Source organism: Simochromis diagramma, unplaced genomic scaffold (genome assembly GCF_900408965.1).
Source record: "Simochromis diagramma unplaced genomic scaffold, fSimDia1.1 OVJJ01000050.1, whole genome shotgun sequence".
In the NCBI taxonomy this organism is placed as follows: domain Eukaryota; kingdom Metazoa; phylum Chordata; class Actinopteri; order Cichliformes; family Cichlidae; genus Simochromis; species Simochromis diagramma.
The window spans coordinates 789,496-1,077,853 of record NW_024387188.1 but is presented as its reverse complement, the minus strand read 5'-3'; the positions used below and the strand labels follow the sequence as shown (position 1 = coordinate 1,077,853).

The following is a 288,358-nucleotide window of genomic DNA, read 5'->3' as shown; positions in this document are numbered from 1 at the left end:
CATAAGGAAAACGAAGTTCTCACTTCTGTGGTGTGAAACCAAAGGGGCTGGTATGTGAACACATACATTCAACAGTGTGATAAACGCATATATATACACTGATCAAGAACGTTAAAGGAACTCTTAAATCACACATCGGATCTTAATGAATTAACCTCTTTCTAGTAGATGCACCGATGGTATAAATTTAAAAATCCTAGGTGATTTTCTGAAAAGTTGACCTCTGACATTAAGATTAAGGTCACCGGGATTCAAACTTGACCAAGATTTTTAGCAGCTGCATCCATGGTACCACTTTTAAAACCTTATGTCACATCTTTGTTTTCAATAGATTTTCAGAAAACTTGACCTCTGATACGTAATGACTGATCGCAGTCTAAAATGAGGCTGTATTACTGTAACAGGATCCAGTATATACTTGGTTTTGTTGACTTCTTGTGTCCAAGGCTCCCAGCGTTAGAGCAAAGCCCTGTTGTTACCAGCAGCTAAAATAAACTTAAAGCTTTCTGCTCCCGCTTTTCTAAAGACAGTTGGTGCTCTCGCAGAGTTTCCAGTCAAGGAAAATTACAAACCACAGTGTTACCACCTGTCTGCCCACAGTGGGTACACTCACAATGAAGGATCGGTACAAACTGTGCAGGTGTATATTTCAATGATACCAGCCACTCCACAGCTTGTGTTCCCAAAACATTAAAACTGGTCCACCCAACTAAATAATTACTGACGGGTGCCTCAGCCTTTTCACACCTTATATACAGATTAATTTTATTCCACCAAGAAAACATTGTCCAGCATACGTACATACGCGGCGTTATGTGTCTCTTCAAATCACATTATCCACTGCAAATCTGACATTACACCGCTCTAACCCAATTAGTGACGAGCCGAGGCCTGGAAACCGTCTAATTCCACACACAGGCACATTTACATGCACGTTACAGTGCCGCTGTTCCATTATGTACTGAAAGCACCTGTTTAATCCACTGCAAGTATGACAGCGTGATAATTCAGAAGCTGCAACTTTTCTGCTAATGTGCCCAGGCCACAGTCGCGGGGGCACGCGTCAGTCACTTACGCACACTGAGTCTAATTCAGACAAGTGATTCACAAAGTACAAACAGTGAGAAGCCTGACAATTCTCCGTTTAACAGCCATTTACATGTACCCTGCAAATGACGGAGAGCGAAATAAAAGATCCGCACACTGTCATTTGTGTCACCCACATCAGACTCACCAGCTTCTGGAACAAATGTCCCACGGTGACCTTCTCGTCCCACTGCTGGATGCTGGGTAGGAGGGCGTCGTAGAACTCTTTGTGGATCTCGAAGATGTCCTGGATTTTGTAGAAGATGGTCTCTACCTGCTGGATGGTCAGGACAGGCTGAGAGGTCGTGGCTGTTGCTTTCAGGGGTCGCATGGGCTGGAGAGACAGGAGACTCAGGTACTAAGGGGGGCTGCCAAAACTCTAGCCTAAATTAGTCATATATAAAGTATGAGATTGATGAACACAGAAAATGTGTTAAAAATCATCCCTAACATCTGATCGGGCCAACAAAAAGGACCTATTAGGACCAGTGCCAGAAAGGGAACGTCTAAATGCGTCACTCTGTGATAAGTATGTAATCTGAGCCTCTTTTCATCTGGGTGACAGTCTTCTCCTTTGTGTTGTTTGTACTCGGGCAGATTGCAGGCCAACTCAGTTAATCACAGTGATGTGTAGACTGGTCATGTTGGGCGTGCGTGGGGACGATGGCTCTGAATTACAGTGCAAACAGAAAGGCTTTTTACGTCAGCTCTCTAGGGCTAATCATGAGTCACCCTCCTACTGTATTGAAGGCACATGAGACAGGTTGGATTATTTTTAAAAGCACCGACAATCAATATGTCTGTCCTAGTCTATGTAAGACGGCAAAAGCAGTCGGCTGAAAATTCCTCATTAGATTTAACCAGAAAGTATTTGGAGACTAGTGGTCCTAAATTTCATCTCCTTGGTGGAAAATAATAGTCATCATATATCAAATCAGCTGGAGCAGCTGAGGTGATGTTTAAACATTTTTAATGAACCCATGTTTATATCAAGAAAATAGGAAAGAGAGACTCTCTTGTGATCTACTTCCCAGTAAGTGTAAATGAACCAACACAGTACAGGAAGATAATTACTTCCTAGACTGTTCCAAATTTATCACCATAATCATCCACATTGATTGGGATCGTCTTGTTACTTGGTTGTCTTACAAAAACAAACAAATAAATAAAATCATTACATTTACAAACTCTACAAAATATTCTTAGAGTAAAAAAAAAAAATCCAGTCAAGAAGTTCAGAATAATGTTATTGTTTCAAATACTCTGGAGACGTGGAATATGATTATGATACATTTCCAGATAAAGAAACATTTCTCTCTCTTAGGCCCAGAATGTGAAGACCCAGTGTATGAAACCTGGCAGCAGGGGGGATCGGACCAGCTTATTAAGCTGTCTGATGTTGAAAGAATCCAGTATTTTGAAACACCAGGTTTCCAGGGATGCAGCCAGAGAGTAAGGTGTGACTATTCTGTTTGGAGCAAGTGTATTATTCTGCTGAAAGACATGGGAAAAAAAGACATAAAAACAAACGGCCCCAGTGCCTGTTTCAGACCGCCTCTGAATGACTGAGGAAGTGGAGGAGGAGAGGAACAAACTTTTTATTGGTGGATCTGCGAGATGAGTCGTTGTGTTGTCACCAAGAGCTCAAAGGGAAGGAACTGAGAGCCTGACCAGATTTCAGCAAGTGTTAGTGCAATCATTTGTTCTTACTGACTAATTGAAGCGTGCGTGTGCGTGGAGGGGGGGGGGGTCTTGCCCTGGTGAATTTCCACAATAATTGTTGTGCGCATTTGTATATCTTAATTTAGCATCTATCTGACTATATATTGGCCAAAGTAGAACATGCGGCCGGATCAGCAGGTTGTGAGACATAGCGACTTAGCATGAGGAAGTGTGGTTGGTTAGCATTGCATTAAAGTGCAGCATCTGTGGTCCTGCTTTAAGTGTGGCCATCGACCACTAATAGTGTTCTGATAGTCTCACAGCTCACACCAATGCCTACAGCAGCAGCAGCACTCCAATGTTCACGTGGTTATATGAGCCTTGTTACATTGTTTCTGTTACTTGTCTGTCTTTGTCTGAGTGTCTCACCAGTAGCAGGGCCTCCAGCTGGTTAATGTAGATCTCCTCGCTGGCCAGGAATCCAGACAGCACCAGTCTCTTCATCTCCAGTCCTTTCTCGATGTCTCCCTGCAGGATAAAACAGACCTGGCTGTAATATGCTTTTATTCACTTACATACACATATAGCGCACTAGAACACACACATTCACCAAAAATCCTGTTATCGAGACTCGTTTCAGACTAACGGCACATGAAAGCACCCTGACTCTATTTCCTGCAATGGTGCCAGTGGAACAGTCACATCAGGTAAACACAAGATTGATACAAACAGTCGTAAGCATAAAAGAATGCGCAACCTATTAGAAATCTTATGAAAACATCTAAGTATCTCATTTCCTCTGTAAAACTATTTGTGATGACTCCAGGCAACTGTTGCATTTTGACGTCAACGTTGGGGAAGTCAACATCCTATTGATGTCTGAGAAACACAGACCAAGGCACACTCATAGTGTACTGTTTACATTTTGTGGGAACTTATAATTAGAGCAAAATTACCAGGTTTCAAAAGAGGGACTTCCAACATGATCACAGAAGACTTCATCTTTCTTCACATTATTCTCACTTTTGGCCGTTCCCTCGTCATAAAGGACTGCCCTGCTCCACATTTTATGATTTGGCCAGTGGGAATCGTATAGTTACTCCTGATACTAATGCAATACACAACAATGGCATAGTGATACAGTGACTCTGTGGTAGATGATACTTGCGTGACAATCAAAATGTCACAATATCTGTGTAGGTGAAGTAAAAATATTTGAAAAGGAATTATGGTTTTGTATGCTGGACTGTGGAGTGCACAGGTGTATCAAACAGAAAAATGTTTCAAAGTTTCACTTTCGAATTGCTTTAATTCAGCAGCAGTTCGCCAGTAATGATCGGAACACGTACTATGAGAAAGAAAGGGGGGGGGGTTCATGACTTTCATATGGTTAGCCAGCAGCATAACAACAGCAGTGGTTTTAGTGACGCCAGACTCGCAAAAGTATGCGACAAGTTTGATTAGCGTATGGACATATGCTCTGTTTTGTATGTTAATTTCATATTCAGCCATCCATGCAGCAATTCTCTTCCACTAAGACAAAGTAGGGTAGCCCATGCGGGGGGGCTGAAGCCTATCCCAGCTACCACAGGGCGAGAGGCAGGGTACACCCTGGACAGGTTGCCAGTCTGTCACTGGACTGTCACAGAGGCAGACAACTGTTCACACTCACACAGAATCATTCATTTAGAAGCAACAATTAAGATAAATCCATTCACTTTAAAAATATGTTTTTTAAAGATATTTTTCTTTACTTTTAAGTTATCTAAGGTATATTGCATTGTATCTTATCTTAATAACCTTTTAGTACCATATCACCCCATTAGAGCACGTCGCTCTCACACTGCAGGCTTACTTGTTGTTCCTAGAGTATTTAAAAGTAGAATGGGAGGGAGATCCTTCAGTTTTCAGGCCCCTCTTCTGTGGAACCAGCTTCCAGTTTGGATTTTGGAGACAGACACTATCTCTACTTTCAAGATTAGGCTTAAAACTTTCCTTTTTGCTAAAGCATATAGTCAGGGCTGGATCAGGTGACCCTGAATCCTGCCTTAGTTACGATGCAATAGGTGTAGACTGCTGGGGGACTCCCATGATGCATTGAGTTTTTCCGTTTCAGTCACCTTTCTCACTCAACATGTGTTAATAGACCTCTCTGCTGAATCACACTTGTTATTTAATCTCTCGCTTTCTTCCACAGCATGTCCTTCATCCTGTCTTTCTTCTCTCACCCCAACAGGTCGCAGCAGATGGCCGCACCTCCATGAGCCTGGTTCTTCTGGAGGTTTCTTCCTGTTAAAAGGGAGTTTTTCCTTCCCACTGTCGCCAAAGTGCTTGCTCATAGAGGGGTCATATGATTGTTGGGTTTCTTCTCTGTATGTATTATTGTAGGGTCTACCTTACAATATAAAGCGCCTTGAGGCGACTGTTGTTGTGATTTGGCGCTATATAAATAAAATTGAATTGAATTGTATTGCATACCTTATCAGTGTAGCTGGTTAGGTATACTGCTGTATTGACATTTTTCCTTTACTGAAGAGATAAATACCGATAAACTCCAGAAATTGGCATTTAAATACGACATGTATGCCTTAAAGAAGGCCAAAGAACAGCTGTGAGACCAGAGATTAATTATTAATTCCACCAAGTCCTTACAATGATATCAGCACTCCAGGACTGCCCAGACGAGGAAGGAGGCATGACCTCATCATTTAACCCAATCACGGCTGACATGCACATTCCAACACTGATGTTATCCCTAAGGCTGGAAATTATACTGCACATCAAGGTTCAGTATTTACGGTATGTGTTATAGTATATGCCGTTTACACGTGCTGCTTTATTAAGAATGCTGAAGACTATAAAGATAACAAACACTTGCGATGTGATGACTGCAAAGGGCCTATTTTGAGGCCTGTCACACATTGGCAGTTTTTCCTCAGCTAACCGTGACAGTGTAAAGTAAATCAGTCCGAGAGGCAGGGATGATTTCTATTGATCATTTTCTGTTGGTTAAATAAACTGTCAAGGAAGTCCTTACTGACACTTACTTGCATTTACGTTAATATGAGGGATTAATGCAGCACGTGGCCAGAAATCTGTTTAGTTTAATCCTCTGAGCCTTTCTCTTTGCTCGTATTCTTTTAAAAGAACCTAAAGCTCAAAACTAAAGCCAGAAATGAGACACACTTAACTAAGAGAAAAATCTTTGATGTGATGTGAATTATTGCTGGTCAACATTTATTTTCAACACCGAGAGTGTCTCCAGTTACTGCGTTCTTATTAAAATGATATCTCAGAATAGCTGAGGTCTAAAATATGACATCATAACCTACAAAAGGTGTCCTGTCCTTTTGACTAACCAAAACGTTGCAGAAATATTCAGTTCATTTTTTTAAGTAACAAATAAGTGATAACTCAACGGAAAAAAAAAAAAAGACAGGAAAAAGGAATATTTTCCCTCTGCTGTGTACAAAGAGCTACTGTGTGGCGAGAGGGCAAGACGAGAAATCCATGAGGTGATTTTTTTTTCCCACAGCAACCTGCTCTGTGAGTCACAACTAGGCTTTTCACACAGACAAACACTGCGTGCTTTCCTGCGTTGCCCTTTGCCCTCTGATAAAAGAGCTGATATCTTGAATGGGCAGAGAAAGTTTAAAGTAGCTCTGCTTTTTATCAGTTCATCTGCAGGGAGGAGTACACACAGAGGCGCACAAACACAGAAGTTAGCATGAGAAACAGAAAGCGGCCGGCTTTAAAAAGCAGCAGCACCGTGCACAGACATGCGCTGCAGAGTCACTGCCTCATCGGGCCACGCTGACACACCAATGGCTGTCACTCTCTCACACTCTTACACACACACACACACACACACACACACTTTTGCAGCACAGATGGCTCTGAGAAGAAGCACACGTCACGCCACAAACACACCAATACACTGACTGGGATTTTCCATTTTGAAAGGCAGTATTGCAAAAGTGTGTACGTATGTGTATGTTCATGTGTGTGTTTGTATGTGTGTCTGCGCGCGCGCTTTTTCCTCTGCATCCAGCTCCTCTCCAGCTCATGCCTCACCTTGAACTGCCTATGTGTCGTAGTGATGGGCTCCAGCTCCCCATCTCCATATTCAGACTCCTCCTCCTCCTCCTCCAGAACCCTGTCCAAGTAGCACAGCACCTCCTCCTCTTCCTCCTCCATGGTTCTGTCTTTCCTTTCCTTTCTTTCAACTCCTTCTCTCCTCTTTTCTGCCTCCTATCTCCTTCTACGGGGCCTGCCTGGACACATCAGTGTTTTCCCTTTAGATCAAGTCGTCTGGACACCGAAAGACAGAAAGAGAGAGGACCCCGCCTACTCAACCCCACCCCCTTCCTCTGCTGGGCTTCCTGGTGTTTGTGTGTGCTCTATATATGTGTGTGTGTGTCTGTCTTTGTGTGTGTGTGTGGCCACTGTTCCACCTCAGTCGATGAGGTCTGCCCTCCCTCTACAGCCGCCCCTCCCCTCCCCACAAATGCTATCCAGCCACTTCCTTGATGGCTACAGACTCTTTCTGTTAGGGCTACGCTGGGAAAGTCAGTCTTCTCTTGTCCCTTATTTCTTTCTTCCGTTCTCTTCGGGGCAAAAAGCCACTTCCTCATCACACAAACAGTCTCGCTCTCTCACTCTCATCAGCGCACGCTACAGGGTTGATTTCTCTCCCTTTCTTTCTGTCCATTGTCTCTTTATTGATCTGCTGAAAGCCTTGGACGTTGAGCCAGGGCCAGCTAATGTGCTGCAAGCGAGGCTGATTCCAATTACAGGTCACATAGATCGCTGGGCAAACAGTTATAGCAGCTTCAAAGGCAAAGCACAGAAATAATACACTAAAAAAAGAAGAAAAAAAAAAGAAGAAAAAAAACGTGTGCAGCAAGACAAAGACAGAAAATCAATAACTGTGGTTACTGGAAATAAAATGAAACCAAAAATATAAGTAATCTGCATGCAAACATCCAAGTTTAAGTTGCTGCATATTTATGAATGAATACAATTCACTTCCCATGCCCTTTCACCCCGTTCCTGACCTTGACTTGTCATTTTAGAGGAAGGGACACCCCCAACTGCTCTATGAACCTCCTCCTTAATGTATATTTGTATTTATTTCGAGGTCAAAGCACAATCTGTCCTGATCTTGTCTTCTGAAGGAAAAGTATGATTTTAGAGCGTAATACAAAAAAAAAAATAAAACAAAAAAAATATTTAAGTTCAGTATTTAACTCTTAGTCGTGTTGAACACATGGAGCCGTCAGCCCTCTCACTTTAGCAGATGAAAGGTCTCTGCAAACTCAGCGGAAAGAGAACACGGCTGCACAGCGGTGTGTGATAAGAGCCACAAAATCTTTTAGCAGCAGCAGCATCACAAGTGACTTCTTAACAAGTAAGCTTTCACAGCAGCTCCTCAAATTCATTCAGGTGCTGAAAAGTGTAAATACACAGATGTAAAATAAAAAATGTTTTAAAGATGGCTGCAGACACTCCTGACCTCCACTGTGCATATAAACAATGATTTCAATTTGGATTCATCACTCAAAACGACCTGTTGTTATTGATTTGTTCTTGCGTAATGTGGCATAAATTAAACCATCCTTAATTTCCCTTCCTTAACAACAGCTTGTCGACATCCTCCATTACTTCTGATGAGGCTCCAATAAACAGTAGATGGATCAACTGAAGGACTGCATTCATCTCTCAGGTCCTGTGTCAGGCCTTTGCCACTGCTTGATTTTTTCCTGTTTCTTAAGAACATGACTTTCAGTTACTGTTCCTCTCCTACAAATATAGTTTTAGGTCTGCCGCGTCTTCTTTGTTCCGCCGCTTGTCAAGTTTCCTCAGTTTTATTTTAGGGACACTGCAAATCACACTGTGCAAATATGAAAATAACGTTTTAACTAATAGCTCTTTGGGAATTACCTCAGTGGTGCAAAAATACTATTTTGTGTCCATCAAACTATGCTGCCTTTGGCAATTTCACAGATTCAACTAAAGAAATGGGAACAATTGATGTGTTTCTGCCACAGGCTATTAAGTAAAGATACAATTTAAACCTGGCTCTTTGTCACTACTAACTCATTCGGTGAATAAGTGTTGTATTTATGCTTGAATGATTCACAAGTTAAAAAAACCCCGTCAAGAAGCAAGCAATGGAGAAAAACATAAGGAAACAAGGATTGCTCAAGAATTTTGCACAGCACCATAGAAAAACGAATTAAGTCCTCTGATTATTATTATTATTATTATTATTATTATTATTAATAATAAGCTGATCATAACTCATCACTGAAAAGCTACTTTATACAAAACTTTAACATACAACTGTACACAGAAAACAGCTGAGCTTGTCTACGCTGAGTAATCTCATCCTAGCAGAGACGATGATCAGGGAAGAACTAAAAAGAAAACAACAGTATCTTACTGAGGATCCTCTGTGGCTGAAATCATTAATGTACCAGCACTATGAACAATTCATTTCCTATTTCTTATATTTTAAACACTCAAACCATTTTTCTGTTCTTATCCCAGCTAGCCACTAGATGGAGACACATCTTCATTTACATGAGCTGCCCTAGCTCAGAGTCACTCACAATTAATACAGCTGAATAATTCATCAATCAGCTCCATTGAAGCCTAACAAGACCACTGTTTATTTACAATACTGTGTTCATGCATGGATAGTGCAGTGATACTGCTTGGATCGAATGTAAGACAGAGCAGGCAGACTTCAAAGGGGACGGTAAAACGAGTGGAAGGTCGAGACAATCCGGCTGTGGTAATTTATACATTAATACAGAAAGAATATACGATCATCTCTGTTCTGTATGAATTTAAAAACAACATATTGATCTAAAGATGTAAAGCAATGCTGTTGTCATTGAGTATTTTGTTTTTCAGTGGATAAAAAGGATGCTGACATGTGAATGAAATCCTACCAGCTTTTTTTTTTTTTTTTTTTTTTCCTCTGTGTCTGTGAGAAGGTCAGTTCAGGTCAGGGTCAACTCGGCTCCCGCTGAGCCTCCGTGGGCTACGCCCCTTCACACAGTCACATTCTTTTAAGTGGGCACCGAGTGACAGTCATCCAAACACACATAGCCAGGAGGCATAAAGGGGGGGCGGGGGGGAGTGTAACGGGACTACAAGCCCTGAAACATGACGATGAACACATTCAGAAAATATTCTGAATTCTGAAAGCATCAGGAGAGCGTTCACATCAGCTGTTCTGAGCGATTTGTCAGACTTAAGTGTGAAAATCCACTGAAAACACCAAATGTTTCATATTTCCAGCAGCAGATAATTTGGGAAAAACAACAAAAACAAAAACACAGGAAAGACTGTCACCTACAGCATTCCTGTTCCAAATTATACACTGTAGATAAACAGGAAAAATTTTCAACAGATTGCTTAGACTTCCCTCACCCCCACCACCTCCGTCAGCTCAGTGGGGGGGGGGGGGGGGACGACACTGAGAATTTCCAAGCCAGCCAAGAGACACAATCTCACCAGTGAGTCCTTTGTCTTGGCCAGGGCCTCCTCTTTCCTAGGTGAGGTATGCACAGAATACCTCGCCTAGGAGGAGTCCCCAACCTTTTTTGCGCCACGGACCGGTTTATGCCCGACATTATTCTCACGGACCGGCCTTTAAGGTGTCGCGGATTAATACAACAAAATAAAACTAGTACCGGTACCGAAAAAAATAAGATTTATTCATAACACACGTGAAAAGACCCAGGAAAACCAAGTTAACGATAAAAACGATAACAAAATAACGCTGAAAACCGATAAAAACCCTGAAAACCATACATTTCACACCTGAGCCTCAACTCTCACGGCCCGGTACCAAACGACTCACGGACCGGTACCAAACGACTCACGGACCGGTACCAAACGACTCACGGACCGGTACCAGTCAAAGGCCCTGGGGTTGGGGACCGCTGGTCTAGAAGGCTTCCTAGATGTTCGACCTGCCTCAACTGGGAAACAGGAATCTCATTTCTGCTGCTTGTATCCAAGACCTCATTCTTTCAGTCACTACTCAGAGATCATGACCACAGGCGAGGGCAGGAACGTAGATTGACCAGTAAATCGACAGCTTCACTTTCATGCTCAGCTCTGTCTTTACCACAGCAGACTGGTACAGTGACCACATCGCAGTGGACACCAGCCCAATCCATCCGTCAATCTCATGTTCCACTCTCCCCTTACTCATGAACAAAACCCCAAGATACTTAAACTCCTCCACCTGGGACAGTAACTTGTCCCAGATCCTTTGCAAACAGTAAATGTGAAATCCTGAGGCCATCAAAGAAGAGACCCTCCACCTCTGGCTAGATATTCTGTCTATAAACACCATCAACAGAACTAGTGTTAAAAGACAGCCCTTGGTCAGCTTCCCACCCACCCGGAACTAGTCCACGCATACATTGCAGAGATGTGTCAGCCAGGACGGCCCTACAGCATCTAGAGCCTTCATGAACTGAGGGAAAATCTCACCCAACCCAAATGCCTGTCTAACTATATCAGTGGCTTCACCGCCGAGTCGTCCCCCTCCTCCCCAGACTCTGCTTCGAGTATAGAATACACTGAAGTGCTGCCAAACAGCACTTCAGTGTATTCCATTTATATTCAAGCTAGCAGACGGTTGCTGTCGTACCCCATCTGGGTCAGTGGTCATTTCCAACTGATGTGAATACACATCCTGCAGTGCGCTTCAGGGAGCTCCTGTGGCAAAATGTACACTGGGTCAATATCTGTGGCTAATATCAGAAAGAGAACTGGCAGCTCACGTCTTAAAGTATAATTGTTTCGGGTGAAACTCCAACCATTAATACCAAGAGAAAAACCTGGCTGAATGGCTGAAAACCTCATATTATCTTACAGTTCAGAATGCAAGAGCCACAAATGAACACTTCATTTAAACTGTCCAATATTTTTATATACCCAGTTATGTTTACTGGGTCGTGTGGTGAATGATCTTTTCTTCAACATTTTTTTTTTTTTAATATTTATCCAAAACCATGCTAGTCCATTCATTTTCTTCCACGTATTCAATTCAGGGTTGTAGGGCAGCTGGAGCCTACACCATCACCCCTCACAGGTCATCATCCCAGCTGTCACTGGGCAAGAGGCAGGGTACATCCTGGACAAGTCGCCAGTCTGTCACAGAGACAGACAACCATTCATGCTCACATTCACACATATGGCCAGTTTAGCTAACCCATGGATGTGTGTGCAGACACGGGAGCACTAAAAACCTTTGTGCCGTGAGGTAACAGTACTAACCACCACGACATGCCCTAACTGCTCCCTTCTGTCAATAATTTCAATTACTAAAATTGGATGAATTCTCAAATATTACTTCCTAGTTGCACAACAATTGTTCTCCTCTAAAGTTAAATCACTTAATAGACTCCACAATAGGAATTGATCATCTATAAATACCGACATGCTAGGCTTTTATTTTTAATTTGGCAGTCTCCTCTGCACTGAGGAAACCTGTGTTACACACATTACTGGAGAGATTTTGTGTCATTCTTCTGACAACTGTTTGGTTGCATTAACACTTTCAGTCTTCAGAAACTCTCTCCTCGGACATTCATCAGGATCACCGTTTTCCTGTGCCAGACTTGCAGTGCTTCATTCTGATACTATATTGTAGCAGTCCTCACCAGGTTTATGTCAGTTATGCTGAACTCTGAACATGAACTGAGAAAATTTCTCTTGGCATTATTAACAAAGATTGTATCGCCAATCCTCTTTACACTCCTTACACTGCAAAGTGCTCTGCAAAGCCAGACTGTGTACCACACTGCTGGGCGAGTCACTTCAGGACAGCTACTGTGGCTCTGGCCAGATTTTTTTACTTGTTTGTGATTTCATCTCAAAATCTAGATAGAAAAGTAGATTATTGCATGTCAAACTTTGGACTTCCCAGCAACCCTGTGCTGCCAGTTACAGCAGCAAACAACAAGTAAACAACACCAACACCGTACAAGTACATTTGATAATCAAATCATGGCTGATCTATTTTAAGTGATTTACACCACATCTACCACCGACCTGTCACTTCCAAATAAGGTGACAGGGTGTAGACAGGAAATGTGAACCATTGTGTGCAGGTTGCTTCTAAAACAAATAAGTGTGTGTGTGTGTGTGTGTGTGTGTGTGTGTGTGTGTGTGTGTGTGTGTGTGTGTGTGTGTGTGTGTGTGTTTTTCTTACCCCAGCCAGCAGAGGTGTGGGCGACACGGTTTCTCCATCTGGCCCTTGGGGCGCGCAGAGCTGGGGTGACATGGTGGGCGATTCATCTATAAAGGGCAGCGTTTCTGAGCCATCCTGGGACTTGCCGTCCTCTCCTGCGTCCCCCTCGTATCCATCTGTGTTATAGTTAAAGTCTGGAGGACAGGACACAGAAAAAGACAAATATACTGATCAGCAAATCACCCCAAAGAACAAGGCAATCACTCCACTGTTTTCATCACCACTTGGAACAGCCCAACACTTCCTCAATACAGCATTAAGTTCTCCATTCTGCTACATAACCTTGAGTTGAGGGGTTATATGAATAAATGCCAGAAGAAAGCTTTTCCAAAACATGATGTGTGGGTGAAGCTGACCACTGTGTTACCCTATGAATGTAAAAAGTCAACATTCATATTTTATTTGGCAAGATATTGTTATAAAATGTTGTCATAATTACTGTATGAATTCTTAAGTTATGGTGTATTTAGTGCAAGAAACATTAATGATCATCAGGGAGCAAATTATTCAAAGCACTTGCTGAGGTGGTCTGGTGCACATCTGACCATATTTAGGTTGTCGTGTATGTACAGTATAACCCTCTTTGTACTGCCCTTAAACAGCCAGAAATGCCCCAAATTGAATTTTCTTGGGACATTTTTTTGTTTTAATAGATCTTCAACTTTGACTCCCAAAATCTAATGAGTACATTATTGTGTGCAAGTGAATCTTTGTCCCAGATTTAGACAAATCCACTCAAGATTTCCAGGAAACCCAAAAACAAATTGCCCCTGGCCATGAGTGTCACAAGGGCAGAGACATAAAAAACTATGGTTTACATTTTAAAAGCCAGAGCCAAGCAATGAATCAGCCGGCTGTTATTCTCAACCCATATTAGCCATCTAATTATTTTAATATTAACAATCTATGAGTAAGTTAAAATTGAAAAGGAGACACCCTTCAAATATTTTATGTGTTTTTGCACTGCAGCTTCACTGTTGCCAACACTTGTTTGAAACGCCACAATGACAACGACCTATGGATCAGGTCAGGAGAGTCGTTTTTCCAACCAGCACGGCAATTTAATAAATACATTTCAAGAGCAATATATAGATTCATCTTATAAATGTAATGAAAAAGAAGAAGAAGAAATATTCAAACAAGCCAAGGTTAATTGGATTTGCAAGATGGCTGCTAGGGTGCAGACACACAGCTTGGCAGGTCCTGTGCGTTTGCCAAAAAACCCACCTAAAAAACCATCTAAAAACCCCTGGATCTTGACATCAACTTGTCTTTTTGTTTTTATACATTTTTATCTTCTGTGGAGTTCGACATGTCCAAGAAAGCTGGATAATTATACCACTTTCCCAGCCAAATGGAGTCAACATCTTTTGTTCACAAGATTCTTGGATTTTGGTCATGCCAGACCACCCCCAGGTAAACATGAACAATCAGATATACCACAACTGTCGCTGGAGATTCTGAAACTTGTTCTGATGCTACTTTTGGCTGGTGATATAGAACTAAATCCTGGACCTAATTCAAACATCAGTGATTTGGACTGGCTACAACTAATTAGCTTAGTTAGCCTAGGCCTGCCTGGGCCTCCATTTCAGCTGCCTGGGCCTCCATTTCAGCTTCCTGGGCATCCACCTCAGCTGCCTGGGCCTCCATTTCAGCTAGCTGGGCTTTCACCTCAGTTGCTCGGGCCTCCACCTCGGCTGCCAGGGCTTACACCTCGGCTGCCAGGGCTTACACCTCGGCTGCCAGGGCTTACGCCTCGGCTGCCTGGGCCTGCATTTCAGCTGCCTGGGCCTCCACCTCAGCTGCCTGGGCCTCCATTTCAGCTGCCTGGGCCTCCATTTCAGCTAGCTGGGCTTTCACCTCAGTTGCTCGGGCCTCCACCTCGGCTGCCAGGGCTTACGCCTCAGCTGCCTGGGCCTCCATTTCAGCTGACTGGGCCTCCATTTCAGCTGCCTGGGCCTCCACCTCAGCTGACTGGGCCTCCATTTCAGCTGACTGGGCCTCCATTTCAGCTGCCTGGGCCTCCACCTCGGCTGCCTGGGCCTCCACCTCGGCTGCCAGGGCTTACACCTCGGCTGCCTGGGCCTCCAACTCAGCTGCCTGGGCCTCCATCTCAGCTAGCTGGGCCTCCACCTCAGCTAGCTGGGCCTACACTTCAGCTGCCTGGGCTTCCACCTCAGCTGCTCGGACCTCCACCTAGGCTGTCTGGGTCTCCACCTCGGCTGCCTGGGCCTCCACCTCGGCTGCCTGGGCCCCCATCTCAGCTGCCTGGGCCCCCACCTGCTGTACCCAAACTACAGTCTCCGGTAAAGGGTTTCTCATCATTAAATGCTCATAGTATTGTCAACAAAAGGACAAGAAATCCTGCTATTAAAATTTACAGAGGAGCAAAGATCTGCAAGACATTTAATCAGGCTAAAGTAATCTGGGACACTAAAAATAAACCAAAGGGGCTTCTATGTGGACACATTAACATTCGCAGTATGTTACCAAAGCATGAGCAACTGGAACATATTCTAAGCAATTCCAATATTTCTATTTTGGGTATCTCTGAATCTTGGCTCACAAGTTCTTCTCCTGAGTCTGCGGTTGTCTTTCCAGAGTACACAGTATTCAGAAGGGATAGAATTGGAACAAGAGGAGGAGGAATACTTGTGTATGTAAAAAAACACCTGGATTGCTCTTTACTTAGTTCACCAATAGATGTCGAAATAGAACATATTTCTGTTAAAATCACTCTTTCCCCAGAAATGTCATTTACGTTGATCTGTTTATATCGCCTTCCTTCAGCAAAGAATATTTTTTATGAACAACTACAGATATTACTTAAATATCATGCTATAAATAATAAGTCTAATGAAATAATTGTAATGGGAGATTTTAATGTCAACTGGGACTGTGAAAAGGACAGAAAAACACTCAAGGGCATAATGGAGACTTTGAACTTTACTCAACACATTGAACAACCCACAAGAATAACAAGACACTCTAAAACTAAAATAGATCTGGTTTTCAGTAATAAGCCCGAGCGAATTATTAAATCTTATAATTTTATCACTGGTATTTCAGACCACAATTTTATATTATTTTCTAGAAAACTTATAAAATCACGGGTTAAGAATGACTTTCAAAATTCATCTAATAGGAGATCCTTTTATGAATTCATACCAAGAAGTCAGCGACAAAATGTAGCAGAAGCATTAGCATCAGTTAACTGGGAGCCTTTATTGTGTAGTGATGATCCACAATTCTGCAGCAGTCACTTCACTGACATTGTCAAGGATGTTATATCAACATACTCCATTAGAGCTCGACAAAAAATAAAGACAACATCTAATTTGCCCTGGTTAAACAAAGAGTGCAAGAATTTAATGAAAACAAGAGATCAATTACTAAAGCAGTTCCTGAAAACAGGTCTAACTCTGGATAGACAGAGATTTACTTCAATGCGGAATAAAGTAACAAGAAGTTTGAGACAGGCCAAAGCAAAATTTTTATAAATATAATTGAAAGAGCCAAAGGTAATGGTAAAATTATCTGGCAACACTTAAATAAATTACTTGGCCGTCATTCAAACAAAAGTAAAAACACAATTGAACTTTATGTAAATAACTCTATTGTTAGAGAGCCTCTATCTATTGCCAGTAACTTAAACACTTTCTTTATTTCATCTGTTAAGGAGATCAGTCAGAGCTTTGACTCAGTCATATGCTCTGATAATGTGAATGATGTTGGTCAAAATTTGTTCACCATCACTCATATTTCAGACACTGAAGTTGCTAAACTAATTACAGGTTTAAAACAATCAAAAGCACTTGATGTATATGGTATTAACACAAACTTCCTAAAGGAACATATGGATTTTCTTGTACGTCCAACAACTCATGTTTTGAATATGTCTTTCAAACACTCCATTGTTCCAACAGATTGGAAAATTGCTGCAGTTACACCAATTTTCAAAGCAGGTGTGAAGACTGACATGGCTAATTATCGCCCCATAAGCATACTCCCGGTCGTATCTAAAATAGCTGAGAAGTGGGTGGTTAAACTCCTCACTGCTCACCTAGAAAACACCCAACCCTCATTACATCCATTGCAGTTTGGCTTTCGGGCACATCACTCCACAGATACTGCCCTGTGTCTGTTAGTGGAGAACTTGAAGAGCTTGCTGGACAAGAGTCCCTGTGTTGGAGCTGTATTTTTAGATCTGAGGAAGGCTTTCGACTCTGTAAACCATCAGATATTGTTATCCAGATTGACTCGGTTTAATATCTCCAGTCAGGCTCTTCAGTGGTTTGCCTCATATCGCTCACACAGGAAACAGTGTGTGGTGTTGGATGGGGTTAAATCTCCATATCTAGACTGTGATACAGGGGTTCCTCAAGGATCTGTTCTTGGGCCCTTATTGTTCTCTCTTTTTATCAATAACTTACCTGAAGTCTGTCCAAATATATTTACTCAAATGTATGCAGATGATGCAGTTATATATACGCAAGCAAATGGTGTCCAGCAGGTGGCAAAGATCTTACAGCTGCTTTAGCATTAATGCATAGCTGGCTGGAGGACTCATGCCTAATGTTGAACACCTCAAAAACTGTCGGTATGTATTTTTCAAAACGCCCCTTAAACTTGAAGCAGTCAAACATATTCCTGGATGGAGTAGAGCTTGAATTAGCTCCAGAATTTAAATATCTTGGGGTCATTCTAGACCCAACATTATCCTTCAAGAGTCACATAAATAAAGTGTCCCAGGTACTTAAATTTAATAATCGAAATTTTAATCATATACGCAATAATTTAAATATGAATGTTGCAAAAACTTATTTTTACTCAATGATCATCTCTCATATGGACTAGTGTTTGACGTCCTGGTCACTTGCTTGTCCAACAACACTTAAAACTATTGAAAACATTTATAAAAGAAGTTTAAAACTACTTGACAAAAAACCGACTTCCCACCACCACTGTCATGTGTTAAAAAAACATAAATTACTGAACTTCAATAACTTAGTGAAACTTAAAAGAGTGAGTTTAATATATAAAGTCTTACACTCCCTTGCTCCACCACCACTAAAGCAGTTCATTAGGCATAAAGAAAGCTCAGACAGGACCACTCGAGCTACAATCCGAGGAGACTTGTTTATACCCCACAGACGGACAGCATTTGGGCAGAACGTCCTTTCTGTCCAGGGTGGCCATCTGTGGAACAGTCTTCCTCAACCCATTAGAGAATGCTCGACATTCAATTTGTTTAAGGCAAAGGTTAAAAACTGGTTATGGACAAATCAAGTGTGTGATCATGTATAAGTTGTATAGTTTTAATGTTTTATTTGGGAACAGAATGGTGTGTATGTGTAAGTTTGGTGATGGAATTTTTATTATGAATGAATGATGAATTTTTATGAATTATTATGTCTATTTTTATGCTTAAGGACAACAGATGGAAATTAGCCCTTGGCTATAATCTGGTATGTTTACATTCATGTAATTTTTTTTTTTTTTACATTTATGTTCATTAACATGCACTGTCCTAAATAAATAAATAAAAATAAATTAATAAATTAAAAAATAAAAACAACTACTATTATAGATGCTAATGCATTTTTGACTAACCATCTGTGATTAGATTATAATTCTATTTTGGTTTGCTAGTTTCATTCTTGTATTTGTGATACTGCAGTCTTATTTTCATATTGTGGGAGTATTGAGGTCAAAAACCATGTCCTGTGACAACGCTCGTGTTCAGGCCCGAGTAGCAGTGACAGCTCCAGTAGAAAGAAACGACAATGACACTGAAATGACTCCTGTCCTGCCTTCAAAGGAGCACTGGTCAAGAAAACAGTGGAATAACAAAAAGGCAGAGGAGATATAAAAAGCCAGTGTCAGATCCTGTAGAAGAAAAGAGAGATGTGGACTGTTGCTGTGGATGATAAACTACAAAGTACGACACATATGCAAAACTAAAAGAGAGGCAAGTAATTATCGAGTTACATTTTCCAGGATGTTGTTCTATTTAGCTTTCTGATACAGTGAAGCATCTTTAAGGAACTCTGAATAGGAGGAGGAAGCTTGTAGCTTGTGAAGCCATCACAAAAAAAGCAGAGCCAAGTTACTGAAGAGCAGGTTATGTGAGAGGTGTGTACAAGTGTCCCTGTCTGCTTACATATAACGTGCAGTGAGAAGACAACAACATTTGATTATTACTGTGTTCATGTGCTTGAGAGGGCATGTGTGTGTTTGTACCAGTGCGTAAAGGATAGAAAACTCTAACAAGTTTTGGACAAGAACTAATTGAAAAATAAAAGCAGGGATCTATCCCCACTGGGAACACATGCACACTATCACTGGACATGTCAATCAACTCCCAATCCCTCCCCACCCATCTGTTAGCTTGTGTGTGGACCATGGAGAGTCACAGTTACCATATGGGTTGCTTGTAAATGGTGCACGTGGGTCTTTGCTGACTCAGTGAAGCAAGTACTGATTATGCGAAGTGCTGCTAGATGACAAGAGTGCATTATGGTGATTAGTGTGAAGAAGGCAGTTAAAAACACTGATGTAAACTCATTTGTCCAACTCCAACTGCGCTGTGATCGTGCCATAGAAAAGATCGGCTCTTCCAATATGCACCTGTGCATGCATTCGGTTTTCTTTTCTCAGTCTTTCCATCTCTTCTCTCTCTCTGACTCCTCTGAACACCTTCTGGCCTGCTGTCCGGTTCGTTTTCGCTAATCTGCTTAAATTGCGTGAGTGTATGTAAGAAAAAAAATACAGGGAACTCCCAAGACACTTAGCCAGTGCTAAAGCACTCAACAATGTGCAAATCCTCAAATTTCCTCCCAGCTTATGGCTGGTGTTTTGAAGCTTAACTGCGAGTTGGAAGGACGGATGGATAACTCAACAAAAACACTTGAGTCTAGACAAGCACAGAGGTTTCCTCCTCTTTTTAAAAAGAAGTTACCCGTGACTCACGTCTATTTGCAGAAACACCAACATGCAGAAGAAACCATTCACAAATATATTCCCGGCTGTGCCAAGCAGACAGCCAGTCGATTAGAGAGAGCAGAGCTGGAGCAGTGGAGACAAAGCACAGCCAGTGGGCTCACAGTCAACTCTGCTCCGTTTGGCTCCGTGCACTTCTGTGCTTACTTACAGTTGCCTGAGCTGACACACATTTGTTTATCTGATAATGGTGAACACGACGTGCGCTAAGCTAATGTGTGCCATTAGAACCAACTGGTGTTTGTGTGAATCACTCAGAGCAATTCACTGTGAGTGGTCAATATTTGTACTCGTTATCTGTGATTAGCCACATTAATGCAGAACACAGAAAGAAAAGAAAAGGCTATTGTGAACACGTCTCTTGCGCTTCGCTGCTGTTGCTTTGCCTTTCACTGATGAGATCAGACCAAGATGCAATACACATAATTGAGGACATTAAGGAAACATAAATAAAGGTTGTGCACAGATTACAGCCATACGTTAGCAGAAAACACCACGTCAGCGGTGACACTGACCATAAATTAGCCCTGTGGGGACATGCTGGACACGATAACTACTAGAGCACCAGCTGCAATGAGAGCACACAAACCACAAAGCTAATGAGTCACCGCACCACACCTAGTGTTCTCATGCTAGCCATGTATACCTGTATCTTTCATTATTGCAGTGCTGTTACTTTGGTAAAAATCTGTCCACATTGAGAAATATAAACACTTGCCAAAGTACCTAAAAATACCTTTGTGGTAGATAGAAGTTGTCTCCATGACAACCTTTTGCCAAAATGAACACAGACAAACAAAGTAAAAGACAATGAACTAAACTGAAAAAAGAAGATTTAATCATTACTTCCACATAGGAAGTTCAAATTTACCATTAGACAAACATTCAGTGTAAGTCATTTCTATAGTTTACAGAGTTCTTACTCTAAACTGCCAAAGCTACATTTCCATATCTGTACAGAAGACAGACAGACTTTTATCACACCATGATATTTACAGTCGTTTTTTTCTGATTTGAATATTCATATAACTGTTTGTATACTGCAAAGTTCACAATACAGGTCCTTCATCGTAACATGTCTCGCACAGCCAGTGCTGATCACAGTGTACGTCGTGACTAACGTGGGGGAATTTCTCTGAAAGCTGTAGATTACAGCACAAAGGGAAACAGTGTAAAGCAAAGATAGCGCACAGTGCAAATGCAAATAATATTCTGACTTAAATGTACGTTTAATTTGCCCAGATGATGATGTCCAAGAATCTGGAGCTGGTGCTGGAAACGCTGCTCACAATGTTTGAATGTGCGCGAATCAGAAGCAGGTCCGCACGTGCACATGATTATCGGCACACACTCGGAAAATCTAACATGTGGGCTCCCTCAGTCAGCTAATGCATCCTGATAATCCCCGTGCATGCTAAACAAACACACGAAAAGCAATTTTTCAGTAAAGAGGATTCATCAGCCCTAACCTGTTTTTAACTGCTCAATAGGGAGGTCCCCACACGTGCATGCACCAATATTTTAGAGGATTAAAATGGGGACAAACTCTAAATGTCATGTGATTAAATAGGAGGTAGCTTTGGGGTCAAGGACTGTAGGGGAGAAAGAGCAGAGTTAGAAATCAGCCCAACACACCGCCACACCGCTGCAGAGAACATGTATGTGGGTGTAAACATTTCCACATTTTTACACACAGAGTAAAGAGCACACTCAAATTCTCACCTAACTCGCCATCACTGGAGAAGAGAGAACGAACAGCACACACTGCCTCAAAGAAGAAAGCCATAAGTGTTGCCTGACTAGAGGAAAAAAAATCCCTTTCAGTTAACTTTATCCATGTCGCAGGCTACGTCCTACTTAAAAGACTCGCACCTGAACTCTCACTGATCCTGTCTTCCTCGGCTTCAGTACTTCCTCTTTTTTAAATCGCTCTGATAGCACTCATTCAAATAAAGGCAATGTTGTATTCAAGTACTGCACAGCCACATCCTATGAGGAAGCAACACAGACACAAAGAGCAGTTTCTGTGTGGAAGCCGTAAAACGCCCAAAATACATCAGCGTGTCTTTGCATTCACTGGACAATGTCCAGCTGGTCAGCAAAGACTGTCCTGTTATGCTTTATGGACATTGGAATCACTATTGTCAGTGTATGTTCATGAAGTTCAGATGCACTCTGTGCACTGTGCCAAGAACAAATCAAAACTGGATTTCTTGTTCAGGTATTTTAACAATTTGCAGCATGATTGAAAGCAAACTGCCCAAACTTAATTCTAAAGCTTACAAGCGGCTGTAGTGAAGCCAACTGTGGATTAGTAGAGTTTTCATATTTGGAAATTATTCAAATCACCATGTTTCTACAAGCTTCTATGAACGGGGCGAGCATTTGAAGTGATGGAATGGCCTGTGACTGTTTTATAGAACCATCTGAATATGTAATCTGGCTTTTTCCAGTCTAGGAAAAAAAAACTTTTAGCCACCTGACTGCTATCAAAGAAAAGGATACATCAAACAATGTCAGACTAATTTGTAAAAGCACATTGTAATCTAAAACGTCCATTAAAAATGAGATATTTTACCATCCAAACACAGCAAAAAGTACATTTTTAGATGATGTAAGCAGCTCTCAAGACAAGCTCAGAGTGCCCAGCTTCAGTTCACTTGAATATTTCCTTTGGATTTCATCACTATCGGATCACTCATATCAGCAGCAGAGACTTGTACTCAACACACAACTTATACAATGTGAGGTGCTTTCCCTTATACAAATTTAAAGGATATACCAAATGACAAGGGTTCAGTGTTTTATAAATGAAAAGGTGACTTGATGAACAAGCCTAGCAAAAGGCTAAGAGCTACACTTATCCGAGAAACCATATTTTATGAAAAAGAGGATTTTAATAAAACCACGCTATTGCTTGCAATGAAGCAGGGGGACGGACCTGAGCCAGAAATTCCACAAACATTCACCCGTTTGATGCTGTTCTGTGCTCCACATAATGCTTATTGAAACCGGTGTAGCCCATGAGGAAACACAGACTCTCTCCTTGTGTCACTCACACCACAGACACATACACAGTTACTCATCTGCTCTGCTGTGTGTTGATTGGGTTAAATCAATGAGGCCTCAGTTAATAAGACATGGCTCCTTTCAAACAGGCACACATGCACAGACACACACAGAGCACTAACTATGGGAGTCTGTGTTAAGGTCTGCAAAGGCCAAGTGTTTAAATCTGCCATCTGCATAACCAACTACCTCAGCAGTTTCAGAGCAAACAACTTCCACATGTGGTGGAAGAAAATCTATTACAGCGAATGCACTGAAAGGAATTCGAAACATTTGGAGAACAGAGCTGTAACACAAATTTGAACGGTAGACTTTTTTTTTTAAAGTTATTTGAAATTAAAACTAAAATAACAAAAATAAAAAGGTGCAAATATATCATTTGCTGCTAGAGGAATCAAAATGCAAAATGTGTTGTCATTAAATAGGTCAGGGATTACAGGCAGTGTCTGCTCTCTCCTGCAGCTTGCCATCTTATCACGCTCTTCTTTCTCTCTCATCATTCCCTGGGTCTTCCAAAATAAAAGCTCTGTCTGTTTAAAGGAGGGGTCTTCCTCCTCACTGTCACCAGATGTGAACTCAAAAAGATTGTGGGTGTTTTACCAGACACTGGAGGGTCTTTACCTTAAAACAGAAAGGTTTTGTAAACGGGTAGAGTATATTTAAAAACTATTGTTCCTGCACACGCAAAGAGCCTCTACAAAGAGTCACTGCTGGAGTAAATAGATGGGTATATATGGTTTTAATTCCACACTGGGGAAATTCATTGGTGTGTGTGTGTGCGTTTGTGTGTGTCCCTAACCTAATGACCACGGCCCGGTGTCAGCTCACATTGCTGTCACCATTAACCCATCTTGACAGACAGCTCTAAATCCACCTGTCACACTCAATAAGCCACGATCACCATCCACGTTGATGAAAATGCTTTCTGCTGCTGTGGTGGTGTCAGGAGGTGAAACTGAACAGCCTGAGCAACACTAACTGATGGAGAATGCTTTCTGCATAGGTTTAACACTCCTTCACACTAAATACAACCCTCTGCAGGGATGGTATGGATTACACACACACACACACACACACACACACACACACACACACGAATATCTATTGGGGTAAACACCCCAGCATATTTTCTATTTAACACTTTCTGCCCCCAAAGCAATTCTCTTTTAGTGTTAAGTGTTAAAACTATTATTGCAGATATAAAAAGATGATATAAGAGAGAAATGATTTAAGTGTGCAAAGATTTTAACTGTCAATAACATATAATCACCTCCTATTTCCCATGTCCTTTTGTTGGTCCCTCACCCTGCACAGAAGGGATTTGTCTCTGAATAAGTTCTTCAGTATAACAGTGAAGCCTGATAGCAGGCATGATAGCAGCATATTAATATTCTGAGTGTGTATGCCTTGTAACTACACAAGAAGGTGACTCCTTTTGTACAGGTGGAAACATTTTTGTCCACTTTCTATGAAGAAGGCTTTTATACGCTTCTGCTTATTTTGCGCAACATATATTGTTTGAATGGTGGATTTGCATATTAAACATGCCCACATTTTACTTCTATGAGAAGTAAAGGCTCAGGAATTTTTCTCCCTTTGTTCTGTCACAGGAGCCGTCCCTCATAAGGTTAACTCAGGCACACAAAGCACCTGCTTTTCAAATGTGTCGTTACAAGAAGGAGCCAATAAAAAGAAAACTACAGTCACAGAGGGTCACAGACCAGTTAGTGAACACTTACCAGCCTTCAGGGAAAAATTTATATTCTTCGAACAGTTGTGAGTAGTTGCTGGAGGCTGATGACACTTGCTGTGAGCCAGTGATGGATGGCCAAAGACCAGTCATCAGTCACTAGGTAAAAATGTGTATTCCCAAGCCGTTTGGATAGTGGCTGTGGGAGGTTGCTTGCCATTATCATTAGCTATTAAACTTCTCTTTTTCTTTAGAAGAAAAATCGATATGGCCTGTTTTCTCTGACAACCCAGAAGGCAGAAGATGAAATGATGCTGCAATTCCTCATATTTAACAGAAACAGAACTCCTGGTAGCTGCTATCAACATAGCTACTGTTAATTTTTCTCCAAGTCAACTCAGTGATAGTGACTCAATGTTCAAATCACAGATTCATATATGAATATGTATATTTCACATCGGAGAGTTCAACCAATAATCTGTCTTGAAGGAAATCTAAAAATGTAAAAATTGAAGAAAGAGGAATCTATGAAGTTGTAACTAAGGTGAATACTGATAAATTGCTTTCAGCTGGTTAAGCCACTGCTCTACTCTAGAGTGGAGGAGGAAACGCTACAGTTCCTACACTCGCTTTCTTTCACATCCTGCCAGCTCTCCCTCTCTCTATGCACAATGTCTCAGAGCCAGGTCTGCCTGTGCACATTTGCACACTAATAAAGTCAGGGGGAAGAAAAGTTGCTGCTTCAGTGTGAGAATGCAATGTGGGAATTGTGCTGCCGACCTCAGCAATTTTGTCTTTAGAGAAGAGGGATTACATCATGCCCTACAGCCAGCTTACACTGTGTGGGCACAGAGAAGCAGCCCTGCAAACTGATTCTGTACAGAGAGCAGTGAAGAAGCACACACACATTTTAAATTTTACAGCACAGATGTGTGTTCCTGAGCCAGGGCCCAATGTAGTAATTTCAAAAAGAGACTGTGTGTATGTGTGTTTGTGTTTTGGGTTGATGGCAAGATATTCCTCTGTGTCTCTAGAGCTTCTCTCAATAGATGTAAGTGAGCTCAGCCATAACAGATCCAATTCTCCAAAGATAAAGGAACGAGAGGAGACAAGGAAAACAAAAAGCCTGCTTCTTGTTCATCTCCTGGACTTCCCGGCCTCATGTAGCCTTGACAGCATGACAGTACATCAGTGGCCTCACAGATGTATGGTCATTTTGTGTGTGTTGACAGTATACATGTGGGCTTTTAATTTCCCCAGTGACACACGTTGATTGATGATGGCACGACAGGGAAGTTTAAAAGTGTTACTCCATGCTACTCCACTTAACGTCAGTAGCAGCGACCTCGCATTATATTTGAAGGAGATACCCAGTGGGAATACGGTATCACTGGAAATCAGTTTCATTCTATGCAAATATGGCAATGAGTCAAAATAATTGATGTAACTGGTCCTAATTTTATTAGCAAAGTTAGCTGACAACAGGCAGCTGTTGAGGCAGATGTGGAGTATCCTTTAATGGGCGTTGCTTCTCCTTGGAGCCTTCTCAACGGTGATCAGTGCAGCAAACATAGTGATCAGAAGCACCCATCCTCACCCACAAGCACACACACACACGCTAAAACTGCAGATTTCGAAGTGTTACTTTGAAGCACATAGAAGAGAACACGCTGCCAATTCCACATGTTCACACAGCGACAGATCAGCAGATGTCTGGAAAGACAAGTACTGCTGCACAACGACAGATTCCAATCTATTCTGTTTACTTGAGGATTAAATAGGAATTTTATTTGAGCATGAATTCAGTACCTTGGCAATATTAGCATAATAGTCCTTTACAATCCAGTCTTAACCTTGTGTAAGATGACACTGCTGATCAGTAAGCAGAGTGTAGCTTTTAAAGTAAAGTGTTAAAGAGTCTAAAGACAGCAAAAATATTCTAGTCACATATGAGTCAAATAATATCTGTTTGACAGCTAAGCTTGACATAAAAACTGGTCACGCAACAGGAAAATGATCTCAACTCTACAACAGAATGATTATTTTACTTTTTTAGTTTCCAATGACTGAACCTGTCTGAAATACAAGAGGTGTAAATGAGTCATGCAAACCTTCACCATACAGGAAAAACAAAACACTGATAGTGATCCAAATAAACATTTAGATTTGTAACTTCAAATATAATTTTGCAAGCTTGCTCTTTTGCCACAAAAATCAGAAAGTATTCTATGAATGCAGACTTATGCTGCTACTGTGCACTGTGATTCTGTCCTGCGGTGAGTTTTCTGTCTGTTCTTGACAACCTGTAATGGGCCTTTTGCATTGTTGCACCATGTCAGTATCACCATAACTACGCTTGCATCTGACTAAAAAAAATAATTCTGAAACATTTCCATGGTTTTATTTAAGAAAACTGATTAATAACAGTGAGCTTTCTTTTTATTCAAACCCAAAATTTCAGCATGCACATTTTCCATTTCAACAAACAGAAGATTATCCCGCTTGATGTAATGCTACAAAATGCTGGTCTGTGACTCATCACTTAAGCTGGGGTCTTTGTTCCCATTTTTCCTGTATCCAGCCTGATTGCGATTATAATGATTGGCTACTCTCACCGCACTTACCACTGTGCTGAGGAAATGGGCTGAGCACACTTTAATGGAAAACAAGCTGCGAGACTCCCACATTAGTTAATAGAGAACGAGAGAAACGAGTAGAAGGGAGTCCAAAAGATGAGATTTAACGGAAAGATAACAGGAGAGCCTTGCCTTTTAAACGGAAAGCCCAACCATGTTCAGGCACACAGACTTTCTGCGAGCAAACTGAGCAAAATATTTATTTGACAAAGGACAGTGAGTGTGAAGCTGCTAGGTGGGAGGAAAACAGGAAGACCACAGAGAAGATTCATGTATGTAGTGAAGGAGGAATAACAGAGGGTTTGTATAAGAGAAGAGGATGCTAAAGAGGCAAAGCCTAAAGGGAGCAACCAAAAAAGAATATGCATTCTAATACAAATGTACGGGATGAGGATAATAAAGTGGTTCCCATTACCTACTTCACAACCTGTGTGCACACATCCAGAGCACTTCCCTGCAGAGAAGGGTCCGATAACAGGCATGTCCCTTAATACCTCAAATGAGTGACAATTCTACTGCTGCATATCTTCATGTGCCATGTGCCTGTAGGCAGCAAGAGATAAGGACCCCCCCGACTACAGATTTACATGGGTAAATTGCTGTTATCCCCCCTCTAGCAAACTCCAAACCCACCAAACCAATGTTACCATGGCAGCCAGCTCCTATACATTGTAATTAGCTGGTTTAAATCCCCAAGGCTCGGACTAGCTGGAAACATCTCACTGCTTCCATAGATTAGGACAAGCACATTCACACACGGGGCCCGAAGCTACTCCTCCAGTCCACATGGTGAAACGCACAAGAGGTCACATCCAAGTGCAGACACACCTACTGAACACACCCACACAAAAAAGATGCACCAACCAATGTTTTACAGTTCACTTCCCACATTCATGCCTGTGCTTGTAAGCAGGTGTGAAGAGATCAAGTAAAGCTGTACATGGCCAACACACACACACACACACACACACACACACACACACACACACACACACACACACACACACTGAGCACAGTTACAACAGTAGAGCAGCTCCACTGTGTGGGCATCTGGTCCCCTCTGCGTTTGTTCGTGGGCATGTGCTAATGGAAAGTGTATCAAACCGTGCAGTGAAACAAAGGCGCTACAATGAGTAAAGCTATTAAAATGCAAGCGGCTGTCGATAGCCCTCAGGGCAGCCCTAGCAGAGACTGTAGTGTCTATTGCACTCCACGGCCCAATTAGAGGAATATGCTTCAGATTAAAAGCAGTGCGATTGATACACTTCAGGTGTATCGCAGAAGCAGCAGTGTGCAGCTCAGACAGGCCCTGTAAAAGCTTCAGATCACCATAACACCCTTTGTTGTTGGTGTAGGTTTAAAAAGAAAAGACTCACTATAGTACACATTTTGTGAAATAAAAAAAGAATTTGTAACAAAAACTGCATTCTTGAAACTAATTAAGCCAAAAGGCAGTTTTTCTAAAAGACCTGCTGGCTTACACGGAACATATATGCGGTCATGTATTGGAAACACCATATTTTAAAACTGTAGTCAACTCCCTGCTGAATCATATTCTCGTGATTACTTTAAAATGTCAAAAATCCACTACCAGTCTGCCAAACCAGTGGGTACATATAAGCCTCACTGGTGTGAAAAAGCATGCACATTGTTGCACCATATCCAACCAAACTTTTATGCATGTCTTTTTTACTTCCAAGTTTTCAGAGCTGCCGGGTTCTAAAACTAGACGCAGCTGGTTTAAACAAAGGGAAACCTAGGGAACTTAAAAATGAAGCCGACGAGGAAGTTGCACAAACTGCAGTTGCCACTTGAGGCTGCACTACCGTTAGATGTCAGTGTTAAAATACCCAACTTTGTAGCATTTAAAAGCATATAGTTTTTGGCATCTATGGATAATTTTTGAAGGTCGAAAAGTTTCTATAACTCATCCAGCTGGATAATTGACTTTGGAGCGCAGCCACATTGATTGACAGGTGTCCTAACAGAGGCAGCTGGAGTTGACTGGCATCTTCTAGCAGGCCTCACTAAAGCTTTTCCCTGTGTCTGTGCTGCTGGTAACTTTAGGATCCCTTTGAATAGATCATCCGCCTTGATATCAGTTTGGATTCGGGAGACACACACCATCTCTACTTTTAGATTAGGCTTAAGACTTTCTTTTTGCACAAAAAAACATATAGTTAGGGATGGATCAGGTGACCCTGAATCCCTCCCTTAATTATGCTGCAATAGGTGTAGGTGGTTGGGGGATTCCCGAGACTCATTGAGTATTTCTTTTTCAGTCAACTTTCTCACTGAGTATGTGTTAATAAACCTCTCTGCATTGAATCATGTCTGTTATTAACCTCTGTCTCTCTTCCACAGCATGTCTTTCATCCTGTCTTCCTTCTCTCACCCCCAACCGGTCGCAGCAGATGGCCCCGCCCCTCCCTGAGCCTGGTTCTGCCGGAGGTTTCTTCCTGTTAAAAGGGAGTTTTTCCTTCCCACTGTCACCAAAGTGCTTGCTGATAGGGGGTTGCTGGGTTTTTCTCTGTATGTATTATTACAGAATCTTCCCTTCCAATATAAAGTAAGAAATCCATTATTGTACAGGTGTGTTACTGAGCACTAATTAGCCGATGTGTGTGTCTCTGTGTGACGTACGCTTACAGTTTACAGCCAACCTTTCATCCATATAAAGTAACTCCTGGCTTCAATTTAAAAAAAATTGTTAAAAAATGAATATGGAACTGCCAAACGCTAACGGTAAAGCTTCAAAATGTGGAGTCCAAAACCAATCTGTGGTTTAAACAGACCAAGCATTTAAAACATCTTGTGGGATAAAACCTTAATGAGCTTAAGCACAACACTTTATTAACAACATTGTTGTTAATAATAACAACAATGTTGAATTGTGAGAGTTTATTTGAAGTGAATAAACCAACCATGCATTTTTACCAGCATGTTATTAAAATATAAGAAAAGGTCAGATAACAATGTTAAAAAGTGCAGTTAGACTAAAAAGCTCACCAAGCACCAAAGATACTGCACAGTGGCTTTTTTTTTTTTTTAATCTTTAGCCATGACAAGTGCACCCTGTGGGATTTCATCTATTTGATGTACCACTGCAGTATTTTGCTGGAACAATGGCTGACTCTGGTCCAACTGCGGTACAATTTTACTTTTCAGAAACACTTAATTAAGTGAAAGAGCCTAACTTATGTGCATCATATACAAAAAAGCAGCCAACCACAATATCATGTTGAGGCAGCCTGTCTACCCCCAGAGTTGAAGCGTGACTTTAAAGAAAAATACCCACACAAGAGGGGGGACAAATAAAAAAGGAAGTCAGGCTATTTGAAGTGGGTCCCCGTAGGTTTCTGTTCTCCGCTCGTGCTCACCAACCATTACCCTTACTGCTTTATTTCTGCCAAGCTGTAAAAGCAAAAGCATGCCGTCCTGTTCTCTCGCTGTGCATGAATGCAAATGCACAGACTGTACAGACAATGAGGCTAACCTTAGCGCTCGCTGTAGAAGTTTATTTTTAAAAGATTTCTATTAAATGTGACCCTGGAAAGAGTGACAGGACAGATAAGAGAATTTGTGGATGCAGCACGATGTCTGATAAAGTGAGGAGCGCACTTGAAGCGCAAGGCCATCTGGCACTCGGAGAGGACAGAGGCCTCGTCGATATCACTCCATTGATTTTGAGTTTGGTCCTTCTATAAAAGGTCACAATTAAGAGGTGGAACAAAAAGGAGGATAGTGATTTAAAAGATGGCCTTCCCACAGAAATCTGTAACTGTAATGATGCCAGTATTCTATTTATATTATTGAAGGAGATTTAAAAAAAAAAAAAAAAAAACAACCAAAAAAAAAAAAAAAACATAGAAGGTCACAGGTGAAACCAAATAGATAAAGTTATAGATATCTTAATTACAAATCATGGATCCACTATACAGTAGCTTACATGTTTGCCTAATTGTCTCATAAAAGTACAAACCTACAAATATCTTAGAATCATATATTTGACTGTAATCCCTCCATCTCATCAGTTTAAATATCTTTTAAAAGATTTAATAACCCACCACCTGCCTGAATAGTACTGTTCTCCTAGTCTACTTTCGCCATGCTTCATTCGGGGTTATTTAATGACAAAGAGCCACTTGAATGGTTTCTTTGACTGTAACAGAAAGACAACTTCCTGAGGCCAGGAGGCCAACGCTTACTCTGGCCTTTAATTTTTAATGAAACAGACAAACACAGACGCGCGCGCAAACATGTAGCCAACACACACGCACCAGATACAAAGGACTACTTTTAAGGGTTTTACAGCTTCAGTCATACAGGCCAACCAAACACATACACAGCTACATTTTTATACATGGTTACAAATGTGCTACAGGCCCATTTAAGATAACGTGATCTGATATATGACCTATATGCATTCGTTTACCTGAGTCTGGCAGGGTGACTGGTTGGTGCTCGAGTGCATCCATCAGCTCTCTTTACTCATAATGGCTTCATCTCGCTTTCCTGTCTCCTCCTCTCCTTCCCTTTTTCCCCTCCTCTTCTCTCTTCCGCTCGACTACCCTGAATGCTTAATGATGGTCCCTGCCTTCCGGGAGCATGTAAACATGCCAGACGCACTATTGGCCGAGGCAGAGGAGTTCTTATGCGCTGATTGGCTGGGGCAAGCCAGGCATGGATGGCAGAAGAAAAACAGGTTGGTGGTTACCATAGCCCTACAGGATGACTGCTGTCCATAGTAACACACACACACACACACACACACACACACACACACACTCCTAGACCCTCAGGACATGGTGAAGGTCCCCACAGACACAGAACACAAACACACTCAGACACATGACACACCCTCTAACATCAAGCACAACAAAGGATTTCAGAGCTTGTGAAGATGGCACGACGCTTTGCAAACAGAACCTGGCTAACAATGTAATTTAACTGTTAACAGCTGGATAATGACTCAGTTTAAGCTTTCTGATGAACAAAAATAACATCAAAAGTCAGTTTAATATATGTTCTCATTGCTCTTTGAATTGATTTTGGAGTTAAATTGAATATTTCAAAAGAAAAAGCAAGAAATTGGGGGAAAACACAAGCTTCCACTTTCTTAAATTTTTACTTGAAAAATGTATCAACACCAAAAGCTCCAATATCAACAAAATATAACAAGAGCTCCCAGTCTTTCCAGTCTTGTTGCTAAATATCGTGTCATTTGGAAAGATATGTTAAACCATGTCTCCCAGATAAACAAACATGTCATGTTCATAAACGGTATCAAATATGGACGTAACTTAAACTTGCATTTCGTTTAACGACCACCAGGGGGGCAATAGCTGTGGTTGCACATAGACTTATGGTCTTATAGAAGTCTATAGGAAACAGCTGTAAACTCTTTGTTGCCGAGTTTATGGGCTCAGCCAGTATATCAGTGAGTTAGGTCAAAATGATCAAAATACATTACGTCAGTCTATCTGACATGTGTTTTGCAGAAATCGTGTTCAGGGACGAGGTAACATACTTAAGTTGTGCTATAATTAATTTGCCTTGTATATTCGCTTACAGTTAGATGACCTCCAATGCAGATATCATAGCTAACATAATGTAGAAGGTGCTTATATGCATGCTGAAAACAGTTATAAACTCTTGGTAACCAAAAAGAAATGCACAGTTACGTGGAATAAAATTATAAGTCAAGATTTATGAGTAAAGCTGGAAACCGTTGCAATGTAATGCAAGTGCACAAGTCTGTTTGTTTTTTCCATGTGTACCTTTTTCTTTTTTAACCTTTAAGCTCCCATTAGAAGTTAAGATTTGACTTGAAGCGCAGAGCCAACCGCCAAGTTTGCACTTCAATCACCAGCATTTAAGAGTGAAAGCTCTGTAAGCTGAAACTCTGCAAACAGAAAATAAGTTTGATGTCATTTCACTACTGCAATAAAAGCACTTGGCTGCTTTTCAGCTCCAGTAATCGATGGCTTCTTCGTTTCAGTTTGTTTACTAGATGTAAAAGAGCCACCGAAACACACAACGCAGAGCAAAAAGCTTCATATATTATTCACAAGGTTGTCACTGAATGAACCCAGGCGGCCACAGTTACAGTGGAAACACCAGCTGGGTTACCAGTGAGTGAGCGAGCAGCTAGCGTTATGACACGGTGACAGATTTCCCCCCTTTGCTCCTTCCAGCTGGACTCACCTAAAAGGATGAGGTTTTAACCGTATCCATATTTTAAGGTTTAACCACTTCTTCACATTCACTCCAATCGTATATATCAAAAGTAATTCATCTCTCTTTTAGAACTGAGAACAGCATCCACATTATACATCATGTCCTCTAAAGTGGATCCTGACAAGGAGATTATAAATGTCTGCTAGATAAACGGTGAAACTGTTCTTTTCCCATTAATGTTTCCAGGATCCTATATTCAGACACCCAAACCAGGGTGGAACATCGTGCAACTGTTATGGAGAAGCTAACATGATGCCCCTTACATAAAGGCGCACTCTTGAGGACACCCAATGGGAGGAAGATGTTTGAACACAAAGCAGAGTAGCGGTTTACTGAAGAGGCAGTAGAGATGGCTGCATTACATAACAACAGTGCTTTTAGGCTGACTCAGATTCTTTCTTCCCTACTGTAAGTGTGCATGTGTGTGTGTGTGTGTCTGTGTGCGCATGTGAGAGAACAGCTCTAAATGCGTTTCTATAGCTACAGCACAGACTCATCCATTTATCAACATAATGGATGAGCTTGAACGGTAGAAAGAAAACAATGCAAGACTTCACATGAAGCACAGATGAAACTACACAACACGGCTCCACTCTTACCAAGCAAAACCACTTCTCTGCCTCCACTTTCAATGCACACAGAACGAGTGCACATCAATGTGCTAGGAGCAGTAGTACCAAACAGTAGTATCTGAATTATTAATAATGGTCTGATCGGGTATTTATCTTTTGACTGTAGTCACAGCAGATTTATTGAAATGTAATTATGAGTACAGTCTGATTTTAAATATCACAAAGGAACAAAGGCGTCCCTGTTGCAGGTTCTTGAACCTGTTGCTGCACTACTTGTGACCTTTGCATCTGTTCAAGAATTTCTGCAATTAAAATGAAAAGCCCAGGCTCCAACCTTTTACCAACAATGAATGAATGTCATCCTCATAGTGAATTGGGGATTTAAGAGGCTTGCTTGGCTTGTATTGTGTAGTGTTCTCTCTGCAGTCACACCATAGCTGACGTGTTTGGAAACACTACCAGATCCCACTGATTTGGATGTGTTGCTGTTGGCATCGAGAACAGAGCTAGTGGCTATTCAAGCAGAGTGAGACTGAGAGCGAGAGAGCTGGGGAGTTTGGGCCAAATAGATTTGTAGGGAGTGATAAATGAGACATCCCCTGTTGTATTAACCTCCCCTATGAAATTCTACTGGGAAGCCATCCAAAATTACTTTGCTGTGCCCCAATTTGCTGAAGCAAGCCCTGTGACAACCAACTAACTGCTAACATTAAACACTTAAAGACAGAACTGGGACTGCTGTTGGCCAGCAGTGAAGTCCATCCATTACAGTTTATATGCTGCTGAGGGAAACCAGACAACAAGACTGACAGTCTGTGAAAACCCCGTTTGATCAGGGATGTGAGGGTTGGGTAATTCTGGGCTGATACAGATGTGTAAAAAGATATCAAACCTTTTATGTATTCAGGGTTTTTGCAAACTATGGTGTTAGACAGGTATTAAAGCAGGCTGGAATAATGTGGATCAGTGCTCCTGCAACTTCATTTAATGAGTAATTAAATGGGATATGCAGGTTAACTGCATACTAACATTCACGCAAAGTTAGTAGAGCTGCAGGCAGAAGATCCGCTGCGGTGACCCCTAAAGGAAGCGGCAAAGAAGAAGACAACTGTCACCTGTCTGTTGTTTTCTCAAGAAACTGAGCCTACAACATACACTTTAGAGTCAGCTAATATAATTCTCTTTTATGTGCGGTGTTTCTGTGGAAACCTATTTGAGAGGAATCTTCAGCATCTGAGACTCAGTGTATGATTAGTCAGGAAAGGCAGCAGATTACTATCACCAGCAACATGTCATTTATTACTATCCACAAGTAGTGGCAGCAGAAATGAGAGACTGTGTAGCCCATTTAACCCTCCACAAACAGCCAAATGGCCCACCATGACTCACACGGTAATATTTTTATAAGGTTTGCTGGGGCTGAAGTGACAGGATGTACCAAAAATGAGAAAAGATTTTTAATGCTCCCTCAGAGCTGCACATAAATTTGAGCCTTCCTCACTGCGGATTATGAAAATCATTTTTGACATATGTGCATGTCCGTGCACGTGCCACATCTACTTTGCCAAGCCAAAATGCCCGTTTTCTAGCCATTACGTAATCTGGCTTTCCTTTGATGTTCCCTTAGCAGCACGTGGAACCAAAGCGAGCCAGAGACAAGTCTAGCTAATACCCTGAAGGTTACAGTGCAGGCTGGCAGCGAAGCAGCAGTCAGAGACCGTGTGCCACTCAGGCTGTGGAGGAGATAGTAACACTACAGTTCAGAGGTTTCTGTAAAAGTCAAAAAGAGGGAAATTATAATAGGCCAGTGGTTGATTCAGAGATACGTCCAGAGTAAGTGTGCAAAAGGTATGTGGATTGATTGGTGGATTATTAGCCTTATGGGCAACATAAGGGTGTGCCTGCCTATTATTTCATGGCAGCTGGGATAACTCCAGCCCTGAAAAAGCAGTTAAGGACATATATGGCTATGACCTCTGTTTAAATAATGAACAAAACAAAAAAAAAAAAAAACAAAAAAAAGAATTCGCTACTGGATTTATTTGTTTCAGGATACAAAATGAGAAAAAACTGTTGCAAATTAAAAATGCCCTGGCACACAGAACAGTGAAAAACACATTGTAGGCCCAATTACTTTTAATTAAGGTTTCTAAAACATCTACATTTGCATTAGCGGTGCAAGTGTAGTGTAATTAACCAGTTGGTGTAAATATTAGCAAGCTTAATGAAAAGATTTTGGCCTATGCATGCTGCATGTGAAACTCAAGTTCATTACTGTCCACTCTGTCTCTTTGGTTTTCATTTTTCCCTTCTAGTCACAAGCATCTGGAAAGTCCACTGAATAAGTTGTGTAACCAAGGTTTGAGGGTACGGTTTTTAAGAAACCGCTAGGCCACGTGGCTAATCGAAGAACATTCCTATTTGATATTGGAAAGAACAGACGGATTTAAAACTGGGACAAACTAGCACAGAAAAAAATGAGCACCTATGCATCTGTGTGTCAATGGGACAGAGTTTCAACTGAAGCAACTAAGAAATAATCAGTGATCACCAGTGTGATCTGAAGTCGTGGGCTAACTGACGGAGTAAAGGGGGAGTTAAAGACAGAAAATGGACACAGCAGCAGCAACAAAACGCTTCTGAAATCAGATCAGAGGTAGAAGAAAAACCCTTTTACTCTGCTGATGATTACATCAAATTGATTATAAGAATCTGTGAGGAGCACATTTGAGACGGTCCTAATCAACCAGATTAGGACGATAGGAGGAAAAACAAGTAAAGAGGTGGAAAGGGTGAGAGTTTTGTTGAAGTAACACACACACACACACACACACACACTCCAACCAACAGCCGTCTGGGAGTCTACCACTTATACTGCTGACCGAACAAATGGATGACTGATGAGAAGTCTGAGCTGGTGATTCTGTTCATGCGCTTACATTGATGTGTGCGCAAAAGTTCTCTGTGCAGCTTTTATTACATTTAGCTTGCTTAGTCTGCATATATGTAGGTTTGTGTTTTATGACTTTCATTATTAGTAGAATATGTAGTGAAACAGAGATGCCTGTGGAAAATGCTGTCTCAGTGAGCTGTGGTTCACTCGTGCAGCTGAACAGAAAGACTTCAGCTTCTCTGGGGACAACGTAGCTGTGGCTTCCAGCATCCACTCCGCTTAGGAGAGTTAAGGATGTGTGGTCACTGCTTAACACAGTCATTAGCACAGTTTCAGAGGCTGAAGAGAAAGGGCAATTAGAGCCATGTGCTTAGTAATCCACTGACAGGCAACAGAGGGAGCTTCAATACTAATGGTTTAGGGCAGGACTGGGTCATCTTTCATCATTAACAACCAGGTGTTTGTCACACAAACAGAGCTATTGTCAACTTGTGTTGCAACCTTTTGCAACCAAGTGGTGTAGTTGTATTAAGGAAGTATATAACCATTTTTGTAAAAATTTCAAAGTAGTGGTGAATTCCCACTTCCCTTATCAGAAAAAAAGGGTCAGCTCAGCAGCCACACAGGCACACAAAGAGTATGAGGTGGATAAAGGGCAGGCGGAAATCAAAAGGATGATGAACTGACAGGTGCATAAAAAAGAGGATTGTGCCCTTTTCACTAACAATAGATCATAATAAAGCCCTGTTTCAATGCTTTTGTGATGGTAATAACCTGTCTGCGAGTGTACACATGCAGCCTCATACAGAACTTGAAACGTGTTAAAGCACATTGGGTGTTAAATTCAGATGAACTCTGTTAACCAAAAATAGCAAACGTTAGAATAGTATAGAGCTATAGTATAGTATACTGTGCTGTCCCTGCTTTATTCCCCATCAACACACTTTGGAGACAGGTTTGCTTCGACAAATCTTTATAGCCATCATGTTTAGATTTTAGTACGTACATTGTTCAAATCTAAAATCAAATCAAATAAAACTATATGCAATATAGGGGGGGAGACAACAACAACAAAAAACATAAAAACACAAATACACACAGCCTCAGGAGGTCTGGTCTTAGTGTTAGTCCTTAGCCCAAAAAATGGGATGCTGCATAAGGAAGGGCATAAATAAGTACTTTACTAAATCAAACAGGTCACTGTTGCATCCAATTGGGAAAAAGGGAGCAATAATATTTGTTTTAAGCTTTTCACTAGCCATCTCAACCCACAAATGCACCTTCCACACTGAGCTAGCATTAGCTGATAGCTCTACCCTGCAGGGAGAGAAAAAAGAAAAGAAAGGCAACAGTCAAAATGCTAAACTCTAGACTTCAACACAGCAGCCCAAAAACCAGTGAGTTAAATAACGAGACTATATACCCACAGATTGGGTCTCAGCTTTAGCGTACATACACAAGAGTGGCATTTAGAGCAGGGCGATATGACCAAAAATATTTATCACGATATACATTTGAAAATTTGCGATAACGATATAACTGACGATATAATTGACACTAGACAAAATACTTTACAACTCCACAACTTTATTAGTGCAAAAAAAACAAAAAACAAAACATCAATGTATTTTCACTTAAACAAGCAGCTGTTTTTTGCATTAAAGTTATATAAAAGTTTAACAGTGCAAATTCTTAATAAAGCTTCGACAATCCATCAAGCGGTGCGGCTTCGTAGCTTAGCAAAGTCGTAATAAAACATTTGACAGATTTGAGCGCCATGTACCACATAAAATCGTTTCGAGGTCAGTAAACACAACCAGAATTCAAACATAAGGCACACGGTATTATGAGGGGCACTGTCGATTTTCAGAAAAATCAAAGGATTGATTCTTATTCTCCGTCACCACCATGCTTTACCCATATTCTATCGCAATATTTTATTTTCTTATAGTTGCCCAACTTTATACCGGTATTACCGTGAACGGTATAATATGGCCCAGCCCTAGTGGCATTCATCTTCTCGAGCTCTTGGCAGGAACGCAAAATGTGTCTTTCTGAAATAATCTAACAACTCTTTAAAGTCTCTCTAAAAACAAACAAACAAAGCTGATCAACATGATATAAACTATGGGTAGTCTACTTGTAACACCACAGCTTGACATTTACGTTGGTATTACTCATTTCCTCATCACATCAAGTTAAAAAGAAGCCCAAAAGCCTTACAATAAAGTACCACACCTTAAATTTGTGTGATACCCAAAGAGAACCACATGTGCATTGCAGTACATTAACAACGTTATCACTAATGCATAAATACCTTCACTGCCAGTAAATACCGCAAGGTCTCACTTAAGTATCTAATCAACAGCATCGAACAGAAACCACGTTTCACCTTTCTGTTTTTCAGCATCTTTATCACACCCCCAACCCCATCTCCATCAGTCTTTCCTGTTCACACCATGTCCGCACATTAAGATATAGTAACAAAAGTGGCAAAAGACAATTCTCAAAAGGCTATTTCATGCACCCAATACACCTAACACACACACACGCGCAACACCTCAACAACACACAAACAGCTGTGACTGCATGGATGTGTGTACTGTTGCAAAGAGGTTCACACAGCCGCTGTTCTAAATTACAACAAGCAAAAACATCATTCGTATTCACTTTATGCAAATCATCCAAGCGCAAAAAAAAGGAAAAAGGAAAAAAAACAATCCAAGGTCAGACTAATTTAGGTGACAAACTAATGGGAGCAGTTTTGTCTGTTTCATTAATCGACATCGTAACCTGACAGCTGCTCTCATGCAGTGTACAGTACGACGGGGGAGACTACAGCGCAGCATAAAGACTACAATAAGGAGTGGTTTAAAAATTCAGCATCAGACAGCTTGTGTCCTCGATAGGATGGAACATAAAGTTCTACCTCCAGGTTGTAAGCATGACTCACTCTGCCTCACACTATATAATCCCTGGGCTTCCCCATGCTTCTATGATTACTGGCCAGCAGAAAGCCTGACGGCAGTGGGCACGAGTTGTTGCCACTAAAAGAAGTGTGTGTGTGTGTGTGTGTGTGTGTGTGTGTGTGTGTGTGTGTGTGTGTGTGTGTGTGTGTGTGTGTGTGGTGGCCTTGGGTTGAATGCCTTGTTATAGACAGCCATAATAATGCACACTAATTGGAAGTCCGGAAAATGCAAAGTGTTCCCTGTGTGCAGATCGCTGGGGCTGTAACACGAACGGGCAGCGGATGAGATAGAGAAGAGGGGGGTGCGGGGCAAAACACGGAGAGGTAAAGCGCACAGATAAATGAGAAGTGATGAGTGGAGAGGAGTAAAGTGATGGAGGAGAGGTACGTACTGCTGTAAAGGGTGTCGATCCAGGAGAGCCGGGGCAGGCCGCGAGCACTGAGGGGCTCCATCCTCTTTTCCTCTCCCTGTCTCAGTCGCTCTCCCTCTTTCTTATGTCTTCAGTTCTTCTCTGCAGCTGCTTTTTGCGTTGCCTCGCTTCTTTTCTCTTATCCTTGAAACGCAGCCTTCATCTCGCTCGGAGAAGCAAGAAAAACCATTTGGGGAAAAATGTCAGAAGGCACCCCGGGGTCCAACAGGCTGACAAGCAAGAGAGCTGAAGAAGGAGCGAAAGACTGAGAGGTGTGCGTCTGTGTGTGTGAGAGAGAAAACAACAGGCTGGAGACGGACACCGCCGACCGTTGCTAGGGAAAGGGAGAAGCACTCATTCTCTCTCGCTCTCTCTTTGGCTTGCTCTCTCACTCCCACCCACCCCTCCTCTCTCGCTCTCCTGATTCTGCGTGAATGCCTCATCAGCCTCACTCGCTGTCTCTCTCCCTCTCTCTCTCCCCCCCCCCAGTGTCTTAGCAGCGTGTAGAAGCCGGAATTGAGAAGCCGTGCCTAATGACTGAAGCAGCGAGGTTTGCGAGATGTGAATCAACTGGCAAAATCTCAGTTTCTCTCTTCATAAATGAAACCACTAAACCCACTAAAATCCAAAGTTGCTTTCATGAGCTCCATCTCTCCTTGCGCATTAGGTTAGCAGCTTTTTTCTTGCATGCAGATACAATTTGCTTACTCTGACTTTGTTGAGCACATCGCAGCTTGAATTTTTTATCTTGTTCTTTAAACGTAGGTAAATGTTACTCAAGTTTTAAGAGAACTCTGCCTAAGAAAGTCCGTATTAAAACAATGTTGCAGCATGAAATGCTAAGATCAAAAAACATCTTTGTGTCAGGGGTTCAGCAAACATCCTAAATAGCCTATTGTTAGCCTATTTTATAACTGCTCAGACTGAGGCTTTTTCTAAAATATAGAGGAAACATATACAGCCAAAGAGAAACCACCCTTCAGAAAAAAAACTGGGTTATCTTCCCCTGATAAAAGTTTAATGTTAAATCCACTGTGTGGTTATGTTTTGTTAATATAGCAATAACAAAAGGTAAGTATGAAAGGTCTTTCTGTGGTTTTATGAGCCAAACCAGTCGTAGCTGCACTACATGATGAGTTCAAGATCACAGCCGCTCGGCTGGGACGCACAATTCACACTTTGTGTGAAACAGAGTCAGTCATTTAGTTCAGAGAGAGAGAGAAACCGAGAGAGTGTGGCGGGTTCACTTGTCACGGTTTAAGCTAGTTCTGTTCCCGTGGCAACGAAGAACATGAAAGCAACGCACACATGTGCATGTGCTGTGAAAATGTGCCTGCATACTGATGCTCTGTATAAGACGATATGATACAGACTCTATGATAGATGGCAATAGAAGAACCATGGAGCCGGTCTACTGTGTGCATCACCAGGAACAATAGCTAAAGAATATTTAGAATAAATGTCTGGAGCTCAGCCACAGCTGGATTTTTGAGGACTGAAGCAGATGCATAGGGACTAAATAGTTCAGAGTTATTTTGAGAAGTTAAAAGGATGGGGTCAACGTTTATTCACTTTCCACCACTGTATCAGACTAGTTAAGGAATGTAAAGTGAGAAACCACTTAACTCCACCCTACTACCTGCTCCAGTGTTTCAGAATAAATGACGGTGACAAAGAAATTATAGCATTTTATTGCATTAAAACCCAAAAAAAGTTGGCATTTTCCACAATAGTGGCTGGGCTCTAGCACAAAATCCAGGAAATCTTAATTTTTCAATATGCAATTAAAAATGTCATGCTGTGCTTTATTGATTTTTTTTAAATTAGCAGGCTTTAATGGACACATTAGCACATTAGGTCTCCTGTTGCTCCCTGTTCCCAGAAAGAGACCTGGCAGCATTGCCGCACAGCACAATTCCTCTTCATCAGGCCCAACGCCCGGCGAGTTTATTAAGGCATGTGCTACATAGGAGGCCAATCATCGGAGACGAGCATCGTGCCAGCGACAACAAAGCCTGATATGAAACGCTCCCCTCAAACCTCAGATCTCCTCCCCCTTCATCCTCCTCTAACCAGCATGGGGGAAGGAAAGATGGGAGGGTTGAGAGGCAAAAAAAAAACTTCAATTAGGACACAAAGGCTGACAGGAGGAACCCCACAACTGCTCCCTGCCTCTTCCCCCAACCTCTGCAGGCAGAGCACCTGGCCCCGAGCTCTGCTCTTTGTTAGTCTACAGCAGTGTATGTGCCAGCTGGAGGGAACGTACACGAGTTAAACGACCTGGCATCCCATGAGTCTCTCTTGGTCGTGTGTGTGTGCGCGTGTATCTGTCTCAAGGCATTTAATGTATTCCTGCATGTGTTAATGTACATCAGGGTTATTAATGAATATAAATGTGTCATTGTGATGGTGGGAAAGCACACAGGCGTGACAAAAACCACACACAAACTCAAGGCGTACATGCACAAAACACATGGGATTATGTAAAGGGAAAGCCAAGCGGGCAGAGAAGAACACGGGGCTGGTGAGTGGCACTTCATCAAATATAGATTGATCTACTGTACAGCCTTACACCTCCTTTGTCTTAAATCTGGGCCAACAGAGACAGACACACAGACACACACAGATGATTTAGGGTTTTGAAAGCAAATCTGCCCGCCTCCTCTTTCCAAATACCTCATCGTTCAACGGGGATAGCCAAACAAAGAGAGCACACATGCCATGCTCAAACACACAAACTGTATTTACACCAAACTGCGTGTTCTAAAGACATTCTGCAGCTTCATAAACAGTCAAACTGTGTAATAAAAACCCATTAGTAACTGTCTCTGAACCCTCCCAAACACACACAATTTCAGTCTCTTCAAAGTTCAGCACGTCAACAATGCGTCGTTCTCTATAAAGGTTAACTTTCAACAGCAGTCCTCTACTATGTGTGTGCGTGTGTGTGGTTGCTGGACAAGATCTAGATGTAAGGCACTCATATTCTTTAGTGTATCCACACAGAGATACACACTTTTTCCCCTCAAGACAGATCACGGATTGTGTTGGAGAGACACGATGTTCCTTTGTGTCACAGACAACATCTACTCAGAGTTTCCGCTTAATTGGACACTTTATTTAAACAATTACATGCTTGTGTGTTACAAAAAGGCCACACATCAGTAGCCAGCACAGCATGAAATGTAGACCACACAAAAAAAACTGGATATTTAAAACAGAAAAAATCAATCTTTGCTTTTGATTAGGTGTGTCATCCCACTGTGAGCTAATGTGAACAAAGGACACTGGATGTGGATGTGTACTGTGTGATACTCACAGGCATATTTAGGCCCTGCAGAAATCAATGGACACGCATCTGGGACAGCTTTTAACAGCTTGAACTGAAAGTAAGCTTTATAGACAGCTATTACAAAACATCAGAGAAAGCTGGAACTCAAAGTGGATAAAAAGCAAAAATTATGATGCTTTATCAAATTTAAAAGCTCCTAAAACATCACACAGCATGTCCTTTGAGTATACAACTGCACAATTAATTTCTTAATCATTCCAAAAGGTCGGCTGTAATCACGTTTAAATTTTTCCTTTATCTTTTGCTTGGTTCGGTGTGTAATCACAACAAGGCTCTAACTAACAAGAACCTGATAAATCCCAGCTTCCATAAAAAGACACGATGATGCATTTATTTTATTCCCCATTTTGTGACTGTTGTGTTTCCTGCACTTCACTTGAAATTTCAACAAAGATTTCCTGTCATGAAGGAGGAAGTCGCTGCGGTCAAACTGTGGTGTATTAGAGTGCGAGTGTGTAATTTGGCGGCACAGCATCCCACCAGCCAATCAAACTGCTATCCACTCCTCTCCCACCCCTCTATTCTCCCTTTTCTACCCAGATACCCCTACCCCACCTCACTCCACCAACCCCAACCATATCCACCCCTTTCTGCTCTTCGACCCCGACCACAGGCCTGCGGGGGTGACTGGGTGGAGGTGGCAGCGTCTATGTGTGTGCGCCTGTGTGTGTGTGGTGCTACTCTTTCCCTTCAACCCCACTGGCTAACCACGGGAACGTGAACTGGCTGATGAAAATAAATGAAAACAATTTTTTTTTTTTTTTTAAAAGAAGAAGACGAGGACCAGGGTGGGAGTCTAAACCCTTCAACATCCTGATTGTTCAACAACCCCCCCACGCCCACACTTCCAGCATTCTTGGTTGATGTGCATACGTCAGTGGGGCTGCGCACACAGGAAGCAGACAGCTGTGTTTCCAAATAAGTGAATTCAAACAAGCCTAATGAAGCACTGGAGCAAAACACACCTCACAAACATATAAAAAAAGAATTTGACAATAAGCACGGATGGATTTGGTGACATCAAAGCGAAAATATTCACTGAATTAAAGTGAACTCTTCTTCCAAATCACAGAGACTCTCTAAGTGGAAGCAACAATGATTCACATCTACAGATTAACTGCTACACACACATTATATTAGAATTTCACTGCAATAATGTCAGCATTTTATTACCGTTAAATTAGTTATGATATATATGGATATAGATGCCAATCAATAAACTCCACTACAGTCGTCTACACTGTAAGGAAGTCCAAACATGCTCCTTGGAGACTGATGATGACATTTTCTCGAGATGTGTGTTTTCCCCACAAATCCCTTTGTTTTGGGGGTTGGGGGAGATGGCAGCAGGGACGAGCAATGACGATGCATTATTAAAAAGCCCCGAGTGCAGCACTGATGAATGTGCGCCTATTAAATGAGAATGTCTGAGATCATTGTTTTATTATGTGTTACTGTCTGCTGGTCGCTTTATTTTGAAGTAAAATCAAGCGCAAAAATAAGTCATTTGTCTCTCAGCCGTTGTCATAATCACTGCTTTTTTCTCGGTCCAGCAGCTCAAGGTTTTTACCAGTCCTGAAATATGGTCAGAGTCATTCATCCAACACTCAGTTCTTTGACTCCATTCCTGCTCCCTCTGTGCTCCATGAACGTGTGTTATTAAAGTAACACCAACTCTTAACAGCCTTCTATCCAATTCACAAAGCTTTTGCCTACACACACAAAAAAAGGGAACAGAACGTGTGTGTGTGTGTGTGTGTGTGTGTGTGTGTGTGTGTGTGCGCGCGCATCACAGCATGTGCTTTGGCAGGCGAGATCCACTGTCACCTCATTTGTCCTGGATCTCATCTTTAACTCCTCCACCATCCAATTATTTGGAACGACAGTGTCTAGCAGACCCCTGTGACATGTGTGTGTGTGTGTGTGTGTGCTGTGTTAACCCATTTATGATAAGATAGAGCTTCCTTAAATACAATCCTTGGCATGTTTGTGTCAAGGAGACAGGAAGAGAAAGGGACAAAGAGATGTGTGTGTGCGAGGGAAAGGCTGTTTATCTGGTGTCTGTCCAATCACAGCTTGATTGAGTTGATTTCCACATTGACCTCAATAGATCAAAGCGAATTCAGCTGGCATAGGATGAATATGCTCTGCTGCTAGTGCGCTCTCTGTTTCACTCTCACTCTCACTCTCACTCTAACACACACACACACACACACACACACACACACACACACACACACACACACACGCAGTAAAAACACATGTGGATTTATGCAGTTTGCAGATCATTAGTGGTTATTTCCCACATATACACAGGGAGCTTATTTTATGTGTGAAACCATCCCAGTGAGGTGACAACACAACGCTGCACAATAACACGGTTTGCCTGTTTGTTTGTACTCGACAAACCTAACTGTTGCTTAAGTTATGCCGACAAAGTGCTAAGCCACCATCGGGTTCGCGGTAACAAAGACTAAAAGCACACGAGAGCGTGGAAAGAGAGAACAGCAAAGAAATCTAAATTAAGAACTACTGCACTCTAGTGTTTAGCGTCGGTCAACACAAGCTAAGACACCCAAACAAAGACCTTCACTGTGCACACTGGATGGAAATATTGTATGAGAAAATAGCTGGGCGTGTATTTGTTATTAGACTCTGTGTCAGACAAACTACTGAGTCTCAAGTTTGAGCACAAACCCACTTAAAATCCCATCACTTTAAACCTCCGCTCATAACAGTATCTTAAGATGGCACTCCTGCAATTTAGTGTTGCCCATAAAACTTGAAGACTCACATGGGGGACGTTAACAGAAGAACAGACAAAATCAAAACGAGAGAGATTGAAATATCCGTCAGTATCAGTCAAGCTCTTAAAGAGCTGGGACCTACAAGTTTCTGCAACAGTAAAAAGAATATCAGCTGAATACCAATCTAAGGATTAGTGTGTTGTTTTGTATCATACCTGGATATATGACAGAATTACAGGAGCACTGCTGCACAAAGCTGCAGTGCCACAGGACCTGTCAGAAATATGACTGGCTCCTAGTAGTACACCAGGATTAAGCTTCAGAAGGGATGTTGGGATGATTTTTATAACTGTTTTCGGCTACAAAGCAGAGATTTACCATTTCCAATGAAGGAGAATGATTGAATGAATAAATGAACGGAAAGTAAAAGTACTGTGATTCTAGACTGCGTGTTGCTTGCTTATGTTCTGAAAAGTAAACCTGGTCAACCAATGAGATGTGAGAAACATGACATTATTTTCACACGATAGCTGATTTTAACAGTGGATGCAGTAATACTGATAATGGATACTGTCTTTCGCCACTAGCTCACAGACATAAATACATAAATACATACTATAAATACAATTTCTAAAACACATTTGATTTTATTGTTACATAAAACTGCATATTGGACAATTTTTAAAACCTACACTTTAAACTTGATGTAAAACAAGTTAATCAATTTTATGATTTGTTTTGCATTATCTGACCAAAAGTGACCTCTTGCATTGGTCTACCATTATGTATGCATTCATAGGCTTTATGTAGACCCTCCTTCATTCATGTTTCTTTCAAACACTAAAGGCAGTCTTAAAATTTGATACATCTCAGCATATTATAACCTGCAGACATTGCCTTGATGAGCTCTGCAGATTCAGCATTACTTTCACTTGAATCATTAAACAAAGCAAAACCATTAAGATCACAACCTTATAAAAGAAACACTGCTGTTGTTAAAGAAGTCCACACGAGGGTGCTGTAGCCATCTAGTCCACATCCAATGGACCACCTCCCACTGGTGGGAAATCCATCTAGCATTAGGTCTCATGCAGCATACCCAGATATTCAGGTTTTTACATTCCAGGGCACTTTTTGTAGAACCAGGGCAGGTACTGAAAAGTGAACCAGCATTTTTGGAAGCTATGAGGTGTTATCAGTGGTTCACAACAACTTACTGCATTCTGTCAAAGAGAGATTCAAAAATCAAGGAAAAATTCAAAATGTTAGGTGTCTGCTGCTCCATAAAGCTGCATAAATACAGCTACTGATACTGTGCAGCAGAGCTGAGTGTGCTTGATGGTTGAGCTTCTGAAAGCTTTGTTATCTAGTTTGCACTCCCCCGGAGTCAGGTTAACAGTATCATCAGGATAGAGTACACCCCCCCCACACAAACAGACACATGAGAAGAAACCAAAGAGAGAGTGAAAGATGCTTTGTAGAACAGTAGCAGATCTCTCTCCATTCATCCTGATAAGTTTGTTTTGTTTATTGATAAATGCATGGCCAGAGAACCAGCCCTGCCACACATTTTTGTACCTTTCTGCTTCAACTGAAAAATGAAACAAACAAATTATTATTAGCTGAATACACACTGGCATTGAGGTTTTTAGGATTAATGAGGACTCATTACGCTCTTGTTTTGCGTTTCATATGGTGGAGGATTGCAAACGTGGACAAGTTTTAAACAGCGAGGTCAACATGTGTGCAAGTAAAACTTCTGAGCCAAAGACTGTGCTCTGCCATGCCTGGCACACAGCTTCACACAGTAAACTGTGATGCTGTAAGCACAGCAGCCCCACCCATATTATATTTCGCTTTTATGAGGGGCAGCTAATCAAAAGATCGCAGGCTTAAAGGTTGGGTGAAGTGAAGAGCTTATTTCAGACAGTAGATGAACTGAGAGAATGTACAAACAGCCAGCAAAAGATATTGATTATTTCCAAGAGCAATTCATGCAAAGCTACTTTCAAAATGGGCCTTATTGAGGGTTACTATGCACAAAAGCACAAACTGTCCACACAAAGGGAAAGAGTCTAATAAATACAGATTATATGTTTCATTAGTTTTTTTGAGTTTTTATTGGTTTTTAAAGTCTACTTTAAAGGTAACTATCCATCCATCCATCTTCATCCGCTTTATCTGGGGCCGGGTCGCGGGGGCAGCAGCCTAAGCAGAGAAGCCCAGACCTCCGTCTCCCCAGCCACCTCCCTCCAGCTTATCCGGGGGATCACCAAGCGAAGTGAAAGCCCTCCGCCACTTGGCTGCACCTAGAAATCCTGTCCATAAAAATTATGAACAGAACCGGAGACAAAGGGCAGCCCTAAATTTAACTACTTGATCTAATTTACTTAATTTATTGTTTTTTTCACAAGTTTGAATGTGTAGTTTCAGTTAAGTATAATAACTTTGGTATATGTTAACTTACTTAATTTTACGCTTGAATAAATCAATCCCTACTTCCTTTTTGGGGGGGCGTGTTTTTGTTTGCATACAAAAATTTTGTATGCAGGAAATCCCAGTATAATAGGGCGTGTTGTGTGAGAAAAAATGCGCCAACAAGTGATCGTTACGCATGAGAACACAGCATGAAAACTCAACAGCACCAACAGGACGCCAGGTTAAAGTCTCGTCAATATAGAGAAATCACGGCAAATGTGGAGTAATGAATAAAATAACTTACAAAAAAGAAGAAGAACATAGTCAAGGAAAGTTACACAATTAGCATGGCCTTAAATGAAATCCTTGAAGCAAACAGCGCTGTCAGTGACATGCTCTCAGTTCCTTTGCCAAGACCTTGCGGCTAAAAGAGTAATTATGACAGAGCCCTAACAGACAGCGTCTGATTCTTCAAGACTGAACCAACAGCCTGAATAAAGCAGGAGGAGTGATCCTCCTCCAGGTATAATGCTACATCGACTCCTTTAACCACTGACCCGCAGGTTCTGGGTATCTCAGGTTTCACAGCGACACTTTATACCCAACAGAAGCCACTCCTGTGACTTAAGAGTAATTCCCTCCGCACCCACTCACGTATCTCTACCACGGACTTTGCATTCCTGGCAAATGCTGTGAACGTTTAGATCAAGTGGTTTCAAAATGCAAAGCGTTTCACCTGCTAATTGTCCATCTGTTTCCATCTCCGCTCGGCAAGAAGAGGAAGCGAAAGTGATGACTGTGGAAAATGATGTCCTCAAGAAACTGCAAACTGAGAATCTGGGTAAAGGTGTATTAACGCCGTTGCACTTCAGTGAATGCCAATGTTTCTATTCATTTTTGGTGTGCAGCTGAAAACAAACAAATGCCTTGAGGTCACAGGAGGAAACAACCGATTGGGGTTGGGGGATGGGAGATGCAAGTTTGGGTCATGAGAACATGTCCTGGCAGGTGAGAAGGCTAAAAACCTCCTTATTATTGAAGTCTATGAAAACACGCATATATTTTCAGGTTTAAACAAGGATCCCATCTGACACAGTAACACCATCAACACGAGGACTTCGCACACCAGCAGGTTGAATGTAACAGTTTTTTCACAGCTCTATTATTGTCAACCTACATATCTGAAATTTGGAAGTGGTTACTGAAAATTATATTCTCATAACATGCTCACTAAACTGTGGTAATGCCCTGCTATAAAATAAAAGAGGGCAGACCACATATGTCGCTAGTCCATTTACCAGAAACTAAGCTTTCTAAACATGTGGTTATGAGATGTTGCATGCTGAAAAAAGGAACATTGTTTTCTCAAGTTTTGTTCTCCCTTTTAGCCAAAGTCCAAGTCTGCAGACGTCTTCTGCATTTAGCTTCTGTGTGCAACATAGGATTGTGAAAAGGGGTATCATTTACAAGGTAGAGTCCCTCAATTTCCTGCTTCTGCTGGATTAAAACTTGACAACTTCACAATACAGCCCGCTCACTGCGAATGAGTTCACACGTAAAAATACCCTGATGCCACACGGCTGGTGCACAAATTATGTCAAGACTGAAAGAGTGATAAAATCTGACAGTCGCTGTAGTGTCTGTGTGAAATCTCTAATAAACTAACTGATAAATTCAGTTAAATATGTACAACTGTAAAAAACAGCCAAACTGGTGTTCAGTCTAACATAATAGAGCATCACAACTGACTGTAGTTTGAAGGATGTTGTGTTCTGCACCTGTTAATAAAGTTTAATCAATAAACACAATATAAATTCTAACTCACTTACATCGGTATTCTTACCTTAATCTTTAAGCACTTATATTTCATAATGCATTTTCCATTTCATGCTAAACGTCACGTTTTTACAAGCAGCGGTGCTCGTGCTGATTAAAAAAAATTAAAAACGGAATTAGGGTAATATGGATTTTTCTTCAGAGCAAAGTTCAGGTCATTACATTATTATAAGCACATATAGTAGCGTTACACCACAGCTGAGCAACAACAAGCTTCTTACTAGTTCACGTCCCCAATATTTTAGCCCTTTAAACTACCTCAAAATCTTTAACATCATCAAGTCAAAAATCTCTAAAAGGTCTGATTATAAAATAAAACCTCATGTATTGATCCCACTCAGGGGAAATTTTTGGCATCGTGAAATAAAAACCAGGCTTCTATAAACGGATCTGCAAAGTTTAGCTTTCATTCAGAGCAAATGGAAAGTGAAACACATTTCACAGCAATTCTTCTTTGGTTTTTGGGTCACTTCGTTCTATCAAACTACAATTCACACTACATAATGTCTTGGGGTTTTTTCCGTTTTTTTACTTATTATTTACGTGTAGGAACTGAAAGCAGCAGTCTCAACAGATTACATAACTTGCACCAGGATTCAGAGAAGTGAACATTAAGTACCAGGCTGACAGCGTTTTAGAAGCATGCAGGGCTCTGTGGGTCCATATGCACCCTGGTGTCTTACCACATTCACACACACCACACTGGGGTCTCCATGGCAGCCATATCTGTCAGCCAATCATAAGTGACCTGCCTCTGAGTGTCTCTGATTTTAGATTTAGAGCAAGTTGGGTTTTTTGGGTTTTTTTTGTTTATTATTGTTAATAAAAGAGTGGCACTGTTTCTATGTCAGCATGCAAATCGCACCTATATTAAGACTGATGAGAGATAGAAATGCATCAACGGTTTGTTTGGTTTAAGCCCACCCCCCCCTTTCAGATGACACAAATTCTGTTTAAATGAAAGAGATTAGAGAGAACGATTAACACATATCTGGTGCTCTTACTCGAACCCTACAAAGTTAAGTTATGGAGAAAAACTGACACTGGAAAGCTTGAATCTAGTTTAAATGTAACCTGTCGTTTCTTTCCCGATGAAAAACTGCAATATAAAGTCATTTTAAACACAACTGGGCAATTTCCTTGGAAAAACTCTTGAATTAGCAGGATTTTCTCTTCTTATTTACCATAGGTGGCAGTAAATTTAAAAAAAATTAGCTTTTGGACACTAGTTGGAAAGAATAACAAGGAAATGACATTTTAAATATCAAATTATTCTAAGCTGCTTTCATACTACATTCAAGTACACACAAATGGTTCTCTCCTTTCAGCTATATGAATCAGTTAACTGACAGGAAAACCACAACTCTTAGGCTCTCCTAGATCGTGCAGGTGCTCATCTTGATTTCAACTGAGAGAAATTCATGTCTAGAAATGAGCCTGCACTTCCTGTCCATGCATCCCCCTGTGTTAAAATCCTGCTGAGCGCAATAATGTGAAATGAAACTCGGTGAGAGGGATAGCGTCGTTGTTTGTCTCTGTGTTTGTTTAGAAATGGGTTAAATGAGGGTGAAAGTAAGGAGTAATTCAGCTCAGCCCTGTCCCACAGGACATGGAAAGAAACCACTTATTACTGACTTGAGAGCACAGGGGTTTTTTTTTTTCCTAGATTACATAAACTTTAGAAAGGTTAGCCTCTTCCTTCTCTTCTTAACAAGGAAATCTGTCTCACATAGCTGTGTCCCTGTAACAAACCCCTGAGAGGGCCACACCTTTTTTTGTTTAAGACGAACAAACAAGTCCAGGGAGCAACGTACACCTGCACCCAAAACGGTAAGCTAGTGAAAAATTAGGAAACAAAAGCAAAGATTGGATCCTGGAGTCATATTATTAGAATAATGCACACAATGGTGCTACTAACTTTTTTTTTTTTAAATTACAAATTTAACATGCTCTCGGTTTGAAATAATACACCGAACTCTAAAGCCCAATGTAATGACCCCCAAATCATCTTGATGTTTCAAAGACTACTTTCACTTCTCATAGGTAGTGGTTTTCACCAGGAGGACATTGCATCACAGGGCTTTGGTTCACACGGGGCTTTGTGTCAGGTGACAACAGCTGAAGTGCGTCATTTGAAAGTGGGATTGCACTGAGAAAAATTCTGCTATGTCAAAAAAAAAAAAAAAACCAACAGGAAAAGAACACCACAAGTCACCGAGGCCGAGTTAGGTTTAACTAGCACAGAGGGGAAAGATGTTACACGTGCAGGTTACAAATTTTGGTTTTGCGCATGACGGTGCAAACGTAGTGGTGTCTTACTTGCAGCATGGCAGCAACTTCAAATAACATAAAACCTTCTTCACCCACAGAAGAGGAAGAGTTCTGCAACAGATGCTATGGCCCCCACAAATTGCATATAATGTAGCCACGAGCAGAGTCTTGATGTCAAGATTATAGTTTCAGTTTGGTAAGAAATAGACGCTACTGAGACAAACCGAGACATCTACAGAACATTTTTTACCATTTAATGCATTTAATTGATGGATCGGACATTAACAGCATCATCCAAAGCATCTTCAGCAGTGCCTAAAACCTGTGTGCACCATTACCTCTGTAACAATCTTTATAAAGCAGCACTTCACTTTTGACTTTTGCCTGCATGCATGCACTTGTGCACACGCTGTGCTAGATGTACAATCAGCGCCAAGCAGCATTCGGCTTTCTTATTTGCATTGCACGTCCTGACTGTGCATTTCACATCTCTGCTGTAGAGCTAAGGTCAAGGCTTTCGCAAACAAATACAAATTTTCAGGCCCACATCCATCTCACAAGCAGGCAATGATGCTGCAAAACCCACACCTCCTCCACCATCACAGATACATCCTGCCTGCTTCCCCGCGACGCATTCATCACCAAGGTAACACAGGAACAAGTTGAACCATAAATAGGATTTTAGCTTTGAGGACTTTGACATGGATTATTTGAGTGCTTCTACTGTGAAGAGATTTCAGATTTGATGGATATAAAAAAATATATATATATTTAAAAAAAAAACCATAAGGGTAGATCATTGAACACTGATATTGATGGTGAGACCTAATATGTTTTTCCTTGTTATATTCCTTATATATAAGGTTCCAATGCAGGCTGGCTACTAATCATGTGACATAAGCTCAGACTGCTCTAAAACACCCAATTCCAGGCATTTTTTCTACTGCTGAATCTGCATGACATCAAAAGAAGGAGATATTCCCAATATAGTCATCTCAGACACACGGCTCTGGCCGTGAGCACTGAAGTTCCACCCACTTGCTGTTTAAATCTATTGTTTGCAAGTGACGACCTATTAGAAGAGAGCGGAGAAGACAGCAGACAAATGATGGGCTCCATTAACGCCCAGTATAGAATAAATAAAGATTACTTTGGACTGGGAACCATGTAAAACTAGTCTAGTAGAATTCAAGATTGAAAATACAGCAAATGAAATGAGCCGAATAGTCTTTTTAAACAATTCCTTACAAAGGAATTATAAGGAATTGTAAATTTGAGACCTCAATTGGTCATTTGAGATAATCAATTGCCAACAAAAATAAATACGACTCATTTTTGATCTTTTAGTTCACAGTTTTACCTTTTAATTCACAACTACAGCAAAGTAAAACGATGCTTATGCGTTCAATGGTTACGTTTATGGAGGCTTTCATACTCGTAATTGATTTAGGTTTAGGTTTGACTGTACCTGTGTCTATCATAGCTCTGTTGCCTAGGAAATTAGTATGACGGGGCAGCATGTGGGGAGAGATTACACTGATTTAAGGTTACTTTTGTTTTCTCAGGACTGGCTACCACAGTGTCAAATATTTGCTTTGCAGTAAGTCGGTGCACTAGCTCAAGCTGTCAAACTGTCATATAGGTGTGAGCACCCACAGCATATGCTGAAGCTTCAGAGGCTCAGAACTGGAGATCATAGTTTTAAGAGAAGAGCACAAGCTTCCATTTACGCCACTGAAAATGGAAACAACATGACAAGCACATTGTTCCAATGCTGCACATACTACTTGGGACAGGTCTGGACAAGTGCCGCTTATCTGGATTAAGAAAAAGGAAGCTCAAAGGAAAACTAGAAATGTGGGTGCCGTATTCAACAATTATTTCCTAATAGAGTGACAAAACATGCTTATTCCACGGGCTTCTTTTCTTACTTAGTGATAAAACAGGTGAAATTTCTATTAAAAATAATAAGCATTTTCTTTATTGTGCCTATTTTATTTATTTTTTTGTGCAGTTAGACATGAAAAGCCACATTAGCAGCATGACACGGCAAGCCTGCCTGGTGGGGAAACTGCAGTTCAATCAATCAATCAAGGCTTTATTCGCCACGTGCAGAGCTTCCCGTTTTAAGTGCCCCCACAGCATTTCAGTGCAATTCACTGCTTCTGTCTGTCATGCAAATCAGCTTTATGGAATCTCAGTTAATGACTTTACCCTCATGCACTTTGACAGCAAGAGTTGCGATAAAATTTTAGGGTTATTTTTGAATTTGCCCTTAGACTGAACTTACCCAGGTTGGCCGTAAGCAGCCACCTGAAACCTACTTGAAGTTTATTTCCCTTAATTTGAAGAGTTTGTTTCCTTTATCTGTGTGTCCTGGTTAATGAAGAGCACTTAAAAACTAGGCACAGTCACAGTACACCCTTCAAAATATCAAAGAAATACCCAAACAAAACATCCGCCTCATTTACACCATTGTTTCTTTTTGTGGCATTATTTTTGATACGTTGGCTCCAAATATACAATATTTCACCGAAACATAAGGGCAAGGAAATCCTCCACTTATATACCAAAGTCAAAACTTAATGAAATCTCTGGCAACGCTTGCTAATTAGAGAGCCAATAAACTGACATGTTATTGAAATTGGAGAACAGATACACACAGGCTCCATAATCCAATGAATAAATAAATAATTTATGCTTTTCTGCCTTTTTTCTCCTCAATTTACACAGACATTATCATATAGAGTCTTGAGTATTGGAGATGCAGAATACCTCCTGACCATCTCTGAGGAAGTTCTAATAACTGGAACTTCTGATAATATTAAAATCCAATAATATTGATTATTATGGATTTGAAAGTTTGGCTAACGTCAGGATGATCTATTTTCCCCCCCATTTATTTAAACTATTAATATGATTGTATGTCAGTGTCGTGTGTGATTTGTTATTCTTTATCGATACTGTCCAAATACTTCAAAAAGCCAAGAGTTTCCCATCGCTTTCATAACTGCAAAACATTTTCCTATTGTACATTTTGATATGGCATTCACTCAAAAGACTGAAACACCATAACGTCATGTCTTATCACTCAGTTTTTAGAGTTACTGTTATTATTCGCTTTTTTTAAACTACTGTTATAAATAATTATCTATGTCTAACAGTTAAAGAACTTCACATTTAAATACCTGACATCTAAAAAAAAAAAAAAAGAAAAAAGAAACAGTTACACATCTTAATGTTTTCTTTCCTGAGCTGCCAGATGCTTAACAAAGATACATGCAATAGACAACAGAAACAGGAAATAGTCCTCTCAGAGGGCTCCTTCTTCTGGCAATGCGACTAGAGAATTATGAACTCAATTAACAAGCAGGTCGTTCAGCTTTCCTGCGAGATATAAAAACATATTTTCCTATGGAGATCAAAGCGGTTATAGGCTAAAAATAATCTTTTTTCCTTTGGTATGCCTGTGCTCAGTAAAGATATTTCTGAATTACACTGCTTTAAATAGCTGGGAGAGCTAAAAACTGGACTGTGTTCATCACTTCTAGCAGGAGTATACTGTATGTTGGCATGTGCAGACTGGACTAAAGAAAATCAAATACCTGCAATGACTATATTGAATTCAAAGACCTATTTTATGAATTAAAAAGAATTAAACAACAATGCTTACTGAAACACTGTCACAATAAGAATGGATTCCTGTCAGGTTTCAGACCAACTGCGAATCAGAGGTGAATCAGGAGGAATACTGAAAAACCATAGCGTTGGACAAAGACTCACATGACCTGATGGATGACCGCTTCCTAGGAAATGCACACTACACAAAGGCATCAATATGAGCAACACTCCTGGCATTCGCCAACAGCTTGTGCGTATGTGCAAGTGGGAGTAAGGGGGGACTTCATCCCATAATGCTGAGTGACCAGAAGGGCAGATGACTGTTGTTGTTTAGATTATAAAAGATGACCTTAAGCCCCTCTACATCCTCCCACAGGTTCACACACCCTCCCCATTGTTTTAGCCACAATTAAAGTCTTTCCACTGATTATCCCAGTTGTCAGAACAAAACATCAATATCCTGTTGGATAGCAAAGATGGAACAGATTAAGAGGCTTACAGTAAGTGGTTTTCCTTACTGACCCACAGGTTTATGGGAAAATGCATCCCCTGACCTGTTGCAATGGAAGAGCAAACAGCGTGTCATGGTGAAAAGCTCAGCAGCTGTTTTCTGCTCTTTTTCTCAAGACCATCAATTCCTGTATTTCAGACACCAAACTGCCTCTTAAGGCATAAGACCCCATTTAACAACGTCCAACACATTCATGTGTCTTTGACACAAAATGGCTCTTAAAAGAAAATTTTCCATTTTTGCTTAAATGAATTTCAACTCCAAATGAAGCAAAGAGTAGTGCCACAGCGTCGGTACTCATAAAACAATGCCTGTTTGTTACTTCTCCATTTTTGGCTTCTGACCCAAACTTTAAAAACTGCCACTTTTCCAAATCCCTGCACATCAGCCAAACCAGTCAGTAACCACCAAATCAATGAGCAGAGCCATAACAATGAAACTGTGAGCTTACAATGAGTGTCAAGCGTTCCATAATCCTTTCATATTTAAAAGAACAGAACAGACTAGGGAACTGGGGATGTGTCACAGTGTATTAAAAAAAAAAAAAGCCTTCCTCAATCTATTCTCATGTTTAAGTTACTCATTCACTCCTGACTCATGACAAGCAAACCATCTCCGTCAGTATTGCCAAACTTCTTAAAACAACGCCACAGCGAGACGTGACTCCAGTTTCCTGGATTAGTATTTAAATTATTACTTAAGCTCAGAGTCTTTGCTTCCAAGTAAATTATTTTCTTAGAGTCCTGCCCTACAGTTTACGAGGGAATTTCTGACCACTGTGAGCGCCTCTGATGAAAGGACGCCTTAAAGAAAATGTTCTGCGTCGCTTTTTGTTGACAGTTGGACGAGTGGTCCGATGGCATGCGTTGTAAATATGGAAGTAGACATAAAGGATGTTTGTCCAGTCCAGCACACAGACAGAAAATATGGGGAGACACATGCAAGGAACTGCAAGCACCTCTGCAGTTCAATATTTAGCACCTCTCACCTCAGATACAAAGTGTCACGGGCGAGTGTTCTCCACAACCCTTTCTTCTTTCAGAAAACATCTGTGCTTCGTCCCTTTTGTCTTTTATTCATATTTTGTCTCCCTTCTCTCTACAATTTCCCACTTTATTCTGCTTTCCCGTTTGGAGTTTTTAGAAACCACTGCCCAGCCCTTACCAGAAATTATACTGAGGCCTGTAAGAAACTCTTACAGGCCTCAGACACAGGAAGAGACAATGTGCCACAAATGTCATAAAGACTTGTGGCAATGACATAAAGTAGCTCAGTGCCAAGTTAAACAAATCTTAACTTTGAGGTGTGACCTTTAAAGTGACTAACAACAGCACGGAAGAAAAATCTTGACTAACTTCAAACCACCTTGTAGACTAAAACTCATCACTGACGTTTCTACAAATAAAGACACAGCCCTCGCTAAAATAAGATAAGCTGACATTATATACGTTTACCAGAACCATGCATTGCAGCAGTGAAATGCACAACATGCACAGCCACCTCTATGCTGGTTTTCTGGTTACTCATGCAACTTGTGAGGTGTTTCAACTCCTGAACTCACTGCGTCAAACAGCACTTGCATGACATCAGAACAGGACTTTAAGTCCGTTTACAATAAATCCACTGACTAACATCCCAACATGCTCAATATGACTCATATCATAAAAGACGCCAGACTGTTCAGTGCATGTGGCTGTATCTGTATTTACCACCAACTAAACTGAAGCTCCTTCAAGGGTGATGTGACACTATAGACCTCTTACAGATCGCTGATATAGAAAGGGAACATTTTGTCTTCAAGGTCAATATAGACAATGTAGAGTACTTCACACAAGTGAAGATGGTTTCATTTAACCGGTAACCTTCTAATCTACATGATTAAAAAGCCAGTGGTATGCTCGAGTGGGGCTTTGCAAAGGAAATCCTGTCCTTATCTTTACACCTACTGCTTACCTTATCCTGCAGTAGGTCTGTTATAACAGGTGGTAGTTCTCCTAATGTCTGATATCTACAACACCACTTAGAGCATTTAGTCTATTATGGATCTGTTCGTCAGCCACACTCATACAGGGTTTTATTTGTTTCATGAAATCCACTCCATCCAGCAGAGTCAGGTAGTCATACGCTGATAAACATTTTCTTCTTGATCAAGCAAAAACAAAATTAATAAAGTAAAAGTACTGATCTGTTATGCAGATCTCTATTATTTGAAGGTAAATTCAGCTTAATATTAACTAGGGTTTGGAGTTACATGCAAGACACTTAGTAGAAATAAAAGTCATGGCACAAGGCTGACTTGTGTGAGAACTTTGAAGAGCAGTTATTAAGAGAAGTTATTCTAGGCAACTGTGTTGCTTTATTGACCTTTGTTTTTTTGTTTTTTTTTTTGTTTGTTTTTTTGGGGGGGGGGGGGTTATATTGGTAAATGAAACAACCTGAGCAACTAAGGCGTAAAAATAAGTCAGAACACAGAAAAACATATTTCCAACAGAACAAGTGTGACATTTGATCTAAAGACCATACCCTTTGCTTTTTAAAAGAATGGCATTTCCTTGACACGCCCCATTCAGCATGCAAAAATAAGCTACTGGAGACTACAGCAGAGAAACAGGTGTTTGCACTGTGCATTTGTCCAGGACAATACTACAAATATTTTGTAACAGCACTCAGCAATTAGTTTGGCACATGGTAAACTTGTTTTTTCTCCGTGGGTGAATCTGAAAAGCTAAAATGGGGTTACATGAATACACCTCGTCTTGCGTTTTAAACAAATAAAGATCATCTCTAAACCAGGCACACTCGTGCCAAAATACAGACTGATTTCGTATTATTATCACTGACTAACATAAGTGCATTTTCATCTGCTGAGATTTCCTTTATTTTCACTGTGGAAGGAGGAAGTAAGAGCCAGAAACCGATGAATTGCATAACACTGCTGATCAGCTGTAAATGACTGAGTACTGGAGCACAAAATCAATTGCAGTACTCACACTGGTTGCTTAAAAAAAAAGCACCCTGCAAATAAAAACATGCCACATTTAATTCAGTTTGAAGTAAGCTGCTACCTGTAGATATGATTTATGGAGCCTTGTGTCTTCCCTTCCCTGACATCGGTGCCTTTGACACGTTTAAAATGCTTGACTACAGATCCCATCTGGCTTTTACACTATAAATCCAGAATTAAAGCCTAGCTTAGCTGCCAATGATCTTCCAACCAGGCCATTTCATGTAGTAAAATCTAATTTACATATTGCACTTCTTATTTATAGCCATTACCGGCGGCAGTGGTGTTGACATTACCTGCGGAAGAGGAGTCATCGTGGTCGGAGCTCAGGTACCCATCACTCCTCCTCTCTGGGGTGCTGCACCCCGAGCCTCGGGAGGGTCTGCGTTGGATGTGGGGGAAGGACGGTGACAGTCTGCCATCATCGGAGTCAAACTCCCTGCTGTGGCGGAAAGGCCGCCGGCTGTCCCGGTGAGCGCTGGAAGTCTTCTGACCGTCTCTTCCCGCAGTCTTTGGTGCCAACAAGTTATTCCTGACGAAATTTTCATTCAGCTCCAAATCCTCATATTCCCGGTCGCTGCCTTCCTCGTTGTCATTTGCACGCTGGACGATGGCAGGGGCCGTGTCCACTCTACAAAACATGGGCTTCTGTGGCGGAACCGGGATAGGGACTGGTTTGCCCATCTTGCCGCTGAACCTGCCTCGCTCCCGGCCGAAGGAGCTGGTGAGCCCCGCTGTGTTGCTACCCGCAGCGTGGTGCTTCATGCCACCGGGGTCCAGCGCCTTCATCCTCCCCTCGTCACGCTCGGCGTCCCGCCGCGGCGGTTTCCTGATATTCTCCGTTTTGGAAAAGGTCGACATGTCAGCGTTAAAGTTTTCATCTTTGCCTTCAAACCTTTCCGGGTCGTTTCTCTTCTGTCGGGCCACGGTGGTCTCCAGGTAAATCACCTTGAATTTCTCCTCTGCCAGAGCCTTCTGGAGCCTCTTCAGGTTGGCTTTGCATGTCTCCAGCTCGGACTCGATGTCCTCTACAGAGTTCAAATCCATCTGGGGTACTTTTCCGTCGGGAAATTCTTTCCTCCAGTGTTTTTCGAATTCCTCCTGCTCCCACATATTGATGTTCACGCGGGGCTTCACGCCCGTCGCAGTCTTGTCCTGCAAGTCAGAAAATATTGAAGCTAACTGTTGTCTTCACCGACACTGTCGCGTAAATCCACGTTCCTTTCTCACTTGTTTTCCGGAAAAGAAAAAAAAACAAATAAACGGTATTAACTTGAGCACTTTCTGACCATCTTGCACCTCCTACACGTAACTGGCGCACGGCGCACTCCTGCGTCTAATGCAGACAAGTTTGCCACTACGCTGAAAAGTTTCGAGACTTCCTGTATCCAGACGTGGTGCGTTCAGGTGCCGCTGGGAGAATTAATGTGGCCATGGTTTCGTGACAGCATTATCCAATCAATACCGCGGATTCTGAAGTGGATGTGTGCGGTATAGCCTGGTGGCAAAAAAATTGTTTAAAAACAAGCAAACAGAAAAAACAACAACAAATAATTAAAAAACAATTATTATAAGGATGAGGGCAGGGATGTTAGAATATTATAACTCATGACTAATATTTCCACATCGATTGCTAACACTGTATCTGCGGATAAACTAACCAGTTTTACTTGAACGCTATTCTTGAATTTCTTTTCACATCTTATAATAATAATAATAATAACATAAAAAAAAACATCCGACAGGATATGAATGCAACAAGCACTGCTACAGGAAAGCAACCGTGCTTGGTGGTGCACATTTAAAAGAAATTATATTCCAGATAAAGGTTGATCTGTTTGGTAGTTTGTATCTTTGCCAGTTCAGTCTATTGTGAAGAAACACTGCTGATCTAAATATACTGTCAACTTGTTTCTATTCTGTTGTTTGTGGTTTTCTATTTTAGCCACACTGGTGGTCTGTTGAACAAAGATGCTGAACAAATCTTGTTACAGTGTTGACACATTTGAAAAACCTTTAATGATATACAGGAAGCTCAAAAACCTGCAAGTTGCTTTAAATGACACAAAAAATTAATTCCTCCTGACCACATTTCAGCTGCATACACGGGCACACTGGGCAGCATGTAATGTTGCAGACCAAGCAGACTGAAAGCAGATGTTTGGTTTGCTTCCCTATAGCTACAGGTTTCGGTGGTTTGACATTAAGGAAAGGACGAGGCACTTTTTTTTTTTTTTTATCTATCAGGTAGCTTGTTATCTGTCTGCAGAGGAAACAAAAATACTGCAGGAACTCATGTACAAAAACCTTTCACACGCACCTGTCTCTTCAATGCTATAACTTCAAGCACACATCCTCCTTCTCCTCCTTGTTTTCAAGCCTGCTAGTTAACGATTGCTAAACAGTGTGTTGAAAAAAAGGTCAGCTTGATTCCCCATCTTGATTTGTGGCACAGCAGAAAAATATTTATTGGACATTTAGCTGGTAAATAATTAAGTATGTGTCATTTTGAAGACTCTCCATGTCTGTGATTGTCATATGAACAGAGCCCATCTCTGGGAGACTCATCTTCCATAAAAAAGTAAATGTAAAGCATGATTATCAAAATTCATGCAGCTATGTCCTGATAATATTAAAGAAGAGCCTGGTAAGAAGCCAGACAGGAGCCTTCCAGTAAAATAGAGTGTAATGCTATACAACATAGAAGAAAGTTATCTGTGCAGACAGAGAGAGGCGGGTGCAGGCAGAGATGGGTGCTTGGTATTTCTGAGTGCCCATTTGGATAACCGCCCAGAACTGAAAGATCATTCTCCTGAAAGCTTTCAGTGGCCATTGATCCGCACTCATTGCAGGCCTGGGGGCCTGTATTGGGTTACTGTAATGAATAGTCTACAAAGACTACGACCAGCTATGAAGCTAGATTACCAATCACAGGCCTGATACGACAAAGAAAGCATAAAACATGTGGACTTTTCCTGGTTAGTCTACAAGTTATAATAAAGACAGCTAGCTTTGGGGACTGCATAAACATGACTGTGTAGCTGATCCAGCCATACTTCTCATGCTTTACTCATTTCATCGCTTAACATCAGTGAAACAGACACCTAACAAGTTTGCTCAGTGTGTGGTATTCAGTCGACAGATACCTGAGTGGGTAAACGATGCAGAAGAGTGTGCACAAAGCTGGAATTCTGCTTTAATTACATTTCGCAGCTACAACCACAGCTACCACACTGATCAGAGGTGCTCAATAGATAACCAGAATGTAACAATATTATAAAATGCCTGTTAAATGAGTTCCCTTTTGTGTGAGTGTGTGTCATATATTCACAGCTTAAATAACACCTCCAGCCCAACAAGCTGTGGGTATGTACTCTGTGTTACTATCCAACCCTTTTTAGTGAACATATTCTTAAACTTTTCCACACACCTCTCAGCATTCCTTCACCTCCATTCAAATCCAGATGCTTTGGATTCCTGAAACACTAAACTCAGATAGTGACTCGAATTCTTTGCTGCCATCAACAAAAAGAGAGACGCATGAACAAACTATCCAGCTATGTTATAATTACAGCACTTAGTGTCATTGTAAATACATATGGGTGCCTTCTACGGTATGGGACATGTATAATATATAAAATATATAATATTGTAAGTGTCAAAGTTGTATTGAATCTTATACCTAAAGTGTTATGGGATAAGAGTACTTGAAATAAAGGCATTGAAAGTGCACATATTGAAACATATTGATGGGTCAAGTGTTTAAAAAAAAAAAAAATACCACACAAGTAGAGAGCTGCAATTTTTCCTTAGTGGGTCAGCAGCTCTGTGATCAGGAGAGCTGCTGTAAAAGTGGATAGGTTCTTGTGACACATGATGCACCAGTGACACACAAAGGAGCAAAACAACTGGCTCGGACATGATTCCACCGGCTGCACCCTCCAGTATATTCTGTACTGCACCACAGTGCACGGTGTAAGGGACTTTAATCAGTGGTTGCATGACGCCCTCTTGTGGCCACATGCCCTGCAGGACTAAACGAGCGTGAGTCAAAGCAGCACACATAGTAAAACGCACAGTAGTACAACATTTATTGGTAGGATCATTTCCGCAGGACTTCTAGTACAGTGAATTTCACTAATCACAGAAATGATTCTAACAGATATATTGCTCAAGTCTAAGACCACAGCGAGACACTTTGGGACAACATAAAGATGAAAACATTAAAAAAGTAAATATGCTTTCCAGGATGCGACAAGTTCTATGCATCCCTTTGAAAGCAAACTTACAATACAAGTATATCAAAATAGACAGATATATTATAAAAACACATCTCACACTGCATCTGGTTTATGTGGGAGAGATCTTAGACTGTAATCGAAACTTTTAACCGAGACATAAAATCTACAAAACTCTACTCCAGATTTGTTGCACAACTGTCTCTGAAATCTCAGTTAAGGCAAAAAAAGGACAGCACCACAGATGCAACCAACGGAGTTACAGGTAGGTAGTATCAAAGGCCACAAAACAACCCCCCACCCCTACACGTGATACAAATATATTTTCAGAAAAAGACAAACATCTACAGTTTGAGTCAAAAGTTTGCAGGTGACGATCCTCTACACAGCCTTCCTGAGCAGTAGTTGGAAACGTAAAAGGAGTGTTTAGGATGATTGAGAAGCCATCAATGATTAGGCCTAGTCTTTAATATAATAAAAATCTAGTTGATTTAATGTAAATATGTACAATATCATAAATACTTCTCACAATAATATAGTAGTCTTCAGATCAAAGACTTTCACAGTGCCTGCACAAATGTTCTTTGCATAGTTAAGTGATTTTCCGATAGTGAATGCATAAAAACCTAAATCAGTTTGTAAAAGATGGAATCTAACCTGCAGGATTTCTGCTGTTTTCTAACAGAGCAAAGTGCAAAATCTTGATACAGTTTGCTCCTGTGGCTAATACATAATCATGATTGCTGTTAGCCTTAAGAAACAGTTCTTCATGCTTTTATGATGGCACTTGCTACCAAGGTTTCTCGCCTGGTGGTTATAAATGCCTGTTGTTTCTCATAATAGGCTGCCTCGTTAATAAAAGTGGGATAGACCGTCCCGGAGCCTTGGTAGTGGATGGTTTTTCCATCAAATGTCTGGAACATTGGGTCACCAGGGTTCAGCGGCTCCCAGTCACAGTCCTGCAACAATAACAAGCAAGAGCCACAGGGAAAGTAACTCGAGTATGTTGTTTAAACTGAAACAATACATCCTCACGTCATCTAAAGAAATCTCATTTCCTCCTTAAAGCAGCACATTTATAGACTCAACGGTCCAAACATGACATGAATGCTAGAGATTGAAGGTGAGAGCAATTCTAAATTTGAATATTTACCTGCAGGTTGGGGTGAACCATGGCTATGATGTTTCCATTGGCGTCTCGGGGGTAGTCGATCCACTCGAGGACTCGGAAAACTTCAACTGTACAAGGAGGGAACTCCACACCTAAACAGCACAGAAAACAGAGAGAGTATGTGAGTGGATTGGGATAACATAATGAAAGCTGGAGTTAGACTGAATTCCCAGAGTTAATGTCCCCGGGTTTAGAACAAGCCTAAAAAAATAAATAAATAATTAAAAAAGAAGAAAAATAGATTTAAATAAACATTCGAACACTATTTAACAAACTGTTTCAAGGGCAGCTTTATTATAGGTCCTCAGAAGGGTATAAAAGCTGTAGTATGTTAAGGCATCGAGTCGCGATATCTCCTAGACGACCAGTAGATCAAACATTAACATTAAGTCAGTGCAGAAATTTATCTTCACATGGAAGGTAAAGCCCCACTCTTACAGGTGAAAAGTCATCTGCATCACCTAGCGGTTGTTGAATTGAAGGGCAGCTTGTTAAAAACAAAAAACAAAAAAACAACTCACTGAACAAATGCACCTTGCTTCCCAATTGAACTTGTCTGTTTTTTATGCTACTATACCATACTTGACTGGCACTGTGGTGCAGTGGTTACCAATTTAGCTTGAAAGCAAAAAGCTCCTGGGTTCAAACCCAACAGCCTTTGTGCATGGAGTTTGCTTTGTGTGCTCTTCCTGTGCTTCTGTGGGATTTCTCCAGTTTGCACCCACAGTCCAAAGACATGCTTGTTAGGTTAAGAGGCAATTCTAAACTGGCTGCAGGTGTTGGTCTCTTTATGACAGACTGGTGAAAGGGTAACCAAACTTTTGCTAAGATGAATCAGCAGGGTAAGCAGAAGAACATTGATGGATTTATAATAGTTGCCTGATCTTTATAGAACTCTGATTGGCCTGAGAAAACCTGAACACAGAGCTCAGAGAAGGTGCTTAAGTGCAGTCGTCACCAAAATCTTGTTGTCTACCGCTTTCTTTATTCAGCTAAATCTAACTCATGACATTGCTATCAAACAGATAAAGATAATATGCATTATATTACCTCTGCATTATTACGTATGTAGATTTTTCACTCTGGACCACAGTAACGAGCTTAGTGACATTTTAAAACTTGGTTTTGATTTTTGATTTTTTTTTTGAAGTACAGATTAGTGGAAAAAAAGACATTACCTTTACTTTATATTAAGATGGGCATAAGATACACAGTAAAACATAAATCAAACTAATGTCACACAATGGACAAGTTGCCAAGTTTTCATGAGATTGTTCCACTGTGATTTGAAACCAGAGTGTCCTTGTTCAACCTTAGGAATTACACACGAGGTTTGGTAATGTTTGGCAGAGCTCCGACATTAGGCAACCATTTCACCTGCACTCAGCTGTATTCATATGCAAGTAGCAGTGCGGAACAGGAAGGACAAATGCTTCTGAAGTTTTAGTTTCCCTGCTTAATGGGGGGGGGGGCTATCCTTCTGAGCAAGCCTTGTATAGCTAAAGGACTTGTTTCATCATGCTGCTCAGCTGCAAAGCGCAGGAACACCGCTTCAACACCATGCCAGAACATTCATTATCACCACGGTGGTCCTAAGACAGAAGACTACCACCCCAGTGCCAGCCAGTCCCTAATGACATGGAAACTGACCAACTCCCAGTTAGCGGCCCTTTCAACGGCGGGACAGTTGGGGAAACCAACAGCCTGCAATTCTAACTTGGCACAGATTGCTTGTTTCCGTAAAGATACGAGGGAAACGCTGCCCTGCACCTAAACACTGAGAACACTCTTTCGTTTAGGGGGGAGAACGAGACGAGTGGAGGCGTAATGCAGATAAATTTAGAGAGCGAGGACTAGGTACATCTGGATGAGTCAGATGGTCACCCATGGGCATTTTGTCACAAAACGTTTCTCATCACAGGGATGCTGACAGATGGTAAACAACTCACTTTTCTATTATATAACACATTATGAATCACACTTGCTGCTTTTGAGCCCAAATTCTGAACACTGTTTAATACTTTGTAACTTCTGTAAGAGCTACTTCAGAGGTCATTCATTCTTCACACTACGCTGCAGTGCTATAACCCTTTAAAGTTTTGTGACACAGCCTGTTGTCATGTAGCTAAATGTGACTACAGCTTAACACTTCAAGTCTCACCTTCATTAAAGAGTTCAATAAAGTCCAGAGCATGTTTCAATATCACTCGCATGGCTTCAAAGATGTTGCTTCTTAAAACACCTTGAGGCTGAGGACCCACTTCCAAACCTGCATAGAAGAAAACAATCAAATGATTCATCTGCAAGTAAAAGATTTTCTACCAGCTGAAAATATACTCCAGTTAGATATGTTAAATGTGTAAGGGCTAAGGGCTAGCTGGGATTTGTCGAGGGTGGCACACAACCAAACATGACTGTACTCGATGCAGTGGCTGCTCTGCAAGAGTCAGTAAAAGTCATACACGGTTGCATGCTCGAGAATCACGGCTACACAGAAAACAGGCACAAGGCCTCAGGTTTAATATAGGAAACTGAAACGACAACATTTAAAAGACCACAAAGAGATACAAAATGACCACAAAAATGTGCAAAATGACGAAAAAGCATTGAAAATGGCAAGAAAGTGATGAAAAACCACAGAGGAAACAAAAAGAACTCCAAATAACTGCGATACGACCAAGCGATTAAAATAAATGCGATCGAAAGACCTAATTACCAAATGAACAATTAAGAAATGATTCACACTTTATTCGCCTAGGGGTCATTTTTAACCCGAGGACAACACAAGGGTTAAGCTTACAAGTGCCCATAATGATATTTGTTGTTCTGTACACTGTTAGTCTGTAAAATATGCTAGAATCACCACAAAATTGACCACAAAGAGACACCACACAGCCAAACACCACCTACAAAGCAACTAGAAAGTGCTGAAAAACAACAGTTTGTGTCATTACGTGCTCGGGGTTGAACCCCCTTCTTTAAAACTATGGCTTTAAAACCTGTTTTTCTTAATCCACCTCTGCCACTGTCCACAGATAAACCTGGCTGGACTACAGAGACTCACCAACAGGGTGCTTGGCGACAGAGCGTGAAGTGGAATATTTCAGAAGAGGATGTTCATTCATCAGAACAAGACAACTGGCTGGAGCCATGGCTTTCTACAAGACAAGAGAACAAGAACATCATATAAAAAGCATATAAAAGAAAGCCAAACACAAACGCACAAAGGCAAAGGTGTTACGGTCGTGCTCGATAGAATGGAAAATGAAATCTACACCAACTAACGCTGTATCAAAAACGACTGTGTGGGGAATGAAGTTTAAGCTGGTGGGCTATCTTCGTTTGTCAGCAGAGGCTCGAAATCCTTTTCAGAAGGAACACCATCATAGTGGTCGCCTTCATCACTAAATTAAAAGCTGTTTCTCTAACATTAAACTGGCAGCGGTTCAGATCATCTGCCGAGGGGTAAATCCTTCAAAGTATGAGACAGAGTAATCAGTACCGTACTAGACCTGAGCCCTTTTCTACCTTGTGCGTTTGCGATTATCAACAAACACGAGCAAAAGCGTCTGAAGTCACAGCATCTAAACCGGAGGCATTTACTAAGCTGGTGAATATTTATGAAGTCTATGAATCCTTATATAACTGATGTCTGTGTATCGGTGGGGCAGTTTACAGCTTTAAAACTTAAGAATGCATTTCCCGTGAGGTGTATTGTACAAAAGACATGTTGCTTTTGGCTTCATTTCTCCTCCCTGCAGGTGCTCACCATGGATTGTTATTAAGAACGAGAAAGGAATGCAACAGCTGGCATTTTAAGATGGAAGTTAATGTAAAGTAATAAGAGGGGTTTGCCTTGTCATTACCATGAAGCAATGTGAATTTTCGAGGTTTTATTAATGTCTTAAAACAAATTATTTATAAAGATTTGCTGTCTCTGGAGCATTTTATGCTTCTTTGTTAGTTCCCATGTGGGATTTAATCAGTGTAAAGCTGTTGTTACACATGCAGTTTATCCCTAAAATATTTGAGAAGTCCAACACTGGACAATGTCCTGATCAGCCAATAGCCAACACTGTTTTGGGCTAAATGATACCCAAACGCACTGTTGATTATTTTGGCACCTTTATCCCATTTGGTAGTCAGCAAAGAAGTCCTGTGTTACAGTCAAGTATGAAACATTTTGGGAGGGCAGATCTAGTTCAGCACCATGTTGATTATGCTGAGACCTTCTGGTACAGCAGCTCTCCACAATAAACATGCCACAGACTCCTCAGAGAACAAGCTTGTTAGGGTTACGTCCAAGATTTTTGGACACATTCAGATCTGTGACATTTATGAAATTCTCGTTGTTACAGTGGAAAGAAGAATTGCTTGAATTAAAGTTATGTTTTACTGGCAGAATTATAACTTTTGGTTACACCAGAGAAAGTCAGGTGTTGTTACATAATTATTACAAAGTGTTGACTAACGATATTCTCTTTCAGATTAAAAGGTTCCAAGGGCAAAAATAAATGTATACACTGCTGCAGTGCTCTCAAAACAGTGACTTTACCCTTTTTTTGTGTTAAATCCACAATCAATTAGAGCCCTGTTTGTTTTGTTGCTCTCCTTAGTCATCACTATTAAGTAGCTTTCATTGCATGTGTTTGTGTTTTAGTCGGTTTTGCTTGGATTGAACATCTGGCATCTCCTCCACTTGTCCCTTGGGAGGCCCACTAAAAAGGGCAGGAATAAAAAAAATAAGCATTTAGTTCTTTTTATTTTATTCTCAACAATGTAATTATAGCCCAGTTCATCTGTACTTACTTTACTTAATGCTGTCAGATAAAATCCATCTTCTAAGAGAGGCACTGAACATCTAAAAGATCAAGAAACCATCTCCGAAGGCTCATCTGGGAATTTAGCTAAGAGTACAAAGACAACAGGGATCCTTCTGGGGTATTTGGATGAGCCTAACATGGATGGATTTACATCTCTCAACTATCTCAACTAAAGCTCAGCAAACAGATCAGCCTCAGACGGAGGTCAGAGAACGACACAGGTTGAGAAGTTGAGCTACATCTCGTGTTTCTCCACATACTGCACAGTGTGCAGCACAGACTATGAGTGGAACAATCATGCAGTAATATTATACAGTCGCAATGATCCCTGCTGAATAATGATATATAATTTGGACTTTCTGCAAATATAATGGCAGCACTTGATGACAGTGATTGTTTTATCTCCTTTAGGTCTCAGTAATCTTTTTTTTCCATGTTAACCATCAATCAATTTTTAACAAACTGCAAATCTTGCCAAACTACTCTTTTCATCACTGATTAAGCTTGCCGGTCATTACAGTTGAAGTACGTGGTTAAAATGTCTCAACGGTTGTAGAGAAAAGGTTCCACAAAAGCTCCTCTCAAATACTAGAAGTTACTGGATGTAACTACAGTTCTGTGAGCATAAGTGTAGCGCCCCAACAGGCTTCACCACTGTTTGTGTAAACTGGTCAGAGGGGTGGTCAGATTTTAGGGTGTGATAGCTCTTCTCATAAAAAAAAGTCCCTACAGTGTATATGTGTGTTTGTATTCTCAAGGCCGCCACCTTTATGTAGTTCATCATCTGCAGATTGAAGTGGTCTTTGGAGCTTTCCAGAATCAGAGTGCAGCCCATGTTGGATGTCGTGTTGTGAAGGTCAAAGATGACATCGTAGGCCTCCGGGCTTCCTTTGGGACCAAATATCCTGTTGATCTCCTGGGCTCTCAGCACCTCATAGGGCAGGTCGTTTCCACCTGGGGCACTGCAGGGTGTGTGCAAACACATAAAGCATGTTAGAGCTGCCACAAGCCTAACTATTCACATACTATCACACAAGTCAGCTCAAAGAACAATGAATCATGTTAATTATTTACACAAGAGTGTCCTACATACACTTTAACCTAACGGTTGGCTAAAAGGGAAAAGGCTAGTATGTCGGGGTTAAACTCCACATGCAGAACTTCATGGTTAAAGTATTGGCAGCCATGGAGTCAATGCTGGGAAGCAGTAGCTGCATTCAGTAGGCCAGTGGCCTCCTTCTGTCAAAGTTAAGAAGAAACTGTATTCATTAACTCCAAGTCTTAGGATCTTTCCAAAGTGTATTTTGCCCCCGGGCCTTGCTCTGACCAGAGGACGAGTGCTGCCCACTTTCACGCTCTTTTAAAGCATTTCAAAACACCAACCAGTCTAGGTCATTCTCCACGCTATAGCAGAATAGCACCTCTACTGTCTGTGTTGTTTTGCCTCCCTCACATCTGTCATTTACTCCCTGTTTTCAGAGACTGTCCGGTATTGTCTGGACTGCTGGGAAATAAGCACACAAGCACAGTGTAAGCAGCAGCTGATGAAGTTGACTCCCAAAATTCATCTGAAGGGGTCAAGCGGGTGCTAATTTTGAGGGAAGATGTCATTCTATACAAGCGGGGGGGAAAATGACATCATGATGAGCTGTTTTTGGAAAGAGTCTCCAACTGTTTAATCTTCTTATATGTTGCCTTCAGAGAGGCCAAATAGTGAACATGCTGGAGAGCGCTGAAGAAGATCTTAAAGTGTCAACTAATGCTTGTACGATGAGGCCGGAACACTTCACTCATTCGGTTTGAGCTCTGGGCATCACTTCAGCTTCACTGCTAAGAAATTATGTGTCACCTCTGTATATGCTCAGCGCTCAATTCACTTAAGTGATATGGTGCTAGCTGCACTCCATTAAAAGGGCTACTACAAATGATGAAGGATATTTTTCAATGAGAATTTTAGGAAAATATTATGCAGCAATAATTTTAAAACTGTACTTCAGTAAATGCATACAGATGACAGGGAAAATGCACACCATAATAACACTTTGTATGATTAATGAATAGATGCTGTTATCCAGCCACATTTCTAAATGGGCTGTGTGCACGAACAGACACAAGGGATCACAAGGGCCAGCGTTTGCGTAAGACTTCGTTTTACGGTGTAGTGCACATGAAAAAGAACAAACAAACAAACTAAAAAACGTCTTCAATCATTTGCAGCTCGGTCACGTTCCGCTCACGTTTTTCCTGCAGGCCGACAGTCAGCTGAAGTTCGGGAGGAGGGGACTTGCTGCTCTGCTCTTATTGGCAGAGGGGGGCACGGAGGGGGAGACGCCACCGATGGTAAACACACACGTCCCAGCTTACCTGTCATAGTAAAGCTTTGATGGCAAAGTCCACGTGATGGATCATATTTTAAAGACATGTGCAGCCCCTTTTCTTTCTTACGGATACATTTATATGTCGCGTTGTGTTACGTTGACTCATTTGTCCGGTACAGCGCACACATGCAAACGGCTATGCCAATAATATTGCATAATTGTGCAGTCATTACATTTTTCCACGGACTGTAGGGACATCTTCCACTGCTTGGTTGCGATTAATTAAGACAAACATCTAGTATGCGTGGGTGCCCTTTCTTTAGCTGACCCAGTTCAAAATAAAGCCAGTAAATCCTGACGTTACATCTCTTACACGCCAGCAGGAAGTTACCATTCAACATGTAGTTCAACAGAGACTCCAGAGGCGTACCTACCTTAGGTTTTCTGGGGTGAAGGCTCGGTTCAGATCCGTGTCTACATATCTGGTGCACTTCTCCACAGCCTTGGGATTGGTGATAAAAGGTACGGCCTCGACTCCCTTCCTCTGTATTTCGGTGCCGTTCTTCGTCCACAGGTTAACGAGCGTCACGCCTGACATCTCGTTTCCGTGTGTCCCTCCGAAAATCGCCACTCTCCTCGCCTCGCTGAAGCGCGCCGTGTTGTTGTAAGAAGACATGCCCGGGTGGTAGTAACTGTGCAGAGTGTGGATGAAGACACGCTGGTCTCCTTGGCGTAAGAAGCAGAGGAAAAGTTCTCCAGCTTGGAGCTTCGCAGCCTCGCTGTTTAAATGCCTGTTGACGCCGCACGCTTACGTAACGTGCCCGCTGGGTTGCCGTGGTCAGTCACTGTGCGTGGAAAAAAAAAAGTTGAACACGGATAACTGGGGTTGCAGGCGAAACTCCCGTTAACCAGGTTCCTCCCACTGTTTACCTGTCACCGTCAGAACTGTGGACAAGAAGAGTTTCCGGTGATGCTCTTTCAAAATAAAACGTTACTTACATTAAGTAGTCATTTAAAGAGGGATCCAAAAAGAACATTGAAAACCCTAAACCTATAAATATCCTGATTCTAGTACTTTCAGTTGTCTTTTAATGTGTACTAGTATTAGTGAGGCCAAATAGTGAACATTTTGGATACACACACATCATAACTCGCTTACTCTGGAAACATTTGTGGTAAACTGCACTGTAAAACCTAATATTGTGCTCACTTAAAAATTAAATTGAACGAACTCAGTTTTTATCACCTTGTTATTAACATTCGGTTTAGTTAAGTTAGTAATTTCATTCAAAAAGCTGATCAACTCAAGTAAACTGGAAATTTTGCTTTTCAGTGGTGGAATGTAACATTTACTCTATTCCGTACTTAAATAGGCTGCAGCTCACATGTTGAGCCTTTGGCTTTCCTTTTATGTTTCTCTCTATTGCCGCGTTGCTATATTTTATTTCATTATCTGACAGTTTATTATTATACTGTATATGTTTTGTGTATATATATATATATATATATATTTAAATATGGTTTGTATATAAAACATACACAGCTGGGTTACTTATTTGTAAATACAACTAAAATTATTAAATAGTAAATTTTTTTATTTGCTTTTTCTCGTTGCCCTTTTCTTGTGTGTGTTTTTTGTTTTTTATTTTTAGACAAAAACAAAGAACTAGATTGAGAGCGTGCATCTGAGGTCATACCAGGGGTCTCCAACTCTTGTCCTCAAGAGCTATTGTCCTGCAGCTTTTAGATGCATCCTTGTTCCGACACACCTGAATTAAATGAATGGCTTTTTACCAGGCCTTGATGGCATGCTGAAGAGGTAATTCAACATTTCATTCAGCTGTGCTGGGGTAGGAATGCCTCTAAAAGCTGCAGCACAGCAATTTTAAATAAAACCATATTAAGTGGTCTTTTTCATTAACATTAAAGCATGACTTAACAGAGAAACAGACAAAAGACAGTCTCCTTTCAGTAGAAGGATATGGTTTGAAAATGCCATGTCTCTACTTTCCTCCTCTCTCGCAAAGATGTTCATGGCCTGCACGGGTGTTTCTGGAATATGCTGAGCAAACTTAGGAGCAGCTGGAGAAGATTCAGCTTAAGTGGTTATTTTTGGCGTCGCTGTGATACACTGATGACTGATTTGGTGAGTAAATGTTTACTTTTATGCAAGCTTTTTTGTGCCTTCTCGCAGTTTAGCACCAGGTTTTGACCTTGCTAGCTAGCTAGTGTTAGCCTAGCTTTCGTATGACCGATGCTTTGTGTGACTGCTGCTTCCTCTTGGTTCATGTTAGTTAAAAATGTACCCACTAATTTTTTTTTTTTTTTTTTTTTTTTTTTTGCCTGTCCCGTTTGGCTCTTTTGCCATCAGAATTGTTGTCTAAAGGCAAAGAAAGATGCCCAACGGATTTACTTTACCCAAATTGACCATCCCAGCCTTGCCGTAATGGTCCCACAGCTATTAAAAAAAAACCTTATGTAAAAGTCAGTGAAATTTACTGTTGCTTTGAAATGGAAATGTGAACTTAGTAATTACTAGATAAGAGAGGAGATTAAAGTTTTCCAGTCAGTAGCGGTTTTTGATACAGGCCACACAGGCGGTTGCCCGGGGCGGCATCGTGGTGGGGGGCAGCATCACGGGCATCGGCCAAAAAAAAATTGCTCGTACTCATGCTGCCCCGACATCAGCCAGCGGATATTGGGAATGGCATAGGCACCGATTGGTTTTCTATCGCCCATTTGCTGGGAGTAAGGGCGCCCTCCGTTTGCGAGGTGCGCCTGCTGTTTGCACAGGGAGGAGAGGGCGGGGATTCTCTGGCTGGGCCGGCTGGAGGGCATCTAATAACCAACTTGCAAAATAAAACAAAATAAAAACAAACCGACAAACACGAAAACACCAGACATTATGATACAGACTTATAATTTGCACAGATGTTTTTTCAAAATTCTATATGTGAAAAGCAGTGTTGGGACTAACGCGTTACAGTAACTACGTTATCATTGTGGTAACGAGCACGGTAACTAGTTATTATGCCAAAACCAGGAACGCGTTACTCGTTACTGGGATTTAGATGGGCTCGTTATTCGTTACTTCGTGTGGTGGCTATCGCGGAGCTTCCACAGATTCAATAACATTAGCAAGTGGTGGAAGCCAGCAGGTGGATGAAGGAAAAGGGAGGCAAGAGGAGAGACCCGAAGCGGCCGCTGGTCCGAGAGTGTCAGGTGAACTGAACTTCAGGTAAGAAGTTATAACCTGCAGTCCATCTGGGTCAGATATGAACCAAGTTTAGGTGGAGTTTATTTTCGTTATGCGACTTTTTCGTACTGCGTGCTAGCTAGCATGACGGAGTTTCTATACAGCTGGGTGGTGCTATGTTACTGATGTTGAACTTTATTTTGTTCATAAGGTTAATTATTAGAGTTGCCAACTGTCCCGTAAAAAAACGGAATCGTCTCGTATTCAGAGAAAATATTATGCGTTTCGTATTGAGGTGAAAAGGAACAGTTTGTCCCAGACTTCAGCTACAATGAAAAAGACACAAAGCTGGAGTTATTCTGTGTTTACGCTGCACAGCTGCCTCTTCTTCTCTCATCCTCTCACCCTCCCTCTCCTGTTTCTACTTCAATCATGAAACTGATCAATGATCAGCTGATCGGCTTTTCTCTCTCGTTTATTTATCATCCACTTTGCGCCAGAAAGAGGAAACCAGCGGTTGTCGCGGTAAAGAACAACAGCAGCACTTTAAGCTTGATCAGCTGTTGTTAGAATTTATTTAATATTACTTTGTACTATCAGCTGATGTTTGCTGGAGCCACAGCTGTAAACCTGCTGGTCATGATATCGGTTTGAATATGTGGTGAGAGGGGAAACATGAAGATGAAACCAGGAGATGTCCTTACTGAATCATCAGAGCTGTGATGGAGAAACAGGTTTACCTTTTAGTTAACATGAATGAGTTGAAGGGAAGTTATGAACTGTTTCTGAGAGACGAATAACACCAGGATCCTTTTCTAAGTAGCTGACAGCTGGTAACTGTGCAGGGGCGGGTCTAGCAAAGTGTTGCCAGGGGGTCCATGTAGGGAATTAAAAGGGAAAGGGGGGCACAAGGAAATACTTTCTTATTCTCATTTAAAATGTCTCTTTTTATATAAAAAATTTTTTTTTATCTGAGTCTTACAACAAACAATTGATCAAGACGGTGTACATCACTGTCACAACAGTGTTTGTTTTCATTCAAAGGCTTTATGATTTTTCCTATAATGGTCAAAATGCCCGGGACGATTTTCTGTCCCAGTCCAGCCCTGTATGCAGCTCATCTGCAGTCTGGTGTTACCTACATCTTCCTATTCAGAAGGCAGAATTTCAGAGTTCTGAGTACAATCGAAAGCGCCACGACTGCAGTTTTTGTGTTGGATGTAAAAAGCAGGCTAGGATAGAATCAGGCGTGGGATTTCTCTCGTGGAAATGTGCACATTATTTTTTTCCTTTCTATTGGTAGGTGGCACAGTGCACTTGTGGCAAGTAAGCAAGCTAGAAGACTGGCAAAGTTATGGAAGCAACACATTAACAAGAGAATTCTGAGTAAAACCAAAGTTACTTTCCCTAGTAACTAGTTACTCTGAAAGTAACAAGTAACTTGAAGTAACTGAGTTACTTTTGATAGAAGTAACTAGTAATGCAACTAAGTTACTAATTTAAAGTAACTTACCCAACACTGGTGAAAAGTGAGCGAGAGAGCCCTTTGTACGCCTGCTTGCTGCTAAAGTCAATGTAAACTTTGACTTCAGCGCGCGCCGCCCCCCCCCCCCCCCCCCTTGAAGGAAGGGAGGGAGTGTTCACCCGGGGCGCCAAACAGGCTAGGACCGCCACTGTTTCCAGTGTTGTCCCAAAGTTGTTACCCCCCCCCCCCTGCAAAATTGTTTACCCTTTAATGAGAGCGCAGAGGAGGAGGAGCACACTTACCTGCCTCAGTTTCTGTTACTGATATGCAATAAATCGCAAAAGTTGAAAAACAACACACTTGTTTCGTGAATGCAATTTTCTGACATTATAATGTACTTTGCGGACTACTTACCTTAAACTGTGCACTACAATAACCCGTTGGTAATAGTCAGACAACGACTTTGATACTATGAAACCAGTCATGATCATGTCAACACGTCGCTCCTATTTCCTCTTCATTTAGTGCATGGTGCAACATTGTTAGAAGTGGAATTACTTTGGATCCAGACACTCTTTTCCTCTGACAGCTCAGTGGTGGTATCATTAAATGGAGAGAGCATTATACTGTTCAGAGGACAGTGGGCAAATATCAGTGTGCAGGCCAGCTTACGATGCTCCAATAGGTTCCCTGAGCTCATGAACACGGTGAAGCATTTGGAATGTGCTGTTCCAACGTGTATCCACCTCTTGAATTAACTTCAGTGGAGGCCGGCCCATTTGTTCCTGCACCTCTGTCAGCCTCTCCAAAGAAAACAGCCAACACAAATTGATTAATTCAAGCTGTGTTACTGCAGCAGCTCCTTAACAGTAGCACTGCCAGGCTTCTACCTTTAAAACCCGGAGAGCAGCCAAATGGCTTTTAGCTAGGCTTTAGCTTCAGCCAAGTGGAAGCTAAATTGGCTAGTCATTCATATGTATATTAGGTTGTTACCTGGAGGGAGGGGAGTGGGGGTGTGTCAATGAGGGGGTGGGGGAGCTGCTAAAAGCTGTGAACTTCCTTTTGTGTTCGTCTGATGCATTCTCAATCATCCAGGGAAATAAATCTCCAAAAGTCACCAACTTGGAGTGGTTAGTTTCCTGAGCCACAAGGAAACTTGGAGTGTTTCAGTTTGCCATCTTAGGGAGAAATCAACACACATGGGTGTATGTCCTCTGTTGCTGAGATTTATTGATAAAAACAGTACAAAAAACCAACCATTTGTACACATATTTACAAATAATAATAAAAAGTGAGTGAGTACATTTCAACATTTTCAGCAATCACTCACAATCCTGGCACTGCCATGGTATCTGTAGTCTGCATTTACCACATGTGTATCTGTTGCAGTGAACACATCGCACAGTGGCATGATTGTTCTTGCATTTGTGTTTGACCTGACACATGGCTCTTTTTCCAGGGCTAGGTGTGGAGGGTTGTGTCCAAAGCAACTGTTCTTTTCTTGCCTTCTTCGCAGCTACATGAGAGTGAACCAACTGTCTTGCAAGCTCCACCAGGAAGTCCACCCGTCTTTCCTTCGTCCCGGTGCATGCTTGATACAGCACATGTGCATTCAGTGCTGCCATGTCAATCATGTTATAAAACACGGCAACTGGCCAGTGCCGTGTTCCTCTGCGGACAGTGTACTCCCGAACCATCTGGTCCATCACATCCACGCCACTTTGTTTTGTTGTAAAGGGTGACAGTGTTTGGCTTCCTTTTGGTAGTGTTATCAGTCTGAACCACGCTGTGCATGCTGCTAAGAATATAGACTGTCTTCTTCCGTTTGGCCACATACGCCGTCAGCGTGGCAGCAGAGGTTGAAAACACCTAAGAAATAAGATAAATTGTTATTTCCATAGCCCTTTTACACACAATGAAACACATAAACATAGAACCACAAAAGACCTGCAACATACCTGAGTGGTGACTTCATTGCGATCTGTCTGTCTAGTAGATTGAGGAATTTCCCTGCGAATCTTGTTGACTGTGCCGAGGATGGTGGTTTTCCGTCTAAGAAGTTTTTGCGCAAGTGAAAGCGATGTGAAAAAATTGTCCGTGGTAACATTTCTGCCCTTGTCTAGGAATGGTTCCATCAGCCTCATTACTACATTTTCAGAAAGTCTCTCCCCAGTGGGACGATTGGGGTCCTTGCCAAGATATGGGAAGACATTGCAAATGTACTTGGATTTTAGGTCGCAAGCCACCCAAAACTTGATCCCAAACTTGTCAGGTTTACTTGCAATATACTGCAGGAAACGGCACCGAGTCTTTGATGGGAAAAGCTGTTCATCAACGGTGATATGTAGACCAGGGTTGTAGCACGTGATGCAGTTGGTGACAAATGATCCCCACACACTGGAAATTGCAGCGAACTTATCAGTCTTTGCTCGATCACTGCGGGTGGACTTGTCATCAAAGCGTAGGTGTTGCGTGATGTCTTGGAAGCTGTTTCGTGCCATAGTTCCAATTATCTGTGGGTTTCCCAGGTTTGCTGACCAGTCGTCATTTAGAGATGGAACCCTGTTAGAAAAGCCAAATGGCTGCTCTCCGGGGGTTTAATTAAAGCAGTAGTGAAATAATGGAACAAACGTTGAAATATCCCACTATCCTCCTACAGGTGGTCTGGATCTCAGACAGCGTGGTGTGTTGATCAAGAGCTTTTGACCATTAGGTTCGATGTATGCGCCTCACAATTACTGTGACACAAACAAAGTTCCTTTGCATGAGCACCCATGTTTGCTGCTCCATCAGTCACATAACATGTAACTTTGTCTGTAATGCCCCACTCTGACATGAGCGCTGCTGTTACTTGGGACAAATTGATAGTAGTATTTGCTTTAGGGAAGTGCTGAACACCTAACACCACAGAATGCAATGCAGTGTTAGAATCGGTGAAATGGCAGGTGACAGCTAGGTAAGCCTCTGTGTTAATGGAGGGCCACATATCAGATGTCAAACTAACTGCAGAAGCCTTTGCCACAGTCAGTTTTTCTTTTAGTTTGGACTCTTTGTATCTTTGGTCCACCATAGCTTTCAAAGCCTAAACAAAAGAAAGTACCGCTCTTAATATGGAAATATAGGAAAACTGCAAACATGCTTCATATTTTAAGATACACACCTGACTTGTGGGGAGAACATAGTTGGGGTTCAAAGCTTTAACAAGCTTTCTAAACCCACTGTCCTCCACAATAGTGAAGGGCTGGGAATCACCATGTTGACCAAGGCCTCATCCACATCATTCCTCTCCCCTGATAAAACAAACAAAACATTGAGAAATTACATATATTGTAATTACAAGCCAAATATAAATGAATGACATGGGGAATCTAAATGTATAAAATGACTGTATCCTTACAACCTAAAAAAACTTAACTGAGCTTGGTCCACCTTGGATAGCCTCCTTGTTTTCGCGCCGGGCTCTGTAAGGCCTCAGCATAGATGAGGTGTTGTTGCTGTATTAAAGTTCTTTGGAGCACAGCAAACACTTCACCTTTCAATAAACTAAAAGACAGAAATCAGATTATAGGATCTGGGGTGTGGTTTATTTATATTATGGTACTTATCATTTGTGATATTTATTACTGTGTGCATACCTTATTTGGAGAGATGAGATCAAAATGTTGCCAGACAGGGTACAATTGTACAATGTCAATTCTGAACATTCTGGTTTACACAATAACAAAGAATTATTATTATTATTATTATTATTATTATTATTATTTTATTTTTTTATATTTTTTTCCATTTCTCTGCAACAGCTTGAGAATATCTTTGAGGTGATGATGCTGGAGGTGGTGCAGGAGTAGCTTGTGAGGCTGTTGCTGGTAGTACTGTTGCTTCTACAGTTTGTGCTGTAGATTGCTTAGGCGTAGTTGATGCTGGTGGTGCTACAACCTGGGGAGTAGTCACTGGTGGAGTTGTAGCTTTTGGATCTGGGTCTGCTGCTGTTTGTGATTTGGCTTGTGGACCTGCAGCGCGTACTGGTTTTGGGGGCTGGTTCTGGTGGCGTTTTCTTCCTTTGCTGTAGCTTCTGACCCTGGATCTGATAAAATTGTTGCTTTTAAGGTGGTGATGTAGCATGCACTGAAACTGTTCTGCATGTGCATCAAAAACTTACTAAGGTGCTTTGCGTAGGATTTTTCCTGTAGTTTGTCACAGACAGAAAGACCATGTAGTGTTCTGGGATTTCATATGGATAATGAGCGCCTCTGCCAAAAATCAGGTAATGGGGTGAGTACTTCAGTGGTCATTTGCTTTTTTTTGTTCTGAGACCAAACATCACAACATCCAGATAGTCATCCCATGTTTCTGGTTGGTCACCAACAACTTTACAGAAGGCTCTGACAATAAAAGCACATGCAAAACATTCATATGACATCATTTTCCTTTTTGGCTTTTAAATGTCATACCTTAATGTTTTAGTGGAAGGGAACCCCATAAAACTGTAATGTTTCATGCATTAAGCTGAAAGTATCAGGCTTTGGTGTGGTCTATTACAGAATATAACAAAGAATTTACCTCTGGATGGTGCCGTTCGTTCTCTCTACCAAGCCATTTGTTTGTGGATGATATGGAGGTTTCTTCTGTGTAACATTCTGCATAACCTTTTGAGCTGCAACAGCAAGTAAAATATACTGACTCTAAGTACATTACAATAAGATTTGAAATATACAGCAGTCACACAAATATCACAAACAGATTTATAGAAACCAGAAGTAGAACCTTACAGATGTATATAATTTTTAAAAAATATGTGTTACATGCCAATAACAATGTTTGCCAAAGACTGAAGTACTTATAGAATTGACAAATTCCTTTCCTTGCGAGCTAAGAACCCTTTTAGGTGCTTCGAACTGATGGACAAATTTGATCAGTTTGTCACTTCCTTTGCTGATTTAGACTTCAATGGGGATCCCTGTCGCTATTTTGAAGTAGTCAATGAAAACACAAATATACTGATGTCCCCTTTTGGTTTCTGTAAGTCTCCCAATAAGGTCCATTCCAACCAATTCAAATGGCTGAGAAATCTTAACTAGAAAAACATATTTACATTAATAATATTGAAATTACACAGAATGCTAATCTCCTACTCTTATGTTTGAAGTATACAAATCAATCAGGTTTCTAAACAAAACATTCTGTGATTAAATGTGATTATTTTCAGTGGTTGACTCCCTTTATGGGAATGTATTTTTTGTTTTTAATTGTTGCAGTGCTTGCCTGGCAAACTGGACACTGGGAACCCTGATCAAAAACAAAAGCAATTAAGAAACACACCAGTTGATGGTCAAGTTTTATATAAATTATTTTGAGAGAGACAGAAAATTGTGTTAATCTTAAAATAAGTCGGCTATAGTAAAATTTCAGAGTTTGAGTACCCACCGAATTATTGATGTCTGCTGACATCCCTGGCCAGTAGAAACCCTGGCAAGTGTGTTTTTCAGCTTTTGGCGTTTATTACAACAAGTGCAGATCAGTAACAAGTAGCATACAGTAACTGAGCCTAGCATGTGGCTCCTCCTCCTGCGTGCTCTCATGGATGGGGAAACAATTTTTGCTGGGGGTAACTACTTTGACACAACGCTGGAAAGTGCAGCAAATCATTAACTGGTGTCAAGCTTAATCTCCAATTTGAGAAGTACAGTCAAGCCAGCCCTCACTTGGTTTTGCATTATGTGTTTATACCAAGTATTATGGCAAGAGACCTTGAGACCTGATTTAAAAATTAAAGCCACCTTCGAAACTACAGTGTTGATAACTTAAAGGTGGTAGGGATTAACACAAGCTAAATGGAAATGTGGAGCGCAGAACAGTTAAAGTGGTTTAATGTACTATGCTGTTCAATGTAGTACGTACGTTTCATAGAGACAAAACGGCACGCCATCTTTAAACTTATAGATACAAACGTCACACTGAGATTTAACAGCACGGGACACACTAACACTATTCATCCTTTATATTTGTATGTATGTATGTATGTATGCATGCATACATACATACATACATACATACATACATACATACATACATACGTGTGTGTGTAAATGGACTGGTTCTTATATAGCGCTCTTCTACTCATCTGAGCACTCAAAGTGCTTTACACAACTTGTGCATTCACCCATTCGCACAAGCACATCTTTCTAAGTGCTTTATAGCTAACATTCATACTCCGATGGATGCATCGGAGAGCAATTTGGGGTTAATATCTTGCCCAAGGATATTTGGCATGCAGACTAGGGGAAGCCAGGAATCGAACCACCAACCTTCCGATCAGTAGATGACTTGCTCTACCTGCTCCTACACTCTTGAGCTACAGCCACCCAAGGACTAAGGTCCTTGAGTTGTTTTGACTCGTCCTTCTGTTTGGAGCTACCTGGTTCTGCCTCATCCTCAATGGCCATGCTGGTATTCTGTGCCTGCATCCACGTGGTGACCATCCAAACGATGAAATTTTTTTATTTATTTTTTTATTTTTGCTGTAAACAGTGTATTTTGACACCACAAAACAAATTAGAGTATAATGTTAAATGGTAGATGTTTTAATTCTGTCATCTGATATATTTTGTCAAATCACACAGCCCTACTGTCCTGCTCAGGTGACTATTGTCCATCTCTGACCTGTGTGGCTCTATTTGGTGTATAGCTAGGCAATGCTGATAGGTCCACCTCTTGCTCTTGACATTATCTTTAAGAGAATAGTACGTTTAAGGGTAGTTTAAGTGGAATATTTCTAAACAAATTTGAAGAAAAATGTAAAATCTGTGGCTAATTATAGAACTGTAAACTGTTTCTATTAAAGTAGACATAAACATGTTTTAGTTGCATACAACGGGATTTGAATGAAAGAAACTGAAATAGCTGGGTATCAGGTTTTGGGGCCGTTGTTTAACTTTGGTGTATTTGGGACGCTCTCCCCAGTTAGCACAGGGGAGTGTCTAGCTGAGTGTAAGCTCTTCCTTCAGGCACTCGTTTTTTATTTTGCCTTTGTTATTTTCGGAGTAATCCCGGGTGGGGATTTAGGTCCCTGTCGGGGGTAGGCTTTTCAGTGCTTTGAGCACTGAAAGTTTGCCTTTAAAGTTGCCTCGAGCCTGGTACACTCCAGAAGCTAGGTAGGCTAGCATTCGAGGGTAGGTAGGACTGGGGAGAGGTTCAGTGGTATTTTTATTTATTGGTTAACCCCGTTGTTATAGATTTTTCTCCTGTCTTTGATGTGTGTGTTGGGGGAAGGTTCTCGTTTATTGGTATCGGTAGCCCTAGGGTAGCTGGCTTGTGTGCTATTGATCGGTTTTCTTTTTTTTTTAAATATGTTTGAATGTCTACATTAGATATTTCTGTGTTTACGGCTAACCCGTCGCTTGCCCAGCTCGATGCCTGTAGGAAAAACGATTTGCATGAGGTGGCATCATTTTACAGGATTGGGGTCTCCACAGTTCTGCTAAAAGCTGCTCTGGTGTCTGGCTTGGTGGATAAGGGGATATTGGCCTTGCAAATGTCTCCCAGTCCACCTGAGTTGGCTGAGCATGGTGTAGCATCTTAGCATGTTCCCCTGTTGCCAGATCAAAATATAGCACTGTCTGTGTCTACGCCTGTTGCTCAGGGACTGCCTGAGGAGACTGCCAATGACACTGCCTCATTTTGAGCCACTCTCGATATTCCTTAGGTTCAAAGCAGGATGCTAGGCTACGAGTTCATCTGGCTCATCTCCAGCTGGAGAGAGAGAGAGAAATGCGAAAGGGAGTTTCATCTGAAGGAGGAGCTGGAACTTATGGGCGGAGCTGGCCAGAGCCAGGGAGATTGAGCTGAAATATGTGAAAGCAGAGACAACTGTCAAGTTGTGACATTTAGAACTCCAACAAGTTTCCCTTCTTACGACTGCCTGCATTCCACAGCCAGGGGCAGGGTTTGATGTAGGAAAAAGGTTGGCTAGTTGAAAAAAGTTGGTTGATGTGACACATTGACTTCAGAAGAATTTTTAGATTGCACTCATCATCAGAAAAGTTGCCAACCCCTGCTATAGTTTAATTTGACTGTATGAGATTAATATTCAGTTTCTATGTTGTCAGCTATAATGGCTGGACAGCCTTTAAGAATCAAATCAGCTTCTAAATAATTTGCTGGTTTTCCCTCTTCTTGCTTTTTACTTTGAGGCTCTGGTGACTCTGGAGACTCTTGAGTCTAGAAAAGGAGCTGTTGGACAGAAAGATGTCAACTGAGTGGTAAGTATTTTGCTTTTCCAATATATTGTTAATCTTCAGTGTGGGGAAACAAGATATTTAGTAAGTAGTAAGGAAGTAAAATTTATTAATAACTTAATTTATAACTTAATATTTTGTTGCACAACCTTTTGAGGCAATCGCTGCAATCAAACGATTCCTGTAACTGTCAATGAGACTTCTGCACCGCTCAGCAGGTATTTTGGTTCACTCATGAGCAAACTGCTCCAGTATTTTCCGGTTTGAAGGGCGCCTTTTCCAGACAGCATGTTTCAGCTCCTTCCAAAGATGCCCAATAGGATTGAGGTCAGGCCTCCAAGAAGGCGACTTTATAATAGTCCAATGTTATCCTCTTAGACATTCTTGGGTGTTTTTAGCTGTATGTTTTGAGTCATTGTCCTGTTGCAAAGACCCATGACCTCCGTCTGAGACCAACCTTTCTGACACTGGCCAACACATTTCTCTCTAGAATCCCTTGATGGTCTTGAAATTTCATTGTACCCTGCACAGATTCAAGACACCCTGTGCCAGATGCAGCAAAGCAGCCCTAGAACATAACCGATCCCTCTCCATGTTTCACAGTAGGGACAGTGTTCTTTTCTTGATATGCTTCATTTTTCCTTCTGTGAACATGGAGCTGATGTGCCTTTTTGTGATTTGTTGGTGGTGTCCTCCTTGGTCATCTCCTATGTAGTCCACTTTGGCTCAAACAACAACAGATGGTCCAATCTGACAGTGATGTGCTTTGAGCATGAAGTTCACCTTGGATCTCTTTAGAAGTCTTTCTGGGCTCTTTTGTTACCATTCAGATTATCTGTCTCTTTGATTGGTCATCAATTTTTCTCCTGCGGCCACGTCCAGGGAGGTTGATTACAATCCCATGGATCTTAAATTTCTGAATAATATGTGCACTGTAGTCACAGGAACATCCAGCTGCTTGGAGATTGTCTTATAGCCTTTGCCTTTAACATGCTTGTCTATGATTATCGATCTTATCTCCTGAGACATCTTTCCTTTCACTTCCTCTGGTCCATGTTGAGTGTGATACACGCTCGAACGATAGACGTTCATTGGTTAACAGTCATAGAATTTTTATTATTACTTTAGTCAGATTAGTTAGTTTTGTGACTTTCTTCCGTTGACTGAAGGGTACCAGCAGGTTTTGTCTACGTGTCTATGTCCCACTGGGAGGAGTTCCCCTGGATAAGCTGGAGGTGGTGGCTGGGCAGAGGGAGTTCTAAGGGTGCTCTGCTTAGGATCCTGCCTCTGGGACCCAACTGCAGATAAATGGAAGAAAATGGATGGATGTTTTGTAACAGTGCAATGATTCAGCTTGATTGTCTATCTTGAGGTCTGTTCTGTAGCAAATGCAGGAAAAAAATGTTTTAAGAAGAGCAAATGTAACGTGCCGTTCTAAAGAATATGATTGTTTCCTTATAGGATACCAGGAGAGACGAGCCCTCCGTCACAGATGGTGTTCAGTGAAGAAAGTCACCTGCAGATTCAAGACCATTGCATCTCCATCCCACATTCACTGTACATAAGGGAAGTTGAACTTTCTTCAATCACTGCATTTTCATTACCTTAATCCATGACAGTCTTTCAGGCTGTAATGCCTGGACTGAGCAGAACTGCTTAAACTTGGGTTCAAAATAATTCAATCTGAGACTTTGGGGTTTTTTTTTTTTTTTGTAAGGTTATTAAAGTTTTAAATTGTTTAACAAATATGAAAATTTAATTTGATAAGGATCCCTCCTGGACGCCTCCTGGGTGAGGTGTTCCGGGCATGTCCCAGGACACGCTGGAGAGATTATATCTCTTGGCTGGCCTGGGAACGCCTTGGTGTTCCCCTGGATAAGCTGGAGAAGGTGGCTGGGGAGAGGGAGGTCTGGGCTTCTCTGCTTAGGCTGCTGCCCCCGCGACCTGGCCCCGGATAAAGCGGATGAAGATGGATGGCTGGAATTTGATAATATTTGAAGTATAATTAAATAACACAAGCTACAATGGTGGGAATATACTTGTTTGTCATTACAGTGTCCAGTATGTTGGTTAATAAATATTTTTTGCATTTGAAAATAAAAGTTGGGATGATTTCAACTGCATTACAAAATGTCTGGTGTGGTGTGTTTGTGTTTTGTTTTCCTTTTTTTTTTTTTTTTTTTTTTTTTTTTTTTTTTTTTGCATACATTGATTAGGTGTTGTACTAGAAAGCTTTTATGTTCGAGGATGATAAAACATGTGATCTAGTTGCATTCGATTTCTATGTGGATATGTGTCATTCAGAAAAATCTAATTATTCTAAGTACTGGGTACTCCATGAATAAATTCTCCTAGCTTGGTTATCTTAAGTTTTACTTGCGGGTTTTTTGTTTGTTTGTTTTGAGGCAATGAGTTTGCATAATTTAAGTTCTAGGAACTAATTTGGTTGTACAGTATGTTAACATTGTTCTCACTAATGGATGACACCGATACAACTGTTAGCATAAAGGAGAAATTGTAATTCAACCACATTGGAGGATGATGAGAAATTGTGAGGAACATACAAAGTGACAATACAAATGACAAATTGTATATGTAGGAATAAATAAGCTAATCTTTCGACTCATTGTCAGGTGTCTTTCTCTGTGCTTATGTTTATTAAAATTATTAACATAGGACAGACTTGCCAGAGGGAGCTACGAGGCGGGGTCAGCAAATTTTGGGGGGTGGCCAATTTTGGTGGCGAGCCTGTCATCAAGATATTTTCTGGCAAAATTGAGACGAGACTTTGTTCCTTTTGCCTTAGCAATGGTTTTCGTCTTGGAACACTGCCATGTGGGCCATTTTTGTCTTTTTTTTTTTTTTTTTTTTTTTTATATTGGAGTCACGAACACTGGGGAGGGTCCAAAGCTTTTTTTTTTTTTTTTTTTTTTTTTTTAAAAATTATAAAAGGCTTTATAACCTTTTCCGGACTGATAATCTCAGTTAATTTGTTTCTCATTTGTTCCTGAATTTCCTTGGATCACAGCATGATGTCTGGCTTCTGAGGATCTTTTGGTCTACTCCACTTTGTCAGGCAGGTCATATTAAAATGATTTGGCAACCACAATGATGTAGAAATGGCAAACCACAGCCCTCACTGGTTTGCTGTGCTGCATGTGGGTACTCAAATTGCTCAGAAGACATGCATATTTTTCCCATTGATCACGAGAAGAGAAAGAAATAGTTGGCTCGAGTCAGGAGCGATCTTAAACTGACAAAAGATTACAACAAAAGTATTTGAGGTAAAATCATAACAAAGCAATGCATTTGCACTTTTCACACCACTGGGAAGATAATTGATTTAAAAAGGTAAATTTAAAAACAATTTCAGGAAATGTTTATTTTAATTTTTTATGTGGTTGGAAATCCTTTAACCAAACACGTGGAGCAGCAACTCTTGCACTTCTTTGAACCAATAGTCATTTTTTTTCTGGCTTTGCTGTTCTGAGTGGCATACTTAAGTACTTACTCCAATCTGCTTCTCACCAGGCAACGGGTGGTATAAACTTTGACGAGCAGCTTTCAAACCATTTCAGGTTACTGCCACTACACCATGAAGCTTATTGAGAGAAGGCAAAGTTTGCAGCGCTGTCAACAAAGCAAAGGGTGCCTACCCTTATCATTTACAATATAAAACATATCTATGTATACATGTATATGTGGGCAAAAGAATTAAAACAAACAGTTGCTAAGCTTCACTTCAGTCAGTGTTTCTGTAGTTTTCCCAAAAAAATATTTGTGTTAAACTGTCAATACTGTACCAATGAATGACAATAACTGAAGTTAACATGCTACCATTAAGTAAAATATTTTTGTTACAGTGTCATACTTAATTGTATTTGAACCTCAATTTCTTCAATTTGAGGTTTCGTTTGATAATTTTTTCCCTGTTGAGCATTTTTTGAGTAATTGTTTTTTATAAGGAGCTGGGTTTTATTTTATTTTTTGTCACTTTCTTTTCGTTCTCTTATATACTTACTTTGTAATGGTCTCTCTCTCCTCACTGGGAGAATCTCTCATTTTTTCTGTTTCTATGTTATTATCTATGACCGTGGCTCAGGGGGTTGGGAATCGCATCTGTAACCGGAAGGTCGCCGGTTCGATCCCTGGGCTCTCTGTCCTGGTCGTTGTGTCCTTGGGCAAGACACTTTACCCTACTTGCCTACTGGTGTTGGCCAGAGGGGCCGATGGCGCGATATGGCAGCCTCGCTTCTGTCAGTCTGCCCCAGGGCAGCTGTGGCTACAACTGTGGCTTGCCTCCACCAGTGTGTGAATGTGAGAGTGAATGAATAGTGGTATTGTAAAGCGCTTTGGGTGCCTTGAAAAGCGCTATATAAATCCAATCCATTATTAACATTATTATTATTATCTTTGTGCAGTCTAAGGCCCAGGAGAGGTTCCCACTCTGGAGTCAGCCACACCTGCTGATAATAACACCTGTTGCTGATGAACCCAAAAAAGACATTACATAAAGAATTCTGAACAGAAAAACTCGAACAATGGCTCAAATAAAATCAAATTAAACAGTAAAAATAAGTGCCAATGTGATGTTCAAATACAATCAAGTATGACATTACAAAATCAAATGTATTACATTTTACTTCACAGTAATACATTGACTTGGATCATTTTCATGCATTGATACAAACAATGTTGACAGTTTAACAAATGTTTCCTAAAGAATAATGAGATGATGAGATAGCCTTTATTTGTCAGTTGCAGTTGCCCACAACTGAGATGACAGACCTTGTCGATCGTACATACAATACACAGACATCACATTGGGGACACAGGTCAGGCTGGGTAGCAAGGGGAAAAAAAACATCGAAATGTGTAACACAAAAGGATAATCCAGGAATGCACAGATATCAACACACCATAACACAATAAAACACAGACAAGCAACATGGGAAAATATTCCAGTGTGTACAGCTGGGTCTGGCACCGCTGCAATCTTCGATCGCGGCTCCAGCTGATCCGCTGTCCACATCGGATGGGAGGTAAGCATGGGAGTAGGCGTTGGATTCGGGGGAGGGAGGGTGATAGTACATATCAGTATCAGTGTACGTGTGTGTGTATCCTGTGTTCAGCTGAGAGAAATGTCACCACGCCCGGTTAAGCAAAGGTCAACAGTCTCCAGTGGACCAAGGTGGCCTTGAAGGAGGTACAAAGAGTTCTGATAACAGTCCTGTTTATCACGGAGAGTTTTTGTAGTTCCAGTCAGGTTCGACCTTGGCAGGCCTTCAGCTGGCACCAGTGGAACAGCCGCATGAGTGAAGATGGTGAATGTTTGGGTTTCGTGCAAACAACTGCATCCAGTTTTTACAGTTGGTCTAATGTCTGTCACTGGTCACCAATTCTCTCAATTCCTGTTCTTCTTCTCCAAGATCTTATCCATATTGCGTTAAATAACACAGTCTTACTCACAGCCCTGCCCATCGTCTATCATGTTGGCCAGCCTTGTGGGATTTTGAACAGCTGTAGCTGCTTCTTGTTCTTCGATAAGCCAGGTCCGAGCCAGCTCCAATCAGCCAGAACTCTGTTATCATGGTTCCGAATTGGTAGATGTTGTTCAATGTCCTCCATCGAGAGTATCGCCAGACACACAACGCAACCGACCATCGAGTATCCGGCAGCAAGCGTCTCCGCGGGACAATCGGGCTCTCCCAAGCCCAGGAAGGTGTCAATTTCGTTACGGGACCAGTTGACCAAATACATAATTCTTTAGGTTTTAGAGAACAAGACTGAGAGACTCTTTGAGGGTTAGAGTTAGACAAGACTAGACAAAGACAAAGAAGCAGCAGCAGGGAAGATAAGGGAGGGAGAGGGTGAAAGATGCGTCCGCCTTCTCCGAGAGCCAAAGAGAAAATAAGGAAAACTACTACTTTTCAAGGGGCCCAGGAAAATAAACCAATTCATTCTTTTACAAAAACATCAAATGTAGTAAGCCAAAATATCAAAGAAGACATGTTTACAGTTCTAAAGTAACTGTTCTACATTTCTAGGCTCCTCTCCACAGTCAGTGCTCCAAAGGAACAGTTACTCTGAAACTGTAAACATGTCTTCTTCGGTCTTATAGCTTACACGTTTTTACAAAATAACGTTTTGATATATTTTCCAGGGGACTGTAAAAAGTCAGCTTTATTTTTTCTTCAAGAAGCAATGGTGTCGTAGGATGATGTACCAAGTGTAAGTATTAGCATGAAGTAAAATATATTTAAATTTGTAATATCATACTTGATTGTATTTAAAGCTTTAATTTTTACCTGTACTTTTTAAATGTTATTCACTTTGCACTGTTACTCAATTTCTTCTTTTGGACCTCATCTTCTTCTTCGTCTGTGATGACACAGTTGCTTGGCTCTGCTCCACAGTCAGCCTTCCTCAGACAAGTTACAGTGGAACTATTAACATTTCTTTTTGCATCTTGTGCCTTACCGCATTGGATGTTTTTTGCAAAAATGTTTTTCAGGTATTCGGGGCACATGTTCAAACAACGAAGGTTTATTTCTTAAAATCATTTATTAATCAAAAGACACAAAATCATCTTTTTCACCCCCAAAAATATATGTTCAAAGCACCACAACGGCCCAATATCACACAGAACAGTCACGTGATATTAAAGAGAAGCTGTCAATTTAACCCTATCGAGTGGGCAATCACAGCGAAGCAGTTCATATCAAGTTGTAGATTCAAGCTGCTCAACATATTTTTGGACACCAGATGTCACCAAAGAGGACTTGGTTGGAAAGCTTTGAGTAATGAATGAATGGGTCATGGAACAAAACAAGCACACTCATTCAATAATTGTTTAAGTACTTATTCTATAATAAGTACTTCAACAAGAGAGAGGAACATAGGGTGATGCATGGAGGGAATTGAGGGAAGTGCACACAGGTGGACTACATCTTATATAGAAACCCCAAAAGAGGATCCTGTTCATCTAGACGCAGCGTTTTCAGTGGGAGAAACGTATCCAGGTCACTTCTTTAGACTCAGCTGACCGCACGTTTCCCCAATCTTATAAACAGTACTTTTGCATAATAACTGAAACTAGCACCACTGAAGGAACAATGGGCTGGGAGGTCAGTTCCTTGATCATTAACATGCAAATTCTCATGACCATTGATCAACAACCACTGACCAATGGCCATGAGTACCATTCAAGTATCAAGAAGAAGTGATGACGGCAGCAGCATCCTTGCTGGAGACGCAAGAATGAGATGGTTTGGACATGTGCAGCAGATAGTGGATATACTGGACAATGGATGTTGACTATGGAGCTGGAGAAGCTTAAATTACTTAAGCATAAAAACACGGATCAAACAGTGAGATAATACTGTAAACTACACAGACTGTCATAGAGTAAAGTTAAAAACCCAGTCATGAAAAAACTAAACAATTTATCATTTCATCAGGTTAGATCAGCGGTCCCCAACCTTTTTTGCGCCACGGACCGGTTTATGCCCGACAATATTTTCACGGACTGGCCTTTAAGCTTTAAATACAACAAAATAAAACTAGTACCAGTACCGAAAAAAAGAAGATTTATTCATAACACACGTGAAAAGACAGAGGAAAACCGAGTTTATGATAAAAACGATAACAAAATAACGCTGAAAAACGATAAAAACCCTGAAAACCATACATTTCACACCTAAGCCTCAACTCTCGCGGCCCGGTACTGGTCCGAGGCCCGGGGGTTGGGGACCGCTGGGTTAGATGGTATTGAGGTCAAATTAAAACTCCAAACAGCAAACTCCCAAGCAGATTGTTGATATATATTCAATGCGGTGTTAACTTGCATAGCTAAAAATACATTTCTTTGAAATAATTACTTATTAAATGAATAGTGGGCTGTCCACCAGCGTGTCCTCTGTTGTTGACTTGGCTGTCTCTGACCACTACTGTGTGTTTTTTAACATCACCGGTTTTATTCAGCGGGAGACCTCGGTGCGAACTGTGAGGAGGCGCTATCTAACCTCTGAAGTGGCTGCAAATTTTACCAGGGTTTTAGACGAATGCCCCCCTGTGATTTTACCTGCACCCTGCGATTTGATTTTTAGTTATTTTAACAGCAAACTGAAGAAAAGCCTTGACTCCGTTGCTCCACTCACCACCAAAAAGATTAACGTAAAACATGCATCACCCTGGAGAAACGAAGAAGTCAAAAAACTCAAAAGAAATTGCAGGGCAGCAGAAAGGAGGTGGAGGAAAAATAAAAATACTATCAACCATCAAATATTTTCCGAGCAACTTAAAATGTACAATAATACATTAAGGAAGTCAAGAAATTCATACTTCGCCAAAATAATCAGTAATAACAAAAATAATCCCAAGGTCCTCTTTTCCACCATAGATCATTTATTTAACCCTGATTTTAAAAGCTCCAAAAGAACCCCCACAGACTCGCTCTGTGAGCAGTTTGCAGACCACTTCAGGGGAAAGATCAGCGCCATCAGGTCTGATATTTTATCTAATCGCGATATGATTGTAAACACATCTGAGGGCTCGATTGTACCTGAGGAGACACTGGACAGCTTTGTCCTGGTTAATGCTGAGAACTTTCAGAAGGTTTTCTCCACAGTGAGACCCACCACATGTCTTTTAGATCCAATTCCTTCTTCACTCTTTAAAACACTTTATGGATTTTTTGAGGCTGAGCTTTTATACATGATGAATTGCTCTCTTCAGTTGGGTGTCTTCCCTGCTGCCTTTAAAACGGCGGTGGTGAGGCCCCTTCTGAAGAAGAGCAATTTGGATTGTAATGATTTTAATAACTACAGACCTGTATCCAACTTACCATTTTTAAGTAAAGTCTTAGAAAAACTTGTTTTTACTCAGATTACTGATTTTCTCAATGATAGACAGATCCTGGAGATATTCCAGTCTGGATTTAGGGTGAACCACAGCACAGAGACTGCTCTCCTAAAGGTTTTAAATGATCTTAGATGTAACTGGGACGCCCAAAAGCTCTCAGTCCTGGTGCTACTGGATCTAAGCGCAGCCTTTGATACAGTGGACCACGCTATTCTTTTAAACAGACTAAAACACATGGTGGGCCTCTCTGGTGCTGTACACAACTGGTTCACTTCCTATCTCTCTGACAGATCTTTTATGGTGAGTATGGATGCATGCTCCTCTAAGATCCATAAAATGACATGTGGTGTGCCTCAAGGGTCGGTTCTAGGCCCTGTACTTTTTAATTTGTATATGTTGCCTCTCGGCAGTGTCATCAGGAGGCATGGAGTGAACTTCCACAGTTACGCTGATGACACGCAGCTGTACATCTCCGTGTCTCCTGATGACACCAGACCAATGGATGCCCTTTTTAACTGTATCTTGGATATAAGATCTTGGATGGCAGAAAACTTTTTACAGCTTAACCAGGACAAAACTGAAGTTTTAATTGTCGGTCCTGAGGCTCAGAGAGAGAAACTCTTGTCTAAATTAGAGGCATTTTCACTATGTCCTTCGCTACAAGTGAAAAACCTGGGTGTTATTTTTGACTCTGAGCTTGGTTTTATCCCACATGTTAAACATGTAACCAAAATTGGATTTTATCATCTAAAAAATATAGCCAGAGTCCGCCCTATTCTCTCTCGGGCCAACACAGAGATGCTGATGCATGCTTTTATTACCAGTCGTATTGATTACTGTAATGCCCTGCTCTCTGGTCTTCCTAAGAAGAATATTTCAACTTTACAACTTTTGCAAAACTCGGCAGCTCGTGTGCTGATGAAGACCAGAGGGCGGGCCCACATTACACCGGTTTTAGAATCGCTGCACTGGCTCCCCGTGTGTTTCAGGATCGATTTTAAAGTTCTTTTATTGGTTTTTAAATGTCTTAATGGTCTTGGGCCTTCTTATCTCTCAGATCTGCTTTTACCATACGAACCCTCGCGGATCCTGAGGTCCTCTGGTACTGGCCTTTTGATTGTCCCTAAAGTCAGGACACATACTCACGGAGAGGCAGCTTTTCAGTGGTACGGTCCTCGTCTGTGGAACAGCCTGCCGGAGGAGCTCAGGGCCGCAGAGAACGTGCATGTTTTTAAGAACAGGCTCAAGACCCACCTTTTTAATTTAGCTTTTACTTAGCGTTTATTTATTTTTTATGCTTATTTATTCTATCCTGTTATTCTATTATTAATTTAGGATTTACCTAATATTTATTGATTTTATTCTTATTCATTTTTTAATCTTCTTACTATATTTATATTTATATTGTATCCTGTTCTTATTTATTTTATCATTTTACCCATATCTCCAGTGTTTCCTCGGAGGGCGCTCTCTGCACCGGGGCTGTTATTGACCGTGGCTGCTGGGTCTCTGGGGTCCTCTCAGCCTGGTTGGGGGGCTCCTTGGCCTCCCTCCTGCTGTGTGCCCAGCCCGGAGGCTGCGGTCTGTGACCGGCTCCCGGTGCAGACGGCTCTCTGTTATAATGTTTCCTCACTTGGCTCATGCGAGCCCAGCCCAATTTTTACTCTTTAAGTGTGCGCGTGTGTGTATGTGTGGGGGTGGGGGGATATATGTGTATTGAGAGTGTGGGGAGTGTGTTGGAGGGTGGGGTGGGCTGCTTTTAACTATGTAAAGCACTTTGTGCTACATTTTTTCTGTATGAAAAGTGCTTTATAAATAAAGATTGATTGATTGATTGATAGTGACTTTAGTATTCAGAAACTTTTATTGTGAAAAAAAAAGTATTAAAATCATCCATCATGGTTTGTTTTGATGACATGCTTTTCACCATTAAAAAGCTCACAGAGCCATTATAATAAAATGTTTTGACACAAAATAAAATGGTAAAAAGTCACTCAGCAGTTACACTGTAAAAACACTGATGGGTGTTTGTGTCCCAGTGACTGATGAGAGTTATTTTACTGGTACTGACTGTGTGTAAGAAAGTCCCCACTGGGATTATGAAGGGTGCGCTTGAGCTTTTTTGGCTTGTTTTTCTTGATGCTGTGTGGAGAGGGCAGCACAGAAGTCTTTGACTTGTGGTGAAAACTGCAATCAGCTGTTCTTTTTCGCTCTTTCATGTCAGTTTCACGCCCTTCTTTGGATGTGATTAAACGTTCATAAGATTGTTCTTTACTCCATAGTGAAACATTATGAGCAGATTTCCCCTTTGTCTTCTTTTTGCTGTCTTTTCCGGGTGTATCTAAAGATGGTGAAGCATGTTCAAACAGACTTTCTGAGTCAGTTTCTTCACTTGCAGCTGCTGGAGTTTCTTGGATATTTTTTTCCCTCTTCTTTTTTAACACCACAGCCTCATCAGAGCATCTTGTATCAGCATTTTCTGATCCTTTCACAGGGGTCGCTGACTTGGTTTCGTTCCTCTTACGTTTCTTTTTCTTCTTCTTCAGCCCTGTGTCAGACAGGGCCTCCTCAAGTTCCTCAAAATCTGGTTCCGGATCTTTTTCCACACTCTCTTGTTCAGTTAACATTTTCCTCTTCTTCTTTTTCCTGACTCTGTCATTAGATTCGTCCAAACTTACAGTGATTTCTGCTGATTCAGCAGGACTGCCGGTGCTGACGCCTGGCTTTTCAGCAGCCACAGATTGCAAAGGACAATGTTTTTCTTCCTCTGAATGAGCAGCTTTTCCCTCGACATCAGCACAGAGGAAGAAAGATTTCCTCTTCTTTTTTTTCCGCTGCACAGACAACAGATCAGAGCTTTGTGCCACAGTGTCATTGGAGCCCTCCATGCTTGACATTTTTTTCATTTTCTTCTTCTTCTTGGTCATCAGTAAACCAGCATCACGGTCTTCAATCTCATCTGTTTTCTGTGGATTTTCTTCATCTTCGGGAGTGTTGGATTCATCTCTTTGAGATGACTTTTTGTGCTTTTTTCTTTTTGCACAACTGGATTCCAAAGTTTTCTCAAGGTTTTCCTGAAAAGCTTCAGTATTTCTGAAACCTTCACCTTCATCTTTAAACTCTTTCTTTTTCTCTGTTCCTTTTTTCTTCTTCTTTGTTGGTATCTCCACATCATCGTGAAGAGATTCAGGAGCGGTGTTGCACTTTAACTGCTCGACATCTTCCTCCTCACCATCGTTGCTTTCTGACATTTTCTTTTTCATCTTCTCCTTTTCGTGTTCTTCAGGTGACTTCTTTCTTTTCTTCTTTTTCTTCTTCTGTTGTGAATGAGGAATGTCACTCTCCTCCTCCTCAATGATTTCCTCATTCGCAGATGCTGCAGCACCCTGAACCTCCAGCTCATCCTGACTCAGGCTCTGTTCTTCTTCTGCATTTTTGTTTTCGTTGTTGTCCTCTTTCACCTTCTTCTTTTTCTTCTTCTTCTTTTTCTGTTGTGTATCAGTCACGTCACTGTCCTCAATCACAGTTTTTCCGGTAACATCAAGCACACTGGTGACCTGTGACAAACAGGGAGTCTCCTGCTCCACCTCAGTGATTTTGTCATTCACAGATGCGGCATCGTGCTGATCCTCCAGCTCGTCCTGACTCTGGCTCTTTTCTTCTTCTGCATTTTTGATATCTTTGTTGTCCTCTTTCACCTTCTTCTGTTGTGAATCAGGAACGTCACTGTCCTCCAAACCGATTTTTGCATTAAGATCTAGCTCATTAACAGTCTGTGATAGATGTTGAGTCTCTTCCACTTCAGTGATTTCCTCATTCAAAGATGATGCAGTGTGCTGATCCTCCAGCTCGTCCTGACTCTGGCTTTTTTCTTCTTCTGCATTTTTGATTTCTTTGTCCTCTTTCACCTTCTTCTGTTGTGAATCAGGAACGTCACTGTCCTCCAAACCGATTTTTGCATTAAGATCTAGCTCATTAACAGTCTGTGATAGATGTTGAGTCTCTTCCACTTCAGTGATTTCCTCATTCAAAGATGATGCAGTGTGCTGATCCTCCAGCTCGTCCTGGCTCTTTTCTTCTTCTGTATTTTCGTTTTCTTGGTTGTCCTTTTTCTTCTTCCTCTGTTCTGAATCAGAGATGTCACTCTCCTCCATCCTATTTTTTTCATTAAGCTCCAGCTCGCTGATGGTCTGTGACAGATGAGGACTTTCCTCCACCTCAGTGATTTCCTCATTCACAGTCAGTGGAGCATACTGAACCTCCACCTCCTCCTGACTTTCATCATCAGCTTCTTCTGCACTTTCATTATGTTCTCTGTGATTTTGCTTCTTCTTCACTTTGGTTTCACTGCATGTAGCAACATTATTGGTGTCACTCTGGAAGAAACTTTGGTCTGCAGGCTCACTGTCTCCCCGCCCTTGCTGGGATAGCTCCTCTTTGTTTGAAACTCTGCACTTTTGCATGCATTCCTTTGGACTTTGTGGAGGACTGCTGTCACTCAGCTCATCCTCCATTTCTTTTCCCTCAGAGCTGTCTCTCTTTTTACTGTTTGTCTTTAGAGTTACGGTTTGAGCGCGGACGCTTTGGGGTGTGAGCTGTTTATTACTCGTCCTCTTCTCTCTCAGAATGCTACAAGAAGGATCTTCATCATCAGAGCTCTCCAAATCTGAAGACTGTGCAGCTCTCAATGAGGGTTTCTTAGCTGGTATTTTATGTAACACAACCCCCCATCCTCCTGGTGGCATTTTATCACCAGTAAGTCCTTCCGTCCACTGTTTTCCTTTACTATTTCTCTTCTTCTCGCTATACCAGGACTGTGAGTGTCTCCTTTTTGATGGTATCACAAAATGCTTCTTTGCCTGTCGAATGACACACAACTTAGGGCCTGTACATGCTCATAAAGTGTTCATTATAGTATCAAGAGCCTGCTTACCACCACTTTCATGTCCTCGTCTCCTACATTTTCTTCTTCTCCCCTGAGATAGAAGAAAGGAAGTTGTTGAATTACCAAACATTTCAGCTGTATTTCTTAATGCCTTCAATATGCTTTAGTGTATTTCAAAGTACTTTACATGCAGCTGATAAACTGGTAAAACGTGTCAGTAATATGTTTGAATACATCTGTTCAATGAAGGTTTCTTTTTGGAAGAAATGCCACTCAAAGGATGTAAACAAAGCAAAACCCGACAGATTCCACATTCAACTTTACACTCTGGTGACAGATTTCACCCTCTCTCAGAGTCCAGTTCCCACTGCTCTAATGTCCACTCCTCGTGTCTTAGTCCACACAGCTCTCTTCTTACTATTGGCTAATTCACACGCACCTCTTTTGCCTCAGTTCTGCATTGGTGCTTTTACAAATCGGCTCACATTTTGACAGATTTGAGACCTGAGCTTTACGTGGCTGTGACAGCAGATGTTAGGCAAATTTATGTGGGAAGAAAATCATCACTCCTTCAAAAGTGAGATATGTCTGCAGCTCTAATCTGAGGTGATGTTAATAGTTTGTTTCATCAGGCTGGTACCTTCTGCAAACACCCCCTCTGCAGTAAAGGGAACTTTCATTAACACTTTTCTGGAGTAGACCTCATGTCGTCTGACAGTTTCATCGCATGCGATGGGTTTTGAGGACTCAACTTACTTTCAAGTTCTTGACAAAGACAAGCATCAGTCCCTGAAGGCCAAAGAGGATGGAGAATGTCAAGAACTTCACCTTCATGGTCCAATGATTCATTTTTCGATTTTTGTTAATATGCTATGAATGATCCTAGTTGTGTCTCTCATGGTCTAAATACATAAAGGAGGAAAACATCCCACCACTCCTCTTTTGACAAGACTCGGGAGTTGCTTGAACACGTTCCAGAAGAAAAAGTGGCAACTTTGAGGCATCTGAAACACAGCCTGCTTTCTTTGCCATTTTCTTCGCTACATTATTCACCAGTTTCCAATATATATTACTGTTCTACAATGTAGTGAGAATAGCAAACATGAGACAGAAAAAAATGATTCAAATGCATAAAAGGAAGTGAAATGCAGTGTAAAAACATAAAAACAAGCTTTAAAGGCAACTGAGGAAATCAGTAACAAAACAACATTTCAACTAGCATTAAAGACTTACTCTGATATTGGAGATATGCACTCTCCATTCATGTCAATTGCTGGTAAATTTGACTCCAGATCCTCTACGGTTTGATAGCTCTGTTGCAGCTTTCTTATACAATCAAAGAAGGCCCCCATTGAAGAATACTGGAACAAATAAAAGGCTTTAGTTCTAACATTTGCTGGCATTTGCTGTAACAAGCGTGTGCACAAGCGTGTGCTCTGCTGCTGTTGCTTATGCTTACATGTAGCCTCGTGTTTTGCACTTCACTTAAAAAAATGCCCTTGGCTTTCGGCATCTTGTCTTTGAGGAACGGGAAACTGTACTTTGGCATTCTGAGTTTTGTCTCTTTTTTTTTCCTTTTACTTCTGGTGTCTTGAAGGGAGGCCGAACGTGAACTGTCATCTTCACTTTCCTCTCGCTCTCTGGGAGACGTGAGACCTGATCGTAGGCCGCGGCGCTTCCGTCTTCCTGACCTCACGGCCTCAGGTACAGGCTTCTGAGTGATGAACAGGCTGTCCGCTGAGTCACTGCGCAGACACAATTATATGGTCAGTGTGTCAAGCTCAAGAGTTTTTGCAGTTTTCAAAACATTTTCATGACCTGGAGGCAACAGACAAACAGACATATTTTAAACACATTCAAGTGCGAATCCATTTTTCTAGAATTTGGTCCTAAGCACATCCTCAGATTTGGGCGTCTAAAATCACCGGCTACTTTGTGAAGTGTACATTGATTTTGAGATCTGCTGGCCACAGAGGCAATTTGAGTGCAAAGAACTCATTGTCGTGCTCAAGAAACCAGTTTGAAATGATATGACGATGCCAGACATCAGAAGATGGTTTGACTTTGACGATAGAGACATAGTCAGCAACGATCCTTAGACAGGCTCTGGCGTCAAATTTAGGGTTGGTTGGCATCAAGAGGATTAAAGTGTGCCAAGAAAATATGCCCCACACCATTACATCACTTCAGTCATCTTCGATGCTGATATAAAGCAGGATGGAATAATGCAGACAGATACTCTTCTGCATATCTTGGATGTAAAATGTAATTGAGTAACTGTTGGCTTCAATAATGTTCACAGGATATTTTCTCTTTTTTTTGGATCATTCGCTGTAAACCAGAGCAATGGCTCTGGGGGGAAATCCTAATAGATCAGCAGTTTGTGAAATACTTGGACTTCAGCACCAACAACTATGCCACTTTCAAAGTCACTTAAATCACATTTACTCCACATTCTGATGCTCGCACAGGAGTTCAACTGCACCACAGGAAAGTGACTGTATTTAACTTTTAAAAAGGTATTGTTGAGGTTTTTCTCAATCACCAACATCTGTTTCAGGCCCTCCACCTGTAGGCCTTTGGGGCAAGGGCTTACTTATTTTTATACTCAATTTAATATGTGATATATTAGTTTGGAGAAATGAGCTCAGACCCTAGCGATCAAACTTTATTTTTATTCTGCAAAACTGGAGGTTTCCCACTGAAAAGTAGGCACTGGAAAAATATGTTTACTGAACTTGAGTGCAGTATCGTGTACAGGATAATGAGTGGTGTACAAAAGCAGGAACACCCTGACCATGAGGAGGAAGGATGTGTGGTGTTGTGGCAAGGAGAAAGGTGCAGAAGAGTACAGAGGATGGATGGAGGATATCTGACCGTTCTTCCTTTATTACATTACAATATAGAGCATTTATTTAGCAGACTGATGTCAATCTTATGACACAGTACACTGTTTACCTTGTTGTACCGTGTTATGGGATCATTGCAAGGAATACTATCGGTTTTTCTTTGCATTACCTACAAATCCAAGTGCTCTTTTATGAAATACAATGTTAATATTGCGTTCACGAAATTTGGGGTTATCTTTAGTGTGTGTGTGTGTGTGTGTGTGTGTGTGTGTGTGTGTGTGTGTCTGCATGTGTGTGCGGTTTGTGAAAAATACAGACATGTAGATACATTTGTCAGAGTATCTGAGCCGGAGTGACCTCCACTCCTCACCTGTCTGCTTCAGTGGGCTCTCCTTCGGCTGCACCATCCTCTCTGTTCTGACTCGAACAGAGAACAGAAGAAGACTCTATAAACCTCGAAATTCTGTCCACATATTCAGGAGGGAACGTTTCCAGCACAAAATCCGATGGATCCGCTGCAGCAACTTCAGCAACAGCGTGGGATTCAGTCCACTCATTGGACCGACGCACTTTCGCCATCGTAGGACTCACCGAGGGATCCGTGAAAAATCTTAGACATGAAACACGTAAATACAAGAATCTTCACCAAAACACGCAAAACACTCCACATGCGATTCGACCTGGAAGTGTTTAGACGTCACCGAGATGACGATGGTCATCTGACCAATCGCCAAAGAGGCGGCAGACGATACTAAAAGAATCAAGAGGTTACAGCGTTTACACTTCCGGTTTTGTCTCCAGCTGAGCTCTATATAAGATTTTTTTGTGGGTTGATGGCTCCTGCATCAACTCGACATAACAATGAGCCTCACGCAGAGATAGAATTAATATTAATATTGCAATTAGCAGTAATAATGGTATTAGTTCCGTTCAGACAGCGAAGCACGAGCAGCTCGTTTTCTGTATGAGACTGTGCACCAAATCGGCTTATACACTACATATATCCACAATCTGTTCAGCAACTTGCGACAAATGTAAAGTGTCTCCTGATGTGTGAATCACATTCATCGTCCTTGTCGTGGTCTGCATTATTTAATGAGCTCTAGGATATTTGCTTGTGCAGTTCATAGAGTTGGGAGATTTCCCGAGCCCAAAGACCCCACTTCTAGAGCCAAGCCAATAATAATGCTTTCCTTTTTATCTAGAGGGAATTATTAATTATTACGGCGAATATGGGCAATTTTTGTTCGATTTTCTAAGTGAAAGAAATAACCAATGTCTTTAAATTGGATGAGGAAACACTTCCGGTGAGGGTTATCATCTTGTTCTTATTTACTCTTTGTTTGAAGTTAACCCAGGTCCTGTCCGCTTTTTCTTATCCACTTTCCCTGCACCTCTAAACTGTATCCCAGCGCGCTCACTCTCAGGTGGATCTATGGCAGACACCAGCAAAACCGAGAAGGTTCAGCTGCACGCCCCAGATCTAGAAGAGCTGCGTGGCGGTAAGCTCTGATATATAAGCGCAAAGTTGTGCATGCGTGTTCATGTGACTCGGCGCTAATGAAGGTGTTTGGTTGCAGTATTACAAGCAGGACTGGAAACCAACTTTGCTGAAGTTCAAGTGAGTGTTGTGGAGTGTCCGGATCTCACCAAAGAACCCTTCCAGTTTCCTGTCAAAGGTAGGAGCCTATCAAGAACACAAGTGTGATTAAAAACGAATGCATATGCATTTTGGTCAATTTAAAACACTTCATAAAACATGCATATGAGTGGGGATGAGCTTCATTTGCAGACTGCGTATCAGAAACACCCTGAAAGATTCTTAATTTCGCCTGTACCCTGCAGGCTTGTGTGGAAGCCCTCGCATCACTGATGTTGGTGGTGTGCCATATCTGGTGCCTCTGGTCAGAAAGGAAAAGGTAGTTTTTAAAATAAAAGAATTGCATTGAGAAACTTTAGTGAAAGGTTTTGCTAAAGCATATTCAGCATCTTCTTCTACTGTCAGGAATACAACATGAACACTGTATCAAAGGAGCTGGAACTTCCAGGCGCTTTCATCCTCGGTGCAGCAGCTGCTCCCAATAGAATAGTTGGAATGAACGCAGAGGTGAATTGCCTTCCTTCTAATTCAAAGTACTTCACTCAGCAAATGACCTCAGTATAAACTAGCTGTCATTATAATCTTGAAAGGGCAGTTTGGTACGGCAGCAGTCAGTGGAATGAATGTTCTTGTCCACAGCTGATGCCTCTGGTTCTGACCGAGGCAGGGGGAAGGCCCGCAGTGAACAGCAGCTACTTCTCCTCCATCAATCCAGCTGACGACCAGTGTCTGCTAGAAAAATACAGCGACAAGTTCACAGACTGCAACTTTGGGCTGCTGGGAAATCTGTATGCTTGCGAAGGGAAACCTGGAAAGGTAATCAGTCATAGCCTTTTAAAAAATGCACTCTCATCCTGATTTGGCTTTTGGAAAATAACGAACTAGTTATACTTAAACATAATTATCTGTAAGTGAATAACATTGCTGATGTTGTTTTGCGTGAACTTTAGCCCCATTTAATGAGAGAATAAACATTAACAAGAGTTGTGTGCCTAAACATGCTGAGTTGGTAGTCTTCACCTGTGTGCCTCTGCAGGTCATAGAGGTTCAGGCAAAGAGGAGAACAGGAAGTCACAGTCTGGTGACAGCCTTGCGGACGAGCCTTGAAGCTCATTACCCTGATAAAAGTCTGGCCCTGGGAGGCACCTTCATCATCCAGAAAGGGAAGGCTAAAATCCACATCATGGTAAATAGTGGACATGACACAGAGCATGTTACAGACTGCTGCTGCACAGCCACGTGCTTTGATTTGTTTCCTTGCCTGTCAACAGCCAAGAGAGTTCTCAGTCTGCCCCCTCAACACCAACGATGACGTCAACAACTGGCTCAAGCACTTTGAGGTCAGCGCTCCACTCATCTGCCAGTCGGTGCTCGTATCCAGAGACCCTGTAAGTTAAAGCCAATAGACTCACACCTCAGCGTGATGCAGAAATATAAAAAGATCTGGTTATAGTTTATTACCTGATTACGGTGTTTTTGTTCAGTAGGCTTCTTTGTAATGTCCGCCTGGTTGCTTTGCAGGGTCTGGACCTGCGTGTGGAACACACCCACTGCTTCAGTCACCACGGAGAAGGTGGCCACTACTACATAGACACTACACCTGACAGTGTGGAGTATCTGGGCTATTTCATGCCTGCAGAGTTTGTCTACCGCATCGACAGGCCGAAGGAGACCCACGGTGTCGGACGTGATTGAAAAACTGCATAAAACATGTTGGCAGCACAGAATCTTCTGATAATCTAAACTGAGGCGACTCATTGATTCATTTAAAGCATGTTACATTTCACACATAAAAAAAGTCACTGCACATGAATCAATAAAATAAAAAAATCCCAATGAAGTGATCTGAATTGTGTGAAGGAAAAAAAAGGTGGACAGTGACATCACAACGCTGATGTACTTTGGACCTTGGCCTACATTAATGCTTGCTGACTCTACTGCAATCAAAAGAAGTTGTGCAACGTGTTGCAGGCTAGACTGTTGCAGTAGGTAAAGCTTCTTAGAGAAAGCTAGCTTTTTAAAAACCTCTGTGGCCAACCTGCCCACACCCTGGATTCACTTATTTGTATGATTAGGCCTCTTGTGGGTGTGTGCACAATGTGCTTGATTAATATCCACCTCACATCGCTTTCTTATACTTCCACTTGCTGAAACAGGGTAGAATAGCAGTGCTGGTGCTTAGAAAGACCAGTGGTGTAAGCGTATAACTGTGTACACCTAACCAGTGATATTGTTTTAAAGTAAATCAGATTTTAGTGTTTTAAATCCGTCTTGTGGCATTTCAAATAAATCTTTCCTCAGTGGAAAACTGTCACAGCAAAACCGATGGAAAGATGTGTTACTTGTAAAGAACTTTGTCATTTAATTAATAAACCAAGACAATGATTTTCTTCTGAGTGGCTTTTTTTTTTAATGTGTGTTGTAAAATAACTATATATTCTGTTTGGTAAGGTTCAAGTAAGCTGTGGGAAAGGCTGAACTGATTTTCTGTTGGTACCAAGGGGTCAAAGTGTGCCAAGGAAATATCCCTCACACCATGGCACCAGCCTCAACCACTGAGACAAATCAAATCAAATCAAATCACTTTTATTGTCACATCACATGTGCAGGTACATTGGTACAGCACATGTGAGTGAAATTCTTGTGTGCGAGCTTCACAAGCAACAGAGTTGTGCAAATAAGGATAGATGCATGTTTTTATGTTGTCTACATGAAATTTTGACCCTACCATTCGAAAGTTGTATCACTAAACATTCATCACCAGGCCACGTTTTTCTAATCTTCTATCGCCCAGTTTTCATTAGCCGGTGCAAACTGTAGGCCCTCTTTGCTTTTTTTAACAGACAAATGTGATACATGGTGTGGTTGTCTACTGCTTAGTCCATCTGCTTCAAGGTTCAACGTGTGTTCGAAGATGCTCTTCTGCATACCTCGATTGTAACAAGACAGTTAAATCACCTTTCTTTCCTATTCTGATGTTCTGTTGGAACTTCAGCAACCATGTCTTTGTGTCTGAATGAATTACATTGCTACCATCTGATTGGGTGATAGTAGAACTTTGAGGCTTTCTAAATGTTTCCCCCTAGTATTTGGGGAAACCTTTTGGAAGGAACGTTTAAGAAATTTCCCCTAAAGGCTATTTAAAGGTTCTTGTACAGCTACATGTATAGCCAACAGGCATACAGGCTTTTAATATTATCTGTTTCACTGTGGGCATACCATGTTTCCAATATAATAATTAAATTAATTAAATTAATTTGTTTTTATTTTCCTTTTATTTAATTTTTTTTTGAATACTTCTATTAAAATGTAAAAACCAAATCACTTATCAAAGGTGACTTTTATAGCTTTAATATTCTTCACGTTCAAAGAGCGCCCTCTGCTGACCAACGCAGGCGGTACACCATTTCCCACAATGCTGCTGCCGCACCAGCCCGGAAGTGAGACGTTTATTGACAATATGGCTGCCGAACTGGGTTTCGGATTTGCAGAAATATTTTAATTGACAGCGGTAGCCGTGGCTGCGACAATAACCCGTTTCCAGCTCAGGAGTGTACGCGACAGTTGCATTTGAATGAAGACAACCGCGAATCCACGGGATGGTGTCAGTGAGCTGAGGAAACGTCCAGAGTGTGAATCCCGTCATGTCGTTTTTCAAGAGGAAAGGTGAGGAAAAAGCTCCCGCTGAAGGCTGCAACGTCGACGGTAGCTAGCGCCGCGGAGAGGGGTGCCCGATAATATGTGACTGATGAGGTTGTCGGTGCATAAATTAGCCGTGTAAACTGAGGCGTTTGAGGGAATACGTTTGCTCCTTACTGCTTTTACATGATTAGCTTAGCGCTGGCCTCACTGCCCCCCCACCCCCCTTCCTGATTTATCTAACTTCATGTTAGCCGGGGTGGCATTAAATCCACCACAGAAACCTGCCACAAGTCTACATCAACGCCTTCCTGTATGCAGACATAATTCAGGGCTTCCAGAGCATCAAAGGAACACTGTTATCTGCTCCAAAGCAACGCTTGTGTCGAAATGTTCAATAGCAGCTAGCTAGCTCTGTTGAGGTATTTTCATACATACTTAACAAGCAAGATATGTCAGAAATATTACCGGTGACAGGTTGTGTCTCAGTCAGAGCTGTTAATTATCAAAAGGACACACGTTTCCTGTAACACATTTGGCTGTAGAGAACCTGGAGTTGGCTAATGCTAATTTTCAGTCACTATTGAGTAGAACCTAGATGGGCTGGGCCTGCGTTTTTCTATATATTTTTTTGAACACAACGTGACAATGAATTTCAGTTCAAAGCCCCACAGTTCAAAGCCCCACAGTTCAACCTCTTTTGTGGTCATTGTGAAGGCTGGAGTCACACTGACAGGCGTCTTTTGTGTCTGATCTGCATCTTTTTTTTAAAGTGGGTGGGCAAAATGTCAGATTCGCCACCACCTACAAATGAGCCCTTCTCTGAAACCCTGTCAACCAAACTGAAAATTATAACATTAAGGGGGATAGAGTAGGTGTAGCAAATACATTTGGAAAAGTAAGAAAGGACTTTATTTTTCTGCTGCACCATCCTACAACAGGTGACAACAGGTTTGTCTGACGCTTTTGATAGAAATCACACAATAAGAAAAAATATATAAAGGCCAGAGAGGCCATTAATAATGGAGTCAATAGAGCTCCCGTCTCATTTCCTTGGGAAGCCACCATAATAACTTCACTGCTGAAACTAGCCTGCGGTTTGGTATCCCCTAAAGATTAGTGGTTTTTCCTGGTGGCAGTGACAGTGACTAAAACAGCTGACACAGCAGATCACCAAAATGAGGAAATATAGACTTCACTTATCCATACCCAGAATGCTGCTCAGGATTGACAGGAAGTGAATTTGTTCCCTGTTAGGAGGAAGAATTTCAATGCCAAAAAAAGAGGAAGTGAAAGTTTTACTATTAAATTTGAATGCAATTTTCCACTAAGTCCCAGGCACTCTGTTCATACATTATTGTACGTTATCTTTGTAGTTATTAAAAGTTTATTATTTTATGTAACTAGTTTTTCTTAATAGTAGCATCCATTTCACCAACCTGTCATTGTCCTGTAATAACATTTACATTAACATTACGTAAAAGCATTACTTCACTGTAGTTATTTGCATCATTGTGTTTTAGTCCAGTTGTGTAAAAATGACTGGGGTCCAGGCTTTTTAAAAACCATGTCGCTTCTCTGTGGCAGACAGCCTGTCGGTCTCAGCCAACATTGACTCTTGGTTGACACACACACACTCAGATATGGCTCCATCCCAAATGTCTCACATAAAGAGCATCTTCAGCTCCATTTGTTCAGGCCTCCCGGTCCATTTTGTCATGTCACTGCTTGAAACGGTCGCTTGGCCCAACCAAACTGCTTCATCCGGAGATATGAGTGGAGGGTCACTCTGATGAATGGCTGCCACTATGTCTGCCAGCATGCACTCATTCCCCTGCAGGGTGCACACATCATTCTTTTTGGTTAATTTGACAGCTGCAGAGCTTTGGAATGGCTTCACATATCTGCTGTATTATATGCACTGTGTATTTTTCCGGGACAATCAGTAAATCTTGGTGACCTTCAGGTGTAAACTAGCATACGGTCATGTGAAGGAAAACCAGAACTGATAGACCAAGGTCACAAATTGTAGGACTCTAGTATAAAAGCCCTGACTATCTGCACGCTGTAAAACAGTGATTCTCAAACTGCGGTCATAGAGGCCGTGGATGACCATGGAATAATCTGAAGTTGAATGAGCTTAATTCATGTGGGGAAAGTAAGCAAAAAGATTGCTGATGATGCTCTTTGGAGCTTTTTAAAAAAAAAATTAATAATTGATTTAGAACTGTGGGGTCTGTCCTACAAACTCTTTATCTTTGGAAGTGGAGGATGCTGGGAAAAGTTTGCGAATGACTGTGGTATATAAAGCAGGATGGACATTGTTTTCACATTTTAGAACCCAGTTTCGAGGTTTAACCCACATCTGTCAGCAGCAGTGTGGCCAGGTGGAGGAAAGCATATGTAAGGGCTAATTAACTATTAACACAGACTAACTCCACACAGTGTGAAACGACATTGCCATGATAACGACTAACAATGTTGGGGTTTTTTTGCCTTTTCAGTAGTTTTCAGTTCTGCAGATATCATTAAGCAGCCTTTCTTAGAAGTCTGTATTAGAGTTCAACAAGTGTTACAGAATCGTTGTTGTGGGAAACACATCCCCACCACACGACATCAACCCCTCAGTGAAATCTCATGTATTGATTCTTCACCCTCCCCGTATTATGATTCAAAACACTGCTTGCTTCTTCATTTCCAACCACTGCTCTCATCTTTCTCCCCACAGCCAAAAGCAAAGAACCTGAGAAAGGGACAGACGCTAAAGTCAATAGAGGTGAGTTCCTCTTTACTCTTGTGAGGTTATGGAAGGTTTGGTAGTTGTTGAAATGACACAGCTGTGTTTGGTGGCAATATAAGTACAAATATCCAGTGGTGTTGTTGTTGTTTTTTTGTTTTTTTTTAAATGTTTTTTGTGGTTTTTGATGCGCTTGTGTACCCTCGCCCACTTTGAGCTGACTTGGAAAAAAGTGCATCTCTGATTGCTCCGCCAGCAACATTACAGGATGGTCTTGAAATGTATAACAGGATTACGTTTCCTCAAAGAAGGGCTTAGACTGTATTTAAAAGTTTGAAATGAATTCGCAGATCCAAAGCAACAGCAGCAGTCGGGAAGCTTGAGCTTAATTAAACGTGAAAAGCAAATCATTTACTTTGGCTTCATCCACTTCAAGCCACTTAAATTTTGTAATTACATTTCTAGAAATTATTATAACCTCTAGATGACAAGTAGAGACAAACATGTGCTATGAATGCAAATAAATGGTTGCATTTATTATGTAATTGTAAGCCTTTTTCCTTCCTCTGGCTTTCCCTTATTCTTGAGGTTTGGCTGTGGAAAAACTGTTCTTATGTGGTGTTAAAAAGGTCTTAAATGATCACAGCTGAAAGATTCATAACTCTTTCCTTTGTTTTTCTCTAAGTATCTTTAATCAGTGCTGGTTAAACTGTCTCGCGGACAGAAGCTGTAGCCTCTAGCTGCTAACAAAGCTCACAGTGAAACAAACACTGAGCAGTCTGTCTTCTCAAGCATCTGCCACAGCCTGAGTCTTTGTGTACACTATGAGCTTTTCCAGAAACTCTCACTAAAAGGACCCTTTCTTACAAATCACACTGTTGTCACACATTCAGGCCACTCAGAACATCAATGCTATTATATTCTTTTTCTTCTTTTAACTAAATTCTGTTTTCTCTCTTTCATCTTGTGCTCACAGCTCCAACCAGCCCTCAATCTCCAGGACTGAGGAACCACCATGCCATCCACGAAGCTGCTGGGCCGAGCCACGTGGCCATCAGCGCCATCTCGGCCAACATGGACTCCTTTGCCCGCGGTCGCACCGCCATCCTCAAGAAGCAGCCGAGCCACATGGAAGCGGCGCACTTTGGAGATCTCGGTACAGAAGCTGCACTCATGAGCTTTTGCGTCGTTTTCAATGATTGCAGAAAAACACCCAGAATAATATTTAGCTATAAAACGTTGTAGATTCAGAATCACAGAGACAGAATTTATTTTGGGTTTCTTTGAGTTTGATCCAGATGCAGGTTTGTTGTCCCTCTTTGGTTACAGTTATTAATATGTGTATATATAAGGATTCATTTTAGTCTGTGACCTTTGCGACAGTTTGAGTTATAACATGCTGCACACTTTGAAGGACCTCTCTGCTGTTCTGTACTTATTTGAATGCAATTTGGTTAAACCAAAATGAGTTTTCCTCAGAAATGAATGCAAAAGGAAACAAGCATTAAGACTGACTTTGTTAACTTGCTCAGAAATTGTTTCCTTATCCCGGAGTTCAAAGTGAAATTTCCTGGTTATATCGAGTTTCATACATAAAGAAATTTTTCTTAGTCATATATTACAAATAAAAGCAGACACGATCTCTCATTTAGGTGCTGAAACTGGAGATATGAAGCCTTTGTCTTTGAAAAGTAATTATACATTATTAAAGATAATTAATGTGTTGTTATTTGATAGATTAATTAACTGGTTCACAAAGGGTTCACATTGGATGTACTGAAACCAATACAGAAAAGCTCTGACAATCAAGAAAAACACTGCATAGAAAATAAATACAGTTTTTTAATAGGCTGTCAAAATTCAAAGGTAATTATAGCTGTCACTAAGGTTGGACCGTAAGCTCACGTTTCTGGTGTTACAGCGATAGTACGCCTCTTGCGTCACTACAAGAGCAGAAACATCCTATTGTCTTATGCAAGTGGCAGTATTCCCTCATTAATCCTGTGAGCCACTCACTGGGCTACATGTATCAGGCATCGCGAGCACCCGAACATTCCTGTCAGGGTAAGGTTGGCCTTATCTTCTCAGGCAGTGACGTGAGGGCGAAAAATACTCTATAATTAGATTCTGTGTACGCTCCCCGGATGTCATGATATGGAGCGGTGAGCATTCACTGTGGTGACTGGAACTGTACGAGCAGGTGGGGCGTGCCGGACGGAGGTGGAGGAACCTGTGCTGCAGCTTAGACGACAAATTCTCAAAGAGACTTGCTGGGCAGTGGTGATTTCTGGTCTGTGGTTTCAACAGACTGGAGAAGAAAAGGAAGGAAGCATTAATGAGGGTGCGTCTAGGAGGCAGAGAGGCGTAGTTTCACGGTTGGATTGAGGGTTTGTGGCTTCTGAAGGCAGGGGACATGAGTTTTTTTTTTTGTTTTGTTTTCTTTGCTAGTGTTTAAAATATAAAACAGGTACCACTATGACCGAAATTCAGAGTCATTCTAACAGACATTGAATTACTGTGAAAAGGTTGGAAATGAAACAGGAGCCTTTGATTATCCCGCCGTAGATGCCGGACTAGTTGCTGTGATTTCTAACAGCTTTCGGTGTTAAGGTGGCCGTGACTGTGTGATCTTTAAGAATCTAAAGAGGACTGACGAAAAGCACCACACACTGCGTGACACATCTTGAAGCACCATCTTGTTTTCAAAGAGCAAACTTAACACTGCCAAACTTCAGCCCACGCTTCAGACTAACTACAGCTGATGTGATGTGATTCAAAATCACGCAAGACAGTCGGGTGTCTAGTCAGGATGGATAATAGAGCACTCAGTTTGCTTAAACAGTCTCCCTTTGAAGCATTATTTAGCCAGATTACATCGACAGTCACTTCAGTTGCACATTAATGCAAATAACTAATCAGCTGGTCAGATGGGGTGCATTTAGGCATATAGACAACTGGCTGAAGTTCAAACTGAGCAACACAATGGGAAAGAAAGTTGAATTGAAGACTTTGAACGTGGTTTGTGATTTTTGGCAGGCTGATGTGAGGATTTTGAGAAACTGCTGATCTGCTGGGATTTTTCCAAACAACCATCTCAAGGGTCAAAAAAAGAGTTGATATCCAGAGAGCAGCAGTTCTCTGGGTAAAATGCCTTGTTTATGTCAGAGGACAGTGGAGAATGGCCTGACTGCTTTGAGATGACAGTAACTCAAATAACCACTTGTTACAAGTGAGGTATGCAGAAGAGTGTCTCTGAGCAGATAAGCTAGAGTAGCTGAAGATCATGCTGGGTGCTACTTTTATCAGCTAAGAACAGGAAACTGAGGCCACGATTCACAGAGGCTCACCAAAGTTGGACAAAGGAAGATTGGAAAAACATAGCCTGGCCTGATTAGTCTCGGTTTCTGCTGAAGCATTCAGTTGGTAGGGTCACAGTATGATGTAAACAGCATTAAAGCGTGGATCTATCCTTTCATCAATGGGGCCAGCTGGTGGTAGTGTAATTGTGTGGGAGATTTTTGTTTCATGGTGACCTTTGAGATGTGGTGGAATGGAAAATTCACATCAAGGATGTGTAGTTGGCAGCATCTGTGTGATTCTATCATGTTGATATGGACCAAAATCTCTGAGTAATGTTTCCAGAATACCTGTAGACTCAGATTGGAGTTTGGAGTATGGTGGGATTGTACAGTCAAAGGTTGCTGTGGATGCCCCTGTAGTTGCTGACCACTTAATCCACGCATGACTGAAAGTATGGACAGGACACACAGATGTGTGCCTGTGACGCACGGTTGTGAAAATTTTGTCTGTGTTAAATCATCTGTTGCATAGTCTAGGACCAACTCCAGACAGAGAATGAGCTGGAAATTCACAAACCTTCAAAACAAATATCCAGGAGTTAGAATTCCCATCACGGCGCCCTTCAGCCAGGACCAAATGTTCAGAGAGAGCTGAACACAGAAAATCCTCTTTTTATCTTTCATTTCATGTTGCAGCTCCCGTCAATATAGTGTGCACGTTACCTTTGAAAGTTGATGCTGTAAATAAGAATGTAGCCCACAGTCTGTTATTAAACTTGAGCACTTGAGTGAGTAATGTGTGTTCAAAGACAGTGTAAATCTCATTGTCATTTAAACGGAAGTGTTTAACAAAGGATGGAATTTCTGCTGTTGTGAGTCTTTAAAAGCAGGCATTAAAGTGTATGCTGTGTAAATAGCATAAAGTAAATATCAGTGATTAAGGTTTAATTTGTAGTATAAAGATGACGTAAGTTTTATCATTAATGAATGCACCCAAGTTGCCTGTTAATAAATGTGTTGTTGCTAAATTTTTACAGTTGAATCAATGAATTATGCTCTGATGTTCCAGGTCACTCCAGTGTGAACTATCAGCCCCAGGAGACGCGCTCTCGCATGTCCAAGACGGTTGAGCAGGCCCTTCAGGACAATGTCGCGATACCGCACTTCATGCATTTCATGGAACTACGAGGTGCAGACCACCTGGTTCGGTTCTGGCTGGAGGCTGAGAGGTTCCGCTCCACCAGCTGGTCACGTGTTAGAGCGCATAGTCTAAACTCTGTCAAACACAGCTCCTTGGCCGAGCCGGTCCCTGCGTCTCCAGACGGCTCAGAGCTCTCAGAACTCACCCAGAAAACGCCCAATGTCATTGCACGGCACAGTAACAGCGAAGGCTCTACAGTTCAGACTCAGCAGCGGGACTCATCCAGCACAGAAGCAGGAGCGAGACCCAGTACGCCTCGAACAGCAACACCCAGCAGGCAGCCACCCTCCAGGTCGGGGACCCCCCTTAAGGTGCAGTCAAACAGCACCCTGCGCGACCTCTCTGACACACTCATGAAAAGTGAGTCGCCTTTAAACACCTTTTTATCTTTACATTTGTTGTCTTGTTTACAGGTTTTTAACTTTCTTTGTGGATTCTATATTTTGACAGGGGAAATGATTTATTATTTTGATGGCCAACCAATCACTTTTCAGTATACTGAGAAATCTTCGTAAATGGCAGCTTTCCTATTTGTCTAAGATTGAAGACCTTAATGTAGATTTGTCAGATCTGTCCAGTACATTTCCTGATGCTGCCCCTCCCTGAGCCTGGTTCTGCTGGAGGTTTCTTCCTGTTAAAGGGAGATTTTTTTCCTTCCCACTGTCACCAAGTCCTTGCTCAGAGGAGGTCATTTAATTGTTGGGATTTTCTTTGTATTATTGTAGAATCTTTACTTTGCAATGTAAAGGGCCTTAAAGCAACTGCTGTTGGGATTTGACACTATATAAATAAAACTGAATTGTATCCTTTGATGCTGTGGCAAAATTGGAACATCAGTAAACTGAAAATGCTACAGTGACCTGTAATGGAAGTGGACACCGGACTGTTTCAGGAGAATGGGGTTGGCGCATTGTGCAAACTTGTCCTTTCTCACATGTAGCTTATGGCAGGAGAAAATTCAGAAACTTCAGAGACATTCTCAGTTCTGTGAATACTCACTTTGGTTTAGACTAGGGTGTTGCACACAGGACATCCACTCACTTTCCATGATGTCAACAAACGGTTATCTGCTCTGATCTCACACGCACCGTCTCAGACATCACACAGACTTTGTAGAAGGAGCTGACAGCTTTAAGACTGGTTACTGTCCTTGTGTGTTCTTGCATGCAGTTCTTTGATTAATGTCAAAGATGGTACAGGGCTGCAGTGGATGAAAATGGCTTTACATTAGAGCACTGATTTCCAAGGTGTTGGCTGGGACCCCCTAGTGAGTCTTGAAGTTATTGCAGGTGGGCCATCATAGATACTTTGCAATTGAAAACTCATCTGATTTTAAATTTGTATTTTAGTTTAGAATTAGCAGAAATAATTAGGTTACTTTATTTAAAACTAATAAGTTTTGAAATTAACACAATTTCACAAAGAAGAAAACATGTTATCTTGGTATTGTGTTTTCACATTTTCAGTCTTGCTTAAGTTTGTAAATGGTGCCATTAGGCATTTTTCTGAAGAGCTCAGGATGAAACAGCAGGTCTGTGTGAGGTCACATTGGTCACCACATTAAAGGTTTGAGTGGCATTCTTAAGCATGTCATCTCGTCCTCTTCGTCCGCACTGGTTTAATGACATTGTGTGAGCATGATTAGTGCCCTCAGCTGTTTATTTTCATGACCCAGCTTGTGAAAATTTCATAAAAGCAGTGGGTGGAATTGTACACTTGGTTTTTACCATGACGGAACGAGACCAGCAGCCTGAAACAATTTCACTGTGTGCACAGGCAAAGACATGTGGGCATTAGATTGATGCATTAATTGGTAATTCAGACTGACCACCTGGAAGAAGAGCTTTACTTGAGCATCAGTTGAGAGATAATTTGTGTGTTTTGCAGGTATAGAAAAAGATGCTGTTACGATCTTCACCAAGTACATCTCTCCAGATGCTGTGAGGCCCATCCCCATCACAGAACAGATCAGAAATGACATAGTTGGTAAGACCACAGATGTTGTCTCTCTATTTTTAATACAGCACATTATGGTCCATCTGTTCAAAAAGTGCGTGTGTGTTTGTGTGTGCATGTGCGCGCAAGTGTCCTCACAAACAGCTTCTTCCTCTGGGCCATTCGGACTGTATGTTTTGTCCACTATGCCCCCACACCCCACCCCTGCCCATCCACTTCACTAATCTGAGCCATGGTCTTAGTAACCCCCATCACTCAGGCCACTCGCATACAGACTCGACTCAGACCAAGTCTTTTCTTTGCACTACTTCCAAGCACTTTGCAACTTGTTCTCCAGTGTGTGCCTTTCTCTTGATTTGTATCGGTCTCTCTTTATGGTACATATTTCTCCTATTTGCTATTTATTCATGCTGTCTACCATTTACTCCTGCACAGTTGGTGTGGAGCATCCACAATTTCGTTGTACATGTACAATGACAATAAAGGGTTATTCTATTCTGCAGTAAGTCTTCTATTTTAAATGTGATCCTGGTGTGTGAAAATATCCGCTCTCTTCTGTTTTGTGTAGCTAAGATTTGTGGAGAAGATGGCATGGTGGACCCAAACTGCTTTGTCATTGCACAGTCGGTAGCCTTCGCTATCTTGGAGCAACAGTGAGTTTCTGTCCATTCATTTCCAAGAGCAGTTAATATTCGCAGCACGTTTTGACGTTAAGATTAAAGCCCGCCCCGTGCCCCGTGTCGTTTCGCCATCCTGTCTTCCACATTGCTGCACTATTCACCTCCCACCTGCTTTCTGATTTCCAGGCACTTTAGCGAATTCCTGCGGAGCCATCATTTCTGTAAATACCAGATTGAAGTGTTGACTAGTGGCTCTGTGTTCTTGGCTGACATCTTGTTCTGTGAGTCAGCTCTTTTCTACTTCTCTGAGGTGAGTGGTGCTACTGGTTTCTCAAACATGATTTATTTGTACCTGATCATTACACATTTCCACACTGTTTCAGTTAGAAGAATGACAGTTTTCTAGCTATAACACACAGTCTGTGCCTCCTCTTGGCTCTGTACACCTTTCCATACAGACAGGAAACTAAACTGAAGACTGTAAACACAAGAAACCCGTAGATGCTCCTGTTACAGTGTCACTGATATGATACAAAACTCCATCCACAAAGAAAGAGTAAACATTTAACAAAAGATGTCCTGTCAGCATATACACAGTGAGGTTCACTAGAATTTTCTCTCTTCTTTGTTTTCCTTCTCATAGTTCATGGAAAAGGAAGAAGCAATGAATGTACTGCAGTTCTGGTTGGCGGCAGACAACTTCCAGAACCAGCTAGCAGCTAAAAAGGGCCAATATGATGGCCAGGAGGCTCAAAATGATGCCATGATTCTCTACGACAAGTAGGTCCTCTGTCTGTGGTTGTAAGATGTTATTGTGTCTGATTTAACCAGTTACTTTTTCTAAAAGTGTGGAGATTGACTTTATTGTTGGAAGTTGCTGTCATGTTGAGGTCATTCTTTCTTTTGAGTTTGAGAATATAGTTGTAAGAGGAAAGTAATCTAAGACTCTTTCAGTGTTTTCTTTTGTTAAAAGGTTGCTCCTCTTTGTTTCCTTCGTCATTCATTTTCAGTCCAGATTTCACCTAAATCTATCAAGTTATCATCAAATATGAGTTTTAAGAGTAGTGTGCGCTCAGTAACGGTGTTTCATTGAAGACCTTCATTCCTGGTGTGATTAAATCGGTGACAGTGAATCAGCAGCAGTGTTTCTGCACACGGTCAGGTTGAAGGAGGGTTCAGCTGTACTTGTGTCTTTGTCTGACTAGTCTGGAGTACACTCTGCCTGCTAGCCTTGTAAGCCTAAAATGATAAAACTAGTATTTGAAGCTTATTAAATTATTTCTGTTTTGTTATTTTAAAGTGAAGTCTTTGGACCATTTTCTATTTACACATGTGAGAGGAAGCTTTACATCTAGTGGAGCTGCTGCTGACAGTAGGTGGGGCAAGTTGTGGGAGCATGCAAATGCCATTACAAAACAAATTTTAGTAGTCAAACAAACGTTTAACTTATTTCAAGACCAAACATATTCAAATTTTCCAATTTGGGTATGTTTGTACTGAGACCCTGAGCTTTAAAATTGAAAGTTGACAGAAAAGTTTGCTGATGGTAGTTAAACTGTGATATGCAAACGGCAGTAATGTCTCCACGCAATGTTTCAGACACGGTTGATGTCACGTTAGTTTGGAACTGACTCAATGTAAAAGTTCAGTAAACGAGAATGTTATATAGGCTAGCAACTAATCTTTTCCACTTGTTGCCAAAAAAAGGTCACAGTGATGACAAACAGCAATTTGATTTGGATATTTCGCCAATGGGATCGGCTGTATTGTCCAATTCAGCAACTTGCTAGCACACACATTCTCTTGGACATGTAGTGGTTTCAGAGTTCACCAGTGGCGTATTTTATTTAGCAGAACAAAATCTCGGAAGCTCATATTTATCTTTGACCTAATTTCAGGCATCTTCACAAAAACAAACCACATATAAATAGTCCTAAATTCAAAAATCCTAACACATTTCCAGGTATTACGATTCGTTCCTGCAGCACGGTTCTCATAAAACTAACACAGGCAGTTGTCAGACAACCTAACATATTGACCTAAGATTACAGACCTAAACTTTGGTTTAACTGGAATTGTGGGGCATAAGGAAGAGGCTGACATCATCTGTTGAAATACGAAAAAATTAATTATTGAAGATCTTTGTCTTTCTTAGACTTTATGTACTGCACTCTACTTGGCATTTATGAAGATTAGTCTGTCAGCCATGAAGAATTGAGATGTTTTAATGTGTTGGTTGATATTCAGTGGAGGCTTTCCACCAGGCTCACAGTGAGTTAAACTGTGCAGATAGTTTGTTTCTCTTAGTTAAGGATGAGAAGGTAAAAGTCCAGTAATTCATCTATAGTGAGATGACAGTAGTGGAATCTTGCACTTTCCTCCTCTTAGCTTCAACTTTGTTATATTTGCTGGGAGCTATTTTTCTTGAATTGTAATTATTTTTCTTCATAAATGTCACCCTTTTTGCACACTAATTAGTTTACAGCGTCACGCTAAATCATCTGCGCTTTATAGAGTAAGATTTAAAAGTCTTGAGGTTTTGTCTGAATTGTTCAGTTTTGATTAATATCTTAAAAAATGGCGCCCTTTTCTGAAGCTCTCTGCATATTCTTCTATTATCCCTTCAGGTATTTCTCACTCCAGGCTACCAACCCTCTGGGCTTCGGTGACTCTGTGCGGATGGAGATAGAGTCAAATATCTGCAGAGAGGGAGGGCCACTGCCTGACTGTTTCACCACTCCACTCAGACAGGCTTGGACAACCATGGAGAAGGTCAGATCATCTGATAGAAAAACACGCCAAGGTCTCGGTGTTTAATAGAGGTTTTCTCCTAAGGATAAAGGGATGATGAAAATGAAACACTAGAAGAGAAGCATGTGAAGGCCTTATTTAATTAGGTTTGTGAATTGAATAGGATCCTCCATAAAGGTTTTTTTGTTGCAAGTCACTGACAAATCGTCCCATTACACCACTGATAAATGCTTCTGGTTTTGGTTAATGAAAGGAAAGCTGAAAACTGTTGTTAGAACATAAAGGTCAGAAGGGAATCTCTGTAACTTGTGCCCAGAAATATATCAGAAAGCTCATTAATTTCTCCCAGAGTTCACCCTGCTTTGCATTCGTTCAGGTCTACATGCCAGGTTTCCTGTCCAGCAACCTTTACTACAAATACCTGAGTGACCTCATCAATTCAGTGCGGGCCGATGAGTTTGTGAATGTCAGCACTCCAGGTCAGGGCGGACTGATGGACAACGACCGCTCAAGTTCAAATGTCAGCGAGAGTTCTCACACTCAGGTGACCCACACCTTCAGCCCCTGCAGGGATGTCTGCTGACATTTAGACCTGTCCCGCCTCATTACACGGATAATAAAGATATTTTTGTTAATGTCAAATGTTCATGACCATTCATGTCATTTAGTTGTCTTACACAACAAAACAATGTAGGGATGGAGATATAACGATGCCAAATAACATTTTATATAAGTGCTATCTGTAATGCTGCTAAAAATGCTGTTCATGGTCTGTTCACTGCAGCAAAGTGCCAGAAAGGCAGCAATCAAAATCCTCAAAAACTTTGACGAGGCGATAACGGTGGACGTTGCCAGCCTGGACCCTGAGACCTTGTACCAGCGGCCGTACGCTGGGTGAGTGTTTGTGCCTCTATCCAGTGACAGAAAATGTTAATCTTTTCAAAGATTAACTGTTGCTTGATTCATGGTTTTGTGTTTCCTTGCTGTTACCTTCGCTTTTCTCTCCTTTTATGTTCCTTTGATTGCTGTTTGGATTTAGTGCTTGTACGTGTTTTGTTGTTATTGACTCCGTCGTAGGGTTTTATGAGCGTGCTTTGAAAAATCATGTGCAGAAATAAATCAAGAGAATGATCTTATTGAAAGACAGAAGTTTAGTCTGGGAGATTTGCTTTTATCCCCTTGCTGAAATTACAGTTGTTGAAGGGATACGCATACCCTCACACCAGTGCTGGGATGGTGTGTGTTTGTGTGCGGATGTGCCTGAGGCTCAGTTTTGTCCTGTTTGTCTTCTCAGAAGGATGACATTTGGGAAAGTGAATGAGCTGGGCCAGTTTATCAGGGAGGCAGAGCCAGAGCCGGATGTGAAGAAATCCAAAGGTATGATACGGTCACACTTCTCTCACCCTACACTCTGTCATATTTTTATCTGCTTTCTCCTTGCCATGAAAGTCATGAATATAAATCTCATCTTCTTCCTATAGCTCATAGTGCTCTGAAATATTTAGCAACTTTTCCCTTATTATAGATTATAAAAAAACAAAACAAAAACAGCTTCACTACTTTCCGGGTCCAGCGAGATAAAAATCTTAGCTTATTAGAGTGCCGTCTATAGGACTAGAACAGGGTATGACAAACTGACTTCTTACTGATTAAATATTATTCATGTGTTAATGAAGGAACTGGACATGAATTACTTAATGACTTAACTTTGATAATCCTTCTAAAATGCTAAGATTAGCCTTCAGTTTTTAGCCATGTTAATGATTTCTGCTTAGCAATGAAGTCATCTTGTCTTCTCACTCCTCTCACTTAGGTTCCATATTTTCTCAAGCCATGAAGAAATGGGTCCAAGGCACCTCGGATGAGGTGAGATTGCACTATGCTGAGTTATCATAAATGATTAAATAGCTCGAAGCCCATAGCAGTGCTTTCTCAGTGGTGTGTATAAAACGTCACATTATACCAGTCCATTAAAGAATATAAATAGAATGCATTGTGTGCACTGTGACCAAAGGCCCAGGAGGAGATGGCGTGGCAGATTGCCAAGATGATTGTCAACGACGTTGTTCACCAGTCAAACCACGACAGCCCCGGCAAGGCCACCAAGGTACGCAACCACACTCAGCAGTCTCATTCCTGCGTGCATGTGGGATAACTGCAGGTTCTCTTAAGTGTCTTTTTCTGTCTGTCTGCAGTTATGACCCCACTGAGGAGCCAAAGGACTGTCACTCCCTACAGATTCTGGCCAAGCCAGTGATAAACAGTACACAGAGTTCACACTGCAATGAACTGCATTACTCTGAGAAAGAACAAGGCATTTTATCACTTCTCCAACCACCAGGTGTGCGTGTGCATGTGTGTGTGTTCGTGTAGCTGAGAGCTTGGATGAGTGATTGTTCACACTTGGGCTAATAGAAAACTTGAAGTACATCATTGTTCCACTCTTCCTGCTCCATAACACTATAAAGGTACACGTGTTGAGAGTAAAGCAAAGTGCATCAGACTGGAGGAAGGAAACTTTTGGCATGATACCAGGAGAAGCTGCAGCATGTCAGTCAACACTCTCACTTTTGTCTTATCTCGGACCTGCGGAGGATGCAACAATAGCAATGTTTTGTTCACTACTTGATGACACACCTCCCCACGCTTTTTATAACCATTCCTTGTTTTTACATGAACTTCTGTCTTTTGGTCAGCCGCTTAAAGGGTTGTTGGTTTGGAACGTTGTACAGTTTTTGCATACGCTTCCATGAGGCTGCCCAGAGAGGCATTGCCAGCTGTTTACTGGTGTTAGCTGACGTAGCTTTACTTGTTTGGTACTGTACAACATCTGGAAATGTTACAGTGAAGAAGAGTGGATTCAGTTCTTGGACTTGTGGACCTTCTGTATAAATATCCTGGCACCTTTACAGCGCATAGAAGAAAATACTCCCAGTTGTGTTGGAAAACTCCAAAACTCCTCGTCCTAAATGTTCTATGTATAAATATCTATTTAGATTTCTGGTTTACCCCAAATATTAATGTTAATTTTTTTATGGTGATTGCTGATTTTTTTTTTTTTTGTTTGTTTTTGTTTTGGCAGTTTTTTTTTTTTTTTTTTTTTTTTTTTTTTTTAAAATATGTCACTGAAACAGACTTCAGTGATGAGCGGACTGTTTAACTGGAAGGTGAAATAAATGATTTTTTAAAAAAGTTTTTTTGAGCCTTACCAAGATGTGGATAAGAACCAGAACAGACTCTTGGTACTATGTACCACTAATGACATCTATGTGTACTTAATCTATAATATATTTAAATTGTGTTTGATTTAAATACATATATTATGAAACTTTGTCTGTCTGTCAATTTTTTTTTTCTTCCGCTGACATAGTTTTACTACATTAATGTTAAAATGTGGGAAAAGATAGCCAATCCTTGTGCCAACACCCATAGGGTGGACAGTTATCACCTCTGACCAGGTGGGGGCAATGTTGAATATGCTGTTATGTTTAGGGTAAAACTAGAAACGAGGTGATGTATTTTTTTCTTCCTCTATTAGGAGGCATTCTGATTTTTATTATAACATGTCCAGGAAAATGCAACAATTAAAAACTATAAACTACAGCTGAAGGGGCTCAAAAATAGCCTGTTAGTGCAGCATTTCATATCTTTAATTCATTTTAGTAGTGGATCTTATTGGTGGTTAATCACATAGAGTTAAGTCGAAGATAAAAATCAGCGTGAAACAGGCTCTCATGTTGTCTGGGGAAATAAACTTTACAGATGCTTCCTGGCCAGTCCACGGCACGGTCTGCAGGCGGTTTAAGAAGATCTTGTGGAATGAAAACTTGCACGTGCAGAGGCAACGCCCACCTCAAATACACAAAACCCCCTCCCCTCCTCAGCTCTGACCGGTAAGGGGGTTGTTATGGTAACTGAGGGACAGAGTCCTGTTACCTTGCGTCAAGAAGTAACTACAATGACCACCTTTAGACTATGAATGCTCAGGGTCAGTTTGACGGGAAATAAAATGTGCCTGAGACCGAAAATATTTCATAATATTATTCACTGTTTTATTATAATTTTGTGTGGTGCACAGAAAATAAAGTACAAGGCGCATTTTATTCAGCTACCTGCAGACAGACGGCTTTTAGGCAAGTTAACGAGACAAAAGCATCGGAAATGAAGCGCTCTCCCTTCAAAATAAAATCAGTATTAAGCTATCAGTCTGAAACTTGGCATCATTTGGCGTCGTGTTCCTAAAATTAGCACAAGGACATGTACATTTTATACCTATTTAGGTCGTGCTATTTTCTGTCAAAATTCATCATTTCATAAAAGCTCTGGAAAATGCGTCCATTTGTATATGACGATAGCAATTTTGTCCCCTCTCTTGCACTCTAAAAAAAAATATGAGACTAATGAGATAATTATATGGTGTTTGATGTACAATGTTTAGTACCCTTCTATAAAGTTTGGATATTTATAAAATACACATAAATGAACAAATAAATAATGTAACCACACATTTTCACATGTAATCCCTGCTTAATGTCCAAAAACATTACATTTTCCAACTTATATAGCATACCTTAAGATACCATCCTTCGGGCTACCTTTTTTCAACAGGCTCTGTGTAAGTCATTCACCATAGTGAATAAACGGACATTTATGTTTAAATATTGTGTAGCGCCTTGTTAGTTTGAAATGTTTAAAATTATTTATCGCTTTACAATAAATACAATTATTAATTCATTACAGAATAAAGTCTGTACGACCGCCTCAAACTTTATCGCCTCTTTTCTAAGCGGGGCTTTACTTTGAAAGTCTTAACCGGACGTCTCCCTATTAACCTGCGGTAGCTCGACGCCGTTCACGCGGACTCGTCCTGAAAAGCAAAGTCCGGAGCTTCCCGTGTTGAGGCGCAGGGAGTATCGGAGGAGAGCGGCGGCTGCAGCAAAGGTCTGGTCTCTGAGTTGGTGAAGTCCTCCACCTGCACTGCTATGACAGCTGCGCATCCAGTGTTGGGTGTGCCAAACCTCTCCAGAGTCAGATTTGAGCTTTGTACCAGCATAAGTGTGGGCGCGGATGACTTGACTTTATTGTATAACCATCACTCACCACAATTCTCTTAGTGTGTTTTTTTCTTTTCTTTTCTTTTTCCCCCAGACCAGATGTTTTGGGGAGTCTCACAGCTGCTGTTGCGGATGCCCAGTGACTGTAATTATTTTTTAGTTTTAGTTTTTGCTGATGTAGTGCTGGTCAGGAGGCTGAGGCTGAAGTTGAAGTGCCGCTCTTGAAGGCGTGAACTCCAAATGCATTCGCTCCTGGGCCGGGAGAAGAAAGAAGAAGAAGCAGGGTTTGGGATTGGTCTGACTCTGTCTCCGGGCTTTCTGCCCCAAGCTGCTACCATGTTCAGCTGTGTGGGCTGCTTCTGGGTGCTCCTGTCCTCCGTTCTGGTCGCCGTCTGCAGTTTCAGCTTCATATCCCCTGCTTGGATTGTTAAGGATCAGCTAAGGAGCAACCAGCATCACCACCAGCACAACAACAAGGACTCCGTGAGCTTCGGCTTGCTGTGGCACTGCTCGGAGTCTCTGGATCACATGTACCGGTGCTACACCTTCGGGGGACTAGGCAAATTTGCAGAGATCCCTTCCAGCTCCTGGCAGGTAGTTACCTATACACACCCATGACCGTCACATGTGGATGGATGAGAGCATGAGGGGCATCAAGTGGGTAGGGCAAGATATGGCACTGAATGGAAGAAGCAGCCAAAAATAAATGCGAATATACAGACCTATTACTAAGCAGCAAAGCAAGAGGATTACATCTGTTTGATTATCTAAGATTCAGGAAAAGTGCTTCAGATTTTAGACAACAAGATTTGAATCAAAAATTGGTCTTACAGAAACTAGTTTTTGTTTTGAACATACTGGTTTACATTCCTTGTTGTAAAATATCATTTCCTGCTTTCAAAAAAGGTCACTTCATATTTTAGCAATTTTGTCAGATGACCAAAGGTGTAGTGACTCCAAAAGGCACTTGTGCCACTGTAAACTGAACAATACTATAAGACTAAGATGCTCCTGACTCAGTCCTCACAAAAAAGCCCACATTTGGGATGATGCTGTGCTTTTCAGTGAGGAGGACGATGCATCATACAGAACAGCATCTGCAGCACAGCATGCCAGACACACATCAAAGCTGTGAAAGTGGCACCAGGTTGGCAGGCTGCTCACTCATCAGGGCTCCCCACTAGCAGGAATTTCAATTTTGTCTCACTTCATAAAATTGAACCTGGTATAGCAACTGTGAAAGTGGACCACATGTATGATGCTAAAGCTGTGCAACTCTACACCATCAATAACAACCCTGCAGACTAAACAACCCTACTTTGTGATACTTTGCAATGTGCAAATGTGACTCTTTTCATTACTGGACACACCCATTTTATTATACACATCAACTTTACTGCACAACACACTCTGTTACTAGACACATAGCCAGTGTACCAAAAGAAATCCACTTTACTGCATGTCACACCCACTTTACTACACACGCTCACTACAGCTATTTTACTGCAGTGACAACTGTACTATATAACACTTCCACTTTACTAAACACACATCCAATTTAGTAAACAAGCAATCACTTTACTGCACAACAGGTCAACTTTACTATGCACACTGACTTTACAAGACACACAGCTATTTCACTGGAAGAAATCCACTTTACTGTGTGTGTGTGCATAAGACAACCACTCTACTATATGACACACATACCTTACTAAATACAAATCCAATTTAATAAACAAACATCCACTTCGCCACTTTACTGTATAACATATCCATTTTACTACACATATAGCCAATTTAATACAAAAAGTCTGCTTTACTGTATGACACACCCACTTTACCATATGAAAAATGTACCTTTCCACACACATATCTACTTTACTTCACATACACCCACTTTACTGCGCAAACTTTACTATACACAACCAATTAAATACACAAACATCCACTTTTCCGCATGACACACCCACTTTACTGTACAACATATCCTGAACACACACATCCATTTTAATGCAAGACACACCCACTCTAGACATATCTCCATTTTACTGCAAGAAATCCACTTTACTGCATGACGCACCAACTCAACTGTATCGCACACCTACATCACCACACGCACACATCCAATTTAATACACAAACATCTACTTTACTGCATGACACATCCACTCTACCTTATGACAGATACTCTTTGCATCCACTTTACTGCACACACATTCACTTTACAACACAGCTCTTTCCTTTGGCATTGTTCCAACAAAATAACTGGTTATTATCGTTCTGTTTTTGGCTGGATTGCAACAGTGTGACTGACTGACTGAGTGATACATCATCGAGGGGGCTGAGTGTTAACCCTTGTCCATAAATCCATTTGGTTGTTGCACATCACTTCAACTGTTGGTCACTAGTGGATATCCAGTTGTCAAGTACCCCTCTAACATATTTAGTCCGCCTTTATATGGCAGTCAGTGATTTTCCCTACTTCCACTCCAGTCACTTCATTAACTTTACTAAAAAATGAGATCGGTTTAAAATCTGTACCCTACCTTGTTACTTACCATTGGTTACTTTCCCTGTCTTGTCTACAAGTCAATTCATTTTATTGACATGCCATGTTGCCCTCTAGTTGCCACATTGCAGTCAGTGTTACTCTTCCTTTTCTTTGTAGATGCCCCTGGAGAGTTTCCCCACTGGTCATTGGTCTTTTACAATACGATTTGATTTTAGCAGACCTCTGTCAATGGTGCACATGTGAAGCATTTATTTCTATAAATTGTAGCTTGATGAAGTTCTGCATGTGAAAGTCTTGCACATGCTTCACCATGCACCAACACAAGAATATACTCAGCCTGTACTGGGGCAATGAGGAAGGTTAAAGAAAATATATGTGCTCGCTATAGCAAAAACAATTGGCCTGTAATAGTCTTGTATCTGGGATGCAAGTTGTGGTATAATATCATTACTTTCTGTAGGAATCCTGTTTGTACCCTCTCCCCTCCTCTCCTAGCCCTGCACCTTCCTACTGAAATCTACAGTATACCAGCCACCTCTGGAGTTATGATTTATTTATGAAGGGGAATTAGCATTTGAAAGGGAGATATTAATAAGTGCTGCCTGTGTGATTCTAGCTCATCTGCAAAGGAGAGTAGAGTCTAATGTCTTGTTTTGTTTTTTTCATGGGGAAGCATAGGTGTGAACTGCAAAGACTGGAATCACTCATTGGGATCTCTGTATGTATGTTTCATTACATTTATACTGAGATGTGTCCCTAGATGAATTAAAGTGTGGTAAACTGCATTTAAGGCTCATTTGGCTAAAATAAGCAGCAATTTAGCCAGTTAGCCAGTTGCCACTGCTTTAATTAGTGTCCTCCCGGTTATGAGCTCTTCCTCAAGTGCGTTAGTGAGTGTGGGGCTGATGGAGCTCGTTCCCTGCGCAGAAATACATGTGTTAGTCCAGTGGTGAACCTGAGCGCATGATATGCTCCCATGGCCATTAATAAAGGTGAAGGGGCCATTAAGTTTTCATCAGAGCCACTTTATTATTCCAGCACTCCTCACTGATGAGTGCATCATTTCTCTGATGCCTTTCATTTTCAGCTTGTCAACAACAAAACATCCAGAATGTGCTTAGGGTGCCAACACTGTACACAGGTGAGGCAGGCCCCTCACCCACATGCTACTAGCTCCCCTCTTTCTTTGTTTACATAGAAGCAGGCAAGTATCACCGTACACTGAGCTCTGTTACATCCATCAGAGTGGAAGACAGTGCTCTGGGTTTGCTCTGAAAAGTCACTCTGAGCCCTGCGGATGCTGTGAGAGTGAACCAGAAGAGTATGAGGACAGGACAGGGGAAGAGGTGGGGGAGGAGGAGGCTCCTTGAAAGGCTGGCCTACTTGTGCTGTAGTTTCTGTGGGCTTTTCTGTTGTCACTCCATGTTGTCAAAAGCTTTTCGCTTTGCTTGGCGCTGCTGAGCTCCAGTGCTGCTGGCGCTCAGGAAAAAAAGAGCTGGAGGCCAGACTGGCAGGGCCTCTGGCTTCATTCAGGCACACAGAGAGAGGGAGAGAGAGAAACTCCTATGAGATGTAAAATTGGGTGGCAAATAAACACAACCTTATGTTGCACTGATTTCATGTGGCATAAATGGTGAAAAAGGGGAAAACTGATGTATATGTAATATGACAAAAACCCTCACCACTTGGACGTGTGAGAGGTGATGGGATCTGTGTGGACTGCTGATGGTGGCATCTTTCCTCTGCTTTAATAACCAAACCAAATATAATGAACAAATGAACAATCTGCATTGACAAAACTTCACAGTATCCATATTTGTTTGAATTTTTTTGTAGCTGTGATCTCCCCACAGATATCTGTTTTTGGTCACCATCTACAGGCACAGTACGAAGTCAAGCTACAGCTAGAGATACTGCTAGTCTACAGGAAGCCTTTTCTCTTGCTATTTATACCATTGAACTGAAATTGGATGCAATCGCCAAGAGAGCTTTCAGGAGACAGTTTTCAGCTAATAGCAGTGAATGGAGCTAAACGGCTTAGTTATTGACATTTGCTTTGAGACAAAAAAGCCTAACTCTTAAACGTTTTTTGCAAACAGAGTCTGCAATTATATATATGTGTGTGTGTACATATCTATCTATCTATCTATCTATCTATCTATCTATCTATCTATCTATCTATCTATCTATCTATCTATCTATCTATCTATCTATCTATCTATCTATCTATCTATCTATCTATCTATATATATATATATATATATAAACTGAGGTGAAATATTACTTCAGTCTTTTATTTTTCATACAGACATGACATCATTCTGCTAATGCGTGCTGATTGCTCAGCTGAGGATTTCTGAGTGATTGCAGCAGGACATCCTCCCTTAATCGTGTCTATTTCACAGCGAAAGCCACAACAGACATGAGGAGAACGGTTAAGCAAAAACTTCCAGGTTCCAGCTGACTGTGGTGGTCGATCATGACTACTGTGAGAAAATTATCTGCTGCCTCTCATTTGACGTGTGAAACTAAAATGGCAATTACTGTAAGTGTCTCGTTTTACGTGATGTCATTAGTACTTACAGGAAGGTATTTAAGTTTAATAGGTGCAAATAATCAAAATATTTAACCACATCTACTCATTCTTCTTCTACTGAAAGCATCATGAAAATGGCTAGAAAAAAAAAATCAAATCTCCGAAGGCCTGACTTTCTGTGAAACCCAAGTTTAGAGAGTGGGAGTTCTTCTTGTTTAAAATTATCCACAGAGGCATTCAACATCAAACTCTGGTCAACCTTTTGCAAAGAGCCTGCCAATCAGAGGGAATTGGGCTTTTAGGGAGGCTGTCCTCAACGAAACAGGAGCTAAAAAGGCTTATTTCAGAGAGAGTGATGAACTGAAGGGCAACATAAACGACATATGTACAATAAGTAAAGATTTCTTTGTTTCTTTCTTTATTTTTAACTGTCATGCAACGCTACTCTAGTAGAGTTCCAGAATAGAATATAGGGCTGGAAACACGCACAGCTTTTATTGCAACATCTGGCGGTTTTCCACATAAATTATTCCATATCTTACTGCTGCTTGTGTGATATCCCACCAGATGCAGTGCAGCGGCCGCGTGCGTGCTTATCTGCGTACGCTTGAGTATATATGTCGCTTTGAAGAAGCCGGTGGAAGTGTGAAAGCGTGTGTGCAGCAGTGGTGGTTGCCAGGTTGGACATGTCAGAGGAGGTGTACTGTGAGCTGCTGCTAGGTAAAGTGTGAAGGAGGAGGAGGGCGCCTGCCAGCAAACATTTTCACCTTAACATGTTAACAGCTTATGCGCTTCCAGCTGCTTCGCAGGAACTGAACACTGCCGCTGGATTAGCCGGGCCTCGGTATTAGCGAGCCAACAGTCTGACACACACACACAACTGCACGTATGTGTGTCTGGGCAAGGAGGTGGTGCGTTTGAGTGCTCTTGGATTGTAACCGCATGTGTTTTGCTGTCTCTGTGGTGGCGTGTGTGCTCAGGCCTCTCTTACAGTACATGCCCACTGAATGTCAAGGTCGTCTCGTAGCCTAAATGAGCAGTGGCCAAGCTCCAGGAATGCCTGATTGGAAAATGTCTGAGTGGGTCCTCGTCTTTTGTTTTTCTGTGCAGAAAATGGCAACATGACAAAGCAGAGATTCTGGGCCGTGGAAAAACAAATGCGATTGGCTTCCATTGAAATCCTCTGACAAATGAGACAAAACAATCGGCCCATGTTGTCTTCCCCACATGCCATGAAGATGAATTGTGGCGATGTTTTACCATGCCTAATTACCAGCTACCTATGAAATACGTCTAGTGGTGCATAAAACCATGCTAGATGCTCATTTTATCACTCACTGAGCCAGAACTAGTTTTAAGTAGATAGATAACTCATTTAATGAAATTCACTCATGAATCCTGTGTCTGGCTGCTAGACAGTTTTTGTCTTTGGCCTCTGTCATTAATTTCCATATCTGCAGTGGATTACGTCGCGCAAAGTTGTCAACAGGAAAAATAGAGGTTTCTGCCACAATTTCAGTGTACTGTTGGTGAGTGAGGGTTGGTTTATAGATACAGACAGAAATACCAGAGTCTGCTGTCCAAACTGTGTTTGTCTGCAGAGAGGGGAAAATAATGAGTCAAAGCAAATTAAGGCTTCTGCTTAAAAGCAAAGGGTAGAATAGAAAATTCTAAATACAACAAAGAAAGAATGAAGAATGCTCAACGGGCCAGGTAAGGAAATCCCAAAAAGTTGATTCTGTTTATCTGGATGTAGCATCAGTCACACAGTTTGAGACTGAAGAAGTCACTTGGATGAGTGACAAAATGTTTGTCCCACTGAAAACACTACGTCCAGACACTTTCCGGGTCTGCTGATCCTGTAGGGTCCGCTTGGGTCCCCGTGATATGCTAACCTCATCATCAGATGGTGAGGGTGGACGTCTGCATGCATGCCTTTCTTTTGTGACCACACAGGTTAATCCGCAGAGAATTTACATTACAGTACACCAACTACCCATGCACACAGGCAGAGGAATGCAAGTGGACTTCGAGGAATTATACCAGGAATGAGTGCTTGGGTGTCAGGTCTCCGGCTGTCTCTCTGACTGAGTACTGAGATGGATAATGTGTAAAAGTCACCAAAACTCTGCTGACTCAATAACTGCAGAGTTCCAGACCTTCTCTGGCATTAGGATCTGCACAGAAACTGTGTGCTGACAGTTTTCATGACTGAGCAGCTCCTGTAGGTGTACTGTGGCGCAGTACTTTTTCTCCATATAGTTTGCATGGCCTCTCAAAAGTAACGTAGTGCTTGATTTCTGTGTTTATTTTCTGTTTGCAAGTTCAATAAATATAGAAACACGTGAATAAATGAAAAACCAAGTCAGTCCGAGCCCTTTAAAAGAATCTTGTTTAATGCCTTTTTAAAAAAATCATCATTTAAATGATTTAAATCAAGAACACAGTGTGTGACTTCTAATTAACTTAATGACAGTTACTCCGAGGATAGCTTCTGAATAGATTAATAAACAGCCCAGTTTTTTCAGTCAAAATAAATTAAATTCACATCCTATTTAGTAACTTTTATTTCTCTAAACTGATTATTTTAAACTATAAAAGTCAAGCACACTCTTCTGAATTATTTTACTGAATGTGTCCTTTGCAGCACAGTGTGATGGTATGCTCTTGGTAGACAGCAGGTTGAGGTAGGGACTCAGCGGTTCGTCTGCTGCTTAATAACAGAATGATGGACAAGGTCTGCCCTTTATCTCTCTGAACAACATTAGAGAGAAATGAAAGGTCTGTGCTCTTGACTTGGCCTCCTCACACAGGGGCCTTAAGGTCCAGTGGCACACACACACAACACACACACACATTCCCGAGGGACGTGAGCTCCACAGAGGCTGTGAAATCTCTGCTCAACAGAAAGCTGTCATTTGGTGCCTGACGCGGGCTCGAGTTGCTCCTTAGATTTACTGTAGCAGTAAAGCTTCTCACTCTCCTCTCTGCCTCTTATAGGCTCTCCGCTTTAATGCTAATGGGGAACCTCTGTGGTGAAAGCCATTTGTGTGCAAGTGTGTGCCTGTTATAAATGATGTTATGGGGTCTAATGCACATGTTGTATCCCCCCCTCCCTCCCATGGGGAGTCCACTGCTCTGCTTGCACGAGAGACAAAAGGCGGACTTGTCTGGCTGCTTTTTCCTCACGACCTCATTCTGTTTAGAGCTTCATGCGCAGCAGCGCTTTCTACAGAGGCAACGCACACAAGTATGATTAGACAACTCAAAGTGATGTGCTGTAGCCATACACACGCACACACATGCGCACATACAGTGTTTTCCACATGCACGGAGAGAGATGAAAAGAGGCAGCTGCGAAAGAAATTCTCTCAGAGTGTGATCAAAAGAGACATTGATGTGATGTACAGTGGTTGTCCATGTCAGCACTGATGCAGTAATTAGGGGTTAAGGGAGGGATGGCTGAGGGACATTAGGCAGCAGAGTGAAACAGAAGAGAGCCAGGGAGTTACATGAATAAAAATCCCTGTTGTTCCCTTGCGGAAAAACGAGCTCTAACCTGGTAAAACAAGTAGTACCCACTCAAACGCTGGCACTCCAGCAACCTCCAAAAAGGTGCTAACATACATTTTTCCCCACTCGCGCTTATAAACTGAACTCTCTTTCCTTTCAGCTGGCTTCATAAAAGGAATTCGACCTGTAATATTGTGGCCACCGCCCGTTTCCCCACTCTGCTCCCCTCTGACCTTCAGCTCAGTCTCTTCCTCACCAGCTCGCTTACCTTCCGCAAGACAGAAAGTGAAATAAGTACAAAGTGCAAGCAGAGGTGGTAGTGCGAGCCGGAGATGTTAGGAGTCGTGTTTTACTACCATCTCATCTGCCGAGGTGTTTTTCAGGGCGCTAAATTCAGAGCAGAGCTGCACATCATCTCTGTGGTGGTGGTGGCAGCATGCTGCCTGAAAAAACAGATGCCGCTTTACGAGCCAAACATAGCCTTGGACACGGGCTCGGCCCAAATATAAATTAGTGGCTTTTTGTATTTTGCTGCTTGTTCGCGTTGAGTTATTCCAGGTATGTAAATAGACTTATTTAAAAATGGAAAAAGAGTGTAGAGCAGGAGAAGAAGCTGGAACTGGAACGAGAGATAGATGTTTGGTCTTTTGACAGCAAGTCTTGCGTGAAATGTGGTGTGCCGACTTATTATCATACAGCGCATGTTTACTTCAAGGCCACCATTTGCCTGGTGACAAAATTAATGGTAGGGAGTGTGTATACACAGGAGCATTTTACGATGATAGATTTGGGGATGAATGGGCCATTTGGAAGGCATCCTGATTCTCATTTTTACTCCCTTAAAGGCCACAGTGGGCCTTTTTTTGCATTGTTTGATCTAAAAATTATTCCAAACTCCTGCTATGTTTATGGTTACATAATGCAATTTGACAACAATGTCTGCTGGATGAGATAATGGGTTAGAGGTATATAATGGCGTGGTGATATGTCAGCCTGTTATTTATCTTTTATATCAAACTGAGCCAGACACTGTTGTCTGCTTCTGATATGAGCTGTTTGTGGAATGTGTCAGTGGTCTGACGGTTATCTATAGATGGTTATCTATAGAAGGCACTTAAAAGGACCTTGTCAGGGGTTTCACATTCCTCGTTCAATTAACATAAAAGTTTTTAAGGGAATTTTCATGTTGATTGTCTACGTGTAAAGCTGGTTTTGTTTTCTGGCTATAAAATAAACAGATTTTGATGTCTTTATAAAAATATGCAAAATCTGTTTGCAGGGAAAAACATTTATGGAAGCTTTCTGGTTTCTGTCCTGTAGTCTCAGTTCTGTTAACCAGTCACATTTGAGCAGGCTTAAGATGCCAGCAAGTAAACAGCACGGAGAGGAAAAGAGGGAAGGCATTTGCCTCAATCCAATCTCAAAATCCTCAGCTTTTCATTAGTTTTTTAAAATTTATATATGGTTGGGAAGTTTGGCTCAGATATCAGTTATTGGCTATTTGAGATGTTCTACATTGGAAAGTTTGAAATACTGGCCATTCCCCCCCACAGTGCTCACATAGCAGATAAATAAGCAGATTCCCACGCCCAACACATGAGTGCTAAAAAGTGCAATTCTTGGAGTGGTCAGTATTATTGTTGCATTTTTCTTTAAACAGGTGGGCGCATTGAGATTGCATTTTCAAATGCATGAAATATATGTCTTTATGTCGTAAATATCTGCATGTATACATACTTTTTATTGCATATATATATTATGTATATACATATTAAGTGTCTGTATGTAGGCATGCAGGCCCTTTATATACTTGAAGATACATAATACATGTTCATTAATTAAGAAAAGGATTGGTACGTAAATTCTTTTAATAAATAAATCTGGTGTCAATATAGAGCCCTAAGTATTTATAAAATTAAAAAGTTTCAATATTATGACCATAAGGGATTGGTGTATGTACTGCAGGCTGGATGCTTGTATTTGACTTTGTGAATACCATGCAGGTAATTTTATGTTTGATAAGACGCTTGTGTAGTGTAATAAAAGCACACTGTAGATTTGCAAAGGCGAGTTTAAGGATAGAACACTAACGCATATAATATTGTCATCTGCAGAAAAATGCACATTACAGTTTTGAGTTAGTAGGGGACTTATAGAGATCTCCTTTAGACACTACTGTCTGAGTTACATGTTAAAACTAAAACGCATCAAATAACACGTTATCTGTAGCTAATTTTTCGTGACATCCTTTGGGCAGGTAAATCTTTTATGACTCATCCAAGTAGATACTATTAAGATTAAAAGTAAGAGGTGTGGCTACTTTAAACAACAGGTATGCCAGGGAGTTATCATCTGCGCTAATTTAAGTCACAAACTGGTACCTTGCAGAGCAATTTTATTTTGGTTTTCTGTCAAATAATGTTTTAGTATTTTTGTACTGACAACCAAGAAGTTTGTGCTGCAGAAGTAGTGAGTGAAGTGTATTTTGTTATTCTGTTACTTGATACCAATTAGCATATGCCTGTGTCAGTGCATTGCAGCTGTGCAGTTTGCTAATCAGGCTTGTTAGCATTAGTTGATCACTTAGCATCTGAGGCTGTTATCTTTGGGTAAACAACCAAACAAAAAATACTAAAATGGCGACCAAAGTGATAATATTAGGACTTCAAATGTTTCATTTTGTCATCCTACTCTCCCTTTTCCTTTCATTTTCATTTCAAAATGTTGATATAAAAACAAATCATTTTTCTTTCCAGATTAGCATTTTAGCACTATTTTAGAAATAATCTTTGGATTTAGAGTGTTTAGCAAATTTTTTGACCACCTGTTATAGAAATGAGAAAACACTTTTAGAATATTTCAAAAACTTGTTTAAAACTAGAACTTACTGAATTCATAATTTTATACCCAAATCTGAGCCAACACACTAGACTTATCTGAGAAGTCAGAAATTAATCAAGCTAACATTTAACCACTAACAATATTTTCCTTGGTCATGAAGGCAAGTAAACAACTGTGACTTGGTAATCTTGCAACTTTCATTTTTATTCTACCAACTTTACTATATTTGTTTTGTTTTTCTGTTTCAGCAGATTTATACATAACAACAACAATTATATTTAAGCATCAAAAATATAATTCTGATTAAACAGCTTGTGGATGCTAGTGGATTAACCATTACAGAAACATGAAAAATGATTTGGTAATTAGCAGTACTGTTGATTTAGGGCAGTTGTGTCATAAACCTTACTTTGGCTGATGGTCTAATACATTTTCTCTTTCACTGTAGTTGAGGTGCTGTTATGGATTAAAACCCTTATAAAAGAGTAACAAGATGAATGGTATAAGATGGACTTTGTCAATTCTGATGGTTTGAAAAAGGCTTCTAATTAGCAGCTGACGCAAAGCCTGAAATGTCAGAGTACCCTTAAAGACAACAGCATAAAGAGCTTCAAGGCAGCGTCTGCTTGCTAAAGTAGAGCCACAAAACAACAATATTTAATCACGGTAGTTTGTATAAAAATATAGAAACACACAGTGAGAGCAATAATGATCTGATCCCCCCGGCAAACCTGAATTCATAAGCAGGAGAAAATGGATTTATAAGGAAACATATTTTTGGAGCTGTAAATTCGATTTTATGTGCAATACTTAGTTTTTGCTAAGTTTACTCTGAGTGTCTGGTGTTTTTGAATCTTGTAATAAAATGAAGACTTGCAAAGGCTGCTGATCCGGATTTTGTGTTTGAACTCCAGCAAAGTTCACAGACACTCCAGTGTAAACAGTCCAGTTTGCTACTGATTAGTCATGCCTGGATCACTTAATCTTTTCCCAGGAAGATTACCAAAAACGTCAACCTAACCACCACTCAGTTCTACATTTTTACAATGCTACCTCTACCTCCATGCACAGGAGGCATTTTCAGCGTATCCGGAGCAATCGGGTGTCCCATTTCATGCAGGACTGCAAGACACTGTCGTGCCTTGTTCCCATATTCAGACCGTATCCCACATTTGGATTGGATTGTCTACAAAAGTCAACATCGGTCTAAGAATAAACATGTGGCTAAAAGACAGATGTATTGATCGATGGATGCATCCCAACTGAAACCCAAACACCATTAGTAGACAGAACAGCAGCTGAAATAACAGTTTGACAGTCAATACAATAAAAAAGGGAATGCCCAGGTGCCCAAAGACTGTCATGCAAAGCCATTTATGCCTGTAAGAAGTTGGTGAAAGTACAGTCTTCTTATTACTTATATTCTTTATGATTGATGCCAAATGTTTCCATGTTTTTGCACGTGAATTTTGTGTTCTTAAACACATTAACAAAGAGGTATGTTTGTCCATATCAGGAAAGTTCCAGCTCTCTGCAAGTTAATTGTCACTCTTTTCTGTGAAGCCTTTAAACCGGCAGTTTGCTCGGAGGTAGGAAATCAATGTGAAAGCTTTTAAATATGTTTGACAGTAGTGCTAAAAATCCTGGATTCATGCTCCATTCAACTGAGTTCACTTTAACGATCACACAGCTCTCCTGGTGGAATCTGTTAATGGTGCAGTTAGTAACAGCAGGTACCTGTGGTTCAAAACACAGCAACTCCATTGACAGTCAGTCATTAATGCTTGCAGCATGATCTTTAATCTCAGTATTATTCATGTGTTATTGTTTCTGTTGATTGCGACACAGAAAAAGTGTGTCTGCTTTTCCCCCCTTTTGTTTCGTCCCCACATGACTACGTATTAGGAGCATTGTGGTGCGTGGGTTTGGCCCAACATGTCCCTGCTATGCCAAATTCTTCCACTTGTTTCAGGGAAAACCTCCATGGCTTAGGTGTGTTTTTGCCTGTACAAAGCAACCCAGTCTAATCTGTGGATTTTGTTACAAACTCCTGGGTGCAACATTTTAAACAGTATCTGCGGCCTAGCTTTAGAGGGAGCGCGTCGGCAGGCGGTCCGGGGCAAAAGGTCGGCGCGTCACAGGGGAAAGGAATTGAAAGTGCAGAGGAACAGCTGTCTAGATGATGGATAGAACAGGTGGCTTAGGGACAGATGAGGAGGAGAGAGGCGAGCATGTTCATCTGCATTTTATGCCCATCTCGGTGAAATGGAGAGGAAATCAGTCTGGCTGGGAAGAAGAAGGATTTATGATCTCATCAGCCTTGATGGATGGATGCTACCTGTGGTGTATGATCGTTTTTGCCGCTTTTTTATGTCGGCTATTTGATATTCTCAAAGCGGTGGACACAGCAAAAACACATTCTGCGATGATGTGCAACTCCAAAGCCACCGGTGGTCAAAAATGTGATATACTCTTTCAGCAAGCGGGGGATGTTTATTCAAATATTGGCTGTATTCCCAGCAGCAGAAAACGCGTCGGCAGCGTGAGAGTTCATCTCTCTTATGAATGATACTCTTTGCTTTGGTGATATTTAAGAGCCTCTGATCAGCAGTTCGCAGGTAGACACGGCGAGCTGTCTGACTGATCAGAGAGGGGGACGGATGGGGAGTGGTGTTTCCTCCGCCGGGGATCGTGCTGAGTCAGCGGGCTCCGGGAGGCCGTCGTCCATTTGTTAAGCGGCCTGTCACTTCCACTGCCTTCGCTGTGGATCCTGCGGGTACTTTATGTATTGATTTAACAGGGAGCCTTTCTCCATTTTTTAACATAAATGATGGCTCACTCGGCTCGACGCGTCGAAGCCAGTTGTAGCCGTGTGAGCCGGCCTCCATCAGTACTCAAAGCACAGGGGTCGCAAGAAAATGAGCTCTGGGTATTAGGAAACACAGTAAATCTACCTGCAACTTATTCTGAAAACCGGCATCCCACAGCGAAAAAAGGGACTTTAAGAGGAGAAGATATTAGTCTGATGGAAGCAACTTTTGTGATTTTCCACTGTGTCTTAAAATAGTTTTACTGCTCCAGTTTTTCTCCGCTTCTCCCAAATTCCTGCTACATCAAAACATAAGGCTCCTGGGATCCAGCAACGCTCCGGAACACAACATCTCCGTCAGGCTGTGCCGCTTCTGAGACGAAAATCCACAAGTCCCATGTGTACGTAGACTTATTTAGACTTATAGAAATGGAAATATCAGTGAATTCCAGCTTTAACTTTTTTAATCCTGACTTTTAAAATCCCTCCGACTGCTTAGATGTCAGACATTTTTAAAAAATAGCCATCGGTCGGGACTCAAACTCAAACAGCTGTTTTGGGCTGAGAAAAAGCTTTTTGATGTCTAACTAGTAGAATTTTCTTCCTCTCTTACAAAAAGTATGTGTACCTTTAAACATTTATGACAACTCACTTTTATATAGTATGATTAGATATTAGCTATTCCTCATGCCTTCATTAAGCAATGTGAACTTGATTCGATACACAGGCTGTGACCATCAACTTCACAAGACTAAATTACAACAGCTGAAGTATATTTACTGGGGTTTTATTATAATCTAATAACACGGGTTAGTTTAGTTGACACAAGTTTTGTTCTTGTCCCCAAAAACTGGCTGTAAAAAAGGAGGAAAAAACACTCAGTAAAAGTTAATTTCCTGCTCAGCAACAAGGCGGACTTGTGGTAATGTTCAGCTCCACAGAGAGACTGAATGAAGGGACAGGATGAGTCTAGGAGCACCCAGTAGAAAGTCGGATGCACAATACACTAACTTGGATGCAAGTGAATTTGTAAGTCGGTGTCTGAGTCAGAGACTGAAGGCTACAGTAGAATTTACACTTGAAAACTATTTGTGATTAGAAGTGTAATCCCTCCACACCCACAAGAATAAGATTCCTTGATTTTGTGGTGTTTTTCCCAGCAGTGGATCAATTAATAAAGACTTTAATGCGCATTATTCCTGTAAAATTCCCTCCTCTTGTTCTAAGACATAACACCTCTGGGTATCTTTGAATTCATCCATACCACTCACTGTAATAAATGCCTGAACAAAGCTCGGCTCACTTATCATTTATTAGCATTTGCCCAGCAAGGCACAGCACATTATCAGAAGTGAGATTAATTAGTGACCTGCTGCGTAACGATAAACTGTCATCGTGCAAGATGAAGGAGCTCGGTAACATGTTGTTGTCCAGTTACATCATTCTTCCCCCGAGCTTCTGTAGACCAGCCTCTGTGCTTCTTAACATGCACCAGATGCTCTTTCTGCCAAGAGGATGATAATTTATTAGACTGATGCAACTGCGATCCAGATCTGGCAACCGATTTTAATTATTAGCCCTGCAGAAATCTACTTTCTTCCTGATTTGTGAGAAAAAGAAACTTCCTGACTTATTTAAAAGCAGTGCGCCATCCTGAGCTAAAACGTTAGAGCTGTAAATGCTGGTTTGACTTTCGAACCGAAAGGTGTTAATTAGGTTAAAGCAGGGGTCGGCAACCCTAGGCACGCGTGAAGGGTTAACTGATGGCACGGCCATAACTGGACTGGCCATCGGGCATACCAGGCATTTGCTCGGTGGCCCGATTATTATTATTATTTTTTGTAACGGTATAAACAATGAAAGGTGTTAGATTGGCCAGATGCTGGCCGGTGTGTAAAAATAACTCAGTTGTTTGGTGGTGGCATCGCGGAGCTTCCACAGATTCGGTAAAATTAACAAGAGGTGGAGGCCAGCACGTGGATGAGGGAGATCGGAGGCAGGACGAGGAGAAACCCGAGGCGGCCGCCGGTCCGAGTGTCAGGTGAACTGAACTTCAGGTAAGAAGTTATGACCTGCAGTCTATCTGGGTCAGATATAAACCAACTTTAGGTGGAGTTTATTTTCGTTGTGCTGACTTTTTACAGTCAGTTACAATAACTGGTACTGCGTACTAGCTAGCATGACAGAGGTTCTATACAGCTGGGTGGGTGCTATGATGTTACTGATGTTGAACTTTATTTAATTCATAAGGTTAGTTCGTAGAGTTGCCAACCATCCCGTAAAAAGACGGAATCGTCCCGCATTCAGAGAAATTATTACGGGTTTCGTGTTGAGCTGAGAGGGGACGCAGTTTGTCCCGGACTTTAGCTAGAATGAAAAAGACACAAAGCAGCTGCCTCTTCTTCTCATTCTCTCCCCTCCCTCTCCTGTTGCTACTTCAACCATGAAACTGATCAATAATCAGCTGATCAGCTTTTCTCTCTTGTTTGTTTATCGCCCACTTTGCGCCAGAAAGAGGAAACCGCCAGATGTTGCGCTAAACAACAGCAGCAGGTTTAAGCTTGATCAGCTGTTGTTAGAATTAATTTAATATTAATTTCTAGTATCAGCGGATGTTTGCTAAAGCCACAGCTGTAAAGCTGCTGGTCATGATGTCGGTTTGTATATCTGGTGAGAGGGAAACATGCAGATGAAACCAGGAGATGTCCTTACTGAATCATCAGAGCTGAACAGGTGACGGAGAAACAGGTTTACCTTTTACGTGACATGAATGAGTTGAAGGGAAGTTATGAACTGTTTCTGAGAGACAAATAACACCAGGATCCTTTTCTAAGTAGCTGACAGCTGGTAACTGTGCAGGGGCGGGTCTAGCAAAGTTTTGCCAGGGGGGCCAGGTGGGGCATTAACAGGGAAAGGGGGGCACAAAGAAATAGTTTCTTATTCTCATTTAAAATGTCGGGCTGTTATTAAATAATTATCTGAAGCTTACAACCAAAGTTTCCATCTGATGTAAAATGTATAGAAATCATACATATACCAACAAGACTGTACATCACTGTCACAGCAGCGTTTGTTTTAATTCAACGGCTTTATGGCTTTAATACCTGGTGGGCCGGTCTGTAGTGAAAATGCCCGGGCTGTTTTTTTGTCCCAGTCCAGCCCTGGGCACGACATGCAGTGAATTAATCTGAGAAGGTGCATCAAAAAATAAATGGCCGGGCCAGCGGTGCACATCGCAAATTAGCTCGCATAGACACGTTAGTTGTGCCTCTTCTCAATGACGGTATCTTAGCTAACAAGCCCAACTATCAGATTCAACTTGTAATTGGCTAAAAATAACTTAGCCTACTGGTGAGAGGGACGTTGTTAGCTTTCCACATTCCGACACTTCAAAAGCTTCAGGAGCTGTCCGCTCAGCACAGCATCAGCACCACGGAGATACACGGATACATCCGTAGACTAGAATCCGTAGTATGGACCAATGTTTTATTTTCTGATCAAACCAGAAATCTTTAATGAGCAGCTGGAATCCATAGCTGTGTGTGTTCATGGAGCTTGCATTTTCACCTGCTGGACATCACTACCTGACAAGTTTAACTGTCTTCAGAGCATTGCAGAGGCCTTATTGACAGTATTTGGCTCTACATATCTGTGTGAGCAGATTTTCTCTCACATGAAGAGTGTCCTCAGGTAGCCGTCTGAATGCTGGACACTCGGATACCTGTTTCTCTGAGTGGGAGACCAGAGATCATATTAACATGTGTGTCTCTGTATTAACAAACATGCCATATTGGCTTAGTTTATTTTTCTTATCATTCTTGTTAGGAGACCATAAATAGCATTTGCATTTTCTGTTGTACAGTTCATTTGCTGTTATGGATTTCTTGTTATGGATAAAAAGTGTCTTTCTTTTGTTTCAAAATAGCTGATAACTATTCGCTGATAGCTGCCAACATCTGCGAACAAATATAATTCTACAAAGTGGTTCTATATAGTGTGTAACTGTTCATATAGAGTGTTATTAAATTTATTGCTAATGCAATCATATGGCACACTGACTTCTGAGGAAATTTTAAATGGCACTCACCATCAGAAAGGTTGCCGACCCCTGGGTTAAAGGAAAGGTCATGAATTGTGAAAATTAGTTTTTGCGTTCTTTTTTTAATAAAGTCTGAGGTGTAAAGTAGTTCCACCAGCTTTTCCACAACTGCTGATGCCAGCCATCTGCAAGCCAGTATGGATTAAAAAAAAAAAAAAAAATTATTGAGAGAAATATACATTAGTCGTGTACAATTACTATACAGTCTGTTTCCCTCACATATTTGTTATTTTTTCTTACACGAACAGATACAATAGTACACACAGAAACCCACACACACACACTTAAATAAAATGAAAAAACAAGAAACAAAAAACCCCAAACCCAAAATATTAATCAGCTGGTAAAATGTTTAATCACTTGCAATAGTTTACAAAGGAGCCCCAGATATGATAAAGCTCTCCATATTTGGCCTTTACTGCTAGGCCTATCCTTTGCAATTTAAGAAATTACATCACATCTCGAAACCAACAATAAACTGAACGTGGCTTTGAAGATTTCCATAGGAGTAAGATACAACATCTGGCCAAAAGTGACGTAAAGGCTAATATTTTGAAGTGTGTAGCGTTACTTAGGACAGTATTAACTGGAAGTCCGAAAATAGCTAAAAAAGGGTCCATGCAGACCTGGGTCCCAAGAGCCTTGGAAAGAATAACTGAATATGACTCCTGAAGCCTTGGAGTCTTGGGCACAGAGTCACATGCCACCCCATGTGACTCAGGTCACATGGGGTGGCATGACATCTCTCACACTGATCCACCTCATGTGGGTAAATCTCAGACAGACGAGACCTCGAATAGTAAACTCTGTACAATACCTTGAACTGGATGAGGACGTACTATAACGGACACTGGATACTGCTTTCTCCCATTGTTGATCCGAAAAGATTACTCCTAACTCCCGCTCCCAAGCCATCTAATTTTAACCACTGAATGGACATCTGAATCCATAAGTTGTTTATATATTAAAGATATAATTGATTTCTTATTGGGTTTAAGGGACATTTGGAAGAAGAGGGTAGGAGGGGAAGAGAGCAGAAGTGCAATGCCGTGCCTGAAAATAATGAAATAGATGGGTAGCTGGAAGATTTGTTTCTAAACAGAGGTCTGACAAACTTAAAAAAGTGCCATCTTGATAAAGATCTTTAAAAGTGTTAATACTATGGTGTTTCCACTGTACATAACTACCATCAGTGAGACCGAGAGTAAATAGATGGTTACGTGTGATGGGCATGTGTACTGATGCAGAGATGTACTTAAAATGACTCCTGAATTGTGACCAAATCCTAAGACTAGACTGTACCACGGGGTTTTTGTGAAATGAGAAGGGTTGAGTGTTAGTGGAGAGAAGCGTTTATGGATTTTATCAAAATGCATCTGGATAACCAGTAATCATCAAGAAGAACTGGTGCATCTCAGCCCACTCGCTGCTGCTCGCTTCTACCAAAGTGAGGCTCAAAGCTCAATGATAAAACGCATTACAGCACACTATGAGACATATAACTCAGTCACTTAAATGTCTCAGTTATGAGTAAAAGCACATTGCATGTTCTGTTGTTATCTACAAGCGTGAGGGAAAATCTTTTACTATTTATGTGTAGGTGCCATGGTTCTCTTGTTCTCTTAAGTGCCATGGTTGTGAATTCACAGCAAGTAAATACTGAGTTCAAATCTTCTGATGTCTGAGCCTTTCAGTGTCGGGTTTCTGTGTTCTCCTTGTGTCTAAATCAGCGACACCAAAGAAGTGATGTGAAAAAAGTAGACCAGACTCTTAAGTGCCTCCTGCAAGTTTTGTATGAACATTTCTGAAAAGGTAAAGTGTGGCTTGTAGCGTAAAATGCATTTCTAGACCTACTGACCAATCAAAGCACAATTCTCACTTAGAATAACTTCACGTGTTTCTCCATCATCAAGCTCTAAATAAAGGATTTTCTTATACAGAGTAATGGTTGTGTGGCAATATGCTGATTGCAATGTATGCAAATTAAGTGTGTCACACACTGGAGTAAAATCAAAACTGTTCGGTGCACCTGTCTTGAAGCATTTGTGGTAGTTTTGCATTTGCACTTATTTTGTGTATGAATTAACAACATTTCCATGCACATGTGGTACAAATTCCCCGTAACTATAGGAGAAACTTTGCATTAGGGTGTTGTTGCCCTTTAGGTGGATGTTTTTTTGGGTCAGGAAATGTGGTGTAATGTCAATGTAACCTGGGCCGGTCTAACATGCTGATGAAATGAAGCAGAGTGGTGGATGCAGATATGGTAGCATTTCCAGTTGCTACAGTACTGTATGCATGAATTATGAAATGTGCACTTGGGACCAGGGGTAGTGCAGATCATGCATAAATGCAAGAACAAGCTGGGCCTGTGTGAGTTTTTGAGGGTATGAGTGCGAGCGGTTCACTGAAGGACGGCCTCCGCTCCAGCCCACACGCTCTCTTTAAGTTCTCAATAACAGCTTAGATGTGCTTCAGTATGGGAAGTCCAGTATGTTAGAAAGTAGCCACATGCAAACTGAGGAAGGTTTGTAATTGTAATTTAAGACAAATATGTCAGCTCACAGGTTATGTGGGCTGAGTTATCCAGTTCAAACTGGATTGCAGCTCATCAAATCATTTTCAATTTTTATGGCTAATTAATTTTAAAACACTTAACATCAGTTCATTAACCCAACATTTCCATAATGCAACAATCTCTTATGTTTTTTCTGGCAAACAACCCTGTTGATCAAGTGCAGTTTAACTAATCCAGGCTGAAATGACCCACTTAATCTGCTGATGTGATTCAAATTTCTTTGAAGAGAAACGAGCTTTCAGTTTGTAGCAAAAGAAACGCAAACAGAGAGGGAAAAAAAATCTTCATTAGCGTTTGTATTGCGTGCATAGTGCTGATTATTTGACGTCGCACGACACAGGTGTGACAGTTATTATTAGTCACTGTAAGAAAAGCAATGAAAAGCAAGCGGATTTGATCGACAAAACTTTAGATGACGGATTGTATTAATTAGCACGGGTGCGATTAAATCAATTACAATGACTGATTCAGTGACAAAACCCCACAAATGTCATACTTTTCTTTTCATTTATTAATTATTCCATCATTTTTAAAACTGACATAAATATTGTGATGTTATCTTGTAAAACTGCGTGTATATTGTCATTGAGATGGTTTTTCCCACTAAAAGAGCTAAAGGAACGAATACTATAAATATAAGACAGGATCAAATAAATATTAAAAACCTTCATTTTGCAAGGTTGGATCAAACTCACCACCAGAGATAATTGTGCATTTTGGGAAATTCGAGGCTACTTTGTAATCAGATTACACAAAAAGAAAATAGTTGTGATTTTAGGTTCATCATATAATCATATTTGAGCTGAGCCTATTCTGAGGAGAACAACATCCTGCTTTGGATACGGCAATTGCTTTCGTGTAACAATAGCAGCATTATGACAGTTTAGGTTATTTGGTAATTCTGAGTTGCCCATAGGTGTAAATGGTTGTCTGTCTCTCTGTGCTAGCCCTGTGACATACTGGCAACCTGTCCAGTATGTCGGACGCTGATAACGATAAGTGGAAGATAACGGATGGGAGTTTTCATATTTTAAATGTATCATTTTAATCTCAGAGAATACCAAAGAGATTAAAACATCTCTGCAAAGGCCCTGTTCTGGTTTTATTACAACTCAATTAACTTTTTTTGTAATTCATATTTTATCATCTGTATTCAATATTTTGTCATCAGTTCTTAAATAAAAATAAATAGCTTGCATATTAAAATCAGTCTGTTATTTATAATTTATGGCAGTCGTGATTTAGGTGACCGTGCGTTAGCCTCTAAATGAACTAAGAGCACCAGTAATACTTCAAGAGAAATGTGCTTTTCGGGTAATTAATTTTACTAGTTTGAGTAGGTGGGCTGGTAAAGAGCTACTAGATGGGTAAGGCATACACAGATGGAGCCTTACTGTATGTGGGTTGTGGTGTTATCATGGCAGTGTGAGGGACTACAGTATTTTCTTTTAAGGTTCTTTAAAAGTGCTCCTCCCTGCCGCTCCATTTCTTTCGCACTCCCCCATCCTCTCATCTCACACTCTCCCATCATCCCGTTGTCTCTCCTGCAGTGCTGTGATTTTTTTTTTTTTTTTTTTTTTTGGGTGTAAAAAGATCAACTGTAATTTTTGGATCGGGCCTCTTTGTGCGCCATTTAAGCTCTGATGTTTGTTAGGATGCCAAGCCTAGGTTTGTTCTAATGAGCAATGATTAAGTTATGGTCTCTCTTTTTTCCCCTAAATGCATTCAGTGCTTCATTTCAGATTTTAAACAGTCTGCTTTTCATCTATTTCTTATTAGCAGCTGTCTTCAAAGCCAAGAGACAAAACAAGACAAATGCCACTGCTGGGATCTTTTGCAGAGATTCAGGAGGGAGGACGAGTGGAAGGTTTGACACCAAAGTATCAGATGCACGATAATTCAATTACAACATCCACTGAGAGACAAGAGAAAGGAGAAACTTTGCCTGGGGTTGCTTCCTTTTCACTACTCTTCGCCCCCCACACCAGCAGCAGCAGTAGCCTATTATCTGAGCCGGATAAAAACCTCTGGCCTGGTTCTGAGGATGTCATCATTAAACCGGGCTTTGAGGGATCCCATAGAGTTTCAAACCAGCTATTTGATGCTCCTGCCTGATCTGGCCCGATTGTGTGATCTATTATGAATTAGAGAGCAATGGAGAGAACAGAGAAGAGGTGGTATTAAGGAGTTTCTACTGCAATGGAGCCATATACCACCTGAAATAACCCATCCATCCCCCCACCCCGCATTTCTATCTCTTCTATAGAGCCTCATCCAAATTTTTAACTGAGTCAGACACAAAGTAAAAAGGATAGAATCGGGGAGAAAAAGGACTTTGCTGATGCTGCTTGTTGTTTGGATGCATTGCCATGTGGAGTAGATGATGTTTCTGATGTGAGGTTTTGGAGGCACATGGCAGCAGGCGGAGGCACAGTGATGAATCTCTGCAAACACTCTGCTCTGGCCAGGGAAGAGCTGCGGCTCTGATCTCTGCGCTGTAGGAACACAGTGGGAATCAGCCACATAATGACTGGCATGTGTTTGCTCGTGTGTAGGCAGGTGATGCTCAGCGCTGCCAGACTGATGCTTGATCACTTGTCATAAAGTTCCTGATTAACTTTATTATCATAAAGAGAACCAAGTATATGAGTCCTTATCATCATCATCATCATCATCATCAACAACTTTTCTCTTAAAGCCCACTTTTGATTTTTCAGTGCTTCTTTTTTTCTAAATCAGCGGGACATGCAGGTCTGCACCATTTCATGTAGTGTTGAGCGATGGGTATTTTTCTCTGAGCACTGCCTGAAATAGCAGCTTCTCTCTGTGTCCTATAACCCCCCACCCCTACCCCAAAAGAGTCTCTTCCACATGAGTCACTGTCTGCCTGTGCTGCTCCACCTGAGGGTTTCATAAAGATGATTCTCCTTTGGGATCATACCAGCATGCATCTATTTCCTCTTCCTGAAGTGAAACTAGAGCTGGTGGTTTATGTCTTTCTCCTGCAGTTCTGGGACCAGAGCCCTGCTGAAGATTTTTTTTTGGCAGGCTGGCAGGTACCTCAGGCAGTTTATATTCACATAGACTTCTATCCATAGACTGAAATAAACCTTTTTTTCCTTCTAAAAGTCTCAAAAAATGGAAAACATGATAGAACATAATGGCTTTTACTGTGCAAAAAGGTTCAGTAATTTCTCTCTGGAGTAATCTTTGGTCCTATTTTCTCTTTTGTTGGTGTGGAAATGTTTAGGCTGCCACCCCCCCCCTTTGAACATCAATGATGTTGTCCTTCCTGCCATGGAATTGTTTTTGTTGGCTGCATAATTTTTTTTAAGTAGAAGCCAAGAAACAAATAAGGGAAAATGAAGTGTCGCGAAGACGAAATGTTGAAATCACAAATGAAAATTTTAGTGACAGAAATAACCGGTAGACTGTGGAATTCTCAGAAAGCGTTGTCGTTGCTTTCAAATCATTCAGAAATTTACTTAAGAGTCACATAATCTGCTTATAGTTGATTAATACCATAATTTGCTTGCTTCAGGCTCACAGTGAGATTGCGTTGGCTGTGAAGTTAGCGATTTGTTTATGGTGACAGGTCGAAGTGCATCTTTGGCTCGTTGATCAGCAATAATTTGGATTTATTCATCAGCCCTGGAGCCCACAAGTGAAGTCTCTTTGGTCTCCAGGTGGTACAGCAGGAGGTAGTTAGTGGCCTGGCAGGGACGCAGCTGCCTGCAGCTTCGGGCAAACTGGAACCAGGCCAACTACACTGGAGCGCCGTGAGCTTGACCAGATTTACCCCTTAAAAAATGTGCTGAGTCCGGAAAGTTGAGTAACCAGTACTCCAGTGCTGTCATAAAACTATCGTGCACCTGTTTTTTATGATTCAGTGGGTAATTCTGAGGAGGCCGGGTGAAAATATACAAGTGGGTCAGTGCTGCAAACTGCATTTTTCCAGTCACAGTAAAAAGGATATGTGCTGTCAGATATTATAGAGTTAATGCACCAGGTGGATTGTATTGCCTCTAGCTACTTGCTTCTGTATAGGTGTGCAGGTAGGTGTAGGTGTGCATATTATTAATTGTTACTGCAGTTTTGCAGGTATTTCTGTCTGTGTGATACAGAACAAGTACAATCTACAAATGCAGCTTTCTAACCAGGCTTCCTACTGTGAACCAGAAGCTTAACCAAATATGGTTATTTCCAAAAAATGCTAAAGTGAGGCTACGAACAGGAGCCCACAAACCAGCGGGTGTTGTCCAACTTTAATGCACAGTCTATGCTTGGATCCAACTTCCTACCCTGAGCTGTGGTCCAAATCAAACATCCCTCCATGCCACATACACTGCATGCCCCACAAAGTTAGCAGTAAAACGTTATGTGTGTTTTCTTGTCTCATCAGGAGTGTTTCCTGCATGAGCACATCTCAGGTCATTCAGCTGTGTGAGTGCGTTTTGTATAGTAGGTGTGTGAAAGCAACAGTGTCTAAGAGATTCCCACGGTGTTTTCATTTAACATGACACCGAAGAATCGACACCACATTAAAGCATTGCATTGCAGCAGGGAGCGTCCCGTGTGGGTTCTTGCAAAAACTACACATGATGAAGATGAGGGACTTTTTATGCCCCTGGGTGGGCAAAAATGACAGCATTTATCTAATGAGTTATAGCTGCAAACAAGCTAAACACCCAGATAGAAAAGTAGTGTCTCAGCAAACATATTTAAACATTTTGCAGGCTGTGTAGTCTCTGTGTGACAGACGGAATAAGCATTGTGAAGAAAAAAACAACATACAAGCAAAACAGCCTCAGTAAGTCAGCTTCTAAAGTGAGATTAATGCAGAAAATTTGGCTTCTTCAGACAACACAAAAATGTGCTGAAACTCAGAAATCTGCCCCCTGGAGCACAGACTGAATTATTTAACTTACATTTTTCAATTATTAATTTTAATGTCATTACTTTGATAAAAATTCTTCACATCTCCCACTACATAATCACATCAGAGCTGGCACTTGACCTTACGCGCTCCGCTATCATGAAACGTAAGAAAGTCTAATGCAAAGTTTCGTGAAGTTGCAGCAGGGTGTGTTATCTTAAAGGTTCATAAAGATTTCTGAGCTAAGAAGAATTTAGAAAACGTGAGCTCGAGTAACGGGGCGAAGTCGTGGTTTGGAAAGAACCTGGTAACAAAAACATACGAGAGGATTATTAAGGTTAAATCCTTTAAATATGGCTTCAAATATTTTGAGTAGTTTTTTTTTTCTTTTTACAAAATAGCAAAAGTTTATTGTACGAGATGGGGTGGATCGTCTTGACAATACCAACGTGCATTAAAAAAAACCTCCGAAATGTGTCTGTGTGTCGGACAAACACTGCGGTGATAAATTTGAGGGACAGGCGGAGGGCATGAAGTGGAAACAGTGGAGGGATTTTCCATTTAAACTACCGAGACCACACAGACATTAGAAAAGATACGCTGCTGCTTGTCGGTCTTTGTAACCCTGTGAAGGAATGAAAGGATGTGTGAGGTTTCTTTCCCGTGAACCACTGCTGGGAGACAGAACGGTAGAAACGAATGTCAAAGTAGAGAAAATCTATCAAGTTTAGACACCAAAACGTCCTTTTCTGTGCTGAAAAACACATCTCTTTGAGAATGTATTCTCTCGTGTTCCTGAAGAATGAATTACGCGAGGCTGACTTCTGTACGGACAATAAACACACAAAAAACCAAAACAATTTAAGACCTTTTTCTGCTACTGCTAGGACTGAAGATTTCATCATTGTTTGTCCTTTACTGCACTGTTTCCCAAGATTCCCCAAGTCTGAGTAATAGTGCATGGTTTTAAACCAAGCTGGTGTCCCCAGTTTGTGCCTCTTGCTTATTAGCATTACATTTGAGTCACAGTGGTGGCCATTGATTTCTCAGGGAGTTTAAAAGCCCAGAGACTCAACATTCAGAAAACAGCTTAAGGCCCACTGCAGTTTTTGATCCTCAAAAACTCTTTTAAACCAACTGTGTGAAAAAATATTCTATCTGTCGCATGTTTTTTGCAACTCTGCAGCGCTTTCTTCCACGGATTAGTCAGCCAATAATCTTTCAGCGGTTTATACTCTAAATATGATATTGCACCAGAAAAGATCCTTTTGGTCCAGACTGAATCAGCTGTCCATTAAATTTCTTGTAATCTAAACAAATTTGCCCCCAACTTTTCCCCTTTAGTGTCACTGTAAAAGGTCATGGGCTCATTTCCAGTTCTGTCATTATTCCTACACACTACTAAAAAAACAGGATCCACAATTCAAAGTGATCGAGTTCTACATAGGGTTGTGCGGTCAGCTGAGCGCACCATCCGCTCCGAGCTCCCTGACCTGCACTCAATCTACAGCAGGCGGTGCTGGACCAAGGCCAGGAAGATCGTGAAGGACCTCAGCCATCCCAACAACAGACTGTTCTCTCTGTTGAGGTCAGGAAAGCGATTCCGCTCCCTGAAGACCAACACAGAGAGACTGAGGAGGAACTTCTTCCCGCAGGCGATACGGTCTCTCAGTCACACCACCACACAGTACTGACCCACACATACAGTTCTTACACACACACTGGACATTCTGGACATTGTTTTCACTTCATCACTTAAATCACTTTAAGCATATTTGCACTGCACAAGACAAATGTGGATTGCACAACACTGGGCACTATATTCTTCACTTCCAGTTAATACTTGTACAGCTGCTGTTATTGTGTATATATTTATTTATATTTATATTTCTTCATACATTCTTATATAGTTCTATACTGTGTATTGTGTATTTTGTTGTACAGTTATTTTATTTTCAACTTTAATTTATATATTTTATCTTATTCTTTCCCAGTTAAATTTACCCTTCATTCTAATTTGTGTTGTACAGTTATTTCATTTTTAACCTTAATTTATATTTTATTCCTTCCTAGTTAAATTTACCCTTTTTAATTTTTCATATTTATTTCCTATCTTATTCATAGCCTTTTCCTTTTTTGTTTTCTTTAGGTCACGAGCAGTTGTCTAAACATTTCACTACATATCGTACTGTGTATGACTGTGTACGTGACAAATAAAATTTGAATTTGAATTTGAATTTGAATTTGAATTCGTTCTGAGCCTTAGCCTGTCTGAAACAAGATGTTTTGGCTCCTCTCACTTTGAGGCCATCCTCCTTTGAATCCAGCTTTCTTCTTGGCTTTGGCAAACGCAAGATTTGACATGATACAGAGCCAAAATTAGGAAGAGACCATTTGAAAGTGAGTGTTTCGAGGATTCCCAAACCTGAGCTTTGGTATCAAAGGTATTGCATGTGCAAAGTGTTAATTTCGTTGAGCAGTCATTTTCAACATTGTTTTCATCAAAACGAGACGGAGCCTGTTCTCATTCCCGATGCGTAACATACCAACGATTTGTCACGTCCCAAGGCGTCCCTCAAGAACGCGAAAGGTAACCTTCCGCATTCCAGAGTGACGCGCTGGGTTGTGGATGGAATCCAATAGATTGACCCCGGCGGTAAGACACGTTCCAGCCTTGTATTCCAGCCCTAAACCTATCCTTAATCCTAACCATGACCTTATCCCTAACCTTAACCACAGCATTAATGGTGTTAGATAGTGTTTTCCAAAGCGATTAAAGTAGAATAAATGTACATGTGCAGATCGTGTTGTGAGATGATAGCTAAATAAAAACTAAAGCACAAGAGCAAATGCTATGATGGAAAGTATTGATACTTTCATGAATAATGAATAAAAATTAGACAAGATCCAATCAGAACTAATTAAGTTGTGTGAAAAGACGGGATGAGTTTGGAAGTGATCCAATCAGAAGTAATGTACTTGTGCAGTGGAGAAACAGGGTGGGGTGGGTGGAGCTCCTGTGTTTCTCATGAAAAACACAACAAAATGTCAAGAATTGGAAGGAAGAGACTGACTTTTACGCTTTTACAAATTTTACGGCTAAATGAACTTTAGATTTAGTCTATGATAATCTTATGATCTTAAGTGGTCTAAAACTAGACTAAAACTAAAGGAAATTAGAATTTTAGATGCCTAAAATCAAAATCAAAGTTACATACATATATATGACACAACATAAGAAGGAACACTTGGGTCCCCGTGTTTTTGTACACACATCAGTGATGCTCAGAGGACGCCATTGTCATGTGAAATCTTCCGTTTGCCCATTTGTGCCATGCAAATGCAAATGCTCACATTCCTGTAAACAAACCTGGCTCTGTGTTACCAGCTTTTACCATCATTCTTTATCTCAGTAAAATTCATCTCCACTGTACTTCACTGCCCACAAACATGTATCTCATATTCTGCCGCTCGTCCCTCTTTAAACAAGTGGTTTTCTATGGCTGATAATATCTTGAGCATTTCATGACTCTGTGTTTCCACCTCATGGCCTTACAATAGGAATTCCCCTCTGAACGTGTATGTTGTACTCTCCATGACTCTCTGTTTGCGTCCCAGTGAGTGTCTGTGTGTCTGTGTGAGAGGGTTCAAGAGGGAAAAGCATGCACTCCCATGTCCTCCTAAGTGCTCCTGAATGTCACATCCTATCTGCAGCCTGTCCCTGAGGCACAAATGGACACTCCATCCACTTGTCAGGTGATTAATCTCCGCTCCTCTCTCTCTCTCCCTCGTCTCCTCTCCGCCTCGCATTCGCTCTGCACACACACCTTCGTCGGCCATTCTCCGGACCACCACACAAACACACACGCATACTTATCCAAATAACGCTCCCTCTCTGAGTCACTTCTCAGTGAAGATCAATGAGGGGACGGATGCATAATTCAGCACATTGCTTTAGAGGCCGTTGTGGGGGGGCTTTTTTCTATTAGTGCTCAGAATGGCAGCGTAATCGTGGTTCCACTGGAAGATGATGAAGTTGCACGACAAGCGCAGAGGGCAGCACAGGTGAAAGGAAGCAGTTTATGGAAAGAGGAGCGGACAGGAGAAATCTCAGCTGATTCCTGTATAGGCGTGTGTGATGGCTGAAGCAGAAAGACCTCTGGTGGTTAGGAAGCGTCCCAGGAAGCTGCGTTACAGTGCAAATGGGATTCTCAAGGCAGAACACGTCAAGGCTGATGCTTTAGTGCGACTGCTCGGCTTTGCTGAATGCTGATTACTGATGGAAGGGCTGAGGCAAGCACACAGAGGATGAGGCAGCAGTTGAGTGCAGATGATACACCTGCACAGGTTCACGACAGTATATACTAAAGCACGCACACACGCACACAATAGAGCGCTCCAGCAATATGGTAAACTCGTCACGTCTGCTTATTGCTGGATCTGCAGTGCTCTCTCTTCACCTCTTGTCCTCCATAAAGACGAGGCATTCGATTGTAAAGTGGAGGAGTTATTTCTGTCAAGGGCCGGCGCTGAGCATTAACTGTCTCCTCCGCCCGCCGCTTCTGGAGAGCAGAAACCCTCCATTTTCCACAGCCCCACGCTGAAACATTTTGCCCTTCCGTCCAGACTCGGAAAGGCAAAGTGCGTTTAATGAGACATGTCTTGCAATCTCCATCTTGTAACTCCCCATTGAAGAGACAATGAAATTTCATTGGCCCGTACAGTGTAATCCCAGACTTCCATAATGTAATTTGAAATCAAAGAGTCCCCTTCATGATGTCCCTTTATTACTCAAAGCAGCTGGATGGCGCTTTTTTGTGTGGTTTTTTGTATCGGAGCAGGTTATTGGTCTCCAGCAGGCTGAGGATGTGGATCATTTATTGTGGGAAACCAATAAAGCTTCTTTATGACAGTGCCAGGTAGGCTTACATTTGTATCATTGCTTGTAGCCTTTAGTTTTTATCAACATTATAACACTTGAGTGGTTATATTAGAGGCTGCTGCAGGCCAGTTAGGACCATTGTGGGATTAAATGGTGCGCTCGTGGATTATTCTCTGTATTAATTGCGATTGTGACGTTGACGTTGCGCCTTGAGTGCTTGAGCACACCTTGAGTCACAATATCCTGAGAGGATTAGTTTCCAAAACAAGTTTTCAGAGTGCAGCAGAGTGGAAGACAAAGAGATTAAGACATGTCTGCTTGTCTCATTTTGTATTCAGCTCAAAATATATATATATTTTTCCCCTCGTCACAATTTTCCACTCTTTCAACCCTCCGCGTGTCTCTCCAGCTGTTGCGGTGGCTCGACCAGTTATTCACACATAATTACAATCTATTTAGGAGGAATCAGTGAAAAGACCAGCACTCTTAGCAGCTCATTTTCTACTAAATTAACTTGCGCTCCGAACGACTCAAGTACAGGCCTCCTAAATATTTTTGCATTGTCTCTAAGTAAAATAGTTTTTTTTTTTCCATTAGAGCACACTCACACATGAACACAGTGTTGGAATTTGATGAATTGGGACACCGTTAATTGAAATGTTGGTTGTTTTCCTGTAAAAATAGCCCTGTAGTGCTCTGATAGCCTTTATTAGTCTCTGGGGCTGTGTTTAAATGGCACACAGAGAATGTCATGTGTATAAATCTATTACTGCTTGCAGATAAATAAGCTGGTGAAAAATGGGGAAAATACACAAATAAGCTTGATTTGCAGCTTACAGTGTTAACACATTTAGACTTCTTTGTTGTGATAATTATCGTTGTCGAACTTAATTCATATGATTCCGAGTTCATAACTCGTCTATTATTGTTTAGGTAAAGCGTACCTGATGGCTGTCCTCCTTCTCTTTGTCTGTACTTTCCTATATAGACATGATGTACCTCTAAGTGTCACAGTGAATTGAGAACAGCAGGGTGGGAGGTACGCTGCACACTCTGAGCCCACGGGGCACGCCGAGATCAAGCAGTGGAGAGAAACGAGACATTCCCCTGCATACATGAATATCATTCTGGTTAGAGGGGAAGATGAACAAAGGACACCGAAGTTAATGCCTTATCTGGATTTTTAAGTGCATCTTATCTATTCTTATTTCACTGACATGCAGGCATAAAGAAACTAAGAAAAAAGGAAAAGCAGCTGTGGTCTTAATGGCATATAAGAAGCATCTACAGTATATTAGGTATTTGTATCTTAACTATCGATCACATGACTGCTTACATGCGGAGGGGGTGGTGGGATTGATCAGTCCTAGTTATCAAAGAGTAAATCCATAAGGGGATAAATGTAGTCTCTGCAGAAGCTCCTTAAAGCTGTAGCTCTTCAAGTCGTCACCAACAGGCGGCCATACTGCTCGTAGTCTAACCGAATGGAATTATACAAGAAAATTACATTAATGCTAAATTTATTACCGTAGCAAACTCTTGCAAATTGAAAGTCTGATTGAATATGCATGATGTCTATTTGTTTATTTATGTTTGATTTTGTGCAGAAACCGTGATGGTGAAGGTTACAAACTATGAAAACTTTTTAAAGTTTCACTCAGTCAGCCCCAGAGGTTCAGCTTGCTTCCCTCCTGCACTGTCTATATAGGCAGCACACTCAGTTAAAAATCCAAACTCAGTGTGTAAAAACTTGACTCGAGTTGACACGTTGGCATGAGACAGTACGTGCAGCCTATTCAGGTTGCATGGGCAGCCCACAGCTCCTCCAGGATGGCACTTCCATACAAGATGTCAGAAGACGGTTTACTGTGTTTTCCAGCACAGTCTAAAGAGTGTGAGGGAAATACCAGGAGACTGCCATTTGTGAGAAGAGCTGGGCAGGCCTGGAGAAGGGCATAAACCCAGCAGAAGGACCTGCTGCTTTGTGTGAGGAGAAATAGGAGCACTGCCAGAGGCCTACAGAATGACCTTCAGCAGACTACTGACCAAACTGTAGGAGACACAAAGGTGGAAAGAAGGCCTGATGTCCTTTAGTGGGAGCAGTGCTCACAGCCCAGCATTGTGCAGCTAGAATATATTAGTCTACTTCTTTAAAGTCAATAACAAGTTTTCTTTCCATGTATTTAAAATATGTAAGATTAGGCTCCCTTAATACTCTGTTTAAATAAAAATTGTGTTTATTACATTAAAAAGAATTATTCATACCCAAGGAGCATGAATAACCAACATCAGTATCTTCAGAATAGACAAGCCTATGGGATAAACAATGGTGTCCCAGCCACATCAGGTCATTCATCACTTTTTCGTGCCCTCTGCAAACAGCTTTGGAACTCATTACAGTCAGAGCGGCTTGCCATCTTTATGTATTTAGTCGTTTGCTTGTTTTTTCTGTATCTGTAGTGTTTTATTTAAATGCTCAAACCGGTGAGGAGGTTTTCTCCATTTGCTTGCACGCTTGTTTGTGCTGTGTGGAGCTCTCTGGGCAGCTGTGCATGACAAAGGAAGACCTAAGTGGCCAGATGCTGCTCTGCTGGAGGACTGAGATATTGTCGCTGGGCTTAACAATGATGGAATTAGACTTTAAATTAAATTTAATGAAACCTTTAATGTTCCTCCGAATGATTTGCAATAAAATCACTTATCTGCTCAGGGAGTTCCTTTTTATTGCTTTATAGCTGTATTCAAGGTGCCCTTGAGCAAGGCACTTAGCCTACACTTCTTAAGAAGCTAAGCCAGATGTAAATGTGTGCAAATGCACTGTTTATGTATGCTGTCCATTTGTGAAGCAGACCGCATATTCTCTGCAGACCTGGACAAATAAAGGTCAAAAGAATAATGATCATCATTGCCACCAACATTACAGCACTTCAGTATTTCCCTGCTCCCCTTTCTGCCAAACACCCAGAACAAGCTAATTAAATCTTCTGTCGGGCATGGAAATCACTCCGCTTTCATCCTCCCTCCATTCACGTCAGTCACATCAGGAACATGCATAATGACACGTGTTTTAGGGCTGTAATTCCCCTGTGAATGTTAGACATTTCCCTCTGATCGCCCCCGCCTGCATGCTAATTGCTGATGTGGCGCTGTTTTGAGCCTGCTGTCTGTGCGCCGTGCTTGTCGACGACGGACACCTTTTAAAGTGTGCTGATGAGGGTGTGTGGGGGCTTTCTCGAGAGTCAGTTTGAGAGGATATGCAGATCAAACCACTCCACAAAGACACACAGGTTGTTCGAACTCACTCGCACACAGACACACTTTCTCTCAGGGCTAACGCACTGTGTGGCTTTTAAACTTAGCTGCCACTTTTTAGGAGTCTCTAAAAGTAGAAGCAGGTGAGCACAGTTGATCCCGGTGAAAAACAGTTAAAACATTCATAGGACAAAGAGCCAAATTCCCCAGGATGCATGTTTATATAAACTTAGTACAAAAAGAAGGAATTTTGTCTAGCTCAGTTATTTCTTTGATGTAACAATGCTTTGTGGCAATGAATCTTATACTGTTGGAAAGCCAGTTTATTTCCCTTATAATGAGCCCATCTTTGTAAGGTATGAACAGCAGAGTTGAGTATGTGGGTTGCACCAATAAAAAACTTGCCAAATCTGCTCTGGAACCGAACTCTATCCTCCAAGATGGCCACACTCGCCCCCACAGATCGGGGTTTATCAGAGACTACCTCCAGAATTTGGGAGTGGAGAGGATGGAATGGCCTGTGTGCAGTGCTGACCTCAACCCCACTGAACATTTGTGGGATCAGCTTGGACGTGCTGTTCTTACCAGGGTGACCAACGCAACCACATTGGCTGACTTGTGGCAACTGCTGGTTGAAGAATGGGACGAGCTCGCTACCAGCATGAGGAGGAGGTGCCAGGCTGTTGTGGCTGTGCATGGATCTTCTGCATGCTACTGAGGCCTCTGTTTGTTACAGGAAGACATGTTTAACTCGCCAATAGTTCTCGTTGCTTCAGACTTCAATCATCCAATCCAAGACACCAAAACACCAAACAAGAGCAGCTGTTTGGCATTGGCAAAGAAGATTTGGTAACTTTTTCATGGGCTCAACCCATATACTCAATGTGTTCCTTACAAATGCGGCACCATCAAAGGAAAACAAACAGGCTTTCCAACAGTATAGGATTTAATGGCAAGAAGCATAAAAAAATCGACCAAACACCTTACTTTTTGTTCTAAGTTTAGTTGTGGTTTATCATAAAAGTTGTGGAGGAATGTCTTCTCTCTGTTGGCCTTCTGCCTCTGTTTGGCTTCTCCTGCTCTCAGCATGTGTGTGATTAAGTGAAGGTGTAATGAATAAGGACGGTGCCCTCTTGTTTGGCCTTGCATTGCTGTTTTCCAGCTGAGAGAGCTAATAACCTGTTAGTGGGGGATTAACTGTGAGATTACACAATACCAAAGTAAAGACTTTTTGGCTTTGGGGATTGGTTTCGAATTTAGTAACAAATTCCAAATCTTTGACAGTGAGGTAATGACAGGAGCTTTCCACATTTGCTCCCGCTGCTCAAAATGTGGGTTTATCGACGTGGTGCTCAGAGTACTTGTGGGCGAATCGGTGGAGATAAAATGAAATTGTCCTGTGTTTGTGTTTTTCCTCAGACCAGTGCGGTGCTGTGTTCGGGAGGCTGTGCTCTGCTGGCTGTCAGCTCCCTGTTGGCCATCATCACCATCTTCCTGCCCAGTGGAGGATGTGAGAGAAGGATCTGCACCCTGGCTGGATACATGCAAATGGCTGCAGGTCGGTAGAGACGTGAAGACACACATCAGCACAATCGCATACATACATACCGATCCATAAATGTATAATTTTTGAGATAAGAGATTACCTTCTTATGAAAGATGATGAAAAAAATATTTTTAATTGAACTGATTTCAGTTTTTTGCTTCGTGCTGTAAGACATCCTTCACTACTCCGTGCTCTATTAGACTATTAGATGCATTCTAATAGCACTGCCTGTTACTGGGATTCTATATAAAAAATACAAATAAACAGCTGAACTTGCCCATCAGTCAAAAACAAGAGCAAAAAAAAGACACAACTTGAGGACAGCTGCAGCTAGGCAACAACAGTCCGCATGGAGGGACTAAGCGAGTGAGATGAAGGCGAGGATGGATTTAGAGCCTGCGGTAAAAAGACAATTATGCCTCCTTAACACAGGTCATTGGTTCAGAGCTACATGTGACTTATCAGGCCGCTGGTTTCCCTCTAACGGAGAAGTGGTCCCGTAAACAGAGAGCAGTCGGCACTTGAGCTTAATAAACCAATAACACACCACGGCTGATGTCGCTGCTTAGTACTGGCCTTCACACTTCTTGCTTTGCGCATTGGACCATTTTAATGGCATGTGGTACAAAAGGTGAAGCATTTTTCTGCGGTTGTATTAGACGATACGGTTCATGTGTGCTTTATTTACAGCAGTGTAATTCCCCATTTGTGCGTTAGACCGGCTGTAATACGTGAAAGATGCTTACTGTGCCTCTCCTGGTTTAAAAAAACAAACAGTATTTGATACAGTAATTCTGTGTACACACACCATGCTGAAAGTTCTACATGTGACGTGAGATTGAGCATCGTGTGTAATAGTCATAGACTGTATATAAAAGACGGAGGTAGCATTATGACCTCCATCTTGATGTGGCTGGACGTGACCACAGGGTGGAGTACTAATTCATCAGTCAATGCTTGCGAGCTTCCTTAGCCCATTTACACAGGATTACAGACTGATTTGGGATTACCTGGCAACCACTGGTCACTAGGGAAAAAAGGAGTATACCCTGTCGGTGAGTATTTCCTGGAGTATTTCCAGTTTGCCAGCAGTGATTGTTTTGGTCAGTGGCAGAGTTTGGTAGTGCCTCTTCTACTTTCTACACCGGCAGCACCCCCAGCTAAAGCAAACACAGCGTTTCCACTGTTGAGAACTGTTTCCTTTTCTGAGAAAGGGCGACTACAGGTGTCCTGACCTGTTTTTCTGACATTATATATAAAAACTTAGGGCTTGAGTTGCCCCTACCCACTCTGTTCAGATGCACAAACCCTTGATTGTTACTTTTTGTCTCCTCTTATTTATTTACATAAACTTTGTCCTCACCTATAGCTTATTTAGATCCCTGCAAGTGGCATTTAACTAAGCATAATTAGAGACTAGATTCATTGGCCAGGTTAAATCTTTATTGACAAAGGTGGACTTTCACAGGCTATGGTTAATGATGTGTTTAAAGTGGTTCTTATTGCTTACAGCCAGACTCTCATACCTCTCTGTCTGACTCCAGTATCAGATCAATGTTGCTTTGGGAAAATGAGAATGAGTCTTTGGCAAGCCTCTGGTGTGTGTTTTTTTTTATGTGTGTGTGTGTGTAATCCAGTTCTGTGTGTCTATTATAGCTACAGCTTTTGCTAAATAACAATGCGAAGCGAGGAACTGGGTCTTTGTTCCGTTTCCAGGTTGACTCTTGTCTAGATAGACAGAGGTTTCACAGAGCCCACAAAGCCCCGAGGAGGGTAGATCAGAAGAGTGTTTGTTTTCCCAGCACTACAAGTATGTGTGTATGTGTTGAGAGAGTGCTATCAAAGTGGGCTGATAAAATGTAGCAAGCAGATTAAGAACAATGGTTTTCTTTGTGGTGTGCATATCATCAGTTTGGCTTTTGACGGTGTGAGTTTTCTCGCAGATTGGAAGAAATGAACGGCTGGCAAGATTCTCTTTGTCACTTTTCTCCTTCCAGCAAGAAGTGAAACCTGTTTTGATCCCCATGTTTTCTATAGTCACTGTGACAGACAGTGGAAATGTCAGCATCCACATGTTGTGCTGTGTTACTATATTTTGGGGTGCTGAAAGTAACTGAGTCAAAAGAAGTGGAGATCATTTTGCTCATCACTACTTAGTTCAGAGTTGATTTGAATGGATTAGAATAAGGTGTGAATATACAAAGATTTGAGCTTTAGTCACTTAGAAGAGGTGTTTCATGTTTCATTAAAGCAACATTAGATAGAGTGCAAACTAATGGAGCAGAATAGATAGCAAGGATGTATTTGATGGATGAAATGTGTAGATGATATATAAACTGATGTGATTATGCCATTTAAAAAATTGCATGCCTTTGATGTTTTGCATTGTCTGTTTAGATTGTCTATGAGTGTTGCTTTCACCATGTAAATGGTTAATGGACTGGTATTTATGTAGTGCCTTTCTACTTGTTTGAGCACCCAAAGCACTTTTAATACAAGTCTCATTTATCCGATCACACAGACAGTCATACAATGTTTTTATCTATGCCTAAGCGCTTTCTAACATTCACACACACATTCACATGGATACATCAGGGGTTCACTTTCTTGCCCAAGGGTACTTCGGAATGCAGACTGAAGGAATCAGGGATTAATCCACTGCCATTCCGATGGTAGATGACCCACTGTTCAACCTGAGCCCCTGCAGGCTCTAAGCACTTAAAGCACCGGGTATTCCCAAGTACTAACGAGACCTGACCTGCTCAGCTTCTGAGAGCAGACGAGGTTGCCCTGTTCAGGGTGGTATGGTCCTAAGCCATGAAGCTATAAGGGAAAATGAAAACTTGATTGTCCCAATGGAACAGGATAGATTTCCCTGATCGCTATCGGCAAAGTCCTTCTTGAAGGAAGTCTTTCCACTTGGCGACCATCTTGACAGCACCTCCAAATAGTTATTTGGGCAGTGATTATAAAGTCTGCATTTAAATGACATTGGAATGAAGGCGGGAAGGTGGTGTAACAACTGCATGTGTAGAATCACCAGACGTAAAGCAAGAATATGATGAATAAATGAAAGATGAGACCAAAAGTAAAACACAAAGTTTTGAGACAAACCTTGGTGTTATTTCTATTAGATCTGTAACAAAATAACAAAAGCTTCCACCTATACTGCCAGGTGTGAGCTTGTCTTGTACGTTGTCACTTAAAACACTTAAACCATGAACATATCCTTTTTTTTTTTTTTTTTTTGCCTGTCCCGTTTGGCTCTTTTGCCATCAGAATTGTTGTCTAAAGGCAAAGAAAGATGCCCAACGGATTTACTTTACCAAATTGACCATCCCAGCCTTGCCGTAATGGTCCATTTGATTCACCTTTTATTGTTCATTTTATTTTCACTTACTGAATACGGGACAGACTTGACTGGGGGAAAGAAGGGGAGAAAGAAAGAGGGGAAGAGAAACAGCTGAGAAGAGGGACGGGGGAGAAGGGCAAAAGACAAAAACCAACAGAATGGGCAGAAAAAAAGAAAAAAAGAAAAAAAAATGCATATATCAATCACCTGGATCACCTGCTGAGAAAGAAAAAAGAAAACAAGCAGAAGAGAACAAGAGTAATAGAATAAACAGCATCACAATGATATATGGGAATATGACAGTAAATACTAAATATTAAACATTATTGTGCAGCACATAAGATCAACAGAACACAGTGTGCTTTGAGGTAGGAGCCAAAAAGGGTGTAGTTTGTGGGTGTGATCACCCGTGTGTACACCTGTGAGCATGGACGCGCTTGTTTTTTTAAAAGGTTCCTTCATGTAATGATCTGCTAGAGGGTGTGGGGGGGGCACAGCCCCGTCCTCCAGGGCATGAAGCAGCTATGGAGGAGATCAAAACTCCAGACATCCAGAGGCCCCCAGAACACAAGAGACCAAGGAAGACCAACAGAGGGGCAGCCGCGCCACTGTCCCAGTAAGAGCTGAGGAGAGTCCCAGATGAGGGCTCACTCAGCAGCCGCGGAGCAGAAGCCAGGGGGAGTTGCAGTGACGCGCCCGTGAGCTCCGCTGGCAGCCAGCCGTGCCTGAGTGACCGAGCCCCAGGCCGAGAGGCCGGGGGCACCCCACCTCCGAAGTGGCCCGAGCGAGCCCCAGGCTCCAGGCCCCGATAAGCGGCCGCCAAGGAGTGAGCCGGTGTGTACCTGGACGCCCATCCCCGGACACAAAGAACCACCAACGCACCGATGTCTGAGGGAGTCCGCCACCGGCATGGGAAGTGGTGGTAGGGGGAGATAGGCCTCCAAACCTTGGAGGGCCTGAGATGTCCCCAGAGAGGTGGCGCCTGACACCCAACCTGACATATAGACACAGACATACAGGCACACACAGATACAAACATCCATTCCCACCCTCATGCTCTCATATGCACTTACTCCACACTCAACCAACATGGAGACAGACATAAAGAGACGCTGTACACACGATCACACTCCCCAAGCATACTCTACAAACCGGGTCTAGGTACCCTTGCCCCTGGAGGGGGGAACTGCACCCAGACCCAGGTGGTGTTACCCTTTTCCCTGCGGTGGGGAGAGGCAGACCGCCCCGACTCCGTAGCAGCAGGGAGGCCCCACACTCCAGACCGCAGTCGGACGGCCAACTCCTCCTCCTAGCCCCCCCCCGCTCCAGCAGGCCGCAGAGAACGGGGGTGAGAGAAGACTCCAAACCTCCCTCCACCCGCTCATTGTAGTGTTGATGCATGTGTGTTCTAAGGTGCATTTAAAACCCAGGAGGGCATGGAGCTACCTGCCAGAGAGCAGCAGGTAAGCGCATGGTCCCTCCTGCTAGCCCTCAATGTCTACGTGTATTTAAAATTGAGAGGTGGGCAACGACGCCAGGGGTGGGGTGTACACCCTGATGGTACTTTGGATTCCGTGTATCGTGCCCACCCCCAAGATCCTATATGTATGTGTAATGAGAGTGTGAGTAATGTGAATGTCTAAGTTGTGGGATAAAATAAAATAACCATGAACATATCCAATTTTATATTAAACGTTAAGCATGTTGTAGACGTGCAGTTTAGGTTAAAGTTAGCTAGCACTGTGCAATAGCTTTGAGCAACATGACAAGCAATAAATTACAAGTAAATGTGTTGTCCCTTTAGTGGTGCAACACAGGGTTGTCATGTTTTCCTTTGCAAAAGTGGGGAAAATAATTTGCTGACATTCATATTATTAAAAACTGAAAATCTTCGATGTCTGAGTGAGTCTGGTGAAAAAAAATCTAAAGTTGCTGTTTGTCACCGGAACATAATGCACTCTCCGTAGCATGAGCCTTGTCGAGGCACTTAGCAGCAGGAAATTGTGGCTATCACCACAAATAATGGAACTCTTTGTCATAACTCAAGAAATGCTGTTACAGCTCAGCCCTGAAAACTTTCTGTGACAGCAGAACTCGGTTAGTCATTAAACCCTTCACACTGTGCACTTAAATATACTCGGTTCAGCAGATAGCAGTAGCTGGGATTAGGAGTGGGGCACACGGAAGGGAAAGAAGTTACACTACTGTGACGTGTTTAAATAGTTACAAAAATAGTTAATATCAATGCAGCAGACCAGGGGTTCATTATATTATGCACAAGTTCCCTGCAGTTAGAAATAAAAGCTCATAGCTGCAGGGAACTTGCAGTTATGAAGTGCAACTGGATTGATTTTATAAAGAGAAACTCACCATGTGGAGATTTGTCTACAGTTACTATAAAGTTTGGCAGTGTAGGTGTGTTTGTATTGGGAAGATGTATTCTTTAAAATGTGAAACTTCTTTTTTTTTTGTGTGTCCCGTTTGGATCTTTAGCCATCAGATTTGTTGTCTTAAGGCCAAGAAAGATGCCAAGCGGATTTATTTTACCAAGTGGATCATCATGGCCTTGCCATATTGGTCCATTTGATTGACCTTTATTATAATTATGTATTTATTTTATTTTCAGTTGCTACAAACGGGACAGACATGACTGGGGGATAGGACAGGGAGAAAGAATGAAAGAAAGAGAGGGAGAGAGAGAAAACCAAAGGGGAGAAGAGACGGTGAGAAGGGGGGGAAGAAAGAAAAAAAAACAACAAAACAAAACACCTGGATCACCTGTATGGAGAAAAAAAAACAGAAGAGAAAGCAAACAAAAAAAGAGCAACATAATAAATACAGTACCATCACAATAAACTAGCTAGCAGTAGATAACAGTAGATACTAAATATTAAACGCTATTGTGCAGCACGCAAGATAGACAGCGCACAATGTGCTTTGAGGCAGCAGCCAAGAAAGGTGTAGTCCACGTCTGTGAACACCCGTGTGTACACCTGTGTGCACACCTGTGTGGATCAGCATGCTTGTATTCCAAAGGTTTCTCCATGTAATGATCTGCTAGGGTGTGTGGGGAGCCATAGCCCCGTCCCCCAGGGCATGAAGCAGGTATGGAGGAGATCCAGGCCCCAGATATCCAGAGGCCCCAGAGTACGAGGACCCAAGGATGACCACCAAAAAGGGGGGGAACCGTGCCACCCTCCTGGGAAGAGCTGAGTAGAGCCCCAAAAAAATAATAAAATAAAATGTGAAACTTCTAAGGGTACATGTGATGGTGCCCACTGTGGTGAGGTGGCTACCACTGTTGCTGCACAGCGAGAAGGCAGCAGTGGGTGGGTTTGAATCCACCGGCTGAATGAATCCATGAATCCACATGGCCAAGGTAAGAAAGGCTGAAAGACGACCACCACTGAACAAGACACACAAGCTGAAACGTCAAGACTGGGCCAAGAAATATCTCAAGACTGATTTTTCTAAGGTTTTATGGACTGATGAAATGAGAGTGAGTCTTGATGGGCCAGATGGATGGGCCCGTGGCTGGATTGGTAAAGGGCAGAGAGCTCCAGTCCGACTCAGACGCCAGCAAGGTGGAGGTGGAGTACTGGTTTGGGCTGGTATCATCAAAGATGAGCTTGTGGGGCCTTTTCGGGTTGAGGATGGAGTCAAGCTCAACTCCCAGTCCTACTGCCAGTTTCTGGAAGACACCTTCTTCAAGCAGTGGTACAGGAAGAAGTCTGCATCCTTCAAGAAAAACATGATTTTCATGCAGGACAATGCTCCATCACACGCGTCCAAGTACTCCACAGCGTGGCTGGCAAGAAAGGGTATAAAAGAAGAAAAACTAATGACATGGCCACCTTGTTCACCTGATCTGAACCCCATTGAGAACCTGTGGTCCATCATCAAATGTGAGATTTACAAGGAGGGAAAACAGTACACCTCTCTGAACAGTGTCTGGGAGGCTGTGGTTGCTGCTGCACGCAATGTTGATGGTGAATAGATCAAAACACTGACAGAATCCATGGATGGCAGGCTTTTGAGTGTCCTTGCAAAGAAAGGTGGCTATATTGGTCGCTGATTTGTTTTTGTTTTGTTTTTGCATGTCAGAAATGTATATTTGTGAATGTGGAGATGTTATATTGGTTTCACTGGTAAAATAAATAATTGAAATGGGTATATATTTGTTTTTTGTTAAGTTGCCTAATAATTATGCACAGTAATAGTCACCTGCACACACAGATATCCCCCTAAAATAGCTAAAACTAAAAACAAACTAAAAACTACTTCCAAAAACATTCAGCTTTGATATTAATGAGTTTTTTGGGTTCATTGAGAACATGGTTGTTGTTCAATAATGAAATTATTCCTCAAAAATACAACTTGCCTAATAATTCTGCACTCCCTGTAAAAGACCTTTGAAGTTTTCACATTAAAAGTAAATCAAAGTTTTTAAATTCACTTTTTAGTCAGGTTGTTCCAGGTATCTTGAAGAGCTTAACACCCCCTAAATAGCTAAGAAGCCTAAGCTAGAAGTTTTGCCTGGTACTGCTTACACACACACACACACACACACGCACAAACTTTATACTCTGAATACTCACACACATACATGACTGCCTTGGTTAAACCAGAAAAAGCCTTTTTTCGAGGCAAAACTGCCCAGCTCTTTCCTTTTACAGCCCAGTGGTCCTGTGGGTGCAGTCCAGAATTAGATGTGAACTTGCTAACCCTCCAATGGTTCAGCTCAGCACTCAATACAGCGGTTCAGCTGCTGCACCGCCGAGCACTGCTGCCATCAATGTTTTACGCTCAGAGAGAGGGAGGCAGAAAGTTTCTGTGCGCTACGGCAGGGAGCCTTTTCTCCTGTCATGCATATTTCATCGGCCTGTTCTTCTTAGTGGTCAGGATCCATCGGATTGGACTGCTCCTTCGATGCGCTCTGTATGTTTGTATTGAGGATGATTAGAGAGGAAGACGTGCACAAACTCATCCTTTTTATTGTGTGTTATATTCATGTTTTTCTTATAATTGTTGTATAATTGTAAACCTCTTAGTAACAGAACCTTTACCTTAATCTTTGTTGGTAATACCGGTTTATTTTGCTCAGACTCAGAGGCAGCTGAGGGCTGGGTTGGGGGTTCGTCATGCTACAGTGTTCAGGCAGATTCTCGCAGTGCCGTTATCTGTTCAGGGCTGAAGACATGTCACACCCGGGTGAGTGTGCAAGCACTCACTACGAGCTTAATCTCAGCTGTTTCCCTGCAGGGTTATAGCCATATTAACATATGGAGATCATTTACATTATGTCCTTACATAAAAACATGCTGAAGAGTTTATTTGCTGCATTGATTGTTTTCCTGTTTTTATTGATTCGACTGCAAGTCGGTACTTTTCCAGTTCAAAATGTTTTAGTTTGAAAACAGCTCTCTGGGAGCTTCGTGGGTTGAGGACTTGAAAGGGATATGCCTGAAGGCTTGTTTTTTTCTGCTCTTGAAAGAAATATGAAGCACAGTGTTGTTTTTTTCCCTCGCTTGTACAGTTGGAGTTGTTTGTGTAGCTCCATCTGGAGTAGTAGCAACGGCTCAGGCTTTTCGTATTGTTACACGCAGAGATAAAAGGAGTGAAATGGCAATCGATAGTTAAGTGGAGAGCCATAAGTAAAGTCTGGCATTACTGGTAATGGTTTTTAAATATGAGAAGTTTGTAAATCCAAAGGATCCAGAGGCCTTGTTTGTCTTATTTGTATCTTTAAATGGCAGGACTTTAGGCAGAAACTACAGAAACACTATAATTGATATTTGACTTCCTAAAGAAAAGACCTTATTCTTGCATTGCAACTCAAGTCCTACATACTTCTATAGTTAGTTGCATGCAGTCATTTTCTCTCCATGTACACTTTTGTTGTACTCAAATGTTAAAAAATTGTCTGTGGAGCTCTTAACACTTTTTACATATAGTCTTCACTCACACAGAGCTAGAGACGTATTGGCAACCATCTTGCAACCACTGGTCGCAAGGAAAAATGTGTATTCCCTGGCTGATTGCAAGTGATTGTTGGAGGTTGCTAGGGCTCAGTGTAAAAATTTTTTGCTTAAACTCCTGTTGGTGTCCCTTCCCTGATAACTACCAGTCGCAAGGGAAAAGTGTGTGTTCTGCTGCTAGTTGGCATGTGGTTGCTGGAGGTTGCTGGCAGTTGCTAATGTGAAATTATTGCCATGGTTTTGCTGACTGATGTTCAGGCCTGGGTGACTGAGGCCTCAGTGGTCACCTCTATGGCTTTATAGTGGAAAATAGGTGGCCCACCAAATAATTTGAACCAGGAGGAAACTCCATTATCAGTATCAATTATGATGTCAGCACTAGATAGCTAGCCATAGGCGGTATATTACTTTTTTGAGACATTGCATGCAAGACCACAAACTAATTGCATTGTGGAGTTGTTTAGTGTGTCAGTGTGTGTAAATCCGTCATCCTAACTACAATAATTTTTATATCATAATTGGTAAGTAGCGTTTTGACATTCAGAGTCAAATGTTGCAAATAATTGGAGAATGCTTCATGTGCAATTTGAGTACCGCACAAGTAGGTATGCATTGGGAACTAGTGTATTGCATGAACCATTCCAAACACAGAAACACTAATAGTTCTGCTGTTTTTAGCATTTTTTAGACATTTTTTGCAGCAGTTGTTGTAGTTTATACTGGCACAAAACACATTTTTTTGCCAGTATAACAACAATCATTGAGAACTGAACTTAAAGAAAAAGTCATTTAAATATAGATTTTTAACTTAGTTTTGTGGCTCTAGGGATTGTAATTCTGAATCACTTTGGTCCTGACTACATTATCTCAGCAAACACTGGATAGATTCCCAGTGTAGCACCGGCATATAATTGTCTCTCAGTATTCAGATGTTAGCAGCATGCTAATATTTGCTAATTTGCAACCAAATCAGTTGCTAAACCCTGAACATTAGGCTGTATCTGCCTGTGGAATTCAAATTTTTTGAGCTTGTTATCATATTGGCTCCTGGTCCACATATTCATTGACTCAGGATGAGTTTCTTTCTCATGCTCAAGCTTATGCGTTCCACCGAAACAGCAGAAACAACTGGGCCATTTTTCTACTATCTGCCTATATCACAGTACTTTAGAGAACTGCATTTAAATTTAAACAGTGACACCATGGCTGCACTTTCCGATGAATCAATGAATCCTGCAGTCGCAGCAGAATGAATAAAAATGACTTTGAGATTAGAAATTTTCATTTGTGGACCAACTTTTTGCTGGCAAAAGTTTGTGATTTGCAGCTAAACTTCACATAACCCAGGCTGTACGGTGCACAGTGAATACTTCCCTTTATGGATCCCCTTTGTACAACCTTCTGAAACTGTGCCCACTTATCTTCATCCTCATCAGGGAGAGTCCTTCAGTGTTTTCTCTGACCCTGGCGGCTTGGGGAAGGAAAGGAAGTGTGTTTTCCTGTGTGTTCCCTCTCTCACACGCACACACGCATTCACACATCAAGTTTCATTGTGCTGATGCCGAGGAAGCCCGACTTGCTGTATCAGCGTTCCCTTGGGCAAAGCCGCTATGCAGATGTCCTCAGAAGCGTGGTGATGAAAATAGGAAGTTGCTTTGATCAAAGCACCTGCTGTGTTATTTCAGTGCCGCTGTCGCCGCCGGAGCCCATATGGTACCCACACCAGGTGTCAATCATGTCTCCGATACAGATGAATACATTTTCCATATCAGGCTGGATTAGAGCGACAGACTCTATTAGCAGAATGTGTTCCTCCAAAAATGAAATTACGCTTAGTGAGTTTTTCTTCCATCACTCCGTGAGTAAGAATGATTGGACCATCATTCATGTCACTATTAGTATTCAGAGAGTTCTTCCTGGAAAATGTCTTTGACTGAGTGGCAGAACTTTTCTTAGAGAGCAAACATTACCAACACTTTTATTTTTTATTGTTTTGATCATCTTTGCCCTTCTTGAAGCTTCCCGATGCCTTCGGGCTCTAAATGTAGCCGTTCCCATCCCTTTCACTTTTCTACATTTCTGCGGGAGCAACTTTCGGTCAAGCGCCTTGCTCAAGGAATTGGAGTTTTTAGTTTCTGGTCAGAGGCTTTTCTGCTCCGCCCTTCAGGCTGCTTGCTTCTCATTTTATATTCTGTGTGTCTGAGAGTGGGTGTGCAGTGAATCCGTGCTTCTTTTTCTAACACGCCAGTTCTTCATATTTTATCCTTTCATCTTAACTCCCTAATAAACAGATCTTTATCACAACCGCAAACAGACAAGACCCCAAAACGCCGCGCGCTCGTTTGCCGTCAATGGCGGGCGTTTCATTCTGTTTCATCACAGCTCGACCAGCTCGAGGCTTTCGGCTCTCATTGATTTAGCAAAAATTAAATAAAAAAGCAGAAGCAGAGCAGTGGATTAGGCGTACACCCTGTACTTGCACTGCTTTGTTTCGTGCTTCTGTTAGTGTGACCCAGTTTAGGTGCTGTGTGATGTTGGCACGATAACCTGCGTCTCACGGCGCGCGCTGACATCAGATATCAGTCACAGACGTGCGTCTTGTCACGCCGGAGTGCGTGCCGCTTGCAGGTTGACAATAATGCGACTGGTCACCGTCGCCGCCTCCCGCAATCTGGGTATTTTCTTCTGAGTTTGTGCTCTCAAGTCTCATTAATTAAACAGAACAGAAGCATATTTACACAAAAACAATTAATATTTACTGGAGAAACACTCCACGACCACTTCATCTGCAGGCCTGACAAAGCATTTACTAATACGCAGCATGTTTGAATCATCCATTCATTACATTCTGCCGCTGTATCTCAGCATCTGTCGCGATTGTACCCAAATGGATAAACTCGGCCTAATGTGTGCTTATGAATCAAAGCCTGCGTGTGTTTGCATATTTGTGTATGCTGCGCTCACTCGTTGGTCTAATCTGATGTCTACTGTAATTATGAGCACGGCAGCACTTGGCTCTGCTCGCTCACTGATACATTACCCACAAAAACCACAGTAATTGGTCTACCAGTCAATTAGAGCTGGACTGTAATTAAGACTGAACTTTCATCCCGTCCAATTCATCAGTTTTCTTTTTAATTTACTGGAAAGTCCTCTCGTAGGCTTTGTGTTCATTATTATGAGAGTTTTTTTTTAATGTATCTTTAATGTGGCCTTTGAAAGCATTTCTGTCCTTTGATATTACTCTTCATCAAGAGGGAAGAGTGTCCAGCATGTTTCTGAGATTTTTTTTCTCCAATATTAATGTTCTTTACAGTACTAATTAACCTCCCCTATCTTTTGTATAAGCTGGAAGCCCTTTGATTATCTCTGCTTCTGCACACGCTCACCCACAGTGAAAGTCTCCTACCATGTGGTTGTGCCTTCCTGAGTTGTGTCACGGCAGCAAGCAACAATGACATGTCGATGGAGGAGAGGAGGTAAGATGAACAGAGGGAGATTGGAAGAAGGGAAGTGGGAATTGCACCCCTTTGTTTCTATTTTTTCCCCCATATTTGTTCTGCTGGACGGCTGCAGTCCTTTCACATCTGTCAGACAGAGGAGAACCATCGCCAGGTCCAAAACATGTTTATCTGTTTCTTATTCCTTGCCTGTCTCCCTTCTCTTCCTACTGCTCTATCATTCTGCCATGAAAGCTGCAGCCAACACACACACACATTTACCATTTACGCACATTCGCACACATTCACACACAGGCACACTCAAAGACTAGTGGCTATGCATATTACATGAGTCCTCCACCTCTGAAGGCCTCTCTGCTTTTTTCATTTTGCAACTTACAGCAGAGATGATGAGGTCGAAGCTGGTTCTTGCACTTAAGGGCTGTTTCCTCTCTTTACTGCAGAAGTTGCAGTTTATGGCTAAAGAGGGTGTGTACTGCAATTTCAAACATCAATATGAAATTCAGTAATGTCTTTGTGTAATGATGTCAACAGCTCAGGCCAGGAAATTAAAGAAATGATTCACTTCTTGCTGGTGGTGCGCTGTAATCAGATCAGATTTTCCATTAAACCCCGCATACAGTGGCTTGCAAAAATATTCGGCCCCCTTGAACTTTTCCACATTTTGTCACATTACAGCCACAAACATGAATCAATTTTACTGGAATTCCACGTGAAAGACCAACACAAAGTGGTGTACACATGAGAAGTGGAACTAAAATCATACATGATTCCAAACAGTTTTTACAAATAAATAACTGAAAAGTGGGGTGTGCGTAATTATTCAGCCCCCTGAGTCAATACTTTGTAGAACCACCTTTTGCTGCAATTGCAGCTTCCAGTCTTTTAGGGTTTGTCTCTACCAGCTTTGCACATCTAGAGACTGAAATCTTTGCCCATTCTTCTTTGCAAAACAGCTCCAGCACAGTCAGATAAGATGGACAGCGTATGTGAACAGCAGTTTTCAGATCTTGCCACAGATTCTCGATTGGATTTAGATCTGGACTTTGACTGGGCCAGTCTAACACATGGATATGTTTTGTTTTAAACCATTCCCTTGTTGCCCTGGCTTTATGTTTAGGGTCGTTGTCCTGCTGGAAGGTGAACCTCCGCCCCAGTCTCAAGTCTTTTGCAGACTCCAAGAGGTTTTCTTCCAAGATTGCCCTGTATTTGGCCCCATCCATCGTCCCATCAACTCTGACCAGCTTCCCTGTCCCTGCTGAAGAGAAGCACCCCCAGAGCATGATGCTGCCACCACCATATTTGACAGTGGGGATGGTGTGTTCAGAGTGATGTGCAGTGTTAGTTTTCTGCCACACATAGTGTTTTGCATTTTGGCCAAAAAGTTCCATTTTGGTCTCATCTGACCAGAGCAGCTTCTTCCACATGTTTGCTGTCTCCCCCACATGGCTTGCGGCAAACTGCAAACGGGACTTCTTATGGTTTTCTGTTAACAATGGCTTTCTTCTTGCCACTCTTCCATAAAGGCCAACTTTGTGCAGTGCACGACTAATAGTTGTCCTATGGACAGATTCCCCCACCTGAGCTGTAGATCTCTGCAGCTCGTCCAGAGTCACCATGGGCCTCTTGGCTGCATTTCTGATCAGCACTCTCCTTGTCCGGCCTGTGAGTTTAGGTGGACGGCCTTGTCTTGGTAGGTTTACAGTTGTGCCATACTCCTTCCATTTCTGAATGATCGCTTGAACAGTGCTCCGTGGGATGTTCAAGGCCTGGGAAATCTTTTTGTAGCCTAAGCCTGCTTTAAATTTCTCAATAACTTCATCCCTGACCTGTCTGGTGTCTAAATCCAATCGAGAATCAGGGGAAGATCTGAAAACTGCTGTTCACAAATGCTGTCCATCTAATCTGACTGAGCTGGAGCTGTTTTGCAAAGAAGAACGGGCAAGGATTTCAGTCTCTAGATGTGCAAAGCTGGTAGAGACAAACCCTAAAAGACTGGCATCTGTAATTGCAGCAAAAGGTGGTTCTACAAAGTATTGATCAGGGGGCTGAATAATTACGCACACCCCACTTTTCAGTTATTTATTTGTAAAAAATGTTTGGAATCATGTATGATTTTCGTTCCACTTCTCACATGTACACCACTTTGTATTGGTCTTTCACGTGGAATTCCAATAAAATTGATTCATGTTTGTGGCTGTAATGTGACAAAATGTGGAAAAGTCCAAGGGGGCCGAATATTTTTGCAAGCCACTGTACATGTTGGCGTTCTCTTCCTTTCTTTTTTCCAAAAATAATATGCAATATTCCACACAAAAAAAGTCAGAAGTCAACAAAGTTTACTAAGAGAAAAGTGTTAAGTATTAACTACAGCTATGTGCAGGTGCTGTGCTGTTTGTCGTGATTGTTGTACCTGTTTTTAAGTAGATCTACAGTAGATGCTTACTGGTTACACTTATGCCAGCAGACTGACTCAGGTATGGTCGCAATAATATGACTTGTGGACGCCTTCCAGGAATTCCCACCAGTGACTGTTTGAGGAGAACAACAGCCAGGATGACTCATTGTTGTGTCTGTAGCAGTTTGATTGCAGCTGCTTTGTCCTCCACGTCTGGGCCCTCAGCCGTAAACACACACGCTTGGAAGCACGTTTGCGCGTGTGCGCATGTTTATGCGTGCTTTGCTTTGAGTTACATTTCTCTCATGTCGTTTTATCCTCGTCCCTCTCATACAGTGATTGATCTTCTTCTCAGAGGCTGCTCATAGCTTGTGCTGCTTTGCCGTGTTTTTGTTTGTACCATCTGTGTTATGGGGAATTCTGGGTTTTTGAAAGTCATTTTGAAGGATTGAGACCACCGGTAACTGTCATGTGCACACAATGATTGATTATCTAATGTTTCTCAAATCACACTGGTTTACCTGTGTTTATTATCTCCTCATTTGCGTTAAGTAAATAAATGTGTTTGCTCTGCTAAGTGAATTAAAAATGCTCCATTGGATTTGTACGCTGACCAGACTACAGTAAATTCCTGCACATGTACCGTAAGTAAAAATCATATCATGAGTTCATAAGCTGCACCAGGGAATCAAGTATGGGGAAGCTAAATAAGGAAGGTGGTGGTGGTGGAACGCAATAAATGATCAGCGAGATAATATTTAGGTAATATTTTTGATGATGGTGTAGCTTCTTCAAGCCTCTAAAGGGGGGAAAGTGATTTCACCTTATATCTGTTACATAATATGTATTTTAGAAGATTTTTCTGTGCCTTTTTTATTTTTTTGTAAGATTTGATCCTACATGGAGCAGTGCAGTGTCGAGATATTATCTAACGTTTGGTAAGCAAATTCCATCCATAATGAAGACGTAAATGGGTGCATTGTGCAGAGAATTCCAAAATCTCGCAGAAAATAATTGCAGTGATGCTTAAAAAGGCATCAACACATGAAACACTCAATTTTTTAAACTACAAAAACCAAGAGACAATTCACAGTTAGCTAACAAGGCCAACAGTTCCTCTCTTTTTGCAGTTTAGTAGTTTGCAATTTAGCTAATGTGTTCCGACAAAAAGGCCTCCTGTGGTTGTGGCTTCATATTTATTGCCTGTCCATCCATCCATGCATCCATCCATCCATGCATCCATCTATCCATCCATCCATCTATCCATCAATCCAGCCAACCATTCATACATCAATCCACTTATCCAGTATAATTAACTCTAAGAAAGTAAATATACACGTTATCCAAAAGCGGATCTGCTTCTTTAAATATATTTTGTTATACTATGATATGCTCAACTTAAATGCATCCACTTGTGGCTTTAATTCTATGCACGGGTGATAAAATGTACACAAATAATATTTTGAACTGGCTGAGATATTCTCTCTGCATGGACAGTTGCTGATCCAGCAGGTCTGCACAGATAAAAGGAGAAAGCAGCAGTAAACCGGGCCTTTCAAGTGTCCCCAGCAAAGGAAGAGAGAGCAGCAGAGGGAATATTTTCTCACAAAAACATCACCACTTGGCTGGATTGTAGCCAGTATCAGGGAGATTCAGGGGAAGGATGTCAAAGAGTGGTGAGATCTGCAGCAAAAACAGGTCAAAGTTTGTTGGTTTTTCTTTGAGAAAGTAATGTCAAACCACAGATGGATAGAGCCAGCATGACATCCCCCTTTAGTGTTTTGCCCTCAGTTGCCTCATTTTCACAATGCTGGCTTTTGGAAACCTAAGCACACAAACAGCGGATTGACACTACAAAATCAAAAGGAAATGATTTAGAGGTCATTAAATAAGGTAAAAGCTGCATTCTTTTATTAGCTACTTCAGCTGTTAGTCAGGTTCTTTGCCTGTCTGTCAACAGCAGTACTGTCTGAAGTTGTATGTCATCTGGTGGTGGCCAAGACGGCGCTGCTGGCATCAGTTCTGCCACAAATAACTGTCTAATCCGCTAGAAATGTTTTCAGTTATCATCTGAGTATCTTTTTTGTTGTTGTTGTTTTTTGACAACCTTTTATTCATGTTATTATATATAGAGAAACTAAAGCACAGTTTCAATTACAGTTCATGTGTCATAGTTTGAGGATACTAATGAATCACTGCTCTCTTTTACACTTGATGTCCTTGTTTGTTTATTGCTGTGCTTTCATTTGGTGATGTGGTGAAGCTGACTTGGATCTGATGCAGCTACATAGGAAAATGCAACAGGCAGAGGATCTCAAATGCTGAGTTACTTTGGAATGTTTTAGATACACAACATTTGGGGTTTTTTTGTTGTAATTTTGTACGACACGTACAGTAAGTCTTTGGTAAGACAAATCAGTCTTTTGTTTGTTCAGGCAGACACGAGCTGATAGTGTATCACAGCTGCTTCTAGAGGTTCACTATGTGAAAGTGAGTCACTGTCTGCACTCCCCTCAGCCTGGAGACTACAATATATTACCCCAGTGAAAGATGCCTGGCACTGGCTGAGATTAGAGGCTGTCCCATGCATGTAGGTCTAGGTGTGGGCTTCTGTGTATTTAGATGGCCACATACCACTTCATCTTTATCAAATAGATGGTACCTGCAGGTGCAAGGTTCTCCCTTTACACACACGCACAGCCCATACCTGATGTTAGAGACAGGGCTCCACATTCCTATCTTGACCACATTGGGCCTCACATTCACTTAACTTGATGCTTCTTAAATCACACACCTGCTCTCACCTGCAGTGCTGTCTGGCTTATAGCTAACACCCACATATGCACACACACACACACACAAACAGAGTTTTATCTGTTCTATCTTTTATTCTACGGACAAAGAGAATATGATATGAGGTTGATTGTAAGGTATCATATATGAAGGAGGACCTCAGATCGAGACCACAGGCTTGTAGAGACACGGGTATCTTTAAAAGAAAGTCAGCTGTGTACTGTTCTTTCTCTGTCCATGAGCACCACACTCACATATTAATGTCCACATGCACATATTCGCCCACACATGATTTCAGTCATTTTCGTGCTGAATTTCATCCTCATGTTTCATCCACAATTCCACAGAGCCAAAGCTCCAGGTGTCTTTATAGTTATATGAAACTGGCATATGACCAACAGTAAAGATTCAGAAACTGATCATGCCTAATGTCTCTGTAATAAGCACTGTTTAAACTCAATGAGCCAAAGTAATCTACAGAAGATTGTATTTTTTAAGATGACATTTTTAGGTTTCAATGTGTTAAAATGTGGCGTTTCCTTTCATTTGTCCTCCTCCTAATCGCTCTGTTGACCTGAGAGCTTTGCTCACCACCACATCAGCCTTTTATGAATTCACGTTTGCACGCTGATGTTGAGCACACACACACTCACACACAGGCACACACCAAGCGCGCAGACAGTTCCCTCCTAATTGATATGTCCTGTGTGCGTCGGGCTGCTCCTGCGGCTCACGCTGATTGATCCGCTGATGGGATGGATGCTCCCCAGCTTGTGATCTAATCTGTTACAGCAAAGACATACTCTAAAGATACAGACGGTACCAGAGAGAGAGAGAGAAGGAATGATCTGCCTTTCCTCTGCTCTCTCTGTTCCAACTCAACCCTCACTTCACTCGCCTCTCTGATTACAGTTAAAAGAGGGCACGTCGCTGGAACACACAGACAGGGAGACTGATGGAGTGACCGTCCAGTCCGGGACCAAACAGATTAAAGTCTGGTCTCACTCAGCAGCCTCTTATTCATTCAGTCTTTCAGCATGTGACTGAAAGGTCAAGATGAGGCTGCTGGGCAGAAAGTGAGGGATGAATGAGATGAGATCATCATGTCAACAGCCAGACTGTTTCACCGTGTGCTTCATCGTGTCATCCTTGAGTCTGGCTCAGCTGACATGGAGATCTACTCTTCTTGCTGTACATTTCTGCATAATGAAATCATATTGTGACATTTTGTAAATACTGGCACTCAGTTATACAGCTAAACTCTTATTTGAGTTAAAGTTTGAGTGTTTGTACATGCAGGTAATGCTGATGTGTAAACGAGCATATGGTATAGTAATACTACGCCATATGCACGTTTGATGCCACCTATTGGCGTATCAAATGAGAGAAAGCACCATAACAAGAATGTAACGAGGCAGAAAATTAATTTATCTAATTAATTTAATAATTATTAATTTAATTTATCTAAAAAAGACTAAACATGCCTAAACCAGCATGAGCAAATATCAGCAACATATGGAGTAGGTGGGTTGTTTTGCTAGAACAGAGCACCAGACTGCAGTGACTCAATCAGTCACTCACGTGTTTACAGTTTCCAAACTGTGTAAGTGACTGCGTTTGTTGTGGCAAGTGAGTCTGTTCAGGTGTGGAGAGAAAAGTGCATACTGTCTGTGGTAGTCAGGCATAAAGTGTGTAGAAAGGCTCAGCCCGGTGTATAGCAGCCGGCTAATAAAAGGGAAGGGAGCAGGAAGTGAGTCTTTAAGAGCGATTGTAGTGCCACTGGATTGTTTATGTCATCATGAGTGTTTTTGATGTGGTTTCTCACTTTTAACTTTATTAGTCGCCTTCAAAACTTGTGTGAAGCCAACACTGTTAAAGGTGTGCAGAATTAGCTGTTTCTGTTTCTTTCTTTAATGTGACGATTCGGTGGATTTCTGGTGGTGTGCTCAGATTTAAATGTGTTTTGTCTCACATAGGAAGTATAATATTTAAGACAAATTACGAAAATTGGATACTTAAGAAATTGAAAGTCTCTCAAGATTCTCTGTAGCTGATTTCACAGCCACCGCTGCAGCTCTAAGTGTTGATAATGGAGCCAAATAAGCAGGCCCAGAATATCGATTATTCCCGATTGCAATAATCGTTCCCATTTATGTTTCACTTTTATTTCCCGAACGTTTGTCTGCCTATATGCTTTGCTGTGCTGATTGCTTCTGTCCCATTTCATTCTGGCCGTGTCTTTATGTTTCTGTGTTTCAGCACTTACTTTGGTGAGCACCGAATTATCAGAAACAAGAGGAATGAGTGTGTAATAACAGTAATGATTTCTTTTTTTAATATGTGTTGGAGGCTGTGTATGTCTGCTAATCACTGTTCGTGTTGTCAAGACTGCACAGACTAATCTTATAATCCGTCCTGCTATTTTCCCCATTATCCCTTCTCAGTGACAGGCAGTTACAAACAACCTCAGTGGGGGCTAATACTGTGTCAGTGGGGCTGAAGCGCCTGTCCAGGAATGAGATGCTCACCATCTGCTGTGTTTACACTTTCAGACTTTCAGACAGTATTCTTTTGACAGCCTTTGATGCATTAATGATTTCCCTTGTCTCTCGAGTCTCTTGGTTCGTTCTCTCCCTGTTTACTCTGGAGTTAGCTGCACTCTTTCATCATAGCTGGAATTCCCCAGGTCCTCAACTTCTAACCAGTGCTTTTCAGAGAGTTGTGGAGTATAGAAAATTTTTTATTTTATTTTTTTTGACAGAGTTTGAGAAACGCAGGCTGTCGTTCGCCTCTCATCAGTCTAATGCTTCTCACCATGCTCATCTTTTGAACCCTTTAAAAATCTTGTCTGTGGAGTTTATGCTCGTTAGTTAAAAAAAAGTGCTCATGATCTGGATTTTAATCTATGAAATGCCAGGATTGTTTGAACTGGTTCATACAAGCAGAGGATGAATTATTACTGCTGTTCATCAACCAGAATGATTGCAGAGAAACAGGAGCGACTGAACTACAGCTTATACACTCGCAGTTTTTACAGAGTGTAAATTTTGCCAAAAAAAAGACAGATCCTGGGAAGTCTCATACCTTTTCAGCAGCTCTTGTGATGACATATGAAGTGTGGCAACTGGCTGCAAATTGCTCATCTTTCTCTCTGTCACACAGAAGCAATTTAATGTTGGGAGCAAAGCTTCTCAGGCATGAGACATCTATGTGATACAAGTCGTCTCTTGTGAGAAGACAAATGAGAAAGACAAACGAGGGAAACCAAACTAGAAAGAAAGAGAAAAACAGGCTGAGCGTAACAGCTTGGAAACCTGTGCCATCTTCTTTTTTTCTCTTCATGTTGCCGAAGGCAGAGCGGGCTGTATCTGTGAGCGCAGATCGCATTCAACAGGAGCCACAGGGGCAGGACATGTCATCGCTCCCCAGAGTTTCCCAGCACCCTCAATCTGTCATGACACGTTCACACACACATGCGCACACAGCTAATGCGCACTCATACAACACCGAAACTTGCACAAGAGCAGAACATACCAGCTATCTGATCTGTTTTCGCTAATTGTAGATTAATCTCTGACAATAACAAGGAGTTCTCCTTTCAGCCATCATCAAACATTAATAGTGAATATCATGGCAGGATGAAAATGTATATTAGCTCTGAAGGAGAGATGTTTTTAAGGTCATGGTCTGCAAAGGATCTCAGCACCAGCAAGTCACAGAATGTCACCATGGCCTCATCAGTTTACTCCACGTCACACGAGTGTGACAAAACCAGTTCATAAGACAGATGTTTAAAGATGGTTCAAACGATTTTCCCTCGAATGCATAAATGTAGATGGAAAAAATATATAAATATATCCCTGAAAATGTTATTCAGCACACTCCATCACACTACGACACTGTCAAAAAACATGGAAAACAAAAATGTTGCATGGCAGACAGTAGCACTGCCTTTTAAATACTTTAGCAAATAGCTCAAAAGTAGCATCTCATATAGCAGCCAGTGTGGCTGTAGACCAGACTGTATATAAAAGATGGACATAGCCACAGTGAAGTCATCTATTCATTTCTGGGTGACAGTTTTAAAGCCTTGGTTTTGGCATTTTTGTAGCATTGGACTAGAAAGTAGAGGTGCATCTGTAAGTCACTGTGATATTTCATTATTATTTATTGATAATATTAGTACACTTTAAATATTATCACTACTCTTATCTGTATACATCAGTACATCTGTACATTTGTCCATAGTACATGAGTACCTTTCCTCTCTGTATAGCTATATAAACATCCGTATACTGTAACTTATTTGTACTGAATCTTTTATTAGCTATTCCCACCTTTTATACTACTCTTATCTGTATATAATCTGCTCTTATTGCACTTACTGCTCTTGGATTTCTGATTAGATGCAAACTGTATTTTGTAACCCTTTATTTATACATGTGTAATGACAATAACGTTGAATCCTAATCCTTTTATTTATTGTTCCTAAAAATAGAGCTTGACTAATATATCGGCCGATGTTAGCTATTTGCCAATATATCGGTATCAGCATTGATCATGGCTGATAATTGAAAATGTAAAAAAGTAAAGAAGACACAGGAGAAACATTCTTTAACCATGATATGAGTGTCGAGATGGCCTAGTTCACTGTTGTCATCGTGTTTAAAATGTCAGGCGGGCAGACCATAAACAACGAATCCATGACTTGCCGTGACAGTAAAACATGATTAAACCGCATTGTCATATTGTCTTAGTCAGGACTCATAAATAACTACACATAACAATTGTTTGGGAAATGTTTTGTGTGTCTGAAAGAAAAAAATATCTGCCAAATATCTTAAAAAATCCTGTATTATGTCTGACTCCTGAAACTCAAACCGAACAATGTGAAACAGCATGCACCTGTTTCTCACAGCAGCCACTGATTATGCAGAATTTTAACCCTAAACACAGTTTCAGCAGGTGAGTTCGCTCATTGGACTTCAATCGATTTAGTTCAATTGTGAACTTTTTACTAAACAGTGTTTTAATCCTTAAATACTAGCCAATAATAGCTTGCTTCTTTCAGAAAACACATTGCCTTTCTGAACATATAAGTTCAAAAAAGTAATTATTTCTACTTTTAAAGATACTTTATTTCATTATTTTTAAAAGAAAGTTTCATATTTAATTGTTTCTTTATTTATAAACTTTAGAAACAGAAATTGAAACGAAAAAGAATCCTCACATCCATAAAAATTTGCCAGCTTTGCAACATGAAAGCAGTCTTAGCAATCCCTGTAGGGAGGCAGAATAGAATAGTCATATAAGGAAGTGTTTTATTAATAAAGGACATGAATAAAACAGTATTAAAGGATATAATGCAAAATAAAATAGATGAAAACTAGGCCACTCACGTAATGAAAAGTAGCTCTGCAATGACTGAAAGAAAATTGGCACCACTGTGAGTTTTGACAGATTTAGAGATTTGGTGGGAGAATTATATACGGTCAGCTGTCAGTGTGGAAATACGGGGGTCTCTGTGGTGGAGATAAGACTTTTAATGAGAAACAGGAGTTACACGGAGGTCCTAATCCCCTCTATCATCTCTCCTTTGCCTTTTATAGCCAGAGTGTTTAACACACTCTGGGCACACACGAGGCCAGGGCAAGTCAACGACCCTCAGGAGAGGTCACGAGGGCAATCAGCACTTTGTATGACCGAGGAGAGACACAGTATTCATCTAATCCAGAGAGAAATATTGTCTGAAATAAAAAGAAGAAGTTTCACTGCTGCTGAGACTGTTGTAGCACTTTGAGGTTTTTCGGCCCTAAAACAGAATTACAGCCTGTCAGAAGCTGTAAGAGGAACAAACGTCCTCTATCGAGTGAAAGGCCTTCAGCTGGATAAGAGAGGGATGCGCTCCCTGTCAGAGGACCTAATCGTGATATCTGCCCTGCCTTTTTACGACAGCAAGCCTCCACTCTGTGGCTGCGCATTTCTAAGGAAAGGCCGAGATGAAGAGAAATAGCAAAAAATGCGATCGTCAGAAGAGACCGCAGTCACTCCTGACAGTGAAAGCGTGGATGCAATTATCACTACGATGCCTTACTTGTGTCTCAAAGAGAGACGTCACAGGAAAATGATGCTGCTGCTGATTTTTCACAAGAATATGTTCCCCTCTCACCCCCTGCACTTCAGCTCTGCCTTTCAACTCGGCCTTTTGTTCCCTCCTGCCTCTTCATCGCCTCTTCATCTTCCTTCCAACACTCCTGACTTCTGCTCGCTCGCCGCCGCCCCGTCGTACCCGTTGGCCCTCGAGAATCTTTGAAATTTCCCTGAAATTGAAATGTTGTAGTGTCTTGCCCTGCGCTTGACCGCCTGGGACTGAAAATAAGTCTGCTTCTGTCTCTGTTTGCTCTGAAAAGCTGTGTTTTCGGTCTCGTCCTGTTGCTTCACACACACAGTACGTATGCGCCATAAGAAGAGTGCCATTAATCTCCTTGTCCCGTGAGAACTGTGTTGTTTGTGTGAGTAATGAGCTCTGTACGTCTGCAGTGTGTCTCTGTTGTCTTTAATTGGTGCAGCGTGACTCTATTAGAAGGATCCAGTGTAATTAGAGTCTTCTACAGAGCGGGAATCCAACGTTACCGCTTTTTAAGTCTGACTTTTTTGGGCATTGAAGCGCTGACTTACTCAGCAGCCATCTGATGAGTGATTAAGTGGAAGATTATTTTAAGATAAAATATTTTTTTGAATGTTCTGTATTATTTCTCTCATAATTATGTATCAAAACGGGTCAGATCATTATTGTGTGTATGTAACTGTAGCTGCCACAGAAACATTTGTGTCGAGGAATGTGCTCTGTGTGTGTGTGTCATCACAGCTCCAAGGGGACCCAGGTGTGTGAAAGAAGCCATAAGGAGCTGATAAATAACGATGCTCCCGTCTGCCCTTGCATAGATGCCTCTGCATTTATTTTCCAATTTGCACACAAGTTGGAGAAAAAGCAGGAAAAAAGCAGCTCCCTGTTTGAAGCAGTTCTTCAGTAATCTCTCTGAACAGATACAAAATGTGGATCTGTAAATATGTAGCTGCAGGCAAGGCAAAACCATTTTTGCTACAGAAAGCTTCCTGGTTTCTGTTGCTAATCCGCACGAGTTATTAAATCCAAGTTTGGTAGCCGGAGTTCTAGTAACCAGTCATGTTTTGGCTGGGTTTGCAAGCGAACTGTACTTGTAGGGAGCAAAAAGAGGGACTGTGATTTGGCTTTTATGTTAGCTTTTTAAAAATCTGCTATAAACCTTGAAAAACAATCCCCAGAGCTCATCAGAAATAGCCAATGGGATTTAATGTTTGGCATCTGTTTTGCTTCTTCAGCGGCTGATTAATGTTGAATATTAACACTGAATAACATTAGTTGGGCTTAATTTATCTGAATTTCAGGAGTGGGACCATACCTCATGGTCTCTCCTCCTGGTGCTGCCTATATACACACTTCTGGATTACAATGTGTTTATACTCATTTTCAAGACTGATCTGAATACAATATATGCCAAACATATAGTGAAGTTAGTTTTTCATGCATAAAGGTACAAGTAACAGACGGATCCATTGACATCTAGATATTCAATCAGTTGTATTTATGTAGCCCTGAATCACAATAGTAGTCTTCATATTGTGAGGTGAAGACTCTACAGTTACACAGATCTATCTACTGATTATAAGAACGTGTACCTAAAACCAAACTATAAAGCTCGAGAAAGATATAGAATTACATTCTACTAAAAATGACGATCAGTTGAATATAATCAGATAGTCTCAGGGTCGGACTCTAAGTCTAACTAAAGCTTTAGTCATGTACTTTCAGCTACTCCCTTATTTCCCAAGGGATCACCACAGCGGATCTGCATGTTTGATTTGGCGCAGATTTTAAACCGGATGCCCTTCTTGATCCAACCCTCCCATTTATCTGGGCTTTGGACCAGTATTAGGGGAACACTAACTGTGACTCCTGTAGGGTGGGTTTGTGTCTCCTGCATGTACCATACAAATATTAAAATCTAAACACCTTTTAAGAACAAACAGTTTTTTGGAGTTAAAGTTGGACCAGTCTGGTCTTATGTCTCATAAGGTGATACTTCTGATCCCTGAGGAGGTTTGTTTCAGGTTACGTGATCTAAAGTTATTAGTGGATTTAGTCACAATTTTTTGAATTAGTGGCTAATTGTCACCATTAGTTTTCACCATGCAGCAGTCCTGTTGTAACAATAACTTCAAAAAGTCTGTGCTAAATTTGTCCAGCGTTTGCTATGGATGGACATCCACTCATAGTCCAGTGTTCGGTCAGCAGGTTAAACAATCAGTCTGAATGATAAGCATGATAAGCGTTTTGTATTTAAACCAAAGGCTGTGTACTGTGTTTGTGGCTGTGAGTGTTTTAAGGATGATCCATTGTACAGCAGAGTAATGCTGCTTCACAGCCGCTACTGCTGACTTGCTGACCTCTGTCTGATTGTGTCAGCTCACAATTAGCCGGGTGCAATTCGTGAGCTGGCTTTGTGAATTTAAGTCTGAGGACTGCATGATGCGGCTGTTGTTACTTTACATGATTAGTGGATGATGCAGCCTTTTTGAGCTATTCATTCTGCTCCCAGAATACAAATTCAAAGGGAAGTTTGTTTTTCTGAACAACAGACAGATGACTCACACTTCTGTCTTCATATTGGGTGATTTTTTTTTATGAGGTGGGTGGGAGGGGTTTATTGTGTGTGTGTGTGTGTGTGTGTGTGTGTGTGTGTGTGTGTGTGTGTGTGTGTGTGTGTGTGTGTGTGTGTGTGTGTGTGTGTGCAGTTTTCAAGTGCAGTGAAGCCTTGATATCCGATCTCCCTCCTGATCAAGGTGACTTGGATGGGTGGTGTGTTTTGGGAGAAGTGGCTCGACTGCTTGGATGAAGATGTCAGGCATCGCTGGCAGGTTTGGGACCGCTGTGCTTTCTGTGATATGACTTGTAAACACATTCCCCTTGCTGAGCCGTGCATCACGCACGCACATCGATAGGGCTAGTTCAAATAGCCTTAGTCATTCTGTTTTCATTCGTGTGTTTATGTGTTAGTCTCTTTCTCTCGCTCTGATGATCTGTATCACAGTAGGCTTGACTCAGGTTTGATGTCACTGTCATGCAGCCAGTTTGAAATCTGAACCTCCCCGCTGGCCATTGATGCCTGAGGAGGGAGATTTGGTAGAAACTAAATAGAGAGCAACAAAGAAACTGAGACAGGGAGAGTGGGGCGGAGAGACAAAAGAGAAAGCAGGATACTGCTTCACCCTCTAGATCTGTATATCTGATATGAGTGCGTGCAGCTACGCTAGCTTCTCCTGACTCTTAGTTCTCTGTTATTTTTCTGTTCAGGTGGCAAGGGTTCATGACGCAGGATGAATGGCAAAGGATAATCCCCCAGCTCACAAATAATCAACTTACACCGTCTCACTGCCTGTCTGCTCGCACCCTGTGTCCTGCTTTGCTCTGAGTTATTGATCTAAAAGCTTTACTTGTTTATTCTACTTTGGAGCTTCACTCAGCCTCAGTCAGGTTTCAAGGGATCATTGAGATTCCTCTTTGAGTGTGTTTTCTTCTAGTGAGTGCTTCCATTAGGTATCGTGTTGTGGTTTAGTGTAAATAACATGGCCTGAGTTGTTTTTCTGAGGGTTCTGTATGCGAGTGTAGTTGTAAATTTATTTCTATCCTTAACCTCATTGTCTGAATTCTCACACAGTCCTTTGAATTTGTGACCAGCTAATATCTTCCACATGATGAGATGTTCATCATTTGCAACACACACACACACATTGAAGAAATGAAAACTTATTGATTCACAGATTAGATTTAACATACTTTACTTTCACAGCCTAAACAAAGCTAAGCAATGCAATTCTTGGATCTTCTGTTCAAGCGCATCCCATGTGTTCTCTATTGAACTGAGATCTGGTGACTGTGGAGGCCATTTGAGTTCAGTGAATTCACTGTTATGTTCAAGAAACCAGCAGCCATCAGACTGTGGTCATGTAGAGATGGACATGGTCAGCAACAACATTCAGGTAGGCTGTGGGGTTTAAATAATGCTCCACTGGTAGTAAGGGGCTCAGATTGTGACAAGAAAATGTTCCCCGCACCTTTACATTTATTCTACCAGGCTGAACTGTTGATGCAAGATAGGCAGGATTCATGCTTTCATATTATGCATACCAAATTCTGACCCAACCATCTAAATGTCAAAGCAGAAGTTGAGATTCAGACCTGGGAATGTTTTTTACATGTTCTGTGTTCCACTTTGGGAAATCTGTGTGAATTGTAGCTTCACCTTCTTGTTCTTAGCTGACAGCACTGGCACCGTGTGTGGTCTTCATGTGCTGCAGGCTAGCGGCCCCCAACCTTCTTTGTGCCACGGACCGGTTTATGTCCGACAATATTTTCACGGACCGGCCTTTAAGGTGTCGCGGATAAATACAACAAAATAAAACCAGTACCGGTACCAAAAAAAAGAAGATTTATTCATAACACACGGGAAAAGACCCAGGGAAACCGAGTTAATGATAAAAACGATTAAAAAATAACGATTAAACGCCGATAAAAACCCTGAAAACCATAAATTTTACACCCGAGCCTCAACTCTCGTGGCCCAGTACCAAACAACTCATGGACCAGTACCAGTCCGGGGTTAGGGGACCGCTGCTGTAGGCCATCTTCATCAGGGTTTGATGTGTTGTGCATTCAGAGATTCTCTTCTGCATACCTTGGTTGTAGCAAGAGGTTGTTTTAGTTACTGCTGCCTTCCTATCAGCTTGAAACAGTGTTGCTATTTTGACCTCTGGCATCAAAATTCTTACTCATAGAACTGAAACTCACTTCTGTAAACCCTAGAGATGGTTCTGTGGGTAAAAATCCCCTTAGATTAGCAATTTCTGAAATATTCAGACCACTCTGCCCAGCACCAACAACCATGCCACTTCCACATCTTCCACGTGATATATATGTCTAGTTAGTTATTTTTGAATATATTTGCCAGTGAAGCTTGTGACAGTAACAGGCTTAATATACACTGAATGCTTTGCTAGCCAGCAACAGGAATGGGTGCAGGCCTTAACCAAGGGGAGCCTGTGGTCGCTCCACTTATCTCAGCATCATCATCCCTCAGCTGGCTGGTAACAATATTAGATAAGACCTCTTGAACTTCAGCAACCAATCATTATGACAAATGACAACGTGTGACTGTGACAGTAATAGTCAATGATTTCTTTGTGAACTTATTAAAAAAGATAAATTAACAGATTAGGCTGCTGCCTGGCCCTCCTGAATTTGATTTCCTCGCACAGGTTCATGTCGCACTGTGATAAAGCCACATGTTCGGTCTGTGGAAGTCGTTGCTTAAGAAAAACCCAACAACAGCAATGCTGAAGCAGATGGAAATAATTAGAGGATAAAAACATCATTTATGTTAAAGAAGGATGTGCTGAGCATCTAATGTGTAATAATGTTTATATTAAATAACTGATTATAAAACCTGCCACTTCTCATGGATGCTGTACCTTTATCCTATCCCCACTGGGCGACTACAGTGATGCCAATTCCCTCTGTCATGTACAGTCAAACCCACTTATACACAGTGCTTGTCAAACAGTGCCAAGGCTGTGAACCAACTAACAATCTGCATTGTGTGTGTGTGTGTTTGTGTTTGAATGTGATTTCCCATTGTGGGCTGATTGTGCCGCAGTGAAGTGTCTATAAAGCAAAGATGGATAAACAGCTCTTCTTTGTTTGGCCCCTAACGTTGGCAGCACACAATCCATCGAGCAAAAGCACACACTCTGTCAGTGCAACACACACACACACCGACTCACAGTCGCACACAGATAACATGTTTATTGTCTGCGTTCAGTTATCGTCTCTGTAATGATGGCCTTATTTTCCCCTCAACTCAACACTACACTTGGCTTCAAAGACATCCCACTTACTGTGTGCCAATTGTGGTTCTCTTTACCACAGACATGTGTTCACGCACGCACACAGACACACAGGGCAGGTGGATTGTTAGCACTACAAAGAGGGAAGATACTTGCAAAGAAAAAGGTGGTGGCTTTGACTTTGTGGTGTTTAAGAATAAAAGTGTTGGTCTAGTTTATTTAGAGCGTTTTTCCATCTCTTCTATTCTACTGTATTCACACTCCAGATGTGGTTCGGCATTATTACACTTCTCTTACTTATACCCCCTCAGGAGAAATTCTGATTTCTCTGCAGACTTCTGGGTTTTATTTTATGCACATTGTTTAGATAGTGTCAGTAGATTTTGATTTTTCAGATTCGGTCAGGTGTAAAATCTGCAAAATACAAACAACATCCATTGGTGTTATGGATTTGCCATGAGGCGTGACTCAGTTGCAGTGCTTTACAAACCCTCTGCCAGTGCAGTTGACAACAAATCAATTTGCCATAGTTGCCGAATTTACCCGAAATAGTCACAGAATCTGTAAATGACGTGAATTACGCTGTTGTGTTCTTAATGAGTTTTCAACAAGCGTTTCAGCCGTCGCAGAATTTCAATCCTGGTGATTAGATGCTTCTTATCAAAATGCTCCGTGGAAATTGTATTTAATTTCTCTCCTTAAAAGACTTCTTCACAGATTTAACAGTACATCCCTGTAACACTGAGCACTTCATGCGGGATCGAGATCAGTGAGGCATCTATGCTGCTAAACCACAGCTTTTAACACGTGTGCTCTGCTGCTTTTTAACGCAGTTACTTGTGTTTTTTAATTTTTTTTGATGGGGTGCCGCAACTGACAATTATCCAACAAAATTTAACTGTTAGTTTAATTCCATCAAATGGCCTACACCTGTACATGTCAGGTCATAATGCTGATTCCAGTGCAATTTCCAAATGAAGTAACCACCAAAAATCAAACAGTGCTTTGTTTGAACATTTAGTGTCTTAAAAAAATTGCAAATAGATTTTTTTTTTGGGAGGGGGAAAGCAAACAAAAACAACACATCTACACAGCAAAATCTCCAGTGTTAAATTAACACTGGAGAGTGTCTATAAGGGTCCACACCTCTGAGTGTTAAATACAACACTGTTGAGTGTTAAATTAACACTTTTGACAGTGTTATATGTTTAAAAGTAACCTAGTCAGTTTTGAAGATTAACAATGGCTAACACTAACACTGAGCAGTGCTGATTTTCTAACACTGGAAAATAACTCAAAATGTTAGAAATATTCCAGTGTTAGAAAATCAGCACTGCTCAGTGTTAGCCATTGTTAATCTTCAAAACTGACTAGGTTACTTTTAAACATATAACACTGTCAAAAGTGTTAATTTAACACTCAACAGTGTTGTATTTAACACTCAGAGGTGTTAATTTAACACTGGAGATTTTGCTGTGTATGGACCATAAACAAAAACTCATTTGAAAAAAAACTTTTTTTGTTTGTGAAAATATTGAAGTGTCATTTTCTGGCATCAAAACCAAACTGTGTTTGTAGAGATTGTAAAGATTTCTGGGGAACCACATGCTTCCACTTTTGAGATTATTGTGGTTTTATATGCACGGGCAGTGTGACTGTATTTGCCTACTTATGTAAACATGCATGTTGTAAACTATTAAAAGCAGTGTTTGTGCTGTTAAGGCCTTTTTTAGTATTTTTAATAGACTCGTCTGAATAATTACATGGCTGGCTGTGAGGTACAAACCACACAAAAAGTTTTTATTTTTCTGTCATGATACTGTGTGTGTTTGTGGGTTTTGGACCTTGTGGTTAGATTCTTTGTTTGGTGTTATAGTTCTTCTTATAACCGATTCATAGCTTCCTCTGTGTCTCCTGTCTGATCCTCTTGTGCCAACTCCCTGATGTTAAGTTCATTGCTGTGTATGTGTTTTCTCCTCTTAGTAGTTGTTCTCACTTCCTGTTTTATTTTGGTAGTTACTTGTCCCTGGTGTCTTGTGTCTTTCCCTAATTACCCTCATGTGTATACGTTGTGCTGTCCCCTCAGTCTCTATCTCACTGTCTATTAACCTTCCTGGCATGTCTCAGTTTTGAATTTTGTTTATTCTCTCAAGTGTGGATTTAGTTTCAGCCAAAATAAAGGCTTCTTTTTGCTTTACTTGTGTTTCTGTTTGAATTTTCACTTCAAAGGCAAACATTCAACTTTTATACTACTCAGCTAGTAGTTAGCAAGTGTTTGCAAACAAGTCTGCATCTTCCATGCAAACTACAGCCAACCAGCTTTCTGCTACTGACCATAGAAATCATAAACTGGTTTTTGGTGCAGCAACTGATTTCATCTATCAGCTGCCAGAAACCTAAAGGAGCTACTCACTCTCTAATCTGGGAAGACTGTTTTACCTTGCAGTTGATGGCTGTATCACATCCAATATGGCGGACAACTCTCCAGCGGTGCGCAGATGATATCATGTGAGAAACCTCTATAGTCACTTCTGGCTCTAAAATACCAACATGACTGTAGCCAAAACACTTTCACAATAGAAGGGCCAAAGTTAATGGGTGACGAGACGTCGCTGTAGCTATGTAGAAATTTATTATTTATTTATTAGCTAACTATCATAAGCATCGGCGTTGCTCCTCCTACTTACTGAAAATGAGTTCCTTTGTAGCCAAGTGTTTTTAGTATTTGTAGTGCACGGTGCATGCTATTGCATTTGACAATGTAAAGGCTCTTGTGGCCGCAGTAAGAAATGACAATTATAGACTAAGCAGATGTCTTCCATTGTTAGCCTCACAGGTTGAAAAGCACGGGTGTAACAGTTTACCTATAAATCAAATATCTCAGTAAGACTCTAAAAATTGTCTCACCTAAATGATTTATTGTTCAGTTACACCTGTCCTACAATTCAAGATGTCTGGTGGAGCTGAGTAAATGGCGCGTGTCATATTGATTAACCATTGGTTCCTGACAATTCTCCTGCTGACACTAAAAGTTGAACTATAAGCCTTAGAGCAGGGCACTTTGTTTTTAAATTTCCTGATTCTTTTGGACGTAGAGTACCCTTGACAACACCACAGACTCAAAGCCACTTTAATTTTCTATTTTTATAATAATCAAAACATTACCAAGATCGAGAGCCGCTCTGTGTCATGTTAAAACTACCAACAACAAACTGGAGGACAGATGGAGGCACGACTTTAGTTTTGCATGACTTTTAGCACATCACACGAAATCTGGTCCACACACGCCATCCTGGCTTTAATGTGTTGTTTGTGTGAGAAGAGAGTGTGCATGCATTTGTTCTCTTTGCCTTGATGTATGTCCCCGCGTTCATCTCTAAATCAGCACACAGATAAACAAAGTGCATATTCAGGGATTCTTAACGATGGGTGCCAAGGATTCAGATACTGCAGAGCCGGGGAAACATTCAGCATCATCACTATATAGAGACACAGAGAACAATAACGCTTTTAAAGCAACAAGACGTTACTGTCCAGGCTTTAGCTTCATATCAGTGCTCTCCAACAATCACACTGATTAACCCTCTCTTGCTTTGAGTTTGCATGAATTAAAGGGTGGTCTGTGCTCTGGTACTTATCTGCATTTAGGAGCGTTGAACCCAGACGCACACTAACATGTACACACGCGCACACTATGGTATGTTAATCATGTGTGTTTTCCTCAGATGATCAGAGAACAGACTGAAGCTGCTTATTGAGATATAGAGCCGAATTAACTCCAACTGCTGAAAACAGGGACGCATATGCTTCAGAAATACAAATACCCTGAGGGTGCATGTGTGTGAGGGTGCACCAGCATCTGTTGGCTGCTGGATGTGTTGCCATATCATTAGTTCTGTGTGGTTTCCATGCATTTGTATTTACTTGCTTTTACCATTTTACCTTGACTTTGCAAACACTCCATGAAAATGGACATTCTGACAAAAGCCAAGAGACAGTGAGTCATAGAGACACGATCAAAGGTCAAAAATATTTCCAAAAATCATTTATGCTTTAAAAGCTTGACTAATTTATAGAAATACATCATTCTTGAAAGAGCTGGTCTACATGAATAGAAAATGATAATTTTCTGAGTCAGATTCTGTGTATTTAATTATAACTTACTCGCTCTCTGTTTTTTTTTTAAAGCTGAGTCGAGCTGTGAATAAAATTTAGGTTGTTTTTACTGGCTCTTCAGGACCTCCTTTGTTTGCTAATTACCTGTACTTATCATTATAGCCATCCAAAGAACATGCAAAGTAGCTTCTCCCCCATTTATCTTGTATTTTAAAATAACTGTCATTTTAAAGCTCAGGGATCAACCAAAAATGTAATTAACTGGTAGCACTCTGTACGGTGGCCCTGAAAGGTCAAACACACTGCAACTTTAGAAAAAAACATGAGCAATTAGAAAAGCGTTTTTGGAAACACAAAACACTTGTCGATATTGTGAATGGGGAAAAAGATTTGAGGTAATGTGTGTCTTATTTGCATGATTCACAGAATCTGGCACATACATGTTTGCTGTTGGCCGTTTATGTTAGCTTGTTACTTACGCACGTTATTGTGTCCCCAGAAACACTAATGTTGTGTTTCGTGAGTTTGTTTGTTTTCTGAGCTTTGTTTTTTAAATTGTTTTTTAACACTGTTGTGTGTGTTTTTGCAGGTTTTCTATATTTGCTGGTATTTTCTCAAGTTGCAGTTTGTTTGACCTCTCAGGGCCACCGTAACTTTAGCATAAATCTAAGAAATGACTAGCTACATGTTTGTTTTGATTGGTTAAACACCACGATGACTTAGGAGGCTGGTGCAGCATTAGCCACCATGATAAACCAACAAAAAAAAGCCCTTAAAATCACATCAGTCACTTAATTTTTTTTTCTCTTTTTTTTCTTGCTAAAAGTGCTCTCCTGCACAACTTGAAAGCTGCCCACCATCCATAGGGTGGCTATCTTCTCTGTGATCTGCATTCCTACATTCCTGTGCACTCTATCATCTCCACTGTCCTCTATCTCATTCTCGCCTTCCTCTAAAACCCATTCCTTCTTTTTCGTCCTTTCTCCCGTGTTTAGGATTTAGTCATAGATTGGAGGTTGGATGAGGTTGGATGGAGGCAAGCCAGCCTTGTGATAAGAGAAGGCTCATAAGTGAAGAACAGGCTTGGGACCTCATTCTCAACCATACCACGGCCGAGAGATGAGAGTGATTTCAAGCTTCCTGTTCTGTTCCCGAGGAACTGCTTGTTAGCACCGGGGCCACACTCTGCGGTGAAATGAGTGCGTTGGAGATTAGGGTGAAGAGGAAGGCGTATGCACATGTGTTTGAGCGTGTTTGTTTGTTCATTTTACACACACATGCTGTTTTTCTTTGATAGCTTCCCTTAAGTTGCTGATGCAATCTCTTTGAGGCTCTTTGGAAAAAAAAGGCCTCTTTCTTCTGATGCAGAACAGATAGTCACGGCTCACAGAGAGCAAAAAGCAAAGCAGGAATAAGCAAAACAACAGCATGCTACATTCAGCATCACATCCTCAACTACTGGAGGCAAGGAGAAGGCATGGAAGCAGGTGTGTGCCCGGTGTGTACGTGTGTGTGTGTGGTTGGGGGTACAGACAAAAAGGCTGTGGAACATCTGGATGCCGGTGATAGCTCTGCTCACACGCGTTACGAGCCAAATTAATCAAACCTGGTGGGGAGACTGTCGAGTGTTTGTGTGTTTGTGTACGAGGCGTGTATTAAGAATCGATCCACGTCCTGGACGACACGGTGCCGACGTATAGTATACCAGGGATGGTGGAGGGATGGAGAGAGGAGTGGAGTGAAAGTATAAATCAATGGGTTGACGTCTGCAGGGTGACTGCGCTCGATAGTGGAATTGGTCCCGCTGAGAAGAGAAGCAGACACATTATGTAGCCTCTTCTGAAAGTCCCAGAAAAGGCAGCGAGAACAACCTCAACAGTTTCTTACACACTCTTCATGAACAAAGCTCAACCCAAGACTCACTTCAGGATGTCTGCTGGGAGGCTGATAGTCAAAGATGTTGACATCATTGAGGTTTATATGAACATAAAATTCAGCAGTAGCACCATTTTCTTCCCTTGGAGGTCTTTCGCTTGTAAGAGGGTGTTTTTTAAGTTCAAGAGGTGCTTCGGTATACACAAACTTCAATGAAAGATTTTTGAGAACAAAAATCCCATATTTAGTTTGTTAAGGAATCTGGAGGCTCTTGCGATACAAATGTTGTTTGAACCTTGATCTAAATTTGAATATCTCTGCACATTCATGGCTCTCAGAGGATGGATCTGACGATCTGACCTGGAAGATCTTTAACTTCAAGACCACTGAAATATCTTAATAACATTTGGACTAGTTGTAATGAAATTTTGTACATACATAACAAATTCCCAGTAAATTGAAATTATGCACCAAGGCAAATATAAAAAGGGGCACAAGGTTGGCAAAATGCAGCACATTCTTTTATATTTCTATGTAATTCATTTATGATTGGCTTTCCCGTCTTTTAGGAATTTTAAATGCCTGTAATCTCTCGTGGCTGTGTGAATAAGTGCATCTAAAATGTGAACTCGACTGTAAAAGCCTAACACTAACCAAGTCATATTGGTGTCTAAAGCCACTGCAGTACTTTTCTTGCCAGCGTGTAACTAATTTATTTTAGTGATTAAACCCAACAGTGAGTGAAAAGGAAACAAGTGAAAGCAGAAATGAAAAGTTATCAACCTTCAGCCAACATTTATGTTCTTTGGAAAATACCTCAGCTGTTTCACATGAGATATGGTCAAATAATCATATAGAGTCGCGTTGCCTCAAGTTGCCTTCTCTCACAGGAAGCACAAATCACGATAATCCAGTTCGCTTCTACATGCTCATTTTGTTTGGAGAGGATGCTGCCTGTGTAGAGTGTGAAGGAGGGAGGACACATTGTCTTTAGCACCACAACCAGGTCAGATTCCATATTTATATTCTTCTTCGTTCAGACGCTCCCTTCAGGGGTCGCCGCAGCAAATCTGTGTGTGTCCTTACCACGTTCCTCTGTCACATCAACTGTCTGCATTTCCTCCTTCACTCCATCCATCAGCCTCCTGTCTGGTTTTCCTCTTTAGCCCCTGCCTGGCAGCTCCATATTCAACATCCTTTGTCCAACATTTCCTCCCTCCATCCTCCGCACAAATGTCTCAAACTTGTCTCTGAGATAAACACTTCTAATCCTGTCCATCCCGGTCACTCCAGCACCACTCCCTGTCTTTTTGTCAGCCATACAATCTCCAAACCTGGTCCAGGTCTCTCTACCTAGGTCAGGGGTCGGCAACCTGCGGCTCTGGAGCCGCATTAGTCCTTATACTGCGGCTCCGCGTGGTTTGGGAAAATAAATTACAAGTATTTACCTGAAGTGTATTTTTTGTATTAGTTCTTTTTAAACTTGTAGTTCTAAATTGGAAGATTATTGTGATATTGAAATATAAAAATAAAATTATATTTTATTATTTTTTCATCACTCAAAATAAGCGTCACACTCGCGGAAGCCGGTATATCCGCCGAACCGCCGTGCATTTATCGAGACTTTCAACCCCGGGTAGGCCAATTATGGATCCACAATATGTCAGCAGCTCCACCGCGAACTATGTTAAGCACAGATGACAGCTTACAGTCCTGCGTAAAGATGAAAGTGACTTCACTGTGCGCAGAGGTTCAGGAGCAGAAGTCCCATTATAAACATATCACAGCAGACCCGGCGATGTTTTCATGAACATGCTTTTCGGCATCTCCTTATTCACCACTTTTCACACACGGTTGCTGTACGCATACAGCCGGCTGTAGCTTTGCAGCTCACAGCCCGACAACACAACAGCAAAGAGAGCACAGACTTTAAGGCGGCGAGGCGTGATTGCGGGTGCAGCTCAGGTGCGTCCGCCTCCCATGCAGCGGCACCGCAGACCAAGCCCCGCCACACACATTTACCAGGTAAAATAAATATAAGTAAATAAATAAATATTTATGCAGAATTTTGCAAATATTTATTTTTTTAATTTTTTAGTATCATAGTGCTTTTTTCCAATTATTTTTTAAAATTCAGGTCAAGGCTCTGCTATGCTCCAAAAGCCCAAAGGCTCTGCTCTGCTGGCAGTACACAACAGTTTTTGTTTGCTACATGGATCATTTTAGTTCAGCTGGGTGTCTTTCCTTTTTGTTATATTTCTTTAAGAGTTCAAAATGTGTTCATTACATAAATAAAATGTAATTTTCTCTGTATCACTTCATGGATTTCATAAGCAACACACTTTAGTTGTTCACACAAAGCATAAAGGTAAAAAAAACCAATATATACAGTGTTATCTTCATTTTAGATGTCAAAAAGTATTTGCGGTTCCCAGTGTTTTCTTTTGCGTGGAAACCGGGTCCAAATGGCTCTTTGGGTGTTAAAGGTTGCTGACCCCTGACCTAGGTCTTGTAAACTTCCCCTTTCACCCTTGCTGTTTTGTCACAAATCACCCCTCCATCCACTGAAACAGCTCAACGTTTCCCACATGGAACATGGAAACAATGATTCATTATGACTCTACTTCTCTCATCTACATACTTGTTGATGGTTTGGTTGATATTTGTGCCCAACTAGGAATAAACTGAGATCACTGTGTTGATCCTTTTCGCCTGTGGATGCAAAGAGAGATCATTGTAAGCTTTAATTGTGGAACCCCCCTCGGAGGTCCCCGGTGTGCAAATCACTGAGGTAGAGAAACCACGAATGTGATTAAACCAGAGGTGTTTCTCCTTTCAGCCTCCTCCTCTGATTGCGACGGTATTGGGAAGGCAGCGGGGACGGACTGCCATCACTTATTTGCCAACTTGACTGGCGGGTCGATAAGAATTAGCATTTGCCTCTAAATGAAACCTTTAGGGATTTGAAAGCCACTGTTCCAGCTGTCTGTCTGACTTGCGGCTTTAAAGAAAATGCATCTTGTCACTACTTCTGTTTATGAATTATCCAGATCAGTTTTTGACTCCTCGTATTGGATTTTTTTAAGGAATAAACAAAAGAGCACAGCTGTTACCGTGTGTTTGGCTTTTTCCCTCTTTATACGCGCTTGTTCTGAGCGCACGTGACTTTTTCTAGAGGAGGGAAGTTTCCTCTGTGGCCTTGCCTCTGTCCCATGTTAATGTGAGTGTATTATATCAGCATTGATTTTCTCCCCTGCATTCCTGCTATCGACACATGAATATATCACATTAACTGCTGAAGCACGCTGGGTCAGGGGTTTATGCAGTGGTCAATGCAGCATCAGGAGGAAGATAAAGAAACTGTAGACTCAATTCTGGGTGGGCTCACTGCTCTTTTCCCTCTTTCTCTGTGGGAATTACAGATTTCCGTTTTACAGTGTTTCAGTTTGAACTGAAGCAAATTTACATCACAAAAAGGGAGATTTTTAAGTGTTGTGAAACTTTGCTTTTTATGTAAGAAAACAGACAAAGCAGCACTTATTTAAGTCTTTTTCATGTTGCCAGCCGCCCTCAGATAGATGCTGTGTTTATTGCCATTTATCTCTCCGTGTTTTAACCACCCCTCCCTCGTATTCACTCGTGTCTGTCGATGAGAGCAGGTAGCGTTGATGGCTGTGAAATTAAATTAAACGTGCCACCCCCCCTTTCTTCAGCCTTCTCCTCTGACATGCAAAGGTTTTAATGATCATGAAGCTGGGAAGCATTCCAAATGGCAAACGCTTAATTGAGAAAAATGAAAGGGACAGAGGTACGATTCATTCATCTAAATAGAGGAACGTGGGGTGCAAGGGGTCGCCCCGTCTTCAATTTCTCATTTTTTCCCCCTCCCCTTCAGCTAACTTGCTCAAAAGGGAATGTGAGGAAATTTCATTATGTGAGGTGTGGGATAAATCAACATGACGAATCTCTCTGCTCACCATAATTGTGTTTTGCTCAGCAGAAAATCAGACAGGGGCACCACTGGATGTTGGAGATCGTTTTGGTCTTTGGTGAAGGTGACGTGAAGCGTGATACTGAAGCAATGCACATGGAAAAGCTCTCAAGATTTCACACAAACATGTCTTTTTTAAATGAAATTGCACAGTTGTGGCAGTATTACTTTTGTATTTTATTAGTACTGATAATACAAGTATGTATAACTAATAATGGATTGCATTTATATAGCGCTTTTCTAGACACTCAAAGCATTTTACAATTCCACTATTCATTCACTCTCACATTCACACACTGGTGGAGGCAGCTACAGTTGTAGCCACAGCTGGGGCAGACTGACAAAAGCAAGGCTGCCATATCGCGCCATCGGCCCCTCTGGCCAACACTAGTAGGCGGTAGGGTGAAGTGTCTTGCCCAAGGACACAACGACCAGGACAGATAGAGCTGAGGATCGAACCGGCAATCTTCCGGTTACAAGATGAGCTTTCCAACCCCCTGAACCACGATCGCACAACTACTGAGATTCCTGCTGTGTTGAAGAAAAGGAAAGCAAATGTTTATGTTTTTCAGGTGGGGGATTGTGGGTGGTTGTTGTTTAGAGCTGCATCGGTCTGGTTTTCTCTTTCTTTCCCTCCACTTGACTTTCTGTTGTTCTGTTTGACATCTGATGCTCTAAACCTGGTGGGTCTATTTCTGGGGACTAGAGTAGTTGCAGTGCTGAGTTTGACGTCTTTTGGATGAGCAATCTTCAGATTTTAACTAAAAGTGGCTGAGCGACTGCTGCCTGCTCCACTCTGTGTGTCGGGAGTGTCTCATTCAGTGTGTCCGAGTGAGCAAATCTGCAATTGATCAATATTTTAAAATCTGAATTTGTTTGCACTCTGCTGTCTTACAAAATTAAAATGCTAATTTTTACACTGAATACTGATGGTCATACTACTGCTACTAGTACAAAAACTATTAATATAATAATATTAATAATAACAATAATTTCCTGTTGATCATTAGTCTTCTAAAACACCAAAAGCCAAGACAAATGCCATTTTTTATTTAATTGCAATTAATTCAAAACATTTTTAACTAGGCTTTAATTAATGTGACTCAATCACTCAAAATCACTTTTACTTTAAATGTATGACACTATTACTTTCTAATCTTAAAGTACCTTATCTTTCATTAAAAAAGACTTCTATCATTGCTGGATGTCATTATTTTAGTGTAATGTCTTGGTGTTATCCATGAATCTGGATTTTGTTATTGCAGTGAACATCGGATGTCAGGCTAACAGATCACTTGCTCCATGTCCTATACCTGTTTTCTTCTTATAGTCTACTCTCTTTTATATTTCCATCTACTTTAATGTCCAAACTTTTCTTGTTTTTTGTTTTTTATTTGAGTCTCAGTGAGTGTCTTTGGGGAAATGATGTTCAGAGCCTCTATTACTTCAGCCCAGGCCTCTTTTTTGTAAACTGTCATCACTCTAGCTGAACCACTTTGGAAAGTGGGTTTTTCTGGCTTTCTCCTCAGACACTCTTGTGTGTTTAGATCGATTCTGATTCACGAACTTTCACTGTGGTCAGAACAAAATAGGCTGGTGTGCGCAGGCAGTATTTGTGAATGAGGCCCATTGATTGTGCGATTGACACTACCAGGCAAACATGCTTGAAACCCTGACATGAGCTTCCTGTTCAAAGCTTGTCGTCGCAGACCAGGGCAAGTATTCATGGACACATACTGCACACTCACATCTGCTGCACAAGCCACAAATGCATTTTCCTTCCAAATGTGTCAACATTTAAAGGGAAATAAGCAGGTTTTTCAGTGGTATGAGATTTATCGTCAAGAAGCATTTTTACAACAAAGAAGTAATTGACCAAAAGTTTACATACACTACAATAATCATTTTAAGATGCTATGATATGATACACTGTGAGAATCTGACTTCCCATAAATTTCTCAGTTGATCTTTCAAATGTACATGTATATACATCCATCCATCCATCCATCTTCATCCGCTTTATCCGAGGCCGGGTTGCGGGGGCAGCAGCCTAAGCAAAGAGGCCCAGACCTCCCTCTCCCCAGCCACCTCCTCCAGCTTATCCGGGGGAACACCAAGGCGTTCCCAGGCCAGCCGAGAGATATAATCTCTCCAGCGTGTCCTGGGTCTGCCCCGGGGCCTCCTCCCGGTGGGACATGCCTGGAACACCTCACCCAGGAGGCGCCCAGGGGGCATCCTTGTCAGATGCCCGAACCACCTCAGCTGGCTCCTTTCGATGTGGAGCAGCAGCTGCTCTACTCTGAGCCCCTCTCGGATGGCCGAACTTCTCACCCTATCTCTAAGGGAGAGGCCAGCCACCCTTTGGAGGAAGCTCATTTCTGCCGCTTGTATCCGCGATCTCGTTCTTTCGGTCACTACCCACAGCTCGTGGCCATAGGTGAGGGTAGGGACATGTATATACAATTATGTTATAAAAGATTTGTAAACGCCATATAGTTGTTGGTAGTGTTGGTCAAGTTACTTGAAAAAAGTAATCAGTAACTAATTACTGATTACTTCCCCCCAAAAGTAATCCAGTTACTTTACTGATTACTTATTTTCAAAAGTAATTAGTTACTTAGTTACTTTTTAAAAACATGATTTACAACCTGAATAGGTGATAAGGCCATAGATGTTTCAGCCCAATTCTACTTTTTCTGCATAATCCATCATACAAAATGTAATCAAATGGAAAAGTCTCTTTTTTAAACTTGTTTTATTAGTTTTAATCTTTTAACTTTATCCATTAAGCAAAAATGTAATTATATGCAACATTCTCTGACTGGAAGAAATTTGTTTAACATTTAAACCTATTTTTTGCACATTCCAGCACATAAAATAAAATAATTTTTTGTGTTTACACTCACTCTTTCAAATAGATGCAAGTAAAACACAGCAGAAAATAGATAAAATCAAAGACTCAGTGGTCCTGTTGCTCTATTTTCACCTGTATAGCAGGAGTGGGGCAGGCGGAGGTTTGCCCTCATGCAGGTGTGTCGCAGCGGTCAGTGGAAGGATACGGCAGTTTCTCTGTAAATTTCACATTTCCGTGGCAGCGTACTCGGTGCTTGCTTGGATGTTTAGGGTTTTTTTTCGCTGTAAAAAGAAATTTTCTTCCCACGCAGTGAGCAGCGGACGCTAATGTTTTTGTCACTTTTTACGGAATCAAACTCAAAGTAAGGTCAGTACTTCCACACTTTAAACGCTGCACGGTCATACTCTCTCCGCACTCGTTATATTATCCATTGTTGATCTGCACACAGCTGTTACGAACGTCGCACTGGCTTACGTCATTGTCATGAGACACTCTCGCAAAAAAATCACGGTTTTAGTAACGCAGTAACGCAGCATGCTTACGGGAAAGTAACAGTAATCTAATTACCTTTTTTGCAATAGTAATCCCTTACACTACTCGTCACTTGAAAAAAGTAATCGGATTACAATAACGCACGTTACTGTCCATCTCTGGTTGTTGGCACTCACAGTGTTCATCAAGATTGGTCCAGTTGTCTTGGAGGAGATGGGATCATACAAACAGACGTATTGTACATACGATATCATCGTTATAGTGTGATGACATTTACAACTGATTTGGTTACTAGTTGTGAACAGCTGACCGCACAACGCCCGCTGCACATACTCAGACCAGTATTATCTGAGACTCTAACAAAGACATCCAGACGAAACTCAACATGTACCTCAAGCTGAGGTTCTGGAAGTATTTTTTTATTTTTCAACCATGACTAGATGTAGAACAGGCTGCTGACTGACGGTTACTAAGAGTCAGAGTGTTTGCAGATTACACATTCCCAAACGTCTTAGCCCAGTGATTCCCAAACTTTTTTTTTGCTAGGCCCCCTTTTGTTGTACAAGAAAAATGCTCGGCCCCCCCCGCGCGCGCGCACGCACAAACACATCCTCCAACTACACACACCCATATTCTGCTCCATTGCGGTTTATTTCACACCTTAAACATTTAGTAAACAACTAAGCAAATACAAGTAATCTGCAATAAATTACAGGTAGTAAGAAAATAAACTACTAACTCTTTTATGCTACGTCCACACCTACACGGGTATTTTTGAAAACGCAGCTGTTTCGTTCACACGTAAACGGCGTTTCGAATCACCGAAAACTGAGATTTTTTGAAAACTCCTTGTTTGCGTTTACGTGTGGACGAGGAATACAGAGTTCGTCACGCAACGTCAAAGGTATGTGCCTTTTTTCACGTCACGCTGTGCGCCACATTATTGTTTACATGAGATGAATTGCAGAATGGCAGATAGAGACAAAATACTGTTAATCTGACTATCTGCAGGTTTTACACACTTACATACACACAGTTACTGTCCCTCCATTTAGAAAGGCAGAGGCGTCATGGTGTGATTATTTTACGTGTAGTTGTTTTTTTCCTGTGTAATAATATTCAACATTGCCATCAATACATTTTTCAAAAAATGCCTCTCTGTGCAAAATGGGTTTAAAGACATGAACAACTGTAGGATACTGTTTGTCTGTGATTTGAACCGAGGGAACAAATCATGGCAGGATCAGCCTGATGTTATTTGTATCCCGCTGTAACTTTACTGTGTAAAGAGCTAACAAAATGTCAGGAGTAGTTAGTCATTACAACAAGTGTTTGTGAACTAAAAATCAAGAATGTGGGATACTGTTTGTCCGTGATTTGAAGAGTCCAGCGGTGCTCCCGACAAAGGGAAAACCAATTCTGCAGGGGAGACCTACCTTTGCACTTGTGCAGGTGAAATCAAAGGGAAGATATGCTTCACTATATTTTCTAGTCTTTGGCTTAGAATGAAGTTGGTTTGGAAACATATTCAGCTATGCTTCATCTCCTGCTTTGCGTTTGTGTGAGAGCCCCGTCAAAAACCTGTCCATTATGCTAGCAGTGTCCAAGCGTTTGTTTGTTTTTTCCCTTTTCATACCGTGCCTCTCCTGCAATGGCTCTGCCCCCCCCCCTAGGGGGCGGGCCCCACACTTTGGGAAGCTCTGTCTCAGCCTAAATTTTAATTATTACAAATAAGTGCCAATCCCTTAAGCTAAACCTAATTCAAATTTTCACCTTAAAAATAAGTCTTCCAACTCAAGCAGGCTTTTTGATGCCAGTGGGGGAAAAAAAAAAAATCAAACTCTTGCAAAATTGAACCTGGCCAGGTCAGAACAGCTGACCTGTTCATGAACCTCTCATTAGTGATATCATTAGCTGCCGCCTGCCGCGGGGTGAATCGCACCGCAGGGATGAGCCTGCAGGTCTGCCTAAATCAACTAAGAGCGGCGGTTTTCATCTCTTGTCTGACTCCGGATGGCCTCCTCCGCCGGCCATGGGTTAATGTGGCTGACCCCCACCACCAGCCACCGTCGGCACTCTCCACCTGCACAGCCCAACAGCTCAGCTCGAGCCATCACTCCAAGCTGACCCGACTTAATCTGTGATTATCTGTCAAACGGGAGGCCATTTATTCCAGATTAATTTATTCATCTTCCTAGTGTGGCTTCCGCTGCGGGGGATTGATGGTGCAATATATCTGAGGGAAAGAGAGCAGAAGATGAGGGCGAGTTCTTGCTTCCGTCCTCCACTCTCTCTGTGAAGGGTGGAGATCAGTTTTACTGCTCTCCTTCACAGTAGCCCCCCGTCAGCCTTCACAGGACAGACAGTTAATCAGCTAATTAAAGCAAAACTCTAAGATTATTAGTAAGGTTCACTGGCCTACATCTTCATCTCAGCTTTAAGTGTGCCTTGCAGATGGGGCATAACTTACTTGATAGTTAATGTCAATATTTCTCCCTAACAGGAAATAGGGAGAGTGTCAGCGTTTCTTCAGCTCTTCCATCTCTTCTGCTCTCTTCCTGTGTTAAAGACATACCCTTAGGTTTTTTGGAAAGTCAGCCCTTTGATCAGCATAATGTTACGCAGCGAGAACATTGGTAGCCTCCTCACGTGCCAGTATTATATTTTTTTCAGAGATTATGTAAAACTATCTGATTTCAAACACCGCACTCAAACATCACCAAACATTGTTGAAATCATCCTAAAACATGATTTCAACAAAAAACATGCTTGCATGCATGCATTTCCTGTATGCATGTAAGGTTTTCTTTACCTGTTGAAAACACGATGAGAGCAGCAGGTGTCCACCGGAAAGGGTTATTTGGTCATTGTGGTGCCGAGGAACAGCAGAAGAAGCAGTGGTTTTTATGGCTTGTCTCTCCTCGCCACAGTTCCCTTGTCTTATTCTGTCTCTCTCTCTGGCAACTGGTATTCTGAGCTACAGAGGTGAACTGGATCCCCATGACTGTGATGGCTCATTACAGAGTTCTTCCTATCCTGTAGCCATGTAGACACACACACAGACTTCTGTCTGCCTCCTTCTTCTGCCTAGTGAGTTGTTGAAGGCTAGCTGCCTGCTTCCATCCGTGTCTTTAAACTTCAACAAAAATCTCTCACCGAGGATTTATGTGCTCGAGGCAGGATGAGACCGCTCGGTCTCACATTTTAGGGCCCTCGGTGAAGGTGTTAAGGAAGCAAGACGAGAAGTAGCGAGGCGGAGAGGTGGGAGTCTGAGAAGATTATTTTAGGTTGGCCCTCTGGCTGCTTGTCTGATGGAGCTCCCAAGATGGTGCTTGGCCTTGCCTTGAAGCTGTGCTTTTGTAGGAGACATCAGTTATGAATCTCTTCTACCTGTTTAATCCCATCTAAACTTCACCCCTTTACTTAGAGTCCCAGGAGTAATTATTTTTGGAGAAGAACAACTTTCCCCCTGCTGAAAACTCCTCTCCTCTCATAACTGCTCTGTGAAAAAGTTCACACATTCCAAACTGTCGGCCCATTACCTGCAGCAGTGCACCCCACTGCAAGATCGCTCCACAGGTAGAACAATATTGTCAAGGCTATTGCACTCAGCTTATTATACTTAGTGCCCCACTTGTTGTAGGCTGTATAAATATATTAGCACTATTGTGCTTTCTGAATATGAAAAGGGTCAAGGCGGGTTATAACAGGAGTGTGTTTAAGTGTCAGGCACTTTTTTTCCCCAAAGATGAATAAAAGTCTGAGAGAAAAATGTTTTAACAGGTGATTCAAGGACACAAAGTCCTTAAAAATCTATTGCTTCAGCCAGATGCCGGAACACAATAGCGGCACATCGAGTGAGACTGATGGGAGAGGCTTATTGAAAGTCAAGTCAAACATACTTCCTCCTTCCTTCTGTCTCCTCTCTGCCCACTTGTATCTGTTCCTCATCGCTCCCTCTCAGATCTGCTGTCTCCTCTCTGCTCTGTCCTCCCAGATGTGCCGCATTAATTCCACAGCTGCTGTCCCCATTAATGTTCACCGTCACAGCTTGCACACGCTCATTTTCACTGTTTTCAGCCTCCCTCACCACGTCTGTGTCTGTGTGTGTTTGAGGGAGAAGAGCAGCAGCTGTTAGCCCTCCGCTTCCTAGTAAAACTATAGTAGCAGCGGTGTGAGGAGGCGAGAGCGGCAGATTTACTCATTCATGGAGGTGTCATCAGCAGCCGCGCTCATGCTTGTCCCTGACTCGTGCACAGGGATGCACACACATGCAAACACCACCACTCCCTTTCCCATTTAAAACAGTCCTGCCTGAGAAGCTTTCAATAATCCCCTCTCCACAGTGGGCTGTTTTTCCAATACATTGCTCTGACCAGTTGAACCCAGTGGACGATATCTGTTCTTTACCCCCAGGCTCCTCTCGAGCCTATTTTGTGTGTGGGTGTGATGGCAAGGCGGTCCCTGCATTGTATCTTAAAATGCAGATGTGCATATATTAAAAATAAGAAAAAAGAAAATTTGAAAAGGCAGCATCCATCACAAGTGATACATTTTTAAAATCTCATTGCATACACATTAATCATTAATTTGTTTGCTTAACAGCGTTGCCTTTCTCGCGGTTATGACCTGATGGTTAATATATAAGTGGTTTTATCCAGGCCTCATTAAAGCCTGCAGTAAGTATTAAAGCATTAAACTGATTTGTGTGTAATTTTGTCCTTTTGCAAACTTACCTCTCATTGCCTGTTTGTTCAGCGCAGGTCTCTGTCATTCTCTTCCTCTCGCTCTTATTAATTTGTTAATTTGAATGCGGAGGGAAGTAATTGAAGGTCACACCTTTGTGTGGGTTTCCTAGCTTAATGAAGGATGAAACAGTCTTCATTAGGAGCGTGTGTAATAAACTAAGCAGAATTTGCCGATGCTGTCGAGGTGCACTCTGGGATGTGTGAGAGCTGTTGCTCTTGGAGTTGAAATACTTAATTGCTGGTGGCTCATTTTTTTGTTTAAAGTTTGATATCTTAAGATTTCACAGTTGTTTTTTGACACCATATATGAGTAACATATGTGTCTACTTAAATAGCAGCTAAAGAAATGCAGGTCATTTAATAAAGAAAGTTATAATAATTTGCATTTAATTATTTAATAAATTTTGGTTTACATGCATATTTCGTTACTCATGAACCTCTTTTCCTTGCAAACTGAGTGCAGAATGTGGGCAAAGTTTCAGTGCAGAAGACTGCACTTAAACCTCTTTTCCACCAGCACCAACTGTGCTTGCCCCAAATCAACTTTAGGGTTTTCCAGTAGGTGATAGTACCTGGTACCAGGTGTTTTTCTAGTGTTAGCCGGGGTTCCAGCTGAGCTGAGTTGAGCTGGAAGTGTGACGTCAACAGACAGTATGCCACCTTTTGGCCAGGGAGTGATGTCACTTCATAAAAATAAAAAAAGCAGAGGTTTACCATCAGTTTAGCAGCAGGTACACCATTGCATTGATGTCCTCCATTTTTGTGTTGTGTTTGTGTCACATGATGTCACAGGACTTTTGGGCTGCGTTGCTATAACAACCCCACCCACATCAGGGTGGTGCACAAATGTTATGGAAAATGACTGAAACCGAGTAGAGCCAGTGGAAAAGAGGCATTTGTGTCCTGTTTAGAAGCTTTGTCTTTTGTTTTCACTAACAAATTTTAATTTGCACACACCTTTTACTTTTGCTTTCTGGATAGGTCTACTGCTTGGATAGGTGCATCGTGGTTCGTGATAAATTATACTGCTTCACAGCATAAGTGTTGGATGATGAAAAATTATGATTAAGTTGTGCATTGAAATGTGATGCCAAGGGCTGCTTTACAAGCAACCATATATGAGGAGTTGAGAGTGAGATCGGTCTGTGAGGACAGGCTAGAATGATTTTTAACCACTGAAGTAAGAAAATCGGGTAAGGTTGTTGAAAACCTTAAGGGTAATGGCTTGAAAGTGAGCCCCAATTGAACACATCTGCAAATTATATGCTACAGCCCAACCATTCCAGATTTTGCTGAATTGAGTTGGAGTTTAAGCCTCGGACACTCCTCCAGTAAAAATAGATATCTCATTTTTGAAGAGACTGCATGGTCCTGTTATTGCTAATGGCTACCACTTCTGCCACACTGCTTGCTTGCTGCTGACAGGATCTTAGCTCTGAAGGATTACCGTGCTAGCCAGCGAAATCCTCATACGCAGACACTAATAAACACACAACACACAACAACAGCACACACACACACGGAGAGGAACAAACAGCAGTGAGCCGTAAGACTGAGGTTGAGTGTTGGACACGGGGAATCAGGGACTAAGGGGACCCATTGTATCTGAAGCCGTGACCCAGCCCTGCCTGCCTCAGATAACAGAATTACTGCAAATTGAACTTCAGGGTTTTCTCTCTTACTTTGCTTTTCCCTGTCTGCAAATCGCTCTATCTTTACCCGCTGCCCGTGTCACCTCGTCTGTGTCTCCCTTTCCGATTTACGAATGGGAGTCAGAGCCCGACAGAAAGCGAGAGCGAAAGACAAGAGATGGACGCAGACACAAAAAAGATGGATCACTGCTGGTAAGCAAGAGACAGAAACGAGCGGCAAGGAAAAGTGAGACCGATGTCTGTGGAAAGCACGAGATAGAAAAAAACAACGGGAGGTGAAATGCTTGCGAAAGGCAGAAGGCGAGTCAGGGAAAGTACTCGTGGAAAGGCTCTGCACTCCCCCCAACAACTTCCTTAATTAGGAAATATAATATTGAGAGAGGATTGTGGTGGATCAGTTATGGGAGATAATGGTTTTATCTATAGCCACCACACAATTATAAATACAGCTGCCAAGGCCCTTTCCAGGTTGACTACCTGGAGTGAGGAGAAGTGTGCAGGAAAGAAAAGCCTCAGGCTATGATTTGCACAGTGGATTTTAACAGAATTGTATGGAATACTTTTGCATTATTAAAGCCCCCATTAAAGACAAGAAGGAAGAGTGTCTATTAACATAAAACAGGATTTAGACCCCGAAGGGACAGGCAGAAGCAGTGATGAAAATCCATCAAGCCAAATGCTGATTCTGGGCATTTATTGTTAAATTATGCGTTTGCATGAATTAGTTAGAGTGAAGGAAATAAAACAAGGTTGCAAATAAGAAATACTTTTTTTTAAATGTATTATCCCATATTCCTTTAATTGCTAATGCCTAATCTATTAAGGCATTACCCCTGTGATTTAGCATTGCACTTTAATACAATTGGGGAACTGGAGAACTGTTAAAAACAGAATGGTCAGAAGCGAAGCAGAAGAGCAACCAGATATCCGGATTTTCCAAAAGAAAGTCAAAAATGCTGGGTCCTACATTTCCCATAATGCAGCTTAAAAGCATCTCTTCTCATTACATCACCATTAAAGTTGCTGATTCATTCTGTGACAACTGACATAAAGCAGTTTTCACACAAGTCAGTCACGCCCTCGTGGCTCACAGCCTCTTTGGGTTTAAAGGTGATGGTTTTGGCCAGTTAAGGCAATGTGTGCTCCAGTTAACAGAGCAAAGGGAAGTTGGCGCTCCACCCTGAGAAATTTCTTTTCCAATAGCTTCGAGTGCATCCTGTGTGGCGTATTAAAGAGCCTGCTCCTCACTGATTGAATCCTAAATGGATTTCTCACCCATAAACCCCCAACATTCACAATAACCTTGAGTATTACCATTTTTATACATACCACTCTCCTTCCTCGAAAGGTGCCTATCTATACAGCCGTTAGTATTATGATTGCCTCCTTGGAACAAACTATTTGTTCTCATGTTTGCTCTCTTTTGGGCTTGAAGGAGGAGACGAGTCGAATGCAAGTTGTGAAATTGCTCACAGCGTTGTGAAATCTTTTTCAGCGAGCCAAACACAGAAAAACACTCTGTTTTTCCCAGAATTCAGTGGGAGGGATGTGGGATGTGGGGAGTGCAGAGCGGCGTAACTCTCACATGGGCACTCACCACCTTGGGTTCATTTTGAGTCTTTAGCCGCTATTTTTATTCTCCTCCACTCTCGCAGCTCTTTTACTTCTTCCTTATTGTCTTTTTTTCTTTGTCCGCTTCATTTCCAGCCCTTTCTGTCCTCTGCCAAATGGGAAGCTGTTGTCATCGTAACCACAAGTGTCTTTGGCTTCCTCTTTCTCTGTTCCTGTTTTCCTCGTCTGCCTTTCTGCACGTCTTTCTCTTTTTTTTCCTGCCATGCGATAAATATTTATTTCCATGCCACTTGAGGAGGAGGTCTGAGGTATGATGAGGATGACTTGAGTGGCTTTTAAGGAGCTAACAAAATTGAAATTGGTAGCTGCTTCCCTGGTATGAAGAAAGCACGCACACACAGACACATACGCTCAGGAAACACATACCCGTACATACATGGGCTGAATGGAAGTGGATTGATTGTAGCGGATGCCTCGTGCTTTTTTACAAACCTTTCTCATTCACTGAGGGAGGCCTCTGGTTGCTTGCCCTCCCTGGGGGGTCTTCAATATCTGTTATGGGTGGGTGTGGAGGCCTGCACTGTGTGCCAGTCAATTTTAATCATATAAAGCTGCCCTAGTCCTTCACTGAAGCCATGTCAGCTTTATATTCCACTCCTCCTCCTCACTCTGCTGTTGAACCTGAGATAGCATTTTTGAATCAAGTGTGGAAGTTTTACGAGAACAAAGAGCAGACGAAGATACACCTCAGAGATCTGAACTAAAACTTCAGTTGGTACAGTCAGGGGGGTATTTTTTTTATGAAACAGTCTAGCAGCTTTTCTCATGAATTCTTTCTTTAATTTTGTCTTTCTCTTTCAAAATGAGTGCCAAAAACTCCTGTGCCCTCCCTCACTGCTTCCTCCAATCTGGCATTTCTCAGTGAACCACAGCTACAAATCTTCCGCCCACCATATGGACCGAAATCCTATAATAGTGCAAATTGAATGAGGTGTGTTTGCACACAGTCTCTGTTCCTCATTCGCACAAAAATTACACGCATTAGTAGCCGTGGGACAAAGTGGGCAGAAAGAAGGGAGGACCTCCTTAGCCTGCAGTCTGAGATGGTGCATGGTTGGAGGAGAAGATGCTGTTTTGCATGGCAATAGGCTGATAGTGTGTATGGGTGAAGTCATGGCACTGGCTGGCCATCAAACACAGCCTGAATAGGAAGGAGGCCGGACCCGGACGCTCCATGGCTAATTGTGTTACCCAGAGAAAGCTCAGGCTCGCCTGTTCTCAGCCATTGAGGAGTTGGAGGGTTTGAAGCCTTTCAGGATAAGGTAGAATAGTCCCCGGTCTATGAATGGGCCCTTCCAGAAAGTGAGAAAGGCTTAAAGACAATACAAGAGGAGGAATGTGATTATTGGATTGGACCTTTTTTTTCCCAGAGATTAAACTGTGTTGGCAAACACACAGTTGAAATAGTTCACTGGTGCTGAAACTGATACTGTCTCAGCTGAATGAGCGGTAGAGTAACATTCACACTGAAAACCTGGCAAAACAATGAGTCTGTTCAGCACTCCTTAGTGCTAACACTGGCCATGCTCACAACTGGCTTTTGATTACCTGGTATTCATGCCTGATAGAAATCAGTGTTTACTACTGTGCCTTCATAGCTCACCTGGAGCCAGACTTACCATTGGAGACTGTGGTTAATAGCCTTGTCATGTATTCTTTGCAGATTAAATTAGACACAAACTGCTAATTTACCAGCGAAACCTTTGGGAATACAATCAATTTCTCTTCTTTGTTGTCATTTTCCCTCTTTTTCTTTCTCTTTGTGGTCATAATGTACAGCCACTACAAAAAAAGGGAGAACTTCATCTATCATATTAGCACGTGTCTCCCAGAGTAGTTTTGGAGAAAGAAGCACCAATAACCACCTTCCTGTATCATGTCCTCCACCTTGACTTCTCTGACCTTAGAGGCAGGGATGTTTAACCACAGATATCCTTGAGCCTTGCTGTTTTTATGTCTTTCCTAACCTTTTAAAAAATGTTCTGCTCTGGCAGTGCCTTAGTTTATAATCTCCATCCATCTCTGTCAGCTGGTAACTGAACCCCCGAAAGACATAATCGGATTTTGGTGGCTTTAAACAGCAAATAGCTGCTGTCACTGGACAACCTGCTAGTAACCAGGTTTAGAGAGGGAACACCGCATTTGTCAAGTGTCACTGCAAAAAAGAAAACACCAGATACGGACATGTGTTGTATGCAAGTACACTTGCTCTGTAGTCTCATAGGAATTAACAGAAGCTATTAGAATGAGATGGAGGGGGGGGGGCATGTAATTTCTTATACTGTCAAGTTGGTTGTACAAGTTAATAGGGTTCCCTAAGCTGAAATGAAGATTTTAAATGTAAGGAGGGTCGGGAGAGTAACCTTTGAGGGTACAAGCGTTGCTAGTTCATCAGTTTTCACTGACACTCTAAATTACTGGGTCTAAAATGATTCGTTATGTATCAGAAACCACTGATTGAGAGCGCTGGATCAAAAGATTATTTTTATTAAAGAGTCCTGATTGCATTTTCATTTTGATTGATAGTTTCCAACTCTAATTTATTAGTTTGGGTAAATAATCTGACAGCAGCACGAGAACTCTAAAAGTGGTTGAGGAAAACCAGTTGTCCTTGGATTGATTGATGCCTAATGAAAGCCACTCAGCAGGTTAACACATTCTATGCACATAAATTGGGAGAAACCCATAATTTTAATTTCACCAGTCTAATGAATAAAAGCCTCTTAAAAAGTTGGCGACACTACACCTTCAGTAATAGCTCAACCCTGTCAGATTAACCAGCGGACTGATATTATTGGGTAGTTATCGATCTATTTATGGCAGATAAATAAAAATAATAAATAAACGAGATGGACAAAGAACTTTTCAACCATGTTTCCTATTGATAACATGCATATTTCAGATGCCACAAACACAACAATCAGCGGATCCCAGCAGAGTTGGGTAAAGCGTAAATGAGTAAATAAATAACCATAAACACAAAAAATATAGTGGGAAGTCTGCTTATGCTACCCACATAGCAAAATTGGTATGGCCTGGATCTGGCCCACACAATGTGCTTACACATGGCCCACATACCGCAAAGAATGACGGCCCTTTGGTGGCCCACACATGGGTCAGCAGTATAGTATTGCAACATGGCATTTGGGTCTTCTAACTAAAATAGGAAAATAGGAACATAAATAGTGTCATCATTGCCAGACCTGGCCCACATCTGGTTGACATAAACTCTGCCATGACACCAGTCAGTCAGAAGTGCCAGCTTGATGCTGGATCCGGGCCAGACCTGTTTTCTATGAGCCTGGGTCACATACACCAAACCACAATCGGGCCAGATGTGGCATGCCATCACATAAACAGTGCCATCTACGCCAGGCCTGGCCCATATCTGGATGACATACCACTTACCATGCCAGAAGTCAGCCAACAGTATTGGCTTGACACCAGATCCGGGCCAGACCTGTCTGCTATGTGGGTGTACTTAAAAGAAAAAAAAATCAGACGAAATATCAAAATATCAGATTTTAAATATCTGATATCAAATATCGATATTGGTCTTAAAAGTTCTGCATCCATCAGACTCGAGACAAAATCTTTAGTTCATCCCACCAGAGCACAAAAGCTGTGCTAGTTCACATTATGGATATAGTAAGCCAAGAAAAACAATTAGGACGCTTTCCATGTTTACTACTATAACGAATAGATATGGCCACAACCACAAGGTTGAATCTGCCATTACCCTTTACAGTGTGCATGTGTCATTGCAACAACACTTGCTCGTTTACCAGTTCATCTGTTGATTGGCTCTTGGCAGTAGCGGCCTGACAGCTGTTGTCTTACTCGCTACGGAGTTCTCGTACAGATCTCTATTCAGGGTTTCTTGAGTGCCTGCCTCTCTTTTATAATATCTGAAGATGTTGGTCAACCCTAGATCATTGCTATGCTAGAGAAAATGGGTCAAATCAAACCCAGGGATCTGTGGCAGGTAATGAATTGGAGCAAGTGTTTCCATATATGTAAGAATTGCCTATTTCCTCCTGCCTGCCAAGTGATTTGTGCCGCCTGTGTACCTTCAGCTGGTGAAATTCATTTCAGACGTCTGTATTGTTTGTTCTTGAAAATGAGAAATATGTATCAGACACTTGCGATGTCTCATTCATCACCAGCTCCCGCTGTCCAAGAGTATCTCTCCTCCAAAGACAGATAGATATGGCATTGTATTGTCTGTGGCTGACACCGTTGTCAGAGGCGGTCATTGTGGATGTGAATGCTCCTCTTCTCAGGGACAGATAAAGCAGAGCCCTCTCTCTTTTTCCACTGTAATTGCATTCTGTCTCAGTGAGCTGGAGATGTAACTATCAGATGATATGAGTAATGAAAGTCCTAAAATGAGGTGCTTTCCTTTTCGAGTGTCACGCACAAACTTGTTTGTAGCCAGTTGAGTGAATGGATAGATTATTTGTATGTGTGTCTGAGTGTGAGTGTGTGTGCGTCTCTGAGGAAGGGGGAAACAGTGATTGGTAATCATTTGGATGGGAGAAATGAGACTCCTCATCAATCAAACCGTGTTCGTTAAAGGTTACGTCGCCACATCTGAGGGAACGTATTCAGCCTTAGCGAGGGGAATAAAAAAGTAATTATCCTTTATCATCAGTGAGAGGAGACTTGACATAATTAGTTTTTTTTTTAAGCTGATTTGGGCTTCCTTTCCTTCGGGATTAAATATATCAGCTAATCATTCGACTGTTCACCAGCCATCAGGCCTTACAGTCACCCGTCTCCTAACAGATGAGACAGAAAGCTGTCCATGGCTCCGTCTTCCAGCCCGTCTATTGATCAGCCATGATGATCTGTGTTCCACCTCCGTTCCTGCAATTTATCTCTCGCTTCAACTGAACTGTGCTGCTCGTCATATTCTGTCTGGATGTTTTGTGTCTTCATGGTCTGACATATAATGCTTCCATTCCTCCGATAATGTAATGCGAGGGCTTTGGGGACAGCAAGCAGAAATAATTTTCCCTCAGGCATCAGTAGAGTGTCAAACTGTACATTAATAAATCTATGTTATTATTGGCAAGGTCGCATTGCTCAGAGCTCATTTTCACAATAGTTGTATCTTCATCGTTGATAAATATTATACATATGCTGGTTTATAAACCCATTTTAAAGTGACGTGTGATGTATCTGTGCCTGCTGCTCCTAAAGCCTAAACTCAAAAAATCTGAAAGTATTACATCCTAAAATTTTCTCTTACAACAGAAATGCTGTTATATTAAAAAAAAAAATGTGTCAAGGCAGCTCAATGCTTCAAAACCCAGTTTCATTCTCATGTTTCCTAATGCTTAAGAGCCTATTTCACTCAGGTTTTACTGTGAATATAGAAGTATTTCACCTAATTAAATGCGGTCATTCAGTGCTGTTAGAAAACTTTGTGCTATGATTGTAACAATGTTAATGTTACTGAGGGAAAATTGAGTGCCCTTGCTGATTAAATATGTAGTCTCTCGCACAAGGGGAAAAAAAATCTGCATCATTGCCTTATTTAAAAAATCAGAAAGTAAGAAACTGCATTGATTTTGAGGTATAACTAGCTACTTTTGTAGTCCAAGCTTTAGTTTTTTACCAGCTCCTGGTGGACAGATCTGTGGCTTTAACTGCCAAATGAGCAGGTCAGTTAATCAGAGAATTTTAGAGCAGCAAAAAATGTTGTGTTGAGTGCAGGAAGAGTGAATCGTTGAAGCTGTGGATCAGAAAACCAAGAAAATAGAGGTAAGAAAAACTGAAGGCTTGTTGCAAGTTCTGCTTGATTTTGTCACTAAAAGACTTCAGTCCGCTACTCCAGTGAAAAATTTTTATTGTATTGTATTTTCATAGAGTTGGTGGAATCACAGGTAAAGACTTACAGATATAGGGTTTTTAAAACCAATACTCATATTTGGTGATTTAAAAGTCACATAGACACTTGTTTGTGCCATTTCAAAGTCGTGTTTTGCAAGCAGGGAAGTTGGAGCGCCCTCTGGTGGACAAACTACGCAACATCAAAGGGATTACATAGTTGAAAGGGTGTTTCTGCCGTCCCGTCTACTTTTTACCCCGTCAGCCTTTAGTATTGTCGTCACCCAGCCGGACGGGTGGGCAAGCAACGTGGACACCCAAGTTTGCGAATACAATAACTCAAGAACAAAGTTCGAATTTTGAAAGTTCGAATCTCGGTAACCTTGACCTCAAGGTAATCAGAGCAAAGATGAGTCTAATCTATTGATGCACACTGTTTTTACATGTGTAGACCGTATTCATACATAGTTCTGCTACCAGTGCAAATGTTACAAATTTTTACTGCCTCGCAATACTAGTAAATACTTGTAAACTTTAATCAGCCCTAAGTAATGTTGGAAAAACTTTTATCTTTGACTTTTTATGCCGTTAAACTCACACCATGCCTTCAACATCCTTCACTTTGACATTTATTTGAAAAGTACAGGTGAATATGTTATTGGTGACAGCTACCTGAAGTGCCAATAGCAGTCTTGAGATATCCCATCCTGAGAGCGAGCTACGGTGATTTTGAATTAGAGGAGGACAAGGATAAGGTGGCCTCTCTTCCTGCCATCATGAAGCTTCTAATTACCTGCCATCTTCCTTAGTCTCCTGGACTTCACACTGGGTGTAAAGACAGAGCGAAAGAAAGAAAAGAGAGGAAGAATTATGGAATGAAGGCAGAATGAAGGAAGGGGGTTGAGAGACTGTAAGAGAAAAAGAGAGTGAAAGCCTAGTGAAAATCCATATACATGATTTATACCAGTGCGACTGTGCGCGGTAGGCAGGAGTTATCTTTTATTTATGAGGGCATCAGCGGCAAAGCGCCCAGATGTTAAGCTGTGTGGGGATCTCATCTAGCCAGAGTCACTCTCTGGCAATAAAGCTAGAAGGTAGGCTGTTCGCAGGAGCTGGGGAGGGCGGAGCAGAAATGTGTGTGGAAGAGAGAAAGGGCTTTGTCTCCTTTGACAGAACGCTTTAGGCTAGATAGTCGTGGCTTTAAGCGAAAGCCTTAAAACTTCAGTTGGATTTGTTACAATTTGTGAAAGTAGAAACTCAGAAAAGGTGAAAAACAAGCATTGGGTCATTTACCGGACGGGCTCATTTTCTACTCCTCCATTATTTATCTGCCGAATACACAACACTTGTTGTTTTCTCCTCTGTCAACAGCTCATCAGAGAGGCTGAGGATTCATTATGGAAATGAAGCCTTCATTGTCAACCTTTGGAAATCAGATGCAGGATCTCGACTCCGAGCATCATCATCATCATCAATCTAACCTCACATTAACACGGCCTGGATATGAAAAACAATCCTTGCAGACTAATAGCTCTAATAAAGACGGGTTGCTAATGTCACGCTGAAGCAACCCAAGGGTGGAGGTTCGCGTCAGGGCAGCGGCTCACGCTTTACATGTTTGCGCTAAAGCAGGCTTTTTCATAACACGGCAATATTTGTGACAAATGCCTAACAGCCGCGGGGCTGAGCGCAAAGAGATCTGTGAACTGTAACAGAAAGGAAAGGTTACACTATGACCGGGTCACACGAACCCTCCAGCTACACAGCAGGTCCAGCAGTTGTGTTAGTTTTAATCTTGGCTTCTGCAGCGCTGCAGCAGCCTGGGCTGGCAGGTTAACCACATTTCATGGATCATATAACCACACTTTGGTCATATTTGAAAGGACCTATGTGTACTTTAAGTCCTCGTGCTATTTTTCACGTTTCTGTTCTTGTTTATTCTAGGCTGTACTTGCCTTGTTCGTATGCAGGGAGCTGGAACCATATTTTCAAAACCTAAAACTACAAGGTCAATAACATCCTGTTTGTCGCCTGTAAAAGGAGCTGAGTCTCACAAAATGACCTTGAATGAAAGATGCTACTCGGACTGAAAATATTCAGTGTCAGCTTAAGAAAGTGAGTTTGCCGCCGTTGCAGGGCGACCTTAGGATTTGATGGCGGCTGTTAACTTACCCCACCACTCCTGTGCAATTATCTCTATTGGAGTACTTAGTTACATTAAATGGACAGTATTCACATGACATTTCTTGGCTCTTAGAGTAGGTGCTTATGTTATACGATGCTTTTAGCTGCAGATTCTTAATAGGCCATTCTCTATTAGCAATTACCAATGATAAAGAAAGGATTCGGCAAATGCTACCAGTTTGGGATTTTCAAATATCTCCATCTGCCTCAAAGAGATCAAAAGGAATGCTGAAACATTTCTGTTTTTCCACTTGCGTAACCAGGGGCATCCTCTGTTACATGTTTGATAACAGAAATCCATATAGCTTTCATATCAGCTTTGCTCTGCTGCTGCTGAAAGCTATAATCCCAGTCGCTCACAAATGGGGACTGTCTTCTGTCTGCTGGAGAAGTGTTTCGGTGTGTGCAGGTGTGACTGTGTGTGCAGCGTGCTGAATGCAGACACACACACAAAGAGCCCCTCCCTACTGCTTGTTGAAGCCTGGTCATGTTAAAACGCTGACAAATGGCTGTGTCTGCCAAAGACAAAATAATAAGTCCGGTGCAGAGAGGACGGAGAGTAAAATGACATATTAGTGTTTATCTTTTATCATGGTATTTATTTTAATATCATGACTTGATTCAATTTTGTTACATGAATTAACACGACGATGTCTCTGTTCAAACAGCTGATAATGGAGCGATCATGTTTATTTTGTTAAAACACTGACTTAAAGTCAGTACTGTACAGGATTCATGGTGCCCTTATAGATGTGCGAGTTTCCAATTCCACAGCCACTATTTTACCCCCATACCATTAGAGTTGCAGACTTTTAAACTGAGCACTGATAACAACCTGGCTGGGTTTTCTCCTCTTTAGTGCAGATGGGGCGTCCATATTTTCCAAAAAGAACATCAGTTTGTCTGATCACTGAACAGTTTCCCACTTTGCCCGAGTTTATTTAAACGAGCTTTGGCACAGAGGAGACAGTTGCTTTTCTAGATCACATACACATATCACTCCTTTGCACGATAGAACTTGGGCCGTGTTCACAGTGATTTCTGGAAGTGTTCCTGGGCCAACGCAGGGATGTCCAAGACAGAATCATTTCTATTTTATATGCAGTGTAGTCTGAGCTAAATAGTTTTTGTTCCTCCAGCTGTTGCTTTTTAATCCTACCTAGTCTATCTCAGTGGTCCCCAACCCCTGGGCCACGGACCCGTACCGATCTGTGAGTCGTTCAGGCCGAGTTGAGGCTCGGGTGTGAAATTTATGGTTTTTCAGGGTTTTTATTGTTAACTCTGTTTCCCTGGATCTTTTCCTGTGTTGTAGTTGTGTGTTTTATTTTGAAAGAAACCAACCAGAGAGTGGTAAGGGGCAGAGAGGAGGCTGTTACTGTCAATGTGGTTGGCGCATTTCAGGAGTGAATTTCACAGTGAATTTGCGTCTATTGTTATATTTACAAAATACTGCAGTTTTTGTCTTGGTCGTATCATTTTATTTTGTTGTATTTATCTGCCACACCTTAAAGGCCAGTCCGTTATCTGTCTGTCTGTCTGTCTGATGTTAAAAGTTACTAGTTGTTTTCTTCTGGCTGGATTTTAAGGGCCATTTAAAATAATAGCTTTTTGTTTAGTTTTTGTTTTACATCATCTGCCTTTGGATGCTGCATTTGGGCCCTTCTGTACACACTCCTCATCAAGACAGATCAATCCTCTAATAATATATTAGTTCAGTCTGAACTACAATACTCAAAAAAATAGTGTCATTTTCATCTGCTGTAATTCATACGTGGCAGTATGGCTCTGCTCTGCAACCTCACTGCTTTTCATCATGCATACATGGAAAGCGTGAGGCGGGGAGAGCAGCAGGACCGGCACAGAGCAGGCGTAAGTGACAGCAGATATGAATGCTTACATACTTCCTCACCCCGAGTCACAAATCAGTTGGGAAAGACAAACTATGAGAAGCTGTTATGCAGCAGAGAACATTAAATCTGATAAGAATGGAGGAAATGTTCGAGATGCTGCTAGCTGTATCCAGTCTGCTGTTATTGTATCCTTAGAAAACACATCAACCTGTATGGGTTCTACTCCCCATAAAAGCTCTATTATCATAATGTCCCTGGGCTTGGCACCCCCATCCCATAGGCCAATGGGATCTCTGTTTCACCACGCTGATAATAAAAGGTACCTCGGAGCCTCCCCCACACCTCCGGGTTTAGCCCGCTTGGTGTTGGAGCATTATTGGAATATTATGAGCAAGTGTGATGCACGCACGTGTGTGTCTTTGGCTTGTTTGCACACAAAAAAAGCAAGGACAGATGCAACAGACTAATTCATTGTCACTTAATGGGATTTCAGTAGGAGCTTGTGTTGTTGACAGTTTACTGTAGCCACCTACCTCGGGGTGAATTATAAAACGGCTGAGAGTTGCTATGAGTGGTTGTCACAGTGGAGCTGGTCAGACAAAGAGCTGGGTTCTCGAATAGCACCCCACACACAGACGATAAAAAGAAACAAACAAAAAAAACCACAGAGACAGAGCTCCATGTTGCTAAACTCTGTCTCACAATAACGCCGACACATTTTTAGAAAATTGTGTTTGGTCTGGCCCAATTAAATTATTATTCACACTAGTTTGCATTAAAACAGAATTTAAATGGGGCTTAATACGATTTAAAGAAAAGGCAACGTCACAGCCGGACCACCTACATGCGCACACACACGCATGCACGTACGCACAATCTGAAAACACATGCACACACGTTGTGTAACCAACAAGACTGAGAAAACAGCACTTCCCAAGTCGCGGGGAACCTTAATTTAATTTGCCATTGTTTGCTTCAAGATGAGACAAGGTCATTTGCATTTCCTCTCTGAGTACTTTTTTTAAGCTGTTACTCAGCCCACCAGTAGAGCAGAGACACACACGAGAGGCAAAAAAGCACCAAGAAAGCCTAGGCTTAGATAAAAAAAATAAAAAAGCATTGTTTTGGTGTGTGTGTGTGTGTTGACTGCTGGAGGTTGTCTGTGCCTACGTCTTTGTCTGTCTCATTATGCAGATACACAAGGTTACACTGGCTGCCTGCTGGGTGTCAGTGTGCATTAGTTGCAGTGTTTTACTATCTGTGCTCAGGTCTCCACATGAACATGTGCATCGCAGACAGGACTATTAAAAGCCAAGGTGCGCCCTCACCCGAGCTGTCTGTCAGTGTGATTGGCTGGCTCCGCGTAATCGATGGAGCCTGGCCCACAGGCCAGCCACCTAAATCCATACAGACGGCTGGGAAAGATGAGATGGTGGTGGAAACCATGAAATCTGTCAAACACACACACACACACACACACACACACACACACACACACACACACACACACACACACACAGAAACTCCCGCTGCACTCTGTGTTTAAATGGCCCCCCACTGTTTAAGACCCCATCGATCAGTTAGCGAGCGTGTGGCATTTTGACTTAAACCGTGCATGGATAATGGGCTTGGCAACTACCATACAGATAGTGTGGGACAGCAGCCCAAGGAACAGGCAGAGTGAGGGGAGGCGCTCATTAATCCAGGGGTGAGCTGACATGCCTTGACATTGCCAACAGGCTGCAGCTGGATTGAGGAGCATCTGGAACAGCCCCGCGCGCTCCCATCTCTGCCTCACCCCTCTTTGAAGCAATGGCCTGGCCTGGTCTGGTGCAGTTGACTGCCAAGGCAGATGGTACATTGGGTGGGTACAGGCCGGGCATGAGACGTGCATGGGCAGTGATGTAGGTGATGGAAGCACACAGACATGCTTTGGCTTGAGCTGGTCGCGCTGCTCAAATTTACTTAGTGGGGAGGGTAATGCCGGCTTCACGGCTGTGCATTTGGGATGACATTAGCAAGCCGAACAGTGTTAGGGGAGATGTGAGGATTGGTAGCCCACGATTTTTCTGTGTAAACCTGGGATGTGACCCTGCAAATGGCCCAATCTAACAGACAAACATCACTGGACATCAGTGTTTGTCCTGCCGTGCAGTCTCTCATGGGCAGCTGATTCTGTGTGTAGGACTCCTCACAGATCAGCATGTCATAATTGACACTGTGGCTTTTGACATTTCCAGCTGGACCACAATCACTTAACTTGACATGGCAGCCATCCTAAAGAGAGAAATTGAACTGCGGTACCAGATTAACATCAGTTGATTGGGTACAAACAGCTTTTGATGACTAATGATAGGTCATTTTAATAAACCTAAAGGTATAATAGAACCAGTTTGCTTCCCTTATGGCTCTACAGCCCTTTATAGAGATGGGTTTGCAGATTTCATCAGGTCTGTTAAAGCGACAGTATTTTATCATTCCACAAAAGTCACTTTTCCTTCTTATTTTTTGCTTTCTAAAGGATGCACGTGACTTTGTAAGACACGACTGCACGCGCACAGAAGAACCCTGGCCAGTCATTCACAGTGAGCGGCTTTACAGATGGTTTTATGGTGATATTTAGCTCACACATTCATCACGCCCTGCTGTCGAGATCTTTAAATGCAGGTCCGCATATTCAGTTTGTTTTTGCTGTTCAATCAATGGCAGCGCCGACAGGGTCTTTCACCTCTGATGCACCAGCCCTGCAACACCTCCGTGTGTTCCCGCAAAATTACACCATCATTACAGACTAAGCACACACACTCACACACACACACACACTAGTTTCCAAACTCAATAAACTAATCACACACCCACTACTAGCCAAATGGACATCAATACGCCACAATCGCAAATGTCAACGCTAATGAATGTAAATGTATTCGGTGTAAACTTGCACACACGAGTTGAACTGTTGCAGGGGAGACGGGTGAAACAGCGAGCCGAGGAAATGTACTGTAGCTCGACCAGACCTCATCCTCCTCTTTCCCCCTCAGGTCCGGCTCACTGAGCTTGACCTTGACCTTTCTGTGGCAAAACAACAAGAACAAAAAAAAAGAACCCCTCTTTTGGGGAGACTTTATCATTTTGTCTCAGCAGATTTCTGTTCTCTTTTCTAAGTATACAGATAATTTTCTATGCATACACAGTCTCAGCACATCACCCCTCATTAACTGAGATGGGCACCAAATTCGGCTGCTTAATTATCCCAAAACACAGAGAGGAGAAAATCGCTAATGACAGGCAGTATGATTGACATTACAACTGAGCGCGGTCAGAAGCGGCTTGTCTCCTGCACATGTATATCTGTGTGAGCTAAACCCATTCTTTGAAACACAAAGTGTTGCTGAGCAAAATCTGGACCACATATGGCTATATTCTTGTAAACACCAGACACTTGCATTCTAATTAACCCTCAAAATTGCATGAACTGCAGGCCACAGTTTGTGTGGGCGTGCTGGGCCAGCGCTATGAAAGAGAAACCTTATCGTGGTCTCATTGCTGGGACCTGAAGCGTAGAAGGAGACATCTGATAGGCTGACTGTGCTTGCTGCCACGAGGTTCCTCTGAGGCTGTGCTGTTTCATATCAGCTCTGAGGAGGGACGGTGATGGTCTCATTGCCACTTTTTTTTTTTTTGAGGGGGGGGGGTAATGGCTAATTAGGCATTTCATGACTAAAGCTGCATGGCTATTCTCATTACATGCTACTCAGTACTCCCAGAGTGCTGCAGCATTATGCTGAGGACAGGGAGCGGCCTCAGTTTCCAGTGTCTGTGGCTGTAAATTCTCTAGATTTTTTAAACACTAACTGCATTAACTGTTCATTCATAGCTTTTGGCTTTGTTGGAGTGATAATAACAACATCTCCCACCCCGTGCTGTGTAGATGTTTATTTGATTGTTCAAAGTCGTTTCTCCCTGATGTGATAGACGTCCCTATAGATGTTTCTGTCAGCTTAAGTCCTCACCAAGGCCCTGGGTCATTAAAGTGGTGTCTGTCAAACACCCTCCAAATTAGATACAGCATCATTTCATTCAAAGGGACAGTGTGTGTGTGTGTGTGCTGTGTGTGTATGAGAGAGAAATTGGTTGGGGTGTGGGGTTTTTGTGCTGTTGCTTAGTGATAAAGCCGCTAATAGAGTAGCCATTGAAGATGTTAACCAGTCTTTATGCTGCCTGAAACCCCAGCTATCAGGATAATTTGACACTAGAGAACACATCACAGTGTTTATGTGAAATTGGGATTGTTGTGTGCATACATGTGTATGTGTGGAGGTGGAAACAATGCATTGTGGGTTTTTTTGGTTTGCTGTGGCCCTGTGTTTAAACAAAGGGGTTTTTGTTCCAGACATGCACGAGATGCTCTTGGAGTGTTTGTGCACAGTTAAAGAGAAGTGCTGATTTAAAGTCGTAATAACAAGGACAACAAGGGCCCTCCCCTGTTATTGTAGCGTGGCCAGTCAGTTTCGCACCTGCCTTTGTCTTCCGTGTATTCATCCTTCGTACAGATGGTGCGACAATGAAGTGGCCCTGTGTCTCTGTTTGATTACTGCCTCTCCAAAATAAAGGCGAACGCTTTAAAAACCTTTTATTTGTTTGTTTTCCCCACATTGTGAAGTTTTGTGACAAGAGATAAAGTTGTACTTGCTCGTTGTGTGCAAGGTTGATGAAGTCTTAGATACTTGCATTAAAATAATCTTTTCTCACACAACTTAAACAGAATGGCTGTGGTTGAAATTCAGAGAAGACCGTGCACGCATGAGTCTCTGGGCACCTTGCAGGAAATCAAGCTGTGACACTTGTGCAGCATGTTTTCACTGCATCAGCAGTCAGAGATAACAGCTCTGTTTACGCTGCCCGGGCTGCCTCGCCATTCTCCCGTGATAGCACTTAATAGTTGCACACAAGTGTGGAGACACCTCGCTGTGTCAATTGAGAGGCAACTAGTGAATATCTGCATTCAGCTGCAAAAGGGCAGCCCAGCTATACTGCAGCTGAATGGGTTTGCAATTGAAACCAAACCCTGGAAAGTAAGAAGGACTCAGGTATGTCGTGTCGAGTGCTGGAGGTGTAGGGCTAACGTGATGTTCTGCAGTCGGTTTGATCTTCTGCATTATACTCCACACATAAACCGCCAGGTTACTGCCCACCCAGTTCACCTCTGTGACCTCATACACCAGAGTGTGATGATGAGTTCCTGTGCTGCTCCTGATAAATTGCTCAGTAAGGCCGGCCTGGAACTGCAGAAATTGCATCTGTCTCCACAGCAGATATACTAGCCAGTGCAGCTTATTGGTTAGCGGTGGGGGGAGGTGCTGTGTGTTATATAGCGTTTTATCCAGATTTGTATTCTTGTCCGACAGAAACACTCGAGAACCAGTGCCAAGATCAGAAGAAACTAGAATACAAATAAATGAAATGGTTCATGAAAGATTAAAGAAAATAACACAGTGTGAGCCCTGGCTCAGCAGTAGGATAAACTGAACCATGCACAAACCACACAAACTGGATTGAGCGGCTCAGGAGTCGGTGCCACGCTGGTTCACCAGCTGCAATTCTTGGTATCCTTAACCCAGAGAAAAAAAAATACCACTTGGATTCCTTTTCTTGTACTTATCCTGTCATGGGGTCTGTTGTCACCATTACCCAGTTATTACACTCTTCTGTCATCTCACAGTGAGTCCACTCCAAATATCAGCTTGTTGTGATAGCTGTGATCGATGGACAGTCAACATGTCTGTGTGTGTTTTCAGGGGAGGCGCTGTTCAAACTGGCTTTGGGAAGAAAAAAAAAAAGAACGTGCAGTGCAGATCAGAAAAAGGCAACTGATAATAAACAGTTTGCAGTTATACTACTGGAGAACCTTGTGTGTGTGTGTGCAGCACTGTGCCATAAATAATTCACATGTCAATCACTTTTGTGAATCATTAACCGAAGCTGCATGTCGGGGGTTTTAGCCTGCAATAATTTCTCCTCCTTTTGCTTTCCGGAGTTGCCTCCATCTCTGAATACTTTGTTCAACGTCTTTCAAGCTGTCAGTTTTGGCGCGATGGAGGCTCAGAGGGCGAGACAATAAGTATGTGTGATTAAGCCCCAGAGTCACGCCTCAGTGGACCGAGGTCACTCTCTGACCCTGACCACTGAAGCCCTGCATGTGTGTGTGCGCGACGGGGAGAAAGACGAAGGATTAAATAAAGGAGAGTGCGACAGACTGGTATTACTCTGCTCCCAAGAAGGGTCAAATGTCGCCCAGCCACACACAGGCCAGCCTGTGTGTGTGTGTGTGTGTGTGTGTGTGTGTGTGTGTGTGTGTGTGTGTGTGTGTGTGTGTGAGAGCAGCTGAGCCACCACCGTTCTGACTGCTCTCACTGCATTAGCGCTCCTCTCCCTCGTGTCTCAGTGGTCGTCTTGATTACCTCTCTGGTCATCCTTGTTACCTTCATTTACAGATCTGAAAGCGTGTGATCGATTAAAGGAGAGATGCGAGGCATTTATCCGCACTGCCAGGGTGGAGGTAAATTTTTGATTGGCTCCACAGATCAAAGAGAATATGTGGGTGATTAAAGAGCGGGATGAGCTCTCTTCCTTTAAGCAACAAACTTCAGAAGACCAAAGAGATGATGCAGGGTGAGGCTGAGGGGGAACTGCTAAAAGTCACTTATCCACTAGAGTGGACAGCACTTAAAGAGATGTCATTAAAACATGTGTGTGTGCACCTGTCTGTCTCAGTCGTTGCTGACAGAGCGAGGCAGGGCTCATTAAAAATGTAAGAGATGCAAAAGCAAATGATTTTAAGGTTGAAGTGTGAAAGGCACCTAAATTCTCAGTGTGATGCAGTGTGTGCAAATGCAATCATTTTAGCGCTCCGTGCATCATGTGTCATCGCCTCTAAAGTGAAAATATTAGAACTTGTGGTATTAAAGAAGGTGAATAATTTATACGCGTATTTCATGGTTACTAATGGGTTGTAGAAAAGTCATTCCCACAATGACTGCTTATATAGTATGCGAAGAGCATTTGAATGGGAACCAGTAAATTACTGTTTACAAGTCAATTTAAATGCATTGCTTTGAGGGAGTAATCAAGTGTGGGCCCAGCTGCAGACACCATAGAAGACAGAATGGCAACAGTGGCAAAAATGTAATGTATACAGCAGCTCGGAGAGAGGAGGTCCAAAACATAAAACCAAAAGTCCAAATCCAGGTACAAAGGAGCCAGACCGGGGAGTCAAACTGAGACTTGAGGGAGTCACAACAGTGATCTGACAGGCTGAGGGAGAACACAGGAATAAGAAGTGAACTCAGTCGACATGAAGGAGTGGGGAAAAAACAAAAACAAAGGATGGACGGAAAGCCACAAGAGGAAATAATGTTCAAAATAAAACAGGAAGTGAGTGAAAGGAGAATGAAGAGTAAACACACAGGAACAGATGGGGAAGTCACTGAGGAAAGGAACAAAGATTGAAAAAGCCAAAGGAAGATAAAACTGACTACAAAGACCATGAAACAGAAATGTAGCAAAAAAGAAGAAACAATTAGATCTTAAACTTCAGAGGGAGTGACACTTAAATGAGTCTCAAACAGACTGGAATACTGATAGCGTAACCCCGAGTATGTGCTGATGCCGCATCACCTAATAGGGTCTTTCTCCTCCTGCTAAGCTGTTAATACATTTGTATTTATGCACTTTGCGTAATCGAGCCTTTTGTAAAACAAACTCTCAAACAGATACTGGCCTCCTCTAATGGAATAAATGCTTGATTCACAGTGTGATTACGGCTTCTGTCTTTGTTTTAAATTCTTTATTTATTAGGCACTGAGGATTTTAAATAGTTATAAACATTACAAAGTATTCCTTCTCATTGTCTCTTTCCTTTTGTCCCCTTATACCCTAATATTTCTTACAAACTACTTGACAGGAACAAGGGATGTAGAAGTTACAGTTAGCAATACAGCAGTGTTTGCCTAATACTTCTTCTTATTGAATATAGAGAACTTTTAGCAACGCTTCTGATTGGTTAGCACGATCCAGACATGAACCAATCAATTTAGAGTTTTTCAAAAAGGTTCATTTAACTCGATGTAGATGCTTCTGCATCGGCATCGTTCTGAAACACTGGCAATCACAACATACTGCATATGGTAGATGTAAACTGCAGAGCTGCAGATTAGATGAATACTACACAGGATCATTATTTATTATTTTTTTATGAACACAGACTTTCCCTGCCTGTTTTTTTCTGAAATATTTCAAGTAACTGTACTGTCTTTTACACAAAGAACCAATTGTGGACTCTGAGCACTACTTCCAGTGTTGATTTTTCTTACCTATTCCTAACATTAAGTGGCTAAATCTGATGATTAAAGCTCCCACAAAATCAAAGCTTTGCTCCTGCAACCCTGTAAGCCACCAGAAAACACTTTCGATATTACTAATCATTTGTTACCAAGAACTTGCACGATTTCCTTTGTGCAACTTTTTTTTTTTAACTGAAAGAGGCAAGCAGGAATGGTAGACAGAGGAAGGAACTACAGAGCGAAAGGGAAAAGCCCATCTAATCTAAAGGCTTCATCTGTGGCAGGCTGCTGTGGTGCTCCTTCTCTTGTAATGAACTTGATCCCAGAGATCTGCTGATCAAATGGTCTCCAGCCAGTGGCACTCCAATTTGAGAGACCAGCCAACAGTGGAGGACACAGCCATTACAACTGACTTTTTACTTTTAAGAAGTCAGCCCACAAAATACCATTTGCAGAGTATTAAGAAGAAAAATCCCTTTGTTCTCGTTCCCATGGGCCTTTGTGAATTTCAACGCTTGAAAAAAAGACTCTTGATGCAACCCTGAAATGTGAGAAATTGTAACATGCACAAGGCTGAAAAGCATAGTCTGTTTACCCGGTTAGAAATCCACAACAAACAAAGACATTCTACTCCTAATAAGACGCATTGAAGCAAGGATAAGCTTAGTGGGGGGCTACTGAGACATGCAACACACACAAAGAAAGCTGTTAAGATCCCTGGGCAGTTGTAGAGACTTTCTGCTGGAATGTGGCTGAGAGGAGACATCCAACCCTCTTTAAAATCCTGTCTGTTATATCTGCTGCACATGTCTGAAATCAAATACGCCTGTAGAAGTTAACAGTTATGGAAAAGCATCCTTTTCTTTGGTTTTAACTTTTCAATAGTTTGTCAAATTTTCAGCTGTATTTTTATGAATCCTGTCTGATGTGGATCCCCTGTTGTGTCTCGTCTATGCCTTAGCTGTTTGTTATTCCTGACCGACAAACATGCATGAATACACAGACACATCTAAGCCTGCTCCAGGTCCTCCCACTTGGTACACTGTGGTGAAGGCTGAAGGTAATGGTTTCCATTTTTCCTTAATGCCAGTGTGTCAGGGAGGGATGGCAGGCCAGCGCTTCATTACAGCAGCACAGCAGGGCCCCCGTGTCTCCTGTAGGGATTCATTATGTTGCTGCCGCCCCATCAAACACACCCAGCTGTATCCTGCACTCTTCATAAAGGTTTCTATATATCGTCAGATAATGATCACCCAGGACGGTGCCATGGAGCAGGACACGGGCCTCCTCTGTGCTGCGAGGCTGACACTTCCTCTGAAGAAAGCATCCTGCCTCAGCCGTGTGCACAGGCGGCATCGGCCTCGAAGCTGAGCCTAACTGAACTTTTTGTTTTAAATACAAAAAACAAGCACACATCAGTATATTTTAGAGCTTTGCAACCAGCTATGTTTCACTCAGTTAGTCTCTGCACACCAAGGCCAAACATAGATTGTGCAGACACAGCTTCCACAGCCGACATACCACCTGCTAAACAGACAGCACTGTGCTTTCACTGATCCTCAGAACAGAAAGTATTTTCATCACTGTAAAAACCCCTTAATATTGCATAAAATAGCCAGTAGTAGTTAAAACGCATTTTAAACACATCAGGTCCATTCTTTCCCCTTTTTACTTCTTTTCTATTGAAATAAAGCAACAAAAGGAGAGAGGTGCATGCAGTAACACAAACACACACACACAGATCATACACAGGAGCACCCATTTATTACTTCCACGTGCAGAATCCACAAGCAACACAAAGAGGCTATATTTCAAAACGCACACACTAACTGATTAATGGCAGCTCATAAATAGTTACTGGGCCCAGGTGCAGGGCTCTTGCTTTTCTTTTGTCTACAGCATCCTTGTGCACATCACATTCATACTGATCCACTTTCTCTTTTCGGCTCCTTAGTAAACCGCGTGCTGCCAAGGCAACACTTTTAAAAAACTGACTGTGGATGCAACATTAATTTCCACAACAAAGGTGAATTCCTGTGGCACTTTCTCTTTTGTTAAATTCACTTTTTCTCACTTGGGTTGCTGGGTCGTCTATGCATAGAGCGAGCTCTCTAACCCCAGGACGTAGGAAAGTCATTTAAAATACATTCTGCTATTTGAAAAATGTGTGCAGCAGTCAATTGGAAAATAAGTACTCTGTTCGTACTCCACCTAATGAATTCATGCACTTTGCACTTTTCATTATACCTGTGGTGTTCTGTGGGGGGGTTGTGAGTTCTAAAATGTAGTCTGACAAAAATGGGCTGGATGCATGTTTATGTAAAAATATACTATACATTTATTCAACGAGATCCAGTGAGTCAATAAAAGCTTTTGTTAAGAAGTACAATAAAATTAAACGACTGTCCTTGATGCTGCTTAGTGGTGAGGTTTGAATAGATAGACCGGTACAGTCATCCAATGACTGTTTGTAACTTTGCTAACAATAGATATACATCCTTTTTTTTTTTTTTAAATATGTGGTTGTTTTTAAATCTCTTTGTGGTGATTTTTGTCGATATATGATGGTTTTGCATCTCTTATATTATTTTACATTTCTATGCATGTATTTATCTCGTTGCTCTATGAGGTTGTTTTTCATCGCTCCGACACTTCCTGTGCCTTTGCTTTCTCTTTCTTTTTCTTGGTTTTGCATCACTTTATATCAAGCTGTTTTGTTTTTTGTTTTTTAACTTTTGACCCTCTTTTGGTTGTTTTGCATCTCTCTGTTGTCATTTCCTGTCTTTGTAGTTTTGTTTCTTTGTAGTCATTTTGTCTTCATCAGTTTGTTTTACTTCTCTTTGTTGTTGTTTTGTCTCTCTGTGAGCGTTTTCTTCTCTCTGATGTTTTCTCTGTCTTTTTAGTTGTCTTCCTTTTTGTTTTTTTGCATCACTTTTAGGACTGCCACGATTAGTCGGCTAGTCACGATTACGTCGACTATCAAAATCGTCGACGACTAATTTATTAGTCGACGCGTCGTTTGAAGCTTTGTAAGATCACAAAAGACGCAGCAATAAGTAGTAGGATTTAAGAGTGTAATAACGGACTGAAACAGAAGATGGCAGCACTGCATGTACAAGGATGCCAGCTGCCGCTAAACCCCGAAGAAGAAGAAGCTGTGTCCCAGAATTCATAGCGGGGCCCAGCTCATTTTCTAACAATGGGGGCAGCTAGTTAGTTTTACTCTTATTATTCTTTCTGGGTCACAAAATAAACGTTTAACATATTTTCAGTTTATCAAGACACCACATATTTTCAAAAGCGCTCCGACGTATTCGGAGACGTCTGTTACCCACCAGCTCGATAGCTAGCCGGGGGCAAGGCTCACTAGAGCCGGTGAGAACACCGGACTCCCGGCAAATCATTTTCAAACCCACTGGTGATGCAGATGCATGCTGGTGAAATAAGCTGTACGTTTTATGGATGGATAAATGGATGATGATCTGATTAGTCGACTAAAAAATCGTTGAACCCCTCAACCCCTCCCTGAACCTGGTTCTGTCAGAGGTTTCTTCCTGTTAAAAGAGAGTTTTTCCTCCCCACTGTTGCCAAATGCTTACTCATAGGGAGATTGCTGGGGTTTTCTCTGTATGGTTGTAGGGTCTTTATCTTACAGTATAAACTGCTTTGAGGCCACTGTTGTTGTGATTTGGTGAGATATAAAATTCTATTGAATTTTCTGTCTGCATCTGCTTGCTTTACCTCTCTTTCTAGTTGTTTTGTCTATCTGTGAGTCTTTCGCATATCTGATCGTTTTCTGTGTCTTTTGTTTTTTGTTGTTTTGCATCTTTACATTTAGCTGTTTTGGATGTTTTGCTTCTCTCTGTTCTCATGTTGTGTCTCTTTATAACTAATTTGTTTCCATGTGTTTGTTGAGTCTCTCTATGTGATTGTTTTGCATCTCTCTGCTGACATTTTCTATGTCTTTGTAGTTCTTCTCTGTGCATCTAGCTGTTTAGTTTCTTTGTTATTTTGTCTCTGTGGTTGTTTTGTGTGTCTCATCTGTTTTGTTCTTTTGCGGTCATGTAAAGTTGACCCGGTTTCACAGTTAGTAACCGAAAACTTTATTTTTACAAATGGCATTCAAGTCATTGTGGTGTGTTGTGTTCAACCTTTCATTTTATCACCGTGGCCCACAGACGTGAACTGTGGCTTGACAGCTGAGCTGGCTATGCAGTGTACCTACTAATGTCACAGGGTCATTCTAGCATTCACCGCTGACATTCACTGTTGAACCTGAGGCAGTTACTGAGCCCAGGAGACGTCTCGCTTAGGGCTTAGAGACTGTCAACACAATCACTGGGTTAATGTCAGACACACAGGCATATACATACGCGCGCACACATACAGACATCACCTTTAACAGCCTAGCGCAGGGACATAGCTTCAGGTTTCGTTAGATAGTCCATTGTTTCTTATATGACTTATTCCTCCTGTTAAACACAACCTTTCATAGTTGATTAATGTCTTCAATCCAATCACCACTTTATCTCTTGCATTATTATTATTTATTTTCCCCACCACACTCTTGAGGTACTTTGTCTCTTGTGCATACCCAATCTGCAAGGTGGCATGGATGGATTGAGCGACGGATTACGTTTGGTTAGCTCATCCGCTGACATGGCCCCATGTGCGCCGTGGGTTGCCACATAACTGATAAGCAAGTCAAGGACAAGCAATTTGTCTGACGTATAAATTCATTTGCCACATAAAAAAATAGATGGCAATATGGAAATGGAAGTAATTAAGATGATAGATTGGGTGCAGTGTGTGAGATTCGTGTGTCATCGCTACAGTGCTCCCAGGATGGAGATTTGCAGTCATAAGCATGAGTTCAAATGGTTCGGCATGCACTGGGAGCTCAGAGACACATGCTGGAAATGGTCTTTGTTTGGAGGCTGTGGAAGAAATTGCTGCCCGGCTGTCAGGTTTTTTTTGTTCGTATGTTTGTTTGTTTGTGGGTTTTTTTTAGCATTTGATTCTTTCTTTCTTGGCTTTAATTTACTTTATCCTCGTTTTGCAAAACTTAACAGCAATGGTGCTTTTTCCCTCCAGTTATTCGGCCACTAATATGTTTTTAGCAGATATTTGATTCATCTTTACTACTAAGACGAATCAAGCCTCTCAAAAAAATTGTTCTTTGTTTTCAGAAGTATGTCTATTTGCTTTCTCAAGGAACAGATAATTATAGGGCTGTCCTGAATACCATTTACCGGGCTCAGGGGGGTTTGGTGGTAATCAACAGCAAATTTTCTAACCACCAGATTGGCTGACAAATGCTTTATTTTGAATGTTCGCTCAGAGAGAAAGATGTAAGACATATATCCTCCTTTTTGTCTCACTGCTGGTTCAGAGGAAGAAATAAAAACCACAACAATGTTTTTTGACAAGTTTGTACACAAACAAGGGAATTGTGTGAGATGTCCTTTTGAGAGTTCAGTTGTAAAGCAGCACTGTCCAGATTTTTTTTTTTTTGCTATTCTTCTTTTAATAAAAATACAAATGGCTAAGTGGCTATGAAATTTATCATACTTGTGACAAAGTTGGCAACAGTGAGGTGATTACTGCTGTGAGTGAGAGGAATGTGAGACACCCACACTGAATTATATTTTCACATTCAAAACAACAACAAATTTCTACAGCAATCCCAAAATTGAAAACAAAATACAACAAAAAGAAAAAATACCTGAAAAGATGCAATATTTGACACTACCCCCATAAATGCACGTGTGTACAACTAACCCTCCTGATCTAAAAGCTCAGACTTCAGATCACTCTCACTTGATTTCAGACAGCTTTGTCCTACTATTGGCCTGTAGGATGTCAGCAAGACGGGGCCTCGTGTGCTTATCTCAGGCACACACCTGCTGTTTAGACCTTCTGTTTGTGATGGGCAACCAATCACAAACAGAGGAGGGGTTCTAAAATAGCTTTCGGAGGATTAACTGAAGGGCTGCACCAAGGCCCAGTATAAGATAAGAAATGTTAATACAGATTATGAATAACAGTTCATGGGGTTAGGTTAAGTTGTGATTCTGAATTGACCATAGGTGTGAATGTGAGTCTGAATGGTTGCCTGTCTTTCTATGTTAGCTCTGACAGACTGGCGGCCTGTTCAGGGTGTACCCCGACTCTTGCCCTATCACAGCTGCGATAGGTTCCAGCCCCTTTGCAACCCTGAATTAGATAAGTGAAGAAAGTAGATGGATGGATGGATGGATGGATGGAAATACACATAATGCCCACCTTTAAGCCAGAGTGAACAGATGGACTGGCAACCCGTGACCCTAAGTTAGGTAACCTCTTAAGAAAATGGATGGATAGAATATAGTATCAGTACAAAGCAGTGATGTCTTATATTTAATGCGATGCACAGTATCCCACAGATATTGAAAGCGTCACCGAATCATCTAACATTATCTCCAAGTTGCATAATGCTTGAACATGTCAGAATCTTTAAGTCTCTATGAGTTCCAACAAAATATTTACATGCCCAGATACATTGCGGTTAGAGGGCTTGAACCACCTCTGCAGTCTTGAGCTCGCAGCAGAGACTGAATGACTCAGTGATAAAGAGCCCCATTACTGGGCTGGGATTGACCAGTACACAGGCAGGCCTGCTCACTCTAAAGATAGCAGAAGCTATTTTATTGCCCAGCTAATCTCTCCCAACTCCCTGTATTTTATTTCCTCGTCTGCTTTCTCTGCCTTTGCGCTCCCACTGTTTTTTTCTTTTTGTGCAGCTCTCAAGGTCAACAGGTTTTTGCCTCCAGTGACAATTGTAGACGATTTCCAGTAAAAATGGTTTAGTTTGCTCTTTAAAAACTCTCTTTCACACGTACTCTGGCAGGTATATCTCCTCAAGACATTCAAAGAGAGATTTGTCTCACCTCTGTGTGGCAACTAAAAATCAAGCTGTACCAAGCGAACCGATTCCCTTCCCCTACTTATGTTTTAATCATTTTTTGTGAAAAGTGGCAGCTTTTGGTTTTAAAGGTACCATTTGCTTTCTTCTTGCTTCACTTTGTTCTGGGTGTTGCCTCTGAGTAAATCACAGGTCTAGCTGAAAATGTCCTTTCCATCACTGCATCCCTTTATTTCTTCCCCTTCTTTGTGAACTATAATTCTTTTCTGCTTAAACAAAATAAAGTCTTAAACAAAATGGCAACCGCTCATCTCATCTTCTGTCACTGCCCTCTTTTCCTCTCTGTCTCAACCTGTTTCAGAAACATTTATTAGAGAGTTGCGTTTTTTTTACTCGCCGCTCTGATCACCTTAAGCCAAACATTTCAAGATATGTAGGTAGTTGGAGGAACATCATTAGCATAATTTCCCAGAGGCTCACTGAGCTTAATTATCAACGTGGCTGTGTGCAGACTAGAGCACAGCTCATCACATTAGGATGGAGTCCCTGCTGTTTATGCCCACGCTTCGCCAGGTCCCAGCTGACTACCTGGAGATTCATTGCTGGCACAGTTCGACTTCCAACAACTCCCAAACTTTCATCTTCCTCGCTACGATTCGTCACCTTGAGCTCACCGAGGGGGCAAAATAATGGAGAAGACTTCATGCATGTTTAGATAGTGTACGTAACGCTGTGGTGGAGCATCTGTGTTAGTCTGTATACGCTTCCATATATCAACTCAAAGTGCAATGAGACAAAAGAAGTGGACCCAAGTGCAGATAAAATGGAAATTGATTGGCAGAGAGGTTAAGTGAGGAAAAGGGTACTTTATTTACTCACAGAAAGAAAATAAAGACAATTTCTCAAAGAGTATTTGTACATTCCCCCACTATTATTGTACAATACTAAATTATTCATATAGTTTAGGCAATCATCTTCCAGGAATGAGTCCATTTAGAAGTCCCCATATTGACACTATGGTTATTATTCTGAATATTGAGGTAATAAAGTGTATAATTCTCTCACGGATAAATTAATAAACTGTGGAAATGCACAGGAAGAATCTGCATTACTGCAAACAGACCAATCAGTTGCAGCCTGCGTCAACAACACATGTAGTTACAGTTCTAGGAAGGCGCACATGTTATGTCGTAGGCCTTCAGAGGGTTTGTGGCTATGTTGTAGATTTCCCAGCTGAGAAAAAGAATCTTGTGCTGATTGGTAGCAGATTATGTTGCGAGTTTTGGTTTAAAATTGTTTGGAAGAGCCACATTTTCACAAATTCTTTTATTAACAGCAGAGTTTAAGTGTGATAAAGATCCTGTGCTGGGGGAATATGTTTTATATGTGCAGGCTGTTATGCTGTACCTTACTAGAACAGCATTGTCAGGGGAATGCGTGTGTATTAATCTAGTGATTTAGGAAATGTATCAAATGTTGTTATACTTGATTCTAATCTGCTGCTAAATATCTTTTACACTGCTGGAATTGCAGTTACTAGAAAACAGAGCACATGTAAAGAATACCCATTTAATAAATCTAATTAATTTCACTTTGAGCTGCTGACAAATTAAACCGTTTTCCACGTCTCCTTTATTGATGAAATAGGAGATGCGGGCTATGGCTGTGGGACAGTTACATGTTACAATGTATCCAGTGTAAAGTTTCAGATCTGTAACGTGCACACCACCTTAGAAAGAAGCAGCAGCACTGAGAGCACACTCAGCGATAAAACAGTTTACTTGAAACTTGAATTTTACCGCTCTGTGCCATTTTCTGCAGCATTGATCTCTTGTCGTTTTTGCTACAGTGTTGCATTTCAAATTTGTTTTTGATGTTCTTTATACATTTTTATCATCATCATCATCAGCCAATAACATCTCTGATTGGAGCCAGCGTCACTTATAGGGATCAATGCATGCAAAAGAGGAGCAAAGCACCCATTTTTATGTGAGCGCGCACACGACCTGAAGCAGAAATCGCAGCTTAACAGAGAAAGTTGTTAACTGTCGCTGTAAGACCAGCTAATGCCAGCTAATGCAATGAAAGCCTCACTGTGGTGAACTTGTTTGGTAGTACAGCTCTAAGAAGTAAGGATTACAATAAACACAGATCAACAGGAGGGCCATGACACACCACACTCTGCTCTCTGTGGTTTCTCTTTAATGCACAGTCACATCCATGTGTTCGACAGCCTTCTACTTCCTTTTGGGAGAGGAAAAGTGTGTCCTCTGTGTGTGAGAGAGAATAGAAATTATCTATCCCCATCTCTATTCTCTGTAAATAGGAGGGGAAATGGAAATACTCCTTGTGTGCAGCTAGTGAAAAGGCAATTTCCTAGAGATGCGCAACACTTCTGCACTGCCCTTTGTTAAGCTTTTATTGTGGGCCACACATTTCCAGCCAATACACACTGTGCCTACATTATCCCGCTTAAACTAATTATTTTCGTACATGCTAACATCTATACATAATAGTATATACTCTGCGTAAGGGTGTGTATGTGGGTCACAGTGTTTACTGGTCTGGGCTGTTGCTTGTATATCAGTATTTCATTTACATCGGTATGCCTGATCACATCTGGGCTGCTGTTTCTACATGGGACCAGACAGAGATCAGCTCATTCTTTCTAATGATGGAAAACTGTGTAAGAAGAAAAGAGGGAGAAATACGATGACCACCACAGCAGGGGAAGTTACTACAGCAACAGTTCTAATCTTTTTCTGCCACTAGGCAAACAAATGAGACGTGTGTCAGCAAATCAAGATTCTTTTCCCCGCAACTTTACTTGGAAAAAAAATTCAGAACATGACAAAAATGAAAAATGTCTCCTTTTCCCCCTCTTTTCTCCTCTTTTCTTGCAAGTTAATGTGACATCAAACAGGCCTGTGGGCATGCGAGGCCACACTCTTAATGTGTGACTTCTTTCATGTGTCTTTTGAAGTGAACGGTAGCGCCAGATAACGTCCCGGTTTGGACAGCAGCTAGATAAGAAGTTTCTTTAGGGAAGCGGGAGAGGAAGAGGAAGCAGCGGGTGCTGGTGACACCCAAAGGTGCCTGCGTGACTCTGTGCTGCCTCTGTTAATGCTTTTGTATTTACACGTCTGACTGCCCTCGTCCCGCTGGAGCGGGTGGTCTCCACCTGACTGCCTGTCCCACTTGTAGGTCAGAGAAGATAAGGAGGACATTAGTCTATTCTAATGTATTCCATTTCCTCTTTACTGGCTGAGAGGCTTGAATCCACATTGCATAGCCTGGCCTAGCCTTCTTTTTTAACTGCCAGTGTCTTGTTCTTCCTCATTTCTTATTAGAAAACAATTTAAAGCGCCTGACTTCTGGAGAAGTGCACGCTAAGACAGCATGTTAATGAACTAAGCTGATGACTGCACATATCCCCTTTGATCTTAAGGTAATTGCAACAATTCCATGTATATAGACAGTGAATCACAGCTTCAGTACAATGCTACTGCTGACCAGGTTTTACTGGACTCCTACTGTAGACAGACGTCTCTCCGCCTGGGCCCGGGTGAAAACAATCACTGCACTTAATATATTCTATTTTATGTCGTTTTTTGCCAGAGGGAACACGCACGTGACACCACAGCAAAGCTTGAGCGCTCCATCCACAGTAGAGCCACGCATTTCCTGTTGTGTTTAATTCAGCCCTTCCCACTGCTAATAAAGTTATGAAAGTAAGCAAACAGTGGCAATGCAGTTTGATCCAAAGCACAGACCTTTTGTATTGTAATGAAAAGGAGTTTGAAGTCACAGAGCTGGATTTTTATTAGCTGTATCTTGGGAAGAATAAAATTGAATAATGCTACATTAGATGCAGTGTGTATGAATGTCTGGGACTACGGCATATTGGATTTTTCTGACATTTTCTGACAATAGTAGATTTCGTATTTCATCTGCTGAACTCAGGCATCCACGCGTAAATATGGCATATGAACTAAGCCAGTGATTTCTGTGTTAGGGGTCTGTGATGAAACTGATTCAGTGTCACGCTTGGGTGCCAGGTTATCACACACCTTCCTGCCCCACAATCCCATTCAATCTCTTTCTCTCATTCGCACCGCTGTGAACCTGTTTCACCGTCCCTGGGAGCAGCTTTCCATTTCTCGCTACACCACTGAGAAAGAGATTCAAGGTTAATTTAGTTCATTTAGTTGGTAGAAGCTATACCGAATCTTTGTACGGCAGTACAATACGTTCTGATCTGTTTTATTTAATTTTGTTTCCCTCATCTACAGCTACCTTTGCTGTAGACACACACACACAAACCTTCATAGGGAAAAAAAGAAGAACGCACATAAAGGTATTTGCTGTTTATTAGTCTACACAAAGGCCTCCGCAGCCTTGTAGCTACCTGTGAAACCAGGCCAGATTTCAGGAACAATGAAGTGTAGTGCTCTGCGATGCTTCTGGCTGCTTTGGCTTCTCCTAATCGTTATTTTACTCCCTCTGTCTGAATTCTGCACCCACTTCAAAGCTAATGAAGTGAAGAGTCAGGCAAGTTGGCAGTCATGAGAAACAGAACGCACGGAGTTTTCCAAGGACACTTTTTCCTTTCGTTCTTCTTCTTCTTTTTTTTTTTTAAAGAAAAGACAAATATGAGTGCAAGTATTCTGAAGGGCAGCATTATGAATGGAACAATAATAAGCACTGGTTTGTTGCGAAGTACCTGCTTCTAACCAAATATCAGATTTGAGTGTTTGGGTTTTTTTTTCGTTACTTTGAAATAAGACAAAGGTCTAATTGGTTAAAGTGAATGCAGCGAGTGGGAGTTTTGCCATCTTACCCTTTAAAGTTTGTCGTGGTCTTCTTTTGAGTCTCTCTGGAACGTTTGCAATGAAACTGGGACACATTAGTGACTTGAAGCCCTTCCACGATTCACTGTCTCATCATCTCTGAGTTATTATGATAGCCTCGCATACTCAGCAGCACTCATCTGATTGGGACTGACACACTCTCTCCACGCCTCTTCACTCTTCTTCCTCTCCCTGGGAAAGAAGGCCTGGCTAAGCCGGTCTTTCCATGCCATCTTCTGCTCCGACAAATGCTGACTATGGGTTGATTGTAAACAGTCTGCTACTTTGGGGTACAAGGAGGTGAGTGAAGTTGGCCTTTTACAGCTCAAGGGCAACATTGCACAGCTCATTAAAATCCCTGTATCTGAGCTAAATAACAAGAGAGTTTTCAGTTTTCTGCTTTTATGCGATTGCTTTTTGTTACTTCATTATACCAGCAGCTCAGATGTGTTCAGTTTGCCACGTTAAGGAGGCTTCCTAGTTGTGCATGCAATGAAAATGTTCGGCCTCTTTGCAAGCCATCATGGTGTCATGCCAGCTTCTTATATCACACTGTCCATTCCTCATAGGATTAGACCACTGAGGCGTGTAAAACCCCTTTGAAATTAAGCTCTTCCACGCTGCAGTGCAATCTAAAAGATTGTGTAATTTTTCTTACACAGACATGATTAGTCCACATTATTCACCCTGCATAGAGTTCAGTCTGTGCAGTTGGGTTAGAAATGAATTAAAACAAAGAATTAAACAGTGATGCTGCTTTCAATGCATCCCATTCTTCTTCACTGACAAAAACCTGCTGCCTTTAATACCCACAATGCAACTGGTGGGGTGAGAGATTTTGGTGTGTGTTGGCAGCAAATTTAGCTCTAAGCCTCTAAGCTCTAAGAAGCTCACTTATGTCCAAGGTACGAGTTGAGGAGGCTTTGTATCCTCTCAGTTTCCAGCTTTTCCCAGCTCTTGTTTTTACATATGGAGTCGTAAAGTTGTACACAGACTTTGATGTGTAAAATTGCTGGAAGCCCTTCTTAAGATGTTCTCTTTGCTTTAGATTTAAAGGACAAATTGATTCATTTTTAGTTATTCTCTGAATTAAGTTGCTTTTTTCTTTTGGCAGATTTTTTCCTCATCCCTCATTAAAAACTCGCAGAGATGGAGTCAGCCCAGGCTGCAGCTTATCTGATCCAGACACTTTGCCGCATTCTGTCCTGGTCTGATTGATAAAATCCAGCCCTCATTCTGCTCACCTGATACTTACTCGACGCTGCTTCCTGGATTTCATTCCTTTGAAATGCAGGCAGTGCTGTTGTTCGCGTACCCACCCTGGCTTTGTGTCCAGGTTTGCTCTGAATGCCATCATTTTCAGCGCTGTAGAGAAGCAGCCTTGGGTTGCAAACACACACGTGTGTGTCTTTGTGTTTCTTCCACAAAAGCTGAGAATACTTTGATAAAGAAGGTCATTAAAGTGTCATTAGCTTTGAGGTGTCGAGCCCCCACAGATAACACATGGGGAGCTGGGACGGCTGAGCTCCGAGAGAGAGGGACAACGGGATGCTTGACAAACCACACTCAGGAGATAGCTCGCCTTGACCTGTTCATGCTCCCTTCTTTGTGATTCCTTCTCATCGTTCTGATGGTTTTTTTCCCCTCCACAACAGTCATTCCCAGAGTCCCCAGTGTGCAACTAAAGCATCACTGCAAGCTTCCTCCCTCCTCATCCTTGTTGACGGCAACTGTTTGCTGCCCACACAAAGCATCGATTTGATACTCATACAGCTCCTGCATTGTAGCTCTCGTATGAGCATTGTTTCCCGCTGACCATGAAACTGCTGCCCTTGAAAGCAGAAAAACTGACATCTCCTAAAATCAATTTGGCGTAATAAAAGAAATGTTTGCTGTAGCTTTCTAGAAAGCTACCCACTTTGAGAAATCCAAGCTTTTCCTGTAACCCAGTGCTCCAAACCTGAAACAACTATGACACCTGGAATTGTAATGGAAATGCAGTGGGCACTCAGAATGACTAAGAGCAGCAGTGATAGCCCGTAGCACAGTCGATAACTGCTTGGCAGCACGAGCTAGGAGACTTGACTCAATTTGTAAAAGTGAGCCACTCTCTGGCTGCATTGCTGCCGAGGATAGTGTCGCCGGAAAGCTGACCATCACAAAAGTGCAGAAGGGGACAGTTTTGTTTATTAAGGAGCGCCACAGCTTTACAGCGAGGAGTGCAAACTGATCTAAGGACACATGAATCATTTCTCACTGGAAGGTTTGGTCAATTACAGGTCATCTGTGCTTTTGTTGTTCAATACATTAAAAGCTCTGTTCTGCCACTGTTGGACTTTTAAAGCTGTCCAAGCTAATGATTCAGTTTTATATATGCAGCATATGGCAACAAATCAAAAATCTTACTGCAAATGGAGGCACTTCAGCACTGATGAAGTAGCTAAATTGCACACTTGAATCACAGAGAGACTGTTTCTGTAAAATCTCTACTGCCACCAAGTGGTTCCCATTTGGCATACAAGTGCACAAACAATACAATGCCATGTGCAGCCATTGGGATGTCAGAAACAAACAGCTATTCTCTCCATCCATTTTAACCAGTTTAGGGTTGAACAGAGTCATAGAGTGAAAGGTGTTGTACACCCTGGACAGGTTGACAGTCTGTTGCAGGGCTACATCTTTTTCTTAGTGAGATTTTATATATAAAATATTTCCTACATTTTTATACTTTTGAGTCTGTAGTTTTGCATGACTAACAGTTCAAAATCATCCTCAATGTTAAAATAATCAAAATAATCTGACTGAGAGGGACTGTAGTTAGTCTGAGTCGGACCGCAGTTGAAGACCGGTTGCCTCCTAACAGGTGAAATATACAGTCGCTTGCAATCAAAAGTGATCATCACCCAGAGGTTGAGGGTGTTGTGGCATCTGGACACTTAATAAACTCCAATTTTACATAGTTGCAAGGACGATTCTGGTGTGTCTGAGCCAAAAGTGGGCCATGCAGTAAAACGTTTGCAAATCGCTGCTCTGAACTGAAGGTTTGAACGGCAGGTGGGTGGGGCTTCTGCGTGCACCTGAACCGACCATGTTGGCGACATGCATACTTGCAGACTCCACACAAAGCCAAGAGTGGGAAAACCAACTGAAACAAAGAGTTTAGAGCAGTCTGAAGCCTGAGCTTTCAGCTAACAGAGATTAAATGTACATATGCTGACCTCATTATTTGAATCTGCATTTACCAACAGTGTGTGCATGACAGAAAATAAGGAAAAGCACAGCAGGTCCCCTTTAAAATTGAAAACATTCATAGATCGGCATGCTTTTCATATGCATTTGTGTTAAATCTTTGCTCCACAAGTCTTCATAAGGCAGTGTACACCGTCTCACGCGTTTTGTCCTGTATCTTCTTTGCAGTATTCATCATGGCAACCGGACTGCTGGTGTACCCTTTCGGCCTGAACTCCACACTGGTCCGGTCCTTCTGCGGAGACTCTGACATCTACTACGCTGGCGAGTGCCAGATCGGCTGGGGCTACATGCTGGCTATAGTGGGAGTCATGCTCACCGTCTTCTTGCCCTTTTTTGCTAAATATGCACCAAAGGAGCAGCTGTCCCCTACCCCGCTGCCCACGCTCTTATAGTTATGTCTTGTTTTTCTTCTCCTCTTCCTGACGATCCTCTCTAATCTGGGCTTAATGTCACACGAAGACACCTGCATCGTGTTTTTTTGTTGTTATTTTTTTTGTTTTAAAGACGATGCTGCTTGGGAAGCCCCCTCTGAGCAAGAACTAAAGCTGACGGCAGAAACAAGAAAACAAACCGTCTTCCTGCATCTCTTCGTTATTAATCCAGTCAATTTAAACGGGAAGTTTTCTGCTGTAACAATACTCTGCGGTTACGATTAGTGTTTTCCACTTCGACACATCTGTTTTCTTCCCGGCAGGTTTGGAGATGAAGCAGTCAGAAGATGCAAAGACTGATGAAACTGAGAAAATGACTGCAAACATAACAAATATGAAAAATATTAGGATTTCCTTTCCTTTCTTTTTTTTTATGGTAAGAAACAAGTCAGCGTACAGTATGTAACATTCCAATGCAGACTGGAAGCATGAAAATAAGGGGCGGTATAACTCAAGCAATCGAATAATATTTCACTAAGAGGTTTTCAGAAACATTAAATTTTGAAAACAGAGCCAACGTGATCAATCAAGTGAAAAAAATCCACACGTCAGGACCTGCGTGTCTGGGTGTTTAGACTGTAAATACGTTGTGGATTTAACCGAGCTGATGTTTGAGCTTTCAGAACAACACTTTAATGAGAGAACGCTGGCGCTTTGAAGGATTTTTTTTTCTCCTCAGACTTTTTCTGCCTCCCAGTTTTTATGACCAGGCTAGCGAACCAGTGGGTGACGAGGAGACGTCACAGCTTTCGAACACATCGCTTTTTAGTAGCTGCTGCAAAGAACGGGACAAAACACACAGCACCAGACCTGCTGTGAGGACGAATGGAAAACTGTCTCTTCAAAGAGGCGACTCGTGATGACTAACGAGTAGCTGTTTCAGAATGGTGTTGTGATAAAAAAAAAAGATAAGATACTGCATCCCTTTTTGTCAATGTTTTTCCCCTCAGATCTATTTCGTGTAATGTAACTCGCTCGTTTTGTTCCGTCTTACAACACACAAAAACGAAAACATTTTAATTCAGGAACAAAAATGATTGCAAAAGGCAAGGCCGTGCAGGAATTGTCTCTAAAGATGCATGATAAGATGGGCTTCGTCAACGGTGGGACTGATCTAGATTTTAAACATGATCTGACCAACTTGTGCCTTTTAACATAACCAAGACAAGTGTTTAATACGATTATCAGGTAATCATCTTTTTTCTGCTGAAAAATGTTGGATCCTGTTGTCTGATGTTATTTCTTATTCTAATTTTTTTCCCCCCTCACAGCGTTACTCCTGTACTTGATGCAGTATGATCTCATTAACTTGAGAAAATGTTCTGGTGGAAAAAAAGATGTCACTGAATCCTTGGAGATAATAAGAGAGAGAAGAGGGAGGGGAGGAAAAAAAAGGAAAAGCAGTGTACTTATGCCCTGAGACGTTTTTGCCAATTATCTGGAAGCGATAAATCACTTGAATTGCTGTATTAAGAGGTTGTGACATGCAGCTAACAGATTAATTCCTGGCATCCTTGTATTATGTGATTTAAAATAAATTTTGAGTGGTGGAGGAGGGAGCTGTACAAACTGAACTTTGGTTATCTCTGCAGAGCTCATGTGAAAACGTGGCTTAAAATAATTCCCTCCCTTAAATAAGCTAATGTGTTGGTGTGTTTTTATCAATCCATTCCTCCTTTTAAGCGTTGGCACCATTTCTGTCATGTTGCAAGGACAACATTTCTCCGCATCCTGTCCCTGTACACTGCCAGTTTCATCAAGCTAGACTCCCTTTTCTAGTGGGTGTTTGTGCGTATTCGTGTTTAATATTGGGTTGGAGTTTGATAATGGATTCAACTTTTGAAATAATTCCCAAATTTGGGTTCCCGTAAAGACATGAAGAAAATTACTGTGATTTTGTTGCCATATTCAAAAGATCAGGAGCCATCTGTTGGTATTGTATTGGACCTTATACTGTGCTCGACTGCGTGGGAATGACTGGCGTGACTGCACTGGACTTATTCCCCTCTTTGTTGAACCGTTGTGTGTAAAGTCTCGGCACTGGTGAAACTGTTTTTGCTAGAGTAGAATTTCTTGTTTTTTTCCATTGTGATGTTTGACTGTAAATAAACTAACTGTACTTGATATCACATGTTATTCCTAACTGCCCCGTTTTTCAAAGATATATTTTGAGATATTACCTCATCATGTCTGCTTTTACCTGAATTAACCTCTAAACAATGTTCTGCTGTTTTGTGAATTTTCTTTGTAATAAAAATATTTCGTAAGTTATAAAAAAAAAATAAGAGAGGTTTTACTTTCCAGTTAGGTTTTGGTTAAATTATTATTTTTTTATTTAGGGATAAACGCAAAACAACGTGAACACAAGCATGAGCTCAGCTGTTATAAAATACAAGTGAATGGAAACAGCACCCTCTACAGGTCAAAAACTTCAACAGTTTAAGTGTTAAAACTACTTGGGCTTGCAGCTAAAACCAATTAGAGAACACAGCACTGAGCTTGGCTCCTGCGTACACCCGAACACTGGTATGCTCTGCAGCTGCTGCTTTTCTGCTCAGACTTCACTGAGTGATTTGACCAGCGCCCGCATTTCTGCATCACAGGTTTTGACAGCTTCCTGAGCATTTCTCAGCTCTGAAGGCAGAGCCGGCCTCACAGACACACACATCAGGACATCTTTACTGCGGTCATAGTTACCCACACACCGATGGACCTGACCTCGGATCAGGCGGGGCAGTACCTGCTCCTGTTGGACCAGAGTCAAAAATGAGTCAGTGCTGTTTCATTTTTGGCAACAGTTTAAACATTTCAAACTGGTTTCAGCACATGTAAAAGCCTTTGTAAAGATTATGTACTTGTATGCACTTTTTTGAAAAATAAAGTACAACCTCTTTCATTTCTAAGATTTTTATATATCTGATCTCTATTAGATCCTAAAATCAGATAAATCCAACCCCAGATAAAAAGTAACACTTGACATATTACACTTTTTGATGAAGACTAAGATAAAATGCAGGAGTAGTTTGTGGAAAGTGCACCAATACTGCTTCAAAGGAATTAAGAGTGCAAGTAGCAGCCAGTGCTGATAATCAAATGGATTTGATCAATGGATCATCAGTATGTGAGAGCAGACGTTTTGGCAGTTTGCAGGTTTGTCCATTCAGATGTGTGTTGCCACACGGTGGACAAACATCAGCAGTGATCTTAGAGAAACAATTGTTGCTGCCCATCAATCTGTGAAGGGTCATAAGGTCATTTCCAGACAGTCCACCATCACATAGTGAGAAAGACTCAGTTAGTATGTTAAATTTTAAAGTTGCAGTAAGTTGCAACTGACCATGAAAGAGGCTTTACTTTCCTTTTCTGTATTATGAACCATACTGTCCCTGTAAAACTCATTTTACATTCAAGCCACGTTTGTTTGAATTTTTTTCCCAGACTCACATTTTCATAAAAGACACACTGCACAACCTCCTTCCCATCTCTCAGGAGGAAGTTCTTTGCTCCGTAGCGACCAACTGTGACCGCAGAGTCTAGAGTAGCTGAGGGGGAAGTGAAGCCTGTCAGATTAATGGTGTTTTTCTTCAAAAAAATAAAAATAAAACTAGTGAGAGCACAGCTGGGATAACAAATCAGCTCACCGAATATCTCAAATAAATAAGGCACTTTGTCTTTAAACTGACTCCAGTGCCTCATGCCATCAATAACTGCAGTCAGGATCCTCAGTGAGTGCTCGGTGGCTGGTTTCACTGGAAATGCTGCCTGCTCAAAACACACAAATGTTGCATGGTTCAGCAAAAGTGCATTAAACATTAATTGAAACTTGTGGCTACCTGTCATAAACATATCTTTTTTTTTTTTGTATAAATTTCTACCTGAGTTGGAGTTGGTCGCAGAGTGTTTTGTGGATTTGAGCTCGTTTTAACCTCAAAAGGGGATCTCAGTGGCTCAAAGCTGTTTGTAAATTTCCAGGCGTTCTTCTGTGGCTCCGGAGCATTAGCAGACTGCCTCCTGGGTGGTGGAACTGGAGGAGGAAGAGCTCTAGACTGCTGGGAATACTGATGCGTGAAACTGGGTGTTCCATAAGATGACTTCCGGCCCATCTGAGATAACCCTGTATGGGGCACTGGCTGGCTTTGTCCACTCTCGCTACTGCGAGGGCCCTGATATGTGCTCTGTCTGAAATTGATGACAGAGCTGGAATCCTGCTGTCCCAGTGCGTTGCTGGATTGTCCCATCACTGAGCTGAAATGAAAGCCCAGCATTCAACAAACAGTAGTCCCGTGACATGCTTTAAACTTTTAAAAAGATAACATTTGAATTTCTTTGGTCTCTGTCATCTAGGCACTAATTTAAGTGCCTATAAAATCACAGCTTAAACAAGAACCTTGAAGTGCAATGATAATATCCATGGTTCTGAAAACTTTTCCACATCACAGACCAATTCATCCAGTTAAATACCATGTGGGTATATTTTAGCAGTTTACATACATGAGCTATAAGAAAAGAGAGACGCTACAGTGTAACCAATGATCAGTTAACGACACCTTTTCTCTTTAGCTTTGTATGGATGAGGTATGGGTCCATAGGCTCTAGTTGAAGGGGCAGGTCCAGGGGCAGGTCTGTTGCTGCCATACTGCTGGGCTGGAGCAGACTGTGAGTTGCTTTGTCTGTTCCACTGTTGGCTTTGAGGGACACCAGAAGGGGAACCCGAGGCCTGGTAACACCCAAAGGCACCTAAACAAAAGGTCAATTCTCATAGGTAAACTATCAATCACAACAAACAACAGCTTCTGTCTGTAGATGTGAAGGGTTATATAAATGACTTTACAATGCTAACCAATGTTCTAAAAACATGTAAACTCAAGCATACCTAAAAGCATGTTTAATTTTTCTGTGGATACACTGACATCTAGTGTCAGAAATAAAGCAGAAGCTTAGAGAATGAACAGTTCACCTGCTGGATTGTGAGATATGGCTGAGCTGGTGTTTGGTGTGTACTCGCTGTGGGAAAAGAATTCATTCTCAGAGGGAAGAGCTGTCAAAGGAACCCTGTTTCGTTTCTTCTGGTTAAAGAGCGGCACAGAGAGGCAGCCTGGAGAAAACGGCAGAGGAAAGACAAGTGAACGAACCACAGCGAATCATGATGCTTAATGACACCACATACTCACTGACTGTTCATTATTTAACCTATTTAACTGTGTACAGATAAACTCCACAGCTTGCTACACTTATCCATACACAAACGCTCTATCACACAACCTGGCTGGAGTCAAAGAAATCAATGACTATGAGGTGGAGGTGAATACACTGGTGTGCAGACTGTGAAGTTATTATTTATTATTATTTTTTTACCAACCTGATGTAGGCCTGGCCGCCTGGTTTTCCTGTCTCTTCATTGTACTTGCTTAGATTGAAGTTTATTTAACTGGCAGGACTTTTTTAGCAGGGAAAACAAAGGTAAAAGAAAAAGACCTTAAGCTTGGTTTTCTGTGTAGCGCTGGAGGTTAACTAACTTGGAAAGTAGTAAGCTAAGCTAATTTATCTTGCTCTGGCTCACTAGCTAATAAGCTAAGTTAGTCATACAGTTATTGCCTGAAAGTTCAAAGTGTCGTGTTTTTACAGAACCAAACCGTTTTCTTTGAAGATTCTACATAAATGACCAGGTCTTTGTTGGCGAAAACTTGACAAAGTATTACAAAAAAAGGGAAGACAACAGAAGTGAAAATTCAGCACCTCCGAAAGCGCCAAAACTCTACGGTGACAGGTGATGCCTTCACGGTCTATACGCAAGCTTGGACTTTGTAAACAGCCTGAAATAACGGAAAACACAGCTGGTCAAAAATAATTACCGTGACATCTATATTATTTGTGAGCTATTACCTTTTGTTTGTGATGTTTTTTGATCATCTGCTTTTGGCTGTTCTCTTATACACAAGAGGTCGCCACAGTGGATGGATCCACATATTTCATATCAGATATTTTTATTTTACACCGAATGTCATTTCCGATGCAACCCTCCCAGGGGTTTGTATCCCTCCTTAAACCGGGAATCTTTCTTGTGTTAAGCACTGTAGCCCTTTTTTGGTAATATTGTATTCAAAATGATTATACATATATTAGCTGTGGTCAGAATTTTAGATGCAATCAGGAAAGGTCATGAATGTCATGGTAATTTGTGGTTTTTAATCATTTCTTTGAACTCTTCTTTTTCCAGCATCCCTTTTTTAATGACTTTAAAAAGTTTTAAGTTCTAATTTTTTTTGGATTTTTTTCTAATACACACTGGGTCAAATGTGTACATACAGGCTCAAATACAAGAATACACCCACCCTGATATGGGTGAAAGGTTTGATAGCTGTCATCAACCATCTGTCATAATTCTGACTGAATTTTTAACCATAATTCTTGGCAAAATTGGTAGAATTTGTTAAATTAATTAAATTTAAAGTCATTAAAGATGTATGTAGTGGAATAATTCCACTCTGGAAAAACAGTTCTAAGAAATCATTAAACGTGCAAAGCTATTATCACATTCATGAGTGTATCTTCCGACCACAACTGCACGTGACATAATTTTAAAATTCCAGGTTAAAAATAATTCTAATAAAAGCAGGTGATATTTTAATAGTTATTTGGCCGTCACCTGGTGCACATGTTATGTGTTATTATACCCATAATGATAAATAATAATATAATGATAAATTAGAATATTTGCAGCAATGATTAAAAAGCAAAGTTTTTCTGTTATGTTTTGCTTCAGAAGCTTCAAAAGTTCACATTTATGCACTATAATTGTTGTCAATCATTAACAATAAATAGGAATCAAAGTTTAATTTGACCTAGATAAAAACTGACCTTTAGGCTGTCAGGCTGGCCTTTATTTAACCAACTTGTATTACCTCTACAGACATAAATTACATTACTGCACATTCGTTAGGAAACTATAACAGCAATATGATGACTGCAGGTGTTTTGTCCTTTAAGCAAAGTGAAATTTTACATTCATGTTGTTAAGATCACAATAGTCGCAACATTATTATCCTCACAACAAAAGATGAATATGACTGAATTCTGGATGTGCAGAACATGACTGCAGTGGAATATAAAGCAAGTCACGACTCAGTGAAGGGAAATAAACATGCAGATTATAACATGATTAGCATTTCACACAAGCGGAGACAGAAACAGTAGGATGTGTGTGTATTTGTGTGATAACAGCAATCTGTTTACCCCTGTCTTCCAGTAGATGGGGGAGTGAGACAAAGAGCAAACTAACAGCCAGCGGGCTTCCTGTGTTACTTTTTAAACCTACTTCCACACACAGCTGTCATTCATTTCTCTTAGTGTGCTGTTTACCACAGGAAAACATGGATTTCTCATCCTTACCCAAATCCAAAGAACTAGAATGTAAAATTTGCGTTATAAGCTTCGCCTCATTTGCTAAAGTCTTTGCCATGGTGAAATGTGGATGCTATCAGTCCTGGTGGTGTTTCAGGAGATGAAAATCAAATGAAAATGAGGCCATCTTGGGGTGAGTGCAGAAGAAAAGACGCGGGCAAAGGTTTACAGCAGTGCCATCTCTGCTCTTGGTTTTGTGTAGTGCCTGAGGCTCAATGTGCTGTGAGTTCGAAGGCCACCTTTTGATCTTGGCTTCTATGTTTTGACTTTTCTGGCTTTGTGAATCCATAGCAACAGCAGCACCGATGGTCTATTCAGAATGTCTTCCACGTCCTCTTGATCCATTGAGAAACTCTTTGATCAACAGATAATTTGTGAAGCTGAGACTTTATTCCAGGTGAGAAAAAAAATCCTAATCATTTCAGCAGAGCTGAAATGATTTTTTCTGGGATTCCATAGAGACAGTGACAGTGCAAATGTTTAAAAGCAATTGGAAATGAAATATTTACTGGGATTTGTTCATACATGTTTACTAGGATAATATAATACTGTTGCTGATGAATTCAGAATCCCACAGTTTATAATGAATAAGGGCAAAAAACCTCTATCTAGTTCCCTATTGTAAAATCCTGTTTCTAAAAGGTTATGGATAAAAAAAAAAAAAACACAGAGCAACAAATTAAACAAGAAAGAAAGAAATAGGTTTTGGCCTCTTTATGGAAGAGCTTACAACTAGTCTTTCTGAATAAAAATGGGGATGGTTTATTACCCTGCAAAAGTCCACTGGTCCAAATAGTTAAATGATTTAAGAGTAAAATGGCAAAAGAGATTTCATCAGTAGCAGAAATGTCAAACATAAAACCAAGGGGACCAGTTTTGGCCCAGCAATGGGTGTGCCATAAATTTTGAGCTTTTAAAACTGTGTGTTTCAAAAATGTTACACCTTGTCCAGCTGATAAAGAGCTCCCCCACACAGACCTGTCAGGCACTGAAAACAAAGGGCGGAGGGGAGCAGGCCCCAAAGTGTAAAGAACATGAAATCCTTTATGTAGCAAGAATAAGTTTAGCATTTTGCTTTCAGTACTACAGCAACTGGACTCTTCTGTTCCCAAATAGAATGTTAAAAGAAGAGGCAATTACAACATAACAAATCCCAGCTTCACTGTAGTCATGTTGATTGCATGCACATTTTTTCTTGACCTTTTCCATAGCACCCCAGCTTTTTCTTTCTTTCTTGGAAACAGGGATCTCACACAGTCCAACCTAATCACTAAACAGCAGCCTCATTAACTCGTAGCCTAGTGCAACTGTGGGTCAGTAACCCTGAGATTTTGTCTTGGACATTGTCTGCATGTGGTGTTTATCTGTTTTAGTGTGCCAAAGCTAAATAGATACAAACATCACAGGCTTTAAATAAGTTGCTGGTCTAAATAATATTTTGAATGAATGTTAATTCATGTTAATATGTTTATGCCCTCACTTCCAACCACTTCCTCATCTCTGTGCTGCACAGAGAGCCAGTAACACATCTTGTGTAACGTAGCACCGGGTTTTCGCTCATCTTCTGGAAGTTTCAGCTACTGTGCTATATATGTTCCCCAGATTCCCCTCACGGGTACACTCATCTGGAAGCTGATTACGGATTTTCTACCTCCCAAACTGGCAACCTGCATGTTGTTGAGGGGGAGGCGCTAGTTCACAGTAGTTTCTGGAAAGGAACCTCATGCTTACACCATGGAGAAAGTGAGTGTCCTGCTACTTATTTATTTAATAATTATGACTTTCTAATTGGCATATGTAAGACATATTTGTGTATTCATTTGAGTTGCTTTAGGCTAACATTTCTTTACAATAATTTGGAGGTCGGAGAGGTTAGTCAGCTCTTTACACTGACCGTTCACTGTTTGCTAGTTAGCTTGTTAGCTTAGCGTAATCTCTTTAGTAAGGTGTTGTAGTCATTTGGGCTTGCCGTTTTCACCCGTCACGGAACATTTTGACGGTACTAAACTGTAGTGTTGCTTAACTTAACTTGAACTTATTGAGAAATTAACTTGAATGTTTATTTGCGCAAGGTTGTGTCTCACTTGTGATAGCACACGACAAGGTTAGCTAACTGTTAAGCTAACGTGCGGCAACTTAATTTGTCACACTTGCTTTTTACGTAAAATTATCCCTGTAAGGTTTGCCTGCCGCTGTTGCCAATGGATAGTGTAGGCTCGGTCTTGTAAACCAGCCTTTTAGCCTTCTGCAAACATGGGCAAAATACAACTTACCAAATCTCAGTCAAACGGCTATCTTTGGCTCACAACGTGAACATTATCAGTATGTCAGGATAAGAAAAAACAGAGAGCCTTTATTTTATTAAGAAACAAACAAACCAATCCTCTGTAACCCCTTTGTAAAACGAAAGCAGACGACTGTTAGCTTAAATTGCAGCAGTCGGTCTGTAAGCACATGCTGCAGGAGTATTTTTGGATTAGCTTCAGCGGTGCCATCGGCAGTCTGCACTCACACCGGAGGATCATTCTAGATGCACACACAGGCGAAGCTGTCATGGCTACAGCCGCATGTTGTCGTCAGCTGCCGCGTCCTCTCGAACGTTCTGCATAACAGCTCAGATATGAATGGATTTCATATCTGAGCTGTTTTATTACTTAAAAACTACTGTTGCGCTCAGACTCGGTAACCTATTTGTCCAGCATAAAATCAATAAGTGTGGTGCACGTTAGAAGTCAAAAGAGGGCACTGCCTAGTTAGAAATGTGCTGATGTTACGAGGAATTCGTCCATGAGTTTAATTTTTTTTTTTTTTTTTAACCTTTTTGTATTTTCTGGATAACGCCAAAATAAGAATTATTACATTAAGGATTTGACACATTGTGAAAGTAAGACTTGATGCATGCCTCAAGTTTCTTGATCAGCATTCACCATGGTGCAACACATCTACAGGTTTCATTTTCATTTTGGACCGACTTAGTAAAGATTATATGTGGATTCTTACAACTATATGCACATTGTTTACACCCTAACTAAAATGACTAGACTGTGATTACTTGATGCTTCACACGATGTATCCAAGTGAAGTGTTTGGTCAACAACTGGACCTTGGTGATATAATCAGCTGTCCCTTGCTTAAAGCTCCATAATATTTACTGATTATTCACTTTTCTTTTCTTTTCTTTTTTTTAATTTTTGACAAAACCAAACCCTACAGCACTGCAGGGGATTGTGGTGTAGCTATGTTGTTTCAGACTGGATTAGGTCTAATGACTGCTAGGGAGAAAGTTGTGCCACATAACACTTGAAAGTTTTTTATTTTTATTTTTTTTTTACCGTGGCTAGTTGTTAGTGGACTTGAGTTTTATCAGACAGTTTTCAAGAGGAGCCAGCAGGGAGTGAGAAAACCTTTTTGGAGTAGCGTGGTGCTCCTTTCTTCTCGGCATGTCATTGATTCTGTTAGATTCAGAGGAGGTGCAGCGGGGTTACTTCACAAACTGTAACAAGCAGCTTTAATTGACAAAGGGTGTACAGTATATTGACAACCTTTTTTTTTCTTTAGCATTGTCAGTAGGGCTGTGCAATATGACCAAAATCTCATATCCCGATATAAGAATTCTATCATCCCGATAAATATTCTGTGAATCTCGGGCAGCTCGACTTGCGGGAAGTGTTTCCAGCTGCGCCTCATGTAGCTGGAGTCGAGTGTTTTAACAGATGCATGAAACTATACATTTTTAGACATAAGTTGTAACGGCCGCCGTTTTCTTTGTGAGTATTTATTACACGGCGTGCTGCGGGGAAAAGCCTGTTCTAACGTTTGAGTCTAAGGTTTATTTTTTAGCACCTGGCGGCTCTTTTTACTTCTCATCCGTAAATACTCTGCTTTTTCACGTGATTCAGTTTATTTTGAAAAGTCTCAACAGGATCTAGAGCTTTATTGTGAAAGGTTTATGTGGAACATAAACAAGCGGACACGCGATGGTGTTACCGTTGTTGTTGCTAACCACAACGCATAATAACAGCCGCTTGTCCATCTGTAGTGTGGTTATATTAAATATAAGAGAAAGAGAGAACTTTAAGAAATTAATATAGCCACTACAGTGACCATCAAAACGATGAAAAAATATTGCCATAAACAGTTTATTTTGTGACACCACGAAACAAACGATAGCGTAAAATGAAACGATCGTCATCTGATATATATCGTTATATGAACAGCCCTAATTGTCAGTATGCTTTGCTTTTGTATTCACTCTGGCTTCCTGCAGAGAGAACTTTTAGAATAATATACTTCTAGCTATCTAACCTCTGTTTTAGTTTTAAAAGAAAAAAAAAATCATTATTTGTAACTGAAACAAAAGTGGGTTTACACCTGCTTGCTGTGAGGCAGGCCTCATTTTCAGGTTAATGTGGTAACAAAAAAAAAACACATTTTCTCTCTGCAAGACTTCTGCACCGGTTTGACCCGAACAGCTGAATGATTGTCAATTCCTTTTTCACTTCTGTCAGTAGCAGCTGTGAAGGATTTATTCTTGGAGCAGCAGAGCTGCAAAACAGAGGTTTTGTAAACATGTCTGTCTGTCTGTGCTTCATAGGCTTCAGCATTGAAAGACCAGGGAAACAAGGCGCTGAGTGCTGGAAATGTCGATGAGGCCATACGTTGCTACACCGAAGCCTTGAGTCTTGACCCATCCAACCATGTCCTGTTCAGTAACCGCTCAGCTGCCTATGCCAAGAAAGGCAACTATGAGAATGCTCTCCAGGATGCCTGTCAGACTATTAAGATCAAGCCTGATTGGGGGAAGGTGAGATGTCCTTTTTTATGCCGTTGATTTGTTGACAGAATATATAGTTATTAAAATTGAGGAGACAGTCTAAAATATTTGAAATGTGATCAACCAGGGCTACTCCCGTAAAGCTGCTGCATTGGAATTTCTTGGCCGATTGGATGATGCTAGAGTAACTTACCAAGAGGGACTCAGACAGGAGCCAAGTAATCAGCAACTAAAGGATGGGCTGCAGAACATTGAGGCCAAGCTTGCAGGTAAAGACTGGATTGTGTTTTTGTTTAGAGCTACACAGAAATGAGGCGTGTGAGTCACTTTTTGTTTCTGTGTGGGTAGAGGATTTTGTGATGGCTGCTGACAGCATCACTGAAGTGAAAATGCATTTTTTGAGCTTGGGTTTTCAAAATGAAGGAGACAGTCCACTTGCGTTTGGAGTGTTTTTAATCAGACTGTGGGTAAATACTACAAGTTACAGAAAGATAAAAGCTAGTGAATTTAATCCCATAACAGTTTGAATATTTGTGGAAAAAAAAAATCTTTGTGACCACCAATCAACACAGACTTTTTCTTCACCAGAGAAAACAATGATGAATCCCTTTGCCATGCCCAACTTGTATCAGAAGCTGGAGAGTGATCCTCGGACTCGTGAGCTGCTGGCAGATCCCAGCTACAGAGCACTGCTAGAGCAGCTCAAGAGCAAACCATCTGAGCTTGGAACGTATGTGCATTTTCAAAAACAATCTGCAGATTTAACTCAAGTTTTAAGTAATCTGGGTTACTTTTATTATATTTAGAATTTGTCAAAAGTTCTGGAATAGTAATGAAAAGTGTATAATGGGAGCACAAAGTTATGAAGGTTATTTAAGATTTATTTCCAAAATGTGAATCGGCTCTTATTCCTCTTGTCATCGTCAGGAAGCTGCAGGATCCCAGAGTGATGACTACTCTCTCTGTGCTTCTTGGACTAAACCTCTCTGAGATGGAGGAGGATGAAGAGCCAACTCCTCCTCCTCCCGCAAAACCCAAAGAGACTCAGCCACCTCCTCCCAAAGAGGAAGACCTCCCTGAAAACAAGAGAAAGGTAAATAATCTAATGTTGTTGCATTTTGTTTTTGTTTGTTTTTTAAAACATCCAACCTTCTGATTAGTCCATAGTCTGAGTTTTGTTCATCCTTAATTTCATATTTTTTAAACAGGCCTTAAAGGAAAAGGAGCTTGGGAATGCTGCATATAAGAATAAAGACTTTGAAACGGCACTGAAACATTATGAAGAAGCGATTAAACACGACCCAACAAACATGACTTACATATCTAATCAAGCAGGTATATTTTCTCAGATATTAAACATTTACTAACCTCATACAAACTTTTCATCTATATTTTACAGTCCCTGCATTATCAGGGGCTGTAACATCTAGCCCTTTTAACTGAATCTGGGAATATCCTCCAGAATGTGGCTGTGTGACTGTAACATAAACAGTTATGATATAAACTATAAATGAATACACAGTAATATAAATACAGTTTTAGTTTATCTAACATGACGTAAAATGGTTAATGTATTCTATTTGTGTTTAACATGTGCTTGTATTTGTTGTCATTTCAGCTGTGTACTTTGAGAAGGGAGATTTTGACAAGTGCAGAGAGCTGTGTGAGAAAGCCATTGATGTTGGCAGAGAGAACAGAGAAGACTACAGACAAATTGCTAAGTGAGTTCTTTTATTTTACTGGTGATACATTTCTGGTGGAACAAAGATAGCCTTTTACTTTTTCACGATTGTTTTGAGATCTTACGGAAATTATGAAACAGGTTTTAGCCTACAGAAAATGTTTAGTCTGATAGGAATGAAAACCACATACATCTGTGTGGGTGTACATGTGTTGCCTTCCCACATCAGAAATCAAAAACAACACTGAATGGGGCCACTTAGTGACCAGTAGAGAAACACTGTGAATTGTAGTGTCAAGGGACCACAAGAAGCAGTGTTGTACTGACTAACTTTCCACCTGAGTGGCTTTTATTAAAGTTGCGTAAACAAATGATCTTGACTATCTGTAATAACATGCTTGCTATAATCTGTCTCCTCATAGGGCCCTGGCTCGAATTGGCAACTCGTACTTCAAGCAGGAAAAGTACAAAGAAGCAATTCAGTATTTCAACAAGAGTTTGACAGAGCACCGAACTCCTGACGTGTTGAAGAAGTGTCAACAGGTGCAGTAGTCCAGATAGTTAATAAATGGATTAGCTAATGTTGTCAAGAGTTGGCACAGTAAAAAATAATAATACCACATTAGCAAAATGATTTTTAATGTCTATAATTAACTGAAACTTTGAATGTAAAGAAAACATAGTGCATACTTGGTATACAGTACCAGAACTGAAGTTCACTTACCATGACTTTGTAATTGGTTTTGCAGGCAGAGAAGATTTTGAAGGAACAGGAGAAACTAGCCTATATCAACCCAGAGTTGGCCCTGGAAGAGAAGAGCAAGGGCAACGATGCCTTCCAGAAAGGTTTGTAATAGTTGCAGTGCTTTCTGCTCGACTGCCATTTCTTCTTTTTTCTTCGAACTTGCACAAAGATGAGCTTGTCTTTTCTTTTTCACAGGAGACTACCCCTTAGCCATGAAACATTACACTGAGGCCATCAAGAGAAACCCTAATGATGCCAAACTCTTCAGTAACAGAGCTGCCTGCTACACAAAGCTGCTGGAGTTTCAGCTTGCCCTGAAGGTATAGCACATCCTTCCTGAGTAGGAGTTCATGTGAATCTAATGTAATTTATGCATACCTCTGCATTTATTGTGCATTTAAGACTAACCATGAGAATCTTTTATCTTGTCAGGATTGTGAAGAGTGCATCAAACTAGAGCCCACCTTCAGTGAGTAATAACTTTTATATTAATTACATTTTTGCCTTTTGCCTGAACTGTATCATCTAGAATTATGTCAGTTTATTGTAATTTTACAAATAGTTTATGACATTTGTTCACAGTAAAGGGCTACACACGTAAAGGAGCTGCTCTGGAGGCCATGAAAGACTATTCCAAAGCTATGGATGCATACCAGAAGGCTCTAGAGCTTGACTCTTCCTCAAAGGTATTTTACAGGATATTATACGCTTCAAAAAAATGTGGACTTGAGTAGAAAAGATATCTGAGAAAAGAGAATTTTTTTTTTTTTTTTTCTCTATACTTCTGCTACACGTTTGCTGGTTGACACAGTAGTTAGTTGTCCAATCACTTTTGAATCAAAAAGAATTGATTACATTTTTTTTAACTAAACAGATTTGTGTGTTGGAAATGTGAAGAGAGCAGACTGATGAATGAAATGTGGTAATGCCAGATATAACTGTATTTCTAATGCGTGAACAGTGAGCGACAAAAGACTGAATTGAATTCTTTCCACTTTCAGGAAGCCTCAGAAGGCATTCAGCGCTGCATGGTAAGTCAGGCCATGAGGAATGACAGCCCTGAGGAAGTGAAGAAAAGGGCCATGGCTGATCCAGAGGTGCAGCAAATTATGTCTGACCCAGCCATGCGTATGATCCTTGAGCAGATGCAGAAGGACCCACAGGCCCTTAGCGAGTAAGTTTGACAGCTTTACCTCCAATGCAGTTTGCATTTTAACTGTATAGTACAGATTTGTAGTAATTTTGTTTGTTTGTTTTTCAGCCACTTAAAGAATCCAGTTATTGCTCAGAAGATACAGAAACTCATCGATGTTGGACTGATAGCCATTCGTTAATGGGAGACATGAGCCACAGCTGTTAAACCCTCCAAAATGAAACTTCTTTTACTTATTCTTTCTTTCTTTCTTTCTTTTTTTTCTTTTTCTTTGCCTTCAAATCCAACATATTATCTTCCTGTTCTCACTAAGACTGTATGTGTTTGGTTTATTTTTTTTTTTTTATATATTTTTTTTTTATAAAGTTTCACAAGTTTAAAATTGTTTTGATCAAAGCAAGTTTCATCTGGAAAGCTTCAGACTCCAGATAACTTTAAGAAAAGAAATTGGATTCATGTGTACGGGTGTTTTTAATACATCTAAAAAAAAAATAATAATAAAACGATGCAGTACACCGTCATGTTCAGTGTTTAAAGGGCAAATCCATCCTCAGGCTTTTCTCATTTTCCTAGTGGTTCATGATTTAAAGACAGCAGAAAAGAGAAGAGTAAAAATCACTCCAAATAATGATTATAATGTGCAGCACATCTCAAATTGAAGTTGTCCCTGACCTTTGTATTGTCAACTTTAAGGTTTAATTAAATACGGTGCTTTTATGTTGAAACGCCAAATTCGCATTCCTTGGCGCTTCCTCTTCTGGTCATTTCCTACACCTCAAGTGCAAAGTTTAATCCAATCCCTTTTAACACGTAAATGCACGTGTGAGACTCTTAAAAACATATTAAACGTTATTATGATTTGGACGCGTATCATCTACAGCTGTCTCTAAGCAACAGCACAATTTAGTCATTAGATTGGAACAGATGGTGATTAAGTGTAAATGGATTTTAAAGATGGTCTGAATGTGATAGTTAAAGGGTGGATTTACCTTTCAGTGCTAGCACATGCTGGATGAGTGTGTTGACTTGTGCGTTAACTTAGATTAACCCCATTGCACCCTGTCACAACTTGCTAATGTGCATCACACCCAGCAAAGTCGTTTTGTTTTATCTTTGCACATACTGCTGTTACATGTCCTCTCCGTGACAGCTCAGCTTTTTTTTTTTTTTCTTTTTTTTTTTTCTTTTCAGAGGAAAGACAAGTTATACTTCTAACTAACATTCTGCCACAATTTTGCCAATTTGTGGCTTCAGATACCTCAAAGTTACAACATTGTCATAGTATCTTTGTGCTACGGTTTCCAAGAGGGACTCAAATATTCTATTGTAATGCCTTTTGTTTCCACACATACACAGTAGAATAATAAAATGTAGTTATTTGTGCAGCACAGCAACGAAATAGGGCATTTCTATCATTCAAGTCCCCATTGTAATCATAAAGTACACACATCTCACATGATGTAAACAGAATTGTCCATGGAAGTGTAATGTACTAATGGAAACCAGTTGTACTGTGAAATATACAGTATCTGAATGTATCTTGAAAGGAAGTGGTGGCTTTTTTTCATGACGCTGAGTCGGCAGATGGGTAGACCTACAGTTTCAATACCTTGCACTACTTGCATACCAGTGATAGATAAAATGACTGATCTAGACCCCTGTGAATTTAGGTATAAAATAAGATTTAAACGTACAGAGACATAGGCATTAGTAGCATGCTGGAAAATGTTTATTTTTTTTTCTAAAGGAAGACAAAGTGTGGCAGAACAAATGAAAAGCATAAACATTAGTAGATTTTTTTTTTTTTTTAGTTAATGGAGAGAAAACATTTGACATTTGTTGTAACTACTGGGCAAAACTTGAGCTAGTGTTTGTGGCACAGAATTGCCAGATTTCGTTGAGCTCTTGAGCAATCTCGCTCCGCCCACTCCAGTAGTTCACGTGACTGACCGTCGCCCAGGTTGTGTCGGAAGCATCCTGGTATTAGCAGTTTGCTAGGCGCTGACAAAAATTATAAAGTGAGATGTAAAAATTTTCATAATGGACGAATATATTAGTTGGTGACTACTGGTGACAAAGAAGACAAAGAACTACCCAAACTGGCCTTTTCCAACATGGTCAGTTCGCTGGTAGTTGAAGAGGCCAGTTAACACTGCTAACAAAACACCAGCGGTTAGCTAACGTTCAAACTTTGACGGACAAATGCAGTCATTTGCTAGTTAGCTGCTACCGCTACCCTGCCAATTTACTACCACACCAGCTGGCTAGGTAACACGTCTTGTTATTATACGGTAGTTAGCGTTGAAGCTGTTTACACACCGACTATAACGCGTTGTTTCGACCAGTCGCTTATATAACCGAAGGTTTAACGTTATTACCAATTAACGTCAGCTAACTTATGAATAATGACTAGTTATTTAGCTAATGCTAACATTAGCAACTTAAACTGTTAGTTAAATTTCAACTGCAGATAACACATACAGTTACTCAGACTACGTAATTAATACCGACGATCATTGACACAGTAACGGGGAAAAAAAACAACATCTTCTAAGTAGCAGGAATATGAATCTTCTTTCTGATTGATTTCGACCAATCACATGAGATAAATAATGCCAAACACCAGGATGCCAAACGAGTGGGGATTAAGGTTTGGGCAACAGCATTGTCTGGAATACAGCTGTCCGCTCATTTTGATAATCCTTGTCTCCTTCACAATGCAGCCACAGTAGATTGTTTTAACTGCTGAGTGTAAAACGCAAAATCTCGTAAATAAGAAAACACCAGACAAACCAATTTCATCGCAAAGTCTGTAGTCCACTTTTCTTTAAAATATGTCTGGGGACGCATCTGATAGTAGTGAAGACTCTGATGGAAAAACAAATGAAAGGGCCTGTACTGTCAAGCACCAAATCACCAATGGTAAGTCAGTCATATTGTCTGTTATCACTGTATGTAATCATAATCATAACCATAGCCACAAAGGAAACATCTGTGTACTGTAATTCATCTAATCATTTAAATAATACCGCACGAATGCAGTTTGTTCCTTTTTTGATGTGCTGGTTCAACCCCACAGCTAACATCACCACATCAGTTTTTTTTTCTGTAAAACGTTTATCCGATTTTAAAATACTTTTCCTTTTCCATATATATGTGTATATATATGTGTATATATATGTGGGCTGTACAATATATTCACACACTGGAGTTCCATTATATTAAAGTTATAAAGCAGCGAAATATAATGTAACCAAAAAATGTTTCTCTAAGCATACTCCATTTAAATGAAAAAAAAAAAATCAGTTTTCTTTGATATTACTTTGTTACATTTCTTTCAGATTTTTCTTTGATTTGTGTAACATTGCTTTGTGATCTGGTTTAGCTATTTGCTAAGCTTTTGTGTGAATGTGTGTTTGTTTTGAGGCTGAGGGGCATGTGAAAAGTCTATAGTGTACAGAAACAATAAAATCATCTTAGACTTTAATAAACTTAAAATAGATTGTTTGGGGGGCATTAGAAATTAACGAGCCAATATTTTTCAAGATTGTAATGGATTATCAGTATTTTTGCTTTAATATGAAAAATATTTTTTGTTCTGTAAAGACTCTGTCGTGTTACTTGCTTTTAATCAATCTAGGTCACCTAGCTTGCATTAGAGACTAAAGAACAGAATTTGTCATAAGTTTTTAATGGACAATGCATCTGTCATGGAATTGATTTTAGAGTGTAAATTTACAAAGAAAAATCCTCATAGATAAAATCAAATAAATCAGAGAATTGCTGTTGTACTCTCCCTCCAAGAGTAGTAAAGTCAAGCTGTAAATGTGGCTGTAGTGTAATAAACAGTGTGAGTGGATGTTTTTCACCAGCTGTCACAGGTGAAGTGAAGTGATCTGCTTAGTGGCTCACTGGATAGATTGTAGATTTTAAGTAGAGCAACCTTTTAATCTATAGAGAGGGTACATCAAAGTGCATTCATGGATTATAACACAAGAAAAGGCACATTGGTAAAGCATTTGCTAATATCAAGACATATGGTATGTCTTTTTGTATTTTAATATACTTGGGAAAAACCAGCCAGAAAAGTACACCACTTTATTTGTGTAGAAAGCTTCCCTTAAAAGATAGAGCTCAGTGTGGCTTGTCTTTTTTAAAACAAAAACTTGAACAGAAATAGAAATGTAAACACTGTTCTTGTCTTTTATTTTTCTTTCTACCACTAGCTAACTTCACAGGTCACACTGAAAGAGTCGGCATGGAGAACTTTGAGCTGCTGAAGGTCTTGGGCACTGGAGGTAAGGATCTGCATGTAGCACTGAATAGAATGAAATGAAGATGAAGCTGTTGTCAAAGGTCAAGTACTGGTATGAGATATACTTAAAGCAGACTTGGTTGATTCCCCTGGCTTGGATAGTATTTTGAAGGCAAAGTGTTTATAATTGATATTTGTAGCTTGTAAGTTAAAATGTTTCATGTCATTTATATCCTCATTTAAATGTTACAGCATGAAAAATATCTGATGATTAACAGGGAATCCATATGCTGTTGATGTTACTGATTAGCTACAGGAGATCCTGGTGGCTATTTCCATCAACAAATGAACACCTAATTAAATTTAATGAGTGAGAATGATTCAGATATCTGCAGATTTGATTAAACTTGCCGCCTGTTCACCGAGTATTTATGTCTTGAAGTGGAAACCATCTCTTTTAGGCACAATCCGATGGTGTATCTGTGTTTGCTGTGTTTGCTTATTTACCATCAGCAGTAATTTTCAATATTTGTTTGTCTAGCTTACGGGAAAGTGTTTTTGGTCAGGAAGAACAGCGGCCATGATGTGAGCCAGCTCTATGCTATGAAGGTAATTTTATTAGTGTTGTAATTCAATGAATGTACATTTTAAAGCAGGTTTTTTAGCTAAAAATGTAAATTACTAGTCTGTGCTTTAAAATAAGTCATTAATTATGATTTTATTAACATTTTATAACCATTTTGTGTAAAATGTAAATGAGTTGGCTAATTATCTAAAGCCAATATTAGATTAAACATGGTACAGTGACAGCACATCAGATGTTAAAACCAAGAAATGATCTTTTTTTTTTCCATTTTATTTGCTCGTTTTGGATTTGATGCAAGCCGTTGGGTTGTATAATGTCCTTCTCTTGGACATGATTGCAGCATGTTGCAACATACCCCAAAGCGAAGTGCCATTCACTGAAAGTTCACGGAAGGAATGGAGAAGTTTAATTTATTTTGGTCACTGCCCTAGGTGTTAAAGAAAGCAGCTATTGTTCAGAAGGCAAAGACAACAGAACATACTCGCACTGAGAGACAAGTCCTGGAGCACATCCGCCAGTCTCCCTTCCTGGTTACTCTTCACTATGCCTTTCAGACTCAGAGCAAACTACATCTCATCCTGGGTGAGGCACCGGGGTGGGACACTGGGAAAAATGTACCAAATATAGAGAACTCTTCTCTCTTGAAACACTGAAGGTCTTCTTTATGTTTCTGTCTTATACTGTATGTGTTTTTGTTGGCATTTCTTTTTTTTTCTTTTTTGGACAATGTGTGTTTGTGTAGTTCTTTGTATTATGTCTATTCAAGCTCCCTGTGTATTTGTCTGTGTGTGTGAGTACAGACTATGTGAGCGGTGGGGAGATGTTCACTCATTTGTACCAGCGGGATCACTTTCCAGAAGAGGCAGTACGGATTTATATTGGAGAAATAATTCTGGCTCTAGAACACTTGCACAAGGTGAGGATTATTGTTTCCAGTTTTTACACATGCTAGAGTTATTTCTTTCATTTTGGCTAGAGCCTGCTGCTTACACAAACTAAGCATTTTAGCAATATGATACTTTTCATAGAATTGGGGTTGTGAGGCCAGAGACACAACCCCAACTTACTCCTATTTTAAGCTCTAGGTTGTGGTCTTTTAGCTCTGGTTTCATCAAAACAAGCTGATGGTTAAAGAAGTAAGCCTTTCATCTGTTAAGCATTTAACTTTATTCACCAGATTAATGTTACGTTAGCTCCATAAACACTAGGTTGCGTTCACATTGTTGTATACAGATTGATAAAGTCAGCAGTATTATGTTTCTGTGTATACATGACACATGCTGCTTTCTCTGCTCAGATAATACTGCTTTTAAAGTGAATGACATCAGTAAATTTTCATTGTGTAAACGGTCTGTTGAAGCCAGCAATATTATGCACCCCATGTCTGAAAAGAGCTTTTGTCATTTAGTGTTGAACAGGAAGTCTGAGTTTCTTTATTGTGAGAAATACTCTGAAGCTCATAGAAGTGGTTTCCTAATGATGTTTCACAGCTACTTTAGTTTTAGATTTAGCTTTAAAGTAGGTGTGCACCAGTGGCCTTAAATGATACTCATGACTTCTTTGAGTAGTTACACAAACCACTACATGGAGGGTGATTGGGTGCATTTTCAAGGTCCTTTTTAAAACATAATGAGTGTGTTCTTGAGGGTTTTATTTGGAAGCATTTCAGCCATCTCTTTGTAAATTATGACCTTCACTAGGTATCCTAAGATCACATTGCAGCACTTAAGTTATGAGATAGTGGATTTGTGTTTAAATTAGTGTCCAAAGAAATTGTCCAGCCACATTGGCTGAAAATCCTGCAGACTTTCATGAGTCGTTCCTTTTATAAATAATATCAAATAAAAGCATTTTAACAACAGCAACTTTGGGGACTAGTATTTCCTGCATTATAGGCTTGCTGTTGTTTGGACAGTTATTTGTTTTGACACATTTTGGGATTAGGACCCCTAGCTGGGATTAGAAAATGCTGTGATTACTAAAAAATAACAGATACATAAGTGGCCACTTTTTCCTTTTTTGGTTGTAAAAATGTTTTTAGGGTTTCTCTGTTTGCACTGCCTGCTGTCTCTGTTCACAAATTACAGCGTTTAACATGAATGCCACTGGTAAATTTTCATTGTGTACAGCTTGGGATTGTGTACCGAGACATCAAATTGGAAAACATTCTTCTAGACAGTGATGGCCATGTGGTATTGACAGATTTTGGGCTCAGCAAAGAGTTTCTGGAAGAAGATGTAAGTAAATCTAAAACTACAGTGTGAGCATAGCAATGTGTACATGTAAATAATACCTGGGGTGTTTAACTGTTACCACAATCCAAACTGAAATACATTTTTTTTTAAGTATGCTTGTTTTCTGATCATCACAGAAGGGGAGGACCTACTCTTTCTGTGGCACCATTGAGTACATGGCTCCTGAAATCATCAGAGGGAAATCAGGACATGGCAAGGTAAAAAAAAAAAGAATAACAAGGGAGCAAATGCAGGTTTTGGTGTTAAGATCGTCAGTTATTTGAAAGATTTTGAATGGTCATATATTATGCGCAAAATAATATTTAAATTAATGTTTATATTTACATGTATCAGTGTACGTGGAATGCTTAAACATTTAACACTACAGATGCTTTAAGACTCATGACTTTGGGCCAGTGTGGTGAATCAAAGATGAGATTAATATCTTTGTTATGGAAGGCAGTACCGCCTCAAAAAACCCACCTTTAAATAATTACACAGTGAAAATTCCTTGTCCTCTTTATTGTGCTTTTCAAGCTATATTCTGCTTCAGTCAGTAGATTGGTGGAGTCTTGGGATCCTGATGTTTGAGTTGCTGACGGGTGCGTCTCCTTTTACCCTGGAGGGAGAGAGGAACTCCCAAAGCGAGGTGTCAAAGTGAGTACTGCTCAATCCCATCTCCATAAATCATCTGCCTGCCCCTTCTTAACTCATTCAAATTGTCTCTGTTATTAGCTGTGTTTTACTAATAAATGAACCCATTGGCTGATGCTGATTTTATGGGAGTGAAAAAGAATTAATGAACCTAAAAAACTGAGAAAATGTACCATTTTAAGAAAAATTTGAATTTAGTGTAGTTGCACATCTTAAAAAGGTGAACAGGGGCAACAAAAGACACTGAAAAGAAACAGTTAGAGCAGGGGTCCCCAACTCCAGGCCTCCTCCAGGTGTCCTGCAGGTTTTGGATCTCACCCTGGGTCAGCACACCTGAATCAAATGATTAGTTCATTACCAGGCCTCTGGAGAACTGCCAGACATGTTGAGGAGGTAATTTAACCATTTGAATCAGCTGTGCTGGATCACGGACACATCTAAAAACTGCAGGACACCGGCCCTCGAGGCCTGGAGTTGGGGACCCCTGAGTTAGAGGAACATAGGATCCTATATCAGATAAGAATGGGACAATATTCATCTCTTCTATGTGCTATTGTGAATAAAATATGGGTTTATGAAATTCAGCATTTATATTTAGCTCATCCCAAGTTTTTCTAAATTTGCGTTGTGTATTATTGACTGACATTCTTTACATTGTAAAGAATGTATATAGAAAAGGAAAACATGAAGGTCATTGCTGATGAAGTTTCCACAACAGCAGTTCAGAAACTAGTTGGCTCAGAAACTAGTTGCTCAAACTGTGATGTGTTTTCTGTTTGCGACACTTTCAGTGCTGCTGAAACAGTACTGAGAGTGTTGTAAACAATAGAGTTAGTGGCAGCTTTGCTGGGCAAAGTATGTGATGCCACAATTTCTGCATGATCCCAAGAATAATTTTGTGCCTTATGTTGTGTAAAAAATCTTATCGGCCATTATTGGAGGAGCATGAATGTTGACACAGTTGTATTCTTGTCCATTGTTTCTGTATGTTAGCAAAATGTTTATATCTTCCCTTTGCCCTTCAGACGTATTTTGCGCTGTGACCCGCCGTTTCCCTCTATGATTGGACCCATTGCTCAGGATCTGCTGAAAAAGTTGTTGGTGAAAGATCCCCACAAGAGGCTGGGATCTGGACCGCGTGGGGCTGAAGATATCAAGGCACATTCTTTCTTCAAGGTCCAATGTCCCTTAACTGTCTATCACTTAAACATCTTTTCCCCTGTAACCTCAGTTCATTCATCTGTAACTCTTTCATTCTCCTTTTCTGCCTCACAGGGACTGAACTGGGATGACTTAGCACAAAAGAAGGTTGCAAGTCCATTCAAGCCAGAGCTGAAGAGCGAACTCGATGTGGGGAACTTTGCAGAGGAATTCACTGGGATGGATCCTGTTTATTCTCCAGCCAGCACACCCCCGAGCACAGATCGTCTGTTCCAGGTCAGTCATCATCACCTCCACACTGATTCTATCAAATGTTTCTACAAACATGACCTGTAAGCATTATTTAACTTTACAATCTGAAAAGTGCAACAAGTGCTTGTTAATAAGTAAAGGCTGTAATAATTCTTCAGTGAGCTACATCATAGTTACACCTAACACATCTCCTCTGTTCTAGGGCTATTCTTTCATTGCACCCTCCATCTTGTTCAATAAGAACGCAGTCATGGGAGACTTTGTTGAAACCCAAATTGGTGCTGACCGACCAGCTTCTGCTTCTGTCCAACGCAGCGCAATGTTACAGGTATGATCTGTATGGGTGTTTTCAAATAATTCTGTGATATGTTTGGTTTCAGGACTGTTTGTTAACAGAAAAGAAGGAAAAGAGCAGGAGAAGCTAAATTATTAACTGAAGTAATAATAATGGATTGGATTTATATAGCGCTTTTCTAGGCACCCAAAGCGCTTTACAATGCCACTATTCATTCACTCTCACATTCACACACTGGTGGAGGCAGCTACAGTTGTAGCCACAGCTGCCCTGGGGCAGACTGACAGAAGCGAGGCTACCATATCGCGCCATCGGCCCCTCTGGCCAACACCAGTAGGCAAGTAGGGTAAAGTGTCTTGCCCAAGGACACAACGACCAGGACAGAGAGCCCAGGGATCGAACCGGCGACCTTCCGGTTACAGATGCGATTCCCAACCCCCTGAGCCACGGTCGCCCCAAGTTGGCTTGTTTTATCTGACAGGATGCTTTGTATTATTAAATAATATTCAAGACACTTTGTACTGATCTCGGTAAACAGCACAAAAATCTATTTGGAACAGAAAAAGTTTGTCAGTCTGTCTAGTTGACATTTATCACCTGTGTGTGAAAGGTGTCAGACTCAACTCAGCAATATTTTTAGCTCGTCTTTTAAAAAAATGTTCCAAAATCTTCCAGAAGTCAAAGAAATTCGCAGCTATTACTTTATGTTATTAGATTTATAAAAGATGTAAGCTGGAATTTTAAAATACTGTTGTCATCCAGATTCTAATTACAGTGATAAACAATAAATTATGTTTATATGCAAAAGTAAAATTTCTGTGTAGGTTCTCAGTATTCCGGGTCATGGTAGTCTGTGAAGCTTGGAAAGAGAGTGAATTTAAATAGGTCAAGTCGCTTTCTTTCCAAGCTCCTTAGGCAAATGTGAAATGTATTTTTAGATCAATCCAGAATTGTTACTTCATAGTAATTCCTTCCCTGATAATAGCAGTGTAAGATATAAGGTTTATTTTTTTGTAAAGCACTACATATAAAATACTAATTAAAGCAAAACTATTATCCAAGTTATATAGTTGGGGAATTAAAAATAAAAGTATCTCTTTATATAGAGAGTGTACCCAGCTAGTGATAAATTTATACATATTACTTATTAATATATTCATGTAAGAGGCACAATTTAAAGTGGATCTACTGTGCTCCTGCTCAATGATCGGACTCTCAGACTGTACTAGAGTAGCTTTGCATATTCATATTTTGAAATAATCCTGTGTAACCTTATACTGAGCCAAGATGAGGCCCCTGAGTTTACCCACAATCTGAATAAAGCCCTTCAGTCATCTGATTGGGTTCCCGTCATAAACAGGAAGTTTGAACAGCAGATTGGTGAGCGTTCTGTGCTCACAGTCAGAGTCATGTGTTTGTCTAAGATGATGATATAAGAGATAATCTACGGATGACAATGAGTGAGTAGAAAATGCTGCCTGAAACTGAAGGCTGAGCTTTGTTCTCAAAGAAATTACTTGCACAAACGCTGACTTCATGATTTGTTTGAAATTTTTGTTCTGTTTAATATAGAATACAGTGTTGTAAAGGTTTATATACAGATATGACAGAAAATTGGCAAAAACATATTATGTGGACTTTGAGGAAAGCTTACAAACAGTGCTTAACAAGCATTCCTGTTTTAGGCCAAAATGTCTTAACCAGTTTGACCTGTCTTAGGACGCAGAGTTTGATGACATGTTGTACTTTGTAAAACTTTGTGTTTTACAAAGTACAACATGTTTTATCTTTCCAAATTACTTATTCAGTTTTAAGATATTTCTCTTTACAAATGTGGGAGCTGAATTTCAAGGTTGCTTCATGTAAAGGTCAAAGTATCCTGTAACCGGAAGGTCGCCGGTTCGATCCCTGGACTCTCTGTCCTGGTCGTTGTGTCCTTGGGCAAGACACTTTACCCTACTTGCCTACTGGTGTTGGCCAGAGGGGCCGATGGCGCGATATGGCAGCCTCGCTTCTGTCAGTCTGCCCCAGGGCAGCTGTGGCTACAACTGTAGCTGCCTCCACCAGTGTGTGAATGTGAGAGTGAATGAATAGTGGTATTGTAAAGCGCTTTGGGTGCCTTGAAAAGCGCTATATAAATCCAATCCATTATTAGTATCCCTTTAGCTTTGCTGGGGCCATGTCTATTGCCTGAAGTATAATAATCTCCTTTGATGGCTCAATGCTATGTTTTTTTTGTTCAGGAATCCCAGTTTTTTCAGCACTATGAGCTGTGTTTTCAAGGACCACCTCTAGGCGAGGGTAGTTTCTCTGTGTGCAGGAAATGCAAACACAAGCAAACTGGCCATGAGTACGCCGTCAAGATCGTCAGCCGTAGGTGAGCAGAGATGAAATACTTCTTAGTACAGTGCTCTTTAACAGATCTGTGTCCATGTGTCAATACTTTACTGTATCACAGTACCGCTGGAACGTAAAGGTGACTGAATGCCCTTAATGTTGTCTTTCTTTGTTAGAATGGAGGCAAACACTCATAGAGAGATTGCTGCCTTGAGGCAGTGTGAGTCTCACCCCAACATCGTCAAGCTGTATGACATCTTTACTGATCAGGTAGAATGGACAATACATAGGATAAAGATAAAAATGATGTATTGGTCAATATTAAGCTACACATAAAAACATCAGCCCTCATGGCCTTCTCTGCATGTCTCTGTCAGTATCACACATATTTAGTGATGGAGCTTCTGCGAGGTGGGGAGTTGTTGGAAAGGATCAAGAGGAAGAAACTGTTTGGCGAGGCAGAGGCCAGTCAGCTGTTACAGAGCCTGGTCTCAGCTGTCAGCTTCATGCACGAGGCTGGAGTCGTACACAGAGACCTCAAACCAGAGGTGGGTGGAGATTTGATAACTTTATCATTCCTGACAATATATATATAACACGCATGTTTAAAAAGATAGAAAAAAAGAGTCTTGTAACTGGGGATCTGCTGTCTCGTATGTGAGAGATGTGTGTGACGTTATTATTTTTTCAGCATGACTTTTACATGATGTAATCCGGGTTAAAAAGGGTTTTTTTTAAAAAGAGAGAGCGACAATCACCGATTGTCCAAAACATGGACGTTGCCATCATGATGTCACTCACTGGTTTTTGGACTGCATTTTGAAGCTTCTCCATAAATTTAATGTTTTCAAATGACAGACTGGTGTATCAACTACCATACGTGAGCAATGAACAGACACAGATATCTGCTAATTAGCCTTAAGTAGGAGAGGTAACACACTAAAAACAAATGAATTCACCAAAACTGAAGCACAAATATTATTTGTCTAATAATTCAATTTAAAATGCTCTTGAAGGCCCCAGCAGCACACACATGTAGGAGGGAGCAAGTTCAGTGACTTTAAGTGGTGGACGTGAAGCCTAGCAGACACTGATTGGCTGCTCCTTTTGTTGGTAACTTCAACATTTAAATTAATATGATAGAAAAAAATTCAAAAAATAAAATTGGAAACTGTCCACAGACGTCAAAACCACTTTTGTACCAGGCTATAAACATGTTTTCATTTAATGCTGTTTAGTTTTTTTTTTAAATGGAAGTCTGTCAAGGCTGAATCGTTTTAGGAGCCAGCCTCAAATTGCCGATTTAGGAACAGCAGTTTTTGGCACTTCTATGTTGGCTTAATTTTTCACCTCTGCAGGCTACTGCTCGACAACAGCACATGATGTGACTTTTGTGGTGCTTTTCAAAATGAAAGCAGCAGATTACACACACACACACACACACACACACACACACACACACACACACACACACACACACACACACACACACATTCCCTTCTTAAGATGGCTGTAAGGTTTAATCAACTGAAGAAGGCTTTTATATGGTGTGCATAATGATTGTGAATGAGACATGTTGGCAAATATCACCTAATAACTTTAAGATGTCTCTAGTATGGCTTTTATTTTGATGCACACCTAAAAGGATTAGAACTGTTTATTTGCACTGTCTGTTTACACATAAGTTCTGGTACATGCCAACCGGTGGTGGCTGTCATACTCGTATTTACTAATAGTCTTTACTCTGTCAGGAAAATTGAATCTTAATGTGTAAGTAAAATAAGAGCTGATCCTCATGGCTTTTGTTTGTTTACCTTACAGAACGTGCTGTTTACAGATGAGGGGGAGGACTCTGTGCTGAAAGTAATAGACTTTGGATTTGCTCGCCTGTGCCCTGCAGGCAGTGCCCCCCTGCAGACTCCCTGCTTCACGCTGCAGTATGCTGCACCAGAGCTTTTCGAGAGTGCAGGATATGATAAAGCCTGTGACCTCTGGAGTCTCGGGGTCATCCTGGTAATTGAATCTGAATATGTTGATTTTTATCATAGCTCGGCTGACTGAATTACTAATGACCCTTGTGTGCGTCTTTCTCAGTACACCATGCTCTCAGGCCAGGTGCCATTTCAGAGTGAGCAGCGTGGAATGACCTCATCATATGCTGCCGACATCATGCAAAAAATAAAAGAGGGGGATTTCTCATTGGATGGGGAGCCCTGGAAGGGTGTGTCAGAGGATGCCAAAGAGCTTGTTAAAGGTACTGAATATGTTTGCTCTTAGTTTGCTTTAGTTGAGATAAATGCCTGTTGAATTTCCTCTATTGCTTGCTTGTTTGTGTCTCTTTTCCTGTTTTAAGGCCTGCTAACAGTGGATCCAGAGAGCCGTCTCAAACTCTCTGATCTGAAAGAGAACAGCTGGCTTCAGGGTGGAGCATCCATGTCCACCACTCCTTTGTGCACGCCAGATGTGCTCGAGTCCAGTGGGCCCACTGTCCGCACTTATGTCAATGCTACCTACAAGGTAATAGATTGGTGTGAAAAACTTCTAAAAGGTCTCAGAAAGAATCTTAAATAAATGTATTTTATCTCACTTTTGTCGCCTTCCACTCTCACCAGGCTTTCAACCGAGGTAAGCGAGAAGGCTTCTTTCTGAAAAGTGTCGACAATGCTCCCCTTGCGAAACGACGAAAGATGAAGATGACCAGCACAGGAGTAGAGACCCGATGGAGTTCATCCTCTTCTTCTTCGTCTTCTTCCACTTCCTCCACTGCCTCTGCATCAGCATCCAAAACACAGCCAAAGCAAGCCGTGATCCCAAAGCAGAGCTAGCCTGGCAACAGAACAGGGAGAAAGTGTTACGTGCTTGTACGGTAGCACAACGTCCTCCAGCAGTCAGTTAAAAAAAGCAAAAGCATACTGACAAATGAGAACACTGTCTTCACTTCATGTAAAATATAATTCCACTTTAACAGCTGCAGGTTTTCATTCCTAACGCTGTATTCTTTAAAAAACAAAACATGTATTTTCTGTGGTGGAAGAGGAGGCCTGACTGTCAGAAACTTTTAATACTTATTCAGTATTCACTCACTTTATTTTGGTGAGATCGCACACTAAAAGTTAAAAATGAGACATTTACCTGGTTTCACTGTGGGTAAGAAACAGTGCCTGGCTACATAGGGAAAAGGGAAAAAAGGAGCCATAAATAAGCAGAAGCCATATACAAAGCAAAAGAAGTGAATACATCCATTAAGTCATTGTGAAGAGGCACACATTTGCACACGGCAAATGAACAGTCCTTCCAGTAATTTGCAGGTTTAATTCTTTGATTGTACTGCTGAGTTTTTTGCCACAAATATAATGATTAACACAAAAACTGCAGAAGTCGACACTGTGCTCTGTTAAAAGCGAGCAAGATTCAGGTGTTTGCAGAGAATGTCAAATGATTAAATGGTTTAAAAAAAAAAAAGCAGCAAATTTCTGGAAGGATGGAGCACAGAGAGAGATTACTGTGGCGTGCAAAACCTTAAGGATTCTATAGGATGATTAATGCTGTCGGTCTTTGCAAAGAAGCTGCACCTGCAGTACACTACTCACTGTACGGATCCCACTGAACACTTTGAGGAGCTGGGATTATGTGGCTCTGAAGAAGTGCTTTGATTGTGTGACAAGATGTGTCCAACAGTAGCAGCTGTTTAAAACAAAAAAAAAGACATGGAGACACAGAAGCAGACATGCAGTGGAGTGCGATTTTCATCATACTTGCTGTATATTACTTGCGCTATCGTGCCTGTCTGAAAATTTCTAGCATGCTAATCTGTTGTGATGATGGACTGTAAGAACTTTTTCTATTTTTGGTATCTTTGAGTCATTGAAAAAAAAGTTACTTGGAGTATTTTCTGTTTTTCTACGCTACCAAGTGCAGCTCAAGTGTTTGCACGTAGATGGAAGCCAAATGTGGCTGGTGATTTTGAACGCACATCGCCTTTGTGAACTTTGAATGATTATTACAGTTTTTATTCCTGATGGTATCAAATGCGGGCGGTAGTCTGATTGCAAGGTTGATGCTCAACAATTAAGCTCATCCAGGCTGGCTTTCGTCTTTATTTTTCCACAGAAGTGATTTTAAAACATTTTATGGCTTTGAACTTCAAATTACGTTTCAGAACGAGACACCTAATTGTGACTTTTTTGGTTGTTTTTTTAAGGATGGGGCCACCATCCTATGAGAGCTTTGTATATAATCATCATGCTTTAGAGAAAAAATAATGTATGTAATGATTTGAAATTGATCAGCTGTTTGGGTGGTATATTGTAATGTTTTTTAATGGACTTGCCTCTTTTTTTTTTCTTTTTTACATGTTGCACAGTCAGTTGATCAGTTAACACACATTTCAGCTTTAAAGGTGCTTTCACTGATATTTATTACATGTAATTGATTTTAATGCTGTGGTAATGGGATTATCATAATTTGGTTCTTGTTGTGTACCAGCCCGGCGTGAATGTTGTTGTATGATAACTGAGTGGCGATGGGAGATTGGTTGTATTGATATTTCTGAACCAGATGAAGCATAATTGCAAGTTACTGTAATATTTTCTTGTTGTTGTTTGAAGCCGTTGTCTGTTTGAAGGTAACCGGTTGTTTGTTTGGTATTTTTACTTAAGAAACTGCTTTTATTGATATTGGTATTATTTGGTTGTCATAGATATTCTCTCTTCTCTTTTCCCGAGCATTATTTTACTGAGTTGCACTGTCTCTGGTGTTGTTGCTGGGATTTGTCTTTTTGCACCGCAATGTTTTTATTTTATTTTTTTGGCTGGTGCAAAATAAACATTACTTTTCAATAGATTACTGTGTGGTTTGTCTTCTCGGTGTTGTAATTGTGCTGTAATGCTTGTAATCGCAGTGCTCAGAGGGTTGGAGACCCCAAATGAGAATTTGTTCAAACATACTTCATTGTGCACAAGCCCTGATAGCACTTCTATTTGATTAAGGCTATTTTATGAATGTACCTTTCTTTGACAGAGGGAGGGAAGTGGCCAACATTCCCTCATACATCTGTGATTTAACCTCCTAGGACCTGGCGTCCACATATGTGGACATCACATTTTGGGTTACTTAGACTAAAATACTCAATTTTGCTCTACAAGGGCCTGATATCCACTTACGAGGACATTATACTGCTACTGTTCTATCAAAATTTTAAACGAATATCCTCATATGTGGCTCTTATTTGTCTTAAAAACAAAAATAAGGTTAAAAAAATCTGGTAATTCTTTGTTTTTACATTCATCGGGCCCCAATATGCCCAAATATCAAAGAGAAATTAAAAATGCATGCTGTGGAAGAGTTCGGGTCTTAGGAAGTTAAAATAGTTTCTTGTGTAAAATTTCTTTTGATACACATTTTTAGTTTTTGCAAAACAAGAGCTTGCATGTATTTAAGATACAGAGCACTGATTCTTCTAGGGTGAAATGACATTTCACACGCTTAAATCGTATTGCTGATATCCTGTTATAGAAGTAATTAAGTAAAGATAGTCACAAATTGAATTAAGACAGTCACAAAGTGCTGTACACAGTCCACAGAGTCAACTATCCATAGTTGTAGTGGTGGACTTTTCTGCAGCCTTGGTGCCACAAACTGAAAGGCTCTGTACACCACTAGTCTTTAGACGTGTACAGTGAACGCCTCACAAATTCTTGTCACAGCGAGCAGTAATGTATTTTGTAAGAAGCTGAGATATATGAGAGCATGAGGGCGGGAATGGATGTTTGTATATGTGTGTGCCTGTATTTCTGTGTCTATATGTCAGGTTGGGTATCAGACGCCACCTCTCTGGGGACATCTCAGGCCCTCCAAGGTTTGGAGGCCTATCTCCCCCTACCACCACTTCCCCTGCCAGTGGCGGACTCCCTCAGACATCGGTGCGTTGGTGGTTCTTTGTGTCCGGGGGTGGGCGTCCAGGTACACACCGGCTCACTCCTTGGCGGCCGCTTATCGGGGCCTGGAGCCTGGGGCTCGCTCGGGCCATTTCGGAGGTGGGGTGCCCCCGGCCTCTCGGCCTGGGGCTCGGTCACTCAGGCACGGCTGGCTGCCGGCGGAGCTCACGGGCGCGTCACTGCAACTCCCCCTGGCTTCTGCTCCGCGGCTGCTGAGTGAGCCCTCATCTGGGACTCTCCTCAGCTCTTTCTGGGACAGTGGCGCGGCTGCCCCTCTGTTGGTCTTCCTTGGTCTCTTGTGTTCTGGGGGCCTCTGGATGTCTGGAGTTTTGATCTCCTCCATACCTGCTTCATGCCCTGGAGGACGGGGCTGTGGCCCCCCCACACCCTCTAGCAGATCATTACATGAAGGAACCTTTTAAAAAAAACAGGCGCGTCCATGCTCACAGGTGTACACACGGGTGATCACACCCACAAACTACACCCTTTTTGGCTCCTACCTCAAAGCACACTGTGTTCTGTTGATCTTATGTGCTGCACAATAATGTTTAATATTTAGTATTTACTGTCATATTCCCATATATCATTGTGATGTTGTTTATTCTATTACTCTTGTTCTCTTCTGCTTGTTCTCTTTTTTCTTTCTCAGCAGGTGATCCAGGTGATTGATATATACATTTTTTATTTCTTTTTTTTTTCTTTTCTGCTCATTCTGTTGGTTTTTGTTTTTTGCCCTTCTCCCCCGTCCCTCTTCTCAGCTGTTTCTCTTCCCCTCTTTCTTTCTCCCCTTCTTTCCCCCAGTCAAGTCTGTCCCGTATTCAGTAAGTGAAAATAAAATAAACAATAAAAGGTGAATCAAATGGACCATTACGGCAAGGCTGGGATGGTCAATTTGGTAAAGTAAATCCGTTGGGCATCTTTCTTTGCCTTTAGACAACAATTCTGATGGCAAAAGAGCCAAACGGGACAGGCAAAAAAAAGAAAAGAAAAAAGAAAAAGAAGCTGAGATATATAATCTGCAGCTTGGCTGCTTAGTTCTCTGTGTGTTAACACAAGAATTTAAAATGAATCCTAAAATCTACTGGGAGCTGATATAAAGAATATAAAATAGGAGTGATGTGAGGGTACTCACTGTGGTGTTAATAGTCGCAGCATTTTGTAAAGCTTGGAGGTGTGAAAGAGATGATTTGTCCAAGTTGGTTAGCAGAACATTAAAATAATCTAAATGCAGTGACACAAATACATGAATACTTTGTGTCATCCAATTAAAAGGAAAGTTATATTTAAGCATTAGCTTGTATTGCACTCTATAATACACGTTTCACAGTTTATTTTCATTATATTCATTGTGTGTTGCACATCGTTGCACATGTGTGTTGCCACATCGCTCAGTGCGAATTAAAGTCATCAACCTACAGAAGGGCTAAACTCAAAGACACCATAAAAATCAATGTGAAAAAATGATATGGCAGGCTAGTCCATTTTTGTTGAAATTTCATTGCAGCAACTCAAAATGGTACTCGAGAGTTTCTATGGTCTCCATGTACTTGTATGATCTTATCTGTGAAAAGCACACGGCAGCAGTGGGGGACCTGGCAGTGCTTATCCTGCTCTTCCTTGCACAAAGGAGCAGATTCACCTCCTGTTGATGTTAAACACCTTCTACGGCCATGATTAACAACCCCCTCTACTACTTTACTAACAAGGTCAATATCAATGTAGTTTTACTCACCCGATGCTACACTTTGATTAAAAAGTGTTTGTTTAATTTCTTTTTAGCAATATATGTTTAAAAAAACAGAATTCTTAATAAAAGAAAGAAAAATGAAAAACTCAGTTTTCTGTGTCTCTTAACAGAGTCTCAAATGTGTGGAGGAGATACCAGGAGACAGGTAGTTACTCTACGAGAGCTGCACAGGGCTTTAGAGAGCCATCGACTCAGCAGCAGGATCGGTACCTGCTCCTGTCAGAGCATTATGACGTGACCTCCAGTCAGCTACTCTTGCAGTTTCTGACAAAACTATCAGAAATGGACTGCATGAGGGTGGCATGTAAGCCTGATGTGTCTTAGTGGGCTCACAGTCCTGCAATGTGCAATTTAATTATGGTTCACCAGAGAATACTAGAACTTTCAGATCTGCCACTAGCACCCCATTCTCTTCACAGATGAGAGCAGGTTACAACATGAAAGAATCTGGAGACGATGTGGGATGCTGCCTGGAACATCATCTGGTAAGACAGGTTTGGAAGTTAGTCAGTGACGATCTGGAAAAGTAAGGCTTTTGAGGATCGTACAGACCCCTATGTGCTGACTGCTGTTGGATACCAGAGTGTGAAGGCAGTTCTTGGATGATAAAGATGAATCTATCACTGATGTGAGAATAATGTGTGATTTCAGTATTCCCTTGTTTTTCTGAGCAGTGTATATTCTCTACAATCAATTTCACCTTCATATAAAATTCTGGGAAACATACAACATGCCTATTATATTGTTAAGGCAATAATTACTTACTGTATGAGAAGTGCATTTGTTAAACTAGAATACCTGTTTCTGCGTGCAAACAAATGAAAATGTGTTATCTGGATTTGGATTGTGTGGGCAGCAGTCTAAGGAGAGAAGCCCAGACTCCCCTGGCCACCTCCTCCAGCTCATCCGGGGGGTTGGGAGGTGGGGATGAGTCCTGGGTCTGCCCCGGGGCTTCCTACCATTAGGACATGCCTGGAACACCTCACCTAGGAGATTTCCAAACAAACTCAACTGGGTCATATCAATGTGGAGGAGCAGCGGCTCTCAAATGACTGAGCTCCTCACCCTGTCTCTAAGGGAGAGGCCAGCCACCCTTTCATTTCTGTTGCTTGTATCCAAGACCTCCCATAGCTCGTGACCACGAGTGTAGACTGACTTTTAAATCGACATCACCTTTCCAGCTGAGAATCATGGTCTCGGACTTGGAGCTGCTTATTCTTTGCTTCACACTTTTTAATTCCACATATTTTTTTTATTCCACTGCTTCACACTTGGCCGCACATATTAAAATTGCGGTTTAATGTTATGTGCCTCATTATTCATTATTTTCATTATTCTCCATTTGCTCTTTTATGCCGTACCACAACAGTAAATCCTCCCCCAAGGTTAAATATTCCATACAAATGTGGGCTAGATGTTCAGAATCTCCTCTGCCGCTGCTTCTTAGTGAATCAAAACATGTTGACAACGGATGTTTTGCCGCGTGATTGCGTCTGCATGTGTGCTTCCTATGGTCTACGAGCTGATCTGAACACAGAATTGGTCTTTTAATTGCTGCATATTTATTCCTGTACTTGGTCTTGATCTTGGTGTCCTGGAACTGTTCACATCTACTGCTGAACCTGCATTAGCTCTATTTTTAGTATGGGTGTGTTAAGTGGCAGTAAGAAGAAAGGCAGCAGTGGGAATTGAGCCTCGGTAAATATTGGCGGGCTGTTTCCTTTCACTCAAACTATCCCTCAAAGCCTTTTACTTCTGTTCCTACTGAGCCTCCAGTACAGCTGAGCTGCTTAACAGTGCTGATCCCTGCATGAGGACACTTCTGATTGCCATATACTTCACTGTACTGCTGGTGTAACAAAGCAAAAAATAATTTTCTTTATATCCAATTTCCTGTCTGAACATTTATTATTCTCTCTCTTTGTTCCCAGTTTCCATGTCTATGTAATGAGTTTACTGTACCATTAGGTGGCTGCTGCGTGCTGCCCAGTGTCCTTTGTGTTCAGTTTTTTTCTGCCGTGTCAGCTCTAACATTTGGCTCCTGCCATGAAACATATTAATTTGTCCCTGTGCTTAAAAGAATCAGCTGTTAGATACTTAAAAATGCCTGACCTCATATTAATTTGACCCTTGCATCATTCATCTGCATCATTTGATGCTTGATGGGGAGCAGCACCGGGTTTAGAGCATTTATGTGCTACATATGGCCATTAGGCTACGTGGATGTTTGAAACCATGCTCAGGACAAAGCAGCAATTAGCAGCAGAGGACGTGAGGATCAGGATAATAAAGGACACAATGTCCACTGATTGATGCAAGGCCTTAATTACTTAGGGCAAGGCACTAAAAGACACCTTGTGCCATGTACCAACAATCCCGGAGCCTGTGAAAAAACACTGCAGTAAAGGGTTTGTAGCACTCACAGAAGCACTGATGAAAGGAGAAGCAAACAGCTGTTTAGTGGGTGTAGAGTTTACCTCTTAATTTAGCACTACACACAAATGTAAAATAGAGCAAAACTGAAGTAATTAGTTATCAGGTATCATCATATGAGATTAATTGCATTTTTTGTTACCTCATGGTGGATAAAGCATACATTTATTATAACAAGATAAGATATTTGAATAAAATAAGTAACTTTTTGTTTTCAGGGGTCCCACAGGATATCAAGAGGAAGCCAGACAATGTCCATCAAACAATGTACAATGATGTACATTTGACATCTTCTACTGACAACTACTTATTAATGCAAATTTCAGTGCAAATGGCAGCAAATGCTTACAATTAGGCAAGGAGACATGGTCAAGACAACCTGGTGCCAGACAGACTGGTCAGAGTATTTCAGAAACTGCTGCTGTGCTGGGACTCTCTCTACACAAAGAAAAAGAGAAATCTCCAGTGAGCAGCAGTTGATGCCAGAGGTCAGGGAGAATGGCCAGACTGGTTCGAGCTGATAGGAAGGCAACGGTAACCCAAATAACAGCTTGTAACATCCAAAGTATGTCGAAGAGCATCTCTGAATGTAGAACATTTTGAATTGTGTAGCAGATGGTCTAGAGCAGCAGAAGACTGCACTGGGTGCTACGGTTAGCTAAAAACAGCCTCACCAAAATTGGATAACAGAAGATGAGAAAAACATGTGGTCTGATGAGTCTCGATTTTTGCTACAACATTGCACCTTTGGGATTGGTGGGATGTTGTTGTATATTTTCTGAAGTGCTCTACGATCATTGCAGGTTAAAGCCAAAAAGTTGGATTCAATGTTGAGTTTCTGCCTCACACCAGGAAGCGCTAAATAAGTATTAGATGTACGCAGCAGTAATTTGTTAGCTGAAAGGCAGATTTTTAGGATCTTAATGTTGGGACATGGAAAAATATTAAAAAAGAACCTTTTGTACATATGACAGTATCATCTGCATAACGTTGTGTAGAGTATTCTGAAAGATAGGGCCACGACTTGCTGTTAAGTAGATATAATTTAGACCCTCTTAAAACAACACCCTGCTTTTGTCTTTTATGTAAATATGAACTAAACCTCATCAGTGCATGTAGGGAAAGACAAAAAAGATAAGATAACAATGATCACAAGTGAAAAAAGAGAGAAAAAAACATTATTAGTAAATAATAAGCAGCTGTGAAGAAATTTCAGCCGGAAACCAAATTGATAATGTTAAGTTGCCTTTACTGGAGCAAATACCCAAATAGGTAAGTGTTACCTGCAGTTTTGAGGTTTACATACTGTTAATTAGTCACTGGGAAAATATTTTTCTTTTCATTTTTAATTCAAATCACTAGTACTGTAGAAAACAGCAGCAGGAGTTACTGTAGAGAAGTACAGAGAGCTTAGACAGAGCTGAAGCTAGAGCTGATTTAACAGGAGACAGTCAGGTGGACCGGTCAGTGTCCTCTGGGAATCATGCACATCTGTACAAAACTTCATTGTAATCCATCCAGTAGTTTCAGATATTTCTTCTGCTCTGGATCAGATCTGTAGACTCTCACACAGGGGAATATCATATTGGCGGCAGTGATGCATGTGGTAACACAAAAGCAAGGAGAAACCAATAAAACTGATTGGCATGCTTTGCAGCCCCCTTATTGATTGCTGGCAGCAGATGAATCCCCTGCTGAGCCTCGGGGCTAATCAAACTCACCGTTTCACATATTCTACTGACTGTGTGCCGCAGCAAAGGCTGCTTTTATTGGCAAAGCGTGTCCTGCAAGCAGCTCCACAATCTGAAGGGCAAGACTTTTGTATCTGCAGGAAGAAATGTGTGTTTCCTCATAAACATCGCACTTTCGCACAGACAAGCCATGAATTAAACACCAGTTACTGGGTTTTTTGGGTGTTTTTTTATGTTTTTTTGTCAGCTTAGGCATATCAACAGCCGTACAGACGCCTGTGAAGATGCCATCAAAGCTGCTATTAACTTCGCTTTAACAATTTGTGGCATACCAAAAATTAAAAGTCCTTTTCAAGGTGTATTGTTTGTTCAGATTTTTCTTCATGCCGCTGTGTGAAACCTCACGGCTTTAATGAGTGAAGTGTGCTGCTGCACTAAAACTTAAAACTCCTCCGTGCTGCAGCTGGTTTATGCTCCACGGCTCAGTTTAAGCTTCATTTTGTTCATCAAGCTATTTAACTGATCAGAGAGCTTAATGAAATATTTAACAGCCTATTAAAATATGTGGTTCATGATAATATATATGTCAGAAATATTGCCCATCAAGGAGCCATGACGCTCTATTAGTTCACCGTTAAGTTTCATAAACTCTGACACTGTCCATGGTCCTGAACGCTGCAGCATAAACTCCTCACCACCGGGGGTCACTAGGATGCTTGGCACTGAGAACACAAAGGCCACAATGAGCGTCTCAGAAACGATGGATACCGTGAAAATAATGTGCCATTGAGCCATTAATCAAATCAGTCCCTGGGCGGATGATTTGCACAGAATAAATGTAATATATTGAGCAACGACAAAGACAGATCTGAATGGAACACTTGCTCGAAATCATCAATTACGCTCTGCACGACTTGGACAAGGCCCAAGAACAAAGTGCACTTCCTTTAGTCAGCAGCACAAAAGGAGAAAACATTTAAGGAGTGGCACCGTCATGCTGCAAGAAATCGCTTATTGATATGTTTTCAGAACAGAGCGCAGATACAGACATGAGCCCAGTTTCTTCTATTGAACACCAGCGGTGTGTTATGAGATCACTGTGAGACCCAGTGAAATGCTTCCAATACAAAATTTGTGTGAGAAGTGAGCTGACACCACACCACTAATATAACATGTAAAAGCCTGTTTACAAAGCCAGTGGTGTTAGTCTTTGGTAAAGGAGCAAAACACAATAAAGGGGGCTTTGTTTGGGGTTTCTTTCCTTGTAATATACGCATGTATCTATGCATGGAAATAAATGTTATAAAACTATACACATTATTATAATGATTCATTTTAAAGAAGTGCATTAATCCAGAGTTTGAGTCAAACCCGTGGCCCTTTGCTGCATCTCTTCCCCTTCTTTCTCCCTACTTTCCTGTCCACCTTCACTGGTCCACTTTCAAATAATAAATAAAATAATTGTGGTCATCTCATTCACACCCGTCTGGCCTCCCCTCAAACCTGCTGTCTACAGGCAGCCAATTAAAAAAACACTGGCCCAAAGGGAGGAGAAGAGAATTAGAGTGGTTTCTTTCAGACTGTCAGTGATAAGCGAGCTGCACCGAGGCTCAGGATTATTCTGAACTGCATGACATGCAAATGTTCTCCTGCAAAGCCCAATAATAATATTAATAATGAAAATATGGATCTGGAAACGAGTATATTAACTCGTTTCCAGATATTGGATATTTGTGCTTTAAACTTCACTTTACAAAGTTAGTTAAAAGATTATTTTTTTAGTTTTTAATGTTTGGAAGTTTTAACTTCCATCTTGAGATTTTTCTTATAGATGATGGTTCTTATTGTCCATAATGTATCTGGATAGTGAAGTGCTTGTTGTTGAGACAGGCCACACTTAAGATTCGAATGTTTTCTAAACCAAACATTTAGAAAACATTGCTATCATTCCCCTGTCAACACTGAAGACGTGCAATCTTGGCAAAAAACACCCAAAACCTTTGGCAGATCTTTTTACAGACTGACTCTGTCCTGGCATTGAAATTCATATTATTACTAATAATGGTGCCTAGATACTTGTAGGTATCAATCTTCTGATCTTTAATGATGGTTTGAGGATATAAGAGGAAATTGCACCACTGCTAAAAGGAAGGAAACTCAGAACAACTGCATCATCTGAATACTTTGAAATATCTTTATCTCTGCACTGACTTCCACATCCGTTCATATACAAAATGAAATGCAGCAGAGACAGATTGCAGCTCCTAGGAGAGAGCCACAGTTCAGCAATCTAACCAATAATAATATGATCACAGTGAAAAGAGTTTAAATGCTAAAAAAAATGACAGATAGTTGTTACTGAAAGCAGGTGAGAAGTCAACAAATAAGATTCACGCATGTGTTTTAGGACCTTCTAGATGTAGCAGTTGCATCCTCTGCACCTGCACCAGTGTCAGAGAGGTTCCTCTTACTGGGCTGAAGTCATTTAACCCATTTCAGTGTTAGGTAGCACCGAGTGAAAGATTGACTAATGTGTTATATAGCAGCAACTGTACAGTCCAGAGCTTTTGAAACCTGAGCTACACTTATGATCGTAAGGTCTGCATTCCCTCTCTTTTTTTCCTACCGTCACCTCTTTGCTTTACTTAAACATTTCGTAACAGTTTGCTTTTTTAAAGATACATCAATGCTCTCAGAAAAACCGAACCATGTTCCACGACACCACTTTTATCTAAAGATTATTTCGAACTGAGCTCCAAAATGTCAGCAGCTAAGTTTTGAACTATGCGGACCTTGATTATTTTTCCTAGAGTTTGTGTCATTTGTATAGAAGAAACTTCATTAACCCGAGGGTCAACATATTTTCACCGCTTACAGAATCTTGTAATTGACATTGGAAATTAAAAATTGCACGTTAAGAGCTTTTGTCGAGGAGTGACAGTTTGTTAAATTAACAGCAGTATGTGTGGATGAACACTTTTCGGCTAATGAGCCAGCGCTTCCTTTCCTCTGGATTGCAGGTGAAAGAGCCACGGCGCCTTTTGAAATAGATTCTTTTCTCTTTTTTTGTTGCATAAATCTGCAGGACTTCCTCCCTCTTTCCTCTGACTCAGTGACATTTACACGAGCTACTTTAATTTTGGAGTAGCTGCATCTGTGAATGGCTGATAGAAAACTGATTCAAGTGCCGAGCACAAAGGTGCTGTCACTTAATGAAACAGGTCAACGCAATATTGTAAGGATAAAGACTTCCGTTCTTTTTTTGTTAGGAATTACATTACCGAGGAACTTGAAATGCCTGTCGATACAATGGCATGTCTGTTATGGGCGTATAAGAGACACAGAGCTGATGGGAAGATCTTTACCTCGCGTTTCTTCTTGCCCTATACCCTTTCACCTCTGTTGTAAAAGAGCCTTTACTAGCTGACAACTTCTCGGAACAGAATAACTTTGTATTGATTCAGCAGCTAAAGAGGCAT

General features: G+C 41.2%; 9 protein-coding genes and 2 long non-coding RNA genes across 19 annotated transcripts in view; 7 read left to right on the top strand and 4 right to left on the bottom strand.

Moving 5' to 3' along the window:
- The window catches only part of abr (ABR activator of RhoGEF and GTPase), a 124,052-nt gene extending 62,413 nt beyond the window's left edge, over positions 1 to 61,639 (bottom strand). The window contains exons 1-4 of one of the 5 annotated variants that reach the window (XM_040049838.1): positions 60,570 to 61,639; positions 12,992 to 13,164; positions 3,178 to 3,276; positions 1,235 to 1,420 (exon numbers count right to left, since the gene is read on the bottom strand). In XM_040049838.1, the coding sequence (XP_039905772.1) occupies positions 1,235 to 1,420; positions 3,178 to 3,276; positions 12,992 to 13,164; positions 60,570 to 61,386 (1,275 nt within the window). In that variant the 5' untranslated portion in view covers positions 61,387 to 61,639. Of the gene's footprint in view, positions 1 to 1,234; positions 1,421 to 3,177; positions 3,277 to 6,822; positions 7,111 to 12,991; positions 13,165 to 21,757; positions 29,807 to 31,865; positions 38,687 to 40,495; positions 40,902 to 60,569 lie in introns of those variants that run through there. The other 4 variants (XM_040049840.1, XM_040049841.1, XM_040049839.1 and 1 more) reach the window with 4 other exon arrangements.
- A 2,708-nt stretch (positions 61,640 to 64,347) lies between these two features.
- aspa (aspartoacylase) lies at positions 64,348 to 74,587 on the bottom strand. Its single transcript, XM_040049845.1, has 7 exons — positions 74,521 to 74,587; positions 73,258 to 73,768; positions 71,272 to 71,467; positions 68,747 to 68,840; positions 67,844 to 67,951; positions 65,665 to 65,774; positions 64,348 to 65,470 (listed from the first exon to the last, which is right to left on the bottom strand). Exons 2-7 carry the CDS (start codon positions 73,497 to 73,499, stop codon positions 65,279 to 65,281), a joined length of 942 nt encoding a protein of 313 aa, XP_039905779.1. The 5' UTR covers positions 73,500 to 73,768; positions 74,521 to 74,587; the 3' UTR covers positions 64,348 to 65,278.
- LOC120745154 lies at positions 73,234 to 87,517 on the top strand. Of its 2 annotated transcripts, XR_005698572.1 has the most exons (5): positions 73,234 to 73,345; positions 74,851 to 74,969; positions 85,674 to 85,742; positions 86,888 to 87,090; positions 87,180 to 87,517. It is a non-coding gene; the product is annotated as an uncharacterized LOC120745154 (long non-coding RNA). The 2 variants fall into 2 exon arrangements; XR_005698571.1 differs by lacking the exons at positions 73,234 to 73,345; positions 74,851 to 74,969 and having other exon boundaries at positions 83,572 to 85,742; positions 87,180 to 87,516.
- Positions 87,518 to 96,423: 8,906 nt separating this feature from the next.
- On the bottom strand, positions 96,424 to 103,113 carry pho (phoenix). 3 transcript variants are annotated; one of them, XM_040049903.1, is made up of 5 exons: positions 102,685 to 103,113; positions 100,925 to 101,210; positions 100,699 to 100,826; positions 99,514 to 99,556; positions 96,424 to 99,439 (listed from the first exon to the last, which is right to left on the bottom strand). In XM_040049903.1, the coding sequence occupies exons 1-5, from the start codon at positions 102,891 to 102,893 to the stop codon at positions 96,638 to 96,640; spliced, it is 3,468 nt and encodes a 1,155-aa protein (XP_039905837.1). In that variant the 5' UTR covers positions 102,894 to 103,113; the 3' UTR covers positions 96,424 to 96,637. The 3 variants fall into 3 exon arrangements, with proteins under 3 accessions (XP_039905837.1, XP_039905839.1, XP_039905840.1); XM_040049905.1 differs by lacking the exons at positions 100,925 to 101,210; positions 102,685 to 103,113 and adding an exon at positions 100,222 to 100,254 and having other exon boundaries at positions 100,699 to 100,784; XM_040049906.1 differs by lacking the exons at positions 100,699 to 100,826; positions 100,925 to 101,210; positions 102,685 to 103,113 and adding an exon at positions 100,222 to 100,679.
- A 537-nt stretch (positions 103,114 to 103,650) lies between these two features.
- On the top strand, positions 103,651 to 106,301 carry cunh11orf54 (chromosome unknown C11orf54 homolog). The gene is made up of 8 exons (XM_040049910.1): positions 103,651 to 103,816; positions 103,895 to 103,993; positions 104,160 to 104,233; positions 104,320 to 104,421; positions 104,554 to 104,730; positions 104,951 to 105,100; positions 105,186 to 105,302; positions 105,436 to 106,301. The coding sequence occupies exons 1-8, from the start codon at positions 103,750 to 103,752 to the stop codon at positions 105,607 to 105,609; spliced, it is 960 nt and encodes a 319-aa protein (XP_039905844.1). The 5' UTR covers positions 103,651 to 103,749; the 3' UTR covers positions 105,610 to 106,301.
- A 1,033-nt stretch (positions 106,302 to 107,334) lies between these two features.
- On the top strand, positions 107,335 to 123,450 carry akap10 (A kinase (PRKA) anchor protein 10). The gene is made up of 15 exons (XM_040049907.1): positions 107,335 to 107,580; positions 110,282 to 110,329; positions 111,267 to 111,446; positions 114,659 to 115,150; positions 116,678 to 116,776; positions 117,315 to 117,399; positions 117,553 to 117,676; positions 118,010 to 118,146; positions 119,994 to 120,138; positions 120,494 to 120,661; positions 120,902 to 121,011; positions 121,412 to 121,494; positions 121,931 to 121,983; positions 122,132 to 122,224; positions 122,313 to 123,450. The coding sequence occupies exons 1-15, from the start codon at positions 107,559 to 107,561 to the stop codon at positions 122,316 to 122,318; spliced, it is 1,845 nt and encodes a 614-aa protein (XP_039905841.1). The 5' UTR covers positions 107,335 to 107,558; the 3' UTR covers positions 122,319 to 123,450.
- Positions 123,451 to 124,910: 1,460 nt separating this feature from the next.
- Positions 124,911 to 246,928, top strand: LOC120745184 (transmembrane protein 211). Its single transcript, XM_040049911.1, has 3 exons — positions 124,911 to 125,765; positions 160,488 to 160,626; positions 245,279 to 246,928. The coding sequence occupies exons 1-3, from the start codon at positions 125,412 to 125,414 to the stop codon at positions 245,503 to 245,505; spliced, it is 720 nt and encodes a 239-aa protein (XP_039905845.1). The 5' UTR covers positions 124,911 to 125,411; the 3' UTR covers positions 245,506 to 246,928.
- LOC120745185 lies at positions 187,407 to 201,560 on the top strand. Its single transcript, XR_005698578.1, has 3 exons — positions 187,407 to 189,101; positions 189,284 to 189,288; positions 201,551 to 201,560. It is a non-coding gene; the product is annotated as an uncharacterized LOC120745185 (long non-coding RNA).
- A 138-nt stretch (positions 246,929 to 247,066) lies between the features above and the next one.
- Positions 247,067 to 251,420, bottom strand: LOC120745182 (spermatogenesis-associated protein 22). Of its 2 annotated transcripts, none has more exons than XM_040049909.1 (8): positions 251,281 to 251,420; positions 250,904 to 250,981; positions 250,502 to 250,639; positions 250,092 to 250,281; positions 249,420 to 249,789; positions 249,186 to 249,306; positions 248,989 to 249,086; positions 247,067 to 248,290 (listed from the first exon to the last, which is right to left on the bottom strand). In XM_040049909.1, exons 2-8 carry the CDS (start codon positions 250,941 to 250,943, stop codon positions 248,099 to 248,101), a joined length of 1,149 nt encoding a protein of 382 aa, XP_039905843.1. In that variant the 5' UTR covers positions 250,944 to 250,981; positions 251,281 to 251,420; the 3' UTR covers positions 247,067 to 248,098. The 2 variants fall into 2 exon arrangements, with proteins under 2 accessions (XP_039905843.1, XP_039905842.1); XM_040049908.1 differs by having other exon boundaries at positions 251,178 to 251,333.
- Positions 251,421 to 254,555: 3,135 nt separating this feature from the next.
- stip1 (stress-induced phosphoprotein 1) lies at positions 254,556 to 262,836 on the top strand. Its single transcript, XM_040049837.1, has 14 exons — positions 254,556 to 254,688; positions 257,540 to 257,749; positions 257,847 to 257,988; positions 258,308 to 258,449; positions 258,647 to 258,812; positions 258,928 to 259,054; positions 259,338 to 259,440; positions 259,823 to 259,943; positions 260,150 to 260,246; positions 260,341 to 260,465; positions 260,578 to 260,614; positions 260,728 to 260,831; positions 261,147 to 261,319; positions 261,407 to 262,836. The coding sequence occupies exons 1-14, from the start codon at positions 254,680 to 254,682 to the stop codon at positions 261,477 to 261,479; spliced, it is 1,629 nt and encodes a 542-aa protein (XP_039905771.1). The 5' UTR covers positions 254,556 to 254,679; the 3' UTR covers positions 261,480 to 262,836.
- A 126-nt stretch (positions 262,837 to 262,962) lies between these two features.
- Positions 262,963 to 277,914, top strand: rps6ka4 (ribosomal protein S6 kinase, polypeptide 4). The gene is made up of 18 exons (XM_040049836.1): positions 262,963 to 264,220; positions 265,525 to 265,596; positions 266,095 to 266,162; positions 266,571 to 266,721; positions 266,940 to 267,055; positions 268,269 to 268,376; positions 268,511 to 268,591; positions 268,927 to 269,030; positions 270,053 to 270,203; positions 270,303 to 270,464; positions 270,643 to 270,768; positions 272,979 to 273,112; positions 273,249 to 273,342; positions 273,450 to 273,620; positions 274,894 to 275,085; positions 275,167 to 275,326; positions 275,426 to 275,589; positions 275,685 to 277,914. Exons 1-18 carry the CDS (start codon positions 264,133 to 264,135, stop codon positions 275,895 to 275,897), a joined length of 2,355 nt encoding a protein of 784 aa, XP_039905770.1. The 5' UTR covers positions 262,963 to 264,132; the 3' UTR covers positions 275,898 to 277,914.
- The last annotated feature ends 10,444 nt before the right edge of the window (positions 277,915 to 288,358 follow it).

Excerpts from the sequence above, each read along its gene's own strand:
- LOC120745182 (XM_040049909.1), bottom strand. The coding sequence starts at position 250,943 with ATGAAGAGACAGGAAAACCAGGCGGCCAGGCCTACATCAG. Across the intron at positions 250,640-250,903 it reads GGCGGCCAGGCCTACATCAG|GCTGCCTCTCTGTGCCGCTC; the intron begins GTTGGTAAAAAA and ends CGTTTTCTCCAG. Across the intron at positions 249,307-249,419 it reads TGCGACCAACTCCAACTCAG|GCAGCATTTCCAGTGAAACC; the intron begins GTAGAAATTTAT and ends TGTTTTGAGCAG.
- cunh11orf54 (XM_040049910.1), top strand. The coding sequence starts at position 103,750 with ATGGCAGACACCAGCAAAACCGAGAAGGTTCAGCTGCACGCCCCAGAT. Across the intron at positions 103,994-104,159 it reads CTTCCAGTTTCCTGTCAAAG|GCTTGTGTGGAAGCCCTCGC; the intron begins GTAGGAGCCTAT and ends TGTACCCTGCAG. Across the intron at positions 104,731-104,950 it reads GCGAAGGGAAACCTGGAAAG|GTCATAGAGGTTCAGGCAAA; the intron begins GTAATCAGTCAT and ends GTGCCTCTGCAG.
- pho (XM_040049903.1), bottom strand. The coding sequence starts at position 102,893 with ATGGCGAAAGTGCGTCGGTCCAATGAGTGGACTGAATCCCACGCTGTT. Across the intron at positions 100,827-100,924 it reads TGCAAAACACGAGGCTACAT|TATTCTTCAATGGGGGCCTT; the intron begins GTAAGCATAAGC and ends TATTTGTTCCAG. Across the intron at positions 99,557-100,698 it reads TGCATATCTCCAATATCAGA|GGGAGAAGAAGAAAATGTAG; the intron begins GTAAGTCTTTAA and ends CTTCTATCTCAG.
- LOC120745184 (XM_040049911.1), top strand. The coding sequence starts at position 125,412 with ATGCATTCGCTCCTGGGCCGGGAGAAGAAAGAAGAAGAAGCAGGGTTT. Across the intron at positions 125,766-160,487 it reads TCCCTTCCAGCTCCTGGCAG|ACCAGTGCGGTGCTGTGTTC; the intron begins GTAGTTACCTAT and ends GTTTTTCCTCAG. Across the intron at positions 160,627-245,278 it reads ATACATGCAAATGGCTGCAG|TATTCATCATGGCAACCGGA; the intron begins GTCGGTAGAGAC and ends TCTTCTTTGCAG.
- stip1 (XM_040049837.1), top strand. Across the intron at positions 258,450-258,646 it reads AAACCATCTGAGCTTGGAAC|GAAGCTGCAGGATCCCAGAG; the intron begins GTATGTGCATTT and ends TGTCATCGTCAG. Across the intron at positions 260,466-260,577 it reads AGTTTCAGCTTGCCCTGAAG|GATTGTGAAGAGTGCATCAA; the intron begins GTATAGCACATC and ends TTATCTTGTCAG.
- rps6ka4 (XM_040049836.1), top strand. The coding sequence starts at position 264,133 with ATGTCTGGGGACGCATCTGATAGTAGTGAAGACTCTGATGGAAAAACA. Across the intron at positions 267,056-268,268 it reads CTCTAGAACACTTGCACAAG|CTTGGGATTGTGTACCGAGA; the intron begins GTGAGGATTATT and ends CATTGTGTACAG. Across the intron at positions 270,769-272,978 it reads AACGCAGCGCAATGTTACAG|GAATCCCAGTTTTTTCAGCA; the intron begins GTATGATCTGTA and ends TTTTTTGTTCAG.
- akap10 (XM_040049907.1), top strand. The coding sequence starts at position 107,559 with ATGTCGTTTTTCAAGAGGAAAG. Across the intron at positions 115,151-116,677 it reads CTCTGACACACTCATGAAAA|GTATAGAAAAAGATGCTGTT; the intron begins GTGAGTCGCCTT and ends TGTGTTTTGCAG. Across the intron at positions 117,400-117,552 it reads TTCGCTATCTTGGAGCAACA|GCACTTTAGCGAATTCCTGC; the intron begins GTGAGTTTCTGT and ends TCTGATTTCCAG.
- aspa (XM_040049845.1), bottom strand. The coding sequence starts at position 73,499 with ATGTCTTCTTACAACAACACGGCGCGCTTCAGCGAGGCGAGGAGAGTG. Across the intron at positions 71,468-73,257 it reads TTCACCCCAGAAAACCTAAG|TGCCCCAGGTGGAAACGACC; the intron begins GTAGGTACGCCT and ends CACACCCTGCAG. Across the intron at positions 67,952-68,746 it reads TGTCGCCAAGCACCCTGTTG|GTTTGGAAGTGGGTCCTCAG; the intron begins GTGAGTCTCTGT and ends TCTTCTATGCAG.